We start from the raw sequence: 288358 nt of genomic DNA, 5'->3' as shown, positions 1-288358 counted from the left end.
CAGCAGCTGTGGCACACAGGCCCAGTTTCTCCGTGCCATGTGGGATCTAACCGGACCAGGGCTCGAACCCATGTCCCCTGCTTTGGCAGGTGGATTCCCAACCACTGTGCCATCAGGGAAGCCCATGCATCATTAACAGTAGCTAGATTGACCCTACTGGACCTTCTTAGAAGTATTTTAATGTTGTTACAATATCAGTTTCCCACATCACTCTACCCAAATCCTGTGCCAAAAACTCCAGCTTCAATTATATTATCTTCTTAGCAATTGTAAGTTTACCTCCTTTTTAATCTTCACCTTAGTAGGCAAACTAGATGGCTTGACCAGAATTTAACCTTTATTTTTACATGCCTTGGACTAAAACAAGAATTGTATAGTATTCCCATCACAAGGAGGAAAAGGGGGAAGAGCAGTCTTCTTTGAAAGGCTGTAAACTTCTAAGACACTACACTATTCCAAAATCTAGGAATCAAAAAACTGTTCTTAATATTTGCCTGTCAGCACTGTCTAAGCCAGTGAACCTGGAAGGTTAATTCCTGAGCTTATGTTTCTTTATCTGTAAAATGGAGATAATATTTCTTTCATTGAGTAGCTGGGAATTTTAAATTACCCGTTGTATGTGAAGTTAATTGGAAAGTCATTATTCAAGGGTGAATTTCCATTTGTTTGTTTTTAGGGGTGGAGCTAAGACTGGAGGATATTGGTGGAATCCTGGACTTGTGTCGTGACTTTGACTCACCCTAGGACCTTAGTTACTTAACTTCCCCAAACCACAGGCTTCCTACTGGAAAATTAAACATCCTGTCTACCTTAGCAGATTGTTGGATATTCACATAAATAGAAAGCACTCTTCAAATGAAAATCATTATTAAATCTCTGAAAAATTCTTATTCAAGAAACCATAATTATTTTTATCCAAATATTCCATTTGTATCCATTTCCAATGTACAATATAGCATACTATATTGAAATTAGACATAAAGACATTATCAACAAAAATTAGACATTTTTTAAATTTTTATTTATTTTATTTATTTTTATTTTTGGCTGCATTGGGTCTTCGTTGCTGCACGTGGGCTTTCTTCAGTTGCGGCAAGTGGGGACTGCTCTTCGTTGCAGTGTGTGGGCTTCTCATTGCGGTGGCTTCTCTTGTTGCGGAGCACGGGCTCTAGGCATGTGGGCTTCAGTAGTTGTGGCACGCCAGCTCAGTAGCTGTGGCTCACGGTCTCTAGAGTGCAGGCTCAGTAGCTGTGACGCTGGGGCTTAGTTGCTCCATGGCATGTGAGATCTTCCCGGACCAGGGCTCGAACCCGTGTCCCCTTCATTGGCAGGTGGATTCTTAACCACTGCGCCACCAGGGAAGCCCAAAATTAGACATTTTTTAAAAGTTAAGATTGTATTCACTGAAAGGGATTCTGGTTGAAGCTTGAAAATTAATGGCTATTAACCAAATCTGCTCTTTTTAGAACAATATATATGACTTAGTATTGCAGTGATTTCTGTAGAATATACAAATACCGTTGTTAAAATTTTTAATAGTAGCCCTCTCTAGAGTTGCCACTGATGTGATAATGGTCTAGAATGATAACATTCCCATTTTTTTTCAAGTCTGTGACAAGCCTGCAAATTTTATGATACCAAGTTATATAAAGGTTAATAGTTGGTAACCACTAGCCATCAATCCATCATTCAGTCACACGTTCATCCTCACCCCTAATTTTACTTACATGAACACACATCATTCTCTACCCTCTACAGTCAGTATTACCACTATTTTTCATCTTCCTAATAAAAGATTGTAAACATTTACAAAGAAATTCAGAGTATTAAAACACCTATATTGAGACCATATTAACTATACTCAGCTTTCCCCAAACTCGATGGCCTTCTGATGATTAAGTGTTTGATCTTGATCTATCCTTCAAAGGCTAAGAATTGGTCCCTAAATATTCAAATCTCCTGCACAGATGTCAGTAATTCAAGTTTGTGTGTGTGTAGGTATACGTATATATTAAATACTCTTAAATATTCTTTTAATGTCAGAATATATTACATTTTTGTTTTCTATGTATAATAACTGCTAAAAAGATGCTTCACAAAACCACAACAAGAGGGCAAGAAACTGTACAGTTAGAGCAATAATTAATCAGGTTGAACCAAGGCCAGAATCTTGGTGTCCAGTCCCTTGATCTTATTATTTATCACACAGCATGACCAAAAAAATAGGGGCAGGGGAGGAAGGGAATAAAAGGCCCTCCTGCAAGGACAGACAAAACCAGCCATTGATTGAATTGTATGATTGTTCACTGTCCCGTGCACCTGTGCTGCTTCCCACCCCTTGCAAAATCTCCTTGGTCCTGAGGTTGAACAGTGTTCATCTTGCAAACAATATCCAAATTGAGATTGGAAGAAAGACAAAAGGTAAATTTATCCTGACGCATTCTTCATTCCAAGCTCCCACCTTCCTGTGATGCATCGTCATTTTCAATGAAAAAGAAAAGCTATTTTCAGTAATGAAGAATGGATTCCCCTTCCTACCACTAATATCAGTACAACTGCATCCCACAGAAGTGTCACTTATGGAACCACAAACAGGAAGGCAGATGTCTCTGTGTCCTCTCATTTGTGCTTATTTTTCACAGAGCTGTAACAGTAAAGGCAGGAAATAAGGGTGCAGGGAAAAGGCTCCAGCCCAACTGGGAACGACCACATAGTGTTTCCTAAGAAAGTATTTTATTTTCATCGCAAAAGAAAAAAGATGTTCAGTGGATTAACTCTGATGATTCTGAAATTGGATCAGTTTCCTATCAGGCAAGAGCCAAAACATTTTCTGGTTTGGCAAAATCATACCCAAGTAGTCACAGCAAATCACTGCCCTTCCTTTGGCTTGAAGGGACTGTTTGGTGGCATTACAGTCATCAAGGTATAATCTTGCATCTAACCAAAGCAAACTAACAAAATCTTCAGTAGCCTATAAATGTGTTTCTAAAATCACATTTGGGAAGTCATTGTATCTGAGCATGAGACTTCTTGACCCAAATCTGGAAGGTGCTAGGATATCTTCATATCAGCCTCACACAAAGAAATAAGAAAGTTAACGTTTGTGACTGGGTCATCATCTAATGCCTGTAATAGGAGAATGCGAGTTTGGGGTCAAATATACTTGTGCAAATGGAGATACTGATGGGACATTCTGAAACTCAGTTTGTTCTCTAAAATGTATCAGTATCTGTAAGGACTGGTGGGAACATCAAATGAAATGATAAATATGTTAAATGCCAGGCATACAGGTATTAAACATATTATAGTTTTCATTTTATTATGATTATTATTATTGTTACTAGCATTTTAAGGATTTAGTTTAACTTTGGAATGCTTCCAATACAGACCTCCTGCTACAATAGACTTGATCTTTGAGAAAAATAACTTCAGGAATCAGAAACCAAATATGATGAATAAGAAAGAAGTTTTAAAATTGCTGTGCATTGGAGAAAGCTAGATTATTCGAATAGACATAATAATTAAAGCACCAAAGCCTATCATTTCTCCCTGAAAAGACAGAGTGAGAAGAGAAAGAAATAATCAATGATGTGTGAAAAAAAAAAATCTCCCCTCTTGGTTACCCCTTATTCAGTCTATTTCATGCAGCCATGCTTGAGGGCATAAAAGGTGACCTGGAGGCTGCTGGTAAAATCTGTTTCTGCTCCTCTGAGAAGCTGTTAACTCAACAAGCTGTGAACAGTCTCCCAAGTCCTGGGAGAACCACTGTGCACTTCTGATTGTGTTCTACCCACAGGCCAATGAGAGGACATGCACCCAGAGACTGAGGGTGGTAATGAGCCCAAAGGAAAAATAGGCCCATCCTGCCTGTCCCAGGAACTCTTCCTGCACCAGCCCTTCTTCTCATTTCATTGATCTCATAAAAACAGGCCCCATGCATTTCACTTGATTCAATTTTTAGACTAAACTTAGAGTGTAATGGAGGGGGCTTTGCCATATTGTTACTTCCAGTTTACATATGAGGAATCCTAGACACAGAGAGCTTAAATGCCCTGCCTAGGTACATACCTGGACGGCTGATGATTTGGGGCTTGAGCTCAGGTACACTGGCTACATAGCCTGAATTCTTTTTTTTTTTTTTTTTAATTGAAGTATAGTTGATTTACAGTGTTGTGTTAGTTTCAGGGGTATAGCAAAGCTATTGAGTTTTATATATATATATATATATATATATATATATATATATATATATATATATATATATACACACACACACATATATATTCTTTTTCAGATTTTTTTCCATTATAGGTTATTACAAAATATTGAGTATAGTTCCCTGTACTATACAGTAGGTCCTTGTTGGTTATCTGTTTTATATATAGTGGTGTGTATATGTTAATCCTAAACTCCTAATTTATCCCTCAGCCCCCTTTCCCCTTTGGTAACCATAATTTTGTTTTCTATATCTGTGGGTATATTTCTGTTTTGTATATAAGTTCATTTGTATCATTTTTTTTATATTCCACATATAAGCAATATCATATGATATTTGTCTTTGTCTGGCTTACTTCACTTAGTATGATAATCCCTAGGTCCATCCATGTTGCTGCAAATAGCATTATTTCATTCCCTTTATGGCTGAGTAATATTCCACTGTGTATATGTACCACATCTTCTATATCCATTCATCTGTCGATGGACACTTAGGTTGCTTCCATGTCTTGGCTATTGTAAATAGTGCTGCAATGGACATTGGGGTGCAAGTATCTTTTCAAATTACGGTTTTCTCTGGATATATGCCCAGGAGTGGTGCTGTCCAGTTTTCCCGGCACCACTTATTGATCATGTGGTAGCTCTATTTTTAGTTTTTTAAGGAACTTCCATACTGTTCTCCATAGTGGCTATACCAATTTACATTCCCACCAACAGTACTGGAGGCTTCCTCTTTCTCCACACCCTCTCCAAATCTATTATTTGTAGACATTTTGATGGTGGCCATTCTGACTGGTGTGAGGTGATACTTCATAGTAGTTTTGATTTGCCTTTCTCTAGTAGTTAACAGTGTAGAGCATCTTTTCATGTGCCTTTTGGCCATCTGTATGTCTTTTTTGGAGAAATATCTATTTAGATCTTCTGCCCAGTTTTTGATTGGATTGTTGGGTTTTGTTTTTCTTTTTTGATATTGAGCTGTATGAGCTGTTTGTATACTTTGGAGATTAATCCCTTGTCAGTTACATCATTTGCAAATATTATCTCCCATTCTGAGGGTTGTCTTTTCATTGATTTATGTTTCCTTTGCTGTGCAAAAGCTTTTAAGTTTAATTAGGTTCAATTTGTTTATTTATGTTTTTATTTCCGTTACTCTAGAAGGCAGATCCAAAAAGGTACTGCTGCGATATATGTCAAAGTTGTTCTGCCTATGTTTTCCTCTAGGAGTTTTATAGTATCCTGTCTTACATTTAGGTCTTTAATCCATTTTGGGTTTTTTTTTTATATGGTATTAGAGAATGTTCTAATTTCATTCTTTTACATGTAGCTGTCCAGTTTTCCCAGCACCACTTATTGAAGAGACTGTCTTTTCTACATTGTATATTCTTGCCTCCTTTGTCATAGATGAATCGACCATAGGTGTGTGGGTTTATTTCTGTAGCCTAATTCTTAACCTCAGCCACTTGCCTCCTTTGGACAAGGCAGTTCTCAGCAGATGTTGAATCTGAGAGGCAGAACTACAAACAATAGTGAGCCTAAAAATGGTTGCATTTACAAATGCTTTCATGAACTGAGTGTAAAATGAACACGTGGTACAGAGTGTGAATAGGAATGCCCATATTGTAGCATGGCCTCCAATCCTAAGATCACACAGCTATGCTATAAATCACAAAGATCAGGTCAAGCCACCAGGCCATTATTTAGAATAGAAAATAGAATCAACTTCAAGGAAAATATTTCTCCGTTTCAGGGTGAGAATTTGTGGAGCTACCTACACATACACACACACACACACACTAAAACCTTAGTAAAACAAAACACCAAACTACAAGCTTCTTGAGGCCAAAGATTCCAATGAAATATGCTTTTGTCTCCATGACTGAGAGCTTAAAAAGTATTTTTAAATGAATTGAAAGTCTGTAGATAGCTTTGAAGAAAATGATTGACAATATGATTTACATAACTTCTTATTTTGTATTTGCTATGGACTGGAAATTTGTGTCCCCCCAAGATTCATATGTTGAAACCTAATCCTCAATGTGATTGTATTTGAAGATGGGAATTTTCAAAGGTGATTAGGTCATAAGGGTGGAGCTCTCATGAATGGGATTAGTGCCCTTACAAAAGAGACCCCAGAGAGCTCCTTCATCCTCTCCCTCCATGAACCAGGAAGTGGGTACCAGACACCACATCTGCTAGTGCCTTGATCTTGGACTTCCCAGTCACCAGAACTGTGAGAAATACATTTCTATTGTTTATAAGCCACCCAGTTTATCATATTTTGTTATAGCAGCCCAAGCTAAGACAGCATTTGATAATTTTATGATTTGGTAGAAAATTTGCCAAAATTTGTCCTAGTTTTCTTTAATATTGTTTCATGCTCTCATTAAGATAGAAAGAACTGGCAGAAGTCTCTTGAGGGTAGCTCTTTTGCAATTTAAATGATTCTTATTAAACAAACCTGGAGAAGAAAGTCTATTTTATTATTTTTTAGAAATAACTGAATCATAGTATTTAATTAGTGATTCATTTTGTCAAACAAATATTAAAAAAGTATTAGGTTACTCAATAGAATACAGTGTCAATTTGTATGACAACATTATTTAGGATTTTAGAATGATACTGTGCCAAATTAAGGAAACCTCTCTAAGATTTTTCCTCATCATATAGAGAATGACAGTGATGAGAAGAAGGAATTAATATTGTTTTGGAGTTATAAATGGCTTCCTTTTAAAATGCATTTCTTTAACAAGAACCATGATACATATGATAAAAGTCAGAGACTCAGGTCAAAACGACAGGCTAATGTAAACTAGCTGTCAGGAGGACATCTACAGGAGGAGGCATTTCCCACCAGTATCCAGTGGCTAGTTGAAAAGGTTAACATCCTTTTAAAAATACTAGTTAACTATCCACGAGAGAAAAAAAAATCAGAATTTACCGATAAAATCAATCTCAGCTTAAAAAAGGATTTAATGCTGCATATTAGGAGGAAACTGCATTCGTGATTTTAAAATATTTAGCTAACAGATTGTTTATCTTCAATCACAGATCTGTATCTGCTGTTTAGCTCATGGAACTAAAAATATTCACTTATTTGGCACATTCTTCTGGTGAAATTATTGGCAGAAATTTCAAATTAGATAGAAATCTTATGTTTGAGAATGCAAAGGTGTTCTTTTTTTCTTGGTTTTATGTTTTTTGTTCTTTGTTTCTTCATTACAGGAAGTTTATAATGACACGGGTAAAAGGAAAAGTGTGACTAAGTACTGAGAATAAAGGAAAACTAATAACTGTCAGGTTAATGAGTCATTTGATGAACTTATGTAAATTTTTTTTTTTTTTTCATTTTAAGAAGCAAGTCCAAACCAAGAGCTCTCTCACCCTTTACACTATTTTTTTTACTAACCCTTTTAACTACTTGACCGTCATATGAAATCAAGAAAACGAAAATTACAGAAAGGCATAAATTTTTCCAGTGACTTTCTGGTCTCTGTCACAGATGGGAGCCCACAAAAAAATGATCAGTAAGCTAGTTTCCAAGCCTACTTTCTTAGAGAGAAAGACAAATTCTAAACAAGCCACCTAGTTCACAACAACAAGCAACAGATGACTCGTACCCTGATGGCGAGGGATAGAAACAGCACATGGGCATAGGACGTCTTCCTTAGCAGAATATCTTCACTGCTGAATTCCAGAGTAATGACTCCAGAGAGCCGCTGAGAATCTTTGGGTGCCTCAGCTGCCTGTGGATTATCTCTAGTAAACCTGGAAGACGGATTTGATATTGTGTTGCTACCTAAACAACCAACTTTCTGTACTTCAATTTACACATTAAGTTGTCCCATCCTTCTCCCTGTATCCATGCTGGCACTGGGTAATGTAATCCTCACAGGACACAATCGTTAGACACATATTAAGTTTATTGTTCCCACACTTTATGGTGTTCCATTTACCAAAGCCATCCTCCTTTAAAAATAGAGCTGTCACCCTACTCTTTGCCCCTCCTTGAGAATCCTTTGTCTTCACCATGGGAACTATTGTGGGAAAGTTAAGCTTTCTTAGAAAATATGTATATTTAGACTTAGAAAAAGAGAAGACATTGTGGAAGATAGAAATAGTATTAGGAAGCTGACCTGATCATAGTTATACTGGTTTCCTCACTACAGAATTTCTCAGCGCCTTTAACAATTAATATGCAAAGTTGTTGTAAAAGGGGCCTCAGGGGAGAATCTGTTCTTAGTGAGTTGTTACGCTCACCTGATAGTTCCCTTTCATAAGTTATATCACCCCCATTTATACTTTACATTATTCCATTGCTGAAGATACACACCTCACCCCCACCCTCCATTATAGTTTTATTTAGGACACAAGTATCCTCTTTTTAAAACTCAAATACTTCAGGAGGGTAAGGAGATTAGTAAAATTTTGTATCTTAATGGGGTTTAGTTTGAGAAGGTTGCTTTCCCCTTAACATCTAATTATTCTCAGTTACAGTGGTGTTGATTTAGAAGGAAAGGAGGAATATGTTTTCAGAGCATGTGCCATTGAATGGGTACATTTCTGGGTGTAAGGAATAGCAGGGGGAACTGGATAACTGGGAATGGGAGGAGAACTATGTGAGTGTTTTTATTTGCCTTGGGTTGGATTAGGTTGGGTTGGAGTTTGTGGGAGAAGTAATAATAGAGTCAATATAAAACCTAATGATGTCTGTTTCACAGATAGGCATATTTTCCACAAATACATCCATCTTTCTCCCATACAACAAACATTCCTCCTCTCAGAATTTTAGCTAATTAAATTCTGGGACCCCTGAATGCAAAGTTGAGCTACATTTGGGTTAAATATGATAAGAGTAGCTAACTGAGGCCCTACCATCCATTTGTTGAAACTGTTTTTATAATAAAGATTTTTCCGAGTTTCAAAACGTGAACTTATAGGTGTACTTTTTAAATATAACCTGTTGTAATAGGTAGTCTACTTAAGGGTTTTTTTTTCCACTCAAAGGGTTATTTTTCCTAAGTTAGAGTAACAAATCCATACTTCTAAGTGTGGGAATGTAATTACTAGTCATAGAAATATGTGTATTTTGGAGGTTTATATTATCACTTTTCATTTGGAGACCTCAAGTTATTGCCAAAGTTCAAATCACATGCAGCTCCAGAAATATTTAGCATCCTGTCTAGAGAGAGACAAGATTATATAATGATTCCCTGGCTTAAGTAAAAACAAACCAAACTAAAAACTTCATCACAGGCAGTTATAATGTTGATAATCAGAACTGTCTCTTTTAAAGGGCAGCCCTATCCCCCCAAAAAATAAAATGCGTGTTTCTTGATAGAAATATTGTATTAACTACATTTTCTGTATTCTTGATTCTCTGGCATCTGGGGCCTTGTTAACCAGGTTAAGACTGCCTTTCCCATGGCTAGTTAAATATTAATACTTGAGATAACAAATGAACACCCTACAAGCACAACTTTCATATACAAACCAACCAATCAAGATTCCACAATCCCCCCCTCCCCACACTTCTGCTATTGGGCTTTTACATTCCAGATCAATATTTCTCTGTCCTAATCATCTCAAGGCCAGGTACCAGACAATTTGAGAGAGCCCCTACACCCCAGAGCTGCTGAAATTATTCCAACTAACTAATCCTAAGCCTACTTACCCTGCCTCACTCATTTTTTCCCTCAGAGATCACAATAAAGGCTCTTGCCCATGCTTTCCTCTTGCTTCCTCTGCCTCCTGATCAACCCTGGTGCTTCTCCATGTGGCCCCTTTGGGAACTGTAACAAACTATCTTTTCAATGCCAATTATCTCCTGAACCGTTGGTCTCACCATACCTGATTTATAATAAAATCTACATTTTAAAACAAAAACTTTAAATTTGTGTCAATGTGTTGTTTAATATCCAGTTCAAAATGCCTAGAAATAACAGAGGGTTAGTTCTGCATCCATAGATGATGGTCAGATTAGCCCCCTTGTGGTGTTATAACAAGAGATTGGAAGGTATGAAAATTTGGATCCTTTACCAGGTCAGCTCTCCCTGTCTGTGAGGTCTGAGCTTCACTGTCCTTATTTATAAACTGAGAAATTTGAACTAGATAATCTCTTTAAGTCACTCTAGATATATGATATAATTTTTTAGTGTTTCTGCTAATATATTTTTATTAACAAAATTCCTTTAGTATAACTCCCTTAATCTAAACGTCATGGGAATATTATTATTATTTTTTTTTTACTTATTTATTTTATTTTTATTTTTGGCTGCGTTGGGTCTTCGTTTCTGTGCGAGGGCTTTCTCTAGTTGTGGCAAGTGGGGGCCACTCTTCATCGTGGTGCGCGGGCCTCTCACTATCGCGGCCTCTCTCGTTGCGGAGCACAGGCTCCAGACGCACAGGCTCAGCAATTGTGGCTCACGGGCCTAGTTGCTCTGCGTCATGTGGGATCCTCCCAGACCAGGGCTCGAACCCGTGTCCCCTGCATTAGCAGGAAGATTCTCAACCACTGCGCCACCAGGGAAGACCCATGGGAATATTATTTTGTCTGTTGCCAATCTTGCCACCAGATGTGAGTCCCCTTATGGCAAGTACTTGTTTAATTAATTTTTCTTTCCTGGCCCCAATCATGGTGTGCATCCAACAGGAGCTCAGCAACTACCACAACAAAGACAACTGTTGACTGAATCAAAGTACAGTGAGCTTCACATTGGGTGGAAAGAGATGGCCATAATAACAAGATTAAGAAAACTGGTATTTTAACTGTAAGCTTGAATAAGAAAATGCTACATTGGGACAATCCAAACCTTTCCTGCTAATAAATAAATTGGTTATTTGTAAAACGAAAGAATCAGTCACTAGAGATATTCTCAATAACTAGGAGAAGTCAAATGAAAGCTTTTTAGGAATTTTTATTTCAGGTTGCTTTAGGTTTCTTCCTCCCTTTTTTTCTTTAGAATGAATGGTTATTGGTTTGATTATTGGTTTGAAGTATTATTTCAGAGGCTGATTTAAATTTTTTTTCTATTCACTAAAAGCAACAATGGGCATTTTTAATTTTATAGAAAAATGAAAAAAAATATTAATCTGCAGCCATGCCAAAAAGGCAAACAAAAAGAGCAGCGTTTAATTAAATCTAAGGGCTAGAAGTCTTGGTACATTTTTTTCATTTCCCTCTTCATTCCTCTCCCAGCCAGTAGCTGAATGTTGCATTGTAACTGTTCCTCATCTGATTTACATTTTTCTCTCTTCAGAAAGAAGAATATTAAAAGTCACAATAGTATATATTTTAGAAGAAAATTTTAATTACTAATTCATAAGAAGTAATATTCATGCACCATGTTACATGATCTAAATTAAAACACTAAGTTGAATTTGCTCTGGGGGATGTTAATACCAGGTAATATAGGTAAAGGGATATGTGGATGTTTTCCATATCCTGTAAAAGAAAATTCTGAGTTTCAACAGGTGAATACATTTCATCTGAGTTAAGGAGCCCTCTGTGATCTTTATTTAGGGGAGAACTATATTCTAGAAATGAGATCTAAATAATTTAATTCACTCTCAGATTGTTCCTAATCCTTGACACCAAAGATTTAGAGGGTACTTCAAACCTCTCTTTCCTGGAAAGACTCTGCTCCTAGTTTATCATCTGGAATTTAGAAACACGAGTTTCTAAATAGTTGGTTAAAACTGAGTCTGCATTATGCCATGATCATGATTCCTGTTGTGTAATTGCTTTGATATCTGAGTCTTCTAGTCACTAAACTCCATTTAGCAATTTTAATAAAGAAGGCAGTTACGGAAACAAGGAGAGATCAATGGTCAGCCCAGCTTTATCAGCACACCATGAAAATTAGAAGTTCTCTGATGAATATTCCTGAGAAGTACACTCAAGCAACTTGAACAGAATCAGCACCCACAGAAAATCTTTAAGAATGCCACAACTATTTCCATATAAGCAAAGTAGAAAATTAAGAATTTTATTCAAACGACTTATATTTAAATAACTGAAAAATGTATATGGCAAAAATAAATTAGAGAGCATGTGACAAGAATATCTCTATAAAATGAAAGAAGCAATCTCCCTAGTTACAATCATGTCAGCAACATGATAATTTTCTATAATCAGATAGCAGGCATGCATTGTTCTTTACTATTCCCTAACCCACCTAATGCCTTATACAGAACAAATTTTCAGTAAATATTTTTAAATTGATGTGTTTATTATTCTAATGCAGTAGAGGAAAACCTTTGTGTATAATATACCAACAGGCTGAACCAAAAAAATCATATGATCTGTTCATTACATGCTGAAAAATCCCTTGAAAAATACATTCCTGATTTTGTTCAAGTGTAAAATTGGGGATGGGATGATTGTCCTGTAACATTAAAACATGATTTGAAGCAAAAATTGTCATCATGTTCAATGGAAAATTTCTGGAAGTATTTCTTCTTTAATCTACATTTCCTTAAACACTGGCTTGGGATGATAAAACAAATATGGGACGTATATTTGGTAATAATCACATATTCTGCTTCATCCCAGCCTGTAATGCTTTATGTCATCCTCCATCAAAAGTTCCCATACAGCTTACATCTGAGTGTATGGTATGTGGGCTTTCGGCTTCAGTGGCTATCAGGGTGTCCATGTCCGTTGGTTGCATCCTCTGTGGACCAGTCAGTGGGTTGTGGAGCTCCATCCTATTGCTGGGCCTCCGGCAGTTGCACCTGGAAGTCACTCTCAGTAGGCATGGGCATCGCCTCCATGCTCCATGCTAGGGGCACTGCTGCCTATGGCAGCTCATGACGCCAGATTCACCACCACTGGCAAGTATTGGTACTGCTGCTACCTCAGGTCATAGGGCACCAGCATCACGCTGGACAGAAGTTGCAAGAACCCCTCCCTGCAACCTTTTCACCACATCATTAAATTAGTCACACTACCCTGACTTGTACATTCAGCAGATCATAGCGCTTTCTGTGAGAAAACATTTTTTTATTAACAGTCAGTTCTCTGTAGGATTAATGGAAATGCAAATAGAAACAAAAATGAGAAGTTTTTTTACCTAATACAGTGATACTCAATGGAATTGTAAATTGGCGCATCCCTTTTGGAGCCCATATATGTTTTAGGAATCACAACATTTTTACTTTTTAAACCAGTAATTCCACTTTGGAGAATTATTCCTGAAGAAATAATGCAATATGTGGGAAAGGTTGTATAATGAGGGTGTTCATTACAGTATTATTTATAATTGTGTAAAGTAAAAACAAAATAAATGCTCAAAAACAGGAGAATGATTATGTTAATTCTGAGTGAAAGATTAAGTTAATTACAGCATAGCCACTAGATAGAAGATAAAGATAAAAAATGCACAAAAGTGATTGAAGAAAATAAATAGCATGTCTTTATTATTGTCCACATGAATATGTAAAAAGCTTAGGAATATATAAAAATTATATTTGTTTTAATGATAGAGTTGTAGGAATAGTTTTTTCTCTAATTTCAGCTTGACCACTTATGATTTTTTAGTTTAAAAAATTGCATGCCTTTCCACACTGAGACTTAGGCTTGGTAGCCAAAGCTAGTACATTTACCAGCAACTGGCAAATCACCAACTGTTGAAAAAGTTCTAACTGCTTCCAGTGTAGCATCACTGAAGGCTGGCTGAGTGTCTTTCAAGTGCCCTGCTGAATTTCTCAGTGGCACTTCATTCCACAAGATTGGCCAGGGCTCTTGGTCAATAAGGACACACACAGATCCTCCTCCATGGCCTTTGTCTGATATCTCTGAATCTCAGCCAGAAGGGAGCGGTCACTATAATTGTGAATCACTTTCTAAGCTTCTAATGAAAAGTCAGCCTGAAATACTACTGTTGTTAACCATATCTTGGAGCTGTTGGAGGTTTAAATCACACTACACCAAAGCAAGGAAGGAGTGCAGAAGAAGGAAGCTATAATGTAAAGTTTCAAATGACATCAGGTCATGTCAAGAGGTGATTTGTGGCTTTTGCTTCAGAGCAGCTTCAGCTGAGTCCCAGGAACTGGAAACTGAGGGAAAGATGGCAGGTTCACAAGCAGGAAGCACCAGCCATGGCAGGCATGGGAGGTGAATGGAAAATCAACCGGGACCCTCAGACCCATTCCTGGGGTACTGTGCAGACCCCAGAGTGGTGAGCATACACTAGTAATTGTCCTCAAGAGCTGACACCTTGTGACAAGATTAAGATCAGACCTCTGCAGAGTGTGGACAGCCCCAGAACTAACAATTATTCTGAAGAAGACTAAGGAGACCATGAAAACCTGGGGTGACATCTGCTATCTAAGTCTTCCTTCCTTCCTTCAAGGTTCACCTACTACTTTAGCTTTGTGATTTTGGAGAAAGTCACTTGGCCTTTCTGGGACTCAGTTACCTCACCTTCTAATAGAGGTCTAATACTAGAAAATTTCTAAGATTGTATCCAGCTCCAAAATTCTCAGTCTCTGATTCAAACACTTCACAATCTGGTCACACTATTGCCACCTCCTCTTGAGCCCTCAGAGCACTACCAGCAACTTGCAGCTTACCATGAGACTGATTTTCGCTAACATCTGAATGTTTTCACTTGTCTCTGCTTCCCAGATTGATCAGAAACTTACCCTCGGGGTCATGTGTCTCTTTGTCCAGAGGATGTAATAGTACTTGATAAGTGAATGCTCATTTGAGAAATGAATAAATGAATTATGACCTTCTCTTGCATCCATACACACTAAATACTTAAAGATCAAGAAAAGGGAAAATTACATCTAAGAAGTTTGCTTCCCCTTTGCCTGATTGGGAAATGTCACTGGGTTCCCCAGGAAGCAGATTCTGAGACAATGATTAGTGTGAAGAAAGCATATCAGTACATGCTCTTGGGATTAATACTCTTGGATGAAAGGAAGAAAATAGGATGGGGCAGAGGGAGAAAGAAGAAGGGGTAGTACAGTCACAACAGAGGATTCAGCAAATTCAGGGCAAAGGCCTAGAACTGGGATGATCCCTTGGGGTTGTCCCAAGTGGGGACGAAGAGTTCAAGCATTTATACCCTCCTACACACCTTCCCACATAGACCTGTCACTGTCGCACGAAGGGGATGTGACCTTGGGTGTGGCTCTCCAAAGGCAATTCCCAGAGAGGGAAGAGAGCTGAGGGTCAGCAGCTGGCAGGCTGAGTGATTTAGTGCTGCGGGGCAGGGTAGATGAGGGCAGGGTAGCGCCTACAGCACAAGAGATAGCCCATTCTATACCACACAATGCTTTTTTTGTATCGAATTTTATTGTTTACTAAATGCTTTCACACACCTAACTCCTGTAATCCACATAACAGCCCTGTGAAATGTGAATTATTATCACCCCTAAATATGAGCTGACAGATGAGTTTTGCAAGTATATGGAAGGTGTCCCGGGGGGCCCCCAGAACTAATGAAAGGAATTTGAAAGTCCAAGGGTGTGGAACACAATTATGTGCTGGATGAGCTAAAGATAACCTATCAGTAATTACTATTATTGTGATCATTATTGCCCTCAGCCTGTTGTGACCTGGAAAAACTGGATTACAGTAATATTGTGCTCCCTTTTTTTTTTTAATAGCCACTTCACTCTTCTTATTCATTTTAAGTTATGATTATTTAAAGCCTGGGACTTTTACATATGAGTTGCTCTGAAGTTCTGTGTTTATGCAAATCATATTTTTTCTATAATCTACCAGCAGAATGTGTATGTGTGTGTATATACATATATGTGTGTGTGTGTGTGTATATATATCTATATATATCTATATCTATATCCTTTGTTATGGACTGAAAGTCTGTGCCCCCCCCCCAGAAATTCACATGTTGAAGCCCTAACTCCCAATGTGATGATAGGTGGGGCCACTGGGAGATAATGAGGTTTAGATGAGGTCATGAGGATGAGGCCCTCATGATGGAATTAGTGCTCTTATAAGAAGAGGAAGAGACACCAGAACTATTTCTTGGCCATGTGAAGATGCAGCAAGAAGGCAGCTGACTGCAAGCCAGGAAGACAGCCCACACCAGAAGTCAAATCTACTGGCACCTTGATCTTGAACTTCACAACCTCCAGAACTGTGAGAAATAAATGTCTGTTGTTCAAGCCACCCAGTCTATATTATTTTGTTATAAAAGCCTGAGCAGCCTAATACCTCCCCTAAAAATTATTGTGTCTTGGTTTTGGTCTATATTCTCATCTGGTGAGGTCAGGCTTCTCTGACAGTTCTAATATGCAGCCAGGGTTAAGAACCAGTGATCTAGGCCTGGCTTAATTCATTTTAAACAGTTGCATAGTTCCTTTACCATCCGTTCTCTATTCATAAACTTCAATCTCTGTTCTTCATTTTCCCATTGAAGATTCTTCTCCATAATTCAGAAGATAAAAGCAAAATCTGCATTAAGCAGTTTTGCTTCCTTTTCATCACTTATTAATCTAAGCCTAAGTGATGGGTGTATGCTTTCCTGGTCCTTTGGTTGAAAGCATAACTTAAATCATTTATTAACATTGTTTTCAAATCTCTGCTAAATAAAACAATTCCAACAGATTTTTTAAAAAATCATATGATTTCTCTTTCTCTTTTAACCTCACCCAGTTGCTCTTTGGCATGCTTCCACCTCTGGTTTTATAAATACCATAAGTTCAGTTACTGTTCAAGCACGATCCAGTGACAATTATGGCATCATCTTTTCCTCCTTGTGTTACAAATCTGAGTTCACTGTGTGTCTGTTCTCTAGCATTGTCACATCAATATCCCACTCCACAAGTATCATTTCTAATTCTCTTAACTGCATTTTCTTTTTAAAAATTGCCAGGTACCACTTGTACTATTGGAAGACTCTATATGAAAGTTTGGAATTTTATGAAGTCCACTCATGTATGTGATTCCCTCTGCATTCTGTTTTGTAGGTCCAACTGGTCCATTTTCTACTTCCCCTGGAATTTCATGTTAAATCCTTTTTTACTCAATTATGCACATCATTCTGAGAAATATTCTGTTATTTCTCAGGACACCATCAGTCTGGAAATTTTAGCTATAGTCCAGAAAACACCATCCTCTTCTTGACACCATTTAGATAGCCAGCTTTTCTGTTTAAAACCACGACCCCCAAATGAAAGAGCAAAGGACCAAAAATCCTCCCATGTCCAGCAAAGTAAAAAGTTGCAGAGTCCTTAGGAATCTACCTCGATACTCATTGTAGCTTTCTTATTGATTTCCCTGTGAAGGAGCAGAAATAAGTTACGGTTGATTGATTGGATGAGTCTGAGCAGATTTTCTTCCAGGTAGGAAGAAATGCACTTCCTGCTAAGGTGTCAGCACTATGAAGTTAGAGTGACCAGCACAATGAGATTCTCAAACTAGTGAAGAGATTCCTTCCTTGGGGGTGACCATCTATCACCCTGACTATTCAGTTAGATTTGGGTTACTGCTTCTTTCTTCTGAAGGGCTGACTTTCCTCCTGGGAAGATTGTCTAACTTGGTACTTAACATGGTGCCCACATTTTCTTTTTCTTTATTTCTGTTTGTAAACTTGGAGACTCCAGTCTTGATCCACATTTACATCCTCAAAATCCTTTCCATACTGACTTTTTTTCCTTCTTGTCCCCAAGTCCTTCTTTTTCTGTGAAATCCAGAAAGCACAGAACAATTCCTTTAGCGTACCAATCCCTTGGGGCTCCAGAAGAACATCTGTGGTTTCTAGGTAGACTGTGTCCTGCTTACCATCTACCCACTGACTGCCTGCAGTCTTTTATCTCCTGGTGCCTCAGGTCTTTCTGAGAAACGTACTAAATATACCCACACACATTCCTCATCTTGATTTTTAAGAGCTACTATTCTGAGAATTAGCAGTTAGTACAAATTAGTGCCTGTAGTGTGGGGACAGGGCAAGAGCCCGAAGCTGAGGGTTCAGGTCCCACCATTTCTATTAAACTGGGTTACCTTGAGAAAACCATACCAATATCTCTGAGCCTTAGTCTGTACATCTGTGAAATGGGGAGGCAGGTGGAGACTGGACTAGGCTAGGTTTTCAAGTTTTTTTTAATCTTTAGGACCCTTTGCATGAAATCTCATTGAAAAATCTCAAAGTATAAAAGAGAAAATCAGAGGGGACTGAGGTAGAAGTAAGGGTGAGCCTCACGTGCCTGGTTCTGATCTCCCCACCCTACCCTATCCCACTCCCACTCCACCCTACAGCTGTTCGCTGCCATCAAAGAACCTCTCCAGCTGCACATAGAACAGCTGGGAAACAAATCAGAGGTTCTCAAAATTTGGCTGTGCAGAAATCACCTGGGAACTTGCTAAACGAGCAAATTACTGTGTAATTCCCCTCAAAAAAAAAAAAAAAAGGTAAAATAGACAACTAATGAGAACATACTGTATAGCACTGGGAACTACTTAATGCACTGTGGTGACCAAAATAGGAAGGAAATCCAAAAAAGAGGGCATATATGTATATGTATAGCTGACTCATTTTGCTGTACAGTAGAAACTAACACGACATTGTAAAGCAACTATATTCCAATAAAAATTTTTTTAAAAAGCATAGGAATTTGCCTTTTACCGTTTTTATTAAGGATTAGAGATGCAGAATGGTGCAGTGATCACGTCCTGAGAAATACTATACTGGGTGAATCTGAAGCCTCTTCAGCTCACTTCAGTAGGAAGTCAAGAAAATACAGTGCATATGCTGATTCTACACTTTATACCCGCCCTCTGTGACACTGGGCGAGTTACGTAACTTTTTCTGTCTTCACTTGTAAAATGAGGGCATTTATAATAATGCCCACCTCAAAGGATTGTCGCCAGGACTAAGTGATCTAGTTTATGTCCAATACTTAGAACAATGCCTGGAATGTGTTTGAAACTCAACAAATATCAGTGCTTACTGTTCACTAAGCAAAGCGTGACACAAATTGCATATACACACTCATTCAATATGCCAAATATTCCACACATCTCTCTAGCTGCTTCCTTTCCTGCTACATGTTCTATGACCTGCTTCTGCACCACCGCTGGTCTCTTGCTTTTTTTTTTTTTTTTTTTTTTCACCTTAGTTTTCCCATCTGTAAGATAGCACTAGTATTATTTGATTCAATCTACCCAAGAGAACTGTCAATACAGGGAAAAAAAGTTTGAATGTCACTCGCAGATCTTTAGAAGAAAGATGTTTTGTTATACACCAAGCAGCATTATTTTGATATTTAGTATATTAATATAATTTTCATCAGCATCTTAGAAGGCTGACTTATTTATGTACACAACTAGTGGAACAGAATGTAGAAAATGGTGGGCAGTGGTAAAACACAGCCCATTTCCCTGAGTGAAAAAAGGCCCATAAGTCAACAGGAGACAGACTGAGATGTGAAGGTCATTCACTTCTTCACAGGAATAAATTATATTATACCATCAAGTAAGTTTTTTCAGCCGGTCATAAAGAAGAATACGCCTAAGTAATTCACTCGCAAATAATGGTTATAAACCACTCACACTCTAACAAATCAAATTACATCATACAAACCCCCTAGTCATCCTCGAAGGGTTACCAAATGGGGGTGGGGCGCAGAGACTCAGCCTCTTCATCGGCTTCTCAATTCTTGCAAAAGACCACACCCAGAGACTTCCCTGTTGGAGCAGTGGTTGGGAATCCGCCTGCCAATGCAGGGGACATGGGTTTGAGCCCTGGTCCGGGAGGATCCCACATGCCGCGGACTGGCTGGGCCCATGCGCCACAACTGCTGAGCCTGTGCTCTGGAGCCCGCGAGGCACAACTACTGAAGCTCGCGTGCCTGGAGCCCGTGCTCCGCAACAATAGAAGCCGCCACAGTGAGAAGCCCACACACTGCAGCGAAGGGTGGCCCCCGCTCGCTGCAACTAGAGAAAGCCTGCGCGCAGCAACCAAGACCCAATGCAGACAAATAAAAAACAAACAAACAAAACAACAACAACAACAAAAAAAGACCACACCCATTCGTGGCTGAAGATGGACACAGAGTAGTTAAATTGTTCTTGCGCCGACTTCGAACTCAGATGAGGTATCAGCAAGGCCTGTGCACAGGCTTTGTGTGTGGCCCTGATGCTCTGCTGCAAACAGTCCGTCTTCGCTGAACGAACAGCATAGAGAAGCAGATTTGGGCAGGTGTAAGCATCTCCTTTTTGGAGAGCTGAGAAGTAACTACTAACAAGGCAGGCGACAACAGTAGAGAGAGAAAGAGCCGTATGCAAATTAGGGTGAGGTTTCTCCTCATTTATTCTCGGATTAAAATCATACAATCCCAGAAGGGTAACATTTTAAGGAAGTAATAGCCAAGATTGACTTCACGCTGACTCTGGGCTGGCAGGGGACGGAGTGTAGGAGTTATTGCCCCCATTTTACAGACGAAGGAACTGAAGCTCAGGGAGATTAATTTATCTGCCTGACCTGACACAGCTCAGTGACAATGCTGAGATTTAACCCACATTCGGCTGTCTCCAAGGTCCATGGCTCCAAGGAGTCACCAAGGCTCTTTCTAACAGTCTATAATGCCTCTCCAGGTAGTCTGCAATGACAAATAACTTTTCTTCCTGGGTGCCAGCTCTTACTGGCAGTAGATCTAGTCTCAGCAAAGAACAGTATACAAAAAATGAAACAAAACATAAAAACAATCCATGATGAATTAAAAGACACCTACTAAAAGTGAGTGTTTGGAGAATAAGAGCTACATGTTAATTGCTTGCCATCCCTGATTTAGCCTAACCTCCTAATGTTACAGGAACTGAGGACCTGAGGGATGAGTTGACTGGCCTAAATCCTGCGATATTAAGCATCCATGTCTGCTGCCTGAGTACGGACCTTTTCCCACTACCCCAGGTCGCTGATAATAAGGAATGGGATGATTGTTTGCACACCTCCTCTGACCTTACCAATGTGCATGGATACTTACTTCTACTAGTTATCCAAGACCTTTAGCATAATGTCTTTCATCAAAAGTAATAAGACAATTTTACATCACTGTTTTTCCAGTTTTATTGAGAAATAATTGACATACATCACTCTCTAAGTTTAACGTGCACAGCACGATGGTTTGATTTACATGTATTGTGAAATGATGACCACAATACGTTAACATTCATCTTCTCATCCATCTTCTTTTCTTAACTACAGATATACTTGTTTTCATTATTAAAAATTCAAACAATACAGAGATACAAAGGATAAAAAATAAGTTTTTCCTTCACTAACTCCCATCCCTCTCTCCTCCCTAATATGATCACTCTTAACACTTCGGAGTCTCCTTTAAGAATTTTTTTATGCAGTTATAGACATTATAGATGTTCATACACAAATATAGAGCTTTAGGGATCAATTTAAATGTGGACGTACCACAGAAACTACTCTGCAACTTGCATTTTTTAATTTCACAATTACTTTTCTACTTTGTACGTAGCACCTTTTAGAGCTCTACACTGTAAAGCCACTTATTAAGGGAATGTGATATAATTTGCAAAAATTTAGATGCATGTCCCCTGAAGTTATCTTTACTCGAAAAGAATACACCTAATGGACTTCCCTGGCGGTCCAGTGTTTAGGACTGTGCGCTTCCACTGCAAGGGGCGCGGGTTTGATCCCTGGTCGGGGAACTAAGATCCTGCATGCCCGCAGCCAAAAAAAAAAAAAAAAAAACACCTAGCTATTTAACCATGTTTAGGCTACCTATAAGGAAAAACAATTTTTTAAAGCATCTTTGACTATTTTAGAGATTCTCAAGTCAAAATCCTAAGCATCACTTCTCATGTGTCCTTTCTCCCCACACACCTTTACCTATTCATCAGTTTCCTTCAATTTTACCTCCCAAGTAGCTCTGGAACCTTTCCATTCTTCTCATTTTCCACTGCCACCACCCTATGGTCACGCTTTGCCTGGATTATAGCAGTGGCCCCCGATGGTCTTCTTGTTTCTTCTCTGGCCCCTTCCAGCCCACTCTCCATCCTAAAGCTAGTCCAACTTTTTGTAGCATCATCCACTTACTGTATTCTTTCAACAATAAGACCTCTTTGTTTCTTTTGAAATATTTAACAATTTTCAATTTTCCACCTTGTCTCACCCCCACATTTCCAAACAAAATCCTGAATGTTTTAATTTGTAGCTAAATCAAGACTCAGAAAAAGTACATCATATTGTTCCAAGCTCCAGGATCTTTTCTTTTCAGGAGTATTTCTGGATGTTCCATTCTATGGGAAATGTTAACTCAGGCAACTGAATCTCTACCATTCATGTCGAGGCAGATTTTTTTTCCCTTGAACTTTAAAGAATGTTGTTAATCTTCAAAGATTATCCATTCATCTCATAACATTTTGCATAACAGCATGAATTTTAATTCTTCTGAAGCATTAAAATTACACCTATTGTCCAAGATGGCTAAGAAGGAAGTATATGTGTATGTATAAACATATACCAATTGCTGTTTTGACGTGTCATTCATTGTTGATTCTCTTCTCAGCAAGCATCCATCACCTTTCATTTGTTTCTACAAATTGACATGATGGGATGTTGAGCAGCAGGTTGATAATGACTTTTGTTTCCATAGAAAGATTTGGAAATTTACATTTTCTAGTTCACAGCCTGACTCCAAAAACACCCTGCTTTCAGGCTTGTCCACTGTGCCTGCCCATTTGACCCCAAAAAGTGGTATTGTTGTGACTGATAAATTGAGTGAGGCTGTCACTCTAAAACTAAAAGTGGCAACAGGAAACTAACAACTAGCAACCCGTAACTAGCAAGAACCAGCAAGATATATCTGTATTTAGAAAGTAAACAGTTTATTGCATCCTGCTGAAATACTAAAGTAGACAACAAATCTGAATCCTCCAAACCCATGATGAATTATTCTCTCAAATCCTTGAACACAGGCATAGATCAGGGTGGACCCCCTCAATCATTTCATGATAGGAACTTTCTTTTATCCTGAGGCTACTGCAATATATTACTAGAGTCAGATATTTTTTAATATTAGAAGAAAAGAGTTCACTACCAAACAGAGACTATGCTTTAGAAGAGAAGCTTTCAAATATTTTATTCTAGTGTTGCCAAATGAATTTTGTTTAATTATGCACACCCTAGAACAATTTTGACATACAATATTTTTTTCATATGATTAATTAATTGCAAAAGATGTCACTTCTGGCATATTATAAATATTGGTATTTAAAAATAAAATGTTCCACCACTCCTTTAGATGTGTTTAATGAAATACAAATACCATAGCAATTTAGACCCATAATTATCCATTTACAAAACAGTTGGAAATTTTATGTTATAACTTTTTCTCCTGAAATAGTATTTTCATCCCACTTCCCCTATAGAATGTTATACTAAACATATATATTTTATGCTTGAAAGTCTCTTACTGATTGCCTTATCATAATTCTCTGCAATTTAATATATATACACACATATATATGTATATATATAGTTTTTAAAAATTTCCTGTGACCATTATACTCAGGTTAAAATAATACTATTATAAAATAGTATTAATAATACTATTTTTTTTAAGTCTTTTATATTTATTTATTTTTATTTATGGCTGTGTTGGGTCTTTGTTTCTGTGCGAGGGCTCTCTCTAGTTGTGGCAAGTGGGGGCCACTCCTCATCGCGGTGCGCCTCTCACTATCGCAGCCTCTTTTGTTGCGGAGCACAGGCTCCAGACGCGCAGGCTCAGTAGTTGTGGCTCACGGGCCTAGTTGTTCCGCGGCATGTGGGATCCTCCCAGACCAGGGCTCGAACCCATGTCCCCTGCATTGGCAGGCAGATTCTCAACCACTGCACCACCAGGCAAGCCCCAATAATACTATTATAATGCATATAGTTAAAATATTTCTCCTAGGTTTACTTGCCGTTACTTTGTTTTTGGTAAACAATTTATCAAAACCTCAAACATATGTTACAAATGTTGATCAACAGTAATCCTAAGAAGTAAATTTTTATTGTGAATCCATCTTTTAATAAATGAATGTGGGTTGCTTATGAAGCCTTGGTTAAAGGAACGGTGCAGTTGACACGGGTTTGGTATCAGAGGGTTTGTACTTAGGGCAGTGCACCCTGTGAAATTCCAGATAGGTGGTAAGCTTTTCTTTGGGGAAGTATGGGAAGAGAAGGAGGGAGGTGGGCAAGGGGAAACCAGACCATTGCTAACATCCCAGGCAGTGTGGGGAAAGAGAGCAAATATTGATATTAATAACTGAAATTGATTCACTTAAAATTATTTATAACCATGTCTCCCTGGGAAAGTCTGTACACCTTGGTTTGAAAACCACTGCTTTCAAGCTCTTCTTGATTTGATAGCTCTTCTCCTCCAGTAAGCCTCCTCAAACAGGCAAAGATGACCAGAATGGGTGTGATCAGAGTTTACCTTCTTGACCGTGTGTGTCTATTTGAATAAGATTGAACGTGCTCTCCAAGAAACATATCTTCCCTTCATTATTACAATCCTACTACACTATTAATACAAGGCCATGCACCATGTGGATATGAAATAATAACTCATTAATAATTACTTCTGGGATAATCTCATTTAAAATTTAGCTTTGTGAAAATTTATACAGTTTTTTAAAAAGAGTAAGGAACAATCTCTTGGATTGTGACAGTGTATAAGCAAAAATAAGCTGATATTTAATATATTTAAAATTGCTTGTCTGCTCTAACACACACACACACATATTCTGGTTATATCCTAAGTATAGTTCAGTGCTAAGCAAAGTGAAAAAGTCAGAAAATAACAGGGCAGAGATTACAGCAAGGTTACAGTTGGGGGCGGGGGAATAGCAGCTCCTACAGAATAATAGGTTTTAAATTGGAGGTCTTTACTTAAAACCCTCCGGAAATAAAAAGGGTCAAAAAAAAAAAAAAAAGGGAAAATTGCATAAGGGTTATATTACTTAAAAAGACAATCTCGTTTCTCTTTCAAAAATTGCTGTATTTTTTGGAAGATGCCTTTGACAATGGATGTCATCACTTAAGGACCATTGCTCAATGAAAAAGTGGTCACGAAACCTGACTTTTATGGTACTTAAATGTTTCTGCCAGTTTATAGAAAATGATGACATTTTGACCACTTTGATTTAAAGAATTGAAAACTCAGAAATGTAAATTAAGAAATTAAACTAATTCGTAGTATTTTTTTTATTTTGCAATCATGAAATATTTTTAAAAAATATTTTTAAACATCATTTTGAATCAAATTAAAACTTTATCGACTAGCATCCAAAATGAAATTGTGTGATGTGTTTAAAAGAACAGCAGTCTGCTTCTTCAGTGGCAGGGAAAACAAACAACTAATCAGGGCAAACCTCTCCATGTCCTTTTATTTTTACACATTGACTCTAAGAATCCTCTTAATATTGATAGCATATGCTAAAATCATTGTCTGAGCTAAAGTTTTATAATGTCAATCAGAAAAGAATAATGTGTTTTAATTTCTTTTCTATGTAGAATTTAAATAGGTATTACATAATAGACAAGAACTCAAGCTTAGTCAATATGTTCCATTCATGATCATTGTAAAGACATGGGATTAACAAAAGCTCATGCATTGGGCTTCCCTGGTGGCGCAGTGGTTGAGAATCTGCCTGCCAATGCAGGGGACACAGGTTCGAGCCCTGGTCTGGGAAGATCCCACATGCCATGGAGCAACTGGGCCCGTGAGCCACAATTACTGAGCCTGCGCGTCTGGAGCCTGTGCTCCGCAACAAGAGAGGCCGCGATGGTGAGAGGCCCGCGCACCGCGATGAAGAGTGGTCCCCACTTGCCGCAACTAGAGAAAGCCCTCACACAGAAACGAAGACTCAACACAGTCATAAATAAATAAATAAAAGAATTTCTTTAAAAAAAAAAAAAAAAAAGCTCATGCATTACTTCCTAACTAGATATACAAATGGAACCTTGTTTCATAAATTTATTCCATGAATCACATGCCTGGTACATGGTATTCTCTCATTTTTTAAAAAAAGTCATGAATTATTTTTCCTATAGTCATTAGCCTATAAATTCAGTAGACATAAAATTCAGTAGACACTGAAGGCATGAGTTCAAGTGAATTCACGCTATGAGATTTTATAAATGAAAAAAAAAAGATGGAGTAAGGAAGGAAAAGTCAGAATGGCAACAGTAACCTTGGGGTTGATATCACCCATTCTTCAACCAGTTTCATGGTGTTTAATACCTCTGCTCCCCAGGTGGGCAAGATAGGATTGGGTGAAAGATAAATATAAGATCAGAAGAGGACAAGAGCTTTAGTCTCCGAAAAAAGTAAAGAAGATGCAGGAAGAATTAGACAAAGGCCACAGATGAAACACAGAGAAAACAACAGAGAATTTGACAGTTATTTTCTAGTGAATATTCAAAGTAGGAAAAAAGTTAAATTCAAACTGTTTTCTTCTGTTTGTATTTCACTAAAGCTTATTATTATATTTAGGAGAAGGTGTATGACTGACATCAAAATTTTGGTGATTGCTTATTCCAGATTGGAAAAATAGCTGACATCTGGGGGGGAGTTTATCATGAACCAGGCACTGGGATCATTATATTATGTATATCATTTCATTTAATCCTCATAATGACTCTAAGACATGGGCACTATTATTATCCCAATTTTATGGTTAGGCAACTGGGCTTAGAGATGTTACATAACTTTAAGTTTACTTATTATGGTAAGCTCATGCAGCTAGTTTCAGTCTGAGGCAAGACTTCAGACTCATTTTTTTTAATCCAAAGTTTTTAAACCCCTAGGCTACTGAAACTGCAAGATTAACGAAATTCAAATATGCCTTTGAAATCCAAGTGCAAATTTCATTTATTAGTAATCGCCAATTGACTCAATTAAAGTATAAACTCCTAATTAAACAAATAGTTTAATGTGTGTGATGCGAGCAGAAGGGTATTTTGTAATCTTTTTCTCACATTCATTTTCCCTAATGAAGACATTTAGCTAGGATTTTAGCCTTGACGAATGTCATATGAGCGTATAAATATCTCAACACAGGTTAACATATGTTTTCAAATAAATGTATATAAATATCTACATATTCATTTAAATAGATAAATACATATAGATAATGTATGTGAGAATATACTTAGAAATAAATATATAAACTTGTATATAAAAAAGGTTTTATATCTTTAATATCTGTCTGTCCCCAAATCAATGGGTAGATTTAATGCGAAACAAATTTTAAAAATCTAACATAATTTTCAGAGAAATCATCAAAATTATTTATCATTTCATCTGGATAAATAAAGAGAAAGAGATTACTTGCTTTGTTAGGCATTAAAGTGTTATAAAGCTTAAACAATTAAAACACTGTGATGAGACCAATGAATAGAAGAAAATAGTAAGGCAGCAGTCACTGTGTGCATACAATATATGATAAAGCAAATATCTTAGGCCAGTGGAAAAGACCTTGGTTATTTATTAAACAATACAGGGGAAAGTGAATATTTGTGGAAAAAACTAAGTTAATTAAACTGTTGCTTTCATGAAGATATAAAGAGGCTAGAAAACTCAAAAAATGCTAATATATTATCTCTGAAATATGGTCAAAAACCATTTTTTTAATAATCACAAAGTCGATTAAATTTTATTCAAAGATTATCACTCCTTTTTTTCCTTTGTAACTAAATTCCCATTAGTGTACTTAATCTAGTATTCTGCATAAATCTTAGATTCATTAAACAATGCTGTTTATATAAGAATTAAGGAGTACATTTTAAGAATATATCATCCTTTTCACTTGCTGTATATATATATTTCCTGTTGCCCTCATTCCTTCTGATACTTTATGAGAGCAGGAGGCTACTTTTTCTGTTTTCTTAGAGGAGAAGCTGCTCAAGTTTAAAACTGGGATGTGAGTAAACAATGGTGAATTTATAGCTACCCTAGACCAAACCCTTTGCAAGGCACTAGACCTCCGTCTGTGTCCGTCATCCCTGCTATAGATACAGAAAAAAGAGAGGGTAAGGAATGCAGGTCCTGGGTTTGGGCTCACAGTCTTATAAGATGGGTATAAGTCTTTAAAATATCATTGAGAGATCTTTTATTACTGTGAGTTCTGTTGAGTTTGTTACCCTGCAGAGAAATGCCGGTAGAGACTTACTTGTCCTCCCTGCTGGAACAGTTATTTGGAGTGATTGCAACTGGGATTTTTCCTACTATGCTGGATTGGGGGCGGGGCGGGGGGGAGGGGATTGGTTTTGCCTAAACCTTTATTCTTCCCTTCTCTCCTGGAGAAACTTTCTTTAGTGGGGCTGGTAATTTTAATTGTGGTTTCTGAATATCGAGAGCATGTTTTATAAAGTATGTCTCTTAAATCCAAGTTATCATCTTTATAGCTTTATTTTCTGCTTGTTGTCTTAGTGGCAACTTTATTTTTTTTTCCTTTTTTTTAAAAATAAATTTATTTATTTATTTATTTATTTATGGCTGCGTTGGGTCTTCATTGCTGTGCGTGGGCTTTCTCTAGTTGCAGCGAGCTGGGGCTGCTCTTCGTTGCGGTGCACGGGCTTCTCATTGCGGTGGCTTCTCTTGTTGCACAGCACGGGCTCTAGGCGCGCGGGCTTCAGCAGTTGTGGCACGCAGGCTCAGTAGTTGTGGCACGCGGGCTAAGTAGTTGTGGCACATGAGCTCTAGAGCGCAGGCTTCAGTAGTTGTGGCACACGGGCTTAGTTGCTCCGCGGCATGTGGGATCCTCCCGGACCAGGGCTCGAACCCATGTCCCCTGCGTTGGCAGGCGGATTCTTAACCACTGTGCCACCAGGGAAGTCCCCAACTTTATTTTTTTAGTTATGAAAATTTTCAAGCACATGGAAACTGTGAGAGAATTGTATAATGAACATCCATATATCCATAATATAATGTATTCTAGATCTTAATTTATTAATATTTTGCTTTTCTTGTTGACATATTTTATATCATTCCCTCTAAACTTGCTAGCTTCTTTTGTAAGGAGGGACATTCCTTCATCAACTATAACTATCTGGTTACCCTGAAAGACAGTTTCTACTCGAAAGGCAAGGTAAATTTTTAAATCTTTCCCTTAAATAACTACATTTCAGAGTCAGGAGTTGGTGGTAAAGTGATCTCCAATAGTAGCAATAAGGGGATTTTTGTCGTTGTTGTTTGCTTTTTTTAAAGCACCATTATAGGCTCATAGATTTTTATATATTAAATTGTATAAATCAATTACAGTTATTCTTTTTGATGCTTAAATTGTTCAACTTTGGGCTGTAGCCACCCACCAATTTTCTCCTGGCTTGATTACCCATTTCTCATAGGGTGGAAAGCATGATTTGCTGAGAAGGACTGCATTCATGGGGAGTATGAAATTAGGCTTAGAGGTGGAGTGATATCAAACTTAGTTACCTTTACCAAACAGATGGCAAGGAGAGAAAGCTGAGATTAAACCAGAAGGGAAATATGCAGCTTTATTTTGACACACTACTTTCTTTTCTAGATACTAAGTATGATTTTTGATGGATACTTATAATTATTTTGTTCTGCTACCCATTAAGTTGGGAAGAGCTTCCTTGAGATCAACTCTTTCATTCATATTTTTGTCTGGATTAAAGGGAGAAGTGTAGGCAATCTTATGAGCCATTTGTTTTCTCAAAGTGAGATGCTCTGCAATGGAGAAATATCTCAAGAAAATGTTAACTATTTTCCAATGAATTCCAAAGTGTTTTCTGAATTTATTGTCAAATAAGTTATACTGAACAATATAACTAAAACTTTTTGGTTTTCACGAATTATTTTCATGTTGCACTTCAAATCCTCTATAAGAATGATTACTTTTCAATACTTAGGCAGGAGGAGATCAAACTCTTTGGGTCATTTGACCTATCAGTATCAGAGGAGTGGATATTTTCAGTGGAGAGAAATGTAACACGTCTGCACAATTCAATTAAATTATGAGACTAAGCACTGAAACTAAATTCCAGTCACCTGAAATCTAAGTACTAAAATATTCCAGCCTTCAGAGAAATATGAAATTGGGAATAATGGTTAATGCTCATTAAATTTCCTTTATTTGTGTATCTTCTTTTATCAAGCATAGGAGATGCTACTGCTGTTATGATAAGCTGCTATAACAAATAATGGCCATTTTCCAACTCACCAATATGCGATTGAGATGAAGGAAATCTGAAAAGGAAGGCCCCCGCAGGTGTACTTAAAGATGGAAGGATTTGGTCCCTTTCAGCATTGACCTTTCATGGATTATTATATCCCCAGGAAAGTTTCAGGAGATGTGTGTTTGAGTCTTGGAAAAAGCAGTTTGCATTCATTATTAACAGCAATAGTAATAAAAAAAAAAAAAGTGTCAACACGTTGTATCACCACATTCTGTTCCTAACATTTATAAATACAGTCTGTAAATTACAAATAATTTACCCTACATCAAAATGAAACTAAACCAAACAAAAACAAAAAATTATTTATATTTGATTTCTTGCCTTTCAAAATTCTTCTGACTTTTAAAAAATATGTGTGTGTAAAAGGATTGATGGAATAAGATGCCTTTCATGTAATTAATATTCTTCTTTGGCAGAAACAAGAAGACGGAGAATGGAGAAAACAATAAAAGAAAAGGGAAGACAACCATCTGCCGAAGGTCAAGCAGAGGGGCCGCACTGGATTACTTAATGCAGTAATACCACAATAAAGGTAGCCGTTACTTTTATTGTAGCATATTGGTGCTTCTAAGAGCGCTAACAGTGAGAAATAAATGAAAATGGCTTCAGATGCTGCAGATGACAGTGGGAGGCCTGGTTTAATTCACCATTATGAAGTCTTCTTGAATTGTGTCACTTGTAGAATTTGTACTTGACTTTTGGAAACATAAAATGTTCTTGCCACTGAGAACTAATTAAGAAATCTGGCTCTCTGTGACTGAGCTCATTTTGTTCAGGTTGACTGCATGTTCAAGTTTGACTCAAGATGCGCATCTAATGTATACTGTGACCGACTATTTCAGATGGATTAAGATAATTGCTTAGCTCAACACTAGTCTGATACATTCTGTGAGAATGGCATTCAAAGCCCTTAACAGAGACTGCTACCAAATCACCACTCCAGGTTTTTAAGAATCTTGAAGTGCAAAATTTAAAGTTTTGCTTTGGAATGAACGCATAGTAATCCCAGGGTACCGTTAGCAAATAAAGAGGAGGCTGTACCTTGCAGCAGGTAACAACATGGATGGATCTTGCAGACATTAGGTTAAGTGAAAGAAGCCAGACACAAACCGTAGGTACTTATGACTACTTATATGAAGTTCAAGAACAGACAAATGTAATCTATGCTGATAGAAGCCAGAATGGGAAATGGGTATTGACAGGGGCACCAGGGAAACTTCTAGGGTAATGGAACTTTTCTGTATCTTGATCTATAATGGCGACTCAGGGTATATGTCTATAAAAATTCTCTGAACTGTACACTTTCTGCATTTTACTACATGAAAGTTATACCTCAATGAAAATAACCAAAAGAATTTTGCGTAAGTACTTAAGTTTAAACTGATTAAAAACAAAACGAAACAAAAAGTTCAGATTATTTGGTCAAAGGCCCCAAATAATTTCATCTTCACAGTGCCATCACTTGAGTGCTGTAAAAGGTTATGAGCTCCCGCTTCTGTATTTAACTTGCCTTTTCTGCTATGCAAACTCAGCAAAGGCATCAAAACTTAGTCGATATAAGCAAATTTAGTGCACTCAGTCTCCTGTGTCTTGTTGTGTCAGGTGCACCTCAAGCAGAGAAGTAGAGAAGTCAAGTCTTCCATGAGGGCCAGGACCACAAGACTGGCCTCAGGAATTCATTCATGGAATAAATATTTATTGGTACTCTCTGTGAGCCAGATGCTGCTACAAGCACAGCAGATACATGGGGGAACAACTAACACAAGATCCATACCACCGTAGACCTTCCGTTCAGGATTAGGGAAGAGAAGAAAACATGCAACTTAAAGAGAAAGGAACAAAATACTCTCAGCTGGTGGTGAGTACTAGGTAGGAGGGACCATTTCAGATCGGGTGGTCTGAGAAGGCCTCTCTGAGGATGTGGCACTTGATCGATGACCTGAGTGATGAGACAGAGCCAGCCATGCAGAAAGCAGGGAAGCTGAACCAGGAGGAGAGAGCAACAAGTCAAAGCCCCAGAAGAGAGCAAAAACTTGACATGTTTGACAAATACAAAGAAGGCCAGGGAACTAGTGGGGACATGATATAAGAAAAAATAATCGTCTTGGAGGCCATTTTAAAGAGAATGAATTTAATTCTAAATACAATAGCAAACCATCGGAGTGTTTTAAGTAAGAGATAGTACAGATGGAGAGAAGTTAAACTTGAGGCATATTTGGAGGTAGAACCGATCAGGGATGTATGGATTAAATAGCGGAGAAGAGAGAGAAGGAGAAATTTTAAATAACTGCTTTGTTTTAGGCTGCTAGCTGTAATGATAATGATGTAATTCACCAAGATGAAAGAAAATTGGGGATTAAGAAATTTGAGGGGAACGTGAGTTCATTTTGGACAGACTGAGTTTGAGCTATGTTTCAGCCATCTCACAAATGAGCATATTTGACTTCAACAGATGAAATAGTAGTATGACTTGAGGAAGATCAAAGACATCATCCAAGTGAAAAAAAACTTCGAATTTATCCCTCAGAATGATGGGCCAATTGTATTTTCCTTGAATAATGATGACAGAATTTTGAGAATCAACAGGGAGAGGCGTTTCTAACAGGATCCTGCTGAATTCGTAAGACAGTAACGTACTAGAAGGAGTAAGGGACTGGACTCATCCACACCATTGTTCTATCATGTGGCAAAACATTTCAAACTTTTTGGATGATTGCTGAGTGAAAAGTTCTGGAGTTTTTCAAAACCTAGGACTAGCAAAGGTGCTATGAAACAGCATTCTAATACACCGTTGGCAGAGATGCCTGCCAACTGGTGCCACATTTTTAATTAAAATTGAAATGTGTCGGCCCTTTGGCAAAGTATAATCACTTCTATTTATTTTTCCAAAAGATATTTGAAAAGGTGTATAAAATTATTTATTTTAACATTGATTTGGAAGCAGTTCTAATATATGTAACTAGAAGATTGGATAAATAAGTTTTGGTTTCTTATACGTAATGGAATAGTATACAGCCATTAAAAATAAAAATCTGTATGTACCGAAATAAAAGAATATAAAGTGTGTAGGTAAGGGAAAATGCAAGTTATAGCAAATACAGTCTAATCTCATTTTGAGTGAAAAAAATATGTAGAAGCACAGATCAAATTGTGGTTAATTTTTTTCTCCGTGATTGGGTTATTTCCATGATGTTTAGATTTTTGCGGTAACCACATATTACTTTTGTGATAGAAAAGAACCATAAAAATATTTTTCAAAGCTATCCAATGCAGAATTCATATGAAGCAGAGTATATGAAACTTAGCTTTTCAGTGTTAGGAGTGCTGAAGCAAAAAAGTCACAAAATCCGATATAGTTTTGAGGGGTCTGTGGCTTTTGCAAAAAAATAACAATAAAAAATAAGACTTTTGAATATAAGCTTGAAACTAGACTTAGAAGAAATGTGGACAAAAATCTATGCTAACACCTGAGCACCCCTCCTTCCTTCTCTACCTGGTATAATTTCCTCTGACCAGACTGTAGTCCTAGCTGAGCCATCACAGGGTTCACAGTTTTTCTCAAATGCTCAATCACTTTGGGAAGGAGACCACTTGGTTTTCTGATTTTAATTATTTTATACATGATTATAAAGATGGACCAGAAGAAGGCTATGTATCTTCAGATGAAAGGTTCATATCATTAAAATTATTTTGAAGGGAAGAATGTATCATAGAAATGTCAATTCTTCCAAAGTTAGTTTATACATCGCATGCAATTCCAGTTAGAGTCTCAAAAGAATTTCTTTTTCACTAAATTTCTTTTGGAAAAGTAGATGTCTGAGAATATTGGAGTTAATTATGAAAACATAGAATCATGAGGGAGGACCTGCTTTTATAGATAATAAAACATACTATAAAGCCATTATATTCAAAGAATATTTTCTTGACTTGAGAATAGAAAAATTAATCACTGGAATTGAATAGAGAGTGAAGAAATAAATCCCAATATACTTGACATATAGTTTATTTCAATGTGAAAAATGTTTATGAGTTAATGAATGGTGCTTTCATAACTGGCTACTCATCTGAAAAAATTAAGGTGGATCTCTACCTCACCACATGTATAAAAACAAACTCCTGAAACTCCTAAAAGCTAAAATATAAAGCAGAAAACAATAACAAGCTTAAAAAATTGTATCTCTTAACTCCTAACTAAGGATTGGAGAGATATATAACAAAGACAGGAGACCCACAAACTATAAAAGATATATTCAACTTAATAAAATTAAGATATATTTCTACTGCAAAATAAAAAGACAAAAAGGCAATACTTGAACACATATAAAAGATAATCTGCTACAAATTAATTTTTTTAAAACCAACCAATCCCAATAAAAAAGGGGACAAAGGATATAGACAGTTCAAACAGGAGTTAATCTAGATGGTCAATAAATACATGAAAGATGCTTAACATTCAAGCTGAGGAACTAATAAGCTGTTGGCTAATACTGAAGAGTGATAACAAGTACTTCTTTAGAAATAAATACATGGTAATAAGTAGCCTCATACATTGCAGTAGACCTGTAAGGTGTAGTGTTAGTGAAAAATAATAAAGCAAATGATAAGTACCTATGATAAGATCAGCATGTATGATATACCATAAATATATACATACATGTGGAAAAGGGATATGTTGAAACGATGGTCACCAAAATATTAATTGGGGTGATCCCAAATATTGGGCTTTCAAGTGAGTTTAGCATTCTTCTTTATACTTCTTGAATAATTTTTTTTAGTTGGTATAATGCTAAATCCTCAAGTAAAATTTGTGACAAAATTAATTCTTATGAACTCAAAACCATCCAAATACACCCTTCTTTCAAACTTTCCTTCCCTAATTTTATTTCCAATTCAAGTTTGGTTGGTTTGGTGGTTTTTTTTTTGTTTTTTTTTTTTTAATTTTATTTATTTATTTATTTATTTATTTATTTATGGCTGTGTTGGGTCTTCGTTTCTGTGCGAGGGCTTTCTCTAGTTGCGGCAAGCGGGGGCCACTCTTCACCGCGGCGCACGGGCCTCTCACTAGCGCGGCCTCTCTTGTTGCAGAGCACAGGCTCCAGACGCGCAGGCTCAGTAATTGTGGCTCACGGGCCTAGTTGCTCCACGGCATGTGGGATCTTCCCAGACCAGGGCTCGAACCCGTGTCCCCTGCATTGGCAGGCAGATTCTTAACCACTGCGCCACCAGGGAAACCCCTGGTTTTATTTTAATGGAGGGAGATGAGATGTGAGAAAACATGCTCAGCAAGGAACAGGGCGTTTGAATGTCCCTGAATGAGATTCAGATGGGATGACATCATACGGCACTAAAAGTTTCCATTTCATCTCTCCTCATTCCATTTTAGTAACCTTTGACATTTGGACGAACAAAAGCCTACAGTCATTTTCGCTCTTCTCTCACTCCAGGGCCTCACACAACCATTGTCAGGGAATATTTGCACCATTGATAGCAATAACAGCCTGAACCTGCCTTTTGTCTCTTTGAGCCCAAGAGAAGACAACAGAATACAGGACAAGTGAGCCTTTTCTTTGACATTTCTTTAAGAGTCATTCTCCTCCTCGTATTTTAGATTTCCTGGTCTACTACCCGCACCCCCGGTATCATCCCAAACTGAAATCTGACCTGACACCATCTACCGGCTGGCTGGCCTGGTGGCCTCTAAAGACTGGCTGTGATTAGGGACAATGTGGGCTACAATGTAAGCCTGTGTTACTAATAACAAGTGGGACGGGCAGCATGGAGAGACAAGAAGTGCTCTTTATTCTCGTCTACGTTACCGGAAAAATAGTCACACACAGAACCAGTGCCATGTTAAGTTTTTTAAGGCAATAAAAGTGTTTTGAATTCCTCGACATCCTACGAGTTTCAGTTTTATAAAATGTGCCATCTATTTTCTTTCTTTTCCCTCAAGTCTTTCAGCATCACACATTTAGCCTGGCTCTCTCCCTTGTCTAGAGGCCAGGGAGGGTTCCCAGCATATGCTTGTGCAAGAAAAAGGGATGTTTGCCTTCTTTCCAACCTTGCCCCCGCACTCTCGTCATGCAAAGCTGAGAAGCAGAAACGCTATACAGATCCTCCAGAATCTCCTGTGTGCAAATTCCAAAGGAGTTTAGAGTTCTGAGGAGTGCTGGAAATACACAGACCAGGAAGCCTGCCCCTTCCCTAGCCCTGTGTTCCCAGGGCAAATCCCTCTGGTCTCTATGGATACCTTTCGCTTTCACCAGAATGTGACCCATTGGCCTCTCTCCCCATTGCCCTACAGAAAAGGAGCCCAGGCATACAACAGTCACCTGGTGATCCAGGAGCCTATCGGAATCTGTCTTAGTTTAGTTCATATTTATTGCACGTCCACTGCATGCAAGGTCCTTGCCTGGAGCTAAATAGATGAATAAACCAAAGTCTCTGACCAGGAGGAGATGGGTTTCTATCAGTATGGTCAGATAAATAACTAATAAAATAAGACATACTAATTACTGTAACAGAGGCATAATCAAGGTTTGATGGAGTATAGGGAAGGGGTGATTTAGTTCTTCTTCCTGGGACAGGAAGTTGGAATAACAAAAGTGGAGAAGAACTTTAGAGAGATGTAACATTCGAGCCAGGTTTGAAAATACAAGAAATTATGTAACCCAGAAGTGGAGCTAAGTGGGGCCTGTCTAAGCTGCAAGAACGTCACAGGCAGAGACAGCAGCTTGCCAGGGCCTGGTACGGCCCCGTGGGGAGTAGCTCTGTGTCACTAAGGTGTAGGGCAGCGGTGGGAGGGCCTGGAACTACAGACAGCTACCAGAGTGTGAGCCGTCTCTTCACCTTGTTAAAGAGCTGTCTCCAGCTTTTTATGGAGGGACAGACTTAGAAGCTTGTTGGAAATCAAAGGCCGCAAGGAGAGAGACCCAATCAGAATGACAATGGGCGTGTGGTGCTGTTATTGGTGCCTGTTGAAGTCAAAGAAAATAGTTTAGGAAATAGCAGAATTCCATCAGGTGGAAATGATGGAAGCCTGAGTCAACCCTGGGTGACAATGATGGGACAAGTGGGCAAGGTATTTGTAAATAGGATTGGCTTAACTTGCCATCTGATCAAGGGTAAAAATGGGGTGGAGGGAGAAAAGCAGTGTCATTCCCTTTGTTGTACTGCCAGTGTTTGAAAAAACACTATGATGATGTCTTCAGCTCATGACACCACTGGGGACTTGGGAGATTATTATACTAACTTAGATAAATTTTGGTGATTCAGTCGGGAACTCTTCACTCTTTAGTTGATGTAGACACTATTGATAACTTTGGGCATTTTGCATTATAATTAATATGACTTTTATGGAAAACTGTACCCTAGTAGGAAAATGACAAGTCCAATTGACAAAACTGTGTAGAATTCAAAGTAATATATCTCCAAGCAGTAGCATGTATCTTCATATGCTTGAGATACGACGTCAAGATTCAGATACCCCATACAGAAATAAGACATGTCAAGCACAACAGGGATAGGACCACAACTGCATCAAAATAAACGTAGAGCTCTGACAACTAAAAGTCTTCAAGTAACAGCAACCAATTGAAAGGAGAAAAAACCCGTCAGCCACCAAATATAAACAATGCCTTGTTTCCATATTCCTTTGTACCTTCACAGTCAAAAAGGCATCTAGATGGGGTTATATACAACTAAAAATTATGACTAGAGATTCCTAACTGAAGAACAGCATTAGGCCATAAGCTTATATTTTGGTAAAATTAAGAATGTTCTTTTGGAGGATGCTTAAATTGTTTTTGTGTAAGGTCACAATAGTTCTGCTTTTATTTTTATCTGATTCTTCTTACTACTTATTTTTATTGTTTGGGGTTTTTCTTGGGTAAATTTGTGTGAGGTGTGGTGGGTAATGCGAAGCAAAAAGTAGTTAAGGCTAGAATTTTTGTGCCTTGGATCAGGCAGCCTCTGGACCACCATCCCTCATTCTCGTCTCTCTAAACCAGGAATAACAAGAAGACAAGTCAAACTGCCCACTGGACGTAATCCCAGCTCTGCCACTTAATGCATTTGGGACCTGGAGCAAAGTCACTCAATCTCTTTGTACCTCAGTTTCTTCACCCATAAAAAGGTATACTGACCATACCTAAAATTATAGACCTGTTATGAAGATTAAGCTAGCTAGCATAGGTAAAACACTTAGACCAGTGTCTGACACGTATTAAGCCATAAATAACAATTGTTGCACTGTGACCGTTACTGGTGTTGCTTGTTTATTCTGGACTTTTTCTCCCTGATGTGGGCAATAAGATCAGTTGCATTTAAGTGCATAATAGCACTTCACTGATTTGGAATAGTTGAAGAATAAATTATTAGCAATTTTTTAAAGATCCCCTCCCCTAATTTTTAATTCCATCCATTGTTGTTTGGTTTCTACATGCATCCACCCTGGCCCAGCCCTCAGAGCAGAAAAAAACTCAGCATAGAGGGAAGCACTTTAAAGCAACCTAAATAAGGAGAATAGCAAGTTCTGACTGACAATAAGGGCTTTGGAAATCCACAGGGCCTGGCGGTTCCTAGGGAACTGAGTGCGAGGAAGATCCTTTTAGGAGCTGGTGGCCTAAATGGGGAGTGGGGATGGGGGCGGGGGTCAGGGTGAGAGCGGACAGGGTAGGACTGGAGCTGCCAGAGCGAGAGACACGGCAGCCCAGGGAGTAAGAGCTTCTTCCAACCTGTACTTCTTCCCCAGCCCCTTACTCCATTTCAGCCTCTCTAAATTTCCTATCGACTTCATTATTTAACATTGTAATTATTCAAAATGGTTAAAACACATAAAAATATACAAGATTTTGGGTTCTGTAACTGAGGGAAAAATGTCTTTCCCCAACTGTTTAAAAAGAATTATCTTTCTAGGGACTTCCCTGGAGGTCCAGTGGTTAAGACTCTGCACGCCCAATGCAAGGGGCACAGGTTCGATCTCTGGTCGGGGAACTAAGATCCTGCATGCTGCACGGTGCGGCCAAAAAAAATAATAAAAACAGCATAATCAATAAAGTAGAGCTTTAAAAAAAGTATCTAAAAAAAAAGAATTATCTTTCTAGAATTTGAAAAAGAATAGATACGTTTATATGTATAACTGAATCACTTTGCTGTGCACCTGAAACTAACACAACATTGTTAATCAACTATACTCCAATATAAAATAAACATTAAAAAAAATTTAACAAGCAACAAAACAAAACCAAAAAAAAGAATTGTCTTTCTAAAATGCAAATTCTGAAACAAAGGAGAATTATACCAGCTATGTTGGCCTATCACAATGGCAGTAAGGGATCTTTATTCTTTGAGTGTACATTTCACGTTTTTATTTGACCGTTCCAAAAATCTATGCCTTTGAAAAGTACAATAACAGAAACTTTTTTTAAGTCAAACTTGCATTGCTATTGGTCGACTTTGTACAGGTTTTATTTCTTTCACCCCGAGGTCCTTGGAATTTTATGACGGGAAAATGAAGATGGTTTGGCCCTCAGGAGAATTACAAATACTTGAGGCAGCAGGAGTAAGGCCTGAGTGCAGGCCTGAGATGCAGGTGTTCAGAGTTCCAATTCCAGCCTTAGGGAGGCTTGCTGGGTGCCCTTGGGCAAGTCACTTAACCTCCCCTCGCCTCTCTTCCCTCACTGCTAAAGTGAGGGGATTAACGCTCAGTTCCCTCACAGGGTGGCAAGTGGATTAAGTAATTAGACAACTAGAGTCTCTTCCTCTGTAACCCTTAGGAGATGAGAATTTAACCAAAGGATTCTTAAGTGTGTTAGAAAACAAAAACAAAGAAAACAGAGTGAGAGCTACACAGAACAGAAATTTAGTTATCATTACAAAAGAACACTGGAGACAACCGCTTCATTTTACCTAAGCAGGAAAAAAAAGGATTTCAGGACACATATTATTTTCAACTAAAATCTCACTCTCTCTCTCTCCCTCCTTCTCTCTCTCCCTCTCTCTCTCTCTCTCTCACACACACACAGACACACACACACACACACAAGATACCCTTCCCTCATCCCCTCATTGATTTCTATTTTAAAGTATCTCACTTATGTGGTCTCAAAATAGGAAACTTCTAAATAGAATCATCAGCCTTAAGACAATGTTTGAAATAATTAGGTTACAAATTCTGGAGCCCTTTAATGTGGCTGCAATTCTATAACTATCTGTACATTCCATGTATGGCCCTATTAAATGTACCAGGCACCAATGTTGCCGGCTGTCAAGAAGCAAAATGAAAAATAGTTTTAATAGCTGCTCTTTGACCTGTTTTATATTTTATGTCAATTATAACAGCACACAACCATGCATAATTATGAAGCATAGATGCATTAAAATGTACACATAATTTGTGTTCTTATGGCAACCATTGCATTAGGCTCTAGAAAACAAACCTATTGTTATAAGTCATTTACACATTAATATATTAGTATTAAATATCGAAGACAGATTTGTCTGTCCATCTGTTTTGAATCATTGTAAGTAAATATATCTTTTGGAGGGGTGGACAAAATCTCTACATAAATGCACTGTAGGTGCCATCTGCAACATATATTATAATACAGAGTTTAGCACCATCGTGCATAGCAACTCCAGCAAAGACAGTGCCATGTGATTGTCATTTGAATGTCATTTTTTAAAAATGATCTGGTATATGGACAGAAGGAGAAAAATTTTTTTCTGGCACTGCCATAAAAATTCCTTCATTTGACTGTCCTGTGGTTTTTGGATTTCTTTCTTAAAAGCTTATATTCTTCCTAGGATAAGAGGAAAATAATTATTTTAATGCTAGGTTAATGAACAAAAACGTATGTTTTCTCTATTGCAAAATCATTAAAATACCAAGAAAAAAAATCGTTTTAAAATATCTGCTGAATCATAACAGTAACCCTGAGAACCAGGTAACCAAACCAGAAAATGACCTGTCCACACTATAGATGAAAAAAAGCAGGGATTTTTCAAGAATAGTTATATAACCCCGATTTTGACTTTTTAGCGTACTCATGATTTTATGGATATATAGTGAGGCTGCTGGAGTGGAGGGCACAAAAGGGCGATGCCAAATAAGAAACAGAAAACAGATTTCCTGACTTAAGGTTTTTTCATTTAGTGTCTTGTTGCTCATAAACCTGGGAGAAGCAAGACTCCACTGGCCTGTCAGTTTTAACCCTGTTTCCCCAGCTCTGAGCAACTGCTTTCGATGTCAGTCCCACCATACCTCCTCTCAAAGTTAGGTCTGTCCAGGAGAAGGAAAAAATCAAAGGATGGAGTTGAGGGCTTGGGGTGGGAGGCAGGGTGGGGCGGGGTGGTTGGTAGCGAAGACCCGTTTCCCCCAAGTCCTGGCTAAAACCACCGGCTATTTGAATTTCTCTTGAATTCACTTTAAGTGATCCCATTGCTTTCTTTTGAGTGACAGCAAGAATCGGAACAATTTTAAACACGCATTTCTGAAGTTTCATCTGAGGTGCTTGACTCCTCCGTTCCTTGTTTCTTTTGTTAAATGTCTGTACGTATAGATGTTCAGAATTTTTATTCCATTTCCACATAACTGGACTTTGAGTGCAGAGGCCTTTCTAGGATGACTTCCATCTACAGTGACTATTTAGTTCACCCGTATATTGAGCAATTTATAGGTGTTACATCCGTTGCCAAGGCATCGCTCAGATATTTTTTAAGCTTTCCTTTGTTTCAATTATGAGAATTATTAAGCTTCTCTAGAACCTTGAGACTATTTGTCTCTAAATGTAATATTTCCGTCTTTAAATAACCATGTAAAATTTAAAATGTTTGGAAGAGAGCTGGAAATATCTGGCTTTGATGGACTTTTTAAACTTGTGACACTATAGAAAGAAGAATTGCTCTGCACCAATACAGCTGGTTCCTATTACTTAAAATTAGCCAGTAAAGAGAGCAGCTTTCCAAGGAGAGTTGCTAATGGAGAAAAATGGTAACAAAGGGAGGAGGAGGAGATGGCTGGAGACAGAAGAAAAGATGGAACCTAGTAATGGAAGAGGAAGGTTCTACTGAACCCCAATCCTAGATTTCCAGAAAGAGCTGCCAAAACTCAGACGGTGGGTATACAAACACATGGGAATTCATGCTTCTGACCCTCAATAGTGAAAAGCTCCTCTGGATAGCTCTGGGGCACGTCACGGGGTGGCCCATGAGGCTGTAAGTGTTTTATGGAGAAGATTTTGAGTCCGGGAAGCCACTGAGAATGCACTGGAGAGGAAGAAATGAAGATCACGGGCCAAACGAGACAGAAAGACATGCTCACTTTTTGGAGCGTTTCCAAATTTAAAATGTTAAAAGATCACCAGTTTAAGAAAAATAACAAAATGGTTAGTTCTTCACAGAGCAAATTACTGTATATTGTCTTAAGGGTGAAAATTATTCAGTAGTAGTCAATCCTAGACCCTTTACTCGTTGTTTTCAGCCCTACTTCCTCAAATCCATGTTCTCAGCACTTCATAATTCCCATTTGTTTAACTCACGAACGTTTAACAGTGTCTGTGATTTGCTCACTCCCGTCTACTAAGATGAAGTTTTTAAGCTTTTTAAAAGTATCAGTGATTCGTTTTACCCATTTAAAATCTTACAGGAATGGGTTTTCTGCCTGCTATTATGCTCATATGTGTCGTGTGCTGGTTTGACAACACAGTTTCACTGACTTCCAAGACTGCTTCGTTTTTCTACACTTAATTATCCAACCCTGCTAAAATTAACTTTCCAAAATAGCATTCTTACACATGCCAGTTACAAAACTGACTACAAAGAAAGTTCTGTGCATTTTGGTGGATAATATTTCAGGCCAAACTGTTTGAATTGGTGGCATATCTTTACCATTATATATAAGAATCTAAGCTTTCTCTCCAAACTGTCTTCATATCATGACGCCTTTATCCTTAGTGAAAGCTACTTGTTTTAATCCTATGCGACCATCTCTATCCTCATTTCCCAAGCAGTGGGACAAAAACACTTTAGTTGAAGTAAGAATCCCTTATCTGTCACAAGTGCCAATCCAAATATGGCTTTGTTAAGTTCTGCTTGATTCCTTCTGCATTTTAAGGAACTTTTTTAATAAAGAAATTTTAAAATTTATTAATTACCTTATCTATTGAGAATTAACCAGTTTGACTTATCTCTTTAACATATCAGCCCAGGACTAACAAGCAATATTTGCACATTTGGCAGAAATTACCTTCTCAGGAGCCTGGCTTCCCTTTGTTATTACAAGGAGGCCAACATTAATGGCAATGATTGCTGGACTGTCCCCTTGGGGAGGCACAGCTGCCCATCTGCCTGGTGCTAAACTTTAGTTTGGGACCATGGGCCTCTATGAAAAGGACAGGACCCATCTTCAAGCATAAAGCATGCGGTAGCACTTCTCAGTTCTTCAAGCTTGAGGAGGGGAGACTGGGGCAACATTGTAATGCATACCCTAATTTAATTAAAAAATAATTATCATACAGCTCCAGATCTGAAAGTGACAAGTAATATTTAGGCAGAAGATGATACTTCATCCCATCTTTAAATATTCTTTAAATTTTACACGAAGCCCCAGGGGATTTTTTAATTTGGCAAAGAAAATATGTTGTGCAACAGCATGCAATCGTGCTTTCAAATTATTTTAAACTTCATCATTGAAACAATACATTAGTATATAGAGTGTAAACTGCATAAGCAATTTCCTATGCATTTTAAAGTTTACTTAATGGAAGCCTGGGTGTCCATGTAAACTCTGCAGTTAGATCTGAAGGTGTATTTCCAGTGGTATTACTTCTTTGTCCTAAAGATCTAAAGATGGACATTATTTTTTAGGGAAATCGACCTAGTCCTCAAGTGAGAACATCCTGCAGTTTCTAGGAGTTTTAGCGTTCAAAGATATCACAACCAAAAAGGTTTATTGAGTGCACTATGTGTCAAAATTGTTTAGAATCACAAGAAAAAGTTATTGAGCTTATTCTGAGAAAGTGTTCCATTTAGTTGCCGATCTTGTAGAAGAAAAAAAGAAGAGATTCAAACTGATTTAAGAAATAGCTCTCTGGTTATGAGCTTTTGTGATTTTATAAAGGCTGAACTTCCCAGGACTGGCGTAAGAATACTATGGTCCCGATTAAACTGTGATATGCAGAAAAGGCAAAGAAAACTACACCAAACTTCTGTATCTCTGAACCACCAAAGGGTAAGGAAACCAAGGCAGTCCTTGTCTTAGACACATGCTAAAATCAGATTACTCAAACTATGCAAGATGATAACATCCAATGAATCTAGTATAACGCAGTGTTTGTTATGGGCCTACTTAGTAAGAATGAAAAGGACTTATTCATTTCACTTTGGACCATCCCTTGCATTTGAACAGAAAATCGGACTGATAAAAGCTCAACATTTGGTCTGGGACCAGCAGATTGCTCCAGGGAAAAAGCACCAGCTATTGTAAAGTCAGACCAGGTTAGAGCCAATCGGCCGAAGACGAGATTGATCTTCAAAGCATTGCTGGCATTTGGGAGTTTCTGTGACAGCTACAGGAAGGGCTTTCATTCTTCTTTAACTTGGTGGCCGGCTTGCAAGCTACTATGGGAGTCCCTTCCCGCTAATCCATACTGTTCAATTGTCAGGAAAGCTTGTAAACAGGAGCCTCCATCAGTTACCTCAGAGTGGTTTGAACAAACTAACATCATAACAAGAGTGTTTATGGAAAAATGCTTAAGCACTGAAGCAGAAAGGGCTTAGCACTGATCAGACCTCTCTTCCACCTTTATTCTTCACTGTTCACATTGAAATGCAAATATCAGCGCAGGGTTTCCACTGGCGTGCCACTCACAAATTGAAAAGCAGTTTTTATCTATGCAAATGTAAGCATGGTAATTGAAGTTAATCAATCAATGCTAGCTTTCACTAAAACCTTGAACATGATTGAATAAAGTAATTATCATTCAGCAGAAAATGATGAAGTTGTAGACAGCATGAACCTTATTAAAGGAGGATTTTGAGTCACAATGGCTTAATTTAGCTAACAGCCCAGCCTGAGCCCAAGCAACATACTACTCTTGCTGCTTAGAATTGTTTTATGATTAAAAAACAACAACAACAACAATAATGAGGGTGGGGGAAGGTGGAGGTAAGGGTAAAGTAGTGTTTTTTATTATTATTTTCATAGTGCTGGATTAATAAAAACTACTTGTCCTGCTACAAAGGAGGAGCCATAATTAACTCTTTTAAAAGAAAACTCTAAATAGATAAGTGAACAAAGATCATTATGAGTTTTTTTTTTTATGTGGCCAACAGCACCAATGGGCTTTTAATATTTATTGTTATATTTTTAACATAAATGAATGAAATAAAGTGAGCATCTCAGAAGTCTTTGTAAAATACCCATAAAATTAGATTAATATTTCCTTATGTAAAAGTAACCTCATAACTTACATAAATCAAAGGCTAAACTCTTAAAAGTATGATTTCAAACATAATTTGTATTTTTTTATTGACTTACAGCAGTTTCAGTAACAGAACGTATGCTGCATTTTGCACAGCTTTCAAATACTTCGTTTTTTTGGAGTGCCATATATTCAATTACTTGCTTTGATTTACAAAAAACAGTCTCCCAGAAAGTGTTTTAATGTTAATTCTAGGGTGCTTTTCTTTCCAGTTTCTTTATACTTTTATCTATTCTCACATATGATTTATGTTTTTTTGAGGCTATAAAACAAAATTATTTTATTTAAACCAGAGTTGAATACTATTGTTGAAAAAATCATTTCAGGTAGCATAAGGGAAATAATCCATCTCTGGAAAATGTAATCAACAGTTAGTGTGCAACATAATGTAAACTGATTATGGAAAGAGGCTCAATTTAGCTTTCTCCAATGTATTTTTCAAAAACAAGGTTAACTAGCAATATTTAGATTAGAGTAGCCCAGCAGGATATGGTGACTCTTAAGAATCTACAGTAATTCTACTGGATTCAATTAGATTGAAAAAATTAAAGGTCTGTAATCCTGCTAATATTATTGTACACCCTTAGGGAAGTCACTCCTCCCCCAACTTCATTTTAGTTGATGCATTTTACATTTAGTTTATTTTGGATAACAATTTGTCAGATTAAATCTACATTCCCAATTGGATAGCAAAAAATACCTTTTCATTTATTTATTATTTTAGAATATATAGTGCTAGTATTTTCCTCAAACATGCATCTACATGTACCCAAATTTCCTAAAACTTCAGTAAGTGTATCAGCCATCACTTGTATCAATAAATAAATTACGTGCCACAAAAATAAACTCCGAAGTTTAAACAAGCATTGAATGGATTGTAGTAAAAACAGTTCTGGGTTTTTTTTTCCAGCACACGTTTCCCCTGAATGTAATCGTCCTGCCTCCTACTATTTAAGTAAAAGCCACCTCCTTATTTATTATTTTCTATTCCATCCACAAAGCATTTAAGTATCAGCACTACTGTGGCAAAGTGACGTTAGAGTACTACATACAAATAGTTCAATAGAATCAAGATGTCATTTTTATGTGGATAATAATGTGCATTAAAAGTATGATATTGATTGTTTACCTTAACTGCCCTAACAGCAGAAAATTAGTCATTTCTGACCTTTTATGGTTATATCCCATTGCAGGACCAACTTGGGACATAAGTTAATACATCTCATTTTCTTATTTTTACTCAGATGTGATACTAACAGTAGCAAGGAGGACCACAAGGTAGGGGCGATATTGTCTTTATTTCTGACCCTTCATTTTCTGCAACAGCCAGGAGTTATATTTTGGATTAAAAACAAACTCTTAAGTAATCATGCAAATCAATTGCCAATATATTCACAAAAGACCCAAAGTATACAGAATATTTGTGTTATGTTGTTTTAACGGTTTTTTAAAAATCCCTAGCACTCATATAGAGTAAAAAACATCTATATAGCACAGTAAATAATCAACCATCATATAATATGTACATTTCAGGGAAGCCTGACTTCTGATAAAATGATTTTCAAACTTCGGGAGAAAGAGGATATTTTAAGTGGGAACATTCTAAACAGTTTTACGTGTGTGTGTGTGCATGTGTGTGTGTGAATGCATTTTTTTTTTCCCAGCTCACCAATTCTAAGTTTTGGTCCTGATCTGACTGCACCATTTGTGGAACTGTAGAGGACCAAATAACTGGATACTTAAGAGGCTAAGAAGCTGCAAATTATTACGGCTCCTGTTTTCTAACTGCTGAACGCACTGAGAGAATACAAAGTTTTGTTAGGGAACAGTTTTCCCCTTGCTACCTTGAAAACTCAAAGGAAACCCTGAAAGCCCAAATCCTAGTAAAATAAAATCGATTTAAAACAAGTCAACACTTTGTGTTCCAAGATCTGTTGCTCTCTAAGCTTTCCCTGCTGAAGGTTTTCTATTAATTGAGCCCTCAGTCCAATAGTGGGCTCTCTGCCTCTGGCCTTCCCCTGTCTACCATAGCTGTGATGGTTAAAAGCTTCTCCGGTTTGTCACAGAGTTTAATATGCACCCTACATAATTATGCAGGATTCACTGTGCTATCAAACTGCAATTCAAATTAGTTCAGGATTAAAGGCACAGAACAGTACTGCTTCCTTAATTGCATTGTACTGTGCTGATCACATTCAAATACCCATTACTCATTCCCTCTGTGGAGCAATAAGTCAGGGGGATTAATATTCAGGCAGGTGACAGGGCCAAGCCATTAAAAGGCAGTTATGCAGAAAGCATGGCTGGTTTTATTCACGTTAATGAAATCAGTGAAATGAAACTGTAATAGATTTATCAAAGCTCAGATGGATTTGCTGTAAATCAGTTTGATTCAAGCAATCAAACTGGACAATAGAGATAGTTTTCAGCTCTAGCAATGGGTGTCAGGAAGCAGCATGTGAAAAGTGCTGATATTCTTCATGTATGGATTTGATATCCACCCCATGCACAGGCCTATTCCCAAACCACTGCTGCTAATTTTTTTGTCTTTTGAACTAGGTGCCAGTGGCTGATAAAACATACAGCATATCATCTTAATACAGCACTTACACTGTTTTAATTCCTCATTTTTAAGTCCCCCCAGAACATCAATTCTTTCCAACTGCTGGCTGAGAAAAAAGGAAAGTTTGATAGAGCACAAATCAGCATGGCTGTCCCGCTACTGCCCAGAAGAGGAATGCAACTTTGGCCAGGGTGACTCCACGCAATCTTCACGAATGTCTCCTGCACCAACACTTGTACAGGAGGAAAAATGATCAGATCACAATTTCAGAGTGTGATGGGCTAGGGCAGGAGGAGCTCGAAGAAGCTGAAAATTTACTTTTGTTCTGGGTCTAATGAAATAATTTGGTATCCATTAGAGGGCAGCATTAGAACAAAAACTCAACACAGCAAGGACGGTATCCCCTGCAGATAGGCAAGCACCTTGGCCGGGCATAAACTTTTTCGATACAGTAATATTTTCCAAGGGTAAAGCCAATGAATGGAGAAGATGGGAGCAAATCCTAGTGTTAGAGAAAAGCAACGCCAGGAACAGCATGTGCCAATTTAGCTTTAGGGAGTTTTCTGTCCTACATTAACCCCCTCTCCCTTTTTGGGGTTAAAGTAGAAATACTTCTGTCTTGAGCTTAATGATCTCGTATTTTGCGGACCGTGTGTCTGATGGAATGGCAATGAATTGTGAAATAAGTGATCCGGTTTTTGTTTTCTTAAAAAGTGCATCATGTATTGTAGGTTATACTCAAACTACTCTAATTGGTCTGATTTTTATTTATTAGAAACAAATTGTTCAAGAACGAAAGCCAGTTTTTAATGATCCAAAACAGAAATAAATGTTCTAGTCTATTAGCGTCCTATACGGAATAAATCAATATTAAAGCTAATTAACCCTTTTCAAAGGCATTTTGTCCCAGGTTTTTATTTAATGGTTCAGTGCTGCTTAAAGCATGGATCAAGCTGGATAAGCTCCATTTAAAAAATGGCCCATTTTGAAAACAGTTTAGCAGCTCACTATGACGAATATATTTATCAGGATAAACTTGACTTTTTCAGTTGTATAACTAACTGACCAGGGTTCCTTAAAAGATCTGATAATAAAATAGAGGTGAAAGCCACAGACAAATCTGTTCATTTGGCAATGTTATAACATTATAGGAACTGCTTTCATTCACTGCTTTTTAAAAAATATTTATCTTTAGAAATATGTTAATCGTTACTTTTGAGAATATTCCTAAGGGCAGGAGGAGGAAGTCTCCATATAAGATATTTCATTCCAGGTCATACGTGAAATGCAAACCTATGATTTGTCCTTTTTGGAAGAAGCCATGATTTTTTAATAGTGTTCAAACACACAGTGCAAAGCACACACCTTTCAGGACATAAATGACTACTTTGACATATGAAACCCAATGAAAATTATATACATTATTTAAAGAATTTGGCACTCTTCTCCTTTTGTTAGACTAGCAAATCACAGAATGTACTTTAATATCAAGCTATTTTTGAGTTATAAAACAGATGATGTATTTTGTACATGAATTAAATTCTTCACAGTACCAGAGGAATTAATTTGTGATGTTATGAAATTTTGATTAGCCTGCTGTAAAATCAGAATTGTTTACCACAAGTGTCTGGATTCTGACTCTTACAGTCTTTTCAAACAAATAATGAAATGAACTGGGGCCGGGGGTGCGGGCGTAGGGAGGGCAGAGTAATTTATGAAAACATGGTACACCATAATTTTGCCATTTTTCTGCAATAAGGATGGCAAATGATTCATGGGATAAAATGAAATATTTCTCACTGTCATTTCAACGGATGTAAGATTTACAGCTTCTTAACTTGGATAGGAAAAACTCTGTATGCATAAAAATGAATTGTAAATCAATTAATGATGGGGATGAAAAACAACAAAAAAAATTGATTTTAAGCAAAGAAGAGAAAATCTAACAAGCAACAAATTAAAAGGGAGAAGCAGCAGCTATTTACTCTTAAGACCTTTGAAGGAAGGAGGGAGTGGAGAGGAAACTGCTTGCTTAAAAGAGGGCGTTAAGGTCAGGTTAAAGGAAAGTGATATGTTGATCGACTCATTACATTTACATCGCTTAGACAAACAGAGGAAGGTAGCTTTTAAATCAAAATCGGATATGCCTACATTAGATTTTTAAAAGAAATCACCAAAAAGTTAGAGCCAGTTTTATAGTATTTGGTTGGATAAAGAAATCCTATGACCATGAAGAAAAAGGAGCCTCCAATTCAAGATTCTCCTTTACCTAAACTGTTTTTTAATAGGCACCAAGGCTAAAAGAAAAGAAAAAAATACTTTTCCACTTCCCAACTCCTTGAAACACCACACCGAAGGAAAGCTAGCAGCCAGTGAAGGAGCAAGCCCGGGCTCTACAGGAGTCACTGTACCTGGAGAATGAGAGCAGATTCTGCTTCAGATACAACAAGGTGGGCTTGAAGGGCTCAGAAGCGGGTGGAACCAGTTGTACCACGTGCCATGCTCTACTATCCAAGTGACACTCAATCCTCCCGTCTCTTCCACTGAAACATGATATATTATCCACGACTACAGGATACACACCTTAACCGACATAGTTTCAAGCAACCCCAGTGTGAATATGGGGAACTAACAGGGAACCGATGGTATGGTTTGCTAAGCAACGCAATTCGATGCCGCGTGTGGAGAAGGAAGATAGCCCATTTTGCAAAAGTGGTATTTTGTTTAGATCAAATAAATTTTACTATTCTGGATCAAGCATTTAACAAAATGCCAAGGTATTTATTGATTTTTGACAAGGCCCCACCCCCTTCTTAGCACAGGACCTGCAGGACTATCTCTGGTGTCATCATGGCTCACATACCTCACCTTGTGTGCACGTATTTCACAAGTGTGGTAGCTAATTAGACACCTAAAATACAAAGTACAAGCACAGAAGGCTCATCAACTCTATCTATCTCCTATACAGAAATACTCTCGTTATGAGGGTGCAGAACAATTTAAAACTTCTGTGGTCTGTTTCCTTCCTAAGTCAAATGTCATCAGGTGAAATCTGCCGCCGATGATACTGCAGTGTTGACCAAGACTGCAAAATGTCGATGTGAGTATCCATTTCTCTTTCTTTGATTACCATAAATTCATTACCATAAATTTTGAAAAGTGGGAGCAATGTATTTTGACAAATTTTATGTTGACAAATTTTGAAGTGCTATAAAATTTGATAAGCTAAATCAATGAACAATGTTTTGAGCTGCTATATATATTTTTCCAGGCATTGAACAAACAGTTCATTGTTCCAAGTCTGTCTGGGGGCCAGTGCTCTGGGTTATTCTATACAATTTCAAAGAAACTTCAGAATCTCACACAGGCCTTTGAGCACGCAAAACCAAGAGGCAGCGCTTCTAAACCACAAATGGAGACGATGTTCCATATACATGTGTAAATTAAAACATATGAAATAACATAGGCGTTATAAAATTTGTGTTAAAACTGGTAACAGCTTTACTGATTTACTGACAATGAAAATATATAGCATTTTTTCTGTCAGAGCATTTATCAACACTTGGCAACCCTACACTAACTTGACATGTAAGATGATCAAAATGGATTATGTAATCTTTCCCATTCATTTCTATTGATTTTACTTATGATAAAATTCATCAGTGTGCCTGGAAACGCTGAGGCTGAAAGGCTCTGGGTGACAAAAAAAAAAAAAAAAAAAAGAAAGAGAGGAAAAAAAGAATTCAACAGAGTTGAATAGGATGAATGTAATTTTAGAATAGGATTGCACAGATACAGAAATCGTGCCCTAAAGCCTCCAGCAACAAATTAATACAAATAAACCTGGCAGTCTCATAAAATTGCATTGGTCTATGCAGGGATTCACTTTTGAGATAAAATTACAAAATTGCAAGTGAAAATAATGTGTGAGTGCAATTAAAAATACAGTTTGTGAAGATATTTTCAAACTTTTTAAACTTCAACAGCAATCAAAGTTATTTCTCTGACTGCAAGTAACATCAAAATGCCAGTAAATAGCCCATTTTAATCAGTTTTATTGATTCATGCTTTCAGTTCTTATTCAGTTAAAAACAAGGCACATTAAATACATCCTCTTATTGCTCTATAAATGCATGCAGCTCATTCTGTATATCAAGAGTAATAAATAATGGTGATAAAACACCAAGACAGTTATAAAAATGACAACCCAGCCTCAAACATAGTATTTAAGAGTCCAATCTAGAACAATAACCCAACACAATACATAAAAAATGCCATATATGAAAACATGCAGTGTGTATATCGACTCCAGTACTGGGTTTATACTTGATATTCTTTAAAAGCACAGTAGGGCTCTTTTATTCCCTAAAAAGGATTGACATAATGCAAAACAGTGCAAGTTATTAGCATCGTTGACTTCAATATTATTACATTCATATGCCAAAAATCTTTACAAATACATAAAAAAAGGAAATAAGATCGATGATCATTCTTACAGTATGTTTAGTAAAAGAATGAAATTCTATTGTACAAAGGAGTAAGCTACATATATTTTGAAAAAGACAAAACAAAGCTAGAAACTAAAGCAAAATAGGGAGCATGCATTTAGTAGAAATCCTAAAGTTACACTCAGTAGAAATTGATTGAAAGCAAGAACGTTGCAGCAGCATGAAGGATATGAGGCAGACAACCTTGGCTTAACAAATAATCCAGCGTTATCACCATTGTTATGACTGTGGGAAGGGCTACTGAAAGGAGCATCCAGCTCGCCACCACAGATGGGGGTTCCTTCACCTGAATCCCCTCAAAGCCTCTTTAAATAAATCACTTGATAAAAGACAATCTCTACACACCTCACACCCACTCCAACAGAATCAGCTGATACCATGTTTATGCAAAAAAGAAAATAATTCTTTTGTGCTTGGAATAGATTTTGAATCACACTCACACCTCCCCCCACCCCCCATTTCTTCTCTCCTTTTCTGAAATCAGGTAAAGAAGCTGTACAGGTTTAATTAAGAACTTACACAAAAATGCAGGGGTGCTTTATTCACAGTAAAGACTTGGAACCAGCTTGTTTCCAAGATGAGTCTCTGGGATTGGTGAAGGAGCGTATGTTTTAGAATTAGCAGATTTTAAGCAAAAGCAGATATGCTCAGAAGAAGAAAAGTGCGTTTTTCTTTGTCCTTAAAGGAACTTCACTCATAACAAAGCATGCAGAAACAAGGCCTCTTTTCAAATACAGCTCTGCCCAGGCCAGTCAGGTTATAAGCCTGGTCCCTACTGTAATGGATTCAGGGAGGATACAAGTCATCGTTGTCTTGATTTAACTAGAAAAGGAGACAGAGAAAGAGAGAGAGCACAAATGTACAATATTGTGGTACATCGTCTCTGATGTTTTAAAGGCCAGCTCTTCTATCTATGAAGGGTCACTGGGCTCTAAACAGTGAAGTTAGTGTCTTGATAGAAAAACACTAAGTTACAAAGCCACGTGCTTCTATTATTAAAAAAGAAAGAAAGAAAGGAAGGAAGGGAGGGAGGGAGGAAGGAAGGAAGAAAGGAAGGAAGAAACCAGCGTAAAAAAAAAATTCACACCTTAAAAGAAAAAACTTCACAGTGATACCTGGGAGGTCACTTTCTCTGTTTTAGGTTTTCCTTTAGGAAGTGGCAAGTCTAAACTTCATTTAAAAGCAAAATGAGTTAAGGTGCAATCTTCACTGTTTATTTCAGGGGTAGAGGTAGGGGCTTAGGTGCGTGAACCTCCAGTGTGTATATTATGGCAGACAGGCTCATACCCCACGTGAATGAGGCATAAAGATATTCTACAATGTTGACATATATAGAAATAATAGCACAAAAGTGTTTATGTACCAGTCTGAAAAATTAAGGTCTCGAGTCTGCACAATGAAAACCTGACATTAAATAAAGGGTCACATTTCCTATTTCATACACAACGTGATCTTAAAAAAAAAAAAAAGTAGGTAGTTAACTTCACAAGAGGAAGCACAATGAATAAACATTCAGATGACTGGCTAAAATGCCACCAAACTATTGTAAAAGCATACCAAATTGGCCCTTTAAATTCAGTATATTACATATTTACTAAATTCTGGGCAGATTGATTTTTTTTTAACATTTTTATTGGAATAAAATTGCTTCACAATGGTGTGTTAGTTTCTGCTTTATAACGAAGTGAATCAGCTATACATATACATATATCCCCATATCTCCTCCCTCTTGCGTCTCCCTCCCACCCTCCCTATCCCACCCCTCTAGGTGGTCACAAAGCACTGAGCTGATCTCCCTGTGCTATGCAGCTGCTTCCCACTAGCTATCTATTTCACATTTGGTAGTATATAGAGAGTGGTATGGGCAGATTGATTTTTTTGTCTTGTTTTGTCTTTCTGTGAGTGTGTACGTGTGTGATGGGGGAATGCGTGTGTGTGTGTTGAGCGTGGTTTTCTCTTTTTCTTTTTGGTTGATTGAGAACTTTTCTATTGAGTACAGAAGGAGAAAGGCTTTAAGCAATTAAAATGACCTTGAACACTGCAATTTTGTGGCTTTTTATAAATAATTGTAACTAAAGTTAACTAAAGGCTATTTCTATCCTCTTTTACTATCCGTTTACAAATACTCCCCCAAATGATGCAATAACCTGAGCAAAATAGGTCATGTTTGACAGTATCACATGCTCCAAGATCTAGGATTTGGGGATTGAAAATTGTGCTATAATATGTGGACATATAAACACAGGTTTTTAATCCTTAAATTTATTACTACTGTAAAGATTTGAGAAATTTAGTCCCATCCCAATGTATCCAACTTGCCACTTAAATGCTGGTTTTAAAATAAGAAAAGCAAGGATCTTCCTGGCAACTGTAATAGTCAAAGAAAAACCAGCAGTGACTGGGGAAAAAAAATGAATTGCTGAGATGAAACTATCACTGTAACTCCCAGCAAATGTCAATGCTATCCTTATATCTTGTACCTGTGATTCTGGAAGCTTTCAGAGTTTCTCTGAGATTTGCTCCTATAACCAGATCTAAACTTTTTCTTCCTTCTCCAGTTTTGCCAGTCACGCTCTAGATATAAAGTCTGGATGAGGAAGGCAGACAAGCTGGAGGAAGAAGGGGCTGAGGGGTCTCCCCAGAAACACTATCGTTTTAATAGGTCCCACCCCACTCAATTCCTTTTAAGAACAAATACTATCAACAAGCTTAATGTCCAGAGCGTTGTGCAAATCATGAAATGTTTCCAGCTTCTTTTTTCAATTTCTGCCAAAATATTCTGCCTCTATAACTGACTTAGAATAAATGAATAAACACACAAAAAGGGAGCATGTCCAGTCTAACAGGTCACAAAATTAATGCAAAACATTAAACCAGTGTGCATTGAAAATGAGGAAAAAAAAGATAAAATACACTTTTAAGAAGCTTGATTGAATGGCAAATACAAATTAAAGGGTATACATTGACATCCTAAAGCTTTGGAACGTTTCCCAGTGTTAAAACAAGGCAGCTATCCATATCCGCTATTTTAGATGGTGTAAGTCATCTCTGGTTTGTTACATGATGGTTTGTTGTTCCTGTGTTTGCTGGCTGTGGATTTACTGCTCAGACTCACAGTCCTCCACAGCTTCGGTCCACGGGGATGGGAACTCTTCTGTCGAGGTTCTCCTCCGCAGTTTTCATGAGTATAGCAAGCCGGCTTCCAGACACCCTTCCTTTTTGAACAGCACTCATCAGCTTAAAGAGAAGATAGGCAACAGATTCAGAAGGCCAGCCAGCTTCCTCCCTTCTCCATGGCATTTTAATGGCTACCTTTGCAGCAGGCAGGGGTAATTTCGTGCCCCCATCGAAAACCGCAGCAAGTACTACAGCTCACTTAAGAAGAGTACACTTGGGGCTTCCCTGGTGGCGCAGTGGTTGAGAATCTGCCTGCCAATGAAGGGGACACGGGTTCGAGCCCTGGTCTGGGAGGATCCCACATGCCGCGGAGCAACTAGGCCCGTGAGCCACAACTGCTGAGCCTGCGCATCTGGAGCCTGTGCTCCGCAACAAGAGAGGCCGGGATAGTGAGAGGCCCGCGCACTGCGATGAAGAGTGGCCCCGCTTGCCGCAACTAGAGAAAGCCCTCACAGAAACGAAAACCCAACACAGCCAAAAATAAATTAATTAATTTAAAAAAAAAAAAAAGAGTATTGTTTTCAAACATTTCAGAAAGGGGGAAAGGGGCAGGTATTTTGCCACGGCTGCAAAAACTACACCTGTCTAGCAAATCAGCCTGCCTTTAAATGCAAATCGAATGCATCACTTTTTGCCCCTTAATGTGCTCAGAGCATATATTTTTTTTGAGCAACTCAAATATTGAATCTTTAATTCCATTTTAAAATCTTAAAAGGGAATCTCAGGGATTGAACAAAGACAAACCGTGACCTATATTTAACTACTCTTTTTTTAGTGTTACTGCACTTGACAACTTCAAGTCCCCCAAATCCAAATTCCTTAAAGACTTTTTACAGTAATTTACATTTAAGTCCTTGAAAATGGACCCAGAGATCTACCTTAAGAATTAAAAGCACTCCACAGCCCAGATTTTAGCTAATTCATTTTTATCCAGTGGATAAAATCAGAATTAGTCTTGAAATTACATGCAGTCAGCGGGCAAACGCCGTTAATCTGGAAGGCACTGTGCAATTATGAGCATGGGGATTTTTTTTTTTTCCTATTCAAGTTGATGTGGTTTTTACTATTTTCTTGATCTCACTTCCTCAATCTTTTTTATCTATTTGTTTTTTAAAGAACTGATTTAGTCATTCATCAGAAATATATATATCTGTAAATCCTCAAAATATTTTTAGGGTTATAGTTTTTAGCCTAAAGAAATACATTTCTTAAAAAAGACTCTGAATAAGGGTCAGAGGCATCTGCCAAGGGCCTGGATCAGAATTTCATGACCTTATTAAAAGCTGTTTCACAAGCTATTGCTTATTAGAGATGGACTTCTACATGCAGAAGTGTCATTAGAGCCCAAACCTAAAAATAAAGTCATGTAACCATACAGTATCTATAGAGATCCTTCCATGAGGATTATTTTTAAAAGTCTATATTCAAAATGGTGTTTAATGGGATAAACACGGGCTCTTAATCTTCAGAGAAGGAAAATATTTTATGAAAAATAAAATAAAACCCTGAAAACATACTTTGCATCTGATGAATGGTGTAACAAAGAATGCTGACCTCTACAGATGGAACAATTGATTGTTTATCGTCTTGCCTCTGATTCCATAAAGACTTTCAAAGTTTATCAGCGCTAACAAAACTGAGAGAGCTGGAGTTTTTTTTCTTTATCCAGAAACATTGTATGATGTACCAACCTTTAAAAACTCAAAGTCTTCTTCAAACATTACATATATCTTGAAACCATATTACGAGAAAAAAATAGTATTTGGGTGTGAATATATCTCATAAGAAATATTGTCAGCGTTTTTAAGTTGAAAATTACACTGTGTATTTGTACTTAGTAGAAGCATGAATAGTCTCTTTCATTTAGAATTGGACAAGAAATACTCAATTATTAAAAAGACTCTACAAGAAAGCCTGCAGATGGTTTAAATTATTTTCTGCGTGTTTAACTCTATTGCACTCAAGAAAATTACTCAACACCCAAACCACATAGCATATCCATAAAATTAGACTCATTGTTTCTAAGACCCCAGGTCCTTGAACCCTAAATGCTGTTGTTTATTTACTACATATATGAAACAAAGCATTAACTATTTATCTAAAGAAAAGTTTTCTAAAATCCTGAGACAGACAAAAAAATTTTCTCACAGGAAAAAACAGACAAAAAACGTATGAAATGGTTTCTAATTCCCAAGCATACGTTTTAAACTCAATTTCAAATGTCCACTTAGTTAAACAGTAAGCTAAAGAACTAAACATTCTTTTTTGTAATGCTGGACACAACCTGTGAAAATTTTCTGCATTTAGATTCAACAATGCTCTTATCTGCAGCTCATCTCCAGAGAGACAATTACCATTTCCTTTGCCTTGATCTTGTTTGTTTAACTTGACACAGTGAAGAAAGGGCTGACATTGACCAAAATCCCCAGCATTAATTTATTTCATGTTCAGCATTCATCATTGCCATGGTGCAAGCAAGACCTGGCATTCATTTGAAATACCTGCCCAAGAAGCAGTACAGAAAAAACCTGGCTGCTTGGAAACCAATACATTCTTCATAAGAGCAGAGTCCTATGGACAGTTACAAATAATGTATGGGTTTGTTGAGTTTCTTTCTTTTAAGGAACTTTTAGGAATGATGTGTAGCATTCAGTATGAAGTTAAAGTAACAAAATTTACTTCCTTCCTGGTTATGATTAAACAACTGAGCCTTGAGTAAGTGGAAAATTAGAAATAGAAATGCTTGAATTATATGGTCTTGACCCCGAAATATAGGTTTTCTTTCTTTTGCTTTTCAGGTTCATTCTAATGTAAGAATATAATCATTGCATGTTGGGTTCTCAAGTGAATATGATTCTCAAATGAATACAACTCTGATTTCTTTAAACTTCCTCGATTAAAAATACACTTTCCACATTAGAAGTAAAGAAGGGTCTGGTGGTGCTATCCCACGGCATACTCTTTATAAAGCACACTTCTCATTTAGTCCTTTAAGCCATAATTAACTTAGATTTAATCTAAATTGCCCAGCGCAACAGAACGTGTCTTATAAAAAGCAAAAGAACATGCACCACGTAAAGCCTTATCCTTAAGGGCAGACATATCAACCTTTGCTGGCTTCAAGCTTTCTTCTTTTTCAGAATGAGGTGACAACTGTGGGGACTTCAAAATCCATTCCTGAATATAAATTGATGACCAATAGATAAAAAGCAAATACACTTGTTTCCTTTCACCACGACTCACCTGCAAAAATTCATTGAGTTCAACCTGTCCGTTTTTATTCAAATCTACTTCATTCAGAATTTCATGTAGTGTATTTTCATCCATTTGGACACTGATACTCTAAGTAAAAGGAAAACACAAAATAATGAAGTTTCATTAGAAATTATGCGTATCACTTTATCAATGTTACCAGCCTTTCAAAAATTCAGAGAGAAATATTACTTATAGAAAGCACTAGATGAGAAAAAATTTATCTAGTATAATCTTTACATTCTTCTGCTATCAAAGATATTGAACCAAAAAAAAAATATTACCTCTAATACACGCTGAACATCAACAGTGGTAATAAAGCCTTTTTGGTCTGCATCAAACTTATGAAATCTCTTCTTGTACCTGGAACACAACATTGAATAATAGAAAAATATACTTAGATAAGTGAAGACAAAAAAAAGAGAGATACAGAAACTTATTAGAAGTACCTGTCAATGTCTGAAGGCAGTAGGCTAATTTCAGAGTGATCTGTTAACTGTTCTGATCGAGATTTATAGCCCATTTCATAATACAGAAACTTCTTGGCTGTTTCAAGTTCTTCCTAAAACACAGACACACACAAAGTTCAAAGATTTATGGAAAGAATTATTGATTTTTTTCTTCCTTTTTTTTCCCACTTGGTTTTCTAAAATGAAAGCTCATCCTCCTTTTTCTGGCCAGGTCAATTTTTTATTTCATCCAGTTTTACTGAAGTATAATTTTATTCAATAAAATTCACCTATTTTGGGTATGCAGTTCGATGTATATCCCACCACGATCAAGATATAGAACATTTCTATCCCCCTAAAAAGCTTCCTTATTCCCATTTGCAGTTGATTCCTTCCCCTGACCTCTAGCCCCAAGCCACTGATCTGATTTTGTCACTAGAGTTTTGCTTTTTCTAGAATTTCATATGAAAGTGTTCATATAGTTTGTAGTCTTCTGTGTTTGACTACTTTCATATAGCATGACAATTCCGAGATTCATTCACACTGTTGCATGTTTTAATATTTTGTTTCTTTTTACTGCTGAATATTCTTCCACAGTATTGACTAGCAAAATCTATGGGTGATTTGGTGACAAAAGAGCAATTAAAGTGAAGAAGACATCCAGGACTTGAACAACGATTATAACGTGGCATGCAGTACCAAGACAGACATCGTGGGGTTAACTAATTCTAAAATTTTGTCACTAGGATGCTGGTAGTTGGGTGGAAGTTACAGAGTCACAAGAAGAAACAAGCTGTTCTATTGAATAGTTACTCTTCCTGTTTTCAATGATCTCGGCCTCAACTGATACTACCTATTGCTGAGAACACTGTCTTTCTTAGATTTCATCACGCCAGTCTCCCAACTAAGAACTTCCAAAATGACTCTATTGTGCTGTATATTGTTCACAAATATCTCTTTCCTCTCATACACACACACACACACACACACACACTTCTCCCCCCATAAGTATACTTCTCAACCCCATTGATGTGAGTCTGGACATGTGATTTACTTTGGCCAGTGGCACATGAATGGATATAATATATGCCACTTTTGAGCAAAAGCTTTAGACAAAATTGCACAGTTTTGCTTAGCTTCTCTTGCTCCTGTACCATAAGAAGGGCATGAATCAGAGAGATCCGAAGCCAATCTGAAATATGAAGAAGAGCCACAGCAGCTAACATGCAGCCTTCAGGTAAGATGACTGAAAAGTATGTGCTTCCTATGGTAGACCAGTGAGCTTCTGAAATTGTTAACAGTATAACATAGAAAATGCTTACGAACACAAGTCTTAAATTTCTCAGACTTCCCCTCAAAGGATCTGACTAAATCAATTTGTAGACCCAGATTCTGGCCTGCAGAATAGTGCCAGTGAAAAATGAAACAAGGAAAATAAAACAATGGCACATACTCTTGCAGGAAATGTGTTTATATTTCTTTGTTTATGTCAGTGACAAGTCCCTTCACTCCTTTTTCTTCGGAAGATAAATTTTTTTCTGAGATTATTCCCTTCCTACTTTCCTTTCTCTTAGGAGACATATATATTTTAAAACATAAATATATATATATATAATATATATATATTAGCTGAGAGAACTTTTTAGCATTTCTAACTTTTCATTTTGCTATGTAAGAACATTAGGAATTTTATTTTATTATATATGTTTATTATATATTTATTTTATTATATATAATAGAAAATATTTATTTTATTACACACACACATATACATGACATATAAGTTATACATAAAACTTGCCTTTGAAGTCACCAAGGGCATTCTTCACTGGCAGATTACTCTCTTCACACAGGAAAAATCCAATAGTTATAAATAAAATTATTCTTCTATTGCACCAATTTTGCCCAGTCATTTTCTATAGAACTGGTTCAACGTTCGTCTCCTTGGAAGTGTCACCTCTGATACTTCCCTCCAAGAACAAGCTCTTCCTCGAGTCATGTCCCTTTATTGCCTATGTAATTTATCCATACTCCATATCAAGCAAGGAATCATGGAATTTAAAGCTGAAAGGGCTTCTTTCCCTAGAAGTCACCCAAAGTACCTCCCTAACCCCACATTTCCTTTACAACATTCCGAAAATAGAAGCATGAGGTCTCCATCTAAAGAAGAGCTCTAACAATAGGGAGGTAACTCAGTTCCACTGAAAGCAGCCCATAAAGGGAAGACTCCAACTGCTAAAAATATTTATGCTGAGATTAAACCAATCTCTTCAATTCTTACAATTTGTTTGGGATTAGTGCAACTTTCTTACAGTAATTTTTGGTTGTTTTTAAGTTGGGAGGGGTTGTTTTCAATGAAATTCCATGGAAGGAAAGTGAGAGTTTATTTTTTTTAAATTTTATTGAAGTGTAGTTGCTTTACAATGTTGTGTTAATTTCTTCTGTACAGCAAAGTGACTCTGTTATACATATATATATATATATATACATTTTTTTTTTTTTTTTGTAGAGTAGGATCCAAGCTTTATCTTCAAGATACAGTATGTACATATATAAATATGTGGAAATGCAATGTAAGGACATGCAAAATGGTGGGGTAATACACAGTCTGTAATTTCTTCTTCATCTTTTTTTAATATTTGAATTTTATTTTATTTATTTTTTATACAGCAGTTTCTTATTAGTTATCTGTTTTATACATATTAGTGTATATATGTCAATCCCAATCTCCCAATTCATCCCACCACCACCCCCTCCCCTTACAGTAATGTTTTATAAAGTCTAAGTTTTTTTTCCTGTATCACACCACAACAAATATCTAAGGATAGAGCTTTCCTCTTTAAGAATTTTCTTTAAGTCTAGAACTACTCTCCTGCATGAGACATGATTTTAAATCCCATCACCATGCTGAATAATTTCTCCCAAACCACAACTAGTCTGTCATATAATAAAATGATCAGAACACAACATAATACTCCAGCAGAGATCTGGCAAGTACCTAGAAAGAAGTAACTGTCAGCTTCATCAATCTAGAGAGATGATTTCTATTAGGCAGCCTAAGACTGTAATTGCATTTGGGGGCAGCCATGATCCACTGTTACCTGCTGTGCATTCACAGTTAACGAAAATCATATTTCTTTTTTGCATGTGCTACTGTTAAAGTCTTGTCAAATCTCTCATGAATGGATGGAGTTGCTTTTCTACCTAATGCAAGGTTTGCCATTTATGTCTATTAAATTATACCTAATGTAATCTCACCCATTGCTTCAAGTTGTCACCAAACATTCACTCTCCCTCCAGTTCCTTACAGGTACACCGAAGATGCATGCCATCAATGTCGTAATCTAGGCACTTGAACCACAGTAGACTAGGTCAAGACCAGAGACAGAATCCTCATGACCTGCTATCAAAGACCTCATCTGAGGACAGTGATCATTTGACTGGTTACAAATCCACCAATTTTAAAAGATATCACATGGGCCTTCATAAAATGCTTCATGGAATCCAAATACATTATGTCTATAACATTTCCTTGATCTAACAAACTTGTTGCCCTTTCTGAAAAGAAAATGTGTCTGAAATGATTTCTTACTACCTTCCAGTGATCACTACTTCTTGCTAAATGCTGATAAAACAAACTTAAAATGCCATAACCTAGAAAACTGCCCAAGACCAATGCCAAGACCACTAAATTATAGGTTACAAACTATATTTCCTCTCCCCTTCTCCCTTTTTGGAATGCGGTACTACATTTGCCTACCTTCTGTCTTCTGGTGCTGTTCCTATTTGCCATATTGCCATAATATTTTAAAGCTCAACAGTAGTTAAATAAATCCCATCTACAAATTCTCTGAGTACCCTGAAGTACAACATTTCTGGGTTGGCATACAAACTCATTTAGAGCAGCCTCCTATCTGAATGTCTATTTCCTCTTACCAATATTTATTTTGCTCTTCTCACAATGAAAATCATTCTCCTTGACAAAAAGGAAAAAAAGAAAAACAAATTGGTATTAAACTATGAGTTGAAAGGTTCTCTTCCTTCTCCAGCAGTCAAGGATTTGGTGCTAGTCACCTGGAGCAACGACCTAGGTTAGGCCTTACTTGCATTCTTTTCCATTTTTAACAGTTATTTTTGGTGTTTTTAGCATTTTTGCCAACACTCAGCCAATTCCTGACACTGTTCATACACATGCTTATTAGTCCTGGATACCCTTTCATTGTTGAGTACGTATCTTCCATCTGTTTGATATTTGGTGCTTATTAGCTTGCTTTGTCCATAGCCACTCCATCTCTTCACTTGCTTCCCCTTTATTCTCCTTGCTGGAATCAATTTTGAAATAATTTCTTTTTGTGAGACACCCTCAATCTACTCGAGTGGCCTTCTCTTTAAAGTCTCTCAATGAAATGCATGTTTTGTCTGAAGGTTATAGAGTCTACCTTACCAAATAATACGGCAGCATTTCCCAAAATACATCCTAAAGCAATACTAGTTTCCCTTTCTACCAGCCCTTCCAACAAGTGAGAGTTGGGTCTGTCTCCAAATAAATTGCCTTCTGGAAACTGACAATGCACTTAAGCATTTTAAAGGCACCAAATTATCTGCATTAAAGAAAATGGCTTCATTTGTTTAACTCAGAACTTCCCAAACTCTTTTGACCATGTAGTCATCTTTTCACTGATGTTACATATTGATATGTATTTATAATTATGTACTAATTTATATAATTGTGTAAAACACAACTTGACAATGACACATTCTCTAAATGTCTTCACCAACTCCTCTGTCAGTCCCCAAGTCCCCTAGACAACGCCTTCCTCCCTAACTATTTCTTCCAAGTTGGCTGCCTTTGGTCTTGAGTAACAGTTCTCTAAATCTTTCTATAAATTTTGGAAAATATACACACATTTCTGAGGTATAAATGTGTTGTAACCACTCAATTAAATTTGAAGATCCCTGAAACTATGAGCTATTTATTATTCCCCTAAAATATTTGGTATAATGCTCAGTATACAAGTCACTCATTAAGTATTGACTGGTAAAAACAACCACAATTCATCTACAGAGAGTTATTTATCACCTTGTTCCTCTTTCACTTTTGCAGGTTAAGTAATCCCAATGCTTTTAACCTTTTCTCAGAAGTCCAGCTTTCTAACCTTTAATTCTTTTTTCCCTCTCCTTTGTTCTCTCTAGACTGTCCACAGTTCTCATTAATACTCCTATGTCTCAGATACTGAGTAATAACTTTAGGTCTTTTATTTCTGTTATTTTGTTTGTTAAGGGGGATGGGAGAATATTTCTGAGTACCTAAATCTGCTCATAAAATCTAAACTGAAGTTAAATCTAGTTTCCTCGGGAGGGCTGAACACAAGCAGTTTACAGAATTTTCTTCCTCCTTCTTACCTCCTACAGCCTGAATTCCTGGCACAAAGTACCTTCCTGCATCTTCAGATCATTTCAACCATAATTTTTACAGGAACACATTATCGCCAGTCCTTCTATATGGTAAAAATGATTGGCAGTAGCACAGGAGTAAGTTTCATTCTTGTGTTGCCTCAGTATATAGCTTTATTTATTTATTTATTTATTTATTTATTTTTTTGAATTTTATTTTATTTATACAGCAGGTTCTTATTAGTTACCTATTTTATACATATTAGTGTATACATGTCAATCCCAGTCTCCCAATTCATCCCACCACCACCACTACTCCCCAGTTTATAGCTTTAATTGGCCAAACCAAAACTCAAAACAGGAAGAGCTATAAACCAGTCCAGCCAATGCAGAGGCGACAGGGTGGGGTGGGAAAAGGGTATGCTCTGGGATCAGAACAGCTGGTTTCAATCCCAGTTCCACAACCTACTAGTTGTATGAACTCTCATGGGGAATTTCTCCCTAAGCCTGTTTCCTCAACTATAAAATGAGGGTAAAGGTTATGTCTGACAGCGTTGTGATAGGATTAAGGAACTCTTTTCAAACAGTGATTTCTACCAGCAGTACACTACATACATGGCATTAAAATTACTGGAGGAGAAAATGTTAAATGTAGGGCCATGGTTTCACCCCTGAAGACTCTGATAGTCAAGCCTTAAAATCTGCCTTTTTCCCTACCATTCCCAGGTGACAAATATGTAACCATCTTCAGGAATCTCCACCACATTGAAAACGCTGTAAGGACAAGACCTATGCCCGGTTCTTCCTTACACCTTCAGCACGTGACATACATGCTCAATAATGTTCAGTCGCTCATTCAATACACATTATTTAGGGCCTTTTATATGCCAGGCACTGAGGGTACAGAAACAAAACAGATCCCATCCCTTCCTTTGGGAAGCTTACTTCCGGGAGGTGAGGCTGACAGTAAATAAACTAAATGCATGGTATGTCAAATGAGAATTGATGCTAAAGAGAAAAATAAAGGAAGGAGTAGAAGATGCCATTCGAATTGGGGTCTACTCTTTTATTCAGTCCAGTGAAGAGAGACCTCCCTGGAGTGGAGACCAGGAGGAAGTGAGGGATAGGCCATGAGGACAGCTAGGGAAGAGCATTCCAGGGAGAGGGATCAGTAGGGCTTGAATAAAGAAAAGCAACTCAACCTGTGGGTTGGAGAGAGTGAATAAATGGGAAGAAAAATGAAGGGGATCAGAAAGGTGGTGGCCAGATTACAGAGGGCTCCTGTTATAATAATCCATGTAAGAGATGCTGATAGCCTGAATCAGGGTGACAGCAGTTAAGAAAGGGTTGAACTCAAGCCATTATTTGAAGACGAGTATGATAAGGTTTGCTGATGGGCTTAGATCAAGTATGAAAATAAGATTTAGGCCCAAGCAACCAAAGAGTGGAATAGGTATTTACGACATGTAGAGGTCAGTAATAGCAGTAGTTTGAGGAAGGCAGGAGGAGATCTGAGAGAGATGGTGCTGTGGACTGAATTGTATCCCCCTAAATTCATATGTTGACAGCCTAACCTCCAATGTGATGGGATTCGGAGGTGGGGCTTTGGGGAGGTAACTAGCTTTAGATAAACCTCATTGGGATTAGCACCCTCAGCAAGAGCGCTCTCTCTCTCTCTGTCTCCCCGAGAAGGCATCTGTTTCAAAGCCAGGAGGAAGGCTCTCGCCAGAACCCAACCATCTCACCCTGGCACTCTGATCTCAGATTTCCAGCCTCCAGAACTGTAAGAAATAAATGTCTGTTATTTAAGCCACCCAGCCTGTGGTATCCTGTTACAGCAGCTTGAGTAGACTAAGACAGGTGGTGTTCAGGAAGGAGGGAGGAATCAACTGTGTCAAGGCCACTAACTGGTTGAGTAAAAGGATGACGAGAGCTGACAAGCACATTGAGCAACATGAAGGTGCCTGGGGAGTGTGACCAGAGCCACTAGAGCAAAGTGGCCACGAAAGAGCCTACATGGAATGGGTTCAAGAAAGACTTGGGGGGGGGGGGGGCAGGAACTAAACCAATGAACACAGAGTATTTTCTGAATAAATACATGAAAATGCCTCTGCGCATCACAATAGTTTGGTTTAATTAAAAATCATGACGGTCTTCTGTTTATTACAAGAAGCCCAGGGCTGTATATGTGGGCATCTGAGTATCGCTGGCTTTCTTTTTTTAATTTGGATATAAATATAAAATTTCAAATGACACAAATCAATAAGCATTTGGAGGTCAGGCCATAAAACCACAATTTCCTACCAAAGGCAACCTTGCAGGAGTGTGAATTTCACTGTAGAATACATTCTAAGAATGTTTTCAATGAAAACCAGAAAAGGTTCTACCCCCAATTGTTATTATATTACTTTTTCAGGAATTAACGACCACAAATTTGAGAACATTTTTCTATAAGGGATTTTCCAAAAACAACCAGGGAGAATATTTGGTTATAAGGATATTTGTTACAAGAATTTGTTAAAATAAGATATTTTTTACAAGAATATCTTTCCAGTTTTCTAAGGCCTAGCAATATTAAACACATACACACAGAAACTGGCAGGCAATCTAAAGTCACCATCAAAAACTATGCTAGCCTCTACTAACAGATTAAGACATTGCATGTTTATAATGGAAACTGGTTTTAAAGATTTCTATACAATACCTTTTTTTTAGAATCACCCCAGCTCAGCTCTCTGCCCATCAGTTCAACGATCCTGGGTAGGGCCTCCTCTGCTGCCTGGACATTTAGAAAGGCCAGGCGAGTACGACGTGAAATCATATCCACTGCGGTGCAGGCATACTCCTTAATCCCATATTTCACCTGAGTTTGAATTAAAGTAAAATTATTAATTTAGGCCTTTTTTAAAAAGGGGGAATAAAGCTTCACTTAAAATACATGCTTAGGAAAAGTGACCTTTTTCTTTACATACTCTGGTTCTTTAGCAGGCATGAAACATAGTGACATCATACAAGTTCCCCATCTGCCTGCCAAAGGAGATTTGGAAATTGGGACAATTTGGATAAGAGTTAATGCCTCCTCCTTGAATAGAACCTGGTGCAAACATGTAAATTGCATCACTTTTCATTTACCATCCACAGTAATCACCTCGTTGTTCGTACATGACATGGATGTTAATTTACATAGCTGAGTAGGCAAGGGATATGGGGATATACGTATGCATATAGCTGATTCACTTTGTTATACAGCCGAAACTAACACAACACTGTAAAGCAATTATAGTCCAATAAAGATGTTAAACAAAAAAAGTTATGGTCTCATCTCTTTTGGCTATCCAAAGTTTTCTGTCTGAGAGTAATCAGATGACAGAAGTCTTGCCTTCAATCAACAACAAAATGCTTACTGGACACCTATGTTTTTAAAGTGTAGTGAATTATAGATGAATATAAAGTGTCAAGTCAAGATACGGCATCAGGCAGTGCATGAGTGGTACAAACTTGAGGAGCTACAAGTTCTCAAAAGGGGCAAACAACTGTGAATCAGTAAGATTTGAGATAGCTCCATGGAGGAGAAAGAAATCCATATTTTCTATTATTATTGTTACCACTATCAATATCACTTCAGAGTTGAAATTAAAATTTTGTAAATGAAAGGACATTTGCCCTGTGCTGGGCAGACATTTTTCTCCAGGTTTTAACTGATGTATGAGCATTAAAACTGAGCTATGTATTATTTCTAAAAAGGATGAAAAGTGAACAGATGAAAGGTATCCCCTGGCAGACAGGAAATTCCCATATGGCCATTCACGTACCTCTGCTTCAATGTATGGAAATTCTGACACAAGTCGCACCCCAACAATGGGCCACCGCTTTCCCGTCACACTTGCCATTTTGGCCACCTCAAAAGCCTTGTCACCATAGGTGGCAGCAAGATGCTGGGCCACCTAAGGAAAGAAAACTGCATCAGGCAGGTCCTCTGAATATCAATAGCTTCTAGGTACAAAGCAAAACAATGTACATGCTTATCTTGTCAGTTTTTTTTTTTTGTTTTTTTTTTTTACAGCCTGTAACTAAAAATCCTAGGAGAGTGTTAGATTTTGATTTCGTGGGAGGAAAATACTTCGGCTCCGAATGCTTAGGCCAGCACTAACACTACTACACATGTATTACTGTATCAGTGACTGATGAAGCTTCAGCTTCATTCTGCTCCAGATATCACATCTGAAGAACAGCCTTCCTTATGCTCGAGACAGAAAGAATTTGGGAGGTCCTGTCTGCTAGGAACAAGCCAAACAAACTCCAGATTCTAAAACAGAAACCAAAACATGCATTGCTTTTTAGGTGACTAAAGCATCTAAAAAGTGCTTTTTCCCATTAGTTCACTCCCACGGTACAGAGACAGAAACAAACCCAGCAACAGGAAACTCGAAATCATGGAGGCCATATGGTTGCCGATTCTGTTACTGGCAATAGTGAGATTAGGTCAAGAGTAAGATGATGTGGCAATGCATGCCCACCTCACTTTCAAGTCCATAATCCTGGACAAGCCTGATGTAGAGTGTAGGGCTCCAATCTTTGCCCCCTTGAAGGAAAAGCCCAACTGTTTTACTTGGTCCTGCCTTCAAATTGTGGGTCTTGACTGCAGCATTTACGGTATCTTCTGCCATAGATCGATAGGTTGTCCACTTTCCACCTACAAATACATTGATAAATAATTCGTTAGGTTACCACCCCTTGTTTTTCTTATAATTAACCATTTATCAACTTATTAATAACAAAATTCACCTGTTGTTTATAACAAATGTGGCGAAGCAATGCATAAGATTTTACTCAGAATCATAAAAAAAAAAAGTCCCTGTTCATTAGCATTAAAAGGGATTCTGGGGCTTCCCTGGTGGCGCAGTGGTTGAGAATCTGCCTGCCAATGCAGGGCACATAGGTTCGAGTCCTAGTCTGGGAAGATCCCACATGCCGCGGAACAACTGGGCCCGTGAGCCACAACTACTGAGCCTGCGCGTCTGGAGCCTGTGCTCCGCAACAGGAGAGGCCGCGATAGTGAGAGGCCCGCGCACCGCGATGAAGAGTGGCCCCCGCTTGCCGCAACTAGAGAAAGCCCTCGCACAGAAACGAAGACCCAACACACCCAAAAATAAATAAATAAAATAAAGAATTATTAAAAAAAAAAAAAAGGGATTCTGGTATGAGAATTTAACTCAAGCTGCTTTAGATATAAAGCACACCCAAACAACAAGGTAATATGCCATACCTGCTATAGTGATGAGGCCGCTCTCACTGATATCCACGACGTGATTTCGGGAGATGGACTGTGTATCTGCAGACTTGGGATCGGTAACAAGGGGGCGAATACCACTCCACGCTGCCAGGACATCCCCTCTTCTTACTGGGAAGGATCAATGCCAAGGGTTAAGAGGATTACTCAAAGACGTCTCAACAAAAGTAAAATGATTAGAAAGCAGAAAAGAGTTCAGTAAAAGGAACACATGAATATGTACTTTTAAAGGGAGGGAATATCGTTAAATATAAGAAGTAAATGAGTGGGTAAGTTACAAGAAAAACTCAAAGAATTGTTTTGTTACAAAGATAACCTGGACGAAAAAAGTAAAGAACTGAGGCTTCCCTCGTGGTGCAGTGGTTAAGAATCCGCCTGCCAATGCAGGAGACACGGGTTCGAGCCCTGGTCCAGGAAGATTCCACATGCCGCGGAGCAACTAAGCCCGTGCGCCACAACTACTGAGCCTGTGCTCTAGAGCCCTCGAGCCACAACTGCTGAAGCCCGTGCTCCTGGAGCCTGTGCTCCGCAACAGGAGAAGCCACCGCAATGAGAGGCCCGCGCACCGCAATGAAGAGTAGCCCCTGCTCGCCGCAACTAGAGAAAGCCCGCGCAGCAACGAAGACCCTACACAGCCAAAAATAAAATAAATAAATTAAAAAAAAAAAAAAAAAAAAGTAAAGAACTGGAAAATCACTGACATGGGTCCCAAAGAGGAAACAAAAGAAACAAATGTTAGCAACCCTCAGCTGGGACAATCTGCAGTAGTTACAAAGAACAACAACAAAGCAGAAACAAAATAAAAATAAACCAAAAGACATGACTTGTTACACTTCCCCCTAGAGTACATCTTGCTATCTCTTCTCAGGGAAGACAAAGATACTTACTAGGAGCAGAGGGCAGTCAGGATTTCAGATCCCACTCACCCCTTGGTCCTGTGTTCTTGTACAGTGAACCTCCTATATATTTAGACACAGCAGACTCTGAAAAGTACTTAAATATATATCTAGCAAAATCTTGTGTAAAGAGTCACAAAGATTCTTTGATGTGACTGGTATATTGGACTAGTCAAAAAAAAAGAAAAGAAGAAAAATAAAAAGTACAGGGCAAAGATCCTAAAAACAAGTAATACTGCATGACAATCTCTCCATCTTGATCTCAAATGAAAAAAAGATTTCTGGTAAAGACAACTTCAACTAAGGTAATCTGACATATTTTAGCTTAGCTCCTTAAGGGCCACACTCTAAACATGACTATAATCCGAAAGAAGAGGTACCCATACACCTCTATGGGGGTGTTTAATCAAACCCATATCCCAACACTGAATCTGAAACAAAGGGAGAGTAAACCTCATAAACTGGTGAGGAAAGCCTAAGGCTTGCAGTCTTGTTAACTGGTAACTCAATGTAGGGATTCCATCCCTAGATCTGCCCCTTTGAAGGGTGCATCCTCTTCAGTATGTTTAATTCTGATGGCCTCCATGGAATGGGGGTTAATTCTTGCTCCACACAATTCCACAAAAGTCTTGTAAAACCTCAACATAAATCATGCAATATTTTAATCTTTACAAAAAGCTTAACTAGGAAATTACCACTATTTTCCATTAGAGTTCAAATTGCCCTCAGAGTCAAAAATAAAACTTAGCCAACCACTTAGAACGTCATTGTGGTCACTGCAAAGTCTGCAGAGTGTGTCTCTGAAATTCCTTAGGTAGCCACGCTGATCAGGAATTTGGTTGCAGTTCTTAGAGGCTTCTGACTGATCTTAAAATTATTCTGTGGAAAACTAGACTTTCTAAATTTAAAGCACATGCAAATAATCTTTGTGGCAAATGCTTTACCTTTTCTGGTATAACAGGCAGAAAAATACATCTATGAAACTGTATTGTCTGAAACGAAAAGACCAAACTAAAACACTTGAGTTTTTCATTCATGGAGGAAGATTAAATAAAACATTATGTATACTGATACCATTTTTAATCCTTACTTTTGAAATTGATACTCAAAAAAAGAAAAGAAAACACTAACAGGAAGAGTTCATAACGTGTCAGGAACCTTAATTTATTTTGCTTGATATCTTAGCATTCAGCTTTTTAGCCTGAGAATTATATCAGATGAATGTTGGGATTATATTTATTGAAAAAGATTCATTTAAGGATAATCAAATTTTAAATCATATTTCAAGTATGAATCAGGCTTTATAGCCTGCAGCATTTTTATGTTATTAGACTAAAGTGTGGTTGGATCAGGTGAACTATCATCTATCAGTTTTCTCCCAACCTTGCGATTTAATGATTTTTATGGATTATTCAAATGCCATTTGCTGCTGAAGAATAAAAGCACTTTTTACCTCTCTACCATCCAAATTAAGTAATGACCAGTCAGGGCTATGGGTATAACCTAGGCCCACAGGGCACAGCATAGCTAAACACATGAAACGTGAATTCTAACCTCTTGCAGAAAAGACAGCAACAAACTAAACTAACAGGTTTCTCTCTTTATTACTTATTCACACACAGTGGAAACCTTGTGCGCTGTTAAACAAACTCTAATTAAAATTCTCTTTAGAAAGAGATTCAAAAGCAGTGGACAGATAGCATAGAGAACCTTCCAAAATTGCCAGGAACTGCTGCAGCCGTATTGTAACCATGGGGGAAACAACCATAGCATGAAGCCTACCTGGGCGGGGGGGGTGGGGTGGGGTGGGGGTGGAGTGAAGAGAAATAAGGGCCCTTCGCTAAAGACATTGCTCAATCACTAAATTAATCACCTCTTGAGGCTTCTTGTATCTGGAGATCTTCTTTTACATGATAATACATTATTTATTTTATAATAACAAAAAACAAAAAATACAAATTCAATGACTCTAATAAATTGAGTATTTGCTTCTCTAAATGTCTTTGTAAATACCTCTAGCTTCTGTAGAGCAGCACTGTTCCATAGACTTTTCTGCAGTGATGGGAATGTTCTGTATCTAAACTGTCTGATTCACTAGCCACTAGCTGCATGAGGCTATTAAGCACTTGAAATGTGGTCCATGCAACTGAGAAACTGAATTTCAAATTTTATTTCATTTTAACTAAATTTAAATAGCCACACGATATGCACATGTAGAGGCTATAATATTGCATAAGGCAGTTCTAGAGTAAAACCACCAAGTGGTAGATCTCAGACTTGTCCTGGTTGATCATCAAGCTGGGTATTTCCCCCATGGCCACCTTGCCCATGTCTCCAATGGAGCATCCTTTCAGTGAAATTTGACTGTGAGAATATAATCTGCTGTAATAGTATGAGATACCCCACCTCAAAATACTTTACTGTCATAACATGTTCCATATTTACCATTTCAAAGTATCCTCCTCTCCTACTAATCTCATCAGTTCAAAGAAATGAAAATATTTTTACTAAATTAGGTACTCCTACCCTCAAGTTCTTACCCAGAAATCGGTTCTATCATTTAGGTTGTAGCCAAGAGTAGACAGTGAACATCACCTACTTTAACTCTCCATGGTATAACACGTGAAGAAAATAACTCAACTCAAGGATTTTATGCTTCAGAGCTCAAAGATTCATCTTGATTTTCCTGGTCCTCATACCGTCAGGACAGCTAAACAAGATGGCATTACTGTTGCATCTTCTTCACTGTGTTGAAAGTCTTCGGCAATGTCAATTCTAGTATTTCTCAGTACCTCAAATACTGTATCTAGTAGGAGTCATGTATCGTGATCAATAAATATGAAATGGCATATTAAAACATTCTCTGAACTTTTTATATCAAACAAGAGCTGACATTACAAAATCAAAAGCAATAATATTTTGGCCTCTGAGTCAACATGCTAGACTTTAGGTTTCTAATGACTATATATTTAAACAATTGGATATCCTCTTTTAAAACAACTGAACACTTTAATAAAACAAGATGACAGGAAACAACACTACTATTAAAGTTGAGAAAAATTCTCATTAAACACCACTTATGAGAGTGGCTCACCCAGTTGATTTTTTTTTTTTTAACATCTGTATTGGAGTATAATTGCTTTACAATGGTGTGTTAGTTTCTGCTTTATAACAAAGTGAATCAGCTATACATATACATATATCCCCATATCTCCTCCCTCTTGCGTCTCCCTCCCACCTTCCCTACCCCACCCCTCTAGGTGGTCACAGAGCACTGAGCTGATCTCCCTGTGCTATGCAGCTGCTTCCCACTAGCTATCTATTTTACATTTGGTAGTATATGTAAGTCCATGCCACCTTGATTTTTAAGTGCCAACTGCCCAGATGTTAGAAAACCCATGAGTACTCCAGAATGTATAAAAGTATTTGTCGATATTTTCAGAAGGATAGTAAGGAAATAAAATAGTCCTTCTACCATCATGTTTAAGAATTATTTTTATTACAACCCTGATAAATAACTCATTCAGGTTTTAGTGTATAAAATATATAAGGAATAAAATATAAATAGTAAAGTTGAATAGACATTTTTCACAGCTGGTTGAAAAGCCTAAGTGCTGTGTAATTGTTTCCAATTATAATTAATATTTTTATTCTTAAAAACTTGGCAAGACAAGTGTTGGTTTCAAAAGTTAATAGAGGGCTTCCCTGGTGGTGCAGTGGTTGAGAATCTGCCTGCTAATGCAGGGGACACGGGTTCGAGCCCTGGTCTGGGAAGATCCCACATGCCGCGGAGCAACTGGGCCCGTGAGCCACAATTACTGAGCCTGCGCTCCGCAACAAGAGAGGCCACGATAGTGAGAGGCCCGCGCACCGCGATGAAGAGTGGCCCCCGCTTGCTGCAACTAGAGAAAGCCCTCGCACAGAAACGAAGACCCAACACAGCCAAAAATAAATTAAAAAAAAAAAAAAAAAAGTTAATAGAAAATGGAGCCCACAGGAAGTAACAATTAAGAGCTAAATGTGCGCTTTTGCTTCACATCAGTTATTTAGCCATACATTTTGGGGTGCTCTTTCTCATGTTTGCCACTTTCAAAAAATCAATGAAAAGCATGTGAAAATATCTAAGTGAACACAGGGGAAACAGTGTCAGAAATCAATGCCTTCTCTACCAGCATGTTTAACCTGCAGAAATGAAGTGTTAATCACAGAAATAAGATACCATATTACATTTATAAACTAATGAAACTAGAAAAAGCAAAGCGCGTGACACTATAATTAAACAGCTGGAAGACATCCAAGCCTGTGTAAGTTGATAACCCTGGTACAATCTCTGGCAGTGAAAAGGCAGGTCTGCAGTGAGTTGATATGGCCAGCTCCGTTGTTAATTGAATAACAGGCAATCTATAAACACTACTAATTGCATATGTGAAAACCTGTGTACAACTAGAGAAGCTGCTTAGAGAAGCACTCCAGAAAAACTACATGGATAAAGCACTCTGCAAATCTTCTGCCTTCCTCAATCCCTTTAAGTCACAGCTTAGTTTCGCCACTGCGTCCTTCTGATTAACCTCTACACAGCGGACTTAATGATACATTTTTCAAAAGATCATTTTTCTTCCTAACCCAATACACACTGCACAACTATCAATTACCCGTTTCAGGAAAGAACAAACAAGTAATCTAGAAAATTCAGTCTGTGAATGGAAAGCTTTCTAAATCGTAAAAGAAGACATGGTCTTATTCCCAACAGGCAAAATGCTTTTCAGAATTGTTCCGATGCATTTTGCAGAAGTGTGGCAGCTGCTGTGAGCAGCATGGAGTGTTAAGATTTGACACTTTTTTTTTTCTCAAGGATATAGCCATTTGGGGAGGCTCAGAAACTGTTGTCAGAATTTTACTTATTCATCCACTTAATAAATCCTTTTAAAATGATTAGTTCAACCCTGGTGAATACAAACCATTTCAAAAGTATTTCCTCTAGGATCTACACAAATTTTTTATTTTTTAAATCTGTAGAGAAGACTGCTTGGCCCAAGGGATTGGTTATGAGAAATGAAACCTCCTCTACTTTAACATTCAAATCCAAATAAGGCCAGTCGAGAGCAAAGGTCACTATCATTTTGAAGTTGTCTGGCAGCTTCCATGAAATGAACTGAGAGGCTTAATCCACTCCCTAGTGGATATAATATCACATCATGAGACAAACCCAGGACTACCAATTGGAATACTGCATAATATTTAGAAGCACAAGTATTAGAGCTAGACTGACTTGCATTCAATATCATGGCTCCAACATGAATGAGCTATGGGAAGGAAACAAAGTCACTGGGCCTCAGTTTCTTCATCTATAAAATGGGAATTACAAAATAAAACTAACAAGGTTGTTACGAGGAATCAGAGATAATGTAAGCAATATGCTTAGCAGAGTGTGTAGCATAAAAAGTGCTCAATAACGGTAGAGCTTTAAAAAATAAAGCATGCATAACCCACTGCAGACAAATGGAGAGATTAAACTATGTGTAGCAACAGCATGTAGTCAAAAAAACTGAATGGTGCCTGAAGCTGAGTTTCTCTTTCACATTTCATCAGTATAGAAGAGAGTATTGGGTTTCACCAAAATTCCTTGGAAAAAATACAAATTTGAATGTCTTTACTTTAGATATAGACATACTCTAGCTAACTAGCACTCTACCAAGACGGAGGGTAATTCCTCATATACTCTGAGGCCTTCAGTCCAGTAGAAATAAGAATGAAAAGAAACCATAAAGAATCATTGCTGATTCATTGCTTTTAAAAGGATAAGTTGATAAGTAAGAAAGGTGTGATAGAGGGTGAGCACCGGGAAATAAATGAAGCACATGAAAGAGCTGTCACTTCTGCTTTTACCCTGGATATTTGCTACCTGGAGAATTTGTTATCTCAAGAGTCCCGAGAGCACCAGAGGAAAAGCCTGATTTACAGTGTTCACATATTAATTTCAATCCGCTTTTACCAAAAATCAAAACTGACAAAAACTCTTTGTTAGTTTCACCAATTAACCTGACTACCAAAAGGTATGTTAACCGAAAAGACCTCTGTAGACCAAGCAGGTCCCAGCAGGTATTACCAAGTCTCCTACCTATTAATAAGCAGAATAAAAGTGATGGATACAGGCTCAGTCTCTGCTCCAGTCCAAGGCTCATTTCACTGACGGAAATCTCCACCCACGATATGGACACAAAAGCCTTTTGGAACCTACACCTGTTCCCAGCACACCCCGTATAAGCAGTTAGATTTCTCGTTAGTGCATTTGAACTTTAAGAATTTGGAAACTGTCAACTATAGCTCTCTGCTCTTGAATTAATTTGATTTCTTGCCCTAACCATCTAAACTTCCTGTTCTTATGGCCCAGTATAAACCTACTTTTAACAAATATCATACCCAGGTAAATGTGAAATGAAGCAGGATTCATTAACAATAATCAATACATTAAAATACAATCATACCCAGATGAAGCTCCTCCTACTTTGCAAAAAATGAAAAAAAAGCTGAAATTGAAATGCATTTTGAGTACTTAAGTATGGCTATTAAACAGGGCATGACTATTTCTTAAACAACTATGTTTGAGTGTTGTGTGTGTGTGTGAAAGAGTATAAATTTAGCCACACAGATTTCAATTACGTGCATTTAATACATTTATACTATTATTATAGCTATCCAAAGAGAATCTACTCAAAATGAAATTACATCCATTATTTGAAATTAGAAGAAACTAAAACTATACAATATGGATCAATCAATTAAAGTAGGAGAATCCCCTAAACCATTTTTTAAAGCAGTCTGTTTGTTTGTAAATGTGTGATCACATAATGAAAAAAATTCTTTAGGGAAAAAGGACTCATATATGCTAGTGAGTCACCTTAAGACAAAAATTGTGTCTTTGCATGTCCTCCATTGAAGCCAACATTATAGGAGATTCCTGATATAAACAGATGAAGACTAGTTTCAAAAATCTTAAACTTTCTACCTTAATATAGATTTTCAAATTGTTACCAGCATCAAAAACCCTGAAAGCACCTATTACTAATTCATTTTGATTTAAAACAATCATGAGTGGCATAACAGATATATAACAAGCTTTGTAACTGAATAAAGAATCCTTACCCGTAAGGAGCTACAAGTAAGAATATATCTTAGACTATTACCTATTGTATAATGTTGTGATATACTGGACCAGCATTCTAGGGGACTACAAAAGATAGCTGGCTTCTGAAGTATAAATAGTATTTTGCCAAAATGAGAAGTTGGGGGAAAGGACATCCCAGAGCAAGACTTCAACCTAAGTAAACAAGGCATGAAGGTTTAAAAATGCATGACCTGGGGCTTCCCTGATGGCGCAGTGGTTGAGAGTCTGCCTGCCAATGCAGGGGACACGGGTTCGAGCCCTGGTCTGGGAAGATCCCACATGCCGCGGAGCGGCTGAGCCCGTGAGCCACAGCTACTGAGCCTGCGCGTCTGGAGCCTGTGCTCCACAACAAGAGAGGCCGCGATAGTGAGAGGCCCGTGCACCGCGATGAAGAGTGGCCCCCGCTCGCCGCAACTAGAGAAAGCCCTCGCATAGAAAAAAAAAAAGACCCAACACAGCCAAAAATAAATAAATTAATTAATTAAAAAAAAAAAAGTGTATGACCTGATTTGGAAATAGTAAGTAATGCAATATGATTAAACTATTGCATGCACATAAGTGGAGTAGTTGAACATAAACCTGCAAAGACAAGTCGTGGAAAGCCTTAGATTCCATATGAGATAGTTTAAAATTTTTCCTGAAGTTAATGATGAGATATCAAAGGGATATTTTTGTGCAGGGAAGTGATGATCAGAACCATGTTTTAGAGAGTTCTGATGGAAGGACCAGACTGGGTGGGGACAGAGACCTAATATATGGAAGCAAGTTAGGGGGCCAGTGCAACGCTTTAAGTGAAAAGTGACACAGGTGTGACCCAGAGTAATGAAAGTGAGAGGGGGTTTACAGGATACTTCAGAGTGAGCATTGATGGGAGTTGGAGTGGATGTGGAAAGAGAAGGATCAGCAAAGAGAAGCATGCCATTTCTAGCCTGGGTGACTAGTTGGATGATGAGGCTATTAACTGAGATAGGAAATAATGTTGGGAAACTTCTGAAACTAGCACGGATTTAAAAAAAAATTGCATTATATACCATCTATGTCCACTGGAGAAAATGCTATGGCATCCAAGTTAAAAGAAGGTACTATGACATCCAAGTTAAAAGAAAGCATGCTCAGGTTAGCACTGGAAAGAAGTAAACTTTGGCTTTTTCAATTAAAACAAGTATACTTATTCTTCTTAGCTAAATCCACTGTCAATACTCCAGTTTCCACATAATAACAGCTCACTAAATTTCTTAGAACACATACCTCTATCCTCTCATTTCTCTGATTAATTATTTCCTATGGATATCCTAGATCTGTAAATCTTCCCAAGCTCTAGAAATTAAATAGTGATGCAAACATTTCATACTTTTCTGGAAGAGCATATGGGTGTTTAGAGCTCCCGTAATAGCACTCCAATCTTGCCATTAGAAAGGACCAGAAAAGGACAGTATATGTTTCACGTGGATGTGGAAAGTAGAGGGAAAAAAGGCAACTTCTTCCTACTGTGTTACAACGTGGTCCTCATAAACCTTCTAGAAGAAGTGGTCAGCACATAAGAGTTAGAGGCGGCCAGGTGTGAAGATGAGTCAGACTGGACACATGGCAGTTACCCAGTGAGAGCTGGAATGGTTTGGGAGATATAAAAGTGGGAGGATAAACTTCATAAGTTACCTTCAACGTCACAACTCAAGTAGTTACGCACTTCATTCAAAATGAAGTTGATGTCTTCTTCGGAAGGAATAGGATGGTGTGTGACGTCAGTTGGAGTGTCGGTAGTGCCAGCGATAGTCATCTTTTGCCAGGGTAAGAAGAAAATAACTCGCCCATCACTGGTCGCTGGGTCAAGAAGTCCCATGCTCTCTGGGCTGGGATAAAAAGAAGGGTCATATATTTCTGAAATTAGCCGAAGTTTGCTCTTAATCTGCATTCTAAAAACTATTTTATTCACTAATTCTCATATAAACAAACAAGAAACACATGAACTGTTACTTTTATTGCCACTACCCTAATCTAGAAATTCCTAAAAGAAAAAATAATTCTGGTAACACAAAAGGAATGGGGCAAGTGTGATAATAATAATAATATTCCACAGCAGAACTCAGGCCTCCCCACTCAGTAATGCAAGGTAAATTAAGTAAGTGGACTTCAATTTCCAGTTGTTTGGGTTTTTATATCCCTTGGACCATTCACATCAGATAATGTCAGCAGGATAAATGTCTATAATTTCTTTCATGATGGTCAATGAAGGATAGCTCTTCAACCTTTTTTCAAGTCTATGAAAAGTATTTTCCTGGGACATTTGACATCTGGCACGTCTTTCAGTTTAAGGTCTCAGAAGTACATGAGAAAAGTGAAGGGTCTAACTTTCTAGAAACTAAAATGTAATCAAAAAGTTCTTTACTCCGTTGTGCCTGAATAAGCTTGTACCACTTCACCAAATATGAGATTTCTTACTTTATTTCAATTTTACAGAAATCTCAAGAAGCGCATCCATGAGAAAAGGGCTCAGTTTTCTACTACTACCTAAATAACAGTGTACTGGGATATAAGGTCAAAAAGGAGAGTAATATCTTAGCAATGAAAATCTTTAAATAGGCAGAAGATGCTGGTGTATTATGCTGCTAAATCAAGGTTCAAGGACGCCTCTTCTGACAGACTATGTAAAACCTTCAAAAATGTTAATCAAGAATTTTTCTAATACCTACTTAGTATTCTAAAACCAAATTGTGAAACACACTTGAAAGAACAGGCAAGTGTAAATAAACGTTAACAAAATCTGTTCAGCTCTATTATTAAATCATTAGAAACTCTTGTTTTAATGTATCCATGAACCATTCTAAAATTGTGGAGGTCCTGCTAAAGCACTGGAAGGAATCTGCAAGTGTCCCTTTTAAACAGTTGAACACTACTGATCTTCAGACAGCTGTTTCAATTTGACTGAACTCTCATAAGGAGCCAATGTTAAAGGTATTTTCTGTGAATATATTTTTAGCTTCTATTAATAACATTTCTTGAATAGGAAATATAATTCTATTTGGTTTCAAGAAATCCCTCTTAAACCCACATATTTTAAAGGGCATACGGTCAACTATTTATGCTTATCATTCCCTTAAAATTAAAAAAAAATATGAAACTCAGATTCAAATGTGTAAGGATGAGAGTCTAAATACTGTTTAAAAGCAAAACAAAAATGGCTTTTTTATGAAAAAGAAACCTACAGTCAGCTTAGCTAATATATCTTCTTCATTTAAACCATAAGGAGTACTAATATTTCTTTGCAAAGACCCATCAGCCCCATGAAATGCCTGCCATGTCCACACAGCCTTGCAGAAAGAAATCACTATCTGCAGCCTACATGAGACACAGGAGAGAGCAGGCCTCAGTTATTCTATTTAGCACATGCAAAAAGCACCACAGAAGTGTGTCAATCATTTAAATCTTCAGCTAAGATCTCATCTTCACTCAGGGTTACTTACAGGAAATAATTTTACTTTTTAAAAATACATTGAAAACTACAAATATGGAGTATTTTTGGTCTCTGTATGCCTATATTTTTTTCTTTGTATTTGCCATAAAACTCTCTAAAGATCTTAAAAGAAACTAGTTAAAATATGTTTTGTAAGCACCTAATTTGATCCTGGGTTGATATGCCCTTAGATTAAATAAGTCACTTTGTGATTAGAAATTAACTCATGAGTTCAAACTTTTAATTTGGTAAATAGTGCTATATTGAAACAAAAGGATAAATTCCATATTCTAATATTTAAGGAACAAATTACATGTTGGTATATTTTATATATCATCATTTTATGGACCAGATATCATATTATGTGTCTAACTCAATAAACTTGATCAACATCAGCATAAAATTATAATATTCAGCAACTGAGACATGAAATGCTGTTAGAAAAGCACAACTCCTGAATCTTTTAAAATCTTTCAGTGCAATAAAAAGCAGTTTAAAGGGTGAATGTGATGGTTACCAACAAACACATAACTGGACCCTGTAGAGAATCAACTGCTTAAGTGAAGACATATGTGTCAAACATAAAATTAACAAGCACAGAGGGAAGCCAAAGCTATTAATGAATGGTATAAAAATTTAAGAATCCACTTGGAAATACCTCTCATCGGTTCTAAATTACCTAATTCATAACTCACCCTTAGGGAAAAGTTTGTTTTCTTACAAATGATTAATTCTGCAAGGTGGCACAAAAGTTTGAAAATGACTATCAACTATAGTGATGGTATATACAATGCGGTGAGGCATAGGTCTTTTCTCAATATGTATAATTCACTTGACATCAGCAGGAAAAGCTGGATGCTAATTTACGTGTGTGTCTAGGATTAGATCTAATGAACATTTTTCTCATGCAGACCATTGCCGTCCTGAAGTACCCTTATTTAAACTGAAATCAATTTATTGTTAACTACTTAGCAATCAGTGTTGGAGCTAGCAGTATGCACACACGTTATAGAAAAAAAAAAATTGACCTTTCGTCAGCAATAAAAAGCATCTGTAGGCTACAAGGAGGAGATGATTATTTTCATGTATTTCAGTCATTTGGTGTATTGTTGCTGCTTTTGTAAGAGCATCTACCCACAACTCTGATGAAAATTCCAGATTTGCTCTTAATGCCTTCTTAATGTTCTTAGTGCCTTCAAAAGTAAATGATTTCTGTGTGTTGAGTTTTATGAAATAAAAACAATCCAGAATGAGAGAAAGAGAGAGAGAGAGAGAGAAAGCTGCTACCATGGCACAAGATAATTCCACATGTGGAATGTTAGTTAGGGTCATAACAAGCTTAATAAATTCCATAAAGAGACCCTGAAAATAGCCCAACAGGATACACTGGTCCTCACTCTCCATTTAGCCGCCTAAAGTCAATAAATCAGTGGCTCCTGAACTCGTTGCATTGCCAAACTGATCAGGTTCTACTTGAAATGCTAGGCCTTAAGTTATTATCAGCGGGTTTATAGGGCAGCACCAGAAGGTCTGACTCATCTCTGAGGACCTAGTAGAACCCTTGAGTTATAATTGTTGAGTGAGATTGAGAAATCCAGAGAACCATTTCAGGCTGAGATCTCCTGACCCCAACCCACCCAAGAGAATGACTTGATATGGAAAGTAAAACATCCCTCTGGGATGCCAGCGATACAGCTGCTCAAGGTCAGTGCTGAAAGAGGGACCAAACGCTTAACCCAGGCTGTAATCCCAAACCAAGGGACTCATCTGAAACAGAGCCTGAACAGGAACTGGGCTGCCAGACCACTCCTCTAAGGTTTCCCACACGATGTGTAGTGGTTGTAGTTGAAGGTGCTAAAAATGGAGATATTAATTTCTCCCAAAGTAGAATGAGATCACTTACTGCATCTTAGACTGAAATAGACCCAGCTGTGACTAACACTTTCATGACTTATGGGCAGGGGCCCCAAGCTAATGCCTAATTTTTAGGATTAAGAAAGGTATTCTGTTTTGAAAATACTATTATACATGCAGGTGATATATATTTATATTTCTTTAAAACCACCTATCTGCTCTGTTATTAGCATATTATAAAGCATACTACAGGACATATGTGTAGCACGACTTCCTTCATGAAAAAAAACTTAAAAGGATATACATTTGTGCAAATATAAACACAAAATTTTATGGAAGGAATCAGAAGGAAGTGTTATCAAAAACTGAAGTTGGGGGCATGAGGAAAAGAGGGAGGCTTTCACTTTTCATTTTATGTCTTTCTATTTTTCTATAGTGATTATTTTTGTTTATTTTTGTCTACAGGGGTTATCTTGGCAGTAAAATGAAGAATCACATTTTGTTTTTATATTTTAATATCTATATATTTAAAATTCCCTTATAGGTATTATATTAAAATTTTAATTAAAAAAAGCAACAATCTCAATTTGGGCAAGTTATCACAAAAAAGTTAGTAGGATTCATTCAAAAAATATTTACTGGTCATTATTATGTGCCAGATAATATACCAGGAGCTGGGGATATAGCAGTCAAGAAAACAGATAAAAAGTAAATAAAGAATCATTGTCAAAATGTATACAAATAGGTACTACCGTGAGATAAGGAACCAGAAGCTGAAATGAGCAGCTTCCCAAAGTCACAGAGTTAGCAAGAGGTAAAGTGATGAACAAACCAGGAAGTTCTTTACCAAGGTATCACCTGAAGTTACTCTTCATACTGTCTTTGTCTATGTACTGGAAAGAGCAAAATGCCTTCCCATTTTAATGATAGGCAAATTAAGGTTTGCAGAATAAAATGGCTTGTCCCAAACAATGTCATTATTAAGTGGCAGAAATAACACAGGAAATAATACAGAATACTAATGTGTCCTCTGACATCATGCGACAATAGTGAAGAAGATACGAAACAGAATGTACAGGAAAATATGTTGAATCAAGTAAGATCTAAACAAATATAAGGATTATGGTGATGTGTGTGTCTATAGTTTAGGTATTACATCTGTACTCTATGAAACGTTAAAAAAAACAACTCCAAAAAACTTACAAACTAGCTGGCCTTGCATATTTTTACCCAACACAAAATAAATATATATAATTGGGTCTGGAACTAGTTTTGAAAACTTCTCTATATACAAGAAACATTTGCAACATGTACATATATTTACTTCTCTCCTTTTCATTTGAACTAAACTTCTGTTAGCAGTTTTTAAAACTCTGTTAAGCACCACTGCATAAGTTTTTATCATTGAGACTGGAAGCACCTTGGTTTCTCCAGTCCTAAGTGAAAATACTAATGACTGTCTACCAATTACACGTAGACATTTAGAAAATGACAAAGAAACCTTGGAAGCTGGTGGATAAGAAATTTCATTAATATTCCTCTTGGTAGAAGTGTAATATCTTTCTCATTAGACTTGTGTTTGGTACAATTAGGTATATCTTGGACTCTCTTCAAGAAGACTTAGTTACTGGAAAACTGATAATTAATAAGGCAGTATCATCTATTACATAGCAGGATAGCATTCTAGAAGAATGCAGATATTAAATGAAATATCATGGATCTGTATATCTGTTTTATCAAATATGAAAAATGTATATATCTTTTATGGAAAGTTATTAAAATATGGAAGAGATAGCTCTCATCCTAACCACATTACCTAGAAATTACCTTTTTACCCATAATCACATCACCTAGAGATAATCACCATTGGTATTTAACATATTTCTTTTAATCTCTTTTCTATATACTTATATGATGCTTAGATCGTGTTACACATACAATCTTGTATCCTCCATTCTAAACTAACATTGTATCACTAGCGTTTTCTTAGGACACTAATGTTATTTATAATTATTATTTTTAATGAACATATAATACTCCCTTGTGCAGGTACACCATAATTTACTTATCCATTCTCCTAAGGTTAGAAACTGAAGTGGTTTGTAATATTTCTCAACTACAAATCATGTCTTAATGAATACCTTGAGCATCAATCATTATTTCACAGAATTATGTACTAGTTTGCCTATTAGATTTACCACACGTGGAAATAAAAATGTTCCATACTCAGCATAGACACACGAATTTTTCCCCAGATGTCTTGAAATGTACCTGAGGGGTAATAATTATCAATTTCTTAGTTAGGATCATGTAAATGTTTCTTTTCTAATTTATTAAAAATAAAAAAATATTAAAAATTCAAACACACACAAAAATCTCAGTTTCATGTGCCCATCACCTAACTTTTAAATGATTTTCAATTAATAGCTGTTCTTATTTCACCTCTATTTCTCTACCTGTGATTATCTTTGTTAATATGATAAATCAGAAATAATAACCAATTTTTACTTGCTATAGTATTTTTCAAAGCACATTTCAAAAGTTATAAACAAGAATACTTGAGTGGTCCTCATTTTCAGATTCTTCATAAGCAAATCTGAGTATTTTATGAAATTAACTTTTTAGTGTCTTAATGAAAGTCCTTTATGGACATTTTTGAAAAATTATTTTTAGGGTTTTAATGAAAATTAAAATTCAAAAATAGTAAGGCTTAGCCTCTGATGATAAGTACACTGAAAAAAGTACAAAAATAGATCCCAAATCACTAACTCATAGAAAGGAGTATTGCCATAAAAGCTAAGAAATACACAAGCCTGGTTTGTATTTTGTGCTTTGGAAGAGTTTTTTTTTTTTTTTTTTTTTTACTCATTTCTTCTCATTTTGAACAGTGAGCTAGACCATCTATTAGTAAGAAAGGTGTGCCACAAGAATAAATGTAGACCATTTCTTGCGGCCCTCGTTCTCTGACGACGATGGCCGAGTGGGAACACGGGTACCTGTAATAACCAGGCATCACGATGTGGACGCCAGCACTGGGCTGGCAGATAGCTGCGGCATCCTTATCATCCATTTTGCGCACGATGTCTGTGAACGGTCCCGTGGCATTGATAACACACTTGGCTCTTACATCAAATTCCTCCCCTGTGAAAGAAAGCAGCGTCAATCACACACCCCGTTTGTTTCTCTGCTCACTGACGTTTTGGATTATTAATTCATCTCTTAACTTAACCTATGGTGGAGTATACTGTATGCCACACTAAGTGACACGGGCAACCAGAGTCATTGAGAAGCCACACAAAAGGTTTGCATGTGAGTAAATTTATTGAAACCAAGTCCAAACCGCAGGAAGAAAAACATGCCACTTTTTCATTTCAGCTCTCATTCTAGTTTGCAAAATGCCCGGCATTAAAGTGCCAAATAGGAAGAAAGCGAGTAAATTAGCCGCTTTCTCCTTAAAACTCAAATGTGTGAGCAGTGTTGCTGTGAGATGATATATTTCACAGTGCTGGTTTTGAAGGAAACGATGTAATTTTGAAACTTCGCCCACACGGCCATAGAACCGGACGGGCATGAAAATCTCACCAAAGTTAAAGTGATTGACTTTAATGACATGTAAACGCACTGCTTATGTCACCTAAATGATACTCTGAAACTTGGCACATTAGTGAATTTTCTTAATAACATGTTTTTGCAAAGAAAACAGAATGCATTCATAGCTGTGGGAATTTTGTGGGCATCTATTATTATCATGATCATCATTATTGTTTAACACAAAGAGGAAAAATTGCCAGGTCCTACAAGGGAAAATTTTCATGTGAAACCAGTCATTGTTGACAATAAGGAATATAATTAATAGGACTCTGAAATCTCGCTTCAATAAAAGAGAAGCGACAGAAAAATTATCATTCAGTCTTTATATAGGCAAGGCAAGATGCTAGGAAATCCCTCCCTGCCTGAGCCTTCGCATACCTGTGAGCACGTCCTTGCATCGCGCACCGCTCACGCGCTCCTTCCCTGTCTGGGGGTCTGTCTTCTTGAGCAAGCTCACGACCTCCATGTAATTGGCCGTGGCAGCCCCATACCTGGCAGCAGTGAGAGCAATGGCAAGGTTCATCCGTGCGTCGTTGTGTTGTCCTGCAGCAGGGGAAAGCATCAGAGGAGGGACGGGAGTCACCTCGAGCCACAGACTGGTGGTACGGAAGTGTGTCACAACAGATATGTCACATCTGTCCCTGTCTCCCAGAATATACATGATGGCTAGTCAGCTCTATAGGGCATTATTTGAAAATACATGGTCGTTCTCGGGCAGGCATTTACCTGCCATTTCTGCAAGTGCACTCTGTGTACCACAAAAGGACGAAAAATCTCCCTTTCCTACAGAGCTCACATCAATTATTTGAAAGTTAAGAAATAAGTAAGTATTCTCTCAGTTTGGGAACATATGTATATGTCAGACTTTTCCTAATACAGACAACCCGTACGCAAGAAAGTGAAGCAATTCAAAACTTCAGAATATTTGACACCCCAACTGGTGCTGATGAACAATTTTTATGAATATGTGCTCTATCTAATATTCAAAATCAAGAGCTTAATCTTCCATAGAGAATCTCTCAGTATTCTATAAAAGGATTTTTCTTGGTTTGAATTTTGATCAGAGCCCCTTAAAATGTAACACTTTTTTTAATCGTACATAAAAGGTAAGAAATTAAGCAGGGCAAAATTTAATTACAGAACAATTCCTACCTGTATTGTTAAAGATTTATTGCTGAAAAATCCTAGTTAAAGAAAACTAAGGGGGAGGCGAAGGGGGGAAAGATGATTAATCACTTTAAAATACTGGCATCACTAGAGACTTTTTCTATTTATTATTGCCAGTGGAGTTAACGCTGACCAGGAAGAATTACTCTACAGCACAGGGGCCAGGTTCTCTGTGCCCTGAATAATTAATTACCCAGGGCTAGATGTATTGAAGCAGCGTTCAAATTCCCACACATTGGGATCAGTTCTATCAAGATAATACTGATAAAGGGATGAATTTATAATGGATATTGTTGTTGATTTATGTTGCCAGCATACCAAACATTTAGTATAAATGTTTTATGTAAAGTTTCTTCCTTGTGATTCAGTCTGCACAGGGCCAGAAGCACTACACAGGTAATCGGTTCCAGCTAAAAGGGCACAGTTATAAAGAGAGAATCAATGACAGGGTTCTGCCGCCCCTCCCCACAAACATCTTATTCTAGAACCGCTAAACTAATGCAATCAGCCAAGAACCTTTCCCTCAAAATTAAAGCCTCTATCAAGTGGAGAACGTACGTTAAAACTCAACATGCAAAATAAGGAGTTATTTTATCCAAAAATTAATAGAATGAAAGTAGAAGAAAACAACAGCAGCAGCAGCTGAACTATGAGTGGGAAGAAAGAAGGGTAGCATTTCTATCAATTTCAACTCAGCAAAACCCTAAAGATGCTAATAGTCAGTAGGTACATTTAAAGTTAAGTTTAAGAAACTCACTTTTATTCATGTAGGGCTCATTTAATATTGGAATATGCTTCACAAACAGTCCAAAGAAACAAAATAAAAACTCTTCTCTTTAAACTAAAGAGATTATAGATCTTCTCTTTAAACTAAAGAGATTACACGTCTAAACTGAAGGAAGTACTCATCCCACCCAATCTTTCTAGTGAATTTATGTACATAATAATGAAACACCCTACGGGTAGTACAAGAAATCCAAGTCATGTTCCTATGGTAGGGGAACTCTCACCCATCCAAGTGCGCCTTGATTTACACACAGGACGGTTCTCTGGAAAGTTACGTGAAAATCAACTATTTTAAATCCTATATGATGTCACTGTTCAAAGGAACCAGGCAGAAAGCCCACTTATTAAATGACAGATCCCTTTGTAAAGTGGCATTATCTATTTACATGATCATCTGGTAATGAAACTCTAACTTTTGAAAATACAAAATCTTTCTTTTAATACCTTTCTAAATTATAAAATCTCATTGGAGCAGTATTGGTATAGTTCATCAAGCTCTACTGTTTCCGTACTAAGATATACCTCCCTAATTAGCTTCCAAATCCCAATCCTTTCGAAGGTAAACAAGATAAACCTCAGTTAAAAGTGTGAGGTGGAAACAAGTTCCCTTGGTCCGTATTTTGCATGCCCACTCAGATACCTAGCAGCATCTGCCTGGACTCGAATCAAAAATGTTACTTATTTATGAAGGCCCTCACCTGCCAAAATTCTCCTACTGCCTTTATTCTACTATAGAGGGTTGTCAAATTATTTACAACGCCCTGAACGTCCATGTCACTTCACACCTTCTTGCCTTTGTCCACACTAATTCTTTTGGCTGGAAAGCCATTCTGGAAGCTCTGGACAGCTCCTATTCCTGTCTCATGAGCTGATTCAATACCTCCCATGAAGACTCTCCTTATCTGCGTTGCATCCCTCCAAGGCCAAGTCGTTCATTCCACCTTCTGCATCAACACTGTACCTTGTACAAACCATTTTTATAGTCTTTATCATACTAGTCATCCCTGTATCCATCGACTTAAAAAAATAATAATAAGCCTTGGTTATGAGTCAGGCACTGTAAAAAATGCAAGGAACCCAGTGGTGAAAAAGATACAGGGAGATCTCGGTTCTCCTGGAAGTAGTATCCCACTGTAATTACTATATATATGATTTCCATGTCTTCTCAGCCCAGTCATGGGAAGGCAGGGTCTTACTTGTTCATCTTTTCTTTTCCTCATTAGTACCAAGCACAGAACACGTACCCAGTAAGTGTTAAGTTTAGCCAAATTCCATTCGATGTGTTAAATAAACAGGTTTATTTATAGTCTTAGATTTATAGTCTTCTAGATTTATATAAATCTTATATAATTATATAAAATTTTATAGTCCTTATAGATTTATAGTATTATCTCTAACTATAGAATGGAATGCTTTGTCTCAAGTTAAAAAAAAATTTCAGACATCAGTAAGTTGGTGGCAATAAATTTGAAGGGAGCAGGGAAACCCCAGAAATGTGTAAAATCTTAACTTAAACCCAAGTTAGCCCTTATATATAAGTTGAATAAGTGGGACAGAAAGAGAAATGGATATGAATGATTCCCTCAAGACTTAACCCTCAAGTTGCCCTTTGCTCTGAAGGGGAATACAAACACAGTTATTATAAGCTCCTAAAAATTGAGGAGTTAAGTAATTTGACTTCTCTCTTGGCCCAGGAGCTCACACCTCTACCCAGAAGTCCCCTCTTTGCAGACATTCAGCTTAATTCATTTACCTGCTTGGATTCAGGGCAGACCTCCCCCTCCCCAACCCACATTAAATTCACCCTTTACCCTGAGATACCCAGATGCTCGCAGTGTATGCTTCCTGTGATAAGTGGTATATTTTCACTATTCTTAACTAAATCCCCCCCAACTCCCTTTCTGACATTTTGAAAGGTATCTATATGCCTCCTGTAATTTTATTTCTGGAGTAAAAAGGTTTTGACAACACTGCATGTCATTGGAATGCCAAACAATAATCTCAACTCCCCCACCCAATTGATCTGCTTATTAAGTTTGGATTTTCAAATGCCTTAGAGCCAGGCAACATGATACTATTCACTGATCGGTGAATAGCTTTACGTTGGCACTTACGCAAGGACCCAGACGGGGACTGTGAAAATCTGTTTCCTACTCTGTTCTCCTTTTGCACTTGAAATCTTACATATGTGCACGTACTGAACTTACAACTCAGACGAGAGGAAGCACATAGGAGGTGGAACTATAACTGTTTTCCCTTGTTTAGAAAAACAAAATATAAAATCTACCCACCAAAGAGATGAAGGTCAGTAGTGGCAGAGAAGGATTTTGCCTTAGTCCGCAATGGCCTTGCACCCAGGATGGTGAGAGATATTTTAAGTGAAAAACATTTTAAGATGTAATTTTCTATAAGATAGGCCTCAAATATAAATATTTTGGAGACAGAGCAATATAGTTCTCCTCAGAGGGTTTCAAAGTTTGGCAAAAGTTAACATGCAAAATAGCTGAAAAAAAGAGAAACAATCATTGAATGTATAAAAAAAAAGTTATAAGAATGAGTAAATATGAAAGAACCCTATGTAACAAATTAGCTGGCATTTTCCTGGTCCTTCAGATCTAAAATTCCATGATGCTCTGAAATCCTACATACAATCTTCCTTTAATACAGCCTACTGTTAAATGGCCATTTACATAGATAGCCACAGACCAATCTATGGACCCAGAAACCATATAGAAAGTTTGTTAGCAAAAAATTAGTTCTTAATTAAAATAACCCCGTCCATAACTTTATCATCAATAAAAAACTGCCACTGTGGAAATGCTGGGAGTATTTCCTTCCACCTCCCTGAGCCCTGACCTGGGTCTTATGCAATCACGTGGTTACTTCTAGCAGAGGGAAAAAGGATGCTAGTGTGAAAGAATACCTCCCTAAAGCTTTAATCCCATTTCTCACAAAATTCACAGGGCATGCTTTATTGTCTCTGACTGACACTGAGTGACACAATGACCTCTCTGAAGCTTCTTAACAGTCTGGCAAAGGTAATTCAAAGGCTAACACACCAAACTCAAGCTGATTTAATATAACCTTTATATTTAAAATTTTCCTTTCTCATGGGAAGAGTGCAGGTAGAGAGAGGCAGAGCAAAATAGGGGTGTGTGTGTGTGTGTATGTGTCTTTGTGTAAGGAGATTACTAAATTCCGGTTTAAGTACATACAATGAGTAAGCTTGAAAAGGAAAAGTCAAATGAGAACATACTTTTCACGTAAATTATAACAGAATGCAATTTCCCCTAAAACTAACTTATTTATAAAAACGATTATTTGTGTGGGGAGTGGAAGGGATCAGGGAGACGCATGAAACAGTTTAGGGAGAATGTACGTTACAAGACACAGCTCTGGGCTTGGGATGATCGGGTCATGAGTTTTGAGTGAGTCACTAACCTGGTTGGAAGAATGTAAGTGATGCACTGCATTCCTCTGGGTTTCAGTGTCCTATAAACGGACAGGAGCTGGGTGGGAGCCTCTGAAATTATACAATGCACGTAATGGCTACTCTTCAATAGCTACCTCTCTCTTTCAAGATTTCACTTGTAATCTTTTCCTCATTTCCGATTTCTCTGACTTTGGCCCAGCATGTTTTAAAAAAGATTGGGGTTAACGAAGACCAAAAGATAGGTGCTTTGTAAAGGAAATCAGAAAAATAAAATGAGAAATAATATTCTTCCATTAGATCTAGAATTATAATGAAATCTTGATTTGATTAGTTTTTATGAGCCACATACTATACTGCAAAAAATTGTCCCAATTCTTCACTCCTCCCTGTATCCATGCCCATTGCCAAGAGTCTTCACAGTGTAGGTTCCCACTTTGCCTCTGGACCCAGCCATGTGAAATTGTTTTGGTCAAGGGAATGTTAGTAGATGTGATTTAAAAAGGAGGCTCTGCCAGTGCCATGAAAATGACATGCCCAGGCTAGCCTGCTGGTACCAGGAGGACAATGAGAGGCCTGTGGTGAATTGCCCCGGTCATCCCAGCCCAGGCCATCCTACATCAGCTGACAGACAGTGAGTCTCTGCTGAACCTCCAAACATGAGTCCAAGTTCAGCGGAGACCAGAAGAATTGCTGAGCCAACCCCAGACAAGATCAGAAGAACCACCTAGATGAACACTCCAATGCATGAGCAATAAATCCTAATTGTTTTCATGCTGCTTAGGTTTTATGGTTGTTATGTGGAATTGTGGCAACAGATAACTTATACAGGCAATGTAGCCAATTTTCTAATAACATCAGTCCCAGCTTAAAAACAGGTTCTATCTTCGAGACTGCATTCTAAGATGGCTATTTAGAACACAATTAATTTTCCTATAGAAATGCTATAAATAGATGGTGGTAGGTGATTAAATTGTGTCACAAGAGCTAGTTAGTGCATAGGGTACCTGAATAAGGAAATTAATAACAGCCTCGATGCCCACCACCCCCTACATTCACCCTAAATCTCCAGGCTGACCAAAGCGCTCATCCTCGAGTAAAACTCAGCTCTTTCACACCTCTGACTTTTCGCTCATGGTATCCCTACTCCATGGAACATCTTACCCTTCCTGGTAAACTATTCAAATGTTCATCTTTCTTTCATGAAACCTTCCCTGACTCCTCTCAGACACAACAGCCTTCTCTCCTCTGTGCTTCTATGGCACTATGTACATATCCTTATTACAGCACAAACTATTTTCTAAATAATTGCATTCAACACTCACTCATTTATTGAGCAAATATGTACTACATGCTTTTAAATGTGCCAGGGATTATGCTAGGAGCTGGATTTACAACAGACACCCAAACAGACATAGTTTCAGGCCTAGGGCACCTTGATTCTAATAATATGTTCCTAGAAGATAGAGGGCATCTTATTCAATTTTGCTTTACCAGTGCCTAACATAGCATTTGCTACCTGGTAGACATTCAGATATTTGATGAATGCATGAATAAATGAATGAACATGATTATACAACACAATCACAGGTCAGAGATTGTTCAAATATGGGAAATGTGCTCAGGTCTTAGAGATTCTAGGAACAGCTCCTAACCCCTAACCCTACCCCCACTATAGCTGTGGTTTCCACTGAACCAAGGGACTATGGTCTCTCTACCTAGCTACCCAGCAGACAATAGAAACAGGATGTCTCCTACCACAAACTTTTTGGTCAAAGTACAAGCGAAAGAAAAAGGCTAGTGATCAAGTTAAAGCAAGCAAGGGCTTGATGTATGATCAGAACAGCAAGTGGCATATCCCTTTAACAAATATTGATTGAGGACATATTATGAGCCAGGCATGATGATAGGCATTAGGGATCCACTGAGTAGGGAAAATAAGCTAACCCTGGTCTCTGCTCTATGGAACCACATTCTAATGGGGAAGACAGGTAAAGTCAAGTAAAACAAATTAAAGACAATTACAAATTGCAATAACGGCAACAGAAGGGAAAATAGGGGGCAGGAAGAGCAACAACCTGGGGGGTTAGGGAAGGCGGGGCAGTTAGAAAAAGTGGTCAAGATAAGCAAGAAGTAGAGAAATGCAGGGAAGGTTAAGTCCTAATAGCAAGACCACCACCTATAAACTTTAATCACTACTAATGTGCAGTTATAGCCAAAGCTTATATGAAGCATAAACTATCAGAAATGTGACTACGGTATTAGCACAGCTATATTTGATTAAACAGTGTCTGCAAAGTGATTTTTTGTCATTCATACTTTAAAGCAGTCACCTATAGTTTATATATATCAATACTTATCAAGAATTAGGTTTAGAAATCTTCCTGGGCTGATGTACATTTTTGCAGGAAATGTCTTCTAGTATAGACTGGTGAAACTCAAAAGCATAATATTCAAAGTTTATGAATTGGAGTAATTTGCTGTCACTTATCCATACTACAGTTCTCAGGAAGGGACACCTGTTAGCCCTGAGCATGTAATCATTTTTATTATTAAATACAAAGGTACAATTAAATACAGGCACAGAATGTGACCTGCATCATAATTCTGCCCAGCCCTTCTCTTCACAATATCCTTTTCATTATCGCAGGCCTTTTGTTCCTTCATCTTTCTTTTGTCTCCCCCTAAGTTTTTGAATAAGCTATTTACAACCTGAATAATTAGCAATCAGCGTGGATCTGTGGTCTCTGGCCCCGTGTAAACGAAACACTGTGAAGTGCCTTAACATGACATATTTAAGTACATAAAATTTCTATACCCTCAGGGCTTTCCTTTCTTGAAAAAGTTTTAAATAAATCTAATGAAGAGTAAGTTTTCTACTTCTCAGATACTTAGGAATCTACCTAGGTTTGAATGAAAATAAAACCACATTTAAACTTCAAACAACAGAATGCTTTGGGTATTCATTTTCTCTCATCTGTGCAAAGATGTCTATACATCAGTTTACGGTAAAGACCCCCTCCCCTCCCATGCAGAACAATTAGTTCTCTCTCTAGTACAAGTCAATAATAGGTTTTTATACTTTTAAGGAAGAAAAAGGAAAAAGGAGCAATGTGACAAAAATTAGTTGAAATGAAGTTGAAAAGTCAGGAAGCGTGACACACTATAGAGACTCTTTACAGACCATACATTTATGTGGCCTAAAGCCACAGGTCATCCTCCTTAGTTGTTTGTGAGATGCACCAAAGTCGCTGATAATCACCTTTGAGGGTAAGGGTCTTTCTTTACTGAGAGCAGCTGTCTGGAATGCATGGCATCTTAACCCAAGATAACTGACCTGAGGATGCTTGAGATTTATTTCTTTAACAATTATATTTACTGAACACCTACTATGTGCCGGTCAGTGAGCTAAGTATCACTGTGGGGTGCAGATCGAAACGGATTGGCTCAGCTACCCCAGGACTCTGAGAACAAGAGCAAGTTTACAGTCCAACTTGGAAAGGTCGCAAGTTCCAAAAAGTCTCTCCATTTCTGAGCCCTTTTCCTTTCTCTTCCCTCTGCAGTTTTCCTAAAATATCACCAAGCATAGTGCTCCAGACATACCTCTCTTTCTCTCTTATGTTACAGGAAGATCTGCAAGGCTTTGTTCATAGGAGTGTGGACGTAAGTTCAAGCCTCATCTCAACCAACTAGATGAAACCTCACTCTAGTTGCTTCATCTAAGGTGCTAGTCACTCATCTATACAGGGGGAATGACAATGGGATTGACAGAGGTCGAGGAGTGAGATAGGGAATGTCTGTTCTGACATCATAGTTCTCAATAAACATTAACTATTATTATTAAAAGGTTAAAAAATGTACTGAAAAGTCAAGACCACTTTGTACCTTAATTAAAAGATATCGCTACTGCCCAAAATACTTAACAAATCAAAACAAAAAGAAAGCTCTGTATATTTTCTAGTTCTAAATGGTTTCTTGCTCATCAATCTGGCAAGCTTTTCCTGAAACGTGTTGACAACTAATCTCTAATCTCTGCACTTCCTGAACACTGCCTACTCTTTTTTGTTTCTCTTTCTTTCTCTCTTTACGTTTTACCACTGATGCGCGAGGTATTCTTTTCTGTGTGCCACCAAGGATAGGAAGACAGGGGAGTGATTTTCAATCCAGAAGAAAAACAGCGTTGACAGGATAACAGAGTGTTTGGAAATATCAGAATCACCAAGTCTTCATCCAGAGGACTTCATTTTCTTTTAAAAATGGGGAGCCTCTGCCAGTTTCTACCAAGGAAATCAACACTTGCTATAAACTGAGAAAAGTCAAAAGATCCAAGTTCTAATGCCTCAGAGAGCCACTAACCGGATGTGTTTCTGTAACAAATAACTGTCTGGGTTTTGTTGGTTTGTTTTTGCTTCCCAGCATCCCCCCTTCTCCCCATCACAGAAGCCTCGCAAGAGGTAGGGTCTACCTGTCCCCCGCACACGGACCTCTAACCCCACTCCGCCAATCGGATGCTCCCCACACAGACTTCAATCTAGAGCTAGTGACCCAGAGAACCGGACACGGAGAATTCAAAGGTGGAGGCCAAAGGCGGAGGCGGCACCATCCCGTACTAGGGGAATGGGGACAGAGATGCCAACAGCGATGGCTGACCGAGACACGAGGGGCGGTAATCAGCGTTAACGTCTTTGGTGCACCACTTCTGGGATAGGATTGCGCCTGCAGCTTTGGATGCTGCAAATATTTATATCTTCAGCAGCTTTCCCAGCATCGCTGCCTGCTGTTCAGGTCCCCTCAGAAAGGTTTTTTCTCCTTAAGTCAGCCCAATTTATTTTTCTTTTGCCTGTGACTAAAAACCTGGGCCAGTCCCAAGCCCTGTGCTTCAGTTTCCTCACTGCTGGAGCCACAGAGTGGAACTTCATGATCTCTCTGGTTCCTTCCAGCTCTACCAATTTTATAAGCTGCCATCCCAAAATGTCAAATAAGCCAACTGAGAGTCGAATTCTATAACGAAGGAAAAGAAAGCCTTCAATGGGAAACAGTCGACCTCTCATAAAAGGACTGGCAAAAGCGAGCGATTCCTTTCACTTACCTGGAACCATCTCCCAGGCCCCGTCTCCTCATTTGTGTGTGAGTACATGCACACAACTTTTTACAAACCCACTGGAACGGCTCCACCTGCCCCAGGGGGTGATTCCGAGTGTGAGCTACATAATAAATAACATGGAACCGTGTCCTAAGGACCAGCTGGGGAATTCTAACTGGAAGCAACCTTTTGAGAAGCTTTATCTGTTGCAAGTGAGTCCTGTATCGTATCAGATTTCTGCCTCTAATCACGGGAAGATTCTACACCTTATCAAGTTGTTATCAAATCAGTCTGACCAGAGCCCAATGTCCTGATTGAAAAGAATGTGTACTATCACATGAACAAGAAAAGCAGGCTCTCAGCCCAGGGAGAGCACTGGGCCTGGAGACTCAGAACACCTGAGTCCAGGACACAGCAAGCCACAGACTGACTTGATGCTGGACATATCCCTTTACCCGTCAGAGCCTGTTTCTTCACCTGCAAAGCAGAGTTGACACCAACTTCTTTGCCACTGAAATGGTCAGGTTAGAGCGTACAGGGAAGCATTTGTAAACTGGGAAGCACTGTGAGAATGAAGCTATTATTGTCAACAAAGATTTCCTTCTACTAAGTTTACCTTCCCTCTCTCCTTTCGTCTGAGATAGTCTTTTACTTGCTATCCAAATCATAAGCGTTCCTCAGTTTTCAGAATAATACCTCTGAGCAACCCAGATTCAATGTTTATTTAGAAACTTAATTTGGGGCTTGAACTCCAAAACAGGAAGAAAAGTAAGAATTTAGTTCTCTTTGTAACTACAAAAACAAAACCTTCAGACTCATTTGACAAATATACCTTTAACAGATATTGTTTCAAACTATAGTAAAAAATATCCAATTGCTTTTGCTTGAACTTGCTAAGTACTAAATAAGCAAAATCCTCATCTTAATTTGGTCATTTAAATAGGTTTGCCCTGCTGGAAATTTTTTCTTTTGTAACAGCAATCGTGAGTCATGGATGACTCATGTGAGCCACATGGATGTTTTGTTTCTCCCAGGAATTAATAAATTAAGGGCAGGGACTTAGTTCTACCCACCGAAGCCATCACCACCACCGATTTACCTCCAGGAAGGACAATAGTGCCAGGCATGTAGGAAGGTGCTAAAACATTTGTTGTCTAAGGTAATCAATTTATAATTCAATAGTCTGTGCACTCAGCTAGTGCCCATCAATTTAGCAGAGCCTTATCACCCTGAGAGAAGTGAAAAAATAGATACTGTGAATCCTTACAGCCAAGATCACATGATGAGGCAGAAGACCGAGGTGCAAATACTGTGAGAACCAGCTTAACAGGGCTCTTCCTTTAATGTCACTACCTACCTGCGAACAGCTAGTAGAATATCTGACATCGCCAAGATAAAAAAAACAGAAAGTTTATACACAATGTAGTTATCAATGAAATTATGTCAATATTGCAACCACACACATCAAATACTACGCCAGATGCTCTAGCCATATTTTTAAAGCCAACAGATTTGTTCTTCTGGAAAGATGAACACAACCGAGAAAAAAAAGACTAGACATAGTAAGAAAAAAAGATCTTCTACTTTGAGAAAGTAGCTTGAGTTGTAACTTACTGATGACTCAGTATGACTGTTCATACTGTTCAAAAGACTAGAAAATAGATAACTGCATTCTATTATCTAATTTGAAAATGTTCATTTCTAAGTAAAAGAAAACAACCCATTTCCTGACACACGCATAACGAAGTTTTGTTTCATTGCTCTAACCTTCAATGATACTTCAACTTCTGGCTGGTCAATCTGCAACTCATAAAATTTGAATATGGACAGTGTATTAGATGACATTGAAAATTCTCTTTAATTTAGTTGGGTATAATAATGGCATGGTAGCTTTAAATTATTAAAAAATAAAGAATAATCCTTATCAGTTAAATATGCTTTAAAATGTTCTAGGTGTGGGGATGGCACACTTTTTCTTTAAAGCCATTCGATCTCTATTGACCTATTCAACTCTGCTGTTGGCAATACCTAAATGAATTAGCATGGCTGTGTTCCAATAAAACTCTATTTTACAGACACTGAAATTTAAATTTTATGTAATTTCATGCCACAAAATTTAACCATTTAAAAATATAAAAACCATTCTCGCATACAAAATAAGAGGCAGGTAGGGATTTGACCTCTGCTCTAGGAGAAAAAAAAAAAAGAGAGTGGAGGGAAAGAGAGGGAGGGAGGGAGGGAATAGATAAAATAAGAGTACCCGTGAGTTGATAATTGTGACAGCTGGAGATGGTACACATCAGTTCAAAATCCTACTTTCCTTCATGTATGTTTGCAAGCTTTGATAATAAAAACTTAAAATTTTATAAATCAATGAAGGGAATCCTTTCACAATGTATATGTATATCAAATCATCACATTATATACTTTTAAATATCTTACAACTTTATTTTTCAATTATACCTAAATAAAGCTGGGGGCAGGGAATTAAAGCTTTAAAATGGGAAAGAGGAAGGAAAGAAGCAGGGAGGAAGGATGGAGGGAAGGAAAGGAAGATTATTTTTGCTGCCACCATCACCATTATGCTTATGGGGCTCCCAATGACAAATCTATAGTTAATCTGGTTCATGTGAAGTTTCCTTTACCCTGACACGTGTTGTCAAACTTTCCACACCAATAAAACGTGGTTGTTTAGAACTCCCTCTCTGGGGGAAAATAAATTGACAATAGAGCTAATCAATGCTCCTGTACTTGAGAAAGACATTTCCAATATTCTAAACAGTTTGATTGAAATCTGCACAATAAATATTTAAGAGTTTAAACAAGAGAAGATTCAATAAATAGGCTATAGACTCATTTCTGATAAACTCTTACATAAATTAAAATTAAATAGTACCATTAAAACAAATTTTTCACCCAAAAGGTTTCAATGAACGTCAAAAAATTTTCCTTTTGTCTCTGAAATTCTGGAGCATGGTAACATGCAGCAAGACTCAAATGTAAAAAACTAACTAAAAACAAACGAACAAAAACTAACCACACCCTCACATTTCTAATAATTTCTTATAAAAAAATAAAGTTAGATGCTACACAATGCCACACCAAATTGAAAATACATTTATTAGTTTTACTTTCAACTCTTAAACACAAGGCTGGGACACACCATAACTATTAGTAATGTTTTCACTTTTGTTTTAAAATGAAAAGTAAAAACAATACCACGCTCCAGCGAGCAGAGTTTCTTTCCCATATACCCAGCAATTCTCAAAGTCTTCCTGGAAATGCTAGTCAGTGGTTACTGTCAAAGAAAGATCATACTAGTTTCTATCTGAGACGGTCAAGATACACTCACCCAGCTATAATTACGGACAACCTTCAACTTGTAGGCTCAGCCCTAAGTAGTCCCTGAGTGAATCCTGATGGCACGTGACAATATACGAGGAGTCCCAGCCCTCCAGAATTAGACTCTGCCCACAAACTGTTACCTGCCTCCCGGGAATCCCTAGACAAGGGAATCCCTGGTGTTTACCAGGCTGCAGTCTCTCCTGCCATATACACCAAGCATTAGAGTCCCTGCCCAATATTGGACTTGCACTCTATGTTCCCTGGTGGCGCAGTGGTTGAGAATCTGCCTGCCAATGCAGGGCACACGGGTTCGAGCCCTGGTCTGGGAAGATCCCACATGCCGCGGAGCAACTAGGCCCGTGAGCCACAACTACTGAGCCTGCGCGTCCGGAGCCTGTGCTCCGCAACAAGAGAGGCCGCGATAGTGAGAGGCCCGCGCACCGCGATGAAGCGCGGCCCCCACTTGCCGCAACTAGAGAAAGCCCTCGCACAGAAACGAAGACCCAACACAGCCATAAATAAATAAATAAAAGTTTAAAAATCTTAAAAAAAAAAAAGAAAAAGAAACAGTTTAGCGGATCTAGCCACGGTTTAGGGCTGCCACATATAGCTATCTATAAGAGTAGATTCTGTGAACGTCTTACTGCCTATAGAAAATACGAAAAAGAATCACTCATCTACCCTTTATCAGTACCATAGTTCAGGATACAAATTCAAAGTCAATTTTACTTTATGAGCTTTAAGTTCACCTGGTCACAAATAAAAAATTTAAGTGTCAAAAATATTGAATTCTAATTAAAAACCTAAGCCTAAGAATCAAAGACCCAAACAGACTATTCACCTTGAGAGGCCAGATTATAATATATTACTCCATTAAAATACAACTTAAAATGCAGCATATTAGTCTTCAACTTAACATATGTCTCAAAACTTCTCAGGAGCACTGCACAAAGACGCTTTTGTAAAACAACCTCACAGCACTTTGATGTGACCGTATGTTCATTAAAAGGAAGTATTACTACTTACATACATAAGGTACATAATGAATTCAGTATGTGTCTAGAGTTGGCTAGTGCTATTAAAGCACACGCCAAAAGCACAGACTATAAATCAAAATGCGATTTGTCAAAGTAAGATCTTAATATGATACAGGTTAGAAATAAATAAGTAAACCACTGATGTTCTGATATGGAATTAGTGAGGAGAGCGAAGCCCAAACTGAGACCAGGTGGCAGGTGACATCCCTTTGTTCTATCTATAGCTTTGGCTATTCCTCTCTCTCTTCCACCTGGATAAGTACAAAATTAGCATGCACCAGGCATTCCTCACTCCCCCAAGGGTTTATATCTCTAACACTGCTTTAAAGACTGATACGCTTTCCAAAATGTTGACATAAGCCAGTTGGGCAGTTACAGAGTTTTTAAAGCCCACGTTACCAAAGTTTTTAAAAATCTAGATTTCTCTTAAAACAGAATTTGTAAACCACTTGACATTAGTTTATTAACTCACTTCCAAACTGAGGACAATTTAACAAAAGACCAGAAAGGGCTGACATATAGTAAATAAAAAGGCCAAGCCACAAAGACAACTATCAAAAATATAAGAAAATCTAATCAGTGAATGTTGGAGTTGTCAAGGAAGTGTGAGCAAAGAGACGGATACCGCTCCATGTATTACACCTTCTTTTTCCTACCTCTTCACCTCTCTTTCAGCCTGGGTTCCTTCAAATCAGCATAAAATCTCATCCAAGACTCTCCCACTAACCACCCAAATATGGTCCCTAGATTCTGAGTTCCCTGCATCAAATGCTGTTTTCATTCACTGATGCCCACTGCCTACAGAGTTCAAGCTTAACTCTATAGCATAGTACACCTGATCCTCCAGGATCCTGGCCCTGTTTGCCACTCCGCACCTCTACACCCGATGCTCACGCTCTATACAACTGCTTCCTGTACTCCGTGTGCCTTCATGCCTTTGGCCACAATGTTCTTCCACATCCTCCCTCACTGACCTCACCTCGCTATACTACTCCATCTTAAAATTTGGGAAAGTATTGCTTCCTTATGGAAGCTTTTCTAGGTCTCCACAACCACCTTAGGTATATGCCTCTTGGAGAATTTCTCACATGTACGGCAAACCATTGATTTCCATGTCTGTGCTCTCCAAAGAACTTTTGGAGGGAAAGAAACATTTTGTGTTATTCTGTGTATCTCCAGGACCTATCAAATTGCCTGGATTTTACATGGCGCTAATATATGCTTACTGAATAGATACAGAAATAAATAAAATTGCTAGTCACAGAAAAAAAAAAACTAAGAACACTATCCTAACTAGAAAGATATGAATCTACACATTATTTCAGCTTGCTATGCAAATGCTTTCCTTGCAGTCCTTCTAAACATCCCAAGACTAATACATTAAGGCCAATCTTGATGAAGAAAGTCAGAATTAATGAAAAGAAAACCTTAGAAAGGGCTGGTACTCAGTTTTACAGTCTACACAGACGTGACAATCATACAGCTTAAGCCTAGACCTAGAGTAGGCACACTTCAGTTCAGAAGTAACACATGTCAACATTCAGTCAACTCCTTCCCAAGAATCAGAAATCAGGAAGTTCAGCAGTGTTTACGGGGAAATTTGTTTGTTTGTTTTGTTTTGTTTTGTTTTTCCCATCTGAGTCCTGGATGGACTCAAAGGCTATGAGGTGAAACGTAGGCTGGTCAAGAAGCCCTGCAGTTTTGCGAGGAGCATCTTCAACAGCAGAAACATGAGGCTAAAATTCAACTACTGCTTATAAGCCATTTTCTAACATTTCTTCAGAAGCTCTCACAGCTCATGCATTGATGGGGGAAAATAAGGCTTTTCACGGTTTCCCTTTCATAGATTGATCAAATGTACATACAGAGACCACCCGGGTGGATCCAAGGGCTCCTCGGTGCTACAATGGTACAGAATTTTCTGGAGGACACCTGTTTTATTCTGGACACAAGGATCCTGGACATAAGGAAACCTGAAAGCAATGAGAGTGGTCACAATCCACTGGACGAGGGAGAGAAGCACTCAGTGCTTCAGTGGCTGCTGCTTCCTCCAGCCCTGGGAAATGTCCCTCCCTGTGGAGCTGGAGGATGGATTTGAAGGTCTGTGGTAACTTAACCTCCCCAAGGCCGCCTTCAGCCCTCACATGCTGACAGAGATCTTCCCACCCAGACTGACTACCCTACACGAAGTGCCATAGGTCTCTCTGAGTGCGAGTTAGGAAAACGTTTATGGCACCTTGTTTTAATATGTGCCTCTGCCCCATCCTAGACAAGGCACCATTTCCATATGAAATACGGGTAGTAGAGGTGGAGATTAGAGCATGTTTTTTCCCCCCAGCTCTCTACTACTCAATAGCCTTCTACATTCCTGTCACTTTGTTGGTTCTGCTCTGAATTCCTGAGACTTGGTTGCACCTCTTTTCTGGGTGGCACTGCTCTCTGCTTTGTAGCTGCTGTTGCAGCCAGAAGAACAATTTCAATAAGAGCTGACAGGATCAGGCCCCTGTGGTGTCTCTAAAATTTCAAGTTCAGTTTCTGTGAAAAATGCTTACAATGCCATAATTCAAACAGAATTAAGAGGAGTAAATAGTCTGAAATTTGTAGCTCAAAATGTGCACATAGTGAGGGAAGACCACCTACTCAAAATCAGATGGCCCGGGAGCATTGGGGGAGGGTGGCATCACGGAGAGCCACCCAGCACACAGAAGGCCCTCAGGAACAATCACATGCGCTCAAAGGCTTGAAGATACTTGAATAATAAAAAGGGGACCTAAGTTTACCCACCCCTCCTGCCATGAAATATAAGGAATCTGCAATGGAAAGACACAAATAAAAATGACTGCTTTTACGTATGAAAACAAAAAAAGGGGGTTGGAGAAGATAAGTTTCAGACAAAAGTCTAAATCGAAATGTATGGGGTAAGTTAATGATGTTCACATTTGTCGGGGTTGGAGAGAAGAAAGGGCCAAAGTTACGTTAAGCAGCAAAGGTAGCAAAATAAAATAAACTTCAGAGAATGAGGTATTTAACTGTATCTAGGTATTTATATATTTTAAATATTACTCTAAATTGTATGTTTGTTTCATTATATTTGTGTTAATAATGTTTACGCTTGGCTCCTTTTAAATAAGATCTTTTGCTACTTAAAAAAATAGACATAATTGAGTGGCGAAATGTTCTTCTCTCTTTATTCATACTGAAGGATCGTGAAGACATGAGTTTTACCCAAAAGAGACGAGAAAAAGGAATATACAAATAGAAGATAGAGGGAAACGATAAAAATATATATTAATCTTGCTTTACACCAAACATGTTTCTTATAACCCCCATGTACTGTTATTTATTTTTTTAAATGTTTTTTGAAGAGGCAACTATTGAAAAGGATAATTTGGGTTTATATTATTCTCTTAAGGGGACAGGAGTAGTGAATTTGTCTGATTTGTAAATCCTGAGGGTATTCAGATTACTTTTTAAATAATAATGTATTTACACCCCTTCTTTTGCGAAAACAGATTTGAGGTAACTACTGAGGTACAATGCTTTGCACACAAAAAATTATCGAGAGCGAGAGAGAGAGAGAGAGAGAGAGAGAGAGAGAAAACCCTCTGGAGCCTCTTCTCGGCTGACTTTCAGTCACAATTTGTCCTCTGTAAGGAAAAGGAAAACTGCATGAAATCCTAAGCCCACTCATTACTGTATTTCTCAGGTTAAAAATGAGAAGAATTTAAAACACCTGGGAAATAGGAAGTTTCTGGTTTACTGAGAGGCTTCGGAGTTACCTATCCCAAGTCAATTCAGGGTTGTGTATTAATCATCTTTGACATAAAGACATAAAGTACAAGTTATTTGACTTGTTCTTAACCTGACAGCTGCTCATCTAATGCTTGTGCTCTTTTATAATTTTCTAATTAAAGACTTATTCTTCTGAATAGACAGTAAATTACACACTGGTAATACTTTTCCAGTGAATGCAAGACTACCTCTTTGGTTTGGGATAGTAGAGAAGCAGTAGTTATACAAGTTGTGTGGGAAGTCAGTTGTGTGTTTGTGTGTGTGTATTTAATGTGCAAAGCTGAGTTTGTTTTAAAGTAAGTGGTTGTGTGGTTCATATCTTCTGTGGGTGGATATAACGATCTAAGGAGTGTTTTACTAATGTAAAGTGTGATATGAATAAGTATTAATAGTAATAATGAAACCAGTTTGAAATTCACATTATAAAATAGTGGTTTATTTGGCACCAGAGAATATAATCTACCAAGGTTTCATTTATAAGAACTATGTACCAATGCCTTTTTTCAGTTTTTCTACATTACATTACCAGGGCTTGGTTCTAGAATTTCTAGTTGAAACTAACATAGGGGGTTTTTAATTGAAGAGATGTTTTTATTGCTGCTATTTCTTGTGAGGGTAGATACCAGCCTGGCCTTCTGTTACACTAAGAAAGCCGCTGTGTGTCATGTGCAGAGCAATTAAAAATGGATATGACTCTTGTTTTTCTCTCTCTTTCTTCCTTTTTCTAAACGTTTATCTGTGAAAAGACTCTCGAACCCCTTGAAAGAATTCTAGAAAACATGCTAGAGTGGGTAGATCAGTGGGTACCTGGAGACTGTGCCGATAGATCCGTGAGGCGTTACATTGTCATACAATAAAGTAGCAAGAAAAACAGCTTCTGAAGACCAATCACTATACCTTTTTTATTTCCTAATTATTTCCCCATATTCCAATGGCAATTATTTCCTTCTTCCTTTCTTTCCAAAAATGATGTAAGAGACTATATTTCTGAAGGAGAACTCCTTTGAGACAACTGTACTGGATAGTTACTTTAAGCTTCGATATGCAGTTCATTTAAACATTTCTTGGGAGTCTGTTTTCCCAATGTCTCTAAAACAAAAGTAGAAAATCCCTCAAACTTTTAAGTCTTAACTGTAAACTGCAATTAATTAGTTTCATGTCTAAAATTTTTTTAATGCACCATTAATATAAAGAATATAAAAATAAAATGTTACTAAGAAGTGTATAATTTCATGTATTGGTATAAAACAGATCCATCTATTTAAAAGACTATAATTAACATGAATATTTAGTCTGAAGTTTGGCTTTCGACACAAGCAGATGATATGTACTAGGTTTTAGCAAGTTTAAACAAACCAGAGAATAATGACAATAATAGCATTTGAGACTCACAGCCTAATTTTAATCTCCCTATACAGGTAAAACTAGTAGATATGCCATTGTTTTGTGGTATCCAGAAACAAAATAAAATTTCATTTTCACTTATAAAAAGAAAAATAACTTAAAAATATGGTTTATTGATGCCTAAGGCTGTGGCAATACATATATTTTGATCTAAGCAGCTAACATGACTATAAAATTTAACTCTATGAAATTTGGTTCCTGGATCTTTTTTTAAATTCACCTTTTCAAAACTTTGTGGCTCCTTATGTTACTGAGGAATGAAATACCCATTGTATTAGGTGAAAAGAGCAAGGTATTACTATTACCTAAGAAATGGAAGGGGGAGTAAATAAAAGTGTGCATAAAATATACACATATGCATACACATGCACACACAATGAAAGGATATGCCAAAATTCTATTTTTTAAAATGTTATCTTTAAGGAAAAAGAGGACATGTGGTGGAGTGAACAGGGAGAGAAGCTAACCTTATTTGAATAGTCTTTGTTTCCATTTTGACTTTGAAGACCTGTTTTCATTTTGACTTTGAAGCCCTGTATTTTACATAATTTTTTTTAAAAAAGCACAGCTTTAAAAAGGTAAATCCCTAAAGATCTAAAGCAAAATTAAAATGATTTTATGTACTGAGCTGATGGCATAACCACACTGATAGACACTATGTAAAGTAGCTTTAAAAGACAGTAATTTATCTATATATTCCCATTGGCATATACTCTAAGAACAATAACAACAACAAAAACAAAAATCTTAAACTGGTTTTAGTAATAATATTTTTGGAGGTATGATTGATGAGATTAAATAAAAGCCATGTACCCATGAATTTAAAGTATAATTATGTCTAAGAATTCATCATATTTTTCTTCTTTAAGCAAAAAACTTTTCTTAACTCTTCCTACAGAAAAACCTAGAAATGACCAGTCAGTAGCAATGAACATTCGAGGCAAATACATTATGGTCTCATTACCGTCCCCCACAGGAAGGAGTCAAACCTTATTGGAGAAATGGCTGCTTCCAGGTCTAGGTCAGGAAAGTTACAAGATTAACCTAGAATATCTTGTCATAGCAGATAGCACAGAAGTCATCGTAGACCATTAACAGCTTATCAAAAAGGCTCAGGAACCCACTTGAGAAGGTGCCCATGGGCCAGAAAAGAGTAGTTTGAACATCAGTAACTCTAATAGACTGACACATATTAAATATATTTAAAATCATGAGTTTAACTGATAATCAAAAAAATCTCATCACATTTGGAGGATAACAGAAAACTCATTATTACTGAAAACTATCATATAAATGGAAAGAATCAAGCATTTATCCAGAAATTTTATATAAAAATGTACCTCAAGGTAGGCAAAGAGTCGATACAGGGAAATTATAACTATTCCAACTAATAAATGAAGTTGGAATGGCAGAGTTAGAAAAGTACCATTTTAACCTCTTAACCTCTAATGACATACTGAAATTGATCTAGGCAATAATTATGACTGATTAAAAATAAAGAGGCAAGAAGACTTGTGATGGAAATTCACACCACCACCTGTAAAATATTTTTGACAAAACAATTTGATCCAGCCTCCTTGTAACTTATCACTAAAGATGTCCCACCTCCTCCCCTTCCAATAAACTATGCTTCCTATTTTTCTTGCTTTTGTAATGTCTTGTCTCTTAAATCTGGGATGCCCCTGTGATTCACTTTAATTAACAGAACGTGGTAGAAATGACATTGTGTGACTTTCAAGGCTAGGTCAGAAGAAGCCTTGCATTTGAGACTTGGTCTCTTGGTACTCATTGGGGTAAGCCAGGCACCACATAAGAAGTCTATGTAAAAGTCCAACCCAGCTGTATGGAAAAGCCACAGTGAGAGAGAGATGCAGGACCAGCCCCCAGCTATTCCAGCCTTCTCAGCCCAGGAGCCAGACATGTAGGTAAGAAAGCTTTCAGAAGACTCCAGCTTCAGCCACCAACTCACTGCAACCATAGGAGGGATCCCAAGTGAGAAACACCCAGCTAACCCCATCCATCCTCAAAACTCTGAGAGAGTCCATTGATGTTTTAAGCCACTAAGCTTGGGTGTTGTTTCTTTTGCAGCAACAGATTAATGGGACAAGCCTAACATGTACAGGAAATACAGGGGAACTGTTAAACAAAACCATGAGGAAACAAGGGAAGGGATGGGAAACCTATTATAAAAAGAATGAATTGGTATATACAAACCTTGACTAGGATTTTGTTTGTTTTATGGGTTTATTTTTTAATCAGGAGCAAATTAAGGTAATGACACTATAGGTGACATGTGATCATGACCAGGTATTTGGCCTTAAGGAATTATTGTTAAACATTTTAAGTGTGGTTGTATTTTAAAGAAAATTCTTAACTTTAAAGATACAGACCAAAATATCCATGGATGAAATATTTGTTATCTGGGGGCTGGAGGGTATCAAATAGAAGTATAGATGAAATTAAGCCATGAGTTTATGTGTTGAAACTGGAAGTTCATTTTATTATTCTCATTACTTCTGCATATGTCTTAGTAAAAATGCATATACTTTGTTGAACTATCAATATTTGGCTATTTTTTGTTAAAGCATATAATGGATGTAAAACCTAATGCTAGCTGAAAGAAGCCATGATGTTATAATCTTTATTTGGTAAAGTTTTTTTTTTTAGCCAAGGAAAAGAATTACTTTCACATCCCCACATGTCCAAAATATTGATCTAGATATTTAACTTTGCTTCCCCTTCTCCTGGGAAATAGGGATCATGATATCTCATTCCAGTGTATATGCTGAGTTCGATCAACTAAGACAATTTATGGGAAAAAAATGTTTTGAAAACCATACTCTGCTACGCAAATGCAAAACATTATTCGTAGTAAGGATCACGTGTTTGGCCCAATATTTGGAATATATGCAGTGAACTCTCTCAAAACCTGAAAGCTAAGAACTCTGTCCTTAATGCATTTGGCCCTAATACCAGGCACAGTGCTTAGAAAATGGAAATTCCATAAAGATTTTTTGGATGAAGGCATAAACTGGAGAAAGAGGCCATGGAGATTTTTGATACACTTGCTTTTGCCTTTGATCCTGCATCTTTTTAACAAGGGTCAACTGAGCAACAAGAGTGTGAGAGGTAAGTATCTTACTGTGAACCCACCAAAACTATTTGTTCAAACACCATATACGCTACATACCCTTCTACTGGTGAATTTTAGCACTGTTTTTAAGCTTTTATATGCAGAGTACAATGTGAATTACTATCTCATACGCTACACCTGATCAAATCTACTTTTGTGTGCTTTTGATTTTCTTAAAAAAAAAAAAACTAATTATAAGAGAATAAAAGCCTGGTATTTAATACATGCTGGTCAAGTGAGCAATAAACAATTGCAAACTTTCCTAGAGGCTATTTTGCCCTGTCTCATCATCAGGAAGCTAAAGCATATGTTGGATGTTAGCCTGGATGGACACAAATGTGTCCTATTTATTCAAGGTTTCCTTTGAAGCCACAATTTATAAGTTTTGTTTCTTAGGGGTACATGTCAAACTTCATTTAGCATTCGTTGGTATCCAGATACACTGAATAGCAAAAAGGCAGCATTCGGGGGTGAAATATATGCCTGCTATATGAGCAATAATGTCAGTTTCATTTATGTAACTCACAGAAAACAAGAGGAGAAATACAATGGAAAAGCTGACAGTAGGAAATCAAGATAAAAATTATTCACTTAATTTATAAGTGTAAAACTGCATATGGACAAGGAAAATATTAAAACAAATAGATTTTAAATCAATGTCTAAGAAGTGGATAATTTTAGAGGACGTTCTTTTAAAATGTGCTCTCTAACCCTTAAATTTCAAAGATTATATACTTATGTGAAGCATGTTTGCATGCACAATATTATCCTTTTTCCTGAGAATGTTTTGCAAATTTTTTGGAAGAATCTGAAAATTTTAAATATGCAAGGGACATTTGTGGAACCGATGTTTCTCTTTAGAACATTTCCATGAAAAGTTGAAGTCTGATGGTCGATACAATATGCATAAAATTGACTCAAATAAAACAATTAAAATTTAAATAATTTTATACTTATAAAGTTATTTTACATTTATTATTCATTTGAAGCTCAAAACACTTCACGAGCAAAACATTATAAGCCTAAATTCATAGATGTGTAATGTGGCTCAAAACTCAATAAAGTTTGCAATCCTAAGTCATCTACTTCCATATTATTGACTGCTTCCACTACACTACGGTACTCTGGAAAGCAGTTTTCAAGTATGACTGTGATGTTTACAACTGTGAGACAAGTTATCATGCCACTTTCAACATATATTTTCTAAGACTGAACTCAGGATAAGTTCAGCTTAGCTTAGTTCATTCACTTTCAATGCTCTATTTTACTCCATTATGAGAATATACTATGGGTTACTTATTCGTCTCTTGATAGATATTTGAATTATTTCCCTTTTTGAAGTTATTCCCAGTGCTGCAATAAACTTTTTGTACATATCTCCTGGTTGCCACACATAAGAGTTTCTCTGGGACATAGACTTAAAATGATGATAAATTACTAACCCAGTGGTTCAAAAAAGAAAAATCAAGTTGAGTATTACAGAACTAGAGTAAATGTCAGCATATAACTCCAATATGCTTATTTATTTATAAATTACTTACCTGTACTATTGTACTTACAGATGTTTAAACCATATGTAAAAACAGACATTTCTAAGGAATTTGCTAGAAACAGGTCTAAGGAAAAGTTCTAATATGTTCTTCCTACCCCCAGTGGATGGTCTTTGCAACCCAGGAGGCTGCTCACACAACCACTTTAGAATCACCATAACAACCTCACAAGACCTGCATCAAGAAGCACAGAGACAAACTTGCATACTGGCACTGCTGTTTTGTTTGTAAATCCACACTATTCAGTTATGTATTCAATCTATTTCTGTTCTGAAGAAATTAATGTGTCTGTCCAGATTTAAAGTAGATAACACTCAATTATAGTTCAACAATTGTGTTTGCAAATAATGAAAATGAGGACTAAAGGCACCATCTTTAGACTTGACTTATGTTCCAAGAACTCAATGGAAAAACAAAAATGAAAACATAAGACTAAAAAAAAAAAAAAAAAAAATCACCTTTGTGTTATTGGGTAATTGATTTTTTTTAAGCTTTCAAAGTAGATAAAATCAACACCTTAAAAGACTTGTCTTTAACCCAGGCTTTCTTTTATTGACTATACGATTGCGGGTGCATGCCTAGAGGGTAATAGTTTGTTCCTAACAAAAGAGTCTGGATTCCACAATATGCCTTTTGCCAGAGGCCTCATTCCCCAAAGCTCACAGCTAACTGCATCTCCTGCTGTACCTGTAACAATTTAATTGTATAAATCAGCCTAGTCAAGCATCTCCAGCTCATGACTGGGAGACATGAAATTCATTGTCATTATTGTCCCTGTCATTTTGGATCATTATATCCTGCTGCAGAATTTTCCTCACTTCAGTGCATTTTTACCTCCAGGAGCCAGGGATTATAGCTGAGGTTGTGGGGGGCGGGGGCAGGACCATGAACTGCATTTACCTCAGGGGAGCCAGAGATTAAATTGGCTTTGCTCTCTCACGAGCTGAGCTGAATTCATCTATTTGTATGCTGTGAATTTTAGGTTGGAATAAACATGAATATTCTAGTGAAACCTGGGCTTTAATTCCCCCTTTGAAACATGGCTGTAACCAACTTCTATTTACACTAGGAAAGCCAATGTAATTTCTCGTAGGTTGCTATTTTCATATGTGCATAAGGAATACTTAAGGGCATCATCGGGTATGAAATAACAGACATCTCTCTCTGTCACCGCCTGGACTCTCAGAAGGAAGAATTTAAAGCTGTAATTTTGTTCTCCAGTTTCATCTTACAGAAGCTTAATGGGGGTATCTAATGGTTTTAAATATTTAATGATTTTTAATTATATCTCATTTTCTGTGCACTGGATTGGATGACTGAAGTCCAACTAGAATGGCACCAAAGATCTTCTCTGGGAGCAGGGAGTTTGAAGTAAAGTTGACAGAGGAAGACGAAGTAAGTTTCTGAGGAAACTGGCTCGCCCTCCACAGCTGGCTCACATAACCTCACAGCCTGCCAAGTCACCCGAGCCTGTCGTGCCTTAAATACTTTTTGCTGACGTGGGAGAGTTGCACCAGTCACGGCACTCTCTACGTGGAAACCCCCGATCAGTGGTAATGGCCACGGACAGGGTCCAGCTGGTGGATCTCTGGTAGGATATGGAGAGGAGCAGAGAGGAAACACTAGGACATGTCTCAGGCAGAAAACCAGTGAGGCGACTATATTGCTTTCTCTAACAGAATATAAAAAGAAAAAATAACCTAGTATGTCACTTCCTATCCCAACTTTCACTTCAAATGGATCTTACTGAGAAATTTGACATTTACTTTGTCTATACTGAAAAAGATGGTAGTTATTCCTCCACATATGTGAGTTTGTTTCTCAGAGTTTAACAAAATATGGCAATGGATCGTACCTATGCCAAGCACAGAAGTGCCACTATAATTACTACATTTAAAGGTATGTGGTCAAAGACATAAACTTCTAGTTATAAGATAAATAAGTCCTGGGGATGTAATGTACAGCATAGTGACTATAGCTAATAATACTGTATGGTATATTTGAAAGTTGCTAAGAAATCTTAAAAACCCTCATCATATGAAAAAAAAGTTTGTATGATGTATGGTGATAGATGTTAACTAGACTTATTGTGGTGATCATTTGGCAATATACACAAATATTGAATCATTATGTTGTACACCCGAAACCACCATAATGTTATATGTAAATTATCCTTCAATAAAAAAAAAGATAAAAAGAAAAAAAAATGTATGTGGAATTTATCTTATTCCCTTTGTGGACTTTTGTGGAGGAAAAGACTTTGCCTTAATCCTATGCAATGATCATCACTATTTTTTTAGCATAAACTGTTCGCATGAATAATTAAGAAAAATTTTTTGACCTTTGTACATTTTGTACTTCAGAGGGAATATCTTACAGACCTAACATCTCAGTTTTGAAAGAATCTTAAAGATGGTCTCAGTCACTGGTCCCTCCACGTTAATGGTGATGTTTAGTAGTCTGTCTGACTATATTTTCACACCATTATTTTTCATTTTTCACTGGTACTGAAGTAACTGTGTGATGGATAACTAATCAGAGTTGTTAATTGGCAAAATTTCTTACAGATTTTAAAAATTCATTTAGTTACTTGTGCCACTTTTTCATTATGATCAAGATTCTCCCAAGGTGGGAATTATAAAAATTATTATTTCTGTTCACTTTAAAATGGTTAAATTTATGTTATGTAAATTTCACCTCAATAAATTATTTTTTTAAGTTAAAAAAAGTTATTTCATGTAGCCCAAATGTATTTTGAAATCATTTGGGAGACTGTTACTACATTCTCATAATGATTATTTAAGAAGAAGAGTATTTTGTTGCTGTTGTTGTTAAGAAATGTTTATCTTATAAATTACAATGTTTAGACTTCAATTGCAATGGTATATGCTTAGGAAGTATTTTTTCCTCTCTGAAATACTTCGGTAGCAGGATAATAATGTTATTTTTCTGGTTGAAGGGTTAGTCATCCATTCCTTTCTCTGAGCACACATTTATTACATTTAATTCCTTTACTATATGCTCCTTTCTACCTTATTTCTATGTTGGTATTTAATTTGCTCATCACACCATTAGCTTTAACAAGAGTTGCCCTATCTGTGAATACAGCTGTGAAACCATAGAACTACACTGTTTCACATTGTTGTTTTGTCTTGCCTCAGGCATGACATAGTTGGACCTGCATCATTTCAGAACAAGATTAAAAAAGAAATGATTTCCAGTGACTAGAATTATTTTTACTTTTTCAAGACTTGGGTTTCACATTCAATTTTCGAATATCAATTTGAAATTATTTTAAATAATAATTTTTAACTTTTCAATAATCTTTGCTAAACTCATAATTTTGCAACCTGTAACAAACTATAAAAGCCAATTCTAGATAAAAGAAATTCTTCTTCCTCTTGATTCTAACAGGATAGTGTTTCTCCTGCAGTATATGACATAGATTTCCCTTGGTTTCTCCATGTAGAATTGTTAAGAATCTATTCATAACAATATCAAACCAACATAACACAGATGGCACAAATTCAGATATGACATCCACTAATATTCCTCTCAAGGAGGTTCAGATATGCACAAGCTAAAAAAATAAAAGTAACAAATAAAAGTAGTTCGGGGCTTCCCTGGTGGCGCAGTGGTTGAGAATCTGCCTGCCAATGCAGGGGACACGGGTTCGAGCCCTGGTCTGGGAAGATCCCACATGCCGCGGAGCAGCTGGGCCCGTGAGCCACAATTACTGAGCCTGCGCGTCTGGAGCCTGTGCTCCGCAACAAGAGAGGCCGCGATAGTGAGAGGCCCGCGCACCGCGATGAAGAGTGGCCCCTGCTTGCCACAACTACAGAAAGCCCTCGCACAGAAACGAAGACCCAACACAGCCATAAATAAATTAAATAAATAAATAAATAAATAAATAAAGCATGACACAAATTAAGCAATGTGAATACCATCAAGCTTTAAAAAAAAAAAACAGTTTTGTGATAACAGTTATCAAAAAGTAAAAAAAAAAAGTAGTTTGTGTTCAGTATATCACATGGTAGAGAAAATGGCCAAGTTCTTGAGACAGTTTGCAAGGGAGGGATTCAAACTAAGAGGCAAAGGACACAAACACTTTCGTGTCAGGATGGGCAGGGGGCCATTTCTTATTCCTCCTGGATCAAAAACCTCTTTAATATAATCACCCAACAAACTACAGTGGATTAACATTAAGGGTCTGAAGCAGAGAAAGAATATTCACAGTTAAGATTGTCCCTTAACATGTAGGCTCAATCAGGTGCACCAAAAAAGTAGTTAAGTGCCCCCCACTCCGTGGTGTTTAGATGCTGGAAGGCACTGTAAACTGAATTTTCTAGCTTTTAATGTTTGTCTAAGACCCTTAGCATTTTTCTAATATTGTTGCTCCTAACACTTCTTGAGTTTGTCCCCGTTGCCCCATCTGCACGTACACATTTTGCATTCATACATGAAAGCCTGAAAGACAGCTAAATTGATTCAGAAACCTAACACTGAGAAGAAGAAAAAAAGGTAGGGGTAGCCTTAAGGATATCCCATGTTATGAAGTATAAATATCAAAGTCTCCTGGAAAAACAAAAAAACAAAAACATTTCTTCATGTTAAGAGTTCAGACATCTAACACTAAATACAAAAGATCACATAGTAGGGGTAAAAAAAACTCACTGACCCTATAGGGCCTTTGTGCCACAAAATTTCTAAGACTTTTTGAACATGTGTAATTATCTGTGTCCAGCTATTTCTTTATAAATAGACATCCTTGGACTACTTTCAAATTCCATTCACCCTTTAAAACTATAGTAAAACTTCACAAATGGCTTTTCCTGTGTTGTTTTGCATTGTATTGTGGTCCATCTGGAGATATATTAAGTGGTTAGTTCCTTCAGATAAAAGTGTACAAAATTGTATTGTACACACACACACACAAACACAAAGAATGAACACTGAACACGTGGCAAATGGGTACTAATGTCTCTGTTAGAAAACATCTAACAACAATAAAAGAAGCATTAAAAACTGAGGAACTGGTTTAACAGATGCAATGTTCATCTACCTTCTCACATAAATTATATGTTCAAGAATTGTGTCCTGGGGCTTCCCTGGTGGCGCAGTGGTTGAGAATCTGCCTGCTAATGCAGGGGACACGGGTTCGAGCCCTGGTCTGGGAAGATCCCACATGCCGCGGAGTGGCTGGGCCCGTGAGCCACAACTACTGAGCCTGCGCGTCTGGAGCCTGTGCCCCGCAACGGGAGGGGCCGCGATAGTGAAAGGCCCGCGCACCGCGATGAAGAGCGGTCCCCGCACCGCGATGAAGAGTGGCCCCCACTTGCCGCAACTAGAGAAAAGCCCTCGCACGAACCGAAGACCCAGCACAGCCAAAAATAAATAAATAAATAAAAATTAAAAAAAAAGAATGCTCCTCTTCTTTGTTCTCTGGACTTTCCTGTGGTTCACCTTATTAAAAAAAAAAAAAAAAAAAAAAGAATTGTGTCCTGTGCAAAATACAAACATGTCAATTTCAGCCCAGGGGGCATTTTTCTCTAGGTTTATAACCCCTTGAAAATAGAGGTTTCATCTAGAAAACCTAACAGATCCTCAGCTGCTTTCAACATTATAATATATTCATAAGGCAAGTGTTCACTGGCAAACATAACAAATTAAATGGCACGAAGGTGGTGTCCAAATACACAATGATGGAAAATGGACCAAACCAACCATGAGATACAAAGTCGAAATCCAAGAAGAAAAGGAATATGCAAAAACAAGCAATATTAAGAGCAAAACACTATGTGGAGTGTGTGCATGTATGTTTGTGCGTTGTGTAAGATTAACATTAATTAGGATGCAGAACTGTCTCGTTAAGAATATGCTGTAAGGGTCACGAGTGGGAGAAAAGTATCTTGTAAAAAAAATAGAATCACATACCATCATAGTAGACAATTGCTCCTACCAGTTTATCCTTCTGGAGCATTGGGAAATGCTCAAGGGCTCTTGATTTGCTGAGGACATAACTGCTTTTCAGGCAATTACTTCCAGCAACCAGATCATACAGCTTGATTCCTACCCAGTAGTAAGGTAACTGCCACCACCTACAGCATAAATAGGGGAAAAGGTTTCTTTAGAAACAGAGTATAACATTATAGAATATCACTTTAAGATACAAGACACTTTTTATTAAGAAAAGCAAAGTATACCTAGAAGTGTACTGCAGAAGAAACAAGAGAAGTGCCTGCCTGTTCTGACACCAGCCCAGCAGCTGAATTATAAAAGTAAATGAATCATCTCTAAGGCAGGGGTTCTGGACCTGACTGCATATTAGATTTTCTGGGGAGCATCAAAAATAAATATAGATGCCTGGGCCTCCTGTTTCTAGGGATCAATTTAAGTAGACTAGGGCCAAGATCAGAGTGACTCTAATGTACACCCAGGGTACAGAATCATTGGCTTAAGATGTCCTAAGCAATCTATGACAAAATATAGACAAAAATTATAAAACCTGCTTCCAGGCCCCACAAGACTCATGCAGCTAGCAGAGTTACATAATTCTGTATTTCCTAGCACCTGTATTCCATCTTAAGTCAACTTGATGGATAGCTCTAACAACATTCAGAAAATTGGGTTTAATAATTTTTGATTATTTGACACCTCCAAACCAAATTTCAGTTTTGGTTAACTCGGAAATTTTAAATGACACAAAATGGCTTAGGGTTTGGAGTTGATATATGTCAGTTCAGATTTTGCAGCAGGATTCTTTCTGGCTCTGCATTTTAGTCTGCAAATGACCCTCTTATGTTCCCCAGTGCAAATGTAGTTGCTCCTGTATATACTCTCAGAAACTGGAGTAAAAAACTACTAATTGTAAGTGCAGAACACAACCTCCTTTGCCTTCAAGAGCTAGCCCTTAGAGGTGGGTCAGCAGAGAGTAATATAGGAAAAGTCACACTTTTTAAAATGCAACAAAGGAAAATATTTTAAAAGGATTCAAGATTAGGACCAATTAAAACTACATTAAGAAATACACATTGGGGCTTCCCTGGTGGCGCAGTGGTTGAGAATCTGCCTGCCAATGCAGGGGACACGGGTTCGAGCCCTGGTCTGGGAAGATCCCACATGCCGCGGAGCAACTAGGCCCGTGAACCACGGCTGCTGAGCCTGCGCGTCTGGAGCCTGTGCTCCGCTACAAGAGAGGCCGCGATGGTGAGAGGCTCGCGCATTGCGATGAAGAGTGGCACCCGCTTGCCGCAACTGGAGAGAGCCCTCTTACAGAAACGAAGACCCAACACAACCAAAAATAAATAATAAATAAATTTAAAAAAAAAAAGAAATACACATTGAGGAACTATTTCCATTAAAACTGTGTTCTATTGACCTCAGATAAGCAAAGAGTACACAGATGATACCAAAAGGCTTACTTGTAAATTGGGAGCATTATAGGCAACGGAGCTGATAAATGGGGAGCAATTTCTAGTAGGTTGGCACGCTCATGAAGGGCTTCTTTTACCATCCTGTACTGAAAAGCAAAACAGAGAAAATTAGTTTGGCAGTAACAGATCATAATATTTTCAAATGGCAAATAGACACCCTGCCAACTGATTGATACACAGAAACTTCTCTACCTCTGAGCAAGGATAGCTCCCTCCTAATCAAATTTCTAATAATACATCATGCTGTCAACCTGAAAGATTTTTTAGAAACCTTAACTGCATTTGCATAGGAGAAAAACATGCTGTCAGAGTTCCCAGGTGTAAGGTATTTTCCTGACTTGAGTTACAAGATTAATGTAATAATTTATCTTGCATTCTCTGTATTGTCCCTTTTCTCAGTCCCCCATTATATTTTCTCATATAAGAGATAACAGATGGTTCAGATTCATGTTAAACGTTTCCTTCTTGCCTCCACTAGCCCAAGCAGAGATGATACTTAAGAGTTGCACAGTATTTTACAGACTATCATTAAAAAGCTTTTGTCTTTAGTCCTCATTACGTCTCTCTGAAGACCCAGCATTACTATCATAATACTAATTTTACAAATAAGAAAACCGAGGCTCATAGAAATTAAATAAATAAGCTGAAACACATCACAAGTCATCTGATTCTAAACCCCATGCTCTTCTTCACATCCATCGTGATGCTAAACAGACACATAAGAAAAGGGGACAGATTCAAAACTGACAATGTCAAGTAAGTGCTGCTGTGTTTTTCATGTACGAAAAGCAGATAGGGAGTTCAGTTGATTTTTTTTTTTTTTTTTACTCCTCTGGGAAATGTCATCTTCCACATTGCCTTGGCAGTTTTCAAATGGTGGCAGACTGGACACAACAGAGTGTGACATAAAAAAAAAAGCATGACTCAGATCATCTTTTCCTTAAGAATATGTCAGTGACAATATGCAGTATGATTGCATCTGCCGTTAAGAGGATCAGTTTAATATTCCTCATGTATTACAACACAGTTCCCTTGAAACTGCTTGGGAAGTAGCAATTTGGTGGCCATTGGTGGGGAAAAAAACAAAACAAAACAATCACAATTGTTAAAAGTAACACATCCAAAAGTGATTTTGTAAATCTGCTACTTTGACATGCCTGTGTAGAAAAAGCCCCTGATTACCCATAAACATAATGCTACAGGAAAAAAAACTGGCACACCTCTCCTGAAAGACACTCCAGCAGAATACACTAAATAGGTATTTCCAATAGGAAGGAATGTTAAAAGCCATAAAAAAAAAAAAAAAAAAAAAAACTGAACTGATTTAATTGGGTAGAAAAAAGCATAGTCGCCATTTTTGTTTAACAACTAGCATACACAGTTACCTGCTCAATATCCAACTTCATGATAGCCTTCTGAAGATACCTCACACCACCATGGATCAATTTAGTGCTTCTGCTGCTGGTGCCTGATGAGAAATCATCTCTTTCTACAAGGGCTGCTTTTAGTCCTGTGTAACCAGAAAACCAAATTAACTCCTTAAATTACACAGTTTGTATGTAATTCATTAAAGGCACTTCTCCAGGGTAGAGACAGTCACAGGAAAAATTACTCTGAACATAGATCAATTTGTATTCCAAGGGCAGTACACTGTCTATATTATAATGAAGAGATTTTAGTCTCTTCCTGGGGGAAAAGTCAAACCAGAACTAGAAGCATATTAAACTGTGAATGAATCACAGCTAGAAAATATTACAGTGCAATTTTCATGGCAGTAACATACACTGGTGTGTTTCGAGGGTCGAAGGGGAGTCTGGCACCCATCTTTAACCACGTAGAGTTAACTCAGTATTGTTACCGATGCCTTCCAGAACTCACATTCAGCCCTCGCTACAAGAGTCCAGACGTGTGCCAGCCTCTCAACTCCAGTCAACTCTGATGCATCGACCGTGAATCTAGACTAGCCCTCTACGTGCCGGTTCCTATTTCTGGAGTGGTGTGAAAGTGGGTATAAGATGGGAAAAGAGATCAAAGACATCGAAACAGAAGAAGAAAGAAGAGAATAACCTCTGATGCTGAGGAGTTTATAGTCTAACTGAAGACATGCAAGCACAATATTGTAGAATTACAAAGAAAAACACAAGCCAGGACAAATGAACCCAGTACAGAGTACCCATGAGTAAAGAAAAGACAATATTCTTGGTAAAGGTGAGGCTGAACAAAGACAAGTCAGTTCTAGAAATCATCCCTCCCAACCTGGCTTTCTTTGAGGGTTGCAATAAATCTCTTAGGAATGAAATAAGTTTGGTTTGGTTTTGTTTTCTTGCAGAGACACCCCTGCCTCTTCAGGAATGGGAGGACCAACAGTGCTACGAGCTCCATACACTAGTTAGATATGAAATCCAAAATTTCAAAAGACCCAAAGTATACATCAGCACCAAGCCAGAAGAAATTTTCATGGCCTGCCATACTCTTGGGGGATGAGAGAATGTCATAGAATCCAATTACAATGAGAATATGTAACTGGAGCAGTTTGGGCTCACAAAGCTCATATAAGAGAACTTGTGCATGTATTCAATTCAGAGCCATTTATTACATTTAATACCAAAGGGTCGTTTTTATAACTTCTAACAGTTTAAATATCGTACCCAAATGTCATCATAAAATCAGGGCAATTCCCTTGACTCAAAAGGACAAAATATTTGGAAACTGTGGAGAGAAAAGTAGAGAACTTTGATTCAAGGGCAAAAACTGCTAATGCTCTAATGAACTAGCAAAATAACACAGAAATTACAGATATCATAGACCCAGGTCACTCTTTTTAAGCATTTATGCCAGAAGAAGATCTGTAAAATTCTCAACTATGAAAACTCTAGCGATGCTTAGTAAATTTAGTACAGGATGCATTAAACACACAGAAAAATATATCATATTAGTGCATATTTTTTGAGAGCCTAAGTGCCAGGTAAAGTGCTGGTGTTAGAAATGAAATAGACATAGACCAAGCTGTCAAGTAGCTCCCAACCCAAAGAGAGGCAAATGAACAAAATGAAGCAAAGTTTCATAGGTGTTGCATTTGAAAATGCAGAGGACTCTTTATCCTAAAGTGGGTCAAAAATTAAATTCAGGATATAAACCCCAAATTGCTTAGTCGAGATTACATTTGCAATCTCTCTTACAATGCACTGTCTTGGTGAGCTCTATTACCTTTTCTTAGTAAGTCCAACACAGAGAGTTCTTCTTGCAGTACTAAAATATACCACTTTTCTTCAGTTGAAGATCAGATGAGGAAGTTGACTTTCAAATGGCATTTAAGAGCTGAATTACTTAGAACACACCTCCCTTCCAGTCTTGGAATCAGTCATGGCATTAAGATGCCCACACCATTCGAGGCAGGGACATAAAACTGAGAGAGGATATGCAGCTTTCCCATCCAGCCTATGGCTCCTACCTACCCAAAGGTACCCACAGGCTGTGGGAGAAGATGCCTTAGTCCCCAGTTAGCCCCACTTCCTAGCAAGTAATCCCCTACCCTGGAGTGTGGGCTTAGCTAGTGCCTTGCTTCTAACCAACAGAATACAGCCACGATGGTGGCAGGCCACTTCCGTGGTTAGGTTACAAGAGACTGTGACTTCCTCCTGGATAAAGCAACCTGTCTTGTTCTGAGTCAAGGAACCAACAGAGCCCCTGGTCAACAGGTCACAAGGAACTGAGGCCTCAGTCCAGTAACTTGTGAGGATCTGAATCCTGCCAACCTCCATGTGAGTTGCTAAGAAGCACTGCAGCTGGTGAGAGACTGAGAGCCAGAGGGCCCATGCTAGGGCCCAGATTCCTGACCCACCGACACTGTGTGGGAATGAATGTTCCTTGTTTGAAGTCACAAAATTTGGGGGGTAGTTTATCGATAACACAATTCCCTGTGTGAACAATAACTGCAGCCAAGGTAGTTATTTTAATTGTATCTGGGGATGGGGTCTTGGAGAAAGGCTGAGTCAGCAGAGGAGGATGTGTTCGGATGGGTGGAGGGGAGGCGCAAGGGAATTATCACTGGCAAAGATCAGCTTAAGCAAGAGAAGGCAAATGACTGAAATGGCCCAGCTTATTTAGGGTCTACTTGTCACTCAGGGGCTGCAGTGTGGGGAGACCTTCTAGGGGAACCACACAGCATGAGGGGGGCGATAAAGAGTCTAGCCGCAGAAGGCAGAAGACGGTAATTGGAGAGTGATAGGAAGAGAGAATTTTATGGGTGTGTGTTATCAGGATGGATTTTTTTTTTTTTCTTTCCCAAACTGACACAGTGTGAGGCAGGGAACTACTCTAGGAATTAGCAAGCCATCTCAGGAGGATATTTCAGGATGTTTAAGTGACAGCTAACACTTTAAAGCCTCAAAACTGCTTTTGCAAGAACTGGACATTTAAAAAAGTTATTCACATGTACTTATGTGAAAAACCTTAGTGAATACCAACAAAAGTTAAAATGGGCTTCTCTGTCAAACCAGGCTGTTTTTTCTTGTCCCATTATTTCCAGGGTCGTATCGTCAAGCTACCCACCAGAATTTCTGAAGAGAAGTGATACTGCTCCTTCCAGAGCAAAATAAAAAATAAAAATTTAGTCTCTAAATGTATAGCTAAATTGATATATTAAAGTACCATGTAACCTAAAAGTATTACCAAAAGTTTTTGAAACCTTAAAAAGAAAACATTTTAAAAATTTCAACTGCTTTTATGCTAAACGTTCTGGATTTCTCGTTTTTGTTGGATGAGAACAATGGACTGAGGAAGGAGGAAAGTAATGCAAAATCAAGACATTATTAGAAGTTACAACCGCTTTTCCCTTAACTGATTAACCGACTACAGCAAAGACAATGAAATTGTTTAAAGCCTTATAATGATCTTGCATGATTCCGTTACCTAAGATGTTCCTTCCTGCTTCACCTCTCAAAAATTCAAACTTCTTTTCCACCTCCAGTCTGAAAATAAGAGTTTAGTTGTTTTTTTTTTTTTCAGTGTAAAGCAAGGAAGTGAAGAGAGAGCACTGTTTATCTTCTCAAAGAGAATGAACGGTATTTTTTTTAAATTTTTATTGGAGTGTAGCTGATTTACAATGTTGTGTTAGTTTCAGGTGTACAGCAAAGTAAATCAGTTATAGATATACATATATCCACTCTTTTTTAGATTCTTTTCCATAGAGTACTCTGCACTCCCTTACAGAGTATTGAGTAGAGTTCTCTGTGCTATATAGTAGGTCCTTATTAGTTATCTGTTTTATATATAGTAGTGTGTATATGTCAATCTCAGTCTCCCAATTTATCCCTCCCCCATCCCTTTCCCACCTGGTAACCATAAGTTTGTTTTCTACATCTGTGACTCTCTTTCTGTTTTGTAAATAAGTTCATTTTTACCATTTCTTTTAGATTCCACATATAGGCAATATCATATGACATTTGTCTTTGAACAGTATTTTAAGTGACATTCAATGTTAACATTTTGCATCTTAGGTAAAATAATTAAATTTGAAGGAGACCAAAAAGAATGCATCCAGGCTTCCAGCAACTGTGCCTAGCTGGATGTGAGGCACTGGGGAAGATCTTTCCTCAGAGTGGAAAGAATGATCTCCCCACATGCCCACCAGTGAAGGGCTGGCCTCTGTACATTTATGATAATTCACTAAACTTGCTCAAGATTTTATAAGGAATAGCTTTTGCTTGTTTCTTTTCTTTTCAGAAGTTACTTTTTATGGAAAGCAATATGTTCTATCACCGCTGAGATGAACCAGAATATTTGGGAGTGGTATGATTATTCGATTTTTTGTTTTTATAATTGATTGCTTTTAGTAGTTATTCTCATGAATTTCACTGCAGTGGTAAAGTATTAATATTTGGAGCGAGATTACTCAAATTCTTTGGTGGAAGAACAAGATTAGTTATAGCAGAAGAAGAAAGTCAACTTAAAATCGGCCTTTCAGTCATACTCTGCCCATCGCTGAAGTTAAAGTTGTATCTTTTGGGTGGGGTCAGGGATGTGAACGAAATACAGCTCTTCACAGACTTGCCTTTTCTGTCCTGAGTGAGAATGTCTAGCTACCAGGCACTTCCAACTAAACCAATTCATGGATCAAGACAGTTGGATAGGGCTTCCTTGGTGGCACAGTGGTTTGAGAATCTGCCTGCCGATGCAGGGGACACGGGTTCGAGCCCTGGTCTGGGAAGATCCCACATGCCGCGGAGCAACTAGGCCCGTGAGCCACAACTACTGAGCCTGCGCGTCTGGAGCCTGTGCTCCACAACAAGAGAGGCCGTGATAGTGAGAGGCCCGCGCACCGCAATGAAGAGTGGCCCCCACTTGCCGCAACTAGAAAAAGCCCTAGCACAGAAACGAAGACCCAACACAGCCAAAAATAAAAATAAAAAAAAATAAAAATAAAAAAAAAGCCAGTTGGATGAATACAGAGGGATAATTACCATCTAAGGGGAGGAATGGTACGACATTTAACTTTTACAACATGAAATAGAACAGAAGCATATTTTAATACCTTTTACTGATTATCTTATTATGCATGCAAACACGCTCAATATAATAAATGCAGAGAAGTAAAAAGAACAAAATAAAACCCTCCTGTAATCACACTACTCAGAGATAACCACAGTTGACATTTGGGTGTTTAAATGTTCACATTTTCTGTGCATGTATGTAATCACATATGCACATTTTTACCAAAATAGGATCATATGATACATTCCATTTTTTTCATTTAACATTATTTATCGTAAACATCTCTCCATGTCAATACATATTTTTCTATAATTTCACTTTTAATGTGTGAATAGTAATATGTTAAATATTTACAATGATTTATTTATTCAATTCCCTGTTTTTGAACATTTGGGTTATTTCCTACCTTCACTATCACAGTACTGCAAGATTATATTTTCATTTAAACTCTCTGCACCGTTATTTCATTATAATAAATTTTCAGATGTGGCATTATTTAAGTATTTTTAAATAGAAAGGGCAGAGTAATAGCTATGAAATAACTACCAGAGGCACCCAGGTAATAACACACAAATCAAAAAGTTTAGACATTCTGTACATTAGTACCAATTTCTCTAAAAAATAACACTCCTGTAAAGCTGCAAAGCAATCCTGCCTTGTTAATCCTCATGATCAGGATTCTATGCTTTAAGCCTAGTATTTTCTAACAGTGAATGTTAACATTTTACAGAACTATATAATATTGGATTGGTTATTATACCTATTTCTATTTTTCTATTAGAAACATATAAACCATTAATGGAGATACTATGCTAAGTTAGAACATATCATTAACATACTTTGAGTCCCTTAAGTTCACACATGATTATGGAGGCACGAAAATGTATTAAGCCATAACACTAATTATAGTAATAGAGTTTCAGGGGAATAAGGAAGTTGCTGTTGTTGCTTTCTCTTTTTACTATTTTACTATTTACTTTTTTACTATTTTACTTTTTATTATTTTATAATAAAAACAGCCAGTATTCAAAGAGACAAGGAATATCCAAACAATATAAAATGATGAAAAGAGAGAATAATACACTCCAGACATAACCAATTTTAACTATTAAAAATGTCCCATATATTCTACCAGGAACTTTTTATGCTTATAAACCTGTGTACTTTTTTGCTTCAAAAACAAATACAATTAACAAACTCATTCGTCACAACTTGTTTTTCAATTTACAATACATTTTAGCCATTATCCCTGTAAATACTTATAAACCTCTCTGAATAACTGAATGGACCCAATTTATTAAACCATACCACACTCTTTTTGCTATTATAAATATTGCTTATAGGTAAAATTTTGACCAATATGGCACTGCGAGTTCAGCTTTAAACTCTTCCTCTCCAAACACAGAGAAAATTATATATACGTGTGTATATATATATATATATATTTTTTTACATGTGTATATATACGTACACACGTACATATATGCACACATACATACATATATTTTAAGGCATGGCTGATTCAAAAATAAACACCTCATGGACCAGAAATGTAGCAGAAACTCAGAGCAGAGTAGTTAGGCCCAAAGCCTCTGTCTTGGTGGAATCTGGGTCTAGAAACAGGCAAAGGTAACCAAGATTTCAGTTCCTGAAGGGCAAGAGATAGGGAGAGGTGAAGAAGACAGACCAGTGCTGGAATCCAGGGATTGAAGAAGGGTGGAAAAGCTTCTGCTGACCACTGTCTGGGGCTGTGGACTATCTGCTGGGACATGCCCAGGAGGCAGGAAGATGGACCCAGCCTGGAGAGCAGTACCTGGCAGGCCAGGGAACCACCAGCTGGCTGGCCAAGATCAACACAGGGCAGGAGCCTCGATTTGGTTTTGAGAAAAGTCTCTGATGGAACTTGAAGGTGGCAGCAACTGTATCTATAGAGTTTAATGTATGGAAACAGAGAGTGATACAAAGCTGATTTAATATGGAGGAAAGGAAGAAGGAAATGGAGCAAAGTAAAAAAAGATGTAAGGTAAAAAATACAAAATAAAAGCACATGGCATCCAAATAAATGGAGATGGACCAAACTCACCTGTTGAAAGACAGATTCTATCTATCAAGCGTTAAAAAAAAAAGAAGACTCCAGCTACTTGTGTTTTATCATAGACATACTAAAACAAAACGATATAGAAAAGTTGAAAACAATATGAAACAAATCCTGTCTGATATGTTATTTTTCCAATTTCACAGGTGTTTATTATATTTCTGCCATAGACAAATTTCAATTTTTATGAAATCAAATTTAACAGGATTTGCCAAAAGGAAAATGACTTTATTGATGTCATGCTTAAAAACACCTTTCTTACTCCATTTTTTAAAATTTCCATATACCTTCTTCTAATAGGTTTGTGGTGTTTTATTGTTAAATCCTTGACCCACAGAGAGCATGATAAACAGAATATAAATATACATAATATATATAAATACAAATATAAATTTGGGAAAGTGGATACTTCAACATCGCTTATTAAATAACCAATAATGACAAATATGAAATGCTTTTACCATATCCTAAATTTTATGTATTCAGATCTATTTCTAGCCTCTTACTTTTGTTCCACTTATCTCTCCGTTCCTTTAGCAAACTATTTTAATTAAAGTAGCTTTAGAATACACTTCGATATTGATAGAGCTCTATCTCCTTTATCATTATTCTTTTTCAAAATCAATCTAGTAAATCTCAAAGGCTGATTTTTCCAGATAACTTTGGCACAGTTTCTCTAATCCTCCCCACCCTACTCCTGCCAAAGACAGTCACTATAACATAATCACTAAATTACATCAAATTTCCAGATTAATTTTAGTAGCAATTTGCAACCTAGTCTAATCAGCAGTGTCCAGTAAGTAGCAAACTTTCATCTGCTGCAATTCTACTGTCCTGAAATAGGATTTTCTCTACCCTCATGGTGGGAGAGGGGCAGTGGTAGAAGGGGGTGGAGATCTGTAATTCCCAAAATGCACTATCTTCCATGGCTCTCCCTTTTCTGCAGTTTTTAATGCAATTAAAAATGCACACACCTGCTCCTTTTCACAAACCTTTATTTATGCAGAAGAGTGTTGCTGTTATCCTCCGTTATGTCTGAGAACCTTGAGGCTCTCTGTAAGGTTAGAACACTTACTGAAGGTCATGGACCTAGTAAATGATGAAGCTGACTGATTCCACTTGGTTCTCATTTCATAGCCTGTGTCCTTACTCGTTATGCTATACTGTCTCAGACTCGAAGGAGCTGTGGTGAGAATTCAGGAATTACTAGCCAGGCACCATTCATAAACTAGAAGTACATATACATTTTTAAACAAGAGAACTACAATTAATGTTTTCTTCTAGCAAGAGGCAGTCTTCTCTGGAATTTTGAAGCCATAAAGTTTAAGTTTATAAATAAGATTTTAAAACAAAATTGTGCTAGTTGACCCCTGATACATACAGGTAAATCACATAAAATAACAAAAAAGAGCTGAAAAAAAACATCTTGAAGTCCCCTGAGGGAGTGACTATATTTATCAGAGTCTCTTCATTGCAGCTCTCTTTTGGGGGCAAAGTGCCTCCTATATCATCGTGCTTCGAGGCTGGGGACTGACCACAGAGGTGTTAAACAGAGAAGCAATTCCTATTGATCCTAGAGACCTGCAGAAGAACGTAAGGGGAGCCGTGCATATTATGTTTATAAAATAATATTCCCAAATGAAACAAATGAAAAACTGATTCCCAAGAAAATGCAGATGGTAAGAATGCAAATAAATGTTCATTATGAAAACGTCATGACTTTTTCTCTTCCTTCTGTGGTCTTTGTTTATCCATTACCAAAACTGCATTTGGGCACAACATTTCATCAAAAACCTTGTGAAAACATTTTTATACGAGCCTTTTAACATCTAGCAGTTCCCCCAAAACTTTGATGTCCTGAAAAATCTAATTATTACTGGTAACTTTAAAAGATCACAGTAATTTATTTTTGTCAAATGTGACTAAAGATTAATGGATACAGTCAGGAATAATTTGGTAAAAACGTATCAAACGCAGAGAAAGCAAAATTTGTTGTTAAGTGAAGCATCAAATATAATAAAAGAGCAAATTCTATGAATGAACAGCAACAATGCACAATTCATTAACCAAATGCCCATGATTATTTCACACTTCAGAGGGCTACTGATATGATCAGAAATTGTAGTAAAAGGATAAATATAGATTAAATTCAGCATCTCTATACATTTTAATTATAAATGCTACCCTCAGAGGGCTACCAGCATAATAAAGGAAATACAAACTATGGTTTATCCATCCTTTTTATAAATCGTAACTCCGTGTACATAAAATAAGACAGTCAGTCAATTATTTTAAAAGACAGCAATTGAAATACCAGGAGATATTGAAAGTACACCATTTTCTTAGCTGTTACTAACTATAAGTATTGAAAATCTTGTCAACATTCTGGCTCTGAAAACTCTTATCTTTTCAAAATCATCATCACTGCCATCACCCACAATCGTCTGCTAATGTCCTAGGTAACACTCTTTACTGCCCAAAAGAAAAATGTTTGTTCAGCAAATATTAATAAACTATAAGCTCCTCGAGGGCAAGGCCACATCTTGTTAGTCTTTATATTCCCAGAGCTGGTTCAGCAGTTGACTCACAAGTAGTATTATGTTAAACAGCAGAATGAAACAAAACAACAAACTGGAAACCACCTAAAGAGTCATTAACAAGAACGTCTTTGGGATGAATTTTTCAGCCATGAAAAACAATGAATACCATATACATGTAAAGATTGATTAACTATACTGTTATTTGAAAGTAACACACTGCGAAGTAATGACTACAGTATGATCTTATCTATGTTTTTTAAAAGATATCTAAAAAATAGGGCTTCCCTGGTGGCACAGTGGTTGAGAATCTGCCTGCCAATGCAGGGGACACGGGTTCGAGCCCTGGTCTGGGAGGATCCCACATGCCGCGGAGCAACTAGGCCCGTGAGCCACAACTACTGAGCCTGCGCATCTGGAGCCTGTGCTCCGCAACAAGAGAGGCTGCGATAGTGAGAGGCCCACGCACCGTGATGAAGAGTGGCCCCCGCTTGCCACAACTAGAGAAAGCCCTCGCACAGAAACGAAGACCCAACTCAGCCATAAATAAATAAATAAATAAATAAAAATTAAAAAAAAAAAGCTATCTAAAAAATGCACAAAAGCAAATATAGGTGAGACTTTTCAAAAGGAGAAAAGGAATAAAAGGCACTTCATCAGTAGTTGCCTTTTTGCTACTGCACTCACGGTCCTAACTCTTTGAGGGAAGCTGGCTTTCCAACTTCCCTTACCTCCCCCTACCAGTCCTAAGTTTCCATTTAAACAATTTCTTGCCTTCATGGAATCTTTTCTCATTTTCTCCTTCTGTCATTGATACCTAGTCAGTTCTCCATTTGGGATTCTACCCTATCGTGTATTTTCTCTGCCCCAACTCTGAGCAATGTTAGACACACATGGGGACACACACACACGCACACACACACACACACACAGATATCCTTTTCTAAGCAGAGCAAAGCAACCCCTATTCCTATCACATTCTCTAAATCTTTTCTACATCCAAGTCCCTACTCCTATCCATAAGTAGCACATCTCACTTCTTTTTGAGTGTTTAAGAATAGCTCTTCATAGTCACACAGACTCCTTCTTTTATGCCTTAGAATCTTTACACTTTGTATCTGTCTCTGAGAAATGTCTCTTCTTGCCCTGCCAAAGCTAAGATACATCTTTGATATCCCATGCCTCGTATTTTCCCGAGAGCTTGTTCCACATGCAGCCTTCTATTATTTGCATGTTAAGGTTCTCCTCTGAGTCTACAGAAATATTCAGATGGCTCCTATCTTAAAAAGAAAAGAAAGAAGAAACAATTCTTGCACATATTGCCTCCCTTATTCATATCCTACTACACCAGCAAGTTACGTCCTTTCTGCTTTATTTGTCTCTAGATCTCTTAAAAGTTTAGCCCTGTGCCTGCTTCTTCCTTATTGCCTATCCTTTCCTCATCACGAAGGCTCTTCACTGTCTCAGAGTGGCCTGTTCAGTAAAGTCCAAAGGCCTTTCCCCAGTAACCCAGGCCCAGCCCTGCCTTTGCACTCCTCTCATATCCTCCCCAGCACAGCCTGGGTGATCCCAACTGAAACACGGGCTGTTTCCCACACACACTGTTCCTCTCACATGTTCCCTCAGATTGGCACACTTTCAGCAAGCAATGTTTGCCTACTAAAATTCTACCCGTGCTAAATAGCAGCTTGCTTTCTCCAGGCCATTCTATGCAGATATAACAATGCCCCCAAGCCTCCTGAAAGGCACATATTCTCTATAGGGTAACTCAGTCTACTACAGAACTACAGAACTTGGAGCAACCTAAGGGTGGATCCTGGATCAAACATCTTTGTATTGTCATGTGGTACTTTGAATATTGCCATGCATAAAGCAGGCACTCAGCCAATATTTGTTGAAATGAAAGAAAAAGAACTGCTGTATACTTCGGTACATAGCATGAACATAAGTGGAGACAGCAAGAAATATTTTTCTGAACCCTACTGGGGAAACGATCCTCTTGGACATAGAAAATTGTCATCTGGTAACTTCTAACCCCTGGGGTAGTCCCAGGACAATTGGGGCCGTCCCAAACGAGACCTCCCATTACACTGCCTATGTGTCTTCTCTTGACACACTCTTTCCCGGGACTCCAGGGAAGAGTGTTGAATTCAAACACCTTGAGGTAACTTCAACTCTTCTTTCCATCTGACTTAGTATGTCCCAGGATAATGCAGCTTAAATTATAAACTATGGATGGAGACGGAATTATATAAATATTAGGGTCTGCCAGGAAACTGAGTATGTTCCAGGACTTATTATTGTGAATTTACCATTATTTGGAATTGACAGAAAGGACCTAGGCTGTGATGTCTACATGGATCAAAACTCAAGTGGGGGTCCTGTGCAATCACAGTAAATCTAGCATACTTTTTGGCTTATGTGTGCCTAATCTCACGAAATTTATTTCATTTCTGTAAGACTAAAATCTACCAGACATGCAAAGTAACTAAGTCTAGGGTGGGTGTGGTAGTAACTTAATCTGAGAAAAAGTATTCCACGTAATAAACTATTACCACTTAATATGAAACTGCAATGAATACTGAACCTTATATAGTAACTAAAATAATTTGGAGTCAAAATTCCTTGCAGCAGTACCCAGTCCAATTTGATATATCTAAAAATAATCACAAAGGATTATTTCTCCAGGACAATTGGTTCTAAAAGTCTTTGGCCTTCATGTTATTAATGGCAGCTATAATACTATCTACAATTTATTGAGTTTCTACTTTGTGTGACAAGCACTGTTTTAAATCCTCTTCATGATTATGCATTTAATCCTCATAACAATCATTAACGGAAGATTTTTCTTCCTTATTTGAAAGATGAGGGACCTTAGAGAAATTAAGTAACTTGCTTAAGTGTATGTGCGTGTGTGTATATACATACATACATCTGATAAAGCAGCTCAGCCAGGATATGTAGTCAGATTTCTTTGATTCCAAACTCCACACTAATAACCACAGGCAAAAGAAGCAAATCATTAAATATATCATACGTAAGAGCATTGGTGTTCCGTACTAAAATTTCTTTCTTTATATATCCTGTTGCCATTTTGAAAGAACTTCTCATATCTTTCCTGGAGCTTACTAATAGGGTGAGACAGAACTACAGGTTAGCTAGTCTTTTCCATTATTCAGTCACCTGCACTAGAGTTTCCCAAACTGTAGTCTGTATTTCATTGGAAGAGATTATTTTAATCGATAGAGAAACAAAAAGAATTATTTTAATAGATTAATTCATTTAAATAAATCTTTTTATTAAAGATAAATCACTGACATAAATGTGATTTTAGGTGATACACAAATAATTTTATTTCACATAAATGTACTTTAACTGTGTATCAAAAAAACTAACCAGAACATCAAATCAATGAATTCACAGGAATATAAAGTTTTCTTTTTAAATAAATTCATTTCAGTGTAAAAGACAAACTATATTTAATTTCAAAATTGTGCAAGTACCTACATCTTAAAAATGGGAAGGTGCTTCACAAAGAACGGAAAATTAAGCAATGCAACAGAAACGTGACTTCTCAGCACGGAGCGCACACTGTGTGTTTGTATCAGAAGGACAGATGGAACCTTTACCTGTGTTACATCCACCCACACCAGAACTCACCTCTGGTGACTGCGTCTAGGGCACAGCCACTTCCTGTTGCTCCTCCTCCAATGACAAGTACATCGAATTCAGACGTGTTTTTCAAAGTCAGTATCTGAGCTTCTCTGGAAGGAGGCTCCCGGTTAACAGGTTCTGAGACGCAGTCTGCTGCTTCAACAAAGGCCAGGTTCACCTGAGGTAAAAGACCATTTTCAAATGTTTGCCTGGAATGCCAATTTAATAAATTTTACGATATACTAAAAAAAGATTTGTAATGGAGATAAGGATAACCGGAGCTAGACCAGAGTCTACAGTCCACATGGAGTGAGTGATAGAACCAACTGCCTTGGAGAAAAAAAAGTCCTTAAAATTCTGTGGGTTTTTTTTTCCATGAATCATAACTATTTAACCGTGGAACACCTGGTTTCAGATTCAATATCTCAACTGATCGTTTTGGTTTCATATACAACCAAGTTCACTTAATTCCCACACTGTACAGCAATTCCCAAATACCTTGTCTAAGACAATTTATAGGAGAACATAAGGAAATGTTTTACCCGGTAGCAGCCATTCATTCAGATAACATTTAAAAGTGTGGAAAGGAGGAGGAAAAAGCACTTTATGCCTTTCTGCAATTTCTTAAAAGTGTATGTTCTTCATTCCTTAATTCCCCTGACAAAAATATATTCTTGAGTTTGGGGATCTATAAGTTAAAGTCAGTACAATTAAAAAGAATCTGTTCAACAGACGTTATTATCCAGTTTAATAATCAGCTCCGGCCGATGGGAATAATACTATATAAAGATTTTAGTCAGAGGCTTCCCCATTCAACGTTTTAACAGAAAATTATAGATTTTATATATTTAAAACACACTATTTCAATTTGTGGAAGCTTTAACAATAATATAATTAAAGCCAGCCATAGTCCCCCTAAAGGATAATGACCTTCCTTATTTCTAGTTCTTTCATTAGAATATAAGTTATCATCCTAAATAGAAAATGATGCTAGTCTTTATATAAAAAAAAGTAGTAAGTCAGAGTCAAAAGCTTAGAAAAACAGATATGCATCTGTTTTTTCTCCAAAATGCGAATACTAGGTTCGTTCACTATACTGAACAGTGCTGGTCACTGTTGCTCTAACAGTTAGTATTCCACAGATGTGTGGCTTCTATTTTCTTTTCTTTAAATCACAGCATCAGCACAACCCACAAGGGCAGTGTTCTTCCCATTCTGCTGAAGGGCCATGTATGAAGCTCTGAACCACAAGGCCAAGCTTCTTCCAGAAAAGGTGGTCTTAGCTCTGACCAAGAGACTGTCCTGATAAGTGATTTTTTATTCATTTAAATAAAATAGACCAAAGTGCTCCTTACAATTGGATTTAATTATTATCAGGCCAATTGGATTTCTATTTAAAAAAACCCTAAAAGCCATAGAGCACATTGAAAGAAATCTGGATTAGAATCAGAGGGTCCTGGCTTATATCTTAGCATCTGTGCTTACTAGTAAAGGGACTTTTGACCGATTATCTCTCTGGCTTTGGTTTCTTCATTTGCAACATGGGATGAAACCCCTGTGATGCCTCTATCTCTTTATCTTTGGGTTACCCTCAGTAAGGGAATAATGATATGAAAGTAGGTAGTAAACTATGAATTACACCAAAGAGGAGTTGTATTATTGTTAAATAATTTGATTCTTTAATAGCAGGGAACAGGAAACTTCCAAAACATATTTTACTAAGTATCATAAATACAAAATGTTATAATCTGGTACCATAATTTTTCAGACTATTAATTCAGATTCCAAACCACAAAAATCTTGTGCTTCCTTATATAACTCCTCCTAATTGTCTGCTAATAACCATTTCCCCATGTTCATATTTACATGCATTTAAGGTAACAAGCTAAATAAATGTAACTGGCTAGGTGCTGTGGAGAATATAAGACGCCTTTCAGTCATGGTCTTTGTTTTCCATCATCTAATGAGAAGAATGAAAAAAACCATACACACACACACACACACACACACACACACACTGTAAACACATACAAGAACAAATGCCAAAATAGAGGAAAAAAAAAAAAAGCACCAAGCTATGACCATTCAGATTAGAGAGGGAGAGTCTTTCATCTGAGGCTTTCAACTGGGCCATGACAGATGGATAAGACTTGAACATGAGACTGACAAGTGACTAAACTGCCAGAGCATTTTCACACATCAAAAGAATTGTGCTGACATTTGCTGCTTGGTAAGTTTTCTAGAAATAGTTGAAAATAAATGTAAGGACGGTATTATGGTAGAGTTCATTAGAACTTGGCAATACTAAGAGATCCCATTCTACTCTGCTCACAGGTTGCAACCATGGAGATTAAACTCAGCAGAATCTCTTCTTCAGCAAGTACACCAGATCTGATGGGCATTTCTCATGCCTTTTGTGCATCTCTCCACTGACTATGCTGTTTCTCCTGTCCTCATCCCCTGCCTCATATTTCTCATCGGTACGCTCTAACCTGTCTCATCTTAACAAACAGTAAAAAATGTCTCTTACATATATTTCTAACAATCAGCCTGAAAATTCTTGAAGTAACTGTATACCCTTGCTTTTTTACTGCCTCACCTCCCATTCACTCCCCAACTCAAGTTTAATATGGATTTTCACATACACCAGCACCACCACCATGACCAGACCACCAACACTGACCAATGTCCACTATGCTGCCAAACCCAGTGAGCACTTTTCATCCTTCATTTCAGTTGTCACCTCAGCACATTCACCTCAGCATCTGGAAGATGGCAGTCTGAAATGACCTCTCTCTCTCTCTCTCTCTCTCTCTCTCTCCCTCCAGCCTCTTGAACTCACTCTCTAGTTTCCTTTGGATGTCTGTCTGCTGTCCAACATTAATCGTTGAGGTTCCTCTTGAGTCTGTCCTACTCACTCTTCTCAGATCACTAAAAACTCTCTCTAGGGAACATCATCTTCCTCCATATTATCAGATACCTTTCATACCACCCTGACCCTCAATTATGCTCCCCTATTCCAGAACCTGGATATCAAACTCCCTACTTGGCACCTTCATTTCGATGTCTCACATTATCTTAAAATTCTACTGATAACTTTATCTCCCAAAACCTTTTTCCCTATAAATTTTCCTCATTTCAGTGAAGGTACCATTTTATATCTAGTTTCTTGTGCCACTCTCTTAAGTCTCCTATCTGGTCAATCATTGAGTTCTATAAATTCCACCACCTAAAAAAATTCTCACATCTAGTCACACCATCTTCACTGCCTTTCAAGTCCAGGTATCTTCCCTTTCCTCTATATTAAAATGATATCCTCCTACAGGTCTTCACACAGTTACCATTCCTCCTTCCAAGTCATTCTCCATACTGCAGCTGGGGTAATCGTGTAAAAACCCAAATAATGTCATTTCCACGTGTAAAACCCTTCAAGAGCTTTCGACTTAATACAACATAAAGGTAAGCATCTTTAGTTTCTAAGATGCTTCATAGTTTTTCAGAGTAGCTTAAATCTAACAAAGAAATGGACAATACCAAGTGCTGGTGGTGATACAACACAATTGGAACTCTCTTATATTGCTGATGGAAATGCAAAATAATCCAGCCATTTTGGAAAACAATTGAGAGTTTCTAATAAAGGTGAACATACACTTACCATACAGTGGCCCCCCCAGGTGATTTACTCAAGAGAAATCAAAACCTGTGTTCACACAAAAACCTGTAGGCAAATATTTACAGTGGCTTTATTTATAATTGCCAAAAATTATTAAAAACCCAAACATCCTTCAACTGGTGAATGACTAAACAAACTCTGGTGCATCCATGCACTGGAATAATAACTGGCAATAAAAAGAACAAATTACTGATAGTCACAACAACATGAATGGATCTCAAAAGCATCATGCTAAGTCACAGGTTGAGAAATTACAGCTTTCCACCCAAATGTGGCTGCTACTTATTTTAATAAAGTTTTATTGCAACACAGCCACCCCCAATCATTCATGCCTAGTACACGACTGCAATAGCTGAGTGGAGTAGTTGCAACAGAGAAGGTATGGCCTGCAAGCCTAAAACATGTACTGCCGGGCCCTTTAGAGAAAAGTTTGCCAATCCCTGTGCCAAGTGAGAGAAGAAAGACTCAGAAGTCTACATAGGGCATGATTCCATTTACATGATGTTCTGTAAAAGCAAACGTATATGGTCAGAAAACAGATCAGTGATGGTCAGGGTCTGGAGATGTGGTGGGGAGGAATGACTACAGAGAACATGAGAGCTTTTGAGGATGATAGAAATGTTCTATATCTTGACTGTGGTGATGGTTATATGACCATATGCTCTTGTCAAAACTCACAGAACTTTACGTTATAAAGGGTGAATTTTACTGCATGTAAATTACACCCCAAATCATACCTCAATAAACTTGACTTAAAAAATAATAAGTAACCATATACACAGCAATTCTGCACCAGGCATATTATTTATTATTTATTATGCACCAGGCATAATATTTATTATTATTAGGGTTTTACTTTTTTCACTCACTTGATCCTCACAATGACTCTGTGAGCTAGGTACTACTATGATTTCTATTTTACAGAAGGAGTAACTGAGACACAGAAGTTAAGCACTTGGCCTGTGATTATACAGCTGGTATATGGTAGAGCTAGGAATTGAACTTATGCAGCCTGGTGACACAGACTAAGTTTTACATCATTACAACATACTGATTCTACGTATAATTTGAGAAAAATTAAGAAATAGACTAAATAGTTATAATAGGATGAGATATCACCAGTTACCAAATGCAGAAAGTTTTGGGGGTGTTTTGTGGTATGGTTCTGTTGTGGAGGTTTTGCTGAACAATCCTTCCAAAAATATATTTTTTTAAATATACGGCACTATTGAGGGTAATTTATTTAATTTCTGACACTACATTTAAAATAACACTTTATTTTTGTTTATTTTTTTCATAAAAGCTGGAAAGTGTTGCAACTGAGAAGCTAAGCACCAAGTTTATTTTAGAGGCAGTAAACACAGCCTAGGGCCCTCCTTATAATTATGACAAGAGAAAGACTCATTTGGGCTTCATATGGCTTTGAGTCACAGAAACACATCTGCACTCTACCTTCCCTAGAATATGTCGACTGAGGAGAAATTAAAGAAAAGCAGTAGGAATAAAACAGCAGTGGTAAGTAACAGCATGCTTTAAGCAAGGGGGCCTTTGTGCTCCAAATCTTCCCAGACCTACTAATCAAACTTCGCAGACAAATTAATCAAGGCAGTTGATTAAACAGGAATCTGGACTGATCCAGAGATTCTGGGAGAAGGCTTGGAAAGGCAACATGCCCTAAGTCACCTAAGAAGACACCTCACGCACCACTGCACTTCCTCATCCAGTGGAGGCCCTCAAGGATTCTACAGACTGGAGGACAAAACAAAAAGATAAAGAGGAAATTATAATATTGCTTAACAGGTGGATTAAAGATAGAGAAGAAGCTATAAGAGCCATGGGAGGCATGAGCCAGACCTGAGAAGGTTTCCTGGAAACCACAGCTAAATCAGGTCAAGAAAGACTAATAGGCATTAGCTGGGTGAAAATGCCAGGAAAGGAAGTAGGCACAGCATGTGCTAAAACCAGAAGTCATTGTAGTGAATTGGTCTACATACTACTTTCTTAAAAACGTGAGTTACACATCCAATATTTAAAAATTGTTCTCCATATCTGTGAGTCTATTTCTGTTTTGTAACATTTGTTCATGTTTTTCAGATTTCACATATAACTAAAAATATACAGTATTTGTCTTTATCTGACTAATTTCAATTAGCATAATACCCTCCAGGTCTATCCATGTTGTCACAAATGGGAAGATTTCACTCTTTTTTTATGGTTAATATTCATTGCATATATATACGACATCTTCTTTATCTATTCATCTGTCAGTGGACACAGGTTGCTTCCATATTTGCCTATTGTAAATAACACAGCAATGAACACTGGGGTGCATGTATCTTATTTAATTAGTGTTTTTATTTTCTTCAGGTAAATACCCAGGTCACCAGAGGGGAGAGGGTGGGAGGATGGGAGAAAGAGGTAAAGGGAATTAAGAGGTACAAACTACCAGTTATAAAATAAATAAGTCACAGGGATGTAATGTACACCACAGGGAAAGTAGTCATTAATACTATACTAACTTTGGTGCATAATCTATAAAAATAGCAAATCACTATGTTGTACACCTGGAACTAATATAACATTGTGAGTTAACTATACTTCAACTTAAAAATAATATAAACAAATGACATAAATTGTTATATTTCACATAAAAATTAGGATTTCTATCTGAGATCAATCTGCTGAAACTGAACAGCAGCTGTTGCCCTTAGGCAGGGCTGTGCACCCTTGTTAGCCCAGGATTCCCACTCACTGGCTTCACACTTTCATCATCCCAGCCGGGCCCCTGCAGGCATATAAGTTTGCTAAGCCTGGTCTAAGACAGGACAAGCCCAGCACTATCAGATTCAGGATCTATTACCTAATTCAGCCACTGACGCCGGAAGGAAGCAGAGCCCAAGACACAAAGCAAACTGCCTTGTGCCTAGCATAAGTCCAAGCACAGATCCAAAACAAAAAATTCTTATCTTGGTAGAATTAGGAGAATACCTAATATTTAATATTACTTTGATGTTGTTATTTCTGATGATATTTAATTATCGTGAGCTGTGGGGAAGTAGGTGGGGTTTTTTTTAACTTGTAAGCAAAGGTTCCTCTACATTTTAAAAACATAAAATTCCTCCAGCATTCTGATAGCAAACATATGGCTTTTGTCAAGAGACTGGCACATAGAAAACCTATACAGAATTGAAAGCCGAGTTCATAATCTTTGAGAGTTTACATCCCAGAGAACTAAACGGGATTCAGAATGAGATCAGTTTTACTATGTCTGTACACCATTAGACTTGCAAATTTAAAAAAATATATATCCTAGACGTTTGCAACTTCAGGTGAGACCGAAAACAAGATCTAATAATTAGTGTCTATTTCTGAAAGAAGTGCATACTTAAAGACCACATGCAATTACCAACCAGGTTGTCCTGTAATCATGTAGAGTAATAATTGGAGAATAAAGTAGGGTTTCATGCAAATCACTTCTTACTGCAACTATCACTCTCTCTCTCTCTCTTTCTCTCATTATGTGATTGAATCATATATATTGATAATGGAATCATTAGATTTAAGGAGAATTGTTTCATGTTTCGTTGTCACTGAAAAATACTATATTTCCATATTCCTGGAAAGGAAATGCAATAAGCATCTCCTTAGAATGAATCCTAAGATGTTTTAATGACCTTTCACCTCCTGAATCACTTTGGTTCTAAACAATGGTGTTTCTTCTTATACTTACAGGACAGTAAGCAACATTTCTCAATATAAACGTACTGGGTGAGGGATTCATGATCACTCAGTAGGAAGACTGGCTAATGGGTGGACCGTCATCTCCACTGGGGACCAGACAAGAGAAAATAAGACAAGTCCATCTTTCTAGGGTGGCTGAGAAAAGAGCTCTAGCTCACCTTGAAGGTGCTATCGCGCCTTTTAAGTGGTTGTGATTCCTTTAAGAAATCGCAGAGAAGCTCTTTTAATACCAATCACAACATAGCCAAATCATTAAATTATAAAACTTTTTTTATAGCTGAAAAATAGGGAAAACCCTTTGGCTTTGTCTGAATCTACTTCAAATAAAATCGCATAACTACATGATCTGAGGTTTGAGGGATACGTTTTACCAGTTTTCAAATAAGTAGTTTAAAGGCATAGAATATGTGTTTGGAGGTGTCTGAACTTGACACTGCTCTTCAATTCCAGTGGTGTGCTGAGAGTGACAGGATCTGGAGAGGGAGCCTGAGAGCAGGGAGTGCAGAAAGGCAAGAAGGGCTGCTGCTAGCCCACACGCTAACAAGTCAGGTCCCTTGGGTCTTACCCTGACACAGAAGGGACTCATCCTTTGACCAGTGAGGAAACTGAGTTTTGTTATTCTTTGGGCAAGTAACTGAATCAGAATCTGATCCCTGGTTTGACTCCAAATCCCATGTCCTCAGCTCTGCTAGGTTATCTTTCCCTGTATGTGTGGGTTACCTAAGGCTCTAGATCCACCCGCCTCGCCGGCACCAGCAATGCAGGGAACAGCTGATAGCAGCCAGTGGAATCAGAAGTCTGAGGGAACCTGCTTTGCCCATGGCCAACCACACCGGCCAGTGACAGCCAGGGTTCCACGAAATAGCACTTTTCCTTAAAAACCTCCCTAACACATACATTTGGAAATGGATACAGAACTGAAATGGGACTCACTTTCCCCCCCCATCCCTCTCAGGTGAATAAAATGCTGACCCAATGAGCCAAAGGACCATTTCCAAGTTTCATAATCCAGATGGCCCTTGGCTGCATTTTAATTTTAAGTTCAACAATAGTTTGGGGTATAATTTGTGATGCACGTTTTCCATTTCTCTGTGAATTATTTCATCAAATATATACACATTTATAATTTTTCTAGTTTATACTCACAAGCATATAATTGGATCTCAGAACTTCTTTGTTGAAAAATCACAGATTTTGAAATAAAGCATGTAAAATTATTTTGCCTAACATCGCCTAACATCTTAAAGCATCTATTTTCTTAATTTGCAAACTCTACCAAAAGGGGGCCTACTTAGCATTAACACAATGTAACTATTAAGCTGGAGAGGGAAGCTAGTAGACTTTTCCCAAAGCATTTCTAGAAAGTTTCCTCAGTCCCACAATATCCCTAAAAAGTTTCTTAAGGAGGCCTTAAAATGGATAAATAGTTGAAAGTGAAATGCAAAGTCAAATCAAAATGAATGTCAATGTTGCTCAGTTAGCAACAGCCTACAAGCTCACCAGCTGTCAACGCTAATCATAGCTCAGTCGTTGACTCACTGTGTGACCTATCGCAGTACAGTTAACCTCGCGGATTTTGTATGCCAGCAATAAAATAGCATCACAAACTCCTCGAAGGCCTGATGTGAGTTATAACTCAAAGATATTGCCATGGCCCCACTTTGGGAGCTAAGTGTTAAATAAAAACCAAAATTATAAGGAAAATGATAGGATGCACTTCAAAGAACATTTCCAGCTCTGTCTGCATAATTTCAGTACTTTCATGAAACATGCCTCTGAGAAACGGTTAACCATATAGAGTTAGTTTCAACTCGCCTTATGGAAAATACAATGTGCTCAGAATCCTCATCAAGCTTTAGATATCAGACACAGCCCCAACATATTTAGTTGTGTTTTTAGGAGAAAAACAATTCTTCCAGGAATCTAGGCACAGGGTTCTAAACAAGAGAAGAAAATGAATTATACAGTCTTTGGCATAAACTCTAACAATAAAACTGTCATCAAAAAAATGCAGCTTATTTGTCAAACTGATTAGAAATTAAAGTCAGGACACAGATTTAATGGCTGGATGCTTAAAACTTTTTCTCTTCTTCCAGAGAACACTGCTGGATTACACTTCCCACCCTCCCTTACAGTTGGCTAGAAATGATCCAGTGGGTCAAAAAGCTATAAAACATGGAGAAGCCACTAGAATAAAGGGACATAGGTCCGTGAATAACTACAAGAAACAATTCCCCACCTATCCACACTGAAGTGTAATGTGAGCAAGAAAGAAACCTTCATTATAAGCCACTGAGCTTTGGGAGCTGCTTATTACACCAATTAGCTTACTCCACTTAATACACAAATATGAGATATATTTAGCATTACAACCCAAGATTTGCAATTCCCATACTTTGTATACAGTCCAGAATCTTCCTCTGACGGGTTAGACCCCACCATATATAGAAAAATAAATCCATAGAGATAAAGCTCCAGAAGGACAGATAAGCAAATGCAAGCCCCAGCAAACCATGGTGCAGAGACATTTCTTCCTTCATGTTTGACGTAATGCTAATGCTGACAGCTCTCTAAGCAGGCAGATGAACCCTGAAGCCTATTATTCAACCACTAGTCCTTTCTCCTCCTAAAAATACATTCTTCATGTGGTCTCTAACACTACAGTTCCCACCTAAACATTAAAATCAACAAAAATGTAGACTGTTTAAGAACAGTTCCTGTTACAGCACTTTTATAAGATTTTTTTAAGAGAAATGCTGTTTATGAACCTATGAAAAATGCCTCTGGAGATGTAAGACTGTTTACTCAGAGAGAACAAACAAGTCTGGTAGCCAGAACTGCCTCACAAAGTTAAAAGCAATCTGGTAAGCAGAAAGCCAACGTGTCACGTGATAATTTCAGCTACATTAGTGCTCAGGAAGATTTCTACTGAATTTCAAACCCACAGATACTCTTTAGCTTAGGAGCCAGAAGAATGTTTACAACTGAGGTTAAATTCTTAAAGATACTAAGTGCATTCAAAAAATAGTTATATTCAATCAAAGATACTATTGAAAAGTGATACTTAAGTAGAATTTTTACAATTGAAATTTTCTCAGTTGACATCTTGTCCTAGATGCTATGCTTATGATTTTAAGTATAACTTAAAAAAAATTTAAAGCACTTTTAGTTTTACAAAAAAAATTGAGAGGACGTTCCAGAGATTTCCCATATACCTCCTGCCCCACATACTCACAGCCTCCCCCATTATCAACATCACTCACCAGAGTGGCACATTTTTGACCAAAGATGAACCTACATTGATACATCATAATCACCCAAAGTCAATAGTTTACTTAAGGGTTCACTCTTGGCGTTGGACATTCTATGGTTTTGGACAATGTATAATGACATGTATCCATCACCACAGTATCACACACAAAGTATTTTCATTGCCCTAAAAATCCTCTGTGATCTGCCTATTCATCTCCCTGCATACATCCCTGGCAACCACTGATCTTTTTACTGTCACCAAAGTTTTGCCCTTTCTGGAATGTCATATGGTTGGATTCATACAGAGTGTAGCCCTTTCAGATTGGCTTCTTTCACTGAGTAATACGCATTAAGGTTCCTCCATGTCTCCTCATGGCTTGATGGCTCATTTCTTTTTAGTGCAGAATAATGTTCCATTGTGTGGATGGACCACAGTTTATTTATTCATTCGCCTACTGAAGGCCATTTTGATTGATTCCAAGTTTTGGCAATTACGAATAAAGCTACTATAAATATCCATTTGCAGGTTTTTGTGTGGACATAAGTTTTCAGCTCCTTTGGGTAAATATCAATAGGCGTGACTGCTGGATCATATGGTGAGAATATGTTTAGTTTCGTAAGAAACCACCCAACTATGGCATTCCAAAGTGGCTGTGTCATTTTGCATTCCCACCAACAATGAATGAGGGTTCCTGTAGCTCCACAACCTCACTAGTATTTAGTGTGCTTATGATTTTGATTGGTTGTGCTGATAATTTTGATTTCTCTTTGATTGATATTCATCTCAACTTACGGTTTCTCTAACCTCTACCAGTTTCTCTGGCCAGCAGTTAATGTAAGCAGCATTATGCCAATCAAAAGCTCAGCTATTTAAAGAAACCTGGTGTTGTATCTTTCTTATTACGCCAAAGGCTAGGTCTATTTCAAATTTTTTATATCTTATATCAGGGAAAAGAAAGAAGTATAATAGATACTAAAGACCTGCTAACGTGTCAGGTACTGTGATCATTATCTTGTATATTCTGAACTGGTTAGTGTTTGGCAGGGGGGAAAAGCCTGGGAGTAAAGTGACAGTATCCTTACCTTATAAAGAAACTAGAGTCCTGGAAACTTTCATAACCTGTGCACCGTAACAAGCTCACCAAAACCCGGCCACACTTGTTTAACAGACACATTCAGGGAGCAAAATATCTTTTCATTTGAGGATCCATTAAAATAACCCCCAAAGTAGATCTTACTCTGACTAATCATTCCATTTTTTTTGCTGCTGCACCAATCCTATCTTTTGAATTTTGGGTCATTGGTACTACCAATCAAAAGACCCTTGTTTACTAGGATCTCTTACAAATAATGTATTGAGAGGGAGAGACTGAGATTAAAACAATGTTCTCAAAATTCCTATGGATTTTATCTTTCATGCATCACTTTGCCTCTCAAAGGTGGTATATTTCCTCACAAAGGCGGTACATAGGTTTACCTATAATTCAACTCACCTAATGCTATCAACTCACTAACATCACCACTATCGTGTTTTTCATGTTCCCTTAATTACCATGCATAACAAAGTAAACTATAGCCTTTAGTAATCCACTCAAAGTATAGGCTGTCTCTTACAAAGTGAGAGGCTATTTTGCAAAGCATGAAGATCCTGTCATTAACAAATATTACTACATCATTGGCTTTAGGAAAGAATAAGTTTAATTGTATTCCCCTTCAAGCTAAATTCTGATTTACCCTCAAAAACCAGGTTTACACCCCCCCAAAAAAAACAGAGCTTTCTAAATTGTTTCACCATAGAATTACAGCAAATAGTGTTGTACTATATATTCATTAATTTATCAAAAAGACTATATTCACATAACTTTTTAGGAACATATCACCATATAAATCAAGTCTGCCATAAATTATATAAGCTTAAATAGAAAAAAAAAAAACACAGTGGGAACTTCAAGGAATTTATTACTTACAACAGGAAGAAAGTTTAAGCCAATAATTGGGGTTGTCTACCTTGTTATTGGCTCATCTTCAGATCAGGAATCAAGTAGAAGAGAAACCAGAAGGGTGTTTGTGTGACCGTTTGTAGCCATTCTCCTACAAGTTCAGATGAAGGACAGGCCATTTGCTACTAAACCTCAAAGTCTTAACACGGTATCCCTGAACCCAAGGGTCTCCAAAGATGAGAGCAACTTTCGTGTTAACTATATATTCATATAGTTATTCACACTTTATATTCATATCACCTGGGAATAACTAACACATTTGGCAAGTTTACTATATTCCAGGAATTCTCCCAGGCTCTACTGCTCATCGACAGTCCTATGAGGGAAGTACCACTGTTCTCCCCATCTTGCAGATGCGGGAAAAATGAGGCCTAGAGAATTGAAGAAAATTGCCCATAGTCACTCAGCTGTTCAGAAGCAGAGCTGGGTGTCAGATGCAGACAGCCTGCAAAGACGCTCCAAAGATCGTGTTCTCGTCCTTTCTGTTACGTTACTGATGAACAGAACATCAATGAGAAACTCTCATTTCCTTGATTCTAATAATATCACTCCTCACACTGAAAAGAGACTCCCTGCCTATGCATGGTGCAGACAAGAAGAAAAAAACATTCACATCTGGGCTTTGAGAAAGCTCTCTGTGGTTCTCAGGCTTCACCTCAGAGCTGGCTCACAAAGCCCACCACACCTCCAGAGTGGGTAATGGAAGGAACACTCTGAGCGCGTGCTACATGACAGGGCCACCCTCAGACCTAAACAGATCTTTGTTACATCCACCACACCGCTGGGGTTAAAAAGAAGCCCACACTGTTACACCAGTTTCCAGCTAGGACCTAGAAGGTATGAAAGAAATGTGGAGTTTAAAATTTTTTGAAGTTTCCAAAAGAAGGCCTTCAGTGTCTAATGAAAAGACAAAAGCCCGAGGCAGCCCTCAGTTAAAAGTTTGCAATCCTACCCTAGTTTTGCCCCCATTCTTCCCACCCCCCTGAGGAACCCTCCTGCAGCCCTGACTGTAACGCTCTCCACCACTGTTCCTTGCTAAGGTTTACCGCCTCTGAAGCTACCTTGCCTGGGCCCTCTCTCCTAATTTAAACTCCATTCTCCCACCAGCTTGGAATTAGAAAAGGAAGCTGTCCCATGAAGTAACACTTCCCTTTCACTAGATAGTAAGGAACCCCGAGAAAAGCAAACTGTCCAGAGAGGAGGACTGGATGTGTTCTAGGTCCCTTCCAATGAAAAGTTTATTATTAAACAGACCTATACTAAACAGTGAATGACAAATACCTTACTCTTGAAAATCTGCACACCACTGCAGGGGTGTTTGCTTGCTACATCCCTGGTGGGATTTAAGATAGTGCTGGGAAGTTTATATCCCACTACACGGCCTCCTGTTCCTCGGCATATGGCTGGTCTGGGGAAAGGAAAAATCAAGAAGGCTTTGTGGAAACTTAGTCACCTACGTGTGGGTGAGGAAATAAAAAGAGAGGGAAAATGGAATGAATAGGAAGCCTCTCCAAGACTACTCAGAAAAATCCTGCATGTATCACTGGAGGGGGCCTGGAGTGTGGATGCCATTTGTGGTCACAAACCTCCTTCCCTGCAGGTGGACACAGTCAAAAGAGGCCAACGTTCCATTCATCTTCTCTCCCCCATCAGCTTCCTCGCTGGAATTGAAGATTTAGGTTGCCCAGCTCCAAAATATAATAATAATAATAACAACAACAACAACAATAATAACAGCTCTCTCCTTAGGCCATGATCTCCATCCTTTCTAAATCTGACCTTATTTATCTCAAAAGAAAAAAAATCTCTAGGCCTCACTTGGGTCAACAGTGGAGACTCTTCACCACTGAAAAACATACCATAAATGTTAATAGCATGCTCGCATGAAGAAAAGCCACACCATGAAGTAAAGTGGAACAAAAAAATCTTTGCTGTCACCTCTAACGTCCAACCTGCCCACAAGAAATGCCAGTCTTCACGAATGTCTCTATTTCCTCACCTACAGTAGCTTTTATTCAAGCAACTGAGTAAAAGGTAAGTGAACCACATCTTAGTGGATTTCATTGTGTTTTCCGTTTAATTAATCAAAAAAGTATATACAATAGTTTTCCTTTTATTCTTTTCCTTGCAAATACAAGCTAATTTAAAAGGGTTTTGTGAGCCGACCTGGCAGCTAAACACTTACAGCACTATCCCGTCACCAAAGGTGCTGAAACAACTGACCGACTTTAACAATCAACCCGTTTGTATTTGGAATACGACCTCTGCCTGTATTTTAGGAAGGAAGCTTTGCACCAGGAATATCAAATGAGCACAAGCTAGGGGCCAGGGGATGCAGAGCTTCGAGTGCAGGAATGCCAGCAAAATGTGCCTAAGCTTAAAAGCCAGCAGCCAGTTTTCTCAGCCATCAGTACCTTGGGCTTTCAAAACCAACTTATTCTTAAAGGAGGACAGTTTATCGGTTGGAATCATTTCATAAAACTGGAAAAAAGATAAAAACACAAGCCAATACTTTAAGCACTGCTCTCTGGAGAAATAGAGCATGCCTAGTCACATTTAAGGTCACAGCTTCTATAAAATGTTGCCAAATAATGGGTGTCAAGGGGCAGTTTTTTTCTTGACTTATTGAAGTCAGGAAAATTTCCTCCCCTAGAATGGCTCTGATTGGCAGATATTCTCTGAGAGAGGACAGCTGAGGCCTGTGGTCATTTTATGTCAATGGTTCAACTGAGCTGGTCTTCTCTCCCCCCTCACACACCCCTCTCTTTTTTTACCAATCCCCATGGCTACATCCAAAACTGCTACCCAAAATATGCTCATAGCAGTGGCTTAAAGGGACAGGAATCACTACAAAAAGAATACACACACTTGGGCATATGTCTTATGCAACTCATTGATTGAATATGCCTATGGTGATTTTTCTCAAAAGAACTTGTCAGATTAAAATTATAAATGACTTGAAACTGCTGGTATCTGTTTCATTTGGCTATTAGGGTGCTCAGGATGTCTAACTTAGGAAGGAGAAAATGACAAAATGTCCCAGGAATCAATAGACCCTTGTTTTGCTTGATTTTACTGACTAAAATTAACCCCTAACTTGATGGATTGGAGGCAGTATCAACTGCTTATTCTATTCTGTGAAGTAAAAGAGAAGTCAAACAACGACGACAACAAAATATATTTCTGAAACAGTATTCCCTAGGTACAAAGTTAAGTTATAAACTCGGAAATAGAACATGCTTACGATTGTTAACAGACATGAACCATGTACAAATTTAGCAACAACTTACCATATTAGACATCGTGACCTTTGGCACTGGCATTTTCCAATATCGTTTTAGATACCACTGGTGAAAGATGGCAGAAGTAATCTAATCTGTTAAAGTCCATGTCCCAAACAGAACTGCACTTCTAAAATAGCCTGAGCAAAGCCAACATCTTTTCACACTTACTTTTAAGGAACCAAGGAAACATTTTAAAAGAAATAGTGCATCAAGCATGTTCAGCAGGTGAGAATGAGCTTCAATAACAAGTCAGTAATACCTGCAACATGTATACCTAGGGAAACCTTAAGAGTAATGTGCTCACAGTTAAGAATGAAAAAAACCAGCACAACCTATTCAATATCGTCCATCTTTAGGAGGTAGCACTAGAAATTAGCTTCTTTTTTATTTATAAGCCAGCAAATTGATCCTTCTTAATATGTGTTTTTAACATGGTATTTCCGATTCAGGACATGGGACTCCAAGCAACGTGGCTGGCTCCACCACCATGTAGCACAAAGAAACAGAAACAACATGTACAAGACAGCCCAGGCAGGGCTTAAAGGTTCTCACAAAAATGTAGGATGTGAGTAGTTCATAGATAGCCCAGCTACAAATAGCTTCCCAAATTCCTTCACCTCCATCTTTGAATCGGGAATGCACCAACCAACTGGTATCACAAAATGCCCTAATGACATAGGGAAGGGGGAACAGGAGATTAATACTAACTACTGAGGTTAGTATTTCAAGGCTGAAAAGAACGAAACCATTCACCAAAGTTATTTCCTGGCATCAGTTTGAACTATGGGAAGGCATAGTTGTAGTGCAAAGGGGAAAAAAAACAAAATGAAAATAAACTGAACCCTTTAAATTATTTGGAAACTTCATACCAATCTCATTCTCATAGCTTTCTCCCACTAAAAATTTTACCCAGTATAAAGTAATAATACTACATAAGTAACTAAACCTTTCAGAAATAAACCCAAGATTCCGAATTGAGCCTTTTGTATAGGCTCTTTCTTTTCCACTTCCTTTCTCAGCTGCCTGCCTTCTAATAAGACAAACTCTTGGCAGGAACATAGAAGGTATCCAGACATTTGGATGAATTAGACAAGGAAAGTATAAATGAATAAACCCTGGCACTCAGAAATGAAGCAGTCTTTTAAAACCAAAGAGCTAAAACAGAGGCTAAATAATATAATGCTTTCTGACAAAGAAATTTACTTTTTAAAAAATGAGATACACACAGTTCTCAAGGATCATTAAGGCAGTATTCTAAATTAGTGTCTTTCAGATCAAGCTGAGACAGTAATTTCTAAACAATACCATTAGCCTACGCATGCCCCATACACAGTTCTTTAACAGATTTGTTTCATATTATAATCGATACATGTACAGTTACTTACTTGCTTCCTTCTGTAATGAGCAAACTGAGAAAGGCCTAGAACAGTTGCAAGAGCTCCTCCTCCAACAAGAATAGTCCCTTTCACTGCCTTTTGAAATGCCATTTCTTAGCCTACAGAGACAAAAAAAGAAACAAAAAAGTTATTTGGGATTTTTATCACATAATAATCCAATAACAAAAAGAGACTGCTTAGATTATGAAGTTATGTTAAACTAGAAAAGAAAACACAAAATAAGGAATTTATTAACAAACCAATTTGTATACCACAATTCAAAAACAATACACAAAAAAACCTAGGAAACTGACTTTATAAACTGACCATCCAATAGGAATTAAAGAAAGAAAAATTCAGAGACAACTGAGGTTATTTACATAGTATAAAGTCAAGAGAGCTGTGAAAAGAAATGTGTACCTGACAAGACTGCATGCTGTACTTGCAAATTTGTTCAACCACTAATCCCCTCCACAAAAAGAACTGGTGGAAGTCTTCTGTCACTCAACAGGACAATGAACCTCATGCTTGCTTTGGGTTCTTTGGCAAGTGTTGAATTCCACTCTGGTACAACTCCCTTCCTGAGTTTTCCCCTTCCGAATAAAGCTCTCACTAAAACCAAAAGCCAACACATTTACATTTCTATCCCTGGAAGAGTCTACACTTTACAGATAAAAAGTAAAAGAAAACCATGACATGATCCTTCTACGAAATGACAGAGATAACACTGCTATAATTCCTTTCATTAAGGGAACTTAAAAAAAAAAAAAAAAAAAGGTCTCTTCTAGCCAGAGTTGCATGGCACCAAAATTTCAAGGGGAAACCCTCCAGATCAAGCACTCCTTCATGCTCACTGTATATTTCTAAATAAAGTCTTGTACTGCGTTAGCTCTTGACTTTCTTTCTTCTCATTTGTTAAAAAAAAAAAAAATTCCACTATTGGATTGATGGAATTTCTTAATTTTTTTTTTTTTGAGGACTTAAATAGTCTAACTTTTTCAGAAGCCAAAAAAATAAAATAAAATAAATAAAAAATAAAAATTCCAACGAAAAACATCTTACTCCCTTTTATTCTGCTAAACAAACAAACAAAAAAAAACAAAAAAACGATAACACTGTGTGATCACCTAAAAACAATTCTAACTTAGAGTTGATATTAAGCAATTTGACCTGCCTAAGTCTTTCACTTACAAAAGCAGCTGGCACACCCACGTGTTACAGGGAAGCCACTACCCTACTTTCCTGAATGGGTGGAGTTCTGACCTGTCTGGACAACATACGTTATGCTTTAGAGATATCTCACAACTCAAATTATTTAATATGAAGTCAATTTTAACCTAGGATAGTAAAAAACATATAGTATCTCAACGTAAATTATGATACAGTTAAAATGTTTGAGTTCAGGGACTTCCCTGGTTGCACAGTGGTTAAGAATCTGCCTGCTAATGCAGGGGACACGGGTTCGATCCCTGGTCTGGGAAGATCCCACATGCTGCGGAGCAACTCAGCCTGTGTGCCACGTCTACTGAGCCTGAGCTCTAGAGCCCGCGAGCCACAACTACTGAGCCCATGTGCCGCAACTACTGAAGCCCGGGCACCTAGAGCCTGTGCTCTGCAACAAAGGAAGCCACCACAGTGGGAAGCCTCTGCACCACAACAAAAAGTAGCCCCCACTCGCCATAACTAGAGGAAGCCCACGTGCAGCAATGCAGACCCAACATAGCCAAAAATAAATAAATAAATAAATAAATAAATAAATAAATAAATTTATATATTTAAAAAAAAAAGTTTGAGTTCATGTTGACTGAATAGAATCTATTAGCATAACTATCCTAAATCAAAGAATTTCAAATGCAGTTGGTAACTATGACTCTACAGAAAATCCATTTTGGAATACTATAAATTATATACTAAAATAAAAGCTGGCATTTCTTAAAATTTTATTTTTCTTCTGATCTCATTCTTTTCTGACAAACTCCTAAATTCTAAGACTCATCTTTATTTTTAAGATTCTCACCAGAAAAATATTTCACATGCGTACGTTCTTTACTGCTAGAGGTCTCTTCTTTTCCATCCCTTCTCTGCATCAACCATCCCCTCTCTCCCAAGTTATGCAAAAGAGTTGGTGTATGTTGGCTGGGGCTTCCATTCATCATTCAGTCAACCCTAAGAAAAACCTAACGTCCACGATTGTTCTGATGGTGAAAACCGCAATTTAGCCAACTTGGAAGGCACCCCTTTGTCATAGCTCAGCATCACCATTCCTAGTACTGCTATAAATGTTCATATGGGTGCCTATCACACAACAGAAACCCTAGCAGCCCGGAGATAGCATGCTATCCCCTGGCTAACTGGGCTTCCCTGACAATTAGAGACAGAGAATAGAGACCTAGTTCTATTTACCTAAACAATGCCTGTGCCCACCCCGTATAGATAGCAGCCTGGCAGTCCCTTGGATGTGAGTTTTGTAGGTGGTTGACTTTAGCTCAGTATCATTGCTTCTGTCTTGTTGATAATGTCATTGATGACCTCACAAAGGACACCACACATCAATACAGCTAACTGAGGGATGTTATACAACACAGTCATAAAGTGTCTCAGCAGAGGTGTTCATTCAGCCAGTTAAGTTTGGAGCTAGTTTTTCCAATTGTGTAGTTCCCTACATTCCCTGCTCACCTTATTATATTGCCTCAATTTGATTTTCCTGAAACCAAAACTTGTTAAGGAGGATATCTTCATGGATTTTCTCAATGAGCCACAAATACTATGGAAGAACTGCATTGACATATTATTTTGCAGAGTTATTGATAATATTGGCTATAATAAAGTTTCTTTTTTCAGTATTTTCATAAAATAACCTATGCTTAAATATTATTATTTCTATTGTGATCAAATTTATCCACACGATAACCTAGCTGGTTGTAATGAATAAATCACTCTTACAAAAGCACATAATCAGTCGACTTCACCTGACTCTCCCAAGATGATGATGATCATGATTATCATCATGATCATCATTAATGTTATAATGACAATAGTTGCCATTTACTGAGTTATTTGCTACGTAAAGGGTACCATGCTTTTAATTCTTTATATATATCAGCTCATATCACCCTCACAACATCCTAATTTCATAAAAGAGGCACTTGCAGTTCAAAGAGAGTAGGGGATTTGTCCTAGGTCATTTCCTAGTAAGTGACAAAGCCACAGCTTAGTCTTTGCTCTTAATCACTAGGTGGTTCTGCCCTGCCTTTGCTCTGAAAAGCCAACCTCTCCCCAAGAGCCACACCATATTTTGCTATTACTCCCAAAAGAAAACCCTATTCACAAGCAGTCACCCAAAGTGTACAGTCCCTCGGCATTAGGTTTCTCTAAGGCAATGAGGAAGACTCTGACAAAATATCTGCTAGTAACCTTCTGCCAGATAATGTAAAAACTTTGTTTTAATGTTGACAGAAAGAAATGTAAAACCAGATTAACGTTAAACTATGTGCTGTGAACTACTTATACCCACTTACATTCCATTATAAGGAAAAAAGTTTTCACAATGATGACAAAGAGGAAAAGATTGCTTCCTTCTACATAAAAGCTGCAACCAGGAAGTTAGCAAAGACTGGGAATAAAAATGTCAATAAATCTTTACCTTTTGCAACTAAAAGTATGAGAAAGTCAGAGGTAGAAGAGAAAACCAGAGGTAGAAAAGAAAACCGGAGGTAGAAAAATCACCTAAAAATAAAATTCGCTTAGTTATCATAGCCTGATGTCTATGTTAAATAGCCTGTGAATAAATCATATATACATTGACTCAGGACTGGCTCCTGCATTTGCACAGACCAATGCCAGCCCTCTAATTCTTGCAAGGAGAACACAAGGCAACTAAACAAAACCCTAAACAAAGTTAGTCAACTAAATACATCTGTGAGTTTATCAACTGCTCTCAAGGGGTTTACAATCAATTTGGAGGATTAAATATCAAAGTCTGTCTTATAACTGTCTTATAACTAGTTGTGCTACACTGAATGTTATTAATACTCTGATAGACAGAAGACCCTGAATAGCCAAAGCAATCTTGAGAAAGAAGAACAAAGCTGGAGGCATCTCAATTCCTGACTTCAAACTATATTACAAAGCTATCATAATTAAAACAATATGATACTGCCATAAACACAGATACATAGATAAATAGAACAGAATAGAGAGCCCAGAAATAAACCCATGCTTACATGGTCAATTAATTTTCAACAAAGGAGACAAAAATATACACTGGAAAAATGACAGTCTCTTCAATAAATGGTGATGAGAAAACTGGACCAGCCACATGCAAAAGAATGAACTTAGACCACTTTCTTACACCATACAAAAAAATCAACTTAAAATGGATTAAAGACTTAAATGTTAAGACCTGAAACCATAAAACTCCTAGAATAAAGCATAGAGGGTAAGCTCCTTAACATTGGTCTTGGCGATGATTTTTTTTAAATTTGATACTAAAAGCAAAGACAATAAAAGCAAAAAAAAAAAAAAAATGAGTGGGACTACATCAAACTAAAAAGCTTCTGTACAGCAAAGAAAACCATTAACAAAATGAAAAGGCAATCTAATGTATGGAATAAAATATTTGCAAATCATATATTTAATAAAGGGTTAATATCCAAAGTATATAAAGAACTCATACAACTCAATAGCAAAAAAAAAAAAATTCAATTTAAAAACAGGCAGAATGACTAAGTAGACATTTTTCCAAAGAAGACGTACAAATAGCCAATAGGTACATGAAAAGGTGCTCAACATCAATAATCATCAGGGAAATGCACATCAAAATCACAATGAGATACCACCTCATACACACACACACACACAAAATGAGGTAAGTGTTGGCAAGGATATAGAGAAAAGGGAACCCTTTTGCACTGTTGATGGGGATGTAATTAATGTAGCCACTATGTGAAAACAGTATGGAGGTTCCTCAAAAAATTAAAAATAGAACCACCATATAATCCAGCAATTCCACTTCTGGGTGTATATACAAAAGAAACAAGATCACTATCTCAAGGAACTACCTGTACCCCCATGTTCATTCCAGCATTATTTGTAATAGCCAAGACATGGAAATAATCTAGAGTGTCCATCAATGGATGAATGGATAAAGAAAATGTGATACACACACACACACACACACACACACACCACACACACAAACACATACACACACAGAGAGGAATATTATTCAACCATGAAAAAAGAAGGAAACCCTGCTATTTGCAATAATATGAATGAAACTTGAGGGCATTATGCTAAGTGAAATAAGACACACAGGGAAAGACAAATACAGTATGATCTTACATGTAGAATCTAAAAAACCCCAACTCACAGAAACAGAGAAGAAATTGGTGGTTGCCAGAGACAGGGGGTGGGAGGTGAGAGAAATGGGTGAAGGTGGTCAGAATGTACAAACTTTCAGTTATAAGATAAATAAGTTCTGGGGATGTAATGTACAGCATAGTGACTAGTGAACAATACTGAATTGCATATTTGAAAGTTGCTAAGAGAAGAAATCTTCAAAGTGCTCATCACAAGGAAAAGAAATCGTAACTATGTGAGGTGATGGATGTTAACTAAACTTCCTATGATAATCATTTCATTTTATATGTATATGTATATATATATATGATCATTATGTTTTATGTCTTAAACTAATACAATGTTACGTGTCAATTTTATCTCAATAAACCTGGAAGAAAAAAAAAATTTTAATTACAGTCAAAAGAAAGGAATAGCTCAAAGTGGAGATAGGGAATCATGGTAAAGCACTATCTGATACCATTTTCATCAACCAGAAGATATAGCGCAGAATAAAACGAAGATGCTATTTCTCCTTTGTTCTATTCTAACTCAAGCACTGAGTTATCATGCCCTTAAAGAAAGAAAGGAATCACTAAATGGATAGTGATTATACTTCACCTGAATTTCTGTGACTTGGGTTCCCTCAAAATGAGTGGAAAGGCTGGAAGCGTTTATAAATAAAGCAGGCTGTTAAATTACATTATTTCCTAAACCATGTCAATATCAAATTGAAAAAAAAAAAATCAGTGACTATCCAGTCAAGATGGCACAGTGAATTTATGCTTCAGCTCATCCTGTATGCTCTAAATGCACGGTAATGACAAACAAAATAGAAAAAAGAAAAAAAAAAACATACACACAAACATATATACACATACATACTCTGATAGAAAAGAAAGCAAGGTACTATATCATTGCAGTGAAAAGAGATTAATTCTCACTAAAAGAATTAAAGAAGTTTTCAGAAGACAGGATACTTGAAAAGCCTCTTGAAGAAAAAAGGATTTGGAGGGGAGTGAGTACAGGCAGGTCTGGATTGAGAAAGATTTGGAGGAGAAAGAGGAACATCATGGTAATGTTCAGGAGGCACGCAAGTTGTTATCTGGTTTGGCTGGAGATGATGTTCATTTGAAAATGAGGTTTAAAAAGAAGCCCAGGGCAAGAGATAAGAACATTCTGTACATGTGAAATAAGATATTTTTCTATGATATTCTGTTGGCCATGAAAGCTGAGATTGCAGATGAAGGAAGCAAGCTGCTTCATCTCAGGACTTAATGAAGAATGTTCAAATAGATTTTGGTGTTGAAGCTTATGATGAAGACTGAGGGACCAACTGGAAGGCAATGAAATAGTCCCCACATGAGAAGACGAAAGCCTGGTTTAGGACAACACTGAAAAGTACTAATGCAGACATTGATGCTTTGCAGGAATCTCTAACGACAGCACTCAATTAGAGACCATTACAGAGTCTGACAAGTGATTACAGAAGGAAACAGGAAGAGACTGAAGGTCATAAGGGGCTTTAGCCTGGGTAACTGGGGATTTGCCCCAACATTACAACATTAAGAATCAGAAAGAGAAGCAAGTTTAAGGGAGAAGAGGAGTTCATTTGGAAGCAAAAATATTTAAGATCTTGACAGAACACCTACAGAGAGAAAACAGCAAACATATAGATAGGAGGGTCTTAAACTCACAAGAGTCGTCATAGCTAAAGCTATGGTGTGAGGAATTTTCTGCGTAAAACTGACAGATATACCTGTTCACAATAAAATGTACTTATTGCCAGCAAAACAAAAACTGGACTTGCCACTTCTCAAAGTTTGCTGACCCATACTTCTAGCTAACCCTGCAACTTATCTGGTTCCACAGAATTCTTGGCTGTCCTTTTAGGACTCTCATTATAGATAGAGTGATTTCGACAATGAAGACAACCGCTCAGACCCTATCTTAAATAGCTCCTGAGCGCTCACCACTTCTGCCTTCCTCCTGCTCATTGGTAAGGCTACTCTAACAGCTAAATCATGCATTTAGATGACTTAACCACACACTTGAGAATTAAAAACAAGAAATAACCACCCACTGGAAACGGCTGGGGTTCCCCTTGGCAACTACTCACAAGCAAATTTATTCCAGAACAAAAGCACACTTCCTGGCCCCGGAATTCTCAAAATAGAGTCCTCAAACTCCTCTCCCTGTCTTGCAGTCCTAGCTTCTCTCTTAAGTCAGCATAAATAAAAATCTATCCAAATAGATTTATCACTCCTCTGTGGAAGGATCCCTTCACTTCTACAAAAACCCCCTTATCCTCTGATCTCTTGCATAGAAACAGCTATTTCCATTTTAACCTCCATGCTCTCCATTAATTGAAGAAAAATTGAGACTTCTCAGGGTTTTGAGTCTTATGCCAGCACAGATGCAAACATATGTCTTTCCATCCTTCACAAGAATTATCAGTGTGGGTGCTGGGGAGGGAGGGGGACAGCTCAAAGATCATTTTCTGAAGAGTCATTTCAACCACAAGCCTTGTCCCTGTAACGCGTGTTCTCTAGCAAGATATAAAGGCATTCCATGCCCCTCCCTCTCTGATCACCTACACTGAGAACCCAAGATGAACAAGGCATTGAAAACATAAAATAAAACTCCCAGAATGTAACGTAGATGTAGCATGTGCTACTTCACTCAGCCCTTTACCTAAGCAGATGCAGGTCCAAAGGCAGGAAGACGCTCCTTACACTTCAGTTGTGCAGCTACCCTCCTCGTGGCTGTGCGTGGAAAGCCTCCCCCTCATCTATTTTGAGTCATGACACTCCGTCAAACCCACAGATGGCACAACTCAGAGCGCTAGGCCTCAAGATCCACCTGCACACAAACTCAGTGACTTAAGGGAGAAAGTTGCATGAATCTTACTAAATAAGGGTGCAGGGCCTCATCAGAGGAAGTCCTACCCAGAAAGTCATGGAACTTGACAGCAAGTTCACAGCAAAATGGAAGAACAGGGAGTGAACGCAAAAGCACCTTCCCACCCGAGTAGTTTTAACTATAAAAGTCAAGGTTTGGGGGGTGCTTTGAACTAGGCATGTTTCAACAAAGCAAACTCTTTATTCTTCCAATTGATGTGATAGCAAATGTTATGCATACTTTCCTATAAGAAAGAACATCACAGTTTAGGCACACCAAGCCTAAGCCTGATAAAGCGCTTACACAAACAAGTACCGATCAAAGCACACCATGTACTACTGCCTCTTTCCCCAAGGTTGACTTTATAGAGGGGAGAATGATTAGCGCTCTGCCTACAAACACATCCTCCCCAGCCAAGCACACATACATCTTACCCAGCAGCATGTGATCCCTACAGAAACACACAGTGAGCCCGCAAGCATGCTTTTTGAAAGCTGTCAGATATAAATGAACAAAACAGTCAACATCAGAGGCCCATCAGCCTGTTCTCTGCAAACAGAGAGGAGCCCTAGTCCATAAACTGAAATTGAATCATTCTTTTTTCAGTTGCTTTAAACATTTTTGAAAAGGATTTAGGCCAAGTCCCGATAGAAAATGGACCTAAGGGTTATCCACAAAAGATTATCCCAATGGAAATAAGTGAATGTATCAAATCCTGAAAAAACAGGAGACACTTAAAAGTGTCTTCACCTTCCCTAGGCCTTCCTCTATTGTGTGCATATATATATATACACATACATACATACATATATATTTTTTCCCTAAACCACAAACACCATAATAACAATGATAACAATTTACAGCCTACAGTTGTAAAAAATACATACACTGAACAGGATACCAAAGGACAAACAAAAAGATTTTTCTGAAATCACTGAGAAAAGCATTCTCCTGAAAAACAAGATAAAAGAAAGAACCATGTAAAAGTCAGCACAAAACTTATAAATGTAATGAGTCCTCAGACTCTGGATGTCCAAAATTTTGGCCTGTGGCTGATGAGGAAGCTCAGGCAACGTCATCACACGTGGCTGACACAGCATCCAAACCCTAGCTTGGTCCCTGTCTTTCACACCCTATCCAAAAGCCAGACTGCTTTAGGGAAGGGCAGGTTCCATTTCCAACCAATTTCCCCAGGAAATCCCTTGCCAGAAGGGCCCAACCCAAAAGATGGAAAAAAAAAAAAATCTCAATGACTGGAGAATATTTTAAGAAAGACAAAAGAGAAACAGAATCGGGAACAGAAAATGAAAGAAGACAAACACTCTATTTGTATTGGTCCACATAGCTTCAAGCCAGAAGGTACTTTGGAAATGATTCCTACTACTCACTCGGGGGCACCTTTAGGTCAATTATATCATTTTAGAACAAACACAACACACAGCTACAGATGACTGAGAGAGAGGTTAGCCCAGGACCATCCCTCAGGCTCAAAGGACAGCAGGCGCCTGGAAGCTTGACAGAAGGAGTTGACACAGAAAAGGGCTGCGCTCGTTTCAGAGGTTCAAATCAGACTTTAAGAAATGTAAGCAAAAGGCACCCCCCCCCCCAAAAAAAAGAGGAGGAAATAAAGTCAACCATTTAAAATGAGCCAGTTAGAAGCCTCTATCTGTTTATAAAAATTCAACTCAAACATTATCACATGAATTCTTTTGGTGTAATTTTTGGTTTTTTTAATTTAATATGCAATGCCACAACCAATTAAAGCATTTACTTCACAAAGTCCTCTAAAATGAAAACATATCAAAAGGGAAGAAGGCCTCAGAGGAACAAGAGGATACACGCTCACATTCTAACTGTCATTTATTATGTAAGACTCAATTTTAAAAAAATAAATAGGGTTGCCAAGGCAACTTCCATATTATGTATTTATGTTTTCTGCCATTTCTAAAATGCATACCAATACTATAAAGTCACAGATTTGACCCTTTTCTCTTATTTTCATAAGGTTCACTCTAGAATTACAAGAAATCAATGAAGCCCATCTCAGCTAACAATAGATTTATATTCATTAAATGCAAATGATCATAGTTTAATTCATAATGGAATGATTTCCACTGTATTTGCTCTCCATAGAATTGCTATTAAAAATCATGAAGAACTATAATTAGTTCATGCAGGGGAACTTGTTTTCCATTTTAAAATCATTTTAAAACTGAAATTAATATATATTCTCTATCATCTTAGATATGTTAATGGGTTTTTGTTTAAAGTTGTAAAATCCTATCAGTGATTTTCCATAAAAATATATGTCTGCCTTCTTTGTTTACCATATATGTAATTTAAGGTAATCCTGAGATGCATAAAATAAAATGCCCCTTATAAGAGAAATTCTGGAGCATTCCTTCCCCAAAATGCCCACCCCTTATAAAGAAACAAGTCAGGTTAAGGAACTGAGTGGATAGCATGCCAACTATGAAATAATAAACTTGCATCTATGTATCAACTAATAAGAAATGCCTCACTTAAAAAGAATATAGCAGACAATGAAAAAAGCTTTAATTCTGTCTTGAAGAAGAAATGTTACCAGTGAATCACACACAAAAATAATTCTTCAGGCAAACAGACCACACTAGTCCTGCGATTTTTTTTTTTTTTTTTTTTTTTTGGCTGCGTTGGGTCTTCTTTGCTTTCTCTAGTTGCGGCGAGCAGAGGCCACTCTTCGTTGTGGTGCGCGGGCTTCTCTTGTTGCACAGCACGGGCTCTAGGCACGCGGGCTTCAGTAGTTGTAGCACACAAGCTCCGTAGCTGTGGCTCGCGGGCTCTATAGCGCAGGCTCAGTAGTTGTGGCGCACGGGTTTAGTTGCTCCGCGGCATGTGAGATCTTCCGGGACCAGGGATTGAACCCGTGTCGCCCTCACTGGCAGGCGGATTCTTAACCACTGCGCCACCAGGGAAGTCCCAGTCCTGGGACTCTTGCAATCTTTCTGCCCCTTTACTAACCCTATTGTTGGGTTAGGAAAATGGTTCACATTCTTCTAGCAGCATAAATCCCCTTTTTTTAGATTTTACATTCTGTTATAGAGTCTACTTCGGTAATTAAGACAAGAGAAAACCCTTTACTTTGTTATAGAATAAACTGCAAATCAAATAACAGAGCTCAAAATATCTGCCTTTACACTAAAATATATCAAGCCTCTCTTCCGGATTTATTATAAACATAACAAACCCTTATAAAGTAATAACAATCATGGCTGTTGACTACACACCCTAAAATGTTTCATAAGAAAACATCTACTTCATTATATAAAAAGGGTTTAGGTGCTATAAAATAGTGCACAGGCACTGTGAATCAAATGAAAAGGTTTTTAACACATATAGATGATAATGAACTTTAGTCAAAAGAAATATACCCTAAGAAAATTTCAATTAATTTAGCATGTTCAGAAAAGGAAGTGCTTAAGATAATTAAGCTTCTATTTGCCTGGATCTTAATCAGAGATCTGTTTTGTTGTTATCCAATATCATATATTTTTAAGAAATATGTCATTAAGAATTAGGAAAAACTATCTACTAAATATAGGGATTTTTTTAAGGCTCAAAAAAATCTTAAAGAGACTTAAGATCATTATTCCAAAATCTCTTTTTTTTGAATAGCACAGATGTAGAAGGTTTGAGAATCTGCCTTAGAATGTTATGAGCACAAACAAAACTTTGAAAAACTGGCTTTTTTTTTTACTTCAAAATGCTGATACCAGTTGAGCTAACTCAGCTTTATTCATTATTTTTATCACCAAATACAAGGAAAATGTACCAATTCTTTCAAAAGTTCCAGTAGCAATTGCATTATATATGTCACTAAAAATGCATTTTAGGAAATACTTGTTGAAGATAGTTTATGAAATCCTGGGTTCATAAAAAACTATGATATAATTTTTATGATAATTAGTTATAGCACAATAATTTCAGTTAATTTAATTTACTTACATTGTAAATTAAAAAGTTCTAAATTTAATTACAGCTCTATTAATGCATAAGACATCGTTGGGAGTTATAACAGAGACCAAAAAGTATATGGGGTGGGGAGACCATTTATTCCGCTTCCTTGAGCTGGAGAAGATCCCCAGGAAATAAAGCTAAACACTTTTTACATCCTGTAACCACTTTTCCCCTATAGCCTGCTGAAATTTGCATTTAAAATTCACTCCCCTACATATCTAATAATCCATTGCATGTATAAATCTAACTATCAACAAAGGGTCAAATTACACACAAAAAGCATAGATGCAAAGAAAATCTAAGATGTACTACATCAAAATAATCATATTTGATATTATTTAGCTTAGTGATGACACTCCCTAAAAATGTCTCACCCTTAAGGAAGTAAGAATCAGACAACAGGACAGAGAGACTGCAGTCATTCTATTTCTAACAGAAATTTCTTTCAGAAGTATGGAATACATATCATACAACAGTTTGTAAATGCTCCATCCCCTGGCCCCTCAGAAAGGAGAAGAAAAGATAGTAGGTCTTCACCTATGCAAAAGTAAAAAACAAAGCTGTATTTCCATCTCAGTCATCTTGGCTAAAACAGTCTTGGTCATAAGATCTTATTCTCCTCACTTGAATGAGGCATCCTCTCCAAGCCTCTCCTTTTTAGAGTTTTCTTCTCTTCTTTAAAAGGACGGGCACACACCCCAAGTGGAAAGCTTTCAAGTACTAGACTATAAACAAGTCTAGGCACTGTGCATGAGATACTGTGTACCAACATTACACAGCTAATACCCTAGCATCTGACAGTCTAAAATTGAAATAGCATGCACAGGAGAAGATCAACGGTTCTACTCAATATTCTTGCTAAAACTGCCACCCTCTCCCCCCAAAAAAGTACACACACACCAAAAACCTCTATATTCTTTTAATTCTTGAAATACCACATTAAAAAAGAAAATCACCAGGGGGTATTCTAGAAGGAGAGATTAAGGAGACTCGCCTTGTAATTCCATCTATACCACTAACTTGCTTTGTGATTTCAGGCAAATCATTTGAATTTGCTGATCTTCACTCCACCTATAAATGAAGCATCTTTGAAAATGTCCAGATCTATTTTATCTTTAAATTTGTATTATTTTATGGTTTTTCTTCATTCAATAGGTGCAGGGGGAAAAAAAAAAACCTTCTGCACTAAACTTGGTACTCTACCTTAATATCCTATTTATTTAGCAATGTTGGATGATTAAGGCTTGCATTCATTCTTTCATTCAATAATTACTTACTAATCATTTAACATATGCCAGGCACTAAACATACAACTGAGAACAAACATAACAAAAATCCCTGCCTTCTAAGAGCTTACATTTGAATGGAGTTTATAGTTTTTAAAAAAAAAAAAAAAGTCTAAACTATTTTGAATTTAAATATTTCAAAAATACAAATCACACTTTGTCTTCTTAAAAATATTAACCAGGAATTCAATTATTGATGACTTGGAGCCATCCTTATATACATTAGACTATGCTGCTAGGGTAATGTCCTCAGGAACAGTTGAATACTGTTACCTCTTTACTCAGTGGCTCCAAACCACACTGCTCCCATTTGAATTCTTCCTGTATCTGCTTTATAAAGTTTTCCTGGTTCTTCAAACTATCGGGCTGATGGTAATTTTCCCTTTTCATCTTTGAGCTCTCCAGCTCACTTCTAACTTGTTGCCACTGTGGTCAGAAAAGTGAGAGCCAACTTAGCTAAAACTGTGTTTAAAATACAAATAACTCTGAGCAAGGCAAAAGGAGCAACTCATTAGCATTCTAGCTTTTGGATTTTCAACATTCTGGCTCTGTTTATTCAAGGGCCTTTTTCCCCCTTCCTTCCTTTGTTCTAGGTCAGTGGATCTTACCAGATAATGTCTTACCAGAAGTTTGCGGTACACAGCGTGGATGAAACAAACTACACAGGTCTCCGATGAAGATTAAGAATTTCAAGCCAGATACAAGCACATAGTCCAAGATAAGAAAAAGAAAATTCTTATTTCATTTCTGCCTCATCTGAACAAATTCACATTACATATATGAAAAAAATTATGGCAAAGCTGTATGCTTCTGCTCTAGAAACAACTAGAACCTTTTTTCTGTGCTCTCTTGGATTTAAGGAAAAGATTACAGATAAATGGGCCAAAAAAGAAGCTATCTGCCACTCTTAAAAAACTTCAAAATTCATTGTGGGAAACTGGTTTATGAAAAATGCACTTACCATCGGTGAGGGAGAGATTAAAATTGTACACTCTAAGAAAATAATGAAAGCAGCAGTTCAACAAAACTCAGGGAAGTATCACTGAAGGAACTACCCAACTAAGGAAGATGAAAAGAGGAGCATTCATTCCTACAGCATGGATTCAGCTCGGATTGACTGAATGTCTGCTATATCCTCAGCATTGTTCTAGGGGCTGGCAATTTCTCTGCTCTCGTGGATTGGGGGAAACAAAAAATAAACCTATAAACAAATTTAAAAATTGAGTACTTTGAAACTGACAAGTGCTATGAAGAACATAATTAGGTTGGAGAGTGACTGGGGGTAGGAGGGACCTACTTTAGATAGAAAGTCCATGCAGGTTATTTGGCACAAACGTAATTGAGGAGGCAGAGCCAGCCACACAGGGATCTAAGAGAAGGGCCTTCTACACAGAGGGGACAGGCATACAAAGACACACAGCAGGTGTACACCTGGCCTCCACTGGACACTAAAAGGCCACTGCAGGGGCACCACAGTGAATCATGTGGGCAGTGGGTTCCAGATCAGGTCAGAGAGCCAGACATGTGCCAAGTCATGTATGACTTCCTTCTAGCAAGGTGTTTATTCTGACAAGATGGAGATAGAAAATCAGTGGAAGGTCCTAATCAGTGCAATGATACAATGGAATTTATACAGAGGGAGGGTGGAAAGAAGATCGACCCTAGCTACAGCGTAGAGGATGTTTTCCAAGGAAATAAGAGTAAAAGCAGTTGCTTTTTCTTAAGGACACCATTAGCCCTGTTCATAATGAGTAGATGAAAGTATGAAAAAAGGAGGTAATGGGGAGAGAGAGAGGAAGAGTTAATAAATCATATGAGAAAATAGTAAAAAAAATGTAAACCACAATCAAAAATAGGATTCTGTAATAGGAAAACAAACACTTCAGAGATATCTTGAATATAAATGTCTGCTGAACTTACACACTTGAAAGACTGTTCCAGCCCATTCAGTCTAACAAGCTGGTAACAAAGAACAGAGTGTCAACTGAGAGAGCCTCTCAAATGCCAACAGCAGAGGTCCTTTTTATACTTCTATTCCCCCTTGGGCTAGGGTATGTTGCAGGTGACTTTCCCGCCCAGCAACTCATGATATCTTGAACTGATTTTGAACTCATATTGGAAAAGAACCCTAGGTCACACCTCAACAAGCTGAGGCACTCGGAACATTCCCCACCAACCACACAGGCAGGGCGCTAAAGAGCTGTGTGAAACTTACTGACACACTGAGTATAGAGGTAATAGACAAGAGAGACTGCATATGAATAATTACAGTTATTTATATTTATGGGTTTGAATCTTGAGGATGTCTGGCCTCTCCCCATTTTATTTCATAATTTTCCCCCTGCTGGAGACTGAAGAGCAAAAGTCAATTGCCTGAGTGTTGGCATCACACTGGAAACTAAAGGGCCATGCATTTCAATTCCAGCTCAAGAAACACTCTGGCTGAGCAGATGTAATTCACCAGACCCCAGTGGGCTAGGCTCGCACTGTTGTCAGTCAAAGCACATAGCTGATGGAAATCAGCAGAGCACATTAGCAATTTATACTCAACAGCCTCTTCTCAACCATAAATTCTGAGATAATGTTAAGTGAAACCCAAAGTTAATCCAAAAAATTTAGCCCATAGTTGAGCCTGTGATTTTACCACGAGGCCATCAGGACTTACAAAAATGACTTACAAAATGGTATTTCTAATAGGACTCCTGTCAAAATGCCAGGTTCCAACATCCACGCAGCGACCTTCAGGCATGACCTCACCCAGTGCACTTGTGCCTACTCCCTTGGTCATTAGTTTGGCAGCAGCAAGAGCGTGGTTTGTTTTTCAGGCTGTATCTTGAGGCTCTGCAGCGATCACAGGACAGGCAGTCAGCAACCGGAGCCAGACCCCCACCCTGCGACAATCTCAGCCTCAACAAAGCCACCTGAGTTTTCTGGACTTCAGATTCCTCACATAAAAGATTGAGATCATCTAGACATTTCCTTTTTCATGCATTGCTAGACCCCATAAGCTTGGCTTTCTGCTCTCCAGAGTCTCCTGCCATTTTTCCCATCCAAACTGGACCACAAGGGTAGGTCACTCACCAGGCCAAAATGACTGCCATCCTCTTACCCCACTCTGACTTGAAATAGCAACATTTTTATGCTGGTAATAATTATAAATGTCTAGAAATAAGCGGACAGCCTTAAATAAGTTACACATTCTAAAATTTCTTGACTGCTTAGGAATTAATTCTTTCTGGGTTAATTACACTCTGGATAGAGATAGGGTAATGGGCAATAGAAAATTAATTATGAAGAGAACAAAAGTAGATAAAATAGTATCTGTGTGTGTTTATGTTTTAAAGTATATGTGCATACACACACACACACACACACACACACACACACACATACATAAAGGCTAGAAGGACATACCCAAAAATATTTAAAATCTCATCTTTGAATAGTAGGGTTGAAAGTCATTTTTATTATCTTCCTTGTGTGTATCATTTTTTAAATTTCTAAAATGATCACGTTATTCTTGTAATAAGAAGGAAAAAAAAAACAACCAATCTATGTGTGTATATGTGTGAGTGAGAGAAAAGAGAGAGAGAAAAAAAAAATAAGAGCTCTAAAGAGCACCGTGCAGATAGATAGCTGACATTTGACTAAATCCCATATCATTTGACTACTACTTGAGTGATTTTCCTGTTACACAACTTTTCTCATCTTTAATGAACTAGATAGAGTAAAAGACCCACACAGAGAAGGAAAAGGATATTTTGCCTTTAGAATTTATTAGGACTCTTGGAACAAGAACTAGAAAATGTCACAGAATTATCTACCTTATTCTGAAGAACAGTCTCTACCCTAACTGAGCTGAATTTGCCTCGAGCATCTGACACAATAACTATTTAAGCCTGAGTTAACCTACCCCTAAACTAGTCTTGAATTTCTAGTTATTTCATATTACATCGTCTCAGGGATTTAAAGTTGAACATCAGAAATCCCAACAACTAATCAAACCAGTGACTGCAAACCTGATCGAACTTACTGGCCTTTAGTGTTCCCCAGGATTCAACTCCATAAACATAGAAATTCTTCAGCCAACAACACACCCAGGGGACCCCTCCACGGTGCCAGCCCTGAAGGAAGCCACAGGTACACGGAAAAAGCACAGACCATCCTAGACGGAGGCCAACACTCTCTCCCTTTCCCTGCCCCGTGACAATTCAGTGCTTACACGCAGGAACACAGCTACTCCCCTAGGCATAACTGGGATCCTTCTGTCATAGGGTGCTGTCCTTGGCATATTCAAACCACACCACTGACCAGTCAATAGAACATTCTCTGCGGGAGGTAGCCAGTGTAGAGGTCATCAGAGACCCCCCCCCACTGGATTGAATTCCAACTCAGTCACTTACTAGCTGTGTGACTGACTGTGAGCTTTCGTCTTCTCATGCATAAAATCTCATCTGTTTCGCAACTTACATTGAAAATTTGAGATAATGTAGATGAAGTGTGGAAGTATATCTGCTGTCAACAACTCCCATTACTCATACGTAACTTGCAATGGGTCCCCACCCGTGCAGTGCTGAACAGGGCGATACAGATTGTGGTTAGAGAGAACAAAGGCAGCCGTAACCTAGCTTTAGCCCAAGCAGCACTTGGCTCTGACCAAGCAAGTGCACTTAAGACTCCCAGGTTGGGGGAATGAATCCTGTGAGTCATTTCCCTTGAAAAAAAATAGTAGGCAGGTCTCTTCCAGCATTTCTCTAGCATCTCTCCCCCAAATAAACATTCTTTTCCACAGAACGGATACCATTATTTGTGGAGCGTTCTGTCAAAAATAAAAACCCTGTAAAGCCCAGCATCTAATGCAGATCTGACTCCAGGCCACAGGTTAGCTGTTCCAGAGGTCACAGGATGCAGCGGGCTCTTTTGCTTTAGGTCAGACTCTGAGCGCGTGGAATCCAATGTTTATAGTCTATCTCCAGTAGTTCAATTAGTCAGAGGATTTAAAACCATCTCTGTAAAAGGCTTTATCTAAGGTTTGTGTCCTGAGTTAACCCAACTCACTGGGAAAATTTTGACCCATAAGAGTGGTTTTTTGTCCTCTATTCAGAATATTTCCTGGTATTTATTGTTAGTTCAGAGAGGGTGAGGAATTTCTTTCTGGCTCTATCACAAACCTTGAACACCCTCTACCTTGGAAAAAAATACTAATATAAAAACAAAATGCTACCAAAACAGTCAACTCTATGAGTCAATGTATTTTTAAAGAAACTGAGATATTTCTCAAGAATGTGTCCCTTCTTAGGATCATGCCCTTTTCCCAAGATGTAAAAACATATACCGTGACTCTGACTAACTACACAGCAAGAACCTAGGAACAAGAGTCATTTAAGTGCCCAAAGAGTCTTGTTTGGCTATTCATTCAGTGCATGCCAACCACTAGCCAACAGTCTGTTGTGTCCTCCAAACCACCTTTGCCCATGTCCACACAATCCCGCCCGCTCCCCCCGGATGCCTCCATCACCCCTCAACCCACCCTTGCCCTCTTACCACCACTCCTCGTCCACTGACAACAAGCAGTGACTCACTCCTGCCACCTCATCTCACATTTGCTCTTCCCACCCTTTTCTGACTAGATTCTGATTGCTGATGTCTGATTTACATTATCTCAATTCTTGATTAAATATAATTAATCAGTTCATAGGATCAAAGGAACCAAGGTCTGAAGAGACCTAAAAGGAACTGAACATCTTGACCAAGGTTCCCAAAGGCTCCACACACCAATCCTGCCAACTGTAAGCGGGCACTGGAAACCACCCGGTCAAGCATACCGAACCAATACCAGAAACCCACATTTGTTTGAGGTTCTTTGGGGGTATAACTGCAAAAGTTAATGATTACAACTCAACATAAAGCAATGACTATGGTGAACAAAATCACTGGATACCTCAAATAAAAGTCACTCGGTAAAAGAAAAAGAACACAGGACTAAGTCTGCCTACTCACTAACCACATGGTCACCAATTTTCCTCTGCTTTGTCAGAAAATTTGCCTCCACTATTAAAGAAAAAGATGGTACACAAAATATAGTTTATATTTTGTAACAGAGAGGCAATATGTAAACTTAAATATGTATTGAGTTTTCCTTTATTCAACATATTCATTCAGCACCTACTGTGTTAAGACTGTGAGTAAACAAATGTGAATCATTTATAGTTTCTGTCTTTAAGGAACTCACAACTTGGAGAAGAAGATTCTAAAACAAATATGAGTGATACAAATAAGGTTTGGACTAGGGTCTAAGGGAGTAATTACCCATGGGGTTAATTAAGGGGAGGTAGGAAACATCATCAGGGCAGATTTGTAGAGAATGCAATAATTAATCATATGTTGAAGGTTCAACAGATCCAAGTGAACATGAGCAAAGACATGATTGTATGAATGAATACTGCATTTTCAAGAACAAGGGGGTGTAATATGTATGTCTAGAGAACAGGATGGTATACAGTAGTTATAAGTGAGGAGATGAGGAGACTGAACAGGCAAGCAAGGGTAAAATCTCTGGAGATCTTATGTGCCAGTCAAAGGATTTTGGTCTTTGTCCAGTAAGCAATGGATCCCCAAAGAAAGCTTTTAAGCATATTTGATGGCTACATACTGTGTTACAAGGACTGTGCTAGTAGGTTGATACATGTTATACTAATCCTCACAACATTCCTAGTAGGATGGATAGACACATTTGAATTTAAAAACCATCCTAGGGCTTCCCTGGTGGCACAGTGGTTGAGAATCTGCCTGCCAATGCAGGGGACACGGGTTCGAGCCCTGGTCGGGGAAGATCCCACATGCTGCGGAGCAACTGGGCCCGTGAGCCACAACTACTGAGCCTGCGCGTCTGGAGCCTGTGCTCCGCAACAAGAGAGGCCACGGTACTGAGAGGCCCGCGCACCGCGATGAAGAGTGGCCCCCACTTGCCGCAACTAGAGAAAGCCCTCGCACAGAAACGAAGACCCAACACAGCCATAAGTAAATGAATGAATAAATAAGATTTTAAAAAAAAAAGATTTAAAAACCATCCTCCCACTCCCCACTACCAGAAGCAGTGCTGGGAGATAAATTAAAAGGACACACATCTGGGAGAAGGGAAATTAGGAGACTGGTTGTAAACATCCCAGCAAAAACTCCTAAAGGTCCATACTAAGCCAATGACAGTAACAAGAGTGGAGAGCACACAGTCTAAATACGTTTGACTCTGATGATGGTCCCCAGAAGCAGCACTCCTTAGCTTCTGCCAAATAGGAGAAAGCACCTCCCCCAGGGGTTGCACCACCATTTTGGCTGAGAAAGAGGCCCTCAGAGCACCTGGCGCTCCTGGCCACTTGAGAGCAGTCCCCAAAGGAGGCCGTTATACTCCAGTTGGCCACCAAGCCATCAGGAGATGCCCTAGGGCTACAGATACTCTGACGAGCCTTTTGCTCACCCTTGGCCACCACATCAACAGGAGCTGCCAGATGTCTGCAACCAGCTCCCCCCAGGACATCACAGGACTAACCCTAGCATGCTCCACAATCCTCTTTACCTCAGTCATCACCAGAAGCCCAACCTGCCCCATTTCTCACCTTCTCAGACCTCTCTCCTCCCCAGTTAAGCCCTCTAGAACTCAAAATCTATCCTTTTCTTCTCTAGATGTTCCTTTCATCAGGCAATACCCTGAAAACATGGAGAAAGCAAGATTTAATCTGAATTTAGAAGGCTGAAGCCTACCTACACTGTTTTCACAGCATCCCATTAAAGGGAGGTTGTTTATACTCTCATATTTAAGTCCAGCGTTCAGCCAGGATAAACAGGGATGGCTGTATCAGTTGCTAAAATATCAAAACATCTCTGAACCAGGTGATAACTAGCCCCTTTCCTAGGACCTTCCTATGATTAAGTGATTAAGTGATTAAAGAGTTAACGTGTAGCCTCACAAAAGGCTCCAGGACCCCACCCCAGACTAGAGATCTGTATCTGCAGTACCCATTCCATTTTAGTTGCAAATACTTTGAGTTAAATGCCTGCTTCTATTCTGCAAATCCCCCAGCCTGGAGATCATTAAGTGTCTCACCATTTCACCTTCCAATTTCTCCTCTATCCTCTTTCAAAAATCTTACCTGTTTTTTTTTTTTTTTTGAATTTTATTTTATTTTTATACAGCAGGTTCTTATTAGTCATCAATTTTATACACATCAGTGTATACATGTCAATCGCAATCTCCCAATTCATCACACCACCACCATCCCCCCTGCCGCCTTCCTCCCTTGGTGTCCATACGTTTGTTCTCTACATCTGTGTCTCAATTTCTGCCCTGCAAACCGGTTCATCTGTACCATTTTTCTAGGTTCCACATATATGCGTTAATATACGATATTTGTTTTTCTCTTTCTGACTTACTTCACTCTGTATGACAGTCTCTAGATCCATCCACATCTCAACAAATGACCCAATTTTGTTCCTTTTTATGGCTGCGTAATATTCCATTGTATGTATGTACCACATCTTCTTTATCCATTTGTCTGTCGATGGGCATTTAGGTTGCTTCCATGACCTGGCTATTGTAAATAGTGCTGCAATGAACATTGGGGTGCACGTGTATTTTTGAATTATGGTTTTCTCTGGGTATATGCCCAGTAGTGGGATTGCTGGATCATATGGTAATTCTATTTTTCTTTTTTTAAGGAACCTCCATACTGTTCCCTATTGTGGCTGTATCAACTTACATTCCCACCAACAGTGCAAGAGGGTTCCCTTTTCTCCACACCCTCTCCAGCATTTGTTGTTTGTAGATTTTCTGATGATGCCCATTCTAACTGGTGTGAGGTGATACCTCATTGTAGTTTTGATTTGCATTTCTCTAATAATTAGTGATGTTGAGCAGCTTTTCATGTGCTTCTTGGCCATCTGTATGTCTTCTTTGGAGAAATGTCTATTTAGGTCTTTTGCCCATTTTTGGATTGGGTTGTTTGTCAAAAATCTTACCTGTTTTGAAGTTCATGTCATTATACTTACCACTCATCACCCCTTCTTGTTGTCATCTACCCATCTACTGCTGTTTCCTCTCATTTGCTGATGACCTAAGCACCTGGCTGTTTCCCTTTCCAAACTCATAACTGTCTTCACTTCTGCTGTCTTCTACATCCACATGGAGGCCCCAGTTCCTAAAGCACCTCACCTCTGATGGTCTTCTCTTTGACCCTGCCTCAGCCACCTGCTCTCATTGTCATAACCTCTGATTTAACATTATGATTACTTGCACCAGCTCTGAGACTTCAGCTTCAAGTGCCTTACATGTGAACAACACCTTCTCTTTTTCCAGCTCATCTACTCTGGTATTTCCATTCCAGCATCTTCTTGGCATTATCTGGTTTTCCAATCCATTGGCAATTTCCACTATCAGTTACACATTCACTTCCCTTTTTGTCCAGCTTATGGTCAAGGTCCATCATTGTAAACTCTCCCTTGCAAGCACCCTTAATGCCCTTGCTCCTCTCTTCCTGCTTCTTACTTACCTGGAAAATACTCAAGTTGATTAAGCCCAGCTATCTGCCTGCTCCACACCTCTACCTAAACAGTTAAAGAAACTGCCTGAAGAAAAAACCACATCCACAACTAGCCTCAATTAAATTCATGGCTACAAGTCTCTAATGGGCAATCCACATTGACCAGCAATCCTATTACATTTCCCAGGGTGTTTCAAAATAGCCAATTCAAATCTCCTCTTTTCCCAAACCTGTTTCACCCCATCCTACCCCAACATCATCACACGTCATTGGGAAAGAAGAACCATGAGATAAGAACTCTATCTTCCCACCACCCAAACCATGACCTATCAGCTCTGTACCCATTCTCTCTGCAGAGCTTCCTTTTACTATGAATGAAATGTTCCTGATCCTAGTGAAGACCAACCTCTTCATTTGTCCCTAAATCTCCCTTCTTGCCTCTTCTAGAATTGCACTCCAACAGTTATCCATCACTCTCTCCTGCCTTCATCAGTTTTTCCTCTCTAGTTAATCATTCTATCATTTCCTCTCTACTTAAACTCACTCTATTACTCTCTGGTTCTAAGAAACCCTCCCTTAACCAGTAACTTCTTCCAGGAACTTTTCCATTTCTCAGCTTCTCTTCATGACACAATTACTTGAAAGAGTTGTCTCTAAGCACTGTCTCTACTTCCACAACTCAATCCAATAAGCTTTTAAAAACATTTTAATGTCTCCTTTTAAAAACATTTTGAATTCTTAACTTCAGGGATACCACACCCTCCTGGTTTCCCTCCTACCCCACTGGCAACTCCCCCTTCTCTTCTACATAATACAGTGCTCCAATGGCCCACTTCTCTATCTACACACTCTCCATAGGTAATTCCATCCAGTACCAAATACAACTATATGCAAATAACTTCTAGCTCCATATCTTCAGCCAAAACCGCTCCCAGAATCTCCAGACTCCATTGATCCAATTGTCTAACTGACATCTCCAAAGGAATGTCTAAGAAGCACCTCAAACTTAGCACAGCCAAAACAGGACATTTTACATCTTCCTTCAAGTACATGAATTGCTTCTCTCCCAATTCTCCTCTTCTCAGTTTATGGCCCAGCTGCTCAAGTAAAAAATGTAAGCCTTTGTCTCAATTCTTGTTTCCTCTCCCCAGAGAATTAATCTATCAGAAAGTTGAGTCAACTCACTTGGTTGCAAAAACAAATCCTAAATCCATCCACTTCTTTCCATCTTTAACACCTGCTCGTCCATACAACTATAATTCCTTAGTTGTGCAACTAAAATAGACTCTTAACTGGAGTCCTGCATCCAATCTTCCCTCCCCCACTTACCATAATCCAGTCCACTTTGTGTAGCCAGACCAGCCTTTGATAGCACACAGGCTCAATGGGAACAGCAACACTCACAAGGGGACAAAGTTGGTTCTTGGGGCAGAACGGTGAAAAATCTTACATATTATAATGAGCTGTGGTCCTCCAAAGCTCATCTCTACCCAACAAAATCTTATTTTTTATATTTAAGGAATACATTCTTGCTAGGGAAATATTAATTTAAAATTTTAATTAATTAATTTCAACTTAATTTTTCTTCTTGGAAAGACATAATGGAAAAAAAAAAAAAGTTGAGAGACACTATGTTATAGCAAAACCAAACCATTTCATTTACCAGCACATAATCCTCCAATGGCTTATATAACCTCAGAAATAAATCTAAATGCCTTATCCCAGCTTGTACAGCTCTATAGGATGTGGCCCTTGCCTAATTTTTAAAGATTCCCTTGGACACTATGGTAGGTTGAGTAGTGGCAGTGTAAAGATATCCACATCCTAAATCCTGGTACCCATGAGTGTTATCTTACATAAAGACAACCAAAAAAAGACTTTGCAAATGTGATTAAATAAAGGATCTTGAGTGGAGAGATTATCCTGAATTATCAGAGTGAGTCCCAAATGCAATCACATGTATCTTTATAAGAGGGAAGCAAAAGGGAGATTTGACACACACCGAAGAGAAGAAGGCAATGTGACCACAGAGGCAAAGATTGGAGTGATGCAGCCAAAACCTGATGAATGCCGGGAGCCACCGACAGCTGAAAGAAACAAGGAACGGATTCTCCCCTAGAGCCTCAGAAGGGAGCATGGCCTGCCAACACCTTGATTTTGGCCCAGTAATACTGATTTTGGACTTCTGGCCTCCTGAACGAAGAGAGAATAAATTTCTGTTGTTTTAAGCCACCAAGCTTCCGGTAATTTGTTTAACAGCCACGGGAAACTAATACAGATACCTCTGACTCTCACTAAGTTCTGGGTTTATTTACATTCTTCTGCCCGTCAGATGCATCAGGAATACAATTAGGGTTTCGGCACCAGCTGTCTCCTCTGCCTGGAATGTTGTGCTCATCTCTGTACAGCTAGCTCCTGCTCACCCAGGACCCAGCTCAAATGTCAGCTCCTCAGAGAGGCCTTCCCAAACCATCCAACTCCAAAATAATCACAGCTCTTATCAGCTCATACATCTCATCTTTATTTAATCATGATTATTTCTTCCCTGCACCCCCCAGAATGTTGCTAGGGCTCAGGGCGGGCCACCCCAAAATATGCACAATGGCATATTGATTACTTTGGATTCAAGTTCCTTAAGAAATGGTGAATGCAAGAGGGACAGTCTGACTCTCCTTTCTGTTTCCCTGAAAGTAAGAAATAAATCTCTCATGTGAAAGGTACACTCCCTGCGTCTGGAAGTAGGACACCCTTTAGGCCAGAGATAGGGAATTTGGGCAGAGATGCCTATATAAACAAACCTTGTTACTTCTTCAAGCCCAAACTCTGGTTAGGTTCCTTACTAACTGAGCACCAAAACCTAAATTTCTTTGTCCTGTCAATTCCTCACAAATTTATTGTTTCTTTGTCTAAAAATATAAAAGCTGCCTGCTTTGGCCACTTCTTATGTCCCATTTCAATGAGACCTCTGAGTGCATGAATTAAAATTTGTTTTTGTCCTGTTAATGTCTTATGTCAATTTTGTTACTAATCCAGCCACAAGAACTCAAGACAGGTAGAGGGGAAAATTTCCCCCTCCCTGACAATGTAAATGCTACAAGAGAAGAGATTGTATCTTTTTGTACACCACTATAATTTTAATTTGTAGAAAAATGCCTAGCACATATTAGGTGACTGATAAACTTAACAAATGAGTGGATGATACAGGTGGGAGAAAGGATGGTGGTGCTCTTCAATGAGAGGAAAAACATCCTGGGGGCAGGTAGGGGGATTATGAGTCCTGTCTTGACTGTGGAAATATCCACTGAGTCTGAAATCAAGGAAGAGGTCTGGCTGGGGATGTTGATTTGAAATCATCAAAATCAAAGATATAGATGTACTTGATGGTACAGAGAACATCTACAATGAGAAGACAGTGAACTAAGAACAGACCCTGGGAACTACAACATCAAGGGGAAGAATCTGCAAAGAGACCCATAAGGAGTAGTCCAAAAGAAGAATGAAGTGTCATGGTAGCCTGGTGAAAGTTCAATTTCACAAAGGAGGGAATCAGCAGAATCACAGAAATTTCAAGCAATAAGCTCCTACGGATTTGCCAGTTGGGGAGAAACCAATAATCATAAAAAGAACAGATTCATCTAAGGTAGAAGCCAAATTTTCAACAGTTGAGGGGTGAATGGAAGGTAATGAAGTAGAAAAACAACATATAAGATACTTTCAGGAAGTGTAGCTTGAAAGAAAGGAGAGAATGAGCATGTAGTAGAGGGGAGTGAAGAGAGGAAGAATAGTTTTGGGTTTTGGTCTTGTTTGTTATTGTGATGGGAGAATCTTGAACATTCTTGTAAATATTTAAAATGCAGGTGAACATGGAGAAACTACATAGAGTAAGCTAGCTGAAGAAATGGGGGATTTAGAGTATCAGGGAAAGCATAAACTCTGGATAACTCTACCTCTAAGTTGGTAGTTAACGATGGAGTTAATATATTCAGATACAGGGAAGATGTGGAAAGGAGAACAAAATATTAAGATATCAAAATATTGACATGATATCTCTGTTTTCTCAGTATAACAGGAGGCAAGGACACTGTGAAAGGTACAGCTAGCTCTTCACCAAAAACCCATAATCTCTTCCTCTCGCAGCCAGACTAGACTTTCCAATCTCCCCTTGTTGATAGGTGTGACTGCGCACCTGATTTCTGGCTGATGCTATGTGAGTGGAACTGTTACATTCACTTCAAGACTAAGTATTTAGAAAGTGGATATGCTTCTTCTCTTTCAGAGAAGCTGAAGACGCTTGAAAGCAAAGTGCTAAGGGATGGCAGAATCACAAAATGAAAGGTTCCAGGATGCCTGAGTCATCAATTAGAGGAAAGCCATCCACCAACCAAGACTATGACATGATCAAGAAATAAACGTCTGTTGTGTTTGTGCTTTTATCTATTTTCAGATCTTTCTGTTAGAACAGTTTAGTCTGCTCTAACCACTAATGATCATCTTCTGGTAAAGAAACACACAGTGGGATAAAAGGCTCAAAGAAAATGCGGAAGGTTTGGAAAAACTACGGGGAGAAACAAGAAAAGATGCTGTCTAGAAACAGGCAAAGATAAAAGAACTGCCCTGTGGCTAAAGCTAGAGAACATAAATTTGTAGGTGCCTCCAGTTTGCATGATGGTGTTCATTTTCCCACCAGCATTCACAAACCCAGGTGTAGGAGTGGAAAAGGCAGACTGATACCAAGTTGCAGGTTGTTTCCACATTCATTAAGACTAAAGAGGATTTTAACAATGTCATGGTTCCTAGAAGTCAAATCAAAAGAAATATTGTTTTTCTCTTTCTGACTTACTTCACTCTGTATGACAGACTCTAGGTCCATCTACATCTCTACAAATGACCCAATTTCATTTCTTTCTATGGCTGAGAAATATTCCATTATATATATGTACCACATCTTCTTTATCCATTCATCTGTCGATGGACATTTAGGTTGTTTCCATGTCCTGGCTATTGTAAACAGTGCTGCAATGAACATTGGGGTACATATGTCTTTTTGAATATTAATGCATATATGTGCAATCTAGAAAAATGGTACAGATGAACCTGTTTGCAGGGCAGGAATAGAAACACAGACGTAGAGAACAGACATGTGGACACAGGGGGGAAGGGGAGGGTGGGATGAACTGGGAGATTAGGTTTGACATAAATACACTACCATGTGTAAAACAGATAGCTAGTGGGAACCTGCTGTATAGCACAGGGAGCTCAGCTCGGTGCTCTGTGATGACCTAGATGGGTGGGATGGGCAGGGGGTGGGCAGGGAGGTCCAAGAGGGAGGGGATATATATGTACACATATAGCTGATTCACTTCACTGTACAGCAGAAACTAACGCAACATTGTAAAGCAACTTTACTCCAATAAAAATAATAAATTAAAAAAATAAAGAAAAACATGGAAAACAAGAAAAAAAAGGAATATTGTTTCAGGCGGGCATACTGTGCTATACATTCAATGTCTGAACAAATTCAGCATCACTGGTGGAAACTGTTGACCCACAGCACCAAGTATTAGGAAGTGAAGTATTAAAAGGCAAAGTTCAGGGGGCTTCCCTGGTGGCGCAGTGGTTGAGAATCTGCCTGCTAATGCAGGGGACACGGGTTCGAGCCCTGGTCTGGGAGGATCCCACATGCCGCGGAGCAACTGGGCCCGTGAGCCACAACTACTGAGCCTGAGCGTCTGGAGCCTCTGCTCCGCAACAAGAGAGGCCGCGATAGTGAGAGGCCCGCGCACCGCGATGAAGAGTGGCCCCCACTCGCAGCAACTGGAGAAAGCCCTCGCACAGAAACGAAGACCCAACACAGCCAAAAATAAAAATAATAAATAAATAATAAATTTAAAAATTAAAAAAAAAAAAAAGGTAAAGTTCAATGATTCGAGCAGGGGAATCCAAAGTAGCAAAAAAAAAAGGAGACTTTCTGTCATACTGGAACATAACTGTGGCTTTGAGTAAGTCACTTATGTTCTTTGGAACTCGGTTTCCTCACTGATGTAACAGGGTTCACTGTTGATATATGAAATAATGTGTGCAAAGTGCATAGCACAGGGCCTAGAAAAAGTGATTGCTCTAAATGATACTTATCATTATAATTTATTATCAATAATAAAAAGACAGCGTTGGGTTAGATCTTTAACCCCCTTCCTATTTAAAATTCTGTGAATATATATTTTTTAGATAAATATCCCAGCTACTTAATAGTGGGTTGGGATAGGGGAAAGGGCAACATAAAGAAAGAGAGAAGTGAAAGGATATTTGTTGTAACAGATCCTATGAGCACAAGCCAGGAGGGAGAAGCAGGGAATGCAGCATCCTCCCAAGTGACTGCCACATCTGGAGAGGCTGAGAGAAAGGACATCCCAAACTCGAGGAAGTAAGAGGAAAAGTTAGGCCAGGTCCAGAGGTGAACAGAGCCCACTGACCATGACTGGCTTCCCCTTGCAAGACACAAGAGCAATAAAACACCCCGCGCTTTTATGGCTTTAAATTCACACAGTTCTGCCACCTTATTTTACAGAGGAAGAAACTGACAGGTGCAGAGACTGACCAAAGCCACAGGCAGGTGGCTATAATGTGACTTCAGGGATGCACAGAAGTAAACACTTGCCCACCGCCAAAGCTCCTTCCACTTAACCTACATAAATGGTCCCTAAGGTTTTGTCCCCTTAGAATCCAGAGACCTTTGACCTAGCGACAAGCTAATTTTATCAGTAATCTTGTTACGAATTAATTTTCTGGATTCTTTCTTAAGAGATTGGATTAGGTAGGCAGGTGGGGAAAAAGGGAGAAGTTAGTGAAGAGAAGGGAGCCCTAAGAGCCCTGACAAAGGTGACTCCTTAGCAGATCTTAAATGACCTCCTCATTTGCAGATTCCTCCACTGATTTTCTTCACAGATTGCTTTTATAACTTTGGTTCAAATGCAGCAATTTCCTTTCCTCCTCCTAAAACAAATATCCTTTAGATATAAGAACTGCCAAATGTACAGGGAGAAAGGGAGGCCTGAAAAAAGATAAAGATTCAGTTTAACTGATTATCTGAAATGCATCTGCCTGTGTGTTACCTGCTGTCCAATCACACCCCAACCATTTCTATCATTTATTCTTGGTAATTAAGGGATGAGTGAATTATGAGTCAATCATTCATTCAACAACTATTTACTAGGTGTCCCCACATGCAGGGACTTGGGTTGGGCACATGAGGTCTATAAAATTGTGTAAGATCCAGCCCTTGCTCTGCATGATCTTCTGCAGGAAAGGAAATTATGCATGTTTTCAAATAATGACCATACACAGGACTAAATGAGATACTTATGAGTGGCATAAAAAAAGTAGTTGAAGAGTTTAGGAAATGTACAAAACACTTCTGACTGGGGCAGTGAAGGAAAGCGTCACAAAACTGGTAGCCTGTGGTCAGGACATTCAAGGATTGGTAGGATTTTAAAGAGGTGAAGTAGAAGGAAAAACATTAGCATAGGGGCAGCAGTAGGAATAAAACAGATCTAGAGAATTTCATGTAGTCCAGTTTGACTGGATCACGAGGAAGAGAAGGGCAGAAGTTTAATATTGGGGCAAGACCGGAAACGTCCATGAATTCAAAGATAAATATTTAGAATTTAATGCAATAGGGCAGAGTGACCCACGGAAGGGTGGAGCAAAGAGTGATATGATCAAAGCAGTTCTGATATTACAGCAGCGAAACAAAACATCCTTTCTTTCTTCAGTTTAAACAAAAGAAAACGACTTTTGAGAACCTAGTACTCTGAGCCGTACTATTTTCATCACTTTTCAAATACAGGTAGAAATTCATTGTGTTTTTTGTTTTGTTTTGTTTGTTTTTTAATTAATTTATTTATTTTTGGCTGTTCGTTTCTGTGCGAGGGCTTTCTCTAGTTGTGGCAAGTGGGGACCACTATTCATCGCGGTGTGCGGGCCTCTCACTATCGTGGCCTCTATTGTTGCGGAGCATAGGCTCCAGTCGCGCAGGCTCAGTAATTGTGGCTCACGGGCCTAGTTGCTCCGCGGCATGTGGGATCTTCCCAGACCAGGGCTCGAACCCGTGTCCCCTGCATTAGCAGGCGGATTCTCAACCACTGCGCCACCAGGGAAGCCCCCATTGTGTTTTATTGAAACTCATAAAATCCCAATGAAAATTTTCCGAAAATGTTTACCTTGAACATCAACTTTTGTTCCTAGTGTGAATAACCAACCAGACTTAGTGGTCACTGGTGCATATGAGGGAAGTAATAAAGCTTACTAAGCATGTGTCAGCAAGTCATACCCGAAGACCGTGTCATTTGACAGTAGCAGCTTCTAGAAATCTCATTTTCAGAAAACAGCCTCTCTGTTATAATTTGTGGGGTTTGAAGGATATAGGTGGATAATCAAATATGAAATTCCACAGAGGATGTATCACTATTTAAAGAATCTGAGGCTAGAAAAATCTAAATGAAACAGTCATTCCTCACACTTTAACAGTATCTGACTGCTACAGAATAAAGTACACCAGTAATCATTTCATTTTGCCAAAAAAAGTAAAAGATATCCCCAAGTAATGCTTTGGAGTTTTGTTAATACATTTTGTCACAATAAATTTTTACTTAGGAGGGCAACATTTTCTATTAGTTAATTTTTCCCACTAATTTTAGTGAACTAACAGAGCCAGAGCTTGACCTAATTAAAATCAGAAACTATGTTTTGTCTGCTGCACAAATCAGAAACCTTATTTTAAAAGAATCAACAGAAAATTTTCAACTGAAAAATGGGAAATAAGAACACAGATATGATATAGGAAGAAATATTTAACCCAAAGAACTAGTAAGAACTGCCAAAAAAAGGTGAAAATCCTGGGAAACAAGGGGGAAAAAACCCAAAACAAACAAACAAACAAAAATGGTCACATTCACGTCAGGACACAAAATTAGAGTTCTAGACAAACTCTGACCACAGTCATTACCTCAACATCCTCAGGTATTCAAACCATTAGCTCCTCAAGCTTCCTTTTCCTAAAATGCTCCTTAGATCAATCCCTGGTCAGGTAATACAGGAAGAGGTCTAAAGTTGTTTGACATTTCCTGGCTTGTAGCCACGTTGGCCCTTGTCTTTCTCACTTGCAGTTGAATCTGATCATCTCTCCCCGCCCTACATTTCTTTCCCCCATCAGGTCAACAATTCTAAAACAAGGAAATATACAACACACCCTTTTATTAGCTTCTTCTTCCTCTATAAAACAACTTCCAAGTTTCCTTCTTATCTCAAAGGTGATGAATCCTGATGGAATTTCCTGAGTATTTTGAAGAGCATCTAAAACCACTTTTATAACACCGTCTAAAATTAGCCAGTTGTGGGGATCCCAAACTTAATGACTAGTAATTTTCCCCGGAAACTTCAGATGAAAACGATATCCTATTATATACAACTGGAGAGAGTAAAAGGCAGGCCATCTGACACTTTGTTTTAAGCAAGGGTGTTAAAAGTGGCAAGAATGAAAAGTTATAATTTTTAACTCCAATCCTGGGCTTTAAAACTTCAGAGACACAGTGAAAAGTATCATTTAGTTCATGTACAGAATTGTATTGTAGGTTTCTAATATGCTTTTCCATAGAAAGTTTACTTTTGAAAGTATATGATTGTTTGGCTTTTTAATACACTGAAGTACAAAATAGCAAACATTCTTGAAACAAAAATGATCCGCTGTAATCTTCAGGAAACTTTAAGTCTCTCTGTTGCTGAATTGACATTCTCTTCACCACAAAATTGTCTCCAGCTACTTGAGCGCATGTTAACCTCTCCCTTCCATAACCATTGGGTACGGGACTATGCAAGATCTTACGCTGGTCTCTAACTGTTCGACATCTATACGTTTTACCTTGTTAAATGAACTCTAACCTTCTCAAAAGCAGGATAACCATATTTTTCTTTACCTTGTTACTATATAATGCTGCACAAGACTACAGAAAATTTCATTTAAGAAGTCAAGTGTTACAGCTATTTGATTCCTAATGCTCTTTCTAAAGTGTTGTTTCTGTACTGAGGACAACCTAGTGAGTCTGGTTGTTGACAAGTAGAAAAAAAATCAAGTTCTGGAAAACCTGAGCAGAAACTTCATCACATTAAAAAAATAAAGAGGAGAAATTAGATAATGATCTGGAAATTGTTTCCCGTCTCTGATAACCATAGCTGACACTAACTTCCCCCTCCCCCTTACTTCTATCACACACACCAAATTAACGGGGGAAAAACCTGGATAATTCATTCACAACATGCAAGAGCTAAATTATCCAACTATCTGCATTCTTTCCCCAAGTCTTCCCTTTTTGAATATAAAAAGTAAAATATATAAGAAAGAAGAAAGTAATATTTTGAAATCTACTACCTGAAAGGAACATCACTAGTGATTTTACATGTGTTATATCATATATTATTATCTACATTTTGTCATTGAGACAACTGAGGCCCAGTGAAGTTGAACAGTTTCCCTAAAGCCAAAATCTCTGGTTTTCTTCCCCCACTACATCCAGCTAGAGTTTGTCCCACCGTTTAGTCACTCATTGAGAAAACATTTATCACAAACTAGTCACCACTCTAGGTACTGGAAATACGAAAGTGTGTGAGGCAGGCCACGCCCTCTCACAGAACGTACATTCTAGTAATGAAAGCAGAAACTAATAGCAAACGGGATAATTTGAGAGTTATAATTATTCACCAGTATGACTTATGTACCATGATAGTCAAATATTTCTAAACATCTCTGAGATTAAATAGTTAACAAAAACAAAAGGGGAGGCATTGACGATTGGCCCTCTTGTCAATTACTGAGCTAAGCCACTGCGTCGTTTAATAAATCAGAGGGAGAGAGAAGGAAGCAGAGTATTAATGCTGCTCAGAATGTCTTTATAAAATAAAGTGACTATGTGAGATATCAGAATGGACAGTTCCAACAATGCTGGTTCTCAAACCCCAAATTCCATCTTTATCCATTATTACTAAGGTACCGCTGCATCATTTGACGAGTTGATTTGGAAAAATCAAGGGAGTGTTGTAACTTGACATAATCCCCCAATGAGAAACACAGGAGGGTTCCAACATCCTCATCATAAGGTTCCCCAGGCTGCACATGGTATCCGTTGAGCAACGGCATCCAGCACTCAGACCATGGCCAGCAAGAACTGTGGCACTCAGAGACTAGAGTGGTCATAGCTACCAGGAAGTGCCTGGCCCCCGTGTGGCAGTTCCCACTACCCTCCACACTCCAAAACAAAACTTCACATCTATTAAACTTGGGAACGTATGCAAAATTGTTTTGTTTTAAGCAATGAGGACTCAGTGGAACCTACTTTTCCATCCCATACCTATTTATACAAGTATAAAAGTTGACTAAGTTAGTTGTCAGCTATTTCTATAGCTGTCCCCAGCCTTTCCCATGATATTTATAAAGTGTCGCGTAATTTGGGTTGGCCCCGTCACTAAGAGAACTTGCATGTGTACATTTCTTTGGAACTCCTGAGGAGGGTAGTTCCCGGAGTGAATGCTCCCCCGCAGAAGATGGAAGGCAGTCTAGAGGTCAAGGGCTCCAGATCAGCACTTCATTCACAGGGCTATACGTTCCTGCCAAAGCACGCTTCAAGACTATTTTTGACGCAGAAGTTACTACGTGGGGAGTAGGGGCTGTTTTTAAGTTCATCAGGGTACACCTTCCATTTCCTCCTAAAACTGTCACACTCCAGCAGCTAAGATCTCAAAGAAGCCTCAGTCCCCTTCTAGAATCTTTCCCTCCCTTGCTTCAGAAGGGAGCAACAGTCCTTCTTTTCAGACGAGCGGCGTCCACAAGCCATAAGTTTGCAGCAAACTTTCATTTAGACACCAACGCTCACCCCAAAGTCCTGCCACTTAACCAAGGAGGCAAAAGTATTCCACCCCACCGCCCTGCTCCCGGTAAGAATGAGCCCACGTTCTGTCGGTGCGGAAAAATTCTAAATCTCTCCCCAGATTCTGCCACCACCCACCCCAACACCGGACTCCACCCGGTCAGAGAGGGACCACCCCCCGCCCCAGAACCCAGGGGGCGGGGGCACGGGGGTCTCCCGGGAAGCACACACCTTAGATTGATCCTCTCGCGCGAGGGGAGAGAGGGCAGAAGCGCCCGTTTCCTCGGGCCTGGGCGGAGTCTCTGCCTCCCCCGAATCAGCGCCTCGGTCCGGATACTCGCAGCGAGGCGCGCGTGGATGTCACGCCCCGAACAAGCAGGGCGACTGTAACCCGACGCACCAGAGCAGCCGCGCCCCCGCCTCCCCCGAAACTCGCTCCTCCCGCTCCCCTCCCCGAGGGTCGACCCCGGCGGCGCGACCGCCACAAGCAGCCGGATACCTCGGGCCCAGGCTCCGCCGACCCAGCGGGGAAGCGCGGAAGTGGAGGCGGGGGACCCGGCCGGGAAGGCGGGGAAGCGTTGCGAACTAGCGGGCAGAGAACGAGCGAGGTCTCCGCCTCCAAATGAACATGACTAGGCCGGGGCGCGGGGCCCGCGGGGATGGGGCGCGGGGCCCGCGGGGATGGGCCGCGGCGCGGCGTGTGCGTGGCCCTGGCCCCAGGCCGCAAGTCCTGCCCGCGTCTTCGCCCGGCCTCACTCCAGACCCTCCGCCTCGCCTCGCCAGCCGGCTGGCGGGCCGGGAAGCCTCGGCGGGGCTAGGCCGGGGGAAGACGGCGGGGGTGTCGGATTTCCTCCGCCTTCCTCCTTGTGGGCCGCCCTCGCCACCTGCCCAGGAGAGAGGAGACTCTCGTCCGCCTGCACGCCGGCGGGGCTGGCTTACCTGATTTCTCGTTACTCGCCCCCGAATCTGGCTTCCCCTATTCGGCAGGCAGGCTTCCCTGAGCCTAGAAACGCGTCTGGGAGGCAGGCGGACCCCTGGGACCCCACCGTCAGAGCCCAGAGCCTTCGCCCGGGCTCCCCCCGCGCGCTCTGGAGGCGCGCCCGGCCGCCTGACCCCTGGCTGAATGTCAGCGAGAAGACCCGCAGGGAAGACCAAGCCCAAGCTTCAGGGGGTGGGATGCTGAGCACGGGCTCCTCGGGCCCAGCCTCGTACAGGTGGGGGGAGGGGAGAGCCCAGGCAGCAGAGCAGCAGGCTTCCCAGTTGCACCCCCAGAACCGACCCTGCCCACTGAGCATGCCCAGCTCACTTGTTGGCACTAGAAGTGCTAGGCGAGGCCAAGGGGGCCCAAGGAGGACGCAGATGGGGATCAAATTGACCCATTTCTTTAAGGTCTTTCCTCCGAAGATCTCTGGGAGCTTTACACGTAACGTTTCTACCGTGGTATTGGAAAATACCCAGGGAAGGGTTGGAAAGGCCTTCCAAAAAGAGGCAGCCAAATTAGTTTGAAACAAAAGCGCAGGGGTGGGTTTTTTTCAGCCAATTATTTCTTATCACTTACTAATTTCTTTAAATACCAGTTAATTATTACAATTGACCCAGAGTAATATGTAGTTTCATTGGGTCCCAAACTCATAGTAACAGGAAACCAGCCTATCCAATGGGTAGTCTATCCAGTGGAACAGCGGGGGATTGGGGCGGGGGGGGGGGGGCGGTGTTAAATGATCAATACTAGGTTCCCATCCCCACACCAGTTGAATCAGTTGGTGGATGGAACCTGGACATCTTTATATTTTAAAACTATGGGTCTCAAAGTGTAGCTGGGGGAGCCAGCATCACCAGAGAACTTGATAGACATGCAGATTCTCGGCTTCACTCCAGACTACCTGATTCTTAAACTCTGGGGCCAGGGGCCTAGCTGATTGAACAAGCCCTTCAGGCGATTCAGGTGCACACTACAGCTTGAGAACCACTGTTGAAACCTTCCCCCCACCCCATGATTCACGTGAACACCCAGGCAGGGTTGAGAACCCCTCTAATAGACCATTGCTTTCACATTTTTTGAAATCCTAAACATTTGTCTAGAAGAGCAACACGTTGCATAGAAAAGGAATAATCTGGCAGAATTGAGGTGCCAGTCCTGGATTTTCTTCCCACTAATTCTCCCAGGACAGTTCAGTGCTTGGAAAATGGAGACAACATATTATTCACTTTTGCACCTAGCACAGTCCCTATAACGTAGTAGATGTTCTGTAATTGTTAATTGATATGAAATGAATGCTCAGGTGAACAATTTGTTCTGAGCCCTATTATGTCTGCTGTTTATTTTCCCCACAAGTCCTGGTCACCTTGCTAGCTAACAAGCCAGCAGGGATTCAGTTCTCATCAATGACCCATGACCATCCATGATGGTCCAATCCAAGTCAGACCCTGACGGAATAGAACATGGGAGGAGGTAGAGAATTTTGAGGTGAAAAAACTCAGAAGCACTGGACATGTTTTCACTTGCCAAGGCTGGGGCGCAAAGCAACCAAAGGAAAGCAGGAGGACCCTAGGCATTGGTGGAATTCAGGAAAGGTATCAAATGAAAAAGGTGTGTATGGGAGGGGTTAAGAGAGGAGAGATAAGAAAGCTTAACATGCATGATAAGCATACAGCTTACTCTGGATCTTCTTTTTCTAAACAACCCACCTCAGCCCTCCTCTTCCCCGTGCTCCATGCACATCTAATCTCAACTACAGCCTTGAAAAAATTTTTTTAATTAGAAATCATTGTAAAATAATTACTTCCAATTACTGCATAAAAACACAGCTGATTTGTAGTTATTCAACATAAATTAGGCATCCACTTTTATTCAAGGCAAAAGTGGTAAAAAAATTAACTTTTCAATATATACACTAGATAATTTCAAAATGCAGAGGTTTATGATCCTTCTGCTTTAAGACCGACAGACTCACAAAATCAAAACCTATTCCCTATTTACTCCATCAGTATCTTCTAGAAGGAATAAAGTATAAAAATAATTTTTTCCTTTTAGCCTTGAACATAATGCTTTAAAACTTAGGTTACTATTTATGAGTACCTAAAGTAGCTTTCCACCTCTCTATCTGTGCCCCTGGGTCTTGCTTATTATGATAAGAATTCCACTGAAAGAATTTGGTTGCTGATTGAGGTATCTAACAGTAATGTAATTTCCCATATGGGTAAGCAATTTCTTTTCATTGTTAAGATAATTTTATGGGGAGGAGGGCAATAATCATTCATTTAGAAATTACTCTTCAGAATTAAGTATTACACTAGATACACAAACAATATTAAAAAGAAAAGTCTTCCCTACACACATACACTTGCTACAGCTTCTCATGGAATTAAAACCAAACAAACATGTTGAGGGCTAAAAAGGGAGAAAACTGAGTGAGGGTGTAGGAGGAGAAGCACTTATCATAACTAAATTTAAAAACATGAAGTAATTATTTCAGCAGAAAACGATCTACTGACCTGACCAGTACCTCAGAGAAGTTAGAGTCTTAAGTGTTTCTCCTTGTCCCCATAAGCATGACTCGGCATTTGGAATGAAACTATGTTTACTGTCTTTCAGATTGAGGGTGTCAAATAACTTTGGTGCCACCTAACTCTTCTCATGTGCCTAAGGAAACTTCAGGACTATCCTAAGTTTTCAGTCTCACATGGCTACCGAAATCCGAAAAGCTTTCCCCTTTTCCTTCGTTCCTATGTAAACAAAGCCTAAATTCGCCTGCCATTAATTTATCTTGCTTTTGTAGTGTTGTCAGGTAAATTTGGGTTATTTTCTATAGTCTAGTATAACAATACAAGCGAGAAGTTCTTCCCTTCCCAAGCCTGGAGAGTAGGCTCCCTGACGCTTAGACATCTTCAACCCAACTGCTGGGGGTGACCTTTCCCCCAAATGGGGAACCTTTCATTGGTGATTCTATTACTCACCTTTTATGACCATTTACCACCTGCCCAGGGTCAACTGTTTTAGTCCCTGCCCACTTCTACAGAGGAGCACATTTTCCCTGAGTGTTCATTGGTTATCAAAGCTCATAATAAAATTATGGAATGTAAGGATTGAAAGGGGCCATAAATGTTATTAACTCACAGACTTTTGTTTTACAAATGATGAAACCAAGGCCCAGAATTATTAAGTACTTTACCTAAAGTTACAGAGTTAGCCTAACATAGAGCCAAGACTAAAATGAGAAACTGCTTGGTATAGAGAACAGTGTGTGGGCTTCAAATCCATCCTCTTCTAAGTTATTTAACCTCTAGCCACTCAGAGCCTCAGTTTCCTTATCAGTGAGAATATATTGAGAATAGCAAACATTCAATACTACTTACTCTGTGTCAGGCACTAGTCTTAACAAAGTACTTGTAATCTTTAATCCTCAGAATAACTATGAGTTTTTTGGTTTCTTGGCTTTGTTTTTACAAACTGGGAAACTGAGGCACAAAATTGTTAAGTAACATGCCCAAGATAACACAGCTAGCAACAGCCAAACTGGAATTGAATGGGATAATATATGTAAAATGCCTAACATGTAGATTGTCAATAAAAGTATCACCAATGTCATTTCCCTACCCTGAACCCCACACATTCTGACTCATGGTCCAATACAGGGCCAAGACACCTTTGTTCTGAGCTTTGATTGCTGTGTATGCTCACATCTTTCTTCCATTCTATTATTTTAGTACTTTACATAATTTAGGAAGTACTGTATGTACCTATAATCTTATCCATTGTTAACAACAGTTACAACATTAAGAAGATAACCAAACATTAAACAAAGACTTCAAGTTTACTACGTACAAAAAAAAAAAAAGCCCACTAATATGGAGTTTCTAGAAGATTAGCAGTGCTGTCCAGAAAAATCTTAAATCCTTGAACAGGACTGGACCAGTACCTTTGGGGCTTGGAGATTAGAGCAGGTCATTTATCATTTAGTGGGCCTCCACCTCCTTGTTACTTGAATTCTTAAAAGCAGAACTATAGACATCTAAAAATATCCAACAGAAAATCTTCCCACGTCAGTGATTTCCAAAGAGTTAGGATCAAGAATGAGGTAAAAATACAGTATATGATCCTTGAAAAGATGAAATGAAAATACTAAATATATTTTAATAGGTTTAACCCATATTTTAATGGGTTCTTTAAGGTTTATTTCTGCTTTATAAGAATCTGGGAAAGTATTCTTGAAATAAAATGTTAAGGCATCAATATAAAGTGACACCAGGAAACTTACTTAGATGTAAAGGTCTTGCGGGTAAAGGAAATATGAACTTCCTTGGGCAGGCATCCACTTTGTTCTTTGGACAAGGCAGCAATGAAAACAAATGTTGGTGATATAAATTGAGTAATGTTGTCTCTGGAACATAGCCTCCTATTTAATAGCAGGAGGAAGGTTGTGGGCAAGCAGATATGTCCCAAATAACTCATGCAGAGAACATGAAAAAGTATTAGGTTCTGATGTGGGAGCTGAAACAAAATGGAGGATTGGGTTCTTCAGAGGAACTGTTTATGATTCAGTGAAAGAGGCAAATGAGCCACGAGTAAACAGCCCAAGAAACTGGAGATTTGTTCAGTTCCGTGTCTGAATACCTGTTACATAACCTGGAGATGGCTTCAATCTCAGCAGTAAATGCTTAAAATAAACTTGACTACAGTTTGTAATGTTATAATGTGATTTTTTTTGAATGAATGAATCTGAATAGCAAAAAAATAGAGCAACAATAGCAAAGGACAGGGTTTATGCCTGTGCCTGATTAGCTTTAAAATAAGAAGAACGTTGCGTCTTAATTCAGCAGCCTTGAAGCACGTGGGCAATGACCTAATTTCTGCCAAGCCAAGAGGAAAGCCCTTTACACACAGGGGTATAGGCCAGAGAGTAACACGTGCTGTTCCCTCAGCAAATACCTTGGACTCAGAAGGGAATCTCCTTCATTCCTCCTCTATCAGCAGAAGCATCATGCAAAGCCAAAAAATGAACCATGGAAAAGTAGAGAATCTTTGTTCTGTTATCTTTGAGTTACATATTGAAGTTTATTTTTTAAATAGCTCTTTTGGGGGGCATAAAACAAAAGAAGAGAATGGTTCAATGTAACCTTCATCAAAGAGAAATTTGAAAATGTAATGGAAAGTCTATTAACATTCTCTAGACCACACTGTAAATAGATAATCCCATTTCCTTCTTGCCTAACTTTTAACCCTGGTCAAGTTTCTGAGAACTAAGACAGCCTGACATGTGATAAAAAGCTAGAAACTGATGTCAGGGCATCTGAAAAAACAATTGTTTTCCTAGTAAATTTAGAGTATGTGTGTTCTAAAAATATCTTTCAATAGTCAAATGTGGAGGAAGACACTTTTTCCTGAGCATGTGCTCTTCACTATCAAACTGAGCCTCTCAGAGTTTTGAAAAAGAGTAAAAGTCCAGCCCTCACAAAGATGGCCTTCCTACAGTGGGTCTCAAAGTGCTGCAGGGTGGAATTCTAGCTTTTCCATGATTTTCCTCACCCTAGACACAATTTACATTCCTGCTTTGGAGCTATGTGAAAGCAAATTATCCCCAGGCTTAAGGAGGTAAAGTGAAGACTTAAAAGCTATCCTATTGTAGGCTGAATAGTGGCCTCCATGGAACCTTTGAATGTCACCTTATATGGGGGATGGGGAGTATTAACAGATATGATTTAATTAAGGATCCTGAGATGGAGATGTTTTCCTGAATTATCAGGGTAGACCCTAAATGCAGTCACATGTAACCTTATAAGAAAGAAGTAATAGGGAGGGTTTACACAGACAGAAGAGTATAAGACAATGTCATCATGTACACAGATTAGAGTAATGTAGACACAAGCCAAGGAATGCCAGCAGCTGGAAGAAGCAAGGAATGGATTCTCCCCCAGATCTTCTGGAGAGAGTGCAGCCCTGCTGACCCTGATTTCAGTCCAGTGATACTAATTTTGGACTTCTGGCCTCCAGAACTGTGGGAGACTATATCTCTTGTTTTAAACCACCAAGTTGGTGGTAATTTGTTACAGCAGCAGTAGGAAACTAATACAACTTCTTCCTTCATTTATTTTCCTTTGACACCAACATCAATCTATCTCTGTAGAGCTAGCCCTTCAGTACATCACTGGCACTTGTAGGGTATTCTTCATTCAAGATGCCAAAGCAATTTACAGCCATGTAAATGGGCTCAATTTTCTGCCTTGTGGGACATTCAAGCAATACCAGAAACTTTCAAAATTTGAGAGATGCCTGGATCTTTTTCTCTTTTTTTTTTTTTTTTTGAGCTTTCTAATAAGTGAAGAAATACCAAAACAAGGTTGAAAAAATTATGGTATAATTTGAATGTTACAGTTAGCCAACTAATGCTTAGCAGAAGGAATATGTCGGTAATTGTCCCTATAGCTTCATTTAGAGATAAGAGCAAAATTTTTAATTTGAGGTCTGTGGTAGATGGTTTGACACACTACCCAGATCCTCCTTCAAGCAGAAATTCTTTCACCAGCTGCTGGAAGCATCTCCAGCTGCCAACTCAATGAGAGAGCTGCCTCATTCAAGGCCACCCCTTTCCTGGACTGGTCCCTACCCTGTGACTGAGTGAAGCAGGGGTATAAAGGCTCAGCTGGATAATTGAGAGATAACTCTAATGGGCTGTGTATGCTCCAGAACTCCCTTAGGGGGTGAATGGGGCTTTGTTGAGCTTGCATCACAGTTCTACATCTCCCTCTGTCCACTTCTGCTTCTGCACTCTTCTTTTCACAAGTATCCCTAAAAATAACCTGCATGTCATACTCTGTCTCAGTATCTGCTTCCAGAAAACCCAAGCTGCGTCAGGGCCTTTCATAAATGGGAAGCCCAGGTAACCAAACCCTTGAGTTCCACAGAATTTTAAATTCATTCTTTCTCCTTGCTCTGATTTATCCACCGGGATTATACATTTCTGTCCAGCTCAAATAAAGAACCATTTCCTAGAGCCAGGAGCCTTTGCAATGTGCTCTACCTATCCAAGGGCACCAGGCTTCTCTGAACCACATATAGTTCAGGAGTATGAGTTGCCAAATTTTTCCCCAAACCCTACTTCCTTTCAAGTTTCTCTAACTTATGTGTTTCTAATTTTAGTCAATCAATGTATATTTATTGAGCACCACCTATACACCAGGTACTGTTCTGTTGTTCCAGGGATACAGTGGTAGGTGCCTCGTATCACATAGTCCAGATTGTAGCATGTGATAGGCTCTAGGTTGACCTTTACATATGCCTTCCAGGCAAGGTAAAATGAATTAATTAGGCTAGATGTAAGACAAGGAGTGGTGGGTCTGGGGCAAATTGGAGAGAGCATACCACAGCTAAAGAGATTGCTCTACCTAAACCTGGTGATCAAACTTTGTGCTACCAGCTAGGACAGCAGGTGTATGCTTCCTTATGTGATGTAATATGAAGTCTGCATTATCACCTCGGAATTATTTTTGCCCCAAATGTTTAACCTAAATTAGTCAAGCCTTTAGATCTGAATCCCAATCCACAAGATAACTGACCCCTTCAATGAGACAATGCTGTAGAAGAAAAGAGGCAAGAGCCTGATCTAGAGTAAAAGTGACTTATGTGACATAACTAAATGCAATGCATATGTTTTAATTGGATCCTGGCTTGAAAGGAAAATGAATCTGAAAGAAACTTTGGGACAATGGGGAAATTTGAATATAGACTGAGTAAAAATGACCTTCGGGAATGATGATTGATTTTTTTCTTCAGCATGATCGTAAGATTGCAGTTCTGTAGGAAACTGTCCTTATTTTTAGAAATGCATGCTAACATATTTAGGGATGAAGTAATATAACCATTTTAAGATGGTTCAGCAAAAATATAAATGTATATAGGTATTTACTTTTATAATAAATACGGAAAAATATTAACTATTGTTGAATCTAGAGGTAGGTGAATAGATATGTATTTGTATTTCTACTCTTCAGTTAGCCTTAAGATTTTCATAATCAAAATCTTGAGAGAAAATAAATGGGGCAGCCTTTACACAGCTCTTGCCCATTGCAGTCATGTAGGAATTAGGCCCACTGTTACTAGATACTCTGAATTTTCAAAAGAAGCCGGAAATCTGGGATTTTTATATAAAATGCTTTTCCCACGTAAGAAAATATTAGCAACCACATCTAAAAGCAAATCGACAACAACAACAAAACCTCTGTGCAGGCCTGATACAATGCATTTGGATGCTGAAGGTCTAGGCTCTAATCAGCATCTCTGATTCAGATCTTTGCACCTTAACACTTTTCCTTACACGTTGGCTCTGACCCTCCATCCCTGATTTTCTTCTTTCTCAACGTGACATCTGGCTAACTCAGTCCTTTTCTCACCCTTGCTCTTCTTTTTTCCCAGCTGGCCTCTACTGCTTTGCGGTTTCATTGAGCAGTTGACAGATAATGTGAGAATTAATCAGGCTATGGATTTCTCTGGAGTATCAGATAATTTAGCAAACTGAGAATTGTTTAATAATTATCCTAGGGCACTAAACATTATCCTAATGATCTAAAGTAGTTATTAAACCTTCCCACTTAAGATTATTAAATTGCAACATCTGTCTCCAGGAAGCATTTCTATTGCATGTAATATTTGTAAAACATTTACAACTGCTTTTAGTTATATCTCAGACCCTATGATACGTTTATAGTTTTTTTCCTTATTTAATGGCTAAAAACACTAGGCATGGAGTCCTAAGGGTAACTTGAGTCCTCTGTAGGAGAAGGTATTAGACCTAGGAAAGCTTCCTGGATGACAGGCTGCTGTTTATCCAACTGCACCACGTTCTCTCCAGGCCTTGTTTGCTTTATTAGCTAATTACCAGGCTGCATATTCAACCCAGGTTCCAACTTTATTAAGGGCTATTTACTAGCTAAAATCAATACCGTTTCGATTAGACACCTGGCATTGCTTTTGGTAACTAAGCATTATTTGGGCTTCACTGCTTTTACTCCATCAGGGAGATGGGAAAGTGCTTTGTTTTGATTTTTTACACTTAGTGGCTACTGCTCTTAGCAGTAGGAGATAAAAGGGCAGTTGACACTTGCTTTGCCAAGGCAGAGACTAGGAACAAACAAATAATATTTACTGCACAAGGAAAGGGGCAAAGAAAAATAGAATGACAGCCAGTGATTTTCCTATTTTAAAGCTCTTTTTTCATTAGATAAATCTCTTTGGATATATGTCTGAAACACCAAGCACCACATTAGCCCTAAAAATAAAAAGATAAATAAAATACACTCTCCAACTTGCTTAAGTTGGAAAGAAACAAAATTGAAACAATAATAACTATAAAAGAGTGAAAAGGGCAAAAAGTAGATGTGGAACTGGGTTTTGACATAGCATAGGAAAAGGGAATGATTTATTCTTTCTAGAAAGAAAAATGCCAAAGAAAGCATTTTTGTTGGTGGTGATGGTGAAATAAACAAAAAAGGTCCTTTTTAATATAGGTATTTTATTATGAAAGTACAGTTGTTCCCCTTTATCAATGGGGGAACATTCCAAGACCCCAGTGGATACCTGAAACCACAGATGTTACTGAACCCTATACATACTATGTTTTTTCCTATGCATGCATACCTATGATAAAGTTGAACTTATAAATTAGGCACAGAAAGAGATTAACAAAAGTAACTAATAATAAAATAGAACCATTATAAAAATATACTGTAATAAAAGTTATGTGAATGTGGTCTCTCTTTCTCAAAATACCTTATCGTACAAATTTAATGCCTTTGCCATCTTAACTAAGCACTTACCATACACTGTGGCTGTAACTTCTGCAGTTTGAGGTACAACAACAAAACCAACTCAAACTTCTTTTTCTTTCTTCATAAGTTTACGGTTAGAAGATTCCTTCTTACTGTAGATCTTAGCAACCTCAGCACACGAGTTTTTTTCTCTCTGTATTAGGTCGAGAACTTTCAGCTTCTCACTTTATGGCTTCTCTGGCATATCTGAGTTGCCACCATCACTACTCTTGAGCTTTGGGGCCATTATTAAGTAAAAGAGGGTTACTTGAACACAAGCATGCAACAGCCTATCTGATCTCATAACCTAGATAGCCACTAAGTATAAATTGATTATTTCTGGAATTTCCCATTTAATATTTTAGGACCACAGTTGACCACGGGTAACTGAAACTGTGAAAAGCAAAACTGTGAATAAGGGGGACTACTACTCGAATCCATGGTCATTTTGTAAACATGAAAATATACAGACAAAAAAGAGAAAGAAATCCCTATGGTTCCATCACTCAGATCACAACCATTGTTAATAGTTTGCTATAAACATATTACAAATGTTTTCTATTATGTATATGCTTTCATTTAACAACACATAGAGAACATCTTTCTATGAAAATAAACATTTAGACATGATCCATATCATCATTTCTACTGGCTGCATAGCATTTCAGTGGGAAGATATAATCTATTCAGCCAATCTCTTATTCAAGGACCTGCAAAGATGGCTTCCAATCTATATTATAGACAACACTGCTTTGAATATCTTTGTATTCGTGTCCAAATGATTCTTAAGGATATATGCTTCAAGTGGGATTATTGAGCCAAATCTGATGAACATTTAAAAAACATTTTAACACCTATTATTAGCTTGCCCAAGGAAAGCTTTCAGGTGGAAGGGATACTGGAGCTGGGTGTTAAAGGATAAGCAGAAGAGTGGGAAGAAAAGTGAGAGAAAGACATCAACAGGAATGAGCTCATTATCTTCAAGTTGTTCTGAGGTCATACTCTAAACCCAGGCATCTTTTGGGCTAAATCAATAAAAAGGAACAGTAGTTTTATAGAGAACTCTGAGGGTAATGTAAGGTAAAAGATACAAAGGATAAGGGTTTTTTGTTTTTTTTCTTTCAACACTCGAGAATATGCTACGGAGTTGGAGCACCTGCTGGAATGCTAACATGAACATTTTCATGATCCACACACAACACCAGGCAGAACTTTCAAGGAAGGCAAACCACTGTGACCTCTCAGCCCACTCTTCCAATGCCCACTCAACCCTCTCTCTGTTTCCAGGAAAAGTATAGAACTGTAGGGCTGCTTGATACAAAGTTGTTGATTGTTTTTTGTTCTATTTTTATTTAATGTATGTACAAATAACCTGGACCACTTACATGAAAATGCTTCTCCTTAGAAGTAAAAGGTACCTACATAGATTCTGTCCTGTAAAATCAGGTTGGGGACTAAGGATTTGTATTCTAATGAGCACCCCAAGCTAATTTGGATGTAGGTAGTCCTCAGATTACGCCATGTTGAATAACTCTGCTATATTAGTCCCTTGCTACTCAAAAGGCAGTTCCTGTATAAGCAGCAAAAGCATTACCTGGGTGCTTGTTAGAAATGCAGAATCTCAGACCTCACCCCAGACCTACTAGACAGAATCTGCACTTTAAAATTTTTCCTGGATGATTTGCATGCACATTAAATTCTAATAAACCCTATTCTGTAGGTTAACTGTCAATAAATAAACTGAGTAGATCCAACACAGAAAAAATTTCCCATGAAAAGTAGAAGTCCCATCCATTTGGTTTTTGGGGAGACCAAGAATTCATATACTACTGGGTACTGAGAATATGCATCAAGGAGCCTTGTGTCTCACATTCTTTCCAGCATCACTTGAATAATCTCGGGGGAAAAAAATTCCAGAAGGACAAACCAGTGACATACAAGACTCCTTCACTAACATTCCAGGAAAAGTGATGAGGAAAAATGAGATCTAAATGATCTATTCATAGTTCTCTAGTTAACCCCTTCTATGTGTGTATCAATTTCTAACTCTTTTCTAGGTATGAATGACTTTAGGGGAGGTTGCAGCAAGAAAGATTTAAACAGCTCGAAGTATGATCAATAGATGCTAAATGAAATAAAATTGGTTTTGGTTTTATTTCTCTTGTCAGTTTCTATTGACAAACCTTTCAAATTATAAAATTATGTAGCTGAAACCAAAAACAAATAGGGAAAATGATGGAGCTTTTATTTACCATTACTAGTTGATATTTTAAGAAGTTCAAAATTGGTAGAAATACACCTTGTTGAGTCACGAATTTCATTGTATTAGTCTCTTATAGGAATCTGGTTGGAGACAACCATCTTGTAATCAAATCTGAACATTGTTAGGATGTTGAAATTTTCACTAAGTAGTTAAATAATTATTTCAGATAGGTATGGTGGGATTTGGAATAACCCAAAGGGAAAAATAATATATGTTAGATCAAGTAAAAATTTTGTATCCCACTTCTTGTGTTTCAAATATACTTAGAAAAAAGTTTCAAAGTTTGTTAGACCTTAAAGATGCAATGTAACTTTGGTTGTTCTCATCCTCTAAGTTTATTTTAAATAAGGAAATGTTTGGTTTTGATTAACCGAAAGAAAAAAGAGAGAGAGAGAGAGGCAGGCAGACAGACAGAAGTAACCACAGAGCCATAGAGCACTTATTTATAAGTTTTTGATTAGTACTCAAAAGTATATGTCTCAATGCACATTTCACCATAAAAAATACTCAGGTAAAATTTCTCTAATGCAAATTTAACCATGTTCTGTCTCTTCAGACTTGTTCTTGTTGTTGATAAGGAGGAGAAGGATGATTTAAAAAGACAAAAGAGGTCAAGAAAAAAAGAAAAGCAGAATGGAAGTGGGAGAGATCCAGATGAGATCAGTCAGTAAGGAGGCTTTACGTCACTCAGATATATAAATTTAAAGCCAACAGTTACAAGAAGAAAAAGAGCTGAAGTGCTAATTCTTTTCTCATTAAAACTGGAAAGAAATGCTATTTCTTCCTGAAATCAAGCTTCATTATCAGCTATAATAATTCATGGTCCATTTGACTGGTCTCTGGAAATCTCTTGGTTGTAACTTTATGGTTCATGGTATCATATTTCGCAAACTTTTAATATTTATACATGCCCCTCACTATTTTTGCTTCCCTAGTTAACATTTTTCTTCAAATCAACTTGCTTTTTAAAAAATTTAACCTCTTCCTAAGAAATAATTTCCATGAATTACACATTAATATAAGCAAACTAAATAAATGAAAAAATTTAAATGTCCATATGCACCTCATGCATTTCATGAACCAACAGCATTTGGCAAATACTGATGTAATAGGTGCTCAGTAAATATTTGGTAAATTTAGGAACAAATCTTATTTTTAGTAGCTTGTTTATGAACCTGAATATGCAAGATACAAATAGGAAATCATTGCCCATTCATCAAGATTGTGCTCCAACTCATCAAATCAATCGTAATTTTCATCTTCTGGCGTATGTTTAATTTTATACAACCATTCACAGAGTTTACCTAATTACTGGTATTAATCAAATACTATTTTGTAACTTTTCAGTGTTCCTTTTTATTGATCATTCACCTTGCAAAGAATGAGATCTAAGGAAAAAAAAAAAAAAGAAAGTGATCCCAAACCAAATTCTGAGTAAAATTGATTGATTCATCCTTCAGTGAACACTTACTATGCGTGAGACATGGTTCTAGTTTCTGAAAATGCGAAGATAAAAAAAGACTTAATCCTGATTCCAAATTGCTTAAAATTTCATGAGAAAACAAGTCTGTTAAACAGATAAATGTCATTCAGGGCAATACATGTTACAAGAGAGGTATGTATCAGTGCCTCAGGAGTACAAAGGAGTGACCAACAGTGCCTGAGGCCCGCCAAGGTGAGGTTTCAGTAGAGTCATATATTAGCTAATCTCCAGGATCTGGCACCATACAAGGCACTCAAGAATCATTCATAAAACTCATGAATAGTGAAGGAAAAGAGTCAGATGTTAACCACTTGGATAAACAGGAAAAAAATCAATCCAGATCTAAGCTGTCCAGTATGCCAGGCAAATTAGTTTGAACTTTAGAACAAAGTGATATAAAGCATGTGGAGACTTTGGCATATTTTCATTCAATTTTAAACAATGAATCCTAACACACGTAATCCAAATTACGTTTAAGTAATATTTTTTCATTTTCCAATATGATTTCAAAGGATGAGTTATTTTAACTCTTATACAAGTGAGATTATTGGGAAAAGTATAAAATGGGTTAGAAGAAGACCTGTAATCTGATGACAGCTCTACCTGTAACTGGCTCCTGTCCTTAGTCAAACTACAGCCTCTTTGGGCCTGAATTTTTCTTAGATTTGGAAGCATCTAACATTGGGTTGTAGTTGCAAAACACATTCAGAGTCTAACTACTTCTCACCATTGTCATTGCTACCATCTGTCCCAGCCGCCATGATCTTTTGCATGGATTATTGGAATAACCTCTTACCTTGACTCATTGCTGCCTTTCTTGCCCCCATTCACTCTATTCTCAACTCAGCAGCCAGACTACTTTTGCTAAGTAATATCAGCTTAGTAAAACTATTCCTCTGCTTAAAATCTTCCAGTGACATTCCGTATCATTCAGCGCAAAAGCCAAATTCCTTGCCATGGACACCATCTGCCCACCTATCTCCCTAATCTCATCTCCCATCACTTTCCCCTGCCTCCATTTCATTCCAACTACAGGATCTCCTTCCTGCTTCTTAAAAAAAAAGCACCTTCCACCTCAGGGACCTTGGAGTTTACACTTTATATTCTCTCTGCAAGAATACTCTTCCCCCTTGACACATCTTCCCTCGGATGTCACTTCCTCCGTGGGGCCTTCCCTCACCACCCTATTTACAATTTTAGTCCTTATCAACATTATATAACCGCTTTCCCTGGTTTATTTTTCCCATTTATTGCATCTTTTAAAAATCTCCCCACTTAGAATGTTAATGCCATGAGGGTAGGCATTTTTGTCTGTTTTACTCAAGGATGTATCCTCAGTGACTTGTAGAGTATCTGGCACATAAAGGTCTCAAAAAATATTTTATGAATGACTAAAGTAATTAGTAAAAAGTAAAGACTTTGAATTAGACTTCCTTCTTGCTCTACTCTTCCACAGTTGAATAATAGCATGTGTGGTCATTATATTGTCTAAAAGATGGAGGAAATAGGAGCATATTAACTCATCATCATAATAATGTAATTTCTGAATCTAGTTAGATATTATGTAATATCTTTATGCTCTTATTTAACAACGTATATTAAAGACCTGCTGATCCCTTCTGGGACTGTCACTGCTATTTAGAATATATATGAAATAATTGATGATATCCCCTGTTTTTAAAAATACAAATGGCGTTGAAATTATAATCATTTAAAGAGTAAGTACTCATTAAAGTTATGCTGGTATTAAATAACTGAAAAAGTTTTTAGATCTCATCCACTTTGAATGTAAAAGGTTGATTTCTTTTTAAATAAAGCTCACCAATAATATGCTGCTGATAAAGCCACTGAAATGTCACAGAGCTACAGAGCTAGAAAGTAACTTGAGATCATTCGGTTCACACCCTTTCCATAAAGCATGTGAATATCTAGACTATTCAGGACCAATGTATTCCTTAGGACAGAAACACACTTAGATATATCTATAAGAAACATTATAAATACTTTTAGATAATAGGTCTATTCCGTAAATTTTAATGTGAATGTTTGACCTCACATGTCGATTCTCTCTCCTTGTGCTTTAGGATCAATTATTACAGAACTGTTGGGTTTAACTTTCAGTTTATATACAATTTGAAGAATTAGAAACATAGGTAAGCAGTAAATTGTATGTTATTTATGTTTTAGTCTGCTTTAAAATATCAGTTCTGAAAACAGTTTCACTTAGAATGCTAAAATGAAAGTAGATTAATGACATGACATATGTTCTCTATATTTTTATCACCATTTTAAAATTTAAGTAACAGCAAGAATGACATCAAGACTCTATCCTTCAATTGTAAGGAAAAATCAAGCTTTGTCTCCAAGTGATTTGTGCATTTGCATCAAAGCTTTTAAATTTAACATTGCAAATTATTTAAAACGAAGTGACAATTTCTGAGGCAAACTAAATCCAATTGAATCCTTTCTGTTGATTCACTAATTGTGTTAAATATAGAGATCACTTTATCTACATTCTCCACACTCCCATGGAAGAAAATTCAGGAATTGAGAGTGAAAAAAACCTTATGCCTCTGTGAAATGGTAGTTTTATTTTTTTAACCTTCAGTTTCTACACTATTAAAACAAGGAAATGTTAGCTGTCACCGGATTGTTGCAAAGCAAAATGCCTGCGAAAGTACTTCATGACGTAAGTATACTATAAACATAAAAGGCCATCATGATTATTAGTTTTGACATCATCCCTACCAAAATAGCTGCAAAAAGTATAAGCAAAGATTATGAAGTATTGATGAAATAAAGAACGGCCTTTTTGGCTAACTCAGCAAAAAATATATTTTGGATACTATGTCATTTCTTCTCTCAGTTTCATATTTATTGGTCCTTATAACTATGTAACTCATCTTTATACTGATTATAAGCAGGTTTTGCAATATTGGTTCTCACTTATTATTATTAATAACTAACATTTACTGAGCTAAGTTTATTATTTGCTAGACACTGTGGGAGAATTTTTTATGTGTTGGCCCATTTACTTCTCACAATAACCCTAAGAGGTAAGTCCAACTGTGTGCACATATTATCAAGGGAAAAACTGAGACAGAGATGTAAATGCCTTGCCTAAGTTCAGAGAGCTTGAGATGGAAATGGGATTTAAAACTTGGCCTGACCTGATCCTGAACTTTTTACTATTATATCATGCCACAAGTGTTCCATACAACTGTCTACAGGTACTTTCTAAGGGGTGACTGATAAAGCCTGCCTCTTTATTACTCAACACTGTTAGGAGAAGCTTTGGGTGTTCTGTTTTACCAGTGTTCTCAACTGACTTGGGCAAGCACTTTCACTCAGGATAGTAAACTAAGCCAAGGAAACTACTTAGTATCTGAGCAGACTTAGCTTTTCTGGCCAGGCACAATATTCCTCAAGACCATGAAGGATCCTATAGGAAGAATTACTATCAATGATTCAAACATTTGAATGTTATTTTAATAGTATGTATTAGTGCTATAATATGGGATCATTAAGTCAGAATATGGCAATTATATTTAGAATTCTTTATCCTTCTGAGGAACAACTACAGGTTTAATGACCCTTAAGGTCATAGTAGAAGACATCTGATTAGCTTGATGCCTTCCAGCTACCTGGTGCTAAAGGAAAAACTGCTAGTAATATCCATTGATGCAATTGTTTAATATATAGAACTTAAAATAACTGGAAAGTTATACAAATCAAATACAGAGTAAATCTGTTATGGGTCTGTTATAGACCAGTTGTCAAGAGTATAAGCTCTGGAGTCATATTTCCAACCCTCCACTTACTTAAGGAAGCAAGTTACTTAAACTTTAATTTCCTTAATCTGTTAACTACAAGTATTCTAGTTTATGGTAATTATTTTGCCGTTAGTTCAAGCTGAACAAAGACTAATTTCTTAAAAATACTGTACGCAGTTTTAGTTGTTTTCACCAACCCTGTTATTTTTCTTCCACTACATAGGACTAGTCTTAGAAGTGTGAAAAAAAAATCACATTAAATTGGAAGTAATTTGTCTGTTAGACATTCAGTTAATTGACCAAATGAAATATTCCTTTCACCAGTGCAATATCCTTTCTGGGTAAATATTGTATATACATAACAGAGGAAAGGGGAAGAGTGAAGAGGTCTCCAAGTAACTAATAGCAGTATTAACCTTTTAAGCATAAACTCAAGATAAGATGGTCACGAATGTTAAGGATCAAAACAAAGTCAAACGGTATATGACTTTGCAATACAGCCCCTTGCAGTAAATGAAGGTAAAGAAAAAATAAAGACAAATGTGTTAATGGTTCTTAGTGTTCAACCAAAGTTAAATCTGTAAGTTTCTATTAAGATATCTTACCTCCACAGCTTCTGTGCTAGGATGACTCAATCCTGGATGGAAAAAGTTCAAGGCATTTACAAACAACTCAAAAGATGGATTTGTCCATTATAGTAGCACACGCTTAGAGAAAACTAAATCTGTGCAAAATGCTGAGGGGACACGAAGTTATTTAAGATATCGCCTTGGCCCTATTCTCTAGGCCTATGGCATCCAATCTGGGGCCTTAGGAACTGAGCTGAACTGAACCTTCAGAGCACTGGGTTAAAGGAGATAAATGCCCCAAAGAGGAAGTACCAGGAAGCAAGGAAGTTGGGAATCATTTCCAAGAGCATGTCTGAGGGCCATAAGGACGAGGAAACAACAGAATACACACCAAAAAAAAAAAAGGCAGAATTTGGGAGCAGAGGCTCTGTGGTGTGCCAGCACTAGCAGGGTTGGCACAGGATGTGCGGGTTCGAACACAGGGAAATCAGATCTTTCTGTCATCTACTGTACTACGATTTGTCATGAATACTCTCTAGTTTTGAACAAAAAAGGATGTTTGGAAGATAATTCACCCCTGGTCAGAGAGGCTTTCTTGCCCTTTCATGTTATTTAGCATACACTGTATATTCTAAATGTAACCTAGAGATGACAGTCTGAGCCCTTCTCATCCTTGGTTGAGTTGCATATAGCTAGAGTGTGCCTCCCTATTCCACGCCAAGTATCCCCAACCCCTTCCCAGAGACACATTGTTTTTCCTTTTGATATATTAATAGCCTTGATAAAGTTATAGCTGGTTCCAGCTCTTCTGTTCCTTGCTTAGAAGATCGTTTCTGCTGCCTATAACATATCTTCCTTATTATTTAAATCCATTAAATGGCCAGACACCTTTGTTCAAAACTAGAGAGTAGGTTACTTTGCACATGTAATTCCCAATATCAATCAGAATATCTGAACACTGACTTTATATCCAACATTGCATTAGGGACTGCTGAAAAGCAATCATGCAAACAAAACCGCTGTATAAAACTTTCTCTGACTACAAGTACGATGTAATAGGAAGGTATGAATAAGAGTAAAAAATATAAATATTTTTTGTCAATAATTAAGAGCTAAATTTTGACAGGGACTAGAAATACTGAAGGAGCTCAAAAAAGGAAAATACAAATGAGGTTTGTTTATATACAAATACTCTCAAAAATCAATTTAAAAATGAGAAACATTCTAGCAAACGGGGCTCATCAATAGAGGATTGATTACATTATGTTCTCTCTCTCTCTCTCTCTCTCTACCATGGAGGACTCAGCCGTTATTATAGTAAGGGCAGATCTGCCTATGCTGAAATGGATATACAGAGAGATAGGTTAAACAAGAAGTTATTAGTGGCTGAAAATTTTAAGAACTGGATTTAGGAAATGGGGAGGAGAAGGAATACTAGAATGGAGGAAAAATTTTACTTTCAATTTTATACCTTTCTGTGTTGTTTGCATTGTTATAACATATATGCTTTACTTTTTCTTTTTCATCACTTTTTGAGCTGGGGAGAGCTCAGTTATCTAGAGTTGAGCTACTTATACTTTCTGTTCATGATTCATTATTATCATTGGACCACACCTCTTTGTTGTTTTGTTCATATATTTATTCACTTTTATCCCCATATCCCTATTCCATTCCCTTTGTCTCTCCATAAGCCATCACTATATTGTGTTTAATATACATCTTTTTGTTTATATGTGACCTTACAAAACATGTTTTGCATACATTATTTTATTTTATTTTAAATTTATTTATTTTTGGCTGCGTTGGGTCTTTGTTGCTGTGCGCAGGTTTTCTCCAGTTGCGGTGGGCAGGGGCTACTCTTTGTTGCATTGCGGGGGCTTCTCATTGCGGTGGCTTCTCTTGTTGCAGAGCACGGGCTCTAGGTGTGTGGGCTTCAGTAGTTGTGGCACGCGGGCTCAGTAGTTGTGGCTCACGGGCTTAGTTGCTCCACGGCATGTGGGATCTTCCGGACCAGGGCTCGAACCCGAGTCCCCCCCCCCCCCGCCTGCATTTGCAGGCGGATTCTTAACCACTGCGCCGCCAGGGAAGCTGTACATACATTATTTTTAAACTTACGTAAATTAATTGTCATATCTCATTTTCCCCTAGCCTACATTATTCACTGGGTATCATGTTTTTGAGAGCATCCATGTTGCTCTGTAATACATCTAACCCACTCCTTCTGCATGCTGCGTACAAGCTATGGTGTGTGCCATTACCATCCAAGTGCGAGGCTCTGGGTGACTGCACAGGATGTACCTGAATCTAGCAAGGTTTAGAAAATGTGGTTGCAACTGGGATGTTGGTGAGCAAAAGAGTAATATAATGAAATCATTGTTTAAAAAAAATACAGACTTCTCTTGGGAGTAATTATGCAATATGAAATTTTCAATGCACTTACCCTTTGACTCAGCAGTTGCACCTCTAGGAATTTATCGTGTACATGTTTCCTACTTGAGCAAAATGGCTTTTGTTAAAGAGTATTCACTGCAGTGTTGTTTCCACTAGCAAAAGATCAGAGACAGACAGACTAATTGTCCTCTGCTAAGGATCTGGCTAAGGTAATGATGGCACCTTCATGCAATGGACATTCTCATCATCTTCATGCATCATAACATTACAGCTGCAGTCTTCATTTACCTGCCTTGACCTAAAGCCTTAGGAAACTTGGCCTTGGGGCACCATTTGTGATCGTGAGATGGAATAAATAATGTTTTAATTCCTAGCCAGTAAAGGGCAGTTAAAAATGATAGAGCCATGAAAAAGAAAGAGGTAGCTCTACATGCATATAGAAGGAAATTTTTCTGAGATCTATTTTTCTGAAAAAAAAAAGAGAAAAGAAAGAAAGAAAAGGCAATGAGCACAACAGTGTGTATGGTATTGTACCATTTGTGCATAAAAGTAGAATGCTATATGTGTATCTATGTAGAATATCTGTGGAGGGAAACACAAGAAATGAATGACTGCGGGTTGCCTGTAGGAAAGGGAACCCAGGAACTGGACTGCGGTGGGGTGAAGAGTTACCTTATTTTTTTTAAGACTTACTTTTTAATGTGTATTCTTACACCTTTTGAGTTTTTTACCATATGCAGGGGTTACTTCCGAAAAAATATATTTTAAGAGACCAAATGACTTGAGAGGAAGAAGAGGGAGCCCTTGGGAAAGGAGGGGAAAGCCACTTCTGCCACTAGATGGTGAGAGACCAAGTGACACAGCTCAAGAGTATTTGAATAAACGCTGCATCCAGAGATGGGTGTCAAAAGAAAAGGATAAAGAATTCACACCCATATAGCCTGAGGACTCTGTATGGATTTGAAATTAATTCAATTTTTGAACCAGCAATAAAGGAATGATTGCATTTTCAAAATTTAAGGAAATCAGAAACAGAGGGAGGAAGGGAGTGAGGGAAGGAATAGGAGAAGGAGGGAGAAAATTCAACTGGTAACCGTACACAGGATGGCAAAGGAAACCAGGGGTTTCCCAGGCAACCCAAGGAGTGAGCTGATAAGGGTCTGCACTAGGTAGGAGGGAGGGATGGGCATGAGGAGGAACAGCAAGGTTCAATGCCATTTTAAAAGGGGGGAATCGGATGTGTTGACTAATTGGACATGCTGGAGGACTAGGAATGAGCATATCGAGAGCCGGAGGATTCTGCAGTGACAGCTTTCCAGGAAAAATTGCTGCATTCTCAACATCTTGCATGCATCTTAGAATTACACCTGTATTCTTCATTTCCATGCCTTGATTCTAATCCTTAGGAAAGTAGGCCTTGGGGTACTACTTATGATTCTAAAATGGAATAAGTAATGATTTAATTCCCAGCCAGTAAAGGGCAATCCAAATGACTGGTTCCACCATTTCCCCAGGGCTAGTTTGTAACCTGGGACAGAAATAAGCTGTGTGTATTAAATCAATACAATCACTCACAAGGTTAAAAAAAAAAAAAAGTCATTGCTTTGGTGGCTATGCATTCTATGAACTACTTCTGCTTCTAAATGGTTTGCTTTCTTCAGCTGTAAGCCTGGCCACATTTCCATGGTGAGCCAACACCAGGCAGGACCAGGTGCCTTGAGCAAGTGTCCCAAGGTGCTATGATATGAATTACAAGCCCCTGCCTGGCCCATGGGGCTGTCACAAAGACCAGGTTTCCTAAGAGACGTGACTGTGTAACCTTTCATGGCACTCCCTGCTTTCTTCCTCTCGGCCAGCCTCAGCGGGGGCCACTCATCAGAGCCTGGGAGCCCGGCAGACTAGGGAAAGTGTTAGTGTGTGCCATCTTGTGATCTTTCCATGCTTGACCATACCAAGGGCAAAATCACCGCCTGCCACAGCATCTCTGGTGTGAATTCAGAGTATATCCCTGAAACACAGTAATACCAGTATTTGTCATGATGTGTCACTCAGAATTAGCAAAGGGGGAGGGTTCTGCCTGCCTGAGAAGCCATGTCTCCACAGATTCCAGACAGCCCACTCCCCTGATTTTCTCCCTTTGTCCCCTCAACTCCTGCCACTCCCTAAAATAGACCTTCCCAAGGCTCTGCCCTCAGCTCTCTGCTCTCTCTGTGATTCCCTCCACATCTACATTCTTCCTTTTCACTTCTGTGTAGTCAACGCCCCACTCCACCTTGGAGCCTTGATTTCTTCGGATCTAGACGTCAGCTGCCCAGTAAGGGTCTCCCCCTACTTACCTCAGTCAGTATTTCCAGAAGTGAACACTTTACCCTTTTCTTCCCGTCCTTTCTTCTCCTGACTTCCCTACAATACACCACTATTCTCCCACTCACTTAAGTTGGATTTCTAGATTCATTTTTCTTCTTCCTCCTGCCTTGCCTCATGCTAGAGACCTCATGCCTCTCCACTCCCACTGTAACCACTTCTTAGGTGAATTTCCCCACTTTTAGTTTCTCTTACTTCCATTTCTCTGACACACTGTTGCCAGGTCATGTCTCCAAATGCTCTGATCCTTTCCCTGCTCAAAAAATGTTAGGTGGCTTCCTTTGCTACAGAATTAATACTAGTCCAACAAACTAAGGATGGGTCCTTCAAACTTTTTGTATGGCTTTTATTGTCTCTTGGTCATTCAACCACTGATGATGAATTTCTTTAAACTCTTCTTAAACTTTCATATTTTCAGCCTATAGCACATTCTGGAGTAATGAGTTCTCTAAATTTACTGTTTGGGGTAAAATAACTTCTCAATTTGTGTTGTTCAGATGCAAGCAATATAAATGTTACTCAAACTGACTTAAAAAATAAAAGACAACTTATTGTATAAGGACAATTTACTGACTCATATAAACGCAAAATCCAGAATTTGTTCTAGTTAGGCATGGCTGCTTCTAGGGGCTCAATGTCATACTAGGGGTGGGTATGTCCCTCTCTCTTTTGGACAAGCAAGATGGCCACAAACAATCCCAGCTATACATTCAAGCTGTTTGCCCACCACATCAAAAATATAGTCTTTGCTTAAAGCTCTGGAAAGAAAGTTCTGGTAAGGACTCTGATTACCCCTGCTATAGTCACATATCATCTCTATTTAAGCACAGTGGCAAGGGAAAATATTTGGGTAGACCTATCACTGTGACAGAAAAATAGAGATGAAGGGGCAAGTTAGCCTCACCGAAATCTCAAGGTATTGATTCTCTACAGAATAGAAGACTTGTACCAGAAAGTGTATGAACTGCTGCTGGACACACACACACACACATACACACACACACACACACACACCCTGCATGCCTTTGGCTGCGTGTAACAAAATACCCAGCTCAAAGGGGCTTAAACAATAAAGATCCTTAATTATCTGACCTAACCTAAAATCCGGCTGGAGAAAATTCCAGGATGGTGCAATGTCTCTTTCTTTCTGCTGGGTCATCCTCAGTCTCCCTGCAAGTCACAAGATGACTGGGGCAGCTCTAAGCATTATACCTCACAAGGCAGTGTTACAAGCAAGAAAGAAAGGGCTAAAGAGATCTTCCATACACACCGTCTTTCCCTAGCTGACCATTCTTTTCTCTCATTGGCAGGAACTGTCACAAACCCATCCCGACTCAATCTTTGGAAAGGAAAATGGGATAACTGGCTTAATGCACCACATTTGTCCCTAGAGCTAGGTAGCCTCTTCCAGACTTTTAGGAAGAAAAAAAGTAAAATAGCCTTTGGTAGGTCACTAATAATGTTTGCCATTAGATCATACTTCTTATTTGATTCCTTCCACCTGTTTAAAATTTTTGTAGTGTTTCTCATGCTGATGTTTTTTTAGATTGCTTTTTTATTTTGAATCATAACATTTCAGAGTTCAAATGAACTTAGGTCATTTAGTTGAGGGCTTTTCAATGTTTTTTTTATTCCAGACTTGTAACCCATCAAACAAATGCAAATAAATGGGAGAGTTTATAAATGAGCTGGTGAAGTGAGGGGCCGGGGAAAAGAAGGTGAGGCCCCAGTAGCTAGTGGCCCTGAGGCACTTCTGGAAAGCTAGAGCCCTTCAGAATGCAATTTTAAAACCTCGTCTCTCCTCTAGTTCTCTTATTTTAAGGAACTGAGGTTCTGAGAGGTGAAATGATTTGAACTTGTTCTTCCATGGGTTACTAAGATTGTAGTCTAGATTTCTTGATTCTCTGATCTCTTTATATCTTTTACATCTTTATAATTCTGTCATGTATTTTTCTTCAAATTCTGCTTTGTATGCACACACTAAAAAAAAGTTCTTAAAAATAAATCTTGATGTAGAAGTTCTTACATTATTTCAGCAGTGTGTTATGATCTTTCTTTAACTCCACTCTTGATATACAGTGTTCCTGAGCTACACATGCAGTATTTCTGGTGTAACTACACAGTGATTTATTCTGTTGTAGGCAGAACAGGACAGTGGCTAAGCAACCAAATATTAAACATGATACCACTTGTGTTCCAATCTTGCCTATTCTCATTTGTTAAGTTAGGGTAATTATAAAAATACCTACTTCACTGGGTTGAAGTCCATATGTAATGCTATTTACATAGCCCAGCACATAGTAAGTGCTATGTGTTTTCTGCTATTTTCTCATGTATTTCCCCCCCCCCCCCCCCCCGCCCAAAATTCTTCTTGGCTAACAAAGATCCTGCAAATCTCTGGGAATTTCCCTCTCAGAGATAAAGGGCCAATAATGCCTAAATCCAGAGTCTTCTATCTTATATTTAGACTCATTTCCACGAATGAATTTCCTTCACTTTAATTTCTCCCCCTTATATATATTTGGTGTGTGGTTTGCAATTTTACACTTCATGGAAACTAAGGGTAAATGATCACACTCATATTATTAGAGTAGAAAGGGGTCCCAGGATCAAGTCTCTCACTATGAAGGAAGGGGCAGTTCAGAGAATTTAGGTGACTTGTCAATCACCAATGCTCCAAAGTTCCCTGTTCAGATCTCATAGTTCCAATATACTCTTATAACTTGGTGCCCCGTCATCCCTACTCCCAAACCCTGACAAATATCTTTATGTATTTGTCTGAATAGCTAAGATAAGAAAAATAAAAAGGGAGTGGTTGTTTTAAATTATCTAAATATCTGAAGATACAGCTAAGTAATTATGTAATCTTGTGTATACATGACAAAATTTTCATTTGCCTCCTTCACCAAGGACGACTTCGGAGGAAAGAATCTCCTCATAAGCTTCAACAGAAGTAAGTATAATGAGATTTTTATGTAAATGTTAACTCAATATTTTATTATAGCTATTTAATTTTAAAAATCCATTGCTTCCTCTGATGTTGAATACATAAATTTATAATTATTAACATAAAATAATCAGTACACACGTGAATATCTATCTAGTAGGGTATAGAAGAAACTATTTTCTGTAAGCATTGGTGGTTCAGTGGTAGAATTCTCGCCTGCCACGCGGGAGGCCCGGGTTCGATTCCCGGCCAATGCAACTACTAACATTTTTCTATCTTATCCCATTTTTCCCATACATCTCAGATCCCCAAAACAAGTTCAATAAAAACATAGAAACATTGATTTTACGCAAATGAAGAGAGACAAATCAACGATAATTTCCCTTTTCACTTTTTCTTCGAGCAGTCGAAACTGCCGATTCCCTGAGATTTGCCGTATTTTTCGGGCCTTTCTTTTAGACGTTTTTGGGGGGCCCTAGGATATATGAGCAAAAATGGGCCACATAGTGTTCGCAGATTTAAAAGATCACGCTGGTTGTCTGGAGATGCCGGGGATTGAACCCGGGACCTCACACATGCGAAGCGCGCGCTCTACCACTGAGCTACATCCCCCAGCCGAAAGAAGTTTTTCTGGTATAGGTATTCATTCAGTCCACCGCTAGTCCAATTGCTACAGTTAAGTTTCAAGACTTTATTTTGGTGAGCGCTTCTGCGACACCCCGCTTCTACCCTTCCTACACCGCCTTAAATTGCTTCTAGGGTGTATCGGAACTCCATGCAGCCAGCGGCGTGGGCCGCAAACTTGACCAGCTCTCGAGCACTCCTGCCGGACGCCTGGAGCTCGACCAGGGATCGGATACCCTGCCCTGCCAGAGGGGCGGGACGTCGGCGCGCTGATCGCCCGCCCGAGCTCGACTCCTCTGCGGGCTGACTGCGCAGGCGGCCCGGAACGCAGAGGTGGGGGGCGGGGCGTTCCGGCCGCCGCTTTGCCGCGGGGTGGAGCCGCAACTACGACGCCGACTGAGGGGCCAGCAGGCGGGCAGAGCCACGGACGCTGCCCAGGGGCCAAAGGAGACTAGCTCCTGAAGCAGAGCGGTGGGGACCTTCTGTGCGCACCCAAAACCCCACCACGCCCCCCCCCCCCCATCTCGGGAGAACGACGTGTTGACGCCAAGTCCCCATAAACTGGGTTTTGTAGGGATTACAGCCAACTCTTGGAGGTAAAAATGACTTCACAACGTGTTCTTTGCGTGGGGCCCAAACTGAAAGAAAGAAAATGACACCGATACCCTCTTTGTAGCTTAATCTTATACAAATGATGATAAAGTCGAGGCGAGGTACCTGCTCAAGATGCACTCTGCTCGCTGTTTGATATTTACACCTTGGACCCTTGGACCCATCTGACTATGTTGTGATAGGAATGTAAGTCACTTAACAGCTACTTTATTGTCCTCTGAACCCTTCCTAACTAACCGCTAATCGTACTCCCAGCCCCAAATGAAGAAATGTACCTCGAGTCCTGTTTCCTTGGAAATTGCCTCTCCAGTTGTTTTGAGTGTTAGGTCATACGATGAACTAACTTACATTATAATGAAATGATGTGTGTTTGACCCTTCCCAGTGCAGTTTAAACTGATACCACCCCAGGGAAGTGAAGGCTGACTGAGAGAAGCCTCAGACACCCTGATGGGAAAGAGCAGGGGAGAGATCTGGTGTCAGGGGAGCTGGGCTACCTTCACTTCCAGCCGACCTGTAAGGCTGACCCAGCAAGCACACGGTGAGGGCCTAGAATTTCCACTGCTTTCCGTTGCAGCAGAGCACCCCTCGTAAATGGAATAGTCAGCAGGCCAAAAGCCAGAGCAGAAAAGCAGAAGTTTCAAAATAACTCTGGGTAAACCACAAGTTTCATAATCAAGTCCTAGATTAAAAATAAATGTTACTGTGTTTGCTTACAGTAATTTCAACAAATAATGGCTCATAATCAGATTTTGTTTTTAATGAGAACAAGCCACATACTGATCTAATACAGCTATAATACAGAATGTTAAAAAAAAAAAAAAAAAAAAAAAAGCCACGTCAGTGGACAGTCATTAAGGAGCTCTACTTCAGACCAAAACATTTCCAAACCAACGCCTGCTTTCCATCCAGAGGCACTAGAACATGAACACCTTCAGCTGACTCTGAGTCGGGAAACAGAGACAGAACCATTTTTCACCAACCAGGGTTTTCACCAGTGCAAATTACAGCTGCAGTATTCAGTTAATTGTAAAGGAAGCACGTTTGCCTTTGGTGACCTCATCTTTGACATCCTCTTTAGGATCCCTTCCTCACATTATGGCTTCTTTCTCCATCACCTGAGGCACTTCTTTTCTGGGACTTTGTTCTCAGGCAAGAACCTTTGTTCTTAAGGTTCAGAGCTAAGCCTAGAGAAGGCTTCTTTTAAATTGTTCACTCCTATTCAAACAGTCCAGGGCCTATCTTGGTGCATTTGATAAAGAAAATGAAGCCAAGCTCTAAAACCAACAGAGAATGTGAAATCGATTTACTGGTCTGGCATAACCCAAGAGAAAGACGGTTTTTTCAGCCATTGTGGTCGATGGGAAAGGTGAAAGAGAAGGCACATTTTTGGATTAGGGAATACTTTCTGGATCCCATCTATTCTATATGCAAACAAAACTGCCCCAGCTCTGCTTGCAGATGAAGAGAGGCTGACCAAGTGTCCAAAATTTTCAAGTATTAAAAAATTCAGTTCTATCTTCCACCCCCAGCACATCTCTCTTGGTTGGGGACAAATTTCCCCAATTCTCAGTCTCTCTCTCTGTCACACACATCGTGCACGCGCGCATACGCACGCGCGCACACACACACACACACCCTGTTCACAACGATTGATCTTACGTCCCCACTTTGAGGCAGGTGACTTTTATCTCTGGTACTGCGTCCCCATTTCCTTTCACGTTCTCGCTTCAGCTCATGGCAATCTTCGTCCAGCAGGTATACAGCATCTTTCCCTCTAAGCTGGCAACGAGTTAAGATGTTTATTCCCAGTTCAAGCAGTAGTTCTTACTCCTGTCTGCACATTAGAATTACTGAGAGGGCCTTTGAAAAATGCTGATACTTGCTTGAGCCCCCTCCCAAACCAATTAAGTCAGAATCACTAGGAGTGGGTCTAGGCATCAGTATCTTTTTAAACTCCCAGGTTATCCCAGTGTGCAGCTAAGCCCGAGAGCCACTGCTTGAGGGCTATTTTCATGACAACAGCAGATGTCTAGTGATGGTTGTTCACTAACTTCATTGTGTTAGTCATTTCACAAAATATACATATATCAAATCATGTTGTGCACCTTAAACTAATACAATATGTTAATTATGCTGCAATAAAACTGGGGAAAAAAACCCCCAAGAGATGTCTATCACCAGTCCAGTGGTTCTCAAATGTGGCCGCACATTGGAAGCAGCTTGCAAGCTTTAAAAAAAATTCTGATGCTTGAATCCCATCCCTAAATATAATTATTTAATTGGTCTGAGGGTGGTCTGGGCATAGGAGTTTTAAAAGGCTTCCCAGGTGAGTCTAATATGCAGACAAGGTAGAGAACCATAGCGTTCCAGTAGGTACTTTCTCAAGCTCTTCACCCAGTTATGTGAGCAACCAAGCCTGCCAAAACTCTGACAGTGGAGGACTCACTGCCCAGGGCCCTGCACATTGGGAAATTAGCATTGCTAGAGGATGAAAGAAGCTAACTCATTCCAACTTCTCCGTATTTTCCTTCATATAACATAAAACTGGTGGAGGCAGGTGTTCAAGTGCTGAAAACAAACATTTCTTAGCTTCACATATCCTGTCTCCTCTACCCCATCCCCATGTTACATGAATGGGTTCCTCCAGTGAGCTGTCCCTGATGATTTGCTGGCCGTTAGAAGGGCTCAGAATGAGACTAGGAAAGGATGGGAGCAGAGCAATCGGCACTTGGCACCTGGGAATGCCCTGTGCTTGTGACTTCCTGGATGAAAAAGGACTGAATTGCTTTACTCAACACTTAAAGGTACAGGCAGCTCTTTGAAATACATTATTTTGCTCCTCAGGGTCATAACTATTAGTAATTCTTCATCACCACAGTTAATTATTAATAACAACCCAAGAGACAAAAAAACTACTGGTTACATTTAATTCAAAGAAAGTTAATAAACATTACTCCTTTCAGTAGTACCCCAAAGTGAAAAATTATAGTGATCATAATTTGATGTATTTATTGAACAGTGTTAGATTCTACTTGGAAACATGCAAATTCTATAATTTAGATTCTGGTTACAAATAGATGGAAACAGAAGGAGGTACATATTTAAGATGACATTTAAGAGAGAAAAGATGTTACAAAAAGCCCATACTTCTGGAAACTATCAATGGTCAGTTTAAGAAAGAGTGTTGTAAGGCTGCAAGGAGAAAAAAAAAAAATCTATCTGTATGGGGTATGAAAGATTTTTCCGAATTTAGATTATCTGCTCAATGACAGGAGTCTCTGTAGTCTTATACTGGCCCATTCACAAAAGCGGGAAATAGGATCTATTTTTTCTTGTGTGGTCTTATTTTACCAACTGAGGTCTTATTTTACCAACTAGCTAGCCCCCTTGAGATTAGGTACTGTATTTTATTTTATATGAATTCCCCATAGCACCAAACACTCACTGAGTTCTACTGAGGCATGTAATACATCCTGGCTTTACAATTTCAAGTGGGAAATTGGCTAAAAGGGTGTTTAAGGGTAAATGGACATAAAGGATTCTATTGCAGTGATGAAGATATTCTAAAAGATATTCTAAAACTGGATTATGGTGACGGTTGCACAACTCAGTAAAATTATCCAAAATTACTTAATTTGATAGTTAAAATGGGTGAGCTTTATGGTGTGTAAATTACCCTTCAATAAAGCTTCAAAAGAGGGGGATGTAAGGGAATGGAATGTGTTAACAATGGAATAGGATTAATGTGACAGTGAGAAGTTACACATACAGATTGCACAACTGATCTGAAACAGAAAACAAAATGACGCACAAAAGAGGAAAAGTGGAGAATGAAAGATTTCCTGTGAATGTAGAAAGAAGCAAACAGTTGTTACATAGATAGGGAAACTACTGTTTCCAATAACTGTTACAAGAATAGGGAATGAAGAGCATTTAGATAAATGTGTGGAGCTTCAGAAAAAATTCTATTGCTCTGCAAATATAGATGTATATATTGCATAAATACAATATAATATATAACATATAATACATATATGTGTTAAGGACTCTGTACATATTTGTTAATGTAAAACATCTCTGATATTAATTCAGTAAACTATTGATTGACTTATGGAAATAGCGATTACAGGAGAAGGAGGTGTCCAAGATGATTCCCAGTATTCTGACTTAAACAATTACATGCACCGTTGTGTCACTCAATGAAACAGAAAACACTGGAGGGAGAGGGAGCTTTATAGGTGGTTATTAATTCCATTTTTATTCTGTTCAATTTAGGGTGCATTCATCTCTCCAAATGGAGATCTTAAGTAGATACTTAGATGATGAATTTGGAGACAAGAAGAGAGGTTTGGCGCTGAAATATATATTTGAGAAGCACTGGTATAGAGAAAACAAAGTCATGGATTGGATGAGACTATTTAGGGAAAGAACAGGGAATGAGACAAGAAGGGACTGAGGGTCTAGCATTGAGGAACTCTAATACTTAAAGACTGAGAAAGGAGAATGAAAAGGAACAGCCAGGGAGACAGAAGGAAAACCAGAGTAAGACTTCAGGGATCCCAACTGGAAAAGAACGTTTCAATAGGGAGATAAGTTTAAAAACACTGCCACCTGAGAAATCAGGTAAAATTTCGATGGTTTAAAATGTCCCTTGGATTTAGTGACATGGAAGTCATTGTTTAATTTTAATAATGGTTATTTCACCACAAAGTCAAACGTTAATTCTTCTAATATATGCCATGCAATTCAGTTATTCTCTCTGGGAAGTTTTTCTGTCTTTCTTCTAGTGGAAGCTCTTTCATGCTCTCTACCTTTTAATACCTACCTTAAAGAAACTATTTCTTTTGAAGCAAATTCATCTGGAAATTAGTGAGATCCAAGGAATCAAGAAAGGACAAGAGACACAACTACCTTTAATCACAGGAGAATTTGCAAATAGGAAAGATTCTTCTTTTTTAATTTTCTTGTCTTAAGAAAAGGTCACATGTATTCATTTACTCATTCATTTACTCAGTGAAGATCTGTTGATCACCTACCATATGCTAGGCACTATGCTTGGAACTGGGGATAAAAAAGTGACAAAGTTAGTCCTGCCACCACCCTGACTGTACTTACGGGTAAGCGAGGAAGCAGTGAATATAAAGAAAGCATTGATAGTACAGTAAAGGCTATGGTAGAAGGAACTAAGAATTCCATGTGAGCACCTAAGAGGAACACATAATCCAGACTAGGGGATCAGGTAAGGTTTCTGTGGAGACTTGAAGTATGAGTAGCAGTTAGCCTACTGAGGATGAATAGGGATAAGGATGAAGAAGAGCAAACTATGCAGCAAGAACAGAATATGCAATGACCTCGAAGCCAAGAAGATCATAAACCTCTCAGGAGTAAAATATATTTTAGTGGGGTGTGTGTGCTGTGTTGTGGAATGTGACAAGGAAGAGAGGAAGCTGGAAAGTAGACAAGGTCCAGTTTATGCAGGGTCTTGTAAATATCGTAAAAGCATATAGAGCTGTGAGAAACCATGCAGAGTTCTACAGAGGAAAAGAACATGAGATTTTATTTTTAGAAAAAGCATTCTGGCTGAAATTTATAGAACATATGGAAGTGGGTCCCAACAGGAAGCAAGGAGACCACTGGAAGCTTCCTTCTGGCATCAAGCAAAGAAATGATGGGCTCAGGCAAGAGATGATGATTTAGAGCTGCACTATCAAATATGGTAGCCACTAGCAACATATGTCTATTGAAATATGGTTAATCCAAATCGAGAAGGTAAAATATCTCATTAGTAGCTTTTTTCATGATGACTACATGTTGAAATGATAATATTTGAATATATTGGATTAAATAAAATATATCGTTAAAATTAATTTCTCTTTCCTTTTACTTTTTATCGTTAATAGAAAATTTTTAATTTTACACATGTGGCTCACATTATAGTTCTATTGGACAACACTGGTTTAGAGACTTTGCATGGGAAATGGAGGAGGAGAAAATTGAATGAATAAAGAGATATTGAGGAAATGGGTTTGGCAGACCTTTTATATCAATTGGATATGGAGGATAAGGAAAAGAAAGGAATAAATGATTCCAAAGCTTCTGACTTGAGCAACTAAATGAAAGAATGGTAGATTGAAGAGGGTCTAGGGATAAGAAACGTTTTTTGTTTTGTTTTTAATTTAAGGTAGAAGAAGATTCAGTATGTTTGAATAAAAATATGGAGTCAGAAGAGAGGGAGACAACAAAGATATGTGAAGAATATCTTAAAAGTCTCCCTTAAAGAAGACACATCTACCTTCTTGAAGCAAGAGAAAAGTGTGAACAGATGGGTTCTGGCATATAGTTAATTGTATAGATTTGGAGGTAGTAAATTTAAGACATTTCCATGAAAAAAGCTACTTCCTTTGCAAAGAAGAGAGTCCACCCACATGGCCTTATTAGACAAGTTATCGTGTTTACAGGGTTGATGAAAATGGAAAAAGTCTAAAGGAGCTGGAAGGATTTCCAGGCAGCACTGAAATCCAGATGAGGTTAAAGAGAGAAATGTGGAGAGCCAGTGGTCAGCAGTAGGCACAGAGAAAGGGGAATGCCAGATTGCCTGGGTAGACATTCTGAAGGTGCCTATGGTGAAAGGACAATGGGGCCAGGAATTTGGGAACTGAAAAGGGTACAACTGAAGAGATGAACATAGAATCTAAGATTTTCCTAAACAGTAATAAAGAGAGGAATGGGTTGACCAGATGCTTGAAGAATTTCTTGAGGTCAAATGAGAGAGCTGTGGTCAGTGGGATCTTTGGAACAAATATTTCAAAGATGGGGAAGTTCAGGGTGATGACATCGCCATGGGAATGGGTATCTAAGGTAGAGTGGAGGTGGTTAATAAAGATGAGATGATCAAGGAATTGAAAGGCTTGAGATATTCACAGGGACATTAATTCACCTCAGGAAGATGGTGGGGTCTGGGTGGAGCAGGCCATGAGCCCAATGCATGTCTTTAAGGAATGGAGACAGGGAGGGGTGGGGATTGGTGAGAGGAGGGAAGTAGATTTATAGTAATTATCCAATACATGTTCGTTTCTTTTAACAGTTCACCTACAAATTAATAATTCTATTTTGTAATTTCACATTAGAATAATATTCCATTCTTTCCACAAACATATGGAAACACCTTTTATCTACTCTCTCTCTCTCTCTCAACATACACACACATTCACACACATTCACATATGCTCCCCACTGCTGATGTACGTTAATCCAGTTTTTTAGACAAAACTGTTTATAGAAATTGGGGGTAAATGTGTTAAATTGTGCATTTTCTTTTTGTGATACAGATAGAAAAAAAAAGATGTACAGTTTCTTAGCATCATTAATAATAGAAACTTTGGGCTTCCCTGGTGGTGCAGTGGTTGAGAATCTGCCTGCCAATGCAGGGGACACGGGTTCGAGCCCTGGTCTGGGAGGATCCCGCATGCCGCGGAGCAGCTAAGCCCGTGAGCCACAAATACTGAGCCTGCGCGTCTGGAGCCTGTGCTCCGCAACAAGAGAGGCCGCGATAGTGAGAGGCCCGCGCACCGCGATGAAGCGTGGCCCCCGCTTGCCGCAACTACAGGAAGCCCTGGCACAGAAACGAAGACCCAACACAGCCATAAATAAATAAATAAATAATAATTAAAAAAAAAATAATAGAAACTTCATAAATGTGCTCAAACAATAGCTTCTAAGGGTTAGAGGCAGGCCATGCTGGTATATGCTGAGGAAGCATCTTTAGGCAGATTTTTATAGTGAAAAGAGTGCTGAACTAGGAGTCGGAAGACCTGGTATCCAAGCAGATTGTCAGTTAGTTATCAGTTAGGTGTTTGGGGCAAAACATTTACCCTCGCTGAATCTCCACCTTCTCATCTGTAGAAGACAGGTGGCTTTTACAGCTCCTGCAACTCAATAGGGTCTTTGTGAGGATTCAGTAAGAAAATGTACTGAAAATTCCTTTGTGGCCTGATAAATACTCATATAAGTTATCTGAGGGGACTCCTGACCTAGTTCCAGTAAAAATTTATCACAGTTCCTACAGTACTGATAATATTCACATTCATAATAGGGAATTATGAACTGAATCAAATTCATGATTGCTGAAGGATGGTTATACTACTTGTTTACTGATTATTGATTATTCTGAACTTTTGTGGGATTTCTTTTCTTGTTTAGAGGAAGTACCAAAATGTAGCACCTCTTTTAGATTTCCCTAAAAGTGTGGACCTTGGGTCATCTCATTGGAGTCACCTGAAATGTTTGTTTAAAACATGGTTGCCTGGACTCAGCATCTAGAGATTCAGCCCTTTGGGCTAAGACTCAAGAACTGTATCCAGGTGTGACACTACACACTATAAAAATTTTATAACAACTTTGTTGAGATATAATTCTCCCATTTATGGCGTACAATTCATTGGTTTTTGGTATATTCACAATGTTGTGCAACCATCACCATAAAATTCAAAGTCTACTGGGTTAGTTAAAAGTTTCATGGAGATGGCTGCTCTGTGGTCCAGGTATAAAGAACCCTCCCCCCACCCCCAAGTATAAAGACAGATAAAAGACAGAATCATCGCACACCATCAGACCGGTCTGCTTTCTGAGCACTGGTGCCCTCTGCTAAACAAATGTTCTGCATTTTACAAAAGGGTTAGGAGACGGTACAGAGAGAACGCCATTGCTGCATGGCCAAGTTGCCAAGCCTGTGGATCAGAAGGCGTTCGCAAGGGGAAAGAATCACGATTAGGCTAAGGTTCCTCAGCTCCTTTTAAGGAGAGCTTTCTGATCTAAAGGTCTTTTTCTCTTAAGGATTCAGGATCAATGCAACTTCCTAGTATCTTTTGACAGGGCATGTCTTTAATAGCTTATTGACATTTTCAGTTTGTCAGCTTCTAGAACTTCATTGTTGACTCAGTTCCATTTCTGTTTAATTAGAGGGGACAGACTTTTAAACAAAAACACTTCATTGTTCCGGTAAACGGTAACCTAAACGGTAAAGTGTGAGCCAGAAACACCCATGACTTTAGAAGGACTCACAACTCTATTTAGGCTGGTGTTTTAAGAATTTTTCAAAGTACTTTTCGTACTGTATGGGGAGAAAAATGTTCTGGAGAAGCATACTGGGAAAGCTAGATAAGTTTCTTTTCTGGTTTTTGCAGAGAGGGCTTCTTATTTAGTTTTCAGTGTGGTAAATTTCTCGAGCATCATATTCACTTCTGAGTATTATATATACATATATACACGTATGTATGTGTGGGTATGTCTGATACATATACACACACACCCCTAGGCCTCTCTTCTCTTCTGTTAGAACTGATAGTCACTCTAGGAAGGTCATATCAACAACATGTGAATTTGATTATGAGGCTTAAAAACAACACCGACAAATCCCCACAAACTCTTATAGAGGGTTATAGACCAAACCTTCCTTTTCATAGATGAGAAAACTAAGGGTCCGACGGTAACTTTGAATTCAAATACACTTTCCTGCTTCCTTGGAGTAGGTAGTCATACCTCTAGAGGAAGTTTTCTTGAATTAAAGTTAAGAACTCAATGAAATGTGATTTTCAGGGTAAACTCTAAGAGCTGTAATGAAGTAAGCCCTAGTCTCGGTTAATAGCCAAGTGTTCTGTTTTCAAGATTACAACATTAAAATGAAAGAGTGGAAGTTACGTTTTAAAATTGGGTGTTTTCCTCTGCTGTATGCAAAGACTGTCAATTCAGTATAAAGTTCAGCTCAAACTATCTGTTAATGGTTTCCGAATTCCAGAGACCTCTCTGGGAACATTGTTCGCTCTCTGGAACAGCTGGTGATGTGTGGCAATAACCCATCTTAGTTTAAAGCATGGGTCCCCACATTACCCTTGTTTATATGTCTTGAAGCAGCCCCTGGTTCCAGGAAATACTTTGTCATCATGCACTTGACAATTTTTGGTTGCCATCAACCACGTCACAAACTTAACACTCAGTTTTCCCAGTCAGTCTTTCCAGGGACCTAACTCACCTCTGTCTGTTTGGGTTTCCATGCTGACATTTAGAAAAACAACAGACACTCGACTCATAAAGCCCTTTCTCTATATTCATGCTAATTTTAATATTGACTTTCTCCTAAAAGCTCCAAAATATTTTAAGGATTTTTTCCCTTTTTTTTTTTTTTTTACAAGATTGAGCTTCCAGCTTGTATTTTTTAAGTGCTTCCAAATTTTTTCTTAACATATGTTGCACAAAGTCTGTCCTATTAACAGAACCACTCCTCTTCCAAATAGTATAAAAATCCAAAGATTTAGCCTTTCAGCGAGCATTTCTAGGTTGTACCATTAATTTGAGCTTTGTCTTTAGCTCAAATCAATTTGTTTAAATCAGGTTCTCCCAAGTCTCTTATCTATGATCATCAAAGATTTGGAGTTCAAATCCATTTCTGGAACACCACTTTGGTGTTTTATCTGGACGGGGACACATTTCTTTGTACTCATGAGGACAGTGAAAGATTTTTTAAAAATGAACACAGCAGGATAACATTTGCTTCTAACATTTTTGAGCAGCTCTCCTTTGCTTCTTTTCACTCAGAAAACTATGTAAAATCATAGGATTTGATAATTATGTGTAACAAAGTAAGAATTTTAGAGAGGCATTATTGTGTGTGATTAAGCACTTTGATGCTGGAACCAGCTTGCCTGGGATTGAATCTTAGTTCTCTTACTTCCTACATGAACAACCTTGAGACAATTGCTATCCTTCCTGTGCCTCAGTTTCTAAACAGGAATAACAAAAGCTAAGTGGAGATTGAGTAGTAAATATATGCAAAGCACTTAGAACTGGACCTGCCACATAGAAGTAATAAATGTTAGATATTTCTACATAACTGAATTAAATAGAATAAAATTCATAGATTAGTTCCCAGGAACACAGGAACCATAGCGTTTAGAGGCTATACACATGAGATCCCTGGGATACCTAAACAGGAAAATTCTGGGAGGAATTTGAGAGAAGTTCCTTATTTTTTACTTATGGCTTTGAATTTTTACTTTATTGTTTTATTTATTTATTGCCTTGAGAAATATTAATTATTTCCTTGGATTTCAACTTGCATCATAAAGAAATAATCCTTTGGGAAGAGGTATTTAAGGACTCCTCTATGGCTGTTATTGTGATCATATTCCAGTTTGATATCCATTTCATGATAAGGTTGGGATCTGAATGAAACCTTTTCCAAATGATTTTGACGAATCAGAGCCATCATGATCTTGGAATTTGTCTATAACAAAGGCACCAGAAAAGACTGGAGAAGTCTGCAGGGGAAAGAGGGCAGGAGGGTTGCTTTCTCCCACCCATTAGAAAGGTCATTCATAAACACTAACCAGATCTCCCCTAGACTTGTGGCAAGGCCAGAAGCTGAAACAAATATTTAGAGTGTAATTTAGGAAGATTAATTCTTTTTTTTTTTTTTAATGAATTTCTTTATTTTTTGGCTGCATTGGGTTTTCGTTGCTGGGTGCAGGCTTTCTCTAGTTATGGCGAGCAGGGGCTACTCTTTGTTGCAGTGCGTGGGCTTCTCATTGTGGTGGCTTCTTTTGTTGTGGAGCATGGGCTCTAGGCACGTGGGCTTCAGTAGTTGTGGCACACGGGCTCAGTAGTTGTGGCGCATGGGCTTAGTTGCTCCACAGCATGTGGGATCCTCCCGGACCAGGGCTCGAGCCCGTGTCCCCTGCATTGGCAGGCGGATTCTCAACCACTGCACCACCAGGGAAGTCCAGAAGATTACTTCTTGATTCACCTTGTTTTGGTTAGATAAAGGCAATGATCCAGCCGTTACATAGAAGTTTCTGCTTATAAGCTTACTTGACCATTGTTGAAATACTCAAGCTATTCGCAGGACTTCACTTGTTCATTAAAGGAATAGTCAGAGACCATGATTTAAGAATTTTCCATTGGAGAATGGAGATTAAATAGATTTAACTCTTCAATGGGAATAAAATATAGTACAATTTACTATACAGGTATATATGCCTGTGAATATGAAGAGAATACTGATGCTCTTAAAAATTAGGTGCCTAAATAATGATGGAGACTCATTTGGGATATATGAATTCAAATTCCTTATGTTCCATGCCCAGGAATTCAGCAGTTTTTCATTTGCTGTCTTCTGTCGTTCTCCAGCCCTGCCATCTAGGTAAACCTCACCTTCCTGAGCAGGTTTGGACTTTCATTTCCTTCTCATCTCCTTCAACACTTGCATTATATCAGGCTGTTCATTCAACTGTACTACAGCTTTACAGCAGGTATCCTAACACTCCACTCAACCTCTCAAGATGTCGTCAGATATGCTGTTGGCACTTCCATGGGTGGCATGGGCCATGGACCCTCCCAAAGGCAAACATCCTATGTATGTTCAGCTACAATCCATGCCTCCAGATAGGTTCACAACTAAAGCCAGAGGGCGGACTATCTGCTCTGGGAGGCCCAGAGGACTATGCAGCGGTAGGAGAAAGGCCATTGTGACTCTTGGCTTAAATATACGCTCTAGTATAAATGCACAACTTACACCTCACCCGCACTCTGCATCTTTCAAATTAATTGTTGGGCTTGGCCCTGCAAATATAGAAATGGATGAGACCTGACCCTATCTTTAAGGACTGTATAGCCTGTGAAATTGACACTCTGAGACAACAGGGTTAGAAAGAAACAAAACAGCACTTGTAATTTGAATAGAGAATGTCTCCAAAGTGCAAAAAAAAAAAAAAAAAAAAGTGAAAAATTGAAATGACCATTAAATCAGCTGAAGTAGTTTTTTTGCCTATAAAATGACCAAGTCAGACTGTAACAACGTCCACTCTGTAATAAAAGCTAAAGCTTCACATATATGTCAGCTCCTACAGAAAGGGTAAACACTAGCCTTTGTGGCTTTGACATTCTGAAATAAGGAGGGTTAAAGTAGTTATATAGATTTACACAGATTTTAAAGTAAGAAATTTCCAGATAATTAAGTGATTCAGCTTTTTACTGGCCTTTAATTTATAATCCCACTTGTGAATCCATGGAAAGGCTGATTTAAAAATTAAAACAGCTTTTAATTAGGACAGATCATTAAGCAGGACCATCTGTATTTGATTCAAGGAATCCTTGATTACAACATTGTTACATATTTTACCCTAATCTCAGAAATGTGTCAATATGTATGTTAAAGTAACTTTCACTGTTTATTACTTTTAGACTATCAATAGCATATAACCCAAAATTGTCTAAATTTATGATTTTAATAACTAAAAAAAAAGAGTCTCAGAAGCACCTAGGCAGGCTGTACAGAAAGGAACAAAAAGCCATCTTCATACCTGTACAATAACACCTTCCCAATACAATGGAGAAACATCTGAAGAGATTTAAAGAAAAAAATACCTAAAGTATTTACACCTGGACAGGCTGTCTTTCAGGCATCAGGGAAAAAGGAAGAGATTCTTAGGTATGCATTGTCTCAGAAAATAAGGTGTCGTGCAGTTATAATCTGGAGAACTCAGAGATGATTCAAAATTAAGATTTCAAAAATGCAGAAGTAGTGATATGAAAGAACTTGCATAGTTTTTCTTACAAAGTGTGGCCTTCTTTCATTAATCCAATTGAAAATGTGATATCAGATCAATTCTGCAGACTTGGAACAATCTTAATCTTCAGTGCTTCCCTAATCTGTTCTTTCCTTTTTTTTCTTTCTCTTTTCCAATTACCTGAACATGAATGTTTATTTGCAAATCTGTACCTCTCAATTTATAATGAACCTCTCTCCGTGTTTAGTGACAAGCTAAAATAATATCTGTTGTTCTCCAGTTTTATCACTTGTTTAAAAATGATAAACAACTTCTGGTTAATGATTATATTTGTTTATCTCTGATCCTTCCAAAATATCTCACTAAAATAAACATAAAGGAATAAAAAAGGTAAAAACTCACAGGAGGAAAAATAATGTGAGAAGAAATTAGTGAAGAAAGGAGGTCAACAAATTTGAAAGAAGGAAAGCAGATGGATGACTCCTGAGAAGGCTTAGGAATACACCAGGTACCTAAAAAGGTAGGAGTAGTGGCTGGAATTGAAAATGGAAAGAACAGCCATTAGTCTCTCATATCTTCATGCCACACTACCCAGTGACACAGCTACCCACACACATGACCACCCCATCTAGGGAGCTATCACCCTCCCAGGCAGGTTCCCGGTTTATGGATGGATCTCTTTCTATATTTGGCAAGAACCAGAGATTCATTTTCCAGAAAAATTAAACTATAGGGAACCCACACTAAGACAACAGAGAATGGGAAGTGAGCCCCTGCAAAAATAGAAAACAGGGGGAATATATGAAATTCCTGTAAAATATCAAGACATCTCAGTTCTATTCTCTGTTCTGTACATAGAAGAGATCATCAGACAGGAAATTGGAATGTGTGATAGGCAGAATAGTGACACCCCCCCCACAAAGATGGTCCTAATCCCCCAAACCTGTGAATATGTTATGTTTCATGGTTAAGGGGAATTAAGGTTGCAGATGGAATGAAGGTTGCTAATCAGCTGACCTTAAAGTAAGAAGATTACCCTGGATTATTTGAGTAGCCCAAAGTAGTCAGAGCGTCTTTTAAATGTGGAAGAGGGGGGTAGAAAAGTAAAAGTCAGGGTCAGAGTTATAAGATATGAGAAAGACTTGACCAGCCATTGCTGGTTTTGAACATGGAAGGACGCCATGAGGAAAGAAATGTGGCCAGCTGCTAGAAAGTGGAAAAGGCAAGAAAACCAATTCTCCTGTAGACCTTCTAGAAAGAAACATAGCCTTGATTTTAGCCTAATGAGACCTGTTTTAGAATTCTGAACTACAGAACTATCAAATAAATTTGTGTTGGTTTAAGTCATTGTGGCAATTTACTACAGCAGTCATAGAAAACTAACACAAAGGGTCTGGCCCCAAAAAAAGGCCAACAATACTGACATTTGGACAGCTAGGTCCCACTCCTTCCACCCTGCAGCAGTGAAGCCTCAAATCGGCCACATCCCTCTCACTTCACATCGCCTCACTCACATACACATGCACAGAGCCTCCAATTAGCATATAGAGCTTCCATTTAGACCCTAAGAGACAGCCCACTATCCCCAGGAACGTGAATGCCACCTCCAAAATACAAAATAGAAATACATATTTTTAAAAGATAAAATTGAATGCAGAAGAAACAGAAATGTGGAGGACAGAAAAATTGTGCTTAAAATGTATAATTAATATAATCAGAAAACTAAGTGACATATTGTATCCATAAATCAAGAAGAGTATGTTATTGAAGAAAAAGAAGTGGAGAGGAAGAAAAGAATAAAAGTTCACAGAAATTATAAAGCATGTCAGCAGAATTTTTTAAAATTAGTAGAGTGTTTAGGACATAAAGTTAGGGAAGTCAGCCAGAGAAAATAATATAAAAGGCAAAAGATGAGCTACAGGAGAGGAAAAATAAGAAAATCAAGCATGCCAATACAGGAGATACAAAATCAGAACAGTAAGAATTTGAAAGAGAGAGAGAGAGAGAGGCAAATTAATAAAAAGAAATGATCAAAGAAATAATATAAGAAAATATCCTGTTACTGAAGAACATGTTTCTGCAGAGTTCTTGGTACAATGAATAGAAAGAGACAGACATCAAAGCTCACGATAAGATTTTAGAACACCTGAGACAGAGGTAAGAGCTTCCAGAGAGAAAGCGGAGACCACATTCAAGGAAGGGTAAATGCAAACCCAGGATGCCAGAAGAGTGGAGAAATGCCTTTATTGCACCGAGAGAAAATGTTTAGTCTTGAATTACCTACCCACCCATACCCACCCAAACTATCAATTGAATGTGAATGAATAAAAATTTGTCAGACAAGCAAGTTCTCAAAAAATGGCCTTCCAATGCATGATTTGCTCTACTAAATGAAGGAGTACAGTGAAAGAGGGAAAATCTTTAGAAAATAGTCAACACAGAGTAGTGAGGGGAATCCCAGGACAACAGCTATGCAGAGAACCTGGAAAGCAGTTAGTCTGTGTCCCTGGAATAGGAGGACAGATGGGATGAGGTAATAGCACAAAAAAAGTAAGCAAGCCAGCAAGCAAGAGGAACTTGATATGTTTGACTCTATTGATATGTTTTTCATTTCAGTGGGAGAGTTTAATTTTTAAAAATTAATATAAAAAATTTGGGGGGGTTAAATAATGTTAGATGTATAGAAAATAAAGAAAACTTATAATAACAACAACCAAGTCAGACAGTAATTAACTCTGGAAGGCAAAGTTATAGAAGAAGGGAAGTATCATCATAATAAATGACACACTCATCTATAAACAATATTTATATGGACACAGCAACACAAACAATTTATGTTTATTTAACCAAAAATTGTGATATAATATTTGGAGGATGAGAGGAGGAGTGGAAGATTGCTAAATACTCATATTCTAGAGTTGAGAGGTAGCAGTTAAAGTTTAAAAGCAATAACTATAAATGGCACTAAAAGCATTGAGACACATGCCAGTACAGTCTCTAGAAGATACAGCAAAAAGAACTGAAAGCGGTTATCTCTGGGAAGATGGTCTAGAAGTGGATCCACTAAGAGAGGTGGAGCAGAGGACTTCTGTGTTTGTATTTATCTTTTAAAATTATGTGCATATACTACTTTGATTTTAAAAATTAAAATAAAAAATGGCTAAACTATGTACTAATTTGTGAGCCACACTGAGAGAATTATTACTTGTAAGCCCCTACCCTCCCTTCCATAAAATACAGCTACATATAGTAACAGTGGTCACTTTTATTGCTAGGAAGCTTGAGTTATGAGTTTCACATCTTTAAAACTCATATTGATTACGAGTCATTTTTTTTAATTGGGAAAGACTAATAAACCATCCAGTGGTAAATATTATCTGTCATCTAAGACAAATGAGCATTTCTTTGTTAATTATGCTTAAAACACAAGTATAAATAGCTTTACCTCAACTGTATAAAACAAATATTTGATGCATACTAAAAGTTAGAGATGGTATTTCAATGAAATTTCTATTTTTGTCTTACTTTCTGCCATCCATCCTTCCTTTTTACTTTACACTTCTGTATTTTCCCATTTTAAAAACTTGACTAGATACTTCTCTTATAATCAAGAAAGGGATATATTAGTTTAAAACTCAATTTAAAATGACATACAGGGCTTCCCTGGTGGCGCAGTGGTTGGGAGTCTGCCTGCCGGTGCGGGGGACACGGGTTCGAGCCCTGGTCTGGGAGGATCCCACATGCCGCGGAGCAACTGGGCCCGTGAGCCGCAATTGCTGAGCCTGCGCGTCTGGAGCCTGTGCTCCGCAACGAGAGGCCGCGACAGTGAGAGGCCCGCGCGCCGCGATGAAGAGTGGCCCGCGCTTGCTGCAACTGGAGAAAGCCCTCGCACAGAAACGAGCACGCAACACAGACATAAATAAATAAATAAAATTAAAAAAAAAAAATGACATACAAAATTTGGTATATAACATAATATACACACATAAGAGAAAGACAATGATGATAACGCTAAATTTTAATGATGGTTATCTTCGCTGGTGGCATAAGAGCCTTTTCTCCCTTCTAATTTTCTATATTTTTCAATCTTCAATAACAACATTTTAGTACTTTTAAGTATTAAGTAAATAACATAAATAACATTTAATGCTGGAAGCTTCTTTCATTTTAACCCAAACTACTTTAACGCAGGCAGTAAGGGTATGTATAGGAGGCTGCTGTATGCAGGTAGCCAATAGCAAGTATATTTAGGAATAAAGCTATGGAAGGGCCTGTGCTAATTCCTCCAACTTCAATTCTCCTCCAGCCCATTGGGTGGCAGCCTTTTGGTTTAGTTGGGATTTACAGCATCTCCAGCTTTGGGGACTGGTCCTGGCGTGTTAAATTGATTAGGGTAATCCCATTTCCCTTAGCACCGGCACTGGTTCAGGAACAGATGAATCATGGCTGAGCCAGTCAATGCACGGCATTCTCTGGTCATAGTCACTGGCTCAGGGGTGGTCCAAACTCCTTAGGACTGGAATTTGGATCCTGGTTTCAGGAACTGCATTCTTTCTCACTATGTGGATCTCTCACTATGTGCAGCCACATTGAAGAGGTAGCCCAGAGACAAAACCAAAACACAGAGGAGGGTAGAACAGAAAGAATCATAGAAAATTAGAGCCAAGTCTGTTTAAATAATACCCTATGCCCACCACAAGATCTAGACTTTTCACTTATCTGAAACAATAAATCACCTTTATTGTCTAAGCAGGAGTTATCAAACTTTGCAAACTAAAGTATTTTACCTAACAGCATAGCAAGAGAAAATTTTGACAGTTTCATATGTACCAGGCATATTATGCATGTTATCTCACTTAATCTGCACAAAACCACTCTGTTACATTTTAAGGTCAGGAAACTAGTGATAGTAATGATGGTAAATTACCCAAGGTCAAAACCCACAATAGTTTTGCTAACTTTGATTTTGCTAAGAACATTGTTTAAAAGTACCATGTTTTATCACAACAATTTCATAAAGGGAAGAACATTCCAGTAAAAAATTAAGATAGCCATGGTCTGAGAACAAAAGACAGTCCTTCCCAAGAAAGGACTGTTGCTATCATGACACAAATATTTTCACTTCAGCAGGTGAAATCTCCGTCATGGGTGGGTGCTGGGCCAGCTGCATAAAATGTCATATTCTGATTCAGCAAGACTTAAGGTCTGGAAATGGAGTTTTCCGACAGTACTCCAGGCAATTCTGATGAGTAGCCATGGTGAAGAACTACTCTTCCGGGAGACATAGGTATTCTTCAACTGGAACAGGTCCCTATTGCCTGCTTTCCCCACAAGTTTCTTTCCTGTTCTCCAATCTGCTTCTATTTGCACTTCAGGCTATACACCTCAGCCTGGCAGATCCATGAATCATGTCTCCTCTGGCCCTCAGTTTCTAATAACTAAACATCATTTCTCTTTCTCTTGTTGCCTCAGAAATTACCTCATTCCATTTTGATAATTGTTTTCTTATTCAAAATTACTCAGGGAAGAAAGGAAATCTTCTCTATGAGCCATCAACCACAAGCTCACAGAAAGGAAACAGTGACATGCCTATTCCCAGAGACCTCACACCTCAGGTACTTACCTTGGAAAGTGAACAGCAGTTCAACCTGATCCAAAATAATTTATGATTGCAACCCGCATCAATAATTTTATCTGACTATATCATATTCTTTGGAGGAATGGGATTATATTGCATTTTGAAAATAAATTTAATGATTCATATGGTCTGATGATAATACAATTCAGGTCACTAAAGAATTGTTCAATAATTGATGCTTTCTACGTTCTTTTTCCCACAGTTTCCAAGATCAAAGACTTATTGTGTTCATTTCTAGAGCTCAGCTATTGTTCCCTTTCCCTTCCTCTTATTCTCTCTCTAGCCCTTTTTCTCCCTTCTCCCTCCTCTGCACCTTGCCTCTGCTACTGATATTTCTGGCATCTGTCCCTCACTCTGTTAACCTTCCCAAAGTGAGAAGATCTGATTATGTTTGTCTGTCATTACCTAATAAGTTGCATTCCTACTGGGCAGCTTTTGGCTCAGGTACTGATCCCTTGGTCTAATCAATAATGATCACGGTAGCAGGACTGGTTTCATTCTAAGCACTCAGCTTCTTTTCTCCAAAGGTTTTAGTAGAGGAAGTGTAGCTGGCAAGTCCTCTGAGGCCCCATAACCCACTGAGTACAGTCTGGCTTAGCAAACACCTGAAAAATTCCCAAGCAAGATTTGGCTAAGGAGAGAAAGAGAGAGAGCAAGTAATCATGCGTAATGACTGCTCTACCTTTCTTCTTTAAAACAGGGAAATGACAGTATTGTCTAGATCTTCTCAGCCACATGTTGGGTGGGGGGTTGGGGGGAAAGCCCAGACACGTATTTATTTGCAAATTTAACAACCTCAGAATGAATGCCTGAAGGTGTGAGAACTTGACTCCCTGCTTTCACTTGTCTTCATAGCGTGATGTGACTCCCGTCAACCTCTGCAGTCCCTTCTCTCACTCTTCCTCACAAACAGAATGCCCAACTCTATTTGCAGTTCTCTGATTGTTCCATACACTTGCAGAAGCAGCTCCCTCTGCCTTTTCAACCTTTCCAAACTTTATTCACCTGGCCAACTTCTACTTGAATTCCAGATTCAACATAAGCATGATCTCCGTGAAGTCTCATGAGTGTTCTTGGTAGCTTCTGTGGGAGACACCATTCCTTGCCAACGAAAGGCCAATCCTCTTTTTATTCTTTCAAATGGAGCCCCAGATTTGTTCAGAAATCAGGCAACAGTCTCTAGTTCTCAGGAAATATGGCTTCAGCAGCTGGTCCAAGGACTGTCATGGGACCAATTTGGAGCCAAGAAGATGTTAAGAGAAGTCTGTTGAAGAGTTTTCTCTCCTTGATGAGAAGACAATGTTCAAGGATATTGCCCACACACCTCCTGCTTCCTGCATTTGAAACATGCTTTTGCTGAGACAAGGGTGCCAGAACACTTTTATGCTGCAGCCATCATTTGACATTGAGGAGAAGGCCAGCGGCATTGCAGAGATAGCAGCCTTAATGTCATTAAGCCACTGAGCGAAAATTTGTTGACGCCACTGCTAGTTGATTTTTTTGTTGCTTGCAGCTAAGAGCATTCCTAACTGCTACCTCCTCTGTGCACATATGCGATCACTGAAGTGTCCCCGTCACCTCCTTAGAATCAGTTCTGCCTGAGAGTAAAAAGACCTTCACTCTTAAGGAGTATTATATCAATGATGATAGGAAAGCATTTGTAATAGGGTATATTTGGGCACATGCTTACAAGACCAATAAAAATAAGGCAGCTACACTGGCAAAAAGATCTCAAGCTATCATTAAGTGGTAGAGTTTAGTATAAATCCAAATTGACCAGGCAAATTGTCTTTGCAGTATGCCTGCATACAGAAATATGAGAAAGAAAATTTTTAGCTGAGTAGAAATTAAAAAAAAAAAATTCTGCTCTAATGATTTTCAAAGTCTCACAATAAGAAGACCAAACCTCACATTATGGGAGCCAAAAATCATCCATCATCAGCTATATATGTTTCTTGGTCTATATTATTTCTGTCCCAGACATTGTAAGTCTGGACTTCTCCCAGAGAAGAGAACTGTCATCCTGTCACATGATTGCAATTGGCAAGTCTTACCAAGAAAGTTTGGCAGATTCTTAGAACAGGACTAACATATGTTTTATATATGTGTGGGTAGGTGTATATATAGCCATCCATCTACATACATATATGTACACTTATTTATTTATAAGTCTTAGTTAAAGTTAGAAAAATTAATTTAGATGCCTATGGATAAGTCACACAAATTAGCACTAGTTTAAAAGGAATTAGTATAAATCTAAAAGAAATCATTCTGATTTTTTAAAGTAAAAATGCCTATGCCAATTTTAAAAGTAGAACATCATGTTAATAACTTTTATCTTTAGGTTATTGCTCATTTATATCAATGATTCATTCACTCATTCAACAAGTGTTTATGAAATCAACTACAAAGACATATATAAGACACAAAGACAAAGTCCTTGCCCTTGAGAATCCTATCGTCTAGCAATAGACAGAAAAAAAAAAAGGAAATAGTTCATTCATTCAATCATTTGAGAAATCATTATTGAGGATCCTCTATGCCTGTCACATGCGCTGATAATATGAAGGTGAAAAGACAGAGAAGACACCTGCTTTCACAGAGCTTATGTAATACTGGGGAGAGAAAAACAGTAAACACACACCATCAACATATATACACATAATGGAGTGATAAATGCAACGTAGAGACTTCAAATAGAATAAGATAAAGAGTACCTGTGTGACTACTTTTAAATATGTGGACAGGGAATACTCCTCTTAGAAAACATCTTAGTGAAGGCCCAAGAGACCACTGGAAGAGGATGTAAGGTGAAGTGAGGGTCTTTTTCCTGCTATTGTTGCTACTGTTGCTGTAGTAGAAGTAGTAGTTGTTGTTGTTTTGTGTGTGTGTGTGTGTGTGTGTGTTTGAGAAAGGAGTTACTAGAGGTGGTTTATGACAATGGGAGTAATTGAGTGAAGACTGATGATTCAGGAGAGGATGAGGAGATGATTGAGAAATGGAGACCCTGAGGGTCTCCAGAGAGAGGGAATGGGATCCAGAGTGCAACTAGAGGGGTGTTGCAGTTATGGCAGCAGAGATGATTGCTCTGTCATAAAACAAAGCAGGCACAGGACAGGCACAGAGCAAGGTGAGTAAACAGTTTTAGGTTGGAAAGGTAAAGGAATTCTTATCGAATTACTTCCATTTTCTCAATAATTTATGAAGCAATGTTATATGCTGAGAGCATGGAGAGTAAAAGGGGTTAGGAGATTCAAGGAGTAAAGACAAGATATTAAATTATCATTTTGAAAAGTGGGAATGTAAAAGTCCTATAAAAGTAATATGATAGAACTTGACTACCGCAATAGTTAATTTTATGTGTCAATTTGACTGGTGCCCAGATAGTTAGTGAAACATTATTCTGGGTGCATCTGTGAGGGTGTTTCTGGATGAGACTAACATTTGAATCCATAGACTGAGTAAAACAGACTGTCCTCCTCAGTGCAGTGGGCGTCATCCAATCCACTGAAGGCCTGAATGGAACAAAAGGGCTGAGGAAAGGAGAATTCACTCTCTCTGTCTTACTGTCTTGGAACTGGGACATTGGGCTTCTGCCTTTGGACTCTGGACTCAGTCTTGGACTGGAACTTATATCATTGACTTTCCTGGTTCTCAGGCATCTGGACATGGATTGGAACTACACCATTCACTCTCCATGGTTTCTAGCCTGCCAACTACAGGTCTTGGGACTTCTCAGACTCCGTAATCATATGAGTCAATTCCTTATTATCACCCTATCTATCTACTACCTATCTATCTATCTACCATTGGTCTCTTTCCCTGGAAAATCCTAATACAACTACCGGTCTGAGATTTATAGCCAGCATTTAAAGTGATACTGGCTGACATAGCTATTGTGTCTTCATCAATATTCAGTTGTTTAGGTGTATGGGGACTATTGGGTGAAACCAGGGTTGCAGCTCGGCCAGGTGAGACAGGGTGGCAGAAAGGAGTGAAGGGTGTTGTCAAAGAGTGGCTTGATATTGTATTATATGAATGTATTATATAATTTAAGCTGGGTACAGAAGGAAGAGAGGATCTGGGGAGGGCAGATTGATAGTGATACAGTCACAAACCCAACAGCCTGGAACATCTTAATGAAGTCAAAATGTTGCTGTGTACGTGTACCTGGTTTAATGAGCTGTTTAGGAGAGAGTGGCATGCTTGAACTTGAAACTTTGGAGATGATGGATTTACTGATGATCACAAGGTCAAAAGTATGACCATAGGAGAAAGTGACTGAGGATGGGTGAAGAATAACATCATTCTGTCGTAAGGTGGGGAGTTCCAGAAACTGAGAATTGAAGGTACTGGATGTATTATCCACGTGGATGCTGAAGTCAGTGAGAAGGAAGCCTAGGAGAATAATGGTAGAATAATTAAAAGACAGTGATCCAGGTGCTAACTTCATCAAATAATGAAGGCAACTGAGTTCTCTAGAACTCAACAAAGCGGGGGAGAAGGTGACAAAGTCTGATGGCACAAACTTCACAGAGCTGAGGGTTTGGAAGGATGAGGCAAGGAGAACACTGACTCCAGGATCAGACCTGTAGTTAGGTAGGATGTAAAAGAAAAACAGCCCATGCTGACTACAATGCATCAGAAGTGATTTCAGCAGAGCGCATCCAGGTTTTACTTGGAGTAAGAAATCAAAGAGCTGAAGCTGAGGAGGCACACAGGTCTGGTGCTGCTGGACTCTTAGCTCCAGGTGGCAGAGTAGACGTGATGGCAGAAGTGAAAGAGCAGGTCAGGTGAGTGGATGTAAAGAGTCAGATGAGGATGAAGGTCTAGGCTAGGGGTCAGCAAACTTTCTCTATAAGGAGCCATCTAGTAAATATTTTAAGCTTTGCAGGCCAGATGGCCTCTGTCACGACCACTCAACTCTGTCTTTTTTGTGTGAAAACAGCCATAGACAATATGTAAAGAAATGGGCTTGGTTGTGTTCCAGTAAAACTCTATTCACAAAAACAGGCAGTGGGCTAGATTTGGCCCATGGATTAAAAAAAAGAGCAGGTAATTAAAGTGAGCTTGAGCTCCTGATGATGTTCGAGGTAAGAGGCAGAAATGTGGGTCAAAACAGGTGTTTGACACCTTCCTCGAGAAGGAGGATAGCCACTTTAAGATGGGAGGTGTGAAGCTACCAAGCATCTGTTGGCATCTGCAGCTCCCAGGTGTGTCAGCTGGGGATCAGAGAAGACCTTGACATGGAACTGCTGGGATGGGCAAGAAGCATTAGTCTGGGTGGGGAATCTGCTTTTTGAGTGGCCCCAGTGTAATCAGGATGGTAAATGGGTCTCATCTGGAGCTAAAAGCTTGAGACTACCTCTTCTCCAGGATGTTCAGTGCTGTTGACTCCAGTGAGCTGACTCCAGTTCAAGGAGAAAGGGCAAAGCAAGGTTTCATGTAGGTAGAAACACATTGAGTTTCTAAAGAGAGAAGATACAATCATTGGTAAATATGGGAATGGGCAAGGTTTTCTTACTCCACTCATGTCTGTATCCCCAAACTCAATCACTAAGTAGTCAGTTCTGGTTCTCCAATGTTTAAAGATGATGAAGCAGCTTCCAAAAATCAAGTAGGCTTTTAGATTTTGTTAGACATCAAATTGTATTTTTGAGGGCCTGGTGTTTTGCATCAGACTCAGAGTCACTCACCAGTCACTCATTATGACAGTACCTTGAACTCAATCTATAGAAACAATTTTAAAAGATATCTGGCCTGATAAAAAAGAATGAAATATTGTCATTTGCAGCAACATGGAATATCATACTAAGTGAAGACAGTGAAAGACTAATATTGTACTATATCACTTATATGTGGAATCTAAAAAATAGTACAAATGAGTTTATTTACAAAACAGAAACAGACTCATAGAACAGAAAACAAACTTATGGTAACCAAAGGGGAAAGGGGGGGAGGGATAAATTAGGAGTATAGGATTAACAAATAAACACTACTATATATAAAATATATAATCAACAAGGATTTACTATATAGCACAGGGAACTATATTCAGTATCTTGTAATAACCTCTAATGGAAAAGAATCTGAAAAAAATATATATATATGTATGTATACTGACTCACTTTGCTGTATACCTGAACCTAATACAATATTGTAAATCAGCTATACTTCAAAAAAAAAAAAATTCCTGGATTGAAGTTCACTGCAAATACTAAGTAAACTCTCTACCTAGAGATGGTCTCTTGGATGTTCATTTTTAATAACTCTTGAACAACCCCCATTTCTTTTTTTATTTTTTAATTAATTAATTAATTAATTAATTTTATTTTTGGCTGCATTGGGTCTTCGTTGCTGCACGCAGGCTTTCTCTAGTTGCGGCAAGCGGGGCTACTCTTCGTTGCAGTGCGCGGGCTTCTCATTGCGGTGGCTTCTCTTGTTGCAGAGCATGGGCTCTAGGGGCACGGGCTTCAGTAGCTGTAGCACGCGGGCTTCAGTAGTTGTGGCTCGCAGGCTCCACAGCGCAGGCTCGGTAGTTGTGGCACACGGGCTTAGCTGCTCCGCGGCATGTGGGATCTTCCCGGACCAGGGCTTGTACCCATGTCCCCTGCATTGGCAGGCAGATTCTTAACCACTGTACCACCAGGGAAATCCCACAACCCCCATTTCTAAAAGATATTTTTAAAACTCCAGCCCACTAATTATGCCCTACAGAATTGGACCAAACATTATTGATGCTGCTGTTTTTTTTGTTGATATTATTAAAACAGATTCTCGAAATGTTTAAATTATTCCCTGATAATAAAACAAGTAGCACTTTATAGGGAGATATTAACTCTTTAGGACCCCAGAGTGTAATTTATTGTTCTTTGCTAGTAATCTAAAGGTATCTAATGTGCTTCTTAACAGTAAATTGGGCCCTGGGATACTGGTTTATTGCTTAAAACTTGTAAGGTTTCTGTTTTACTAATGACAAAAGAAATGGGACTGTCTTTTAAGAGCATACTTCATTTGATCTTACTGAAGAAAACCACAAAAAATGGTTTGATTCAATTAAAGTACATTAGTGTGAAAACCTTTTTCCTTTATTTAAGCCATCTCTTCCTTATAGGAAATATATATTGTAATCAAAGGCATTTCATGGTGGATTAAATAAAATTTGATATTCATTTAGCAATTATTATATGCAGAGTCTTGGGGAAACAAAGTCTTACATATTCTTGGTTTACTTAGGCATATTTATATAGAACCTATATTTGAGACCAAGAAAAATCAACAAGGTAGAAAGAATATTTGAATATATATTGATATAAATTATGTAAATAATAATAGCAGTTCCCAATTACTGAACCTTTACTATTTCTCAGCATTATAGCAATAATTTTACATGCATTCATTTATTTACTTCTCACTACAACCTTATAGGGTGGGTAATGGTATCCCATCTTAAAGATAAGTAAATTGTGACCACCAGCTAGTAAGTGTCAGAGCTGAGTTTCAAAACTAGATCCATTTGACTGCAAAGCCCTTGATCTTAATCTGTATCTCATTTTGCTTCCGAAACACACATTTTAAGCTGTGTAGAATCAATAAGTAAAAGCCTGTTATTGTTGGATATGGATTTTTGCCACTTTTGACAGACAGAAAGATATGACATTTCTACTGCTGGCAATAGGTCTTCAAGAGTTCCTCTTAAAAATGCAAATCTGTACTATTAGAAGAATAACATATTAAAAAAAATAAACATTTTTAAGCTCTTAACACGTGTGTCCTTGCAAAATCATAAAGGAATGGGACAAGGGCAGGTAAGTTTTGATAAGGTTAACGAGTGATAGGTATGGAGTAAGGGAGGAGCAACCCCAAGCAGGGGTAGGGAGCACTCCCTCCAGGAAATAGGCAGCATGAAAGAACCGGATATGTATGGTAGGACTCCTAACAAGGGAAAAGATGAGACAACATCGAAGACAAGATTTTATAGCTCCATAATTTGCACAAGGCCAATATTGCTGCTTCTATTTAAAAAGTCAACGGTATGCCATTAGCAAGTATGATAAAATTGATTTGTATGAATTCAAAAACTATAGTAGCTGCTCTAAGCAATGACTGAGTTATAATCGCTACTGTCAAAGAGCTTATAATCAAAGAAGCATTTTTTCCCCCTTTCACACCCATTTGCTCCACCATTCTTTACATAATGTCAGATTTTACCCATGATCTCTTGCAACATGATTCTGAATTAGCCTTATACCCAGAACAGGGATGCTAAGAGAATTGATTGCTAATTAGTTCTGCTGCTCCTTCTCGTTGCAGTTACATTCTTAAGTTAGTATACTCGTCGATATATGACTCATTCGCAAAACTTAACTGCAATTTTAGTTAAATACCTAGTTACCATCATTGTAATGCTAATAATTATAAGGATGATGATGATGACAATAATAATAAACTGAAGTGGTTTTAGGGTTAGAAATGTGAGTCTAAAAACGCTATCTTCATGATCTGTGTTTATCCTACATCAATAATTTTGCATCAAATTTGCTCAATTTACAAATCAAAAATAGATTTTTCTGTCAGCAAAGACTAGTCTTGTATCTGAAAATCAAGCACAGCTTGTACATCATCATTAACCATAAAGGCTCTGAAATCAGAACTTAGCTGCCAATTTTGTTGATGATGCATAAGACGAAATCGAGTACAGCTGGCTCTTCTGTCCTATGCTAGCTCTGCAGTACTGACATTAGTGAAAAATCTGTTTGTTTTTTGTTTCAGGAAATTAAATAGCTATGACTAAAATGCAGCAGAGGGAACAGATATATCTGGGTAATAAACAGGTTCTATTTTTATTTTTATTTTTTCCCTTGAAAATTCACTTTGATTATCGCAACACTAATTTGACCAACTGCAATGACCTCAAAGAAAACATGTGAAACTTAAAAAAAAAAAACCTAGAGGAACCCATTTTTTTGATAAATGGGGACCAAATTACACAAATCATTTATAATTTAAAATCCACTGAGTAAATATAATTTTCTCAATGATTATTCCTCCTAATAGAGTGTCTATAGGAAGATTACACCTTTAAAAAAATAGATTTATTTGCTGACATGTCAACTGCCTTTTCAGAATAGGTATTTCATATGATTTAGGCCCAACTTTAGTACCTTAGTGGTGGAGAAATAAACCAATTTCTAAATATTTCCTTAAAATGAGGAAATGAGAGAATTTTCAATAAGGCAATATTAAGTTATGGCATAAAACTAAATTCTAGATCCCTAAATTTATTGGAAGTTGTTGAATCAAGGAGATCCTCCAGGCAAGCATTAAATATGCTGTGCCAGCGTGGGGTTGAAGTAAGGACTGAACACACACACGTTAACTGCCGCTACTTCAGGAAATCCTGTGAAAGAAATCTTAAGGACATGTTTTTTAAGACACACACCCACAAAAAAAAAAAAGACAGAGGAAGATAGGAGATAATAGCAACATACTTTTGAAAACTGGAAAATAAGTGAATGAAACCTGAGAGACTTAGCAGACCTCAGAGAGGGGAAACTAAGCTAGTAATGGGGAAAGCTGAGAAACATCTCCATTAATACAACAGAATTTTCCAAAGGTTCAGGAAATAATAGCCCAGGTACTTCCAAAACTGAAAGTGAAGGAGGGAAGGTCAGTGCTACAGGAGTATTCGGTGAAAGCTGACCGAGAAGCAATCATCCTCTTTGATCTCCTTCCCAGCCCAATGCCAGCGGGAGACTAACTCTCCTTACCTTGGAATAAGGCCCTGTGGTTATTCTGGACTAATAAAGGCCAGGCACAGTTGAAGACTTGAATATTCTATTGAAAACACCACCTCAAGCACCTTCCCCACTCAGCTCCCAGGACGCTGGCAGCCAAATCTTGACCCTCCACGAAGGAGACAGGTGGACTTTTCTCTAGTACCTGGCCATGCCACCTAGAAAGACCTAAAAGTATTGCTAACGAGGATGCCCAACAAACAGGCTTCCCAGATCACCTTGCAGTAAAGCTCAAGATCAGTGAGTTCCATGTGCATGTATGCATTCAGAGCTCCCAATCAGCTTTTAGTTTTTCATTCTTAGTCAAAAGCAGAAAATCAAGGATTATAAGACATCTGAGAAAACCTCTAATATGGAGGTGCTGGGGGCCTGGGGAAGGAAGGAATAGGAGTTGTTATTAAATGGATACATATTTTTAGTTTAGGAAGATGAAAAAGTTCTGGAGGTGGATGGTGGCGATGGCTGCACAACAATGTAAACGTACTTAATGCCACCGCACTGTACACCTAAAATTGGTTAAAACAGTAAATTTATGTTATATATATTTTGCCACCATAAAAATAAATAGAAAAATAAAATATATAAGAATGTCAGTTGGAAAATAAAGGTGAGGAATTTTCTCAAAAAATATAGCAGAAACGAAATAAAAACAAGTAGAAAGGCGATAGGAAATTGATGGACCAGTCCAGGAGGTCTAATATATAATATATAATGAATATATCTTCAGAAATGGAGATAAAAGAAAGCATACAAGAGGAAATCATTAGTGAAATAATTCAAGAAAATTCTCCATAACTGTAAGACATTAATTTCCAAAATGAAAGGCCTATTCAGTGCTCAATATAACAGATGAAAATAAAATCACATCAGGGCATATCATTGGAAAATTTTAGAACAGTGAGGACAAAGAGAAGATCACCAAAGTTTCCAGAGAGAAAAAAATTGGGTCAGAAATCACAATGGCACCGTATTTCTTAACAGTAAGACCGGAGCAATGCCTTTAACTGTCTGAAAAAAAGTTTTTCCCACCTAAAACTGTATTATCAGCCAAACTGTTAATTAGATTAAAGAATTAAAGAGATTTTCAGAAATGTAGGATCTTTAAAAATTTACCTCCTAGACACTTTTGTTCTGGAGCTATTGGAAGATATATTCTGAGAGAAAGAGAATGTGTGTTGGCAGGGAGGAGGAGTTGGGGGGAACACTAAGAAAAAGAGGATTACATGTGCCAGAGGGTACAGGGGCTCCAACACAAGAGAAAGGGGAAGAGAAGCCCTAGATAAAGAGGACAGGATTACAGGCTAACTGTGGTTCACCGTGCATACAGGCCAAACTCCATACTGGACCTCCTTAGACAATTTTTGGTGAGGACAGGGCAAGGCTCTTTATCCATAGCCTTCCTTCCCTCCACACAGAACAGCTGTGCATAGAGAAAAGTGGTAGAATTACTTTAAATCATAATGGTATATGAGGCAATAAAAGAGTATATTCCTGACTTAAATTGTTACACTGAATGCTGTCAGCCGTATTTGCAAGACCCTTCTGATCCCTGCAGACTACAATGCAGAAGAAAATACAAATCTGCCTAAATACATTAAATTCTCTCATATGGACATTCTCCTGCATAGGCGTCTGTATGTGTGTGTGCTTGGTGTGTGTGTAAAATCTCTGAAGGGATATACAAGAAGTTGATGACATATTTGCTTCTGGGGAAAAAAAGTGGGGGGCTGGGCAAAGGGGGATGAAGAAAGCTTACTTTTCAAGATTTATCCTTTTGTTCCTTTTGAATTTTTATCACAATTCAAAAATGAATAAATTACATTCTTTAAAAAAGTATAGTTTCAAGCAAGAAATTCAATTTCTAGGAGTTTATACTAAAGAAATATCTATCCTTAAACCAAATGATGTAGGTGCAGGGATATCTTTGTGTTAGCAAAACTTTGGAAACAACTTAAATATTCATTCACTTGGTACTGATGAAATAAACTATGTATATCCCTGCAAGGGAACAGTATGCAACCAGAAAACATAATTTAAAAGCCCTTTATGTACTGATACAAAACTATCTCCGAAATAAGTGGTTAAGGAAAAATAGACAAGATACATACTTAAAAATGTGTGTGAGCTCACATTTGCTTGTATACATGTAGACTATCTCTGGGAGAAAATACAAACATTTTATAATATTAGTTTAGCCTGAACTGCATGGCAGGGGAACAGGGATATGACAGAAATTATTCTCTGTACATAATTTTGTACCTTTTGAACTTTGAGCCATTTTAATATGTTACCTTTGAAAACCAAATTGAATTACAATTTTGAAAATGTGGGGCATTTTCAAATAGCCTAGGTTATTTTCATCTCGATTCTTTCTTTTTTCTCTCTTGCAAAGCCAGTATGAGATCTTCCATCTAATGATAACACTCTGGTTGTAGCTCTGCAATGCTTAAGAAATAAAATCTGTTACTCCTGCTGGGATCAGAACAGTTGTCAGCATATGTGGGCAGCAGTGGGTGAAGAGCTTTTGGATTTAAGGCATATAAACGAAATACCAAAGTTGAATGTATTATAACAACATTGTTGATATAGGAGAAATCTTATACTAGTGTCACTTATGAAGACATCAGTGATGTACTTCTCTATGATACAGATGAGGACAAGACTCTATATATCAGCTTCATGCTATCCATTCAATCAAGATAGACCAAAGATATGAAAAGAGAGGGATAATCGGAGCTCCAGACTGGATTTCAAAGCTATGTCTGGGTTCCTTTTCAATAGCATGACTTACTGGGATAGAGGAGCATATTTTCTGTTTCCTCCTTTCTCTTCTACATATTTATAAACCATCACGCATATTAGAAATGTGGGTATGAACTTAACTTTATAGAAGACTTTTTAAAATGCTAAGAATAACTAACTTTCAGGAAATTAAGTGAGCTTTGTGTGTAAAAATGCCCCCGATGTAATGTGATAAAGATAAGGTGCAGTGGTAAAGATCCTTGCCCAAGAATTGGTCCATTTGTATCCAGTGGTTTAGAGACCCCACCATGCTCTCTATCATATCCCATATTACTCTCTCTGGATTCATCTAGGATCAGAAATATTTGATGAGATTATGGAATTATTAAAAAAGCATATCCCACAAGCCTTTGACTATATGAACATTTAATTTCCCAAACAAAACTGACAGATTTTCCAGGACATCACTGCTTCTACTGTGTTGCCATCTGTCTCAATACTGAAAACTTGAGTAATCTTTAAGTGGGTAAATCTTTAAATGGAATCCTCTTAGCATGACAAATGACTTTAATGGCACCTCTTAATGACTTTAGTGGCACCTCTACTAGCTTTGAATACCTACGTCTTCAAATGAAAGGTGCAACTTCCAATAGAAAACCCAAGGACAGTAAACAAGCAGAAAGAAGGTTTTTACAGGAGGTTTTGGCCAAGCACTGGGGAAGGTCAAGGGCCAGCACTCTTTAGAAACACAACCATGGCAGTTGTGTGGAGTAGGACCAGGCCAGGGCAAGGAATCAACTGGTGACAGGAGACGACATAGTCAGCTGTTGCCAAAATCCAAGTAAAAAGTGACGAAAGGTGAAAGAAGAGCGAGGAAATAGATTTTGAGGGGAAGGGAGTGGGGGGACACAGTGTTTAGAGTTAAAATGGGCAGGAAGCTCTGACACCTCTGGCAAAGAAAGTTTTTGCCCCGCTCTCCTGAGCTATCTGCTCAGCCAAAGCTCTTTCAGGGCCTTGCTCTCCTCCACGAGCCTTCAGAGGCCACCACTCACTTCCCTGCTGCTTGTCAGAAGCAGGGACCACAACCCTGGTCTCAGGGAGGTGCCATGTGCAGAAGGTTATACTTCCCGATGCTGTTCTTCTTTTCCTTGATTGTCCCATACACCCACCACTCAAGTCTGTGCAGGTGTTAATAACGACTGAAGGTTAGAAACAAATGAAGGAAATCACAACATAGAAGACAGATTACAAACTGTTCACTAAATAAAACTTCCCAACCGGTCAAAGGAAAAGAGCAACAAAAAACCTTACTACTTACACAGAGATCCCCTTAAGAGCATATCCCGAACTCCTAGCCTTTCTTCCTTGTCTCAAGTCCCCCGTCTCAAGGTCCACTGTTATTGACTCTCCCCTTAGAAAATACCTCTCTTCATATCTCTACAGTACATATACCACCTTACGCCCTACTCATGGCGTTTAATCTCATGGAGGGCCCAGCCCCTTTCCCAACCAGTGCAACCACAGGATATTATTTGTAGCAACACCCTTCCCAAAGCCTGAATTAGGCAGTGTGAAATAATACTACAGAGGGTCTCTAACACCACAGCTCCTGTGGAATTTGCATTTCAATCTGTACCTATTGGTAGCAGTGGAGATTTGCCACCTCATTCTTCTTGCTCATCCACTGGATTCTACATATCTATGCATATCTCCCAAAGGCAAATAATAATTATCAAAGACAGTTCACATTAAGGAAGAGAAACATTTTCCTAAAAACATGATCTGCACTGAGTCTACCCTAAATGGAGACAACTGGCTACATTTTTATTCAGAGTTATGTTGATTCTCACTTTGTTCATCCTCCTGCTTCTAACCTTGCCCAGATTCCTATAGGTCTGTAAGAAACAGGATGCATTACATAACCTTTTCAAGTGACAGCAACTCCCTTCCTACACAAAGATGTTGAAATCATGGAATTATTAAAGAGTATAGATATAAATGTCGTGTGTGTGTGTGTGTGTGTGTGTGCGTATAAAGTTGGTGGAGGGTCTTTTTCCAATTATAATTAGCTTGGCTCTTTCAAGCATCTGATTTCATTTGCTATTTGAACTCATATTTTGGTTCTTGGCTATAATAAAATATTCTGTGATCACAAATATTGCATAGTTCTGGGGAGCAAACAGACTTGCACAGGAAATAAAATACTTAAAGGAAAAGAAGGTCTTAAATTTGAAAAAGAGAAATTTAAGGTAGTCAAATTAAAAAAATGAGAATTCTTAAACTTTGTAATATAAGGTTATAATCTGTGCAAGAATAAAATAAAGAATGCTATCATATGATGCGTTCTGATAAAATTTAACCTTTCACTCTCTTAGAATTTATAACTTTGCTATTCCTGTTACTGTGGTAAATATTTTAATTCACAAGGATTAGGTGGACTCTAAGATTCCAGCTATAAAAATGTATGACTCCTTCTGCTTCCACATTCATTTATTTCATGTATTCAATAATTTCCACTATTCACAAATAACTGTAGATAGCCTAACGGCCAGGTCCTAAAAATTCCAAGACAAATTAGAGAGAATTCTTGCCCTCATGGAGCTTGGTTTAATAGGGGAGACAGAGAAATAAACAAAAAATTGCATATGGGTCACAACAGAAGGATGTACAGAGTGTGACAAGTAAGTGATCAATTTTAGAGTATGTGGGTGGGAGGTATAATAAGCAGGGTAGTGTTGGTGTCAGGCAAAATTTCACAGAAGCTAAAGCCCCTTAACTGGGGATTGAAAGGTAGACAGTATGGGAAGTTCATTCCAGCCTGAGGAAAGAGCTAGTGCAAAGGTACTAATACATGAAGCAACACAGGTAATTTGGGATTAGTCTAACTAATCCTGTTGGTTGACTAGGAGTGGAAACTGAGGCTGAGTGAATCAAGAAATAAAGAGGTGAGAGATGTACAGGGACCAAAAAGGCTGCTGTGTTTCATGTCTCCAGCTTTTACCACTAAACTCTGTTGCGGTGGTAGAGGGTTTAATGTCTCTGTGGCAAGAAGAGTCTCACCCTCCCTGAAGGTTTAACCCAAAATGGGCATTCCCATTTGATTTTGACATGCCACTTCCTATGTGATAATATGAAATGCTCTCTCCCCCTGCCCAGTAGCAGTAGCATAATAAATTATATCCTAAGTGTATGCATCAGTATTAGTCTTCAGATAAGTTCTGTACTTACTATATCCCAGCACTAAGGCCTTGAACAGGTAGGTATTAGGGATAAGTGTATCAATTAGGAGTCTTTCCAATGCAAATGACAGAAGATTCAATCCCAATTGACTTTAGCTAAAAGAGAACTGATTTACTCACATAACTTGAGAGTCTGATAGGTCTCACTCCAGAAACAGCTTGATCCAGGCTCAAATGTCTTCAACACCCAATTCCCCTCCATCTCTTGGGTCCATTTTCTCTGTGTTAGCTGCATTCTCTCGCAGACTCTTGCCTGTGGTGGCAGTTTACATCTTTCCATGCTCAAGCACAGAGAACAAAAAAAGGGAGAAATTGTTTCTGGTGGCTCCCACACATGTCCTGACCAGTCACTGTGGCTACTTGGGGTGCTGACTGGTCAATGGGAGGAAGAACTAATGTAATCACTGGTACAGATGAATGAGGTCCAGGTAGTATTTGTGTGATGATTAATCTGCCATGACACACCTGCATGCTAGAACCATGACCTCAGGGGACTCCTTTGCTAAGTCTACCCTGGATTCTGTACTTCAGCAACTCCTCCAGTATCAGCTCCCAGCTCCTTGCTTCTTCCTCAGGAATCATTGAACATGCACTGTTTCTCTCTCCCCTTCTAGGTGCCTGTGGGTATCCTCTTCCGAGATTCAGGAAAACCCTTTTCCCTCTGAAGCTCCTTCAAGATACTTAGTCTGTGTCCTGAAACCCTTTTCCCTGAGAATTCAGGATTCTATAAAACAAAGCCAGAAATACACATAGATTACTTTTGTTTGCCTTTTCTTGGGACAATGAATACCTAGCAGGAGACCTGCTTACAGAGGTGGGAAGGGAGGAGAGAAGCAATAGCAGAAAATACAGGGAGAAAAAAAAAGTGCAGACATAATTTAGATTTCAAAATATTATCCCAAGGACTCACAAACATGGCATTTCAAATTGGTAATACAGAAAGTTCCAGGTTTTTTTTCTTTTCTTCTCTATTTTCCCTTTCTCTCTCTCTCTCTCTCTCTGATATGAGAAAACAGAGAGACCACTGGTAAATAAGCTGGTGAATGAGTACCCCTTATACAGGATGTGTGACGTAATTGTCTTGACAAGTATTATATGCCACTCTTCTTTTTAGGATGGAATTTATATATCAGTCACAGCTAAATATAGCCCTGTTCTGACTAATGAACAGTAAAGCTTATAATATTTTGTGTTTATAGTTTTGAATATTATGACCATGGAAAATTGATTTTTAAAAAATGTGTTGGGTTTCTTTCTGCTTTTTTGAGGACTGAACCCTTTATTAGCACTTCTAAATAGCACATTTAAAAGTAAAGAATTTCTAGCAAGAGAAAATAAAGGAATAATGGAGTTTTCCATGTATATCATCCAATAATGCCTTTCAGTAGGATGTATAGAGTCAGGCTCCAAACAGAAAAATAGAAACTGCTCTAAGTAGTCAACAGAGGGGGAATTTAATTCGAGGAATTTGTAAAAGCAGGTGACAGAAGGGAGAAGAGAACCCCAAAAGAGAACAGTGATTCTGAATAGGATAAAGCCACTACGATTCTTAAGCGGGAGGAATAAAGGGAAAAGGCAACGTTACTGGAGCCCAGGGTCAAGTCACAGGGCATTTGGCAGGAGTTAGAGCAGGGAGGCTGAGTGAGGAACATCCTGACTTTTCCCATCCTCCAGCTCTCTCCTTTCCTGCTCTTGCTTCCCACTGGTCACACCCAGCTGGCAGCCAGCTCCTAAGGGAAGGCAGGGCAACGCTGTTTGCAGGATCAGCTCCCCTGTGATATAGACCAGAAAGGGGGAGAGAAGAGTCAGGAATGGATCAGAGAGCAAATAGGCCTGGGATCCTGAACCCTCACAAAGAATTTTTTTAAATTCACTGTTAACAAATCCTGGTTTGACGTTATAATTTATACAGGAAGAACAAAGCTGTTTATAATGGATCTCATCAAGGAGTTACCAAAGGCTGTACAGCTTGGGGATAAACCATTAAAATCAGGGAAAAAAATAGAGGGCCAGTTATGTATGTATGTTCATATTTTGAACTGATGTTGGAAGCCCTGTTAATTTTGCTGAATTTAGTCAACCTTCTTTTTAAGAACACTGCCTGCCTTAATTTCTTGGCTTTTTAAATGCAGAAAGCTCCTATCTCTAAAACTTTTGTTGCCCCTTTCTTTTCATTTGAAATACTGAGAATCCATTATCACTTTATCAGTAGCTTTCTGTTTATCTATTTAAAGGTTACTGAATTTGCTAATACTATAACTTCAATGATGTTTTCCAAATGAATTTTCTATCACCAAAACCATACCGCATAGGAAAGGGTAAATGTTTGTGCTCATTTGAGGCCTCGACCTGGCTGGCACAACTCTCTAAACATAGATCAGGATTAAATGAGTAATAAGGCAAGAGTGCACAATAGTTTCTTTAATAAATTCTTCAATACTGTTACCGTAGAGGAGTCTTTTCAAAGGATTTAACTTCAGGTAGACAGAAACTTTGGAAATATTAAGAAATATCCACATTCTAAAACACTCACTGTTTAAAAAATTGTAACAAGTTTTATGGTGTCAAGGAGATCCAAATAAAAGATTTCCATATTTTCAGTCTCCTATTTTCACAAATTTCAGCATGATTGTTCTGGATTTTTTTTTTTTTTTTGCTTTTGCTTTGAGAAAACTGGTTGTTTCACTGTACTTCTACTGGTCCTAGAACTAAGCCTTCATTCACCCCTCTAAAATTGGTCATGTTTCAATTTTAGCCTGGATACTCTAATTCTCATTCTGTTAAACTTTTAAGGGTAAGGATAATGGAGTATGGAACTGGTCACATGAAAAAAAGGTAAGAAATAAGTGAAAGAGTTTCAATTTAAAACTATGTGACTTTATTCCTGTCCTGTGGCATGGACATATATACACTGCCAAATGTAAAATAGATAGCTAGTGGGAAGCAGCCGCATAGCACAGGGGGATCAGCTCAGTGCTTTGTGACCACCTAGAGGGGTGGGACAGGGAGGGTGGGAGGGAGACGCAAGAGGGAGGGGATATAGGGATATATGTGTACATATAGCTGATTCACTTTGTTATACATCAGAAACTAACACACCATTGTAAAGCAATTATACTCCAATAAAGATGTTAAAAAAAAAAATGTGAGAAGTTGGAAGTTTCAGGAAAGTAGCAGTGAAAGAAAAATACCTCTTTATAAACTACAGAAGAAAGAACTTTAAGACAAAATTAAATTAAATCAGAGATACAGAATATTTTATGGGAAAGGGAGACAGATGTGCTTTTGGAACCGGGAAAATACTGGTTAACTTTTAGTTGTGATCACACTTTGGTGGTGTCTATGTGAAGCAAATGCTTTGGCTCTAAACTTGTTTCTGCCGCTTTTATGTTTTCTCCCTTCACCAACCTGGAGACAGGAGAATAAGGCAGATTCTGACTCTCTGGTGAGGGTCAATCAGATGACTTTTGCTTGTCTCATAAATACTGCTCATTGATAAACAATTTAGTGTCTTTCAATTGAAAACTTCCTCCTAAAGACCATACAAGCCAGGTTTGGGGGCAAAATTGGAGAAAGTGGTCCTAGTACATTTTGCTACTCATAATTTATTCACTCACATGGTGAATATGATGTTGGAAAGGGCCTAAGACATCATCAGACTGTAATTGTGTTTGCTGTCATGTGAATGGAGCAAAAAGTCTCAACTATTTTTCCCTCTTATTATAGTTTTAATCGTGCAGGTGAATTCATTCTTTTTCTGAAGTGGAAAAAAATATATTTTCTTTCTGAAAAAATGTTCAAAATAAGAAACTGCAAGAAGACTGAATTAATTATTCTACATTTGGTTATCCTTTTCCCATGAGACACTGGGTACTCACATTAGTAACTTTATACCTGAACACCGTTATATCCTTTTAAGTCCTAGAATGCTAGTGTTGAGAGGGGCTTAGAAACCACTGGTCCTTCATTTTGAAGATGAGGAAACTGAAGCAGAGACAGACTGAGATTTCTGCAAGGTGGCACAGAGAGATACAATGAAAATAGAATTAAAACCTGAAAACCGGTCCAGTGAACCCTTCACTACACTAATTTGTCTTGATTGTGAACCAAGAGCCACTTCCTCAGCCCTTTTAACTCACTCTATCCATGCCTGGTCACTTCAAAACTTCGCTTGCTTCTGCAAACTATATATATCAGCATCCCAGAAAACCTGGAGTTCATATATCTGAGATCTTCTGCTCAAGAGGAACTACTGTCTTACTAGTCCATTAATTGATGCTTCCAGGAAGACAGACTGCCTCCAGTTGTACATGGGCACCTTAATAGGGAGGAGGAGTGTCCGGGTGTGGGACAGAATGGCCTAAATATGCAAGCAAGACAGAAAGTCCCCAGAAAAAATTTACCTATAGAGAAAGCCCCTTTTAAATGGCAGCCTTGATGACAGTCTAAGACGTTGAAAGACTATAGACTTTGGAAAATTCAAATGTTCTATGTTCAAGGCCTATGGTATGTTCAAGGCCAAAAAGACATGCAAAAAGGCTCTGGGACTGAAAGCATGAGTCCTGGAACCCATGCCCAAGCTGCTTCTACTGGGCACCCTTTATACAACTCCCCAAACGAAAACAGTAACGTAGGCCTGGCCCGACAAAAACCTATAAATGATGCCGGTGGAATTTAGGAAAGGAAGGATATAATCCGGATACAGAGTAGGATGTAGGCAGAAACCTATGAGATGCAAACACAGGCATATACTTTAAAATACGCTAGATCAGAACTTTTAAGAGGGAAGTGTTGTGTTTTGTTTTGAAGTGAGGGTATACTGCCATAAACACACCCGACCTGTATTAGAATGGGTGTGGGAAAGCAGCGGAGCAAGCATCAAGTTGTTTAAATCAGTCTGGGAGTAAGTAACACGGCGACCCATTCGCTAAACTCGTCGCCAAGTTCCCTCCCCCGGCCCGTTCCCCGGTGTGTAAGTAGCCGCCCTCCCGCTCCCGGGGAGGGCGATGGGCCCCAACCCCCGGGTCTCCTGGCCGGCAGGGGGGACGCAGGCTCTGCGAGGTCCTTCCCACACGCGCGCTCTGCTCCGGGCAGGGCGGGCCGGGGCGGGGACAGGGGAGCGCGGCGGAAAGCGCCCAGGGCGTCCGGGGAGGAGGGCGGCGGGCGGTTTCATTGTTTCCTTTCGCCCTCCTCCTCCCGCGCCTCGCCCCGGCGTCACTGGAAAGCCGCCCAAACCGCCCGGCGGCGGGTTATTTATAGCGCGGGCTGCGCGCGCGTCACGGAGCCCGGCCCGGCTGACGGGGCCGCTGACGCGCTTGGCCGCGGGGCCGAGTCCGCGGGGCTGCACGCCGGGCGCCGGCGACAATGGGCTTCTGTGTGTGCAGCTGCCGTCGCCGCTGGGGGCCGGGGGGAGGGGGGCGGGCGGCCGCTCCCCGGCCCCCCCTTCCTCTCGCCCGAGACCCCCGAAACGTAATCGGCCTCTCTGCCCCTGGCCGGGCCCCGCCGGCTGCTGCTTTTTTCTTTTCTTTTTTAAAAAAAATTTATCAGTCAGTTCTCCTTGCCCCAACCTCCGCTTCCACCTCCCCCGCTCCCCCTTCTTGGCCCCCAACATGACGAGAGAGTGGGATTTAGCCGGCCGGGGGCGACCACTTTGTGCGTCCCGGGGAGCGGGACCCGCCCAAGGCGCGCCCAGCGGGGGACGCGGTGACCGAGGGGCCGGGAGCGCCGGGCAGGTAACGTATCCTGGACCTGGAGTGGGGGCTTTGTTTGGGGTCGGGGTCGGGGTCGGGGACCTGGGGTGGGTGTGGACGCCGGACAGCCCTTCCGGGTCTCCTGTCTCCTCCCCCGCTCTCCGGACCCCTGGCCTGCCCGCAGGAAGCCAACCTGGGTGTGTAGCGCGAAGAGCGAAAGAGAAACTTCTGCGTGACTAGCTGAGGCTCCTCCGGAGAGGCCGGGATACTAGAGGACCCCCGCCCCCCTCCCGCGCAGGCCCCCCCCCCCTCGTCGCCCCTCCTCCGCCCACTCCCACCGCTTGCTTCCCTCCCAACGCCGGGGACTTCGGAGTCCTCCCCCCGCCCCCTCGCCGCGGGTTCGGTCCTCGCCCGCCCCCGCCCCGCGGAAGGAGGGGCTGGCGAGGATTTTAGGGACTTCCTGGGATGCGGAGAGCAGCTCTGAACCGTCCCCTTTCAGCAGCCGGTAGCTGGGGAAGCTGGCTCCGGAGCCTCTTGCACGTGGCAGGCAGGCAGAGAACTTGCTTGTGCCTTCTAGGAAATTGCAGTCGATTTGTAATGCAGTTTCGCTAATTGGGAGTTCAAAATTAAACTTTAATAAAGCATTTGTGTCGTCTCGTCTAATTGTGAAAGCTTCCATCCGTCCTGGTACATAGACTCTTAAGTCTCAAGTTAATGGCGCTAAGCTAGATTTCCCCCCCAAGTACAATTCCGTCAGCCGGCGTCGGCGCAGCTGGATTTCAGTTAGGTACAGATGTTGCTAATGGCAGCTTAAGCACGGATGGGCAGATAGCATACGGAATGCAACATGTTGCCATATGGTTCCTTTAGCCTTTCACCTCCAGGGATATCAATCACGTATATTCTGGGAGGAACTTAATGACTCTCTGAATGGCAAAATGAATTACCTGGTACAATTTATATCCCTTGACCTGATACGTTATAACAACAGGAAGGTAGCATCTCACAGTTTCTGTGGTATAAATTGAACTACAGAGCTCCGTTTCAGATTTTGTATCATCTTTTTGTAGTTTGAGGGGCTCTGTCACACCATTCTGGTTGTAAAAATCCGTTTCTGTCTTGCCCCCCCTCCCACCTCTGGCTGATAGAGAAAGTTTATAAAGTTTAGCAAAACTGTTGTCTTGGTAACTGCCAATCAGCTGACCAAATACTAATCGATGAGGGTATGGAGAAATGGAAAATATGATTTCCAGAGCTAGGTACTTAAGAGCAGTCTTTAGGAACACCGTACTTTCTGAATCAGAAAATTAAAGGACTCCTAAGAAAATTATGTATTCTGTGAGTCGTTTCAATGTAACTCCTAAAAGCATTTATTAACTATTTGAAATTCTGTTTTTTTATACTTCAGTCATTCTTAAACTTAGGAAAGTAACTTATGGAAAAGTACTTAGAAATATGAAATATAAGAAAGATAAGAAGGACCTCCTTAGTAAACTAGTTTCTATACCCTTCCCTCCCCGCCTCCACGCCCTCAGCTATGTGTGTACTTTGACTTGAATCCTGGATGTGGTAATACTGGTCGTTTGTTTTTTTCCCCCCCAAAATGTCAGTGACAGCATACTGAGGTCACTGTTAGATCCTAGTGGAATGATTCTGTAATATTTCACAGGTCTTCTAAAAAAATATCCTGGTGATTAATAAAATATTTAATTGATTGGCTCTAATTTCAGATTATAAATGTGGTTGTCTCTTACTGTATGCCTCCTTTTTCCTTCACTAATGCGGAGAGGCAACACTGAAAGACAAGAAATAAGGGTAAAAAAAAAAGTAAAATAATTTACGATAACTTTGTTTTTAAACTTTTACCTATTAAGGGATATCTAAAAGCTATAGACATACTATCTTTTAAAAGATTTCGCATCCAACAATATGTGAACCACATTAATTCATGTGAACTGATAAACTAGTGAAATACACAAAATGGGCGTAGTCTGAAAATATACATATTTTCAGTCATGCGAGTTTCATATTCATTTTTAAATTACAAGATAATATTTCTCCTTTTTTTTCTCTTTTTGTAATGGCTGATGATTTGTTACCTAGTGCTTGAGTTAGGGCAATAATTTTGATAATGATTATCAAATAAGATCTTTTTTGTATGTAAATAGCAGAAAATTTTATACAGAACAAAATAAGATATATCTGAGTTATGGCAACCCTTACTGGAGACTGTTTTTAGTAATCTTGCAATGGCTGAGGTTGTATTTCTCTCTGTAGCGCCAGCATTCAATGAGTTTTAACCTTGATCAGTAGTGAGGTTGTCAATAATGACTCCATCTCCATGACTTCTGAATAGACAGTGAGTGTGTCCTTTAATCCGTCACACAGAACTCGCCTTATAAAGCTGTTATTGTCATGAGCAGATATTGCAGGCTTCTGTCAAGCCCCATGATTATTAACATGTTCTTCAAAAGCCAGGCTGAAAGTCCTGCTGTGCTTTATTTCAGAATTCAAGTCCATTAGTACATAAAATCCTAAGCAGCAATATTTGCTTTTTCTGAAGTTATATTACATACATTGTGAATAATTTCGGGCCCATTTGTAGACAAAAACTATGTGTATATTTGGTATACTATACATATATAGTAGCAAAAACAAGATATGTATCTTGCATCATGACTTATTTTAAACAAAGATTTGATGGTTGTCCATTGTTACTCTAGATGAGGTCGCTGGCTGCCAAGGTGATCCCTATAGCTGGAAAGTACTGGGATTGTTATTGTCTACCAGGGAATCACTTCCTGTCTTTTGAACTCCCAACTTCACCTCCCTCTTTCAATATGGTCCTTCCATATTGCTGATCTGAGAATTTGTTTGAATATGAAAACTTTTGAAAATGTGTTTGTATTGGCCAAGATTTTCACCAGAGTTTTTGGTTGCCTGCTGGTTTACAGTCTTAATCTTGAGCCGGCGGGTATATTTTTATTGAAAATTAAGAAATACTATTAGGACAAGGTATATTCCCCATGCTCTAAGTAATTTTAATTGTGATGTAATCCTAGATGCTTTCTAATTTTTTTCAACCTATGAATGTATTTTAAAATATTTAAGATAGGACAGATTTATGCCTTTCTGAAGGTAATATAGGACAAGTTATGGATAGGCATTAGACCTGTAATGGTACACTTCATTTGAGTGAGTGAGGGTGGGGAGGAGAGCCATCAGGAAAGAGTATATAGTCCCACTGCACTGGCCCTGTTTGCTTTTCAAACTTAAAACCACATTGCTGCATTGGAAACTTGTTTCTCTCTTTTATAGCCTTTCATTTAAACATGTTTTAAAAAAACTGTCAATCTGTAAATATTTAAACAGCCAAGCAGGAAACAATCTTTTATTCTCGACTATATGCAGCTTTGTTTTTACCTGGGTTAGTGTGGTGGCCATGTAAATACCACATAAAATTTTGATTTGGTGTTCCTTACTTTGAAGATGGACAGAGGCTTCTTTAATTAATCTTGCTCTATTTCATGTTCTGTATTCAGATATTGAAATACAGTATTTTTATACATTTATAAGATTATATTTGCATTTATTTAATTTATGTTTCTTTTTTTAAAGCGTGTAGCCTTGAATGTTTGTTCTACTTTTTTTTTTTCTTCACATCATTACTCTGGTACTGCTTGATGTAACTTGATTAGCTCCCTCCCCAGTCATGATTGGTAATTAAAATAGGCATTAAAATTAGTCACTTAGCAATTTTGCTGTTCAATTGGCAATTAAATTACTTAATTGCAATTAAAGTCCTAATTTTAATTGGCAAAATGATAGATGTAGATTTAAGATAATATGTATAAATACTTTAATAAGTGTCTATATAAGGATTACTTAATTACTCAACTTCAAGTTTATGCTGTTAACTTTAGAACTTTTAAGTGAGCAATGAAATTTATATTGCATCTATTCAAAGGATATGGTAATTAGATTTATTGCTTATCACTATAAGGGTCCTTGCTATAAGTTACTTTTGTAGTGTTAAAATTGTAGGCTTGATAATTGCAGAATTATGATAAAAAAGGGCATATATGTCTGTCATAATATATCAATAACATGTCTTCATTTTTTATTAAATTGAGAAGTTCCTATACGACAGTTAGTCTGAGGAAAAAAATCAAAAATGGTTATTTTATCATTAAAGGTAAAACAAAAACTAACCAGCTATGATATACATATGAAAACTGTTGCAAAGTGTATGTATTTTATCTACTAAAAGAAAATCCTATGTAATACTGTGGTGGTTACTAATGTTATCAGCTACTTCTAGAATTTCAAGTGTCCGCGATATATTCTTAGCATATAGCAACTTATTTTCAGAATCTTTAAAGTGTCCTTCAGGACTTTGTACATTTTAATGACTCCCATGTTTAGTGAAATCAGCAAGGAAATCTAAAACCAAAGTAACCCTTCCTTGCTTAATCAAGAAGAATTCTTCCATAAGAAAATATTGGTGATTGCCAGGGGCTGGGAGAAGGGGAGAATGGAGAGTTATTGTTTAATGGTTATAGAGTTAGAGTTTTATAACATGAAGAGTTATGGGGGTGGATGGTGATGATTGGTGCACAACAGCATGACTGTATATAACATCACTGAACTGTACACTTACAAATGTAAGATGGTAAATTTTATGTTATATGTCTTTTACCACAACAACAAAAAGAAAATTTTAAGTGGTTAAAGTAAATATTTAGGAGATAGTTACTGAGAGTCAAGAATTAGAGAAAAGATGAAGGATTTTTATTATGCAAAACACTTTTTGAGTGGCATGAGGTTTTACCATATGTTCAGTTTTAGAATTTTAATTTATAAGTAGATGCTTCTAGAAAAAAAGAGTGCTGTTTTCTTCTGCACATCTTTCCACATTTCTAGAACTGAGTACTGTATCAAAGCAAGAAACAATTTTTAAAGTCTTTGCATTAAGTGGTTTGGAGTGAAAAATGGGCTGGGTAAAACTGAGCAAAAGCCACAACTACCCAAAATGTGAATTACCAGCTGAGCATTTGACTTATTCTCTAGGCATCTTATAAAAGAGGAACAAATGATTGGTTGATTAATATCTTATTAATGCAAGTGAAATGGCAAAGCAAATAACCAAAAACCTTCCATATTAAAAAATGATTTCGTATTTTCAGAAACTGAGTTTTTTTCAAAGTGAAAATTTATTTCTTCTATCACTAATGTAAAACTTCCTGCTGAATGGCAACAAATGCCATGAAAATTGTCCAAACATAAGTTAAAATATGTCTCATTTTATGCTTAACATAGGTTCCATTAACTAATATTATTGTGAAATGTCTTCAAGTTACCTTGATTCTTATAGCATAACAGGTATATCTGTTTACTATATTTGAATTGTAAGAGCTAAGGGCTACTCTACATTTTGGGAGAATAGTGAAATAAATCCCTAAAGACCCCTTTCCCATGCATTAAGATACAAAATCCTATGGAATTAAATCCATGTTTGCTTTCTAAATTATACCAAAATCTCAATTTTATTAAGTATAATCTGCCTAGCCTTGCATAAAATACTTTGGCTTAGATGTGAGTATGCATTATTTACATTGTCTTTTTATGAAAATATTTTTTCTATATATGTACCAATATGTTCTACTTAATATTGGCTAATACCATAAAAGATAACATAGTAACATTATTTTCCTATATGCTTTTTCTGAGGTCATCTAATACTGTATATTGATAGAAATAATAATTTTGTAATTTATTTTAGTTGGTTTCAAAAGAAGGACCTACTTATGGATAGGATCAATTTTATTCCCATTTATTGTAAATTGTTAAGAACACCGACCTTCATTTGGGGTAACTTTATGTATTTATACATGGCAATAATTTAAAGTTATATCAGATTCTGGGCCCTGAAAGAAACATTATTGTCATTTTAATCGAGTTATAAAATAGTTTATATTCAAGAATCTATTTATGTTCAAGAATCTTGCAGGATTGCAGTCATATAAATGCAGAATTTCAGTTTCTTTTAGCCTAGAGCATCATTTGAACATTTTCTAAAAGGTTGTTCAATTCTACATTTTGATTCCATTATATGTGTAATTAAACCTCTATGCACAAAAGCATTCTCTTATGTACTAGCAAATACACCCACAGGAATCCTCTTCTAAACTATAATTTATTTAAACATGTAATCATAGGATTTTAAAACATGCTTTCATTTTTCCAAACTAAATGCCAAATTTGAACTGCTTAGTGATAAAATGAAAGATTTTATTACCATTTTGACTTTTTTTTCTCCCTGTGAGCTAACAGTGAGTTAAACATGGACAGGAGGAAATAAAGAAAATCTGTTGTGAACCTAATTCCAGTGTTAAACTGTTTCCCTTTTTGAGAAATACAGAAGACAATCAAAGATTTGTAGTTATTTATGAATTCCAGCAGAATATGAATATTTTGGCTTGCAGCAAGCTCTCCTGGGGCTTGGCCTAAGTAGTAAATAGCTAGTTGTGTGTGTATGTGCTTGTGTGTGTGTGTGTGTGTGTGTGTGTGATGTATCTTCATGAACGTTGTGGAGTCAGGCCCCCTACTGACAGGATAAGTCAATTACAGACATTGGCCCTTCTACTGAGACTGTTCCATCAGAATCTGGTGGGGACACAGGAGTCTGGAGCTTTGAGCGTGGTCATTCTTTACACTTTCTAATGTCTGCTGGATCCTTTCCACCCCAAGCACATCTGAGCCCTACCAAAAATACCAACCCAAGAAATAGCTTACCCAATAATGGGTTTGAGTTTATCCGCCTTGCATCCGGTGTGTCTTCCTAAGAAGACACACTTCCTGGGAGCTAGAATAGGAATTTGAGGAGAGAGAAAATTCATATGGATTGTAGAATATAAGGCAAAAAAAGCCACCTTTTTTTCTCATTTTGATGTTGTATTTATTCAATCCATTTTCGGTTACTAATAATTGTTATAATAAGCTGCTGTGAAAACTGCGTCTCGATCTTGGGTGCCTTAAGACTTGAGCAAAAGCTCTGTTATCAAGAAGCCAGACTCGCCAGGTTGCTGTTATAGAATAACCCATCACATTACAATGTTTGTCTTCCTTGGAGCTCACTTTAAGAACTCCAGCACATTTTCCCACTTACTGGGAGAGAATTTTCAAATTGCCCGCAGACTCAACCCAGGCTAAAGCCAAGTGTTTTTAAAAATGGTTTAAGGGAGGAGGAGCGTGTGGAGGGAATGTACCTACTTAGATCTGCGTATTGGTGTTTGGAGAATGATGATTACAACCTTAAAGTTCTCCTGGCCCCCGCCTTCCTAGGAATATATTAAAAAATAATAACTGCCACCCCAGCATGGCTGCGCTTGAATTTCCGACTGCCTGAAAATAGCTGCTGGGAGCCTGGCCCACCCCTGGGATCAAGGAAAGCTCCCCCAGGCCGCGCGTCCTGCTGCCTTGCGGAAGGGGAAGGGAACCCGGGAGGGCGCCACCGAGCTAGAGCTGCTGCTATTTTGGGCCCAGCCCGGCGGGTGCGTCAATGCCTGAGCCCCTGCGTCACCGCCACCCCCACCGCTTTCCTTCTCCCCTGCTCTCCAAACTCTCACTTTTTCCCTTTCGTTCGCGTGGAATCGTTTCTGCCCACAGGGCGCTGACGCTACCCAGCTCATGCTAATAAGCTATTCTTCGCCCTCCTCCTCTCACCCCCCTACTTACACACCTTCACCCGCCTCCGCAACCTTCCCCCCACCACCACCCAACACACACACACACACACGCGCGCGCACACACACACACACACACGCACGCACACGCGCGCGCGCGCGCGCTCTCAAACACACTTCCTGGTTTTATTTTTTCTCGCGCCCGCTAGGGCACCGCTGAGCCGCAGCGGTGGCTGCAGCAGCAGCAGCAGCAGCGGCAGTCGCAACATCTGGGGGAAACTTAAGGTGGTCATGTAGGTTTTCCCGAGGATGCGGTGCAGAAGAGCCTGCGGCTTCTCGGGGCAGCCTCGGGGCACCTGATGGCAACGCCTCTCCGGCCGCCGGGGAGCAGGAGGCGGCGGGAGAGGGCAAAGGCTGGGGTGCAGATTAGAGCTGAGCGGCACCGTAAGGCGGAGAGCTCCACGGCGATTTCGGCCCGCCTGTACTGGGAACACCAGGATGGGGGGGTGCAAAGGGGCCCCGAGCCTGGAAGCGAGCTACGCCGAGGGGGAGGGGCGGCTGGAAGTCTTCTTGGGCGGAGGAGGGGACGCCTCCGAACCGTCCCTCCCCCGTTAACTCCCCAGCCCCATGGGAGAAGCCCCGAGGCTCGTCCAGCTCGAGCCCAGGGACCCGGAAGGGGGCTTGCTCCCGGGAGAAGCGGCGTTTCTTTTCTAGAAAGCGCCTTGCGCCCTCAGCTTAGAGGTGGATTGACTTGCGAAGCGGAGTCTGCGGCGGCTGGGGCGGCTGCGGGGGTGCGGCGAACTCCGGTCGCCCGCCGGGCCCCACTCCTGGGAAGGCTGAACGCACACACCGTACGCCTTGCAGAGATCTAGACACCCCCCCCCCCCCTCCCCGCCGCTTCCCCCATGTTTAGTCTTTCCCTCTTGGCGCCCAGATTGAAGCTTCGAGAGCCCTTGTGCTTCAGAGGAGGGTAGATTTATTTCCCTAAAACTCGTGGAAAGACACGAGTTGATGGGCACCCAGGAGTGTCAAAGTGTGAGAGTTGGTAAAAGGTGAGGCTGGGGCACCTTTCTGCAGAACACACCTGTTGCCCGGCGCTCGGCTGCATTGTCTGAGAAAGGAAAGTGGGTGACGCCTCACTTTGACTTTTGGGGTCCCTGAAGGGCTGGGTCACTGGCTACCCTCTCCTTTCCGCTTCCCTCCCCACGCACCACGTCTTCCCTCGCACGTGAGCACTGCAAGGAAAGAAGGGAACATAGAAAATAGGCCATACCTACTCTCTTCCACCTTGGAGTGTGTGTGTGTGTGTGTGTGTGTGTGTGTGTGTGTATGAGAGAGAGAGGGAGAATATGCTAGAAGAGAAGGCCGGGGACAGGAAAAAAGAGAAAAGGGGGATGCACTGGACTAGGGAAATCCCACCCCAATTGCCTGAGCCCTCCGAGCGTCTCGTGTCATGGGACATCTGTACTCGCTTCCGCTAACGGGGATGGCAATTGTGGGTGGGCGAGGTTAGGGCGCTGCCAGGCACGCCCCGTCTCGTGCGATTCCAGGTGCTGGCTACCTGGCCCACGCCTGGGTCCCCTTCCGCTCGGGCTTTTGTTGCACCCTCCCCCACCTGTGAGCTGCCGGACCGCAGCGGCGGCGCGGGGATTGGCCGGGGGTGGGGGGGTGGGGGGCAGGGGAGGTGAGCTGTCGAGGCTCTGTGGGCTGCGCGGACCTGAGTGGAGAGGTCACACCTCTTTCGGAAAAGGGGAAAAAAAAAAAACCCTAGCTGGCTACCAAGGTGAACCCTGAATGGTTCCCACCTTAAAATCGGCCCTGCTCGTGACGTCAGGTCGGAAATATACCAAAGCGAGCGCCGGCCAGGAGTCTGGGGAGCGCGGCGGCTCGGCGATTGGGCGGCAGGCCGCTGACGCGCGCTGACGCGCGGAGACTTTAGGTGAATGTTGGCAGCGGCAGCGCGAGCCACATAAACAAAGGCACATTGGCGGCCAGGGCCAGTCCGCCCGGTGGCTCGCGCTAGGCTCCGCGGTCCCGCTCGCCTGCCCAGCCGCCGCCTTCCCCTGCTCCCTCCCCGCTCTCGGCACCTCCGTTCCCTTCGCCCCTCTCGCCCACCCCTCCCCGACCCTGCCACCCCGACTCCCGGAGGGAACTACACTTTGGCCGAGTTGAATGAATGAAGAGAGACACGGAGAAGTCCTAAGTGAGTAGGTGCAGCCCGTACAGCTCGCGTTCTTTTATCCTTCTTTCTGTTTTTGCACGTCTCTTCTTCCCGCTTGTGTGGTGCAGGTTCTCTGGAAGTGGGCGCCGAAGGCGCGGAGCGCGAGTGGGGCCGGAGGATGGGGAGTAGGTGTGCGCAGCTACAGAGGGCATTTGTCGGAACTCCTGCTTTGCCACCCAACAGAGGCTTCCAGGCTCCTCATTGGTGGACGTGAAAGGGAGGCTTGCACAGTTTCGGGAGCTGCGGACTTAACACGCGGAAATGTGCGCAAAGTTTGCTCTTGGTGCGGAATTGATTGTGGTCTTTGGACACGTAGACTCCAAGTCCTGTGTATACGAGGGACCTGGACGCTGCCCACAAAGTGACAGGGAGAGTGAAAGTTCTTCAGTTTATGTGTTGCTTGGGAACTGTATCACCGCGGCTGGCCAGCTTGCCCGTGTCTCTTGGGTATTGTTGAGTAAGGAGGGGCGGTTGGTAGAGTGACCTGTTACTAAGTTGCTTGAAATTTCTGGTTTTGACATATGCCGCCCTTGTGTTTGTGAGTTTGTCAGAGAGGCAGAGACAGAGAGACAGGCTATTTAGAGTAGTTATGAAGCTGCGAAGTTACCAGAGGGTTAATATCCAGCACAGGCATATCTGTCAAGGGCTGTGAGGGTCAAGAGTCTCCTTTCTTTCTACTTTTTCTGGTTACCCTCCCTCCTCCATGAAGCAAGATTATGAGGTGGGGGGGGGGTGGTGGGGGAGGAGAACAGAATTGGATGTTTGGCTTTCTTTTTCATTAGTAATAAAATCGTCTATGCTCTAGAATGCCTTCCAAGTGGGAACATCTGAAAAGTACTAGGACACAAGAATGCCTTGTTCCAGCAAGTAAGCAGATTGTGGAAGGCTGGATAGGACAGGTGCTCAGATTGCTATGTTGAGAGGTACTTCTAACACCGGTGCCACTGTTGGATATGCAGCGTTTCCCTCTCCCTGCAACTGACTAAGATGCTCCTGAAAAAATAGGGTTCCCTGTTTCCACCTCTTGGCCATTAAAGATGAAAGACAAATTTCCTGGAGAAGTGAATGCCCATTCACCTGTATCCCCAAACCCATTGCTCCGTCAAAAGCTCTTAGGAAATCCAGATGCTTCCATTAAGATTGCCTTCAGGGCTACCCGGGCCTTGCTAACATTTTGTAACTCCTAGGGGGTGAAGGAAGAGATTGTTTTCACATTTTATATTCTTGACTTCTACTTCCTTCCCTGCTTCCTAGATGAAAAGCCAGTTTCACCACAGGAAAAAAAAAAAATTCAAGAGAAGGTTCCAATGCTGTATTTTGTTAAACCCCAGTTTCTTCTTATTTAGTTTTGAATTAAACTAAAATGGAAATGACACTCCCTCTCACTGCCCCCAAACACCCAGTAAAGGGGCCAATTTATTTCATCATAAATAAGTACATGGAATACCTTTCCTTCTTCAGAGGTATTCTCTGCAAGGGTCAACACAGTCAATGGGTGAAATTTTCTGTTGTTTCCAGCCATCTCTTTTAGACATTCATTTTAAATGCTCTTTGATAAAGGCTACACACTAATTTCCAAATAAACAATCAAGAAGGGCATAGAAGGGCCTGCCTGGTGATACAGATGACCAGCCAAATCTGTCCGGAAAGTCACCCTAAGGCTTCCTGTGTCTTTATTTCAGGGAGGAGATCTGCCAGGCTGGGCTCTCCACTGCTTTTCTAAAAATCTTGGAAACTTTGTCCTTCATTGAATTACGACACTGTCCACCTTTAATTTTCTCGAAAACGCCTGTAACTCAGCTGAAGGTTAGTGCAACTTCATTTTTTTTCTTTCCCTCCCCCGAGTTCCGTAAACGTCAAGAAACAGGGCAATGCGATCTTTCCCAGCAAACCCTGTAACTTAAGTATTTCCCCCGACCCATCGCCTTCGGGAACAAGTTTCTCATTGTGCAATTCAACTTGATTTCTGGATTGAGCTTGCTGAACCCGAGCTTCAGAGGAAAGGCTCATTGAAGCGGGATTGCCCATGAAAGGGGGCGGAGGGGGAGGCGTTGGAAATATCCGGGAATGGAGACTGTAATAGCTTTCTAGTTCTGGGTCTTTATTGGATCAGCCTTTCCTTGTCCTGCACTGTTTCGCTCCTCAGTATTCGCACTCTCCGCCCTTCCTCTCGCGCCCCTACGTGCTCTCTGACCGCCGCGGGCTGCCGGTGTAGCTCCAGGTGTACCCGAGCCCGGGAGAAAGTGTTCAGTTGACCAGGCTGAGTGTATATTACCCTGTTTCATTTCCAGCCATGCCTTGTGTTCAGGCGCAGTATGGGTCCTCGCCTCAAGGAGCCAGCCCCGCTTCTCAGAGCTACAGTTACCACTCTTCGGGAGAATACAGCTCCGATTTCTTAACTCCAGAGTTTGTCAAGTTTAGCATGGACCTCACCAACACTGAAATCACTGCCACCACTTCTCTCCCCAGCTTCAGTACCTTTATGGACAACTACAGCACAGGCTACGACGTCAAGCCACCTTGCTTGTACCAAATGCCCCTGTCCGGACAGCAGTCCTCCATTAAGGTAGAAGACATTCAGATGCACAACTACCAGCAACACAGCCACCTGCCCCCCCAGTCCGAGGAGATGATGCCGCACTCCGGGTCGGTTTACTACAAGCCCTCCTCTCCCCCGACGCCCACCACCCCGGGCTTCCAGGTGCAGCACAGCCCCATGTGGGACGACCCAGGCTCCCTCCACAACTTCCACCAGAACTACGTGGCCACCACGCACATGATTGAGCAGAGGAAAACGCCGGTCTCCCGCCTCTCCCTCTTCTCCTTTAAGCAGTCGCCCCCCGGCACCCCCGTGTCTAGCTGCCAGATGCGCTTCGACGGGCCCCTGCACGTCCCCATGAACCCGGAGCCGGCGAGCAGCCACCACGTGGTGGACGGGCAGACCTTCGCTGTGCCCAACCCCATCCGAAAGCCCGCGTCCATGGGCTTCCCCGGCCTGCAGATCGGCCACGCGTCGCAGCTGCTCGACACGCAGGTGCCCTCGCCGCCGTCGCGGGGCTCCCCTTCCAACGAGGGGCTGTGCGCCGTGTGCGGCGACAACGCGGCCTGCCAGCACTACGGCGTGCGCACCTGTGAGGGCTGCAAAGGGTTCTTTAAGGTGAGCCAGGACGGGGGCGGAGGAGGCAGGTAGGGGCCCCCTAGTGCCCGGAGTCTCAGCGTGCTGGCTCTACCGGGGTGCAGGCGCCCGGCGCCAACTGGCCCCTGACCGTCCGACTCCCGGCGTCCCCGGGGGCTGCCCTGCAGCCGCCCCTGGGCTGCGGCGGAGGCTGCTGGGTGCCTGGGAAGGGGAAGTAGGAAGACCGGGAGACCCGGGGTCGCATCCCCCGCACGCAGCCGACCCGGCGAACCACCCCCGCCCGAAGTTGCCGGAGCTGAGTTGGAAGAGGGTCATTTGCATGTGCTAGGAGCTGTCTTCTCTGTTCAGATTGAAATTGGTTAGGACAGAGAACCGTGTCTGAGCTAACCAAGTGGAACAGAATTCCCTATGGTCAAATTAAGTGATCTCTTTATTTCGCCATCCTGATTGAATAATCTTATCATTTTAAATAGAGAAGGTCTCTAAGGAATGTAAATAATATGAATGCCCACGGATTTGTATTTACTGAGCGTCTCCTTCTCCTTCTCTTGGCATATAAAACACAGCAAGGAGCGGCAAGGTTAGCTCAAATGTTAACGCTATCAATTTTCTTCTGTTAAATGCCCTGGGGGAGGAAAAAGAGAAGAGAGAGAAAGAAAAGGAAAAAGAAAAAAATAAAAAGGAGTTGTGTATGTGTTTGTTTATGGGGAGGGTGTGTGGATCCCGGCCGTTCAGAAATTGTGTCTGGATTCCCTGAATTGTTGGATTTTCAAGAGAAAAAAAAAAATTTTTTTTCCGGCCTATATTGTCTCCTTTTGCAGCGCACGGTGCAAAAAAACGCGAAATACGTGTGTTTAGCAAATAAAAACTGCCCAGTGGACAAGCGGCGCCGGAATCGCTGTCAGTACTGCAGATTTCAGAAGTGCCTTGCTGTTGGGATGGTCAAAGAAGGTAGGTTGGGGCAAGCAGCCCGCTCCCCAGTCTGCGCCCTTGGGAAGCTCTGCTCCTAGCCCAGACCCACTTCCCAGAACCGGGGCGGGGGCGGGGTGGGGGGGGGAGGCCTCCCGCTTCCCCCGCACCGGCCTCTGGCCTCTACGACTCGGCAGCTGCCTGCTCGCCCATCCGACCCTAGAGAAAGCCGCCAGGCCCTTCCCGCCTTTAACTATACGACCCATTGGGAAGAAGACATGAAACAACCCCCCAGTTTTTACGCTTCTTGTCAGTAAAGGCTTTACAAGCGGTGGGGGCGCTGCCCCGCCCCGCCGGGCGCCCCGCGGCTGCGGCCTTCCCCCGGGGAGGGGCCCAGGCAGCAGCTGGATCTTGCTTTGCCCTCACCCGGCGATTCCTTTGCAGTGGTTCGCACAGACAGTTTAAAAGGCCGGAGAGGTCGTTTACCTTCGAAACCGAAGAGCCCACAGGAGCCCTCTCCCCCCTCGCCCCCGGTGAGTCTGATCAGTGCCCTCGTCAGGGCCCATGTCGACTCCAACCCGGCTATGACCAGCCTGGACTATTCCAGGGTAAGAAGCTGGCGTGGGGGGGATCCTTCGGACAACTGACAGATGGGCAGGACCCCTTCCCCACACCCATCACTAACCCCCTGGCCCAAGGGATAAAAGGAAGCATGCGAGGCTGTGGCTTCACGGCTCTGGGCAGGGCCGCAGAAGACAGATGGCGTTGCTAGGGCTGCAGACGTGAGGACAGGGCAGAGGAAGGAAGAGAGGGTAGGCCACAGTGGTCAAACCTCTGTGAGGCCCCTTCCCAGCACCACCGTGCACACACACACACACACACCAGTGCCTCTGATGCCTAAACCAGAGGCAGTGCAAAAGCCCCCACTTGGGTTCTATCACCGGTCCTCCATGGAGATGCTTTAATCCTCTTTCTCTCTGGTGCCGTCAGGGTGAGGGATGCCTCCTCCCGGGTCAGAGAACGGGAAGAGAAGTGGGTATAAGGAATGGCACTGGGCGGGGGAATCAAGTGGTCAGATTCCTCTTGTACCCCAGCCGTGAGAAATGTGTGCGCTTTAAATGGAGGAAGTGTACCGGGCAAACCTAGAAGCCACTGCAAGTTTATTGAGATTTGCAAAGGGCGTCTCTGCTCGAGACCCACTCTGGGACTGGCATGAATACTAACGTGTCAATTGTTTTGTGGAGATAAGAGTGAACGTTTCCCAGGGCTGGTTGGCACTGTATTTAGTCTGTATGGAAATGGTCATTTACATATTTAAAGCAGCGACCTCATAGCACCATCCCTAATTGAATTAATTGCCCCGGAACATCTAATTTCCTTACTGGTCAGAGAGAGGTTTAATTGTTATAAAAACCTGGCTCCCCTACTAGAAACGAGGTTAGCAATTTCACGGGTTATATATTTTAGAGAACCTCATTAAGTGCTTTTTAAAATGAAATTCCAGTTCCAGGCGAACCCTGACTATCAGATGAGTGGAGATGACACCCAGCATATCCAGCAGTTCTATGATCTCCTGACTGGCTCCATGGAGATCATCAGGGGCTGGGCGGAGAAGATCCCGGGCTTCGCTGACCTGCCCAAAGCCGACCAGGACCTGCTTTTCGAATCGGCTTTCTTAGAACTATTTGTGCTGAGATTAGCATACAGGTAAATGGAGAGGGCGATCCAGGAAGGTTGGGAATGGAGGAAGAGAGGAAACAAGAAAGGAAAAGAAAGAGGAAAAGGGAAAGAAAAGGGGGAAAGAGAGGAGAACAGAATGGGAAATAAATGAGGGGGAAAGGAAGGAAAGGAGAGTAGATAAAAGGAAGAGAAGGGAAGGAGTGAGGGCAGAAGCCTTAGATGAATGGAATGGAGGTGGGATAGGGGGCATTCTTGATTGTTATGAAATTAAACCCTTTCAAGGTCCACTGGCCTACGTTTTATTAACTCTTTGGTAATTAGGTGCCTCTTAAATCCCTCATTTATTGCTCTTCAAGTAATTAGTTGTTTAGCTTTTTTCTCTCTCTCTTTTTCTCCCCCTCCCCCTCTCTTTGGTATTAATTGCAGGTCCAACCCAGTGGAGGGTAAACTCATCTTTTGCAATGGGGTGGTCTTGCACAGGTTGCAATGCGTTCGTGGCTTTGGGGAATGGATTGATTCCATTGTTGAATTCTCCTCCAACTTGCAGAATATGAACATCGACATTTCTGCCTTCTCCTGCATTGCTGCCCTGGCTATGGTCACAGGTCAGTACCACAGGCACAGGGCACTTCTCCAGAACTGCCCAGTGGGATTCGTCCCGGTTTTCCCTTGCTGCCTGCCGACCCTCCCTGGTCCTGTCAGCTAGCTAACTGCTCGGTGCATTCCTCTTTTGTTTCTGGTTGTGTTTTCTGCAGAGAGACACGGTCTCAAGGAACCCAAGAGAGTGGAGGAGCTGCAAAACAAGATTGTAAATTGTCTCAAAGACCATGTGACTTTCAATAATGGGGGCTTGAACCGCCCCAACTATTTGTCCAAACTGTTGGGGAAGCTTCCAGAACTCCGTACGCTTTGCACGCAGGGGCTACAGCGCATTTTCTACCTGAAACTGGAAGATTTGGTACCACCACCAGCAATAATTGACAAACTTTTCCTGGACACTTTACCTTTCTAAGACCTCCTTCCATGCACTTCAAAGAAACTGGAAAGAAACCTAAAACTGTCCAGAGGGGGCAAGTCACAAGGGCAGAGAGATCCCCCTGAGCTGCCTCAGCTCTAGCCGGCCCCCACCCCTTCCATACACCTTGGCCCTTGATCTCTAAAGAAAACAAACAAACAAACAACAACAAAAGCAAAAACTGTTACTATTTCCTAACCTGCAGGCAGAACCTGAAAGGGCATTTTGGCTCCGGGGCATCCTGGATTTAGAACACGGACTACACACAATACAGTGGTATAAACTTTTTATTATCAGTTTAAAAATCATTTTATTGTTCAGAAGAAAGCTTCTTAATGTATGACGGAAAAGATTTGGCCATGTTTGGTTGTTGCAGTTAAGACAAATGTAATACACATAGACACATACACACACACACCCACATTGTAAGGGGACCCACAAGTATTGCCCTTTAAAAGACTTCAAAGTTTTCTGCTGTAAAGAAAGCTGTAATATATAGTAAAACTAAATGTTGCGTGGGTGGCATGAGTTGAAGAAGGCGAAGGCTTGTAAATTTACCCAATGCAGTTTGGCTTTTTAAATTATTTTGTGCCTATTTATGAATAAATATTACAAATTCTAAAAGATAAGTGTGTTTGCAAAAAAAAAGAAAAAAGAAATAACCACAAAAAAGGGACAAGCATGTTGATTCTAGGTTGAAAATGTTATAGGCACTTGCTACTTCAGTAATGTCTATATTATATAAATAGTATTTCAGACACTATGTAGTCTGTTAGATTTTATAAAGATTGGTAGTTATCTGAGCTTAAACATTTTCTCAATTGTAAAATAGGTGGGCACAAGTATTACACATCAGAAAATCCTGACTAAAGGGACACATAGTGTTTGTAACACCGTCCAACATTCCTTGTTTGTAAGTGTTGTATGTACCGTTGATGTTGATAAAAGAAAGTTTATATCTTGATTATTTTGTTGTCTAAAGCTAAACAGAACTTGCATGCAGCAGCTTTTGACCGTTTCCAGAGTGCTTATAATATACATAACTCCCTGGAAATTACTGAGCACTTTGAATTTTTTTGTTTTTTGTTTTAATGTCTAAGATTGTCAGTTAATATATTATTTTATGTTTGAGTAAGAATTTTAATATTGCCATATTCTGTAGTATTTTTCTTTGTATATTTCCAGTATGGCACACGATATGAGTCACTGCCTTTTTTTCTATGGTGTATGACAGTTAGAGACGCTGATTTTTTTCCCTGATAAATTCTTTCTTTGAGAAAGACAATTTTAATGTTTACAACAATAAACTATGTAAATGAACAGAATTTTGTCTTCTTTCTGGGTTAGGAAAAATGATGACTAAACAGCAATATACAATAGACAGAGTTGGAGATTGATTTGGGATAGGTCACTTATTCAACATCTGAGTTTCTGACAGCTTAGACCTATTCTGGCAAAAGGAACTGGGAAATTGAACTAATTATCCAGAGAATTCTGTACAATATTTTTCCTTAACCGGAATTTTCTGGTGTGGCAACCCACATTTATCAGAATCAGGTGAGAATATCTCAACTCTTCTGATAACTTTGCCAGTAAGTGCAGCTTTCAGAAGAGAAGTTCAGGAGACCTAACAGCTTTTGAACTTTTGCAAGGTTCGAAGTCCTATCAAGTTTTTGTCTTGCACAATGTTTAGAAAGTATCTTTTTAAGACTCAGAAAGTCAACATGGATTTGAAGTGTATTAAATATAATCTCTGATTTTTCCCATTCCTTGTAAAGGATCTTGGAGGAAGAGCCAAGCATTTTGGTCCCTTTGGGCCTTGGGTCAGTGGTCTTTGGCATAGAGCAGAACAGTAGAGGCATTTCTTACAACTTTTTGTTTTCCTCCTTCAGTGAATAGTGATGAGGTTCAATTTGCAGTTTTAGAATAATATTTCCGTCTTATAAGTTTCTCAGGTAAAGAACAAAACATCCATTCGTCAGGTCCTGGGTCTTGTCAGATACAAACAAGTTATACCAAAGTCTCTAGGATTCCACCCAGCACCAACTTTTAGCAAAGAAAGTAACTAACACTGTAGAAGCCACTTCGGGTACCAGCTTCCTCTCAGCGACCTGGTCCTTGCGGGGTGGAGGTCCAGCCAGTTTCGCCTCTGGACAGCTGTGAATTCATAGAAAGTGCAGGATGGGGGTGGTTTTCTTCGTTGGCCCTGGTGGATTTCAGTTGGCCTCCCGGTCACTGAAATTTACAGAACGTGTTATTGTTTTTAAAATGCAGAGTTAGAACAGTAAATTTCCAGGAGAGTTCTCAGGTTATTTTTACTTTGCCTTTTCTTCCTTAAAAAAAAAAAAAAAAAAAAAAAAAAAAAGACATGTTTTGCGGGTCGGGCAATAGAGATAAGGCAGGTCTCCATGGTAATTTAAGGTTATTTTCAAGAGATGCGTTTCTCTACAGGTAACTCTGAGGGGCAAAAGTGGGTGGCCACTTAAGAGATTAAGTAATAAGCAAAATGTCCGATGTCCTAGCTTCCTTGAGAAGACGGGGCTTGCCATTTCCTTTTATTTTCACAACTTCTGCTCAACCAAAGCCGAACACTAACAAGCAGAGAGAAAGAGAAAGCTCTTTAGAAATGCAGTGAGTCTGCAGAGCCGTCAGCAGTCGTCTCCCAGGTGTCTGCAGCCCCGAGACAATTACATTCCGACTCAGAATCCTCGAGAGTTGAACCCAGAAACGAACTCTGTTGCAGGTTCTCCCTTAAGGAAGCCGCTGTGCATCACCCGAGGCCAATGGGGTGTCAGGTAGTGCGTCTCCAGAGAATTTGGGGTGAAAGGAGGGAGGGATGACTCTCTCCCATGCCCGCATGCAGACTGCACCGGCTCCGCGTATATTTAGTTGTAATTCCTAAATTGAAAAGTGGCTAGTCCTTTTTCTGCTTCACAGTTACCGAGTCAGTTTCCAACTCCCGGCTGCGCACCGGGTTGCGCGGGGAAAGAGCCTCGCACGCATCTATCCCGCAGCTTCCGGTATCCCTAAGGCTGAGGACTTCTCCTGTCCTGGTCTTTCTAGGAGTAAAGCCCAAGAAAAGCAACAGACACGATGCGTTGCAAAAGACAGAAGTTTCATGGAACTCCTCTAGAAATAGATTAAAACTTGACAATGGGGGCTTCATATAGCCCTCCTCTCCCCAAGTCCTCTTAAGAATTTCAGTTACTGTGTGTTGTTTCAGCAATGGAAATATTTTATCATTGTTCAGGAGACATGACCATACACTTCTCAGCTCTGAAAGAGGGTCTAATTTTAAGTCTTCACGGTGTCTAGACCCACGTCGAGTGGTTGCTTAGAACGCCCTGAATTTATGGAGAGTTGCCCTTAATACAAAGCACGTGGGCTCCGCTTCTTTACCGTCCAGGCGACTGCCACGGTCTCTCCAAGAACCCAGGCGGCCCTCTCTCCGACCTTCCGCTTTCGGAAAGAGAGAGAGAGAGAGAGAGGAAGAGAGAGAGAGAGAGAGTGTTTGAATTTCTGGTCCTGATTCTAACGAGAGAGATAGCCTGGTCCACAGAGCTGATAGCACCCTGCGGTGACAGCGGCACCCAACGACCTTACCTTGTGTATTTCATTTTGGTGCTCAACTCCATCCCTAGAGAGTTGGTGTGCCCCCTCCACTAAAAATACCGGTCATAAGTCTTATGGGACACTGGTTCTCAGAGTGCAAGGAGCCGGACAACGAGAAGCAGATATTCCTGCCAACTTAAGAATGTCGCTTGAAGCTTCCATTTCACTCTGCCATGAGAATCCCTCGGCTTTATCTGCGCTTCAAAGCTAATAGTCAATTACCTAATTGTATCTTAAACCTAGGCGTCGGCAGTGAATACTTCCAAGATACAAACACGTCTGTGAGGGAAAAGTTTTATTTCATTGCAATATTTGGATCACAGAGTTTTCCGGTACAGGATACATTACCATCCCGCCAGGCCCTATCCAGGGTAGCGATACCAGGGCCCTCCCAGGCATGTCGCGGGATGCGCATCTTTGCGCCACCAGCTCCCTGCCTAGCTCCGCACTTGCGCCCGTTTCCTTTTTTATCCGCCGCGCGGCAGCGCGGAGGTGGCTGCGAAGAGTGAGGGCTGGGGTCTCCCGGGCCGGCATCGCTTCTCTCGGTGAGGGAGGCTCCCGGTTCTGCCTCGAAGCCGTGTTGCTCGCCGCCACCTCAAAAATGGAGACGGGTTCTATCGAGGTGGGAGGGGAAAAGAGGGTATCTTGTCCCGCGGATTTGAAAACTTTTTTTTTCAGTATTATTTCGACGGTTGAGCAAGAGGTCTGGGAGTGAGTATCTCTAAAACATCCTCCTCCAAGAGGGGTTTTAAGGCTTCCCCCCACCCCCGCCTGTGCCTGCTATTCGGGAACAGGAACTGTCGCTACGTGGGCGCGCCCGGAAACGCCTCAGTAGTCCAAGCCTCCTGTGCGCCCCGCGAGTTTTAGAGTCCCACCGGGGAGGGATGGAGTTTGGGGTCCCAGCCTAAGCCCAGTCAACGGATCCTCCCCAGGGTTCTCAGCCAGGACTAAAAAGAGCGCACCCGGTAGCAACAGTCTTCGGAAAAGGTTCGGCCAAGATCTGTGCATCTGGCAGAACTCAGCCAGGGGATCGCGTTTAGCAAAGCTGCATGTTTTGGGGTTCAGTCGATACTGGCTGACTTTACTAGTAAAGCAAGATAAGAATTCCAAACAGGGCCGTCATTTTTTTGTAATTCGTTTTTAATAAGAAAACAAACACGCACAAATCCACTTTTCATTTTTACTTTTGAATTTTACTAGAAACTCCAAATTGGATATTACGCATAGCCATTTAGGATGGTGAGGCTGTCATTGAAATCCATCTTCCCTCAGTCTTTCTGTTTCCTGAGCACAACTGGAGACGACCGCTGGGGCCGCAGGGTCTTTGCTCCGACTTTAATTTTGCGCTTCTTTAGGGAAAGTCCCACTTCCGTCGGAGGGCGCTTCCCGGAGCGGGACAGCGGGGCCCCACCCAACGCTAGGGGCGTAAGGAGGTGGCCGCACCCCTGGTTCTTAGCCGCGACGTGCGCTCCCTGCCCAACAGACAGTGGCGGGAGAACTCCGGAGAGCGAGGCTCCCGCCGCTTACTCCCTACCCCACGCCTTCCCACGAGGCCCTCCCTCCAAGCGTGGTCTGATTTTGAGGCCCCAGAATGGCTGGAGAGGACGTGGCTCCTTTTGTGGTTCGGGGGTGCGAATGTGGGGACGCACGCGCTCCAGCGCTGCCCGAGGCGTTTTGGAGACTTAGAATTTGACTCTGCAGGTTGCAGCAGGAGACTTTGCCCAGGGAGCCCTGGACCAATTAGGACGTACTCGCCCGGGTTAACTCTGTTTCCTCCGTTTCCTGCCCTGCCCTCCCCAGCTGCTCCTCGCGTCTTTCCCAGCTGTTCCACGTCCCCCAGGGCCGGAGGCCGCAACAGGTTCCAGTCGCCGAGTGGCCAGGTCCGGTGCGACAGGGCGCGAGCACGTGCGGCCGAGCGCGCCCCCGGCTTCCCCTGCACCCACAGATCAGTGGTCAGTCTTGGGTCTCCCCTAGTTGTGAGCCGAGCTGGAGCGTCCATCCACTCCAAACTGGGGAAAACCTTTTCTCCCTGGTTGTGGGCTCACAAATAGGAGGGGCAGAGGCGCCGGGGCGCGAGTCGGAGGCGCATCCGCCCTGCGGAAAGGGGCCCCAGCACCCCCCGCACACATGTGCCCCGCAAATGTGCTCCCAACCCCGAAGCTCCGAGGAGACATCGTGCGCATCCGGCTCTGCTTTCAGGTCTCGCACCACGGGTTGTGAGCCCTAGGCCCGCGCGCCGGGGGATGCGACTCGTCAGGTGGCCAGATGAGTGCAGCGCCTGGAGGGGCCTCAGGACATCCAGTCTGCCTATCCGCCTGCCGCGGGCGCTCTCCTTCCTCCCCTAAAGACGCCTCCGACTGCGGGCTGCTGGCTGCCCTCTTCTCTGCTTAGCCGAGCTCTGTAGTGTTCAGCTGGACCTGACAGAGCACGGAGCAGGGACCCAGATCCTTGGAGAGCTCGGCTTCCACGCTTTCCTCCGCGTTTCTTCTTCCTCCAGTTGATCTCTCTTACTCCTATTTCTCTATATTTCTAGCTGAAGTTGTGTTTAGAGAAACTAGGATTTCCAGGACACGTGCCGCCAGTCCTAACAAATAAGAGTCTCCGAGTTTCTGTTAGAGACTTCCCTGGGGCAGTAGAGGGTGGTCGAGGGGCAGCTGCACGTGTGAGAACTCCGTTGGATACTAGAAGGGCTTCTAGAGGGACTGCTCCTGCTAAGAGAGGCTCGGGTTAACTGTCTCAAATTAACTTGGACTTCTGAAGAAGGTACGAGGTAGAGAGGGAGAGAGGACGCTCCATCAGTAAGCTGCCAGTAGGCCAGTGTTTTTCAAACTGAGGGTCCTGACCCATTAGTGGTGTGTAAAATCCATATAATGGGTTACCATCAGAATTCTCTTTCAAAGGAATAAATGAATAACAGAATAGAAATCACGAGTTCTTTGTACAGAATAGCCAAAGCATAAAAAGTCTAAGCATTGTTAGCTGAAACTTTTCTTGGCCCACAGTATAGAATATATTTATGAGTGTGGGTCTCCGGTAAAAAGTTTGAGAGCCATTGCTGACCGAACAGACTGTGCCGGAAGTGAAGGAGGGGGGTTGCCTGTACTGAGAGATGCTGATAAGGGAATTTCAGCACTGTGGTTTTGTGGTCAGTCTTCTCTTTTCTGTATGTTTTATTTATTTTTTTGTCCCCCGTCTCCTCCGTGCTCCTCCCCAACTCCAACGAAATTCCACCTCTCTTTATCCTCTGGCCCGTTGAGTGCTTTGAGCCCGGCTGGGCATTGTGAGTAAGGACCAGGGGACAAGCACACAAAGCCATTCCCTTTGCCTTTCCCTCAGCAACCTAGCACCTGGGAAGAGAGTGAACAGTGAAGCAAGTCGTGGGGGAAGCTAGAGAGAGGGTAGGGGAGTGACCATCACATTGTCCATTCACCACGTGCCTGGCCTTTTCATTTATTGCCCAACACTGGGAAAGAAGCAAAAGCTTTTGAGGAAAATAGGTAGAGATAGGGATGGGTAAAGATAATGAACCTTACTGAGAAAGATCAGATGAGTGGGGACTGAGGAGATGGAAGAGGAAGGGGAAATTTGAGGATTTATTTAATCGAAGTGCTAGAATTGAAGGCAAACAGAGATGGGGAAGAGGACTAAAATACCCTAGAAATACAGGATGCCAGGGTACCAGCAATAATATGGATGGGCTTCAAGAAAAAAAAAGAGATCAATAAGAGCAAACAGAAGGGGCACATAAAGGATGCTGGGTGTGGGTGGGCAGATATAAGATGAAAGTTGGATGTGGAGGCCATAGTAAAAGGTTTATGTAAGGAGAGGGTGGATTTAGGTGTGGGAAACCTTGGGTTAATGGGGACCATACAGAAGTTTCAAGTTATGTCATAAAGGAATTAATAGGAACAAAACCATGGACATGGAAAAGTACTTCCCCTGTCATTCCATTCTAACTAAGGGGTATTGAAAGCAGGCTTGTTTCTTAAGGGGTGCTGCAGTCTCCAGTCTGGGGTAATGTGTATTCTTTTCAAGATTCCGGCCAATGTGAAAGGCAGTACCAAATGGCAGATGAGGCCATGGTTTCTGAGATTGTGCCGTCACAATAACTCTACCTGCCATGTTGCAAGACTAGATCTCATCTCATATAATCCTCTCAACTCCAACCTGTGAGGTTCGCATTGTTGCTTGCATTTTACAAATGAGATGAGACTCAAAGGTACTGTTAAATATCTTGGCTTCTAAGTACATGGAATAGCTGGAATTTGAACTCAGAACCAGGACTACAATTCCAACTGCCTTGCTTTTGTGCTACCTGGCACAGAAGGATTGTACCTTTTTCTCCCGTAACTTCTGCCAAAACTGACTATGAGTTTCTGCTGAGAGTTGAGAATGTTGTATTCAGACTTCTAGAGGGGAGAACTAACATGAAATCATAGTGGGTAGTGATAATAGTACATTGCTCTTCTCTCTTATTTATGATAATAATCCCTTCTCTCAGAAGGGATTATTTTGATTGTGTTTTGATTGCTTTCACAGTTAATGCGTGAAGGAGGTTTGAGTTGCTTGCTTTGCTGCCCAAGAAAAGAATGGGAATGATTGCTGTATTTGTTTTTGTCACCAAGAAAGTCGTATTAAAGGTAATATGAGGAAAAATGTTTTTCCTCCTCAAGCTGTTTGAATTTCCTTTTATTAATCATCTGATTTTTAGCCAGCTTCTACATTTCCTATCAGGAAAACCAAATTGTACATCAGTAAGTTCACTTTAGTCACAGCCCCAAGCAGACCACTTTGTAAAAACTGGCTGTGCACGAGCCATTCACTCTTTCTCCGACTTCTCCTGTATTTGTGGTCTGCAATGTTTAACTGTTATGAACATTTTCTTAAAAGCTACTCTCACAGTCCACCAAATGGCATAAATGGATTTTGCTTAGAGTGTGAAGTGGAGAGTAATATTTCTCCAGAAGACTATCTGCATCCAAGTTGGCATGGTCAAAGGGCTGCAAAAATAGTCTTATTATGTTACACAATTTATTAGAATATAGCACTTGACAAACAAAATATCGTGGATTTAGGTCAGCTGTTTGCTTATACAATAGATTTTGTTCGTCTTTGACATTTAATTTAAGCTTCGCTTACCTGAGGGCTGGGAATAGGATAAGTATGTTCTGCATGTGTTATGCTTCTTGTTTTATAAAACATACTTGTCTGCAGCTATCCGGAAATAATTCACAATCAGTGACTTAGGACAAGGAAGCCTTGTGACATGTTCTGAAAGTGCCTTTCTGAAATGAAGCTCTGAAAAGTTGAATTATGGAGACCCTAACAGGGGTTTTTATTTTTGAGGAATGAAGACAGCTACATTTGCTTTCTTGGTCTTTTGCTGAATTATCCTCCCTGTATAGTGAATTGATACAGCTAAAAACAAGCTTCCAGAAATCCATAATGAATCTATGTGATGCCAAGAATCTGTGTTCTGTGTAACTGTCCCACTCTCAGCAGTGCTGGGCAGAATGTGGCTGGGCCACATGTGTGGAAACAACATCAAAAACATTTGACACTTCAGTGACTTATTTTTAATATATCTGAGAAAAATGAAGTCTGTTGCTGTAAAGTCTGCACTTGCAGATGTGTTAGCCCTAAATAACCTTTAAAATTGGTCATGGTGTGGCGGGAGATCTTGGTATTCATGAGTGTTTTGACATGTTTGACATTTTATGTATGGTGTACTGCTCTGTCTTGCATTTTTTTCCCCCAATAGTGCATGTTTTCCTACTAAAATGCAGCTCTTGGTGTTTATATTTGGGGTCTATAAGTCTCCTTATTGGATGAATGATTTGTTATTATTTATGCAAATAATGTTTTAAATGAATTAAATTATTACTGGTTTCTATGCTATGGCCAGAAAAAGAGAGCTATATAAAGAAGAGATCATTTGATTTTTAGTTTTAAAAGAAAAAATATATTTGATATATGTCAAACATACCAAATTTGCTACAGTCCTGGATTAGCACATAAGGAAAAGCAATTCTATGGAATGATTATGCTTTCAGAAGCTGAGGAATTTGTGTGCCAGAATCTGGTGTAATGAATAGAGGTTTTGAAATCTGTCTGAGTAGCATTTAAAATTGTCCTCTATTCATTTATTTTTGGAAGGGTTGTAAAGTATCTCTAGTAGGGAATTGCCAATTGAACTGAGAAATTTAGGTGGCCTTGAGGTAAGTATACTGTAAAAAATCTACATACCTAAATATAGATAGAATCAGAGATTTCGACAGCATTCTCTGAATAAGATATAGGTTTGATACTGTGGTCATCTTTCCCTGTACCATCTTCTATGTTAGTTCTACAGGTAGAGCTGAGTAAATGAGTTCAAAAGATTCAGTGAATGTTTGGTGAGGAATTTTTTTCAAATTTATGAATAACATATTACAAAAAGGATTCCCATTTGTTTTCTGAGTGTTGGAAAAGGCAACAACTTTGACTGAAAATCTTTTGCTATCACTTTTACCTTGTGTGATAAACATGGGTGCTACACAAAGTCTGTTCTAATGTCTATTCAGACTTGTCTAAGGATGGATGAATTTGGCTGAAAGTTTTGTAATTCAGAACTAATAAGTTGCTAATTACCTTTTCCCCTTTAAAGCTGATGTTGCTAATAATGTGACTTCCCTTTAAATGTTATTCTCTTTAAGACTGTAGCTGACTCTAAGGCTTTGACATTTTTTTTGTCCCAGATATTTCTCCTGTTTTTAATCTCCACCTGTTGTCACATGCCAGGACTGTACCGTACCTCCAGGTGGGAGGACAAAGGGGCAACTTTCTGTGTCCAGGGTGTCAGTGCTGCTTTTCCTCTGGAGTGGAAGTTTTATGTGCACTTTCCTATGTACCCTCTCCCTGGGGACTAACACATCACCTCCATGACACACACAGCAGTTGTGGCCTGGGGTTTGACAAGAATACCGTAAGTTTACTTTCAGTTAGCACAAGTATTTAATGTCGCATCTTGCAATTCAAATGGTATCAAGAGACCAACTTGCACACTATCTGCTACCTACTGGTATCCTCCAGTTTCTCTTCTGGACTCACAAAGCCTTACGTCTTTCACATCCCTTTGAGGATCTTTCTGAGCAAAATTTCTTTCATAAAACACAAAACAACAGAAAACTTTAACATGAAAGGTGCAGTGCTGTTCTTTTAAGAATAGTATTTTGATTTGTAGAGCAATGTGAATGATGAGAGTCTAACACTAACAAGATTGTGAATCTCATTTCCAGTGTTATGAGTTAGGAAAAATGCAAGGCTTCTCTTCAATGTGCAGTGTTTTGTATGTTTAACATTGCTTTCATCAAAATATGTACTGTTGATTCATTCATTACATATCTTGTATGTACTTAACAGAAAAGCAAGAAAAAGAAAATCAAGTGCTTGTCTTTCCTTGAGTTAATTTCCCTTAACATGTATTCAAAATAAGCATTCCAATGTACCATAATATAAAACAGTTATGGAATTTGATGACTATAGGAAAGTTGGTGTGGGTGAGAAATGCATCATTCATTAGATTGCAAGTAGCAATGTATGATACAGAAAAGGCAAGGTACTATAAACAGGAAGCTGTAAATAAGCATTTTTTTCCTTTCTGTAACTAGAATACAAATACTTGCATTATGTAGACATATTCATAAATTTTGATGATAACTTAGTGAAACAGGACCATAAATATGGAAAGTAAGCATATTATTAAATGTATATGATTTTGCAATGAATGCATATTATTTTTAAAAGTCTATGTTCCTATGGCTTTCACTTAGAGAAATCAATCTCCCACTACTATGAACAACCTCATCATTTTTTTTTTCCTCCAGCTAATAACGGTAACTTCCAAAATTGAAGACTGAACTGCAGCAGTCAAACTTAACAACCCTCTGATCAAATTACGAAACTGGTGACTGAAAAGAACATGAAACCTGTGATACAGTTTCACAAAACCTTTTTTGAAATCTTATTCAGATTAACATGAGCACTGTCACGTGCTGAAAATTGGTTGGAAGAACATAAATAAAATGAACTGTTGTCTGGCAGTAAAGCTGGCTTGTGTGGAATGATTCACTGGGGGTGCTGTTATAAGGCTTGTATTTAACCTTATTATTAACAATCCTTATAATGGGCAAAGATCACATTAATTACACTCACAAATGGTACAGAACGGAGAACTTGGTGAGACCAGAGAAATACAGAGGCACAAAGAGAGGTCAGGCATACACAGAGAAAATGAAGCACTTCTCAGCTGAGAAAGATGAAAGCAAATATGTCCAATACATGTCTCAGCATAATGGATTTGAAATACAGAGTATGAGTGCAAGCGAAAAATTTGTAAAATGCTAATGCTCAGAGTGAAGGCTGCATAAAAAGTTCGGTAGAAATAGTCCACGTAAAATTAGAGCCAAAAAGAAAAAAAGCTTGTATGCTTTTAAAGCTGCATGCCCAGGGACTTCTCACCATCAGAACAAGAGAGGTGAAAATCTTTTTCTGAAGAAAGCATTGAGGAGGCAGTGCCAGAATCCCACGTGCAGTCCTGAACTTCCCAGCACCAGAGGGATGTTGACAAATTGGACAGATTTCAGAGAACCACAACAAAAAATGATTAAGGGCTGGTGCAATTGACTTAGGAGAAAAGATTAAAAGAAACAATTATGTATTGCTTATCCAAACAAGACAAGCAGTAGAGTGGGGAGGAGACAAGAAAATCATGTATGATTATTTGAGGAGTGTAAATACCAAGGTAGGAGATGAATTGCTTAGATGGGTCCAAAGTGGTGATAACTTTGAGGTAAGGGGAAGAAAATAAGTAAAGAGGGATTTGGTAGATTATCAGAAAAATAATTTGCATGATGTTACTTGTAAAATAATGGAGGCAATTTTGAGGAATTAGTAAACTGTATTGCATTATTATTATTATTATTATTATTATTATTATTATTTTAATGCAAAAAGGACCACTTATTCACTACTAGAAAAACTTTGAGATGAGAAAGAGGAAAACAAAGAAAAAACAACAGTTTACTTCAATTTAGAATGTGAAGAATTTTATATACAGTTTAAATTAAATATGACACATTCAAATAAAGGTCAGAGTGAATCTTAAATGAAGCTATCCTAAAAATAGGACCTTTCCTACTTTCAGAGGTCTTCTTCGCAGTAGATCTATTCTTGACCACATATTCTATGGTAAGCTAACCCTACCTTGCTTAATGTAATAAGAGGATTTTAACGTTTTCTTTTAGTAAAATATTCCTCTCATGGAATTGTTCTCCTCATAATGGAAGTGATGCTGATGGAACACAGCTCAGTATCAAATATATAAAAGAAGCAAGACGTGCTCTTATTTATCTTTTATTAGTATTTTTTCTGGCATGCCCCTCTGAAACTTGGAGCAGCTTGGAAGGGAAAAGTACAAATGGAATGAAGTGGCCACTTTAAATTATAATAAGCAAGGAGGTGAGGGAAAGGATATTACAAAGCATCCTGCTCTAGAAGCCAAGCAAAGGAAAATCTTTCTTCCAGTGTCGATGAGAAATAGAAACAGATCTAAAAATATTAATGGCAAAAAGAAGTAAGTGAACTCAAGACTCATAAGGATCTCCTGCTTTCCCTGTCGTAGTAAGAGAGTGATTTTTCTCTGCTAGAAAATGCAGCATGTGAGGCAGAGAGATGCAGAAAGAGAATCTCATTAACATGAGCTCTCCACTCCCCATGCACTTTGAAACTGCCTGCTGTCAGGCTGCTGAGAAGCCAACATATGCAGGCTTCTAGGGGTGCCTGCTGCAAAAGGCTGCGTGTAATTATTTCTGGATAGGATCCTATGTATGATTCCACGATAATACTAACTTATAGTCTGTCTCTATTTGAACTGATATTTCCTATATGCCTAGTTTAAACTTCTAACAGTAAGGTATCATATTGGGAGCACACAGGTATTTTCTCTTAAGCCGCGTAGTAAACGTTGATGTCTGGACCCTGGTGGATTTACTGTGCTGATTGGAGAAAAAAAAAAAAAAGCCAACATTTGTTTGTACCTTTTTTTGATATGTTGTTTATAGCCGGTACATAATAGCTTGTGTCAATTATGGCCAGTTGGTTTTATCTGGAGTATCTTTACATTTCTAATGGGTATGTTTTATACCAAAACTCACCAGATAATTTTAGTTTCAAGATGACATATAAAGTGTCTGTGTGGTGCCTTCTTAGTGTGCTGCAGGAGATCCCAACTCTTCTTCTTTATTATTATTATTTGTTAAAAAATGTTTTAAAAAATGCATTACCCTAATAAAAGTCAATGAACTATATTTACTAGACAGTTTTATTAAGTGAAGAGGATGCTATAAGATTTCAGTAGATTTCTTTTTCATTTTGTAAATGGTTATAATTTCTGATTTTATTTTAGAAAACTCTTTAGCCTGGAGATTTAATTTAATCATTTTTGCATTAAAAAGCGATAGAAAAGAGATTACACAGGTAGACTATGCTGTAAGCAAACATTTATAATTTCTAAACTGCTTTACTTTTGTTACTGTGTTAATGATTTAGTGGAAAAATGACCTTACTTTTGCACAAAGAATTAATTAAAGTAAACAAAGCTGCTATCATTGACTTTTTCATGTAAAACTAATGATAAACTTTTCTAACGAGGAACATTTCTGCTGTAACTGTGCATTTAAAAATACCACTGTGGATAAAGGAGGGGTTGATTTTTATTTTCAGTTTTATGATTAGCTTATTTCAAACACTCTTAATTCTTCTGATCATTTAAAGGAATGTTGAATTTTAGATTATTCTATTTAACCTAGGTTCTACAACTAATGGCAAAGTCTTTTTATTATTCTAATTTATTTAATAATCAGTAATTTGTTGTAAGTGATATTAAGGTTTTTTAAAATTAATCACTTCTTTTTCCTTTTTAGTCTCCTCATGGCTCCACAGCGGAATCTTAGTCCTAACCCTCCCATTTGCATGCTAAACCTTTTATTTAGTTTAATCTTTCCATTATTTTGAGCTCAGGTTTTTGACCACAAGACTTCCTGACATGATTATGCTTTTTTTTTTTCTTTCTGTGCTGTTTGTGTTTCCTTTCAGTCTGTTGTTTGAAAGCATAGGACAAGTCCAACCAGGGCAGAGTGGTCATGTTAAGGAAGCTGAGAGTTAGACAATGACAATGTATAAATGAGTTGTCTAGATCCTTGCAAATTCACCAGATCATTGCACAGCATGTGAATTTTCTTTGGATACAAGAACATTATTATTATTATTAACTATGACATAACGTGTGTAATCTTTATAATGGCTACTTTGTGATTAGGTTGATTTTTTAAAATAAATTTATTTTATTTACTTTATTTTTATTTATTTTTGGCTGCGTTGGGTCTTTGTTGCTGCACGCAGGCTTTCTCTAGCTGTGGCGAGCGGGGGCTACTCTTTGTTGCGGTGCACGTGCTTCTCATTGCGGTGGCTTCTCTTGTTGCAGAGCATGGGCTCTAGGCGCGCCGCGAGCTTCAGTAGTTGTGGCTCGTGGGCTCTAGAGCGCAGGCTCAGTAGTTGTGGCGCACGGGCTTAGTTGCCCGTGTGGCATGTGGGATCTTCCCGGACCAGGGATCGATCCTGTGTCGCCTGCATTGGCAGGCAGATTCTTAACCACTGTGCCACCAGGGAAGTCCCTAGATTGATTTCTAGGGAAATAGATGGAGGCAGTTAACATCTGCTGTCTTCTTAGGAAGTTAAGCAGCTGTCTGTTTATAGAATTGTAAAATGAACTTAAAGTGGTCTGACAAGGTTGTCTAAGGCCATCTTTCTTTCACTTGGCCAATCTTGTCTTGCTTCCTTTGCATGTCAAAGACAATATCCCAGTTTATCTCCAAGTGCACAAAGGGAATTGTGTCATGGGATGGGGATTTGAAAAAAATTTTTATGAGCATTTTAATATTAGATGCTAATTACTTTGACTATGCCATTAAAAGGAATGGAAGATTTATCTTTTGATAACTTTCTGGTACCTAGTGAAAATCCTTAGGCACTCAAGTGTTTTACCCCATAGTGCATTAACACATTTATATTCCAGATAAACGTCTCAGAAATGACTGTTTTTAGGCCCACTTTAGGAAGGGCATATTTTGCATATAAAATATTATGATACAGTGACAGAATATTATAGCATTTAGTGAATGATTTCGTGAATACTCTCCCAAGTGTTTTCAGGATGCCAAGTGTATCTAAATTACATTATGTACATTTGGCTTACTTATACAAAATGTATTTATTTATAGAAAAAGTAGTTTTTTGAGATGATTCTTTAACATATGTGAATAACTCCCATTGATTTTTTTCCAAGGAATAAGATGTCTTTGAGTTGGTATGAATATGAGAGTTTTTGACAATGGTAAGCTTTGTTGCTTAACACTTTCTTCGTGGATTTATAAATAATGACTTATATTCTAAAGATGTGCACAGTGCAGAGGAAACGCATGAGGCTGTAGACATATATTTATTACATATATAGATACCAAATTGCTCTGGCACTAATTAGGGCTTAAATAATGGCATACCTAACCAAAGGCAAGCAAAACATTGGTTTAGTCATTAAAGTAAAACTTACTTCTTTGCAGGTTCAAAGTTCATGTTTAAAGCAGTCTAGGTTAGATAGATAAAACATAAGCAAGTAGACCTATACACGGTGCCTGGTCTTTTGTCGTACTGAGTGCACTGAACTCCCACTGAGAGTCTAGGATCTGGAGGCTTGTGGAACTAGGGAGAGTTGACATATTTAATAGAACAAACCCTTGTCTTAGAGCTTTTTATTTTCCATAGGTGTATACAAGACTCTGTACCTATTCTGCTCCCATTGT

General features: G+C 39.0%; 2 protein-coding genes and 2 non-coding genes across 15 annotated transcripts; 2 read left to right on the top strand and 2 right to left on the bottom strand.

Annotated features, from left to right (window-relative positions):
* Positions 1 to 52495: 52495 nt before the first annotated feature.
* Positions 52496 to 190267, bottom strand: GPD2 (glycerol-3-phosphate dehydrogenase 2). Of its 4 annotated transcripts, XM_059927911.1 has the most exons (18): positions 186943 to 187354; positions 151753 to 151862; positions 134424 to 134595; positions 121025 to 121149; positions 119628 to 119725; positions 118141 to 118304; positions 87858 to 88022; positions 86885 to 87029; positions 80240 to 80433; positions 70499 to 70633; positions 69750 to 69925; positions 69045 to 69176; positions 67937 to 68095; positions 59839 to 59951; positions 59674 to 59752; positions 59381 to 59479; positions 56076 to 56197; positions 52496 to 53782 (listed from the first exon to the last, which is right to left on the bottom strand). In XM_059927911.1, the coding sequence occupies exons 2-18, from the start codon at positions 151852 to 151854 to the stop codon at positions 53779 to 53781; spliced, it is 2184 nt and encodes a 727-aa protein (XP_059783894.1). In that variant the 5' UTR covers positions 151855 to 151862; positions 186943 to 187354; the 3' UTR covers positions 52496 to 53778. The 4 variants fall into 4 exon arrangements, with proteins under 4 accessions (XP_059783894.1, XP_059783892.1, XP_059783893.1 ...); XM_059927909.1 differs by lacking the exons at positions 52496 to 53782; positions 186943 to 187354 and adding an exon at positions 190207 to 190267 and having other exon boundaries at positions 54701 to 56197; XM_059927910.1 differs by lacking the exons at positions 52496 to 53782; positions 186943 to 187354 and adding an exon at positions 187651 to 187753 and having other exon boundaries at positions 54701 to 56197.
* Positions 190268 to 213487: 23220 nt separating this feature from the next.
* On the top strand, positions 213488 to 213558 carry TRNAG-GCC (transfer RNA glycine (anticodon GCC)). Its single transcript has one exon. It is a non-coding gene; the product is annotated as a tRNA-Gly (tRNA).
* Positions 213559 to 213841: 283 nt separating this feature from the next.
* On the bottom strand, positions 213842 to 213913 carry TRNAA-CGC (transfer RNA alanine (anticodon CGC)). Its single transcript has one exon. It is a non-coding gene; the product is annotated as a tRNA-Ala (tRNA).
* A 40887-nt stretch (positions 213914 to 254800) lies between these two features.
* On the top strand, positions 254801 to 273103 carry NR4A2 (nuclear receptor subfamily 4 group A member 2). Of its 9 annotated transcripts, none has more exons than XM_059927906.1 (9): positions 264630 to 265092; positions 266793 to 266916; positions 267402 to 268267; positions 269068 to 269197; positions 269600 to 269763; positions 270660 to 270862; positions 271262 to 271278; positions 271383 to 271440; positions 271591 to 271780. In XM_059927906.1, the coding sequence occupies exons 3-9, from the start codon at positions 267404 to 267406 to the stop codon at positions 271676 to 271678; spliced, it is 1524 nt and encodes a 507-aa protein (XP_059783889.1). In that variant the 5' UTR covers positions 264630 to 265092; positions 266793 to 266916; positions 267402 to 267403; the 3' UTR covers positions 271679 to 271780. The 9 variants fall into 9 exon arrangements, 8 of the variants coding, with proteins under 8 accessions (XP_059783883.1, XP_059783885.1, XP_059783886.1 ...); XM_059927901.1 differs by adding an exon at positions 265179 to 265373 and having other exon boundaries at positions 264631 to 265092; positions 271262 to 271440; positions 271591 to 273103; XM_059927900.1 differs by lacking the exon at positions 264630 to 265092 and adding an exon at positions 254801 to 255246 and having other exon boundaries at positions 271262 to 271440; positions 271591 to 273103.
* The last annotated feature ends 15255 nt before the right edge of the window (positions 273104 to 288358 follow it).

This window comes from Balaenoptera ricei, chromosome 7 (assembly GCF_028023285.1).
Source record: "Balaenoptera ricei isolate mBalRic1 chromosome 7, mBalRic1.hap2, whole genome shotgun sequence".
NCBI lineage: Eukaryota > Metazoa > Chordata > Mammalia > Artiodactyla > Balaenopteridae > Balaenoptera > Balaenoptera ricei.
The sequence above is the reverse complement of the archived record's forward strand: the minus strand, read 5'-3'. Positions and strand labels throughout refer to the sequence as shown.

Coding starts and splice junctions, on each gene's coding strand:
- GPD2 (XM_059927909.1), bottom strand. CDS start 151,854: ATGGCATTTCAAAAGGCAGTGAAAGGGACTATTCTTGTTGGAGGAGGA. Junction 121,150..134,423: donor CCTAGACGCAGTCACCAGAG/GTGAGTTCTGGT, acceptor CTGGTTACACAG/GACTAAAAGCAGCCCTTGTA. Junction 70,634..80,239: donor CTTGAGTTGTGACGTTGAAG/GTAACTTATGAA, acceptor GATCCTTCCCAG/TAAGAAGAGGGGATGTCCTG.
- NR4A2 (XM_059927900.1), top strand. CDS start 267,404: ATGCCTTGTGTTCAGGCGCAGTATGGGTCCTCGCCTCAAGGAGCCAGC. Junction 268,268..269,067: donor GCTGCAAAGGGTTCTTTAAG/GTGAGCCAGGAC, acceptor CTCCTTTTGCAG/CGCACGGTGCAAAAAAACGC. Junction 271,441..271,590: donor TGCCCTGGCTATGGTCACAG/GTCAGTACCACA, acceptor TGTTTTCTGCAG/AGAGACACGGTCTCAAGGAA.